Source organism: Zalophus californianus, chromosome 17, assembly GCF_009762305.2.
Source record: "Zalophus californianus isolate mZalCal1 chromosome 17, mZalCal1.pri.v2, whole genome shotgun sequence".
Lineage (NCBI taxonomy): Eukaryota > Metazoa > Chordata > Mammalia > Carnivora > Otariidae > Zalophus > Zalophus californianus.
The window spans coordinates 40,911,810-41,199,344 of record NC_045611.1 but is presented as its reverse complement, the minus strand read 5'-3'; the positions used below and the strand labels follow the sequence as shown (position 1 = coordinate 41,199,344).

General features: G+C 42.4%; 3 protein-coding genes across 14 annotated transcripts; 1 reads left to right on the top strand and 2 right to left on the bottom strand.

Moving 5' to 3' along the window:
* Positions 1-77,727: 77,727 nt before the first annotated feature.
* DPY19L3 (dpy-19 like C-mannosyltransferase 3) lies at positions 77,728-158,274 on the bottom strand. 10 transcript variants are annotated; one of them, XM_027617573.1, is made up of 21 exons: positions 157,801-158,274; positions 154,960-155,101; positions 152,007-152,140; positions 130,421-130,511; positions 126,760-126,881; positions 125,653-125,798; positions 122,988-123,111; positions 122,311-122,445; positions 106,538-106,669; positions 105,103-105,204; positions 103,140-103,213; positions 102,804-102,962; positions 99,728-99,850; positions 99,272-99,383; positions 98,362-98,418; positions 94,544-94,626; positions 85,948-86,080; positions 82,869-83,027; positions 81,353-81,510; positions 79,092-79,209; positions 77,728-78,955 (listed from the first exon to the last, which is right to left on the bottom strand). In XM_027617573.1, the coding sequence occupies exons 2-21, from the start codon at positions 155,060-155,062 to the stop codon at positions 78,839-78,841; spliced, it is 2,382 nt and encodes a 793-aa protein (XP_027473374.1). In that variant the 5' UTR covers positions 155,063-155,101; positions 157,801-158,274; the 3' UTR covers positions 77,728-78,838. The 10 variants fall into 10 exon arrangements, 8 of the variants coding, with proteins under 8 accessions (XP_027473374.1, XP_027473375.1, XP_027473373.1 ...); XM_027617574.1 differs by lacking the exon at positions 157,801-158,274 and adding an exon at positions 156,818-156,998 and having other exon boundaries at positions 105,103-105,201; XM_027617572.2 differs by lacking the exon at positions 157,801-158,274 and adding an exon at positions 156,818-156,996.
* LOC113935432 (translation initiation factor IF-2-like) lies at positions 156,294-160,389 on the top strand. The gene is made up of 3 exons (XM_027617399.2): positions 156,294-156,469; positions 156,599-157,361; positions 160,177-160,389. Exons 1-3 carry the CDS (start codon positions 156,294-156,296, stop codon positions 160,276-160,278), a joined length of 1,041 nt encoding a protein of 346 aa, XP_027473200.1. The 3' UTR covers positions 160,279-160,389.
* Positions 160,390-173,083: 12,694 nt separating this feature from the next.
* Positions 173,084-212,090, bottom strand: ZNF507 (zinc finger protein 507). 3 transcript variants are annotated; one of them, XM_027619300.2, is made up of 8 exons: positions 211,936-212,074; positions 210,395-210,488; positions 208,899-209,013; positions 202,566-204,700; positions 201,015-201,132; positions 197,293-197,407; positions 177,040-177,174; positions 173,084-176,926 (listed from the first exon to the last, which is right to left on the bottom strand). In XM_027619300.2, the coding sequence occupies exons 4-8, from the start codon at positions 204,696-204,698 to the stop codon at positions 176,560-176,562; spliced, it is 2,868 nt and encodes a 955-aa protein (XP_027475101.1). In that variant the 5' UTR covers positions 204,699-204,700; positions 208,899-209,013; positions 210,395-210,488; positions 211,936-212,074; the 3' UTR covers positions 173,084-176,559. The 3 variants fall into 3 exon arrangements, with proteins under 3 accessions (XP_027475101.1, XP_027475102.1, XP_027475100.2); XM_027619301.2 differs by lacking the exon at positions 208,899-209,013; XM_027619299.2 differs by lacking the exons at positions 208,899-209,013; positions 210,395-210,488 and having other exon boundaries at positions 211,936-212,090.
* Positions 212,091-287,535: the final 75,445 nt, after the last annotated feature.

The window sequence follows — 287,535 nt, the reverse complement described above, 5'->3', positions numbered from 1 at the left end:
GCCCCGAGGCAGTGCCAGTGTTGAAGCGACATTTCAAGAGAGCAAATATTCAAACTACTGTGCTCAGGAATCACACAATGTCCCTCCCACACATTCTGTTATGCCAAGTAAGTCAGAGGTAACTCAGGTTCAAGGGCTAAGTAAACAAACTCTACCTCTTTATGGGAGGAGGTATAAAATGTTGGGGCTTTGTTTTTAGTCTGGATAGCTATTTTTTCTAAGCATAGCAGTGTTTCCAAATTTTGACATATATTGCTCTTCCTGTCATCTGTTTATAGCTGGTGACTTTCGTTGATTTCCAGTTTGACCAGGAAAGTGACTTTCAGTTTACAAGTTACTAGTTTTTTTGGTGGTTTACCCAATCATTTTGCTTCTTTTTTTTTTTTTTTTTTTCCCAGAGTGGTAAGAGTATGTGCCCTGTTATTTTGGTAATTAATTTAGGTGTTTTTTTTTTTTTTTTTGTAGCTTAGTATATGATTATTTTCTATATATGTACCATGGACATTTGAAAAGATTGTGGGTTTTTGTTGTTGCTGAAAAGATGTGGAAATTGATAGATTTATCACTTTATATTTTTCAAAGATACTATATGCACTCTATCCTATATCTACAGGAATCTCGTGGCAGGCAGGCGTGGGAGGCATTATGTTGGGTAGGCAAGGAGCTGAAATAGATTAAGAAATGGTTTTAATCATAACCACAGTTGACCTTGGGTGGGGACGGCTGGGGAGCTCTGGAGTAGAGGGGAAGTGCGTGTGTTTCATGCTCTCAACAATGATCACAACCAGTGTAACAGGAGGGCTTCTTCCCAAAGAATGTCATTAACAGTACTGAAAACAATAGGATGTGCTTATTTGTTGTATAATTGACTTGGGGAGACAGAAGTAATATAGCAAAACATAAGGGACAACAGGGGAAGTGGCAAAAAATTATGAAGCAAGGAAAGTGACAGAGACCAGGGGAGCCGTGGGAAGGGAGTCAGGAGGGGGAGCCTCTGGGTTGGGGTGGGTGGCTCTGGGCTTACAGAGCTGGCTGGAAGCCTGGGCAGGCTTTCCTCTGGCCTGAGGAGGGCGGGAGTTGTTCCTCAAGTTCTTCAAGCACATTAGCAGTTAAGTCCAAGTCACTGCTAGGCTTCCCAGTGAACCAGAAGTTTCCCATTTTAGGTGGAGCCATTTTGCTTTGAGTTTTTAGTGGTTGCTGATACATCTTATGACCTTCGACGTACAGAACAACAAAAGCTGATTTTGAATAGACGTGTTGGGGGAGGCAAGAGTTTAGTTTTCACAGAAGAGGGACCCCATGGCTTGTCCTTGGTCCATGGAATCATGTGGTGATTTCTGTGGTGTCCTCAGACTCTTCATGAGTGAAGAACTTTTTGTTAAAACATTGGAGTGCTGCTTTAGTTGTGGTGAATTGTAATTCATTTTTTGTCTTGTGAAAATATTTGCTAGTCGATGGTTCAGTTTGACCCGGTTACTTGCCAGAGAGATGCAAATCTTAGGCCACTTAAGAATTCAAGAACTAATTCTCTGTGGGATGTCTTTCTATGGTCAAGGTAATGACCAGTTCAATAAAGGGCCAAGCATAATCATGATGTGGAATAAAATGCATTATGCAGGGTGGTCCAAACCCTGAGAAGGTCTTGAACTACTGTGCACATCTTGATTGCTAATTAGAAAAAGGTGTTTCAGTCCAGAAACCACTGAAATATGTGAACTGAGAGGCGTTGGTGATGGAAATTAGAATTAAAGGCATCAAGCTTTGCATTTCTGATTACATATTCAAACCACACAATTACAGTGTATAAAATCAATTTTTACTATAGTCATAAGTAGTAATTAGACATAGACTTTTAAAATTTAAATCATATTTATAATAGATGAGATTTCTCCACTTCTTTACCCCCAAGCAGAAAAAAGATCTGAATGGGAAACCACTGCTGCTTATTTTATAGGTAGTCCTTAAAATAGTTCAGTTGTAACCCATCCAGCTTGAGGGGGACACACTGGAGAAAAGGCGAAGAAGTTGTCTCCCTTCAAATATTATACCATTTGTGTTCATGGCTGCTAGTTTTTAGAGTTTCCCACGTTTTGTCGAGGAGTTGATGCCAAAGAAAGGGGAAAAGAAAATGAGGGTGGGGTAGAGAAGAGATCAAGAGGTAAAACAGCAAAGACAAGTTCCTCCCCAGAGTGAGTAAGTAAGAAAGGTCTGGAAGCAATGAAAACCCTAGCACCCAGATTGTGGTCTCTAAATACCATTCCCTTCCTAAAGGAAACAAGGCTGCTTGGAAAGTAGTGGATTCCAGGTCTGGAACAGAAAATGTACAAACAAAAGCTGGAACGTCTTGTTCCCAAATGCAAGGACATGATCCAAGATTGATGGGAACATGGTAAAAGGACACGGGAACTAGTTTGGAGATGTCCCTCCTGGGTGAATCCGTGCCCATTTGAGCATAAAGAATGGGTTATAACACATGGAATAAAAAGTAGTTTGAATCATAATAATACTGCTCCTTATGCCCTACCCCCATAAAAACGACAATGAATAAATACAGAAGAAATGGTAAAACTAGAAAATCACTTTCTTGCAACAAGTTTTGTTATAATTGATTCAGATGAAACTTATCGGTGGATGCTAAACCACCTGTTGTTGGACCAGGATAGTCACCTCAAAAGATTTACTAGTTAAAGGAAGAAAGATCATGACAATGGAGAAATCTGGCTGATGCCACCGTAACAGATGGTCAGACACCAATAATGGCACCAGCTGACACCATGGGTCTTCTGATGAAGGGCACAACATCATCTGTAAGTATCCTTGCCCAAAAATGTTTAACCTGAGTCTAGTCATAAGGAATTACCTGGAAAATCCAGACTTTGTACGAAACAACAGGCTTGGATTCTTTTAAAAATGTCAGTGTTGGCTGCCCAGCTGGCTCAATCAGAAGAACATGCGACTCTTGATCTTGGGACTGTGAGGTCGAGTTCCACAGTTGGTGGAGATAAGATTACTTAAATAAAAAAAACTTAAAAATGTCAGGGGGCACCTGGGTGGCTCAGGCAGTTAAGCATCTGACGCTTGATCTCAGCTCAGGTCTTGATCTCAGGAGCATGAGTTCAAGCCCTGTGTTGGGTTCCATGCTGGGCATAGAACCTACTTAAAATAACAAAACAACAAAACAAAACAAAAATGTCAGTGTCAAAAAAGATCAAGAGAGATGCAGGGAACTGTTCTGGATTCAAAGAGAGTAAAGAGATATAACAACTAAATGCAATGTGTGATCATTGACTGGGTCTTGGATTTAAAAAAAGCTCTAAAGGGCACAATTGGGACAGTCTGGGAAATTTAAACATGGGCTATTCATTAGTTAATAAATAATAAGGTTAAATTTCTTAATTGCAATAGCTTGTGTTTTTGTAGGGAATGTCTTTGTTCTTAGGATTGATAGTCTGAAGTACTTAGGAGTAGAGTGTCATGATGTCTGCCACTCATCTTAGATACTTTAGCTTCCCTGAAAATGTGTGGGTGCTTGTGTGTCCATGTGTATAAATACAGAGAGAGTGATAGGCATTAACAAGTGGTGAATCTAGGGGTGCCTGGGTAGCTCAGATGGTTGGCATCTGCCTTCAGCTCAGGTCATGATCCCGGGGTCCTGGGATCAAGCCCCGCATCGGGTTCCCTGCTCAGCGGGAAGCCTGCTTCTCCCTCTCCCTCTCCCACTCCCCCTGCTTGTGTTCCCTCTCTTGCTGTGTCTCTCTCTGTCAAATAAATAAAATCTTAAAAAAAAAAAAGTGGTGAATCTAGGTGAAGGATGTGTTATTATTTCAACTTTTCTGCAGGTTTGAAGATGGTTAAAATGAAAGGTTGATGGAGAAAAGCTGGCCAAATCAGGGTGACTCTATGAGAAGAGTTTTAAGTAAAAAGAATGAATTTAGGTGCAATTACATTTTTAAACTAATGTCAATATGATTGCAATTAATTCTTGTTTTTCTTAAGTCAACACTTAATTAATTTTTAGACACATTAAATTTTTTTAAATAATTTTTTATTGTTATGTTAATCACCATACATTACATCATTAGTTTTTGATGTAGTGTTCCATGATTCATTGTTTGTGCATAACACCCAGTGTTCCACGCAGAATGTAGACACATTAAATTTTTGAATAGAAAGTTGTTCACCTGATTTATAAAAAGCTATACAGAGAAATTTCCTTCCATCCTTACCCTCAACTGCTCTGTTTCTGCCTCAAATCCCCCTCTGCCATTGGTTTCTGATGTACCCTTTTAGAGGTCATGCATACATAAATACAAAACATATATTTTGTTTTTCTTCCTTTGCTATACAAGACAGCTCATTCTACATACAGTTCTGCATCTGGCCCTGCACCCGACAATATCTTCGATATCTTTCCACATAGAGCTTTGTCATCTGCATCTTTTATTATAGCTGCATAGTGTTCTACTGTATGAACATACTGTAACTTATTTAACTTTTGACAGACTTTAAATTGCTTCTTGTCTTTTGCTGTTGCAAACAATGCTATAGTGAACCCTTGAACAGACGCTCTTTCACACACATGTGCTGGTATGAGTATCTGTAGAATAAAACAACAAAGTGGGATTGCTGAGTCACAAAGGATCAAGGATATGCTCTTGTAGTTTTGGTGGCTATCGCTAATGGAGACATAGTGCTCCTTCACATACATTTCCACCCCGGGTCCTGGAAAGTGCCTTCCCCAGAGCCTCATCAACAGAATGTGCTATCAACCCTATGGAGTTTTGTTGGTTGGATAGAGGAAAAATTTATCATGGGGAAATGTCATTTGCCTTGCTGTGATGAATGAGGTTGAACTTCGTGTCATATGTTGAAGAACCATTTGCAGTACCTTTTCTGTGAGCTGTTTATTCACATCTTTTGCCTCTTTATTATTTGATTATATTTTATGGGAACAAGGAGTTTACTAGAGCAATTAGAGCTTACACAAATGTGGGAAGTTAAAGGCCTGGAACAGAGGTGTTGAAAGTCTCTAATGGTGACAGGCAGAAATGCTGGTGCAGCTGGGGGATCAGAGCCTGTGGGAAAGTGCCCGAAGCTGGGTGTGTGAAAGTGGAGGTCTGAGAGAGCCATGCCCTGTGGGCCCTGCAGCCGAGCACTCTGCAGTGGGCTGGGGCCACTGTTGGCTGATGGTGCCTGAAATCAGCAAGTGTCTCACCAACAACACCTTCCAAGAGTAATGGTGTCCACTTCATTTCCATCCTTTCAGATGTCACACAAGTACCTCTCTTGGCCATCTTTAACCTGGGGCCATGCAGGAGACTGGTTTCCCAGCCTTAGACCAGAATGGTGGTATCAAGTTGAGAATATCCAGCATGCTCCACCCCTCTGTCATCGTGGCATCCATACTCACTTCCTTTCCCTATACTTAAGTCTCAGAGAGGAGCAGAATCACACTTTGACCCAACAGGAGGCAACGATCCCTCATTTACCCATCTTTAGGGGGTGTTCATTCCTCTCCTACCTGAGTCACAACCCACCTTTGATGCGAGATACAGGGTTAACTACTATTGCAGTCAGTTCCAGCTGCTCGAATGGAATACCATAGATAGGGGTGCTTAAGCAACACACATTTATTTCCCACATTTCTGGAGGCTCTAAGTCCACGATCAAGGCACTGGCAGAGCAGATACCTGGTGAGGACCTTCTTCCTGATTTGCAGATGACTGTCTTCGTTCTGTGTCCTCAGGTGTGGAGAGAAAGGGGCAAGGAGCAGGAGAGGTGGAGGGAGGGGAGGGTAAGGGAGGGAGGCGGAGGGGAGAGGAGAGGGGAATTTTGGTGGGATTCACCCTGGAAAACTAAAGGTCTGGCTTTCTCTCAGGAGTCTATAGTTAATTTACAGTTCTTCCCAATCCAGATGCAATTTACCTACCGGTGTGTCATTCTAAGCATAAACAATGTTGCCTGGTAGCATAGTTAACAGGCCATCTTATCAGCCTTCCCAAGTGAATCAGTTATAATGAACCACCCCCAAACATAGTGGCTTAGAACAACAACCTTTTATTTGTTCATGATTCTGTGGATCAGCAATTCGGTCTGGTCTCACCTTAGGCTCAGTGATATGAAAACAAATCACATAGTCAGAAATCTATTCACAAAATTCAAACCAATTTCCCATTTGATATTGACTGTAGAGTTTCTTCTAGAGAGCTAAGTCCAGGATGTCCAAGATCAGGGTTATAGGAGAAGTAGATGAATCTGAGTTACATTTTGGAAATAAAGCCAATGATGGATTCAATGTGGCAATGTGGGATGTGAAGGATAAAGAGGGATTAAGGATGATTTCTGGGTTTGATCTTGAGAAATGGCTCAGACTGAGGTCACCAATAACTTTTTTCAAAGATTTGTTTATTTAGGGCGCCTGGGTGGCTCAGTTGGTTGAGTGACTGCCTTCGGCTCAGGTCATGATCCTGGAGTCCCGGGACCGAGTCCCACATCGGGCTCCCTGCTTGGCAGGGATTTTGCTTCTCCATCTGACCCTCCTCCCTCTTGTGCTCTTTCTCATTCTCTCTCTCTCAAATAAATAAATAAAATCTTAAAAAAAAAAGATTTGTTTATTTATGATTTTTTGATAGAGAGAGCAGGGGGAGGGGCAGAGGGAGAGGAGAGAATCTCAAGCAGACTCCCCGATGAGCACAGAGCCCCATGTGGGGCTCGATCCCACAACCCTGAGATCATGACCGGAAATCAAGAGTCTGATGCTCAAATGACTGAGCCACCCACATGCCCCCACCAATAACTCCGATTGCCAGATGCAATGGTACCTTTTCCACCTTACCTAATACCCGAAGTCTGTGACTTTGCTGACCACTCTCTCAACTTTCTGTTCTGCAACTGTAGGCCTTCCTCCTTCACTGTTTCTTCTCAGTCTCTTGGTGTACTCTTCTCCACCTGCCTAGGATGCCTAGGCTGAAACCCCCCCACCCTGACTCTGTTCTTAGCTGCCTTCTGTCCCTGCACGGTCTCGGATAATCTTATCTCTCCCCAGGGTTCCAACTATGAGGTACCACTTGTGATGCCTGATGGCTCCCAAACCTGTGTCTCTGGCCCTGTTTTGCTCCTAAGCTCCCAGCTGAAGATCCACTTGCCTATGGGACTTCTCCCAAATGAATCTTCTGCAGGTGTCTCGAATCCTTCAAGTCTAAAACCACACTCCTTATCTGCTTCGATTCTTGCACCAGTTCTGATGTATGTTTTTGTCCATAGCACCAAGCAATTCTTGGACACCAGCTGAGCGTCCTAAAATTCAACTCCATTCTGACACTATCTACCTGGACACAGCATCAGACCCCACAGGTTAAGGGCCCAATCCCACAAGATGGCCCCCTGTCCCTTTCAGACGCCAATCAAGAGTTCAGGTTTTCACCTGTGCTTCTGACCGGCTGTATATCGGAGGTCCCAAGTCCCCCTCCTTAGGTTTGATTAACTTGCTAGAGTGGCTCACAGAATGCAGAGAAGCATTTCACTTACTGGATTACCAGTTTATTATAAAAGGATATAACTCAGAAGTAGCCAGATGGAGATGATGCATAGAGCAGGTAGGAGGACAGGGTGTGGAGCTTCCCCATGCCCTCTCCAGGTGCGCCACTCTCCCCAAATCTCCAGGAGCTTCCCAGAAGCTTCCTGAACACCATCCTCTTAGGGTTTTAATGGTGGCTTCATTACGTAGGCAAGACTGATTAAATCATTGGCCATGGCCTTTTGATTGAACACCCAGCCCTAACCCCTTCGCTCATCAGAGGTCAGAGGGTGGGTCTGAAAGTTCCAACCCTCTAATCTCGGGGTTGGTTCCCTTGGCAACCAGTTTCCAGCCTTTCGCGCTTCCCCAAACCACCTCATTAGCATAACAAAAGACACATTTATTTCTCTCTGCACTTAGGAAATTCCAAGGGTTTTAGGAGCTCCCTGGCAGGAATGGGAAGACCAAATATATATTCCTCATTACAAATCACAATATTACACCTACCTTCTCCCAAACGTGATGGGGTTGGGGGGGTCGCTGTATCATAGGTTTCTTTCCCTCCTTCCTTTTTCCTGATCAGGCAGTAAGTTCTGAAGATTCTACCATTCAAATCTGGTCCTTCCAGCCTCTTAGCCCCTGTCCTCTGTGTTGGGACTGACATGACAGCCTCCTACAATGCTCTCTCCACTCCCTTCCTGCATTCCTAACTTCTTCGTGTTCCTCAAGTATCTTTAAAAAAATCTGTTGAGAGGGCGCCTGGGTGGCTCAGTTGGTTAAGCGACTGCCTTCGGCTCAGGTCATGATCCAGGAGTCCCGGGATCGAGTCCCGCATCGGGCTCCCTGCTCGGCAGGGAGTCTGCTTCTCCCTCTGACCCTTCCTCCTCTCATGTGCTCTCTGTCCATTCTCACTCTCTCCAATAAATAAATAAAATCTTTAAAAAAAAATCTGTTGAGAAAAATTTTGTGTTATAAGAGACTCTAAGAATGAATTTTTGCTGGTAGAACAATGAGCTTGAGAACAGAATGCTGTGTTCTCATAGATCTTTATTCTGAGCACAGAAGTGTGGGGTGCCAAGTTTCCTTAGCCTTGTGACTGGTACTCTGTAGAAGTTCACGTATTTTAAGAAGGATTTCGTCGGCCAAGTACATCACGAATCACGTGCAGAACTCTCACCGGAAAGGCATTGGTCTCTGTATCTATTAGGTTGTTTGAAGTACACCCTCTAATTGGTGAGGCTGACATGCCTTGCAGTTCCATAAACTGCAATCCTGTACCCTCACTTGACTTTCAAGGTTAACATTTAGAATTTTTTTAAAAGAATTTATTTATCTGAGAGAGAGTGAGCACGAGCTGGGGGGGGGGGGGAACAGAGGGAGAAGGAGAAGCAGACTCCCCACTGAGCAGGAAGCCCAACGCTGGGGCTCGATCCCAGTTCCCCAGGATCATGACCTGACCTGAAGGCAGACCCCCAACCAACTGAGCCACCCAGGCACAGCTTAGAAATTTTTTATGAGAAAGTGTTATCCTGAAATAGTTTTGACTAATCACAGATACCAAGAACCACTGGCATTTTGAATGACGGGGACAGGTGAGTGTCCTGAAAGGCCATCCGGGGAAGGGGGCCATGGACTTCCAGTGACTGCTGGCCTGTGGGGCTGTGCAGTGGCCTGGCAGGTGTGGGACTGGGGCAGGACGTTAAGGATGCCGGAGGGAGACCAATTCAGAGGACCAACCCTGGGCTTCAGGGTGAGAGTCCTCGTAGGGAAGGGAGCAGGGCCGGTAAGTTTGGGAAGGCTCAGGGAAGAGCAGGGGAGATGGAGATGCCATGAGCTGTTTTTCGCAGGGGGAATAACCTCAGTTTCTGGGAGTTCCTGAAGAGAAAATGTGAGGGACAGTGAGAGACAGACAGACAGACACAGATAGTTACTATCAAGTGTGGAAAAAGCAGCAAGATTCAACAGAATGTCCACTAGGCAGATCATTTAACTGAAGTGGTCCTATCTGTGGAGTCATTCTCAAGTGGGAGAAGAAAAAGGAAAAAGAAAAAAGCATATACTATATATTTATATTATATAGTATTACATAATATATCCACACATATCACATTGTATATGTACTATTATTGTATGGTATATACTTTACCACTTTATTTTTTTCTAAGATTTTACTTACTTATTTGAGAGAGAGAAAGCACAAGCCATGGGGAGGGGCAGAGGCAGAGGGAGAAGCAGACAGCTCCCCCCCGCACCCCCCCACAAGCAGGCAGCCCTATGGGGGGGTACTGATCCCTTGACCCCAGGATCATGACCCCAGCCAAAGGCAAACACCCAACTGACCTGAGCCCCCCAGGAGTCCCTATACTTTGCCACTTTAAAACGATTCACTATGTAATTTTTTTCTTTTTCTATTTCTATATTCCTAGAAAATCACTAACATTTACTGAAGGCTCTGTGGGCCAGGCACTGCGTGGTGTGATTCCCGGACCTTTATGCCTTTAATCCTACCACAGTCCCATTTTACAGAGGAGAAAGTGGAGTCCAGGGAGGTTGAACAGCGGGTGGTAGGAGAAGCTGGTATTGCGGCTCAGGGGGCTGAGCTGTGAGCAGCTCCTCTGCACAAAGAGCTGCGGCTGGTGTTGCCCTCGACCTGCTTATTGGGGAGGGGGAGGGTGACCATTGACAGCCCTGTTCATTTTCTGATGGTGATGAGTTTGAAAAAACAAACGATTCCTGGAGGTGGCTGATTGCTCTCCAGTTCTTGTGGCTGCTCGGTGGCATTTGGGGCTGTGAAGGTAAAGCCCATTGAGCAGTTGGTAACACAGGTAGCTTACAGATATTTTAAAATAAGGTGCTGAATCGTGTGTGAGACACCACATCCCCGCCCCCTGAGGAGCTTCTGATTAAAGTCACCGAGGAATCAGCTCTTGAGAGAACGCCGCCAGTAGCCAGATCTTTTTCTCTCCATCAGGGAGCCCGAATTAGGAAACCGGACTTGAAATCACCAGAGAAATTTATAAGATTTTAATGTCTAAGAATCCGAATTAGCATGTCTCTGTCCAAATGGCATGAAAAACTAATCTGAGCATAATCATCATAGTACCGGGGCAGGGACCGGCAGCCGGCTGCTTGCGGTCGAAGTTATGAACCAGGAGGGGGCGGGGGCGCCTAGCGACCCCATCAGTCAGACCCTACCCGGAGCAGCTTAGCCCAGCAGCTCGGTAGTGACCCCTGCCAGGTCTGAGAGTTCGGGGCCCTGAAGGCTGACATCCTCACAGCGGGCGGGGCCGCCCGGAGCGAGTGTGTGCTTGGAGTCCTGGAAGAAGACGCACCTTTAAAATCAGATTTGGGAGGCTCTCGGGGAGAAGGCGCATGCACACAGGAGGGGAGGGGCTTCGCGCTACCTACCTTCCCGCAGCAGACCTGCTTCCCCGCTCCTCCAAGGAGCCCACCTGTACCTTCCATTTGATTCTAAGCGGGCGGGGCCTTCTAATAGGGCGTCCATAAAGCTTCAGGATAAGTGAGTGCCTAATTGGGTGTCTAAATTCAGCTGAAGCAGTTTACATGGAATCCTGCCATGTCTGCGATGCCTTTTTTTCATTTATGTCTAAGAAGTCACACTTTTGACTTTTTATTTCGTTTCTTAAATTTCTTCGATATGACTGTGGCTGCCTGGTGCATATTTATGACCTTGGGTAGTTTGCTGTGGTCACACCGCAGGGTGCAAGCCAACAAATAAATGCAGTAGAAAAATAACATGGGAAATCCCAAAAGGTAAACAACTTGGTGGGGGGAGAGAAATGAGTTTAAAAAGAACTCCAGAAATTCCCTTAAGGAGAATTCTCTCAGAGGAGCGCCAGTATATTTGGAATATTGATGCTCATTCCTGCCAGAGAACCCTTGGCTTTTCGCTAGAAATTACATAGATTTTTATTAGGGCCTTTATCAATAGACCTCTCCTTTTACCTTTAGGGAAAAAGTTACTGCCTTTCTTCAGTATCTGTGCTTTGGTTCCCATGCCTCCTGGCAAACATTTATTAAGTGCCTGCTGTATGTACTGTTCCAGCTGACAACCTAGTTCGTGCTCCCAAATTTTGCCCCTCACCCTCTCCTACTTTCTTCTTCTTCCCCTCCCCACCCAGGGAGGCATCCTAGCTCTGCACAACAGCAAGCCAGCCAGACAAGTGAATCAGGCTGGACCCTGGGAGTGGGGCTGAGGTGGGGGGGACTTGGGCTATTTCAGGATGGTCCTTGGAGCCTTGGTCTCTCTGTTCCACATCGTCCAAGAGCCGGAGTACTGCCAGTGAAGCCCACACCTCATGTCTTCAGTTCAGAAATTTATGTTCAAATCCCTTGGGTGGGGGGTTTGCCCCAATTAGGGTTTATCTTAAAACCAAGCATTATATTTTTATTAAAAATATTAAAATGATATTAAAATGGGGACGCCTGGGTGGCTCAGTCGGTTAAGTGTCAGACTCTTGATTTCAGCTCAGGTCATGATCTCGGGGTCGTGAGATCGAGCCCCACTTCGGGCTCCAGCTCGGTGGGGAGTCTGCTTCTCTCCCTCTGCTCCTCCCCCAGCCATAAATAGATAAATAAGTACGTAAATAAATAAATCTTTTTTAAAAATGTTAAGATGTGTCTGATGCTTAGTGTATACATTCCTCTCTGTGTCTGTCTTTAACATGGGAAATTTCACACATACACCCAAGTTAAGAAAATAAGCCCACATTTCAAGAACTATCAGCTTATAGCGGTTTGTTTTCAACTGTACCCTCTTTTCACTGGGTGTTTTGGGGGTAATCCCAGACGTCATGTAATTTCATCTGTAAATATTTCAATATGTATTTCTAAAAAAGAAGGACTTGTCAGAAAATCCACAGAGCCATGATTCCATTAATCCCCTCCTGCAGTTCCTTAAGATCAAATATCTAATTAGCACATGCTCAGATGATTCAAGTGCTTTTTTAGTTCGTCCATCGTAATCGGTTTCCAGATAATGTCCATGCATTGGAGCTCACATTTGAGCTGTTCCCATTTCAACAGTGTCAAACACGGTTCCAAGTGTTTTAATGAGGATCACATTTAATCCTTAGTCCTGTGAAGTCTGTGGTATTATTATGCAGCCAGTATGGAGGAGGAGACCAGGCGTGTAGTTTGTCCAGGCAGGATCCGAACCGCAGAACCTGCATGCTGAGCTTGGCATCCTTTTACTCAAGGCCCCAGTTCCTATGAGGACCCCTCTCCTACAGCCCAGTTCTCACAGGTTCCAGAAAGACCACGCCCTCCCGTGCTCTCTTCTGCCCCTGGGAGTAACAGCTTCCTAGTGTTGCTACTCCCCAACACTCCCACTGCCCCTGGGTGCTCCCCATAACCCAGCCTACACCGCTGTAAAGAGTTCATTAAACAGCTTGCCTTAAATTCTTGGAGCAGCCAGCAGGGACCACAACGGATGCAGTCACGTCTGGGAAGTGCCAGGGGCGCACATTCAGCTTGCTTCTGGTAGGCTCTGCGTGCCTGTTACCCAGAAACAGATTGAAGACAGAAGACGGTAGTTGAGAAGCCATTGAAGATGAGGATGGAGAGAGCCTAGGTTGACGTCTTTTAACCTAGTATTGAATATCCCCACATTAAAAAGAAAAAAACCTTGTTCTAATGTTATAATTACCACACTATTCATTTTGCTATTTTATCTATTAACCACTTCATAGCTGTGTAGTGAAACAGTTGATCTAAACAACTTATCTTTTTCAAAAGGTGTCTTATAACTTTAAGTTCTTGTTGTACCATTTTGGAAGTGTTTGGAACACCAGTGAGGCTCTCTGTGGTACCCCAGGGGTCTGCCAGCTTCAGCCTCCCCATTGGGTTTTAAATTGTCATCACAGAGGAGAATGGTTATTCTCCAGAGTTTAGACAGCTGGTCCTTGTTGAGGACATTGTCTTTGAAAGAGTTACCATGACAACCTCCCTCCTCAAGGTAAGCATTTGAGTTTTATCTAAACAAAGGACTTGGCTTTGTATTAAATTTGTCCCCACAGCAGTGTTCATCACCCTGTGCATGGTTTACCAGGCACCTCCGCTCCTGGGGTATTTTTACCCTGAGATCTGGGGGCTCAGCTTGTGACTGGGTGGCCGCCTCCTTGCATGTTGGACTCAGACCAGAGGCCTGGTCTCTTCCAGGAAACAAGCTCCCTCGTCCCTACGTACAGCAAGCTCTCTGTCGGCTGGATAAGGCTCGTCAAATATACCACTTCCTCTTAGAATATAGGCTCTTAGATTTGGAAAGAAAATGTAATGTACTGGAACATACACTTGTTTTTTGTCTCTATCCAGTCTCCTTCTCTTCTCCCCCCTTCTCTGAGAACAGTACTTCGCTCCTTTTGGTGGACTGGTCCATTGGTTATTCAGCAAATATTCCCAGGACAGCTAGTTATCCACTGGGGGAGAAGTCACTTCTCTGCTTTCATGCTATTCACAAAATCTGGATGGATTAAAAATCTAAACATAGGGGCACCTGGGTGGCTCAGTTGGTTAAGGGTCCGAATCTTGATTTTGGCTCAGGTCGTGATCTCAGAGTCGTGAGATCAAGCTTTGAGACAGGCTCCGCACTCAGCACAGAGTCTGCTTAAGATTCTCTCCTTCTCCCCTCTGCTTCTCTCCCCTCCTGCCTACCCCCAGCGTGCATACACACACACACACACACACACACACACACACTCTCTCTCTCTCTCTCGCTCTCTCTAAAAAAAAATAAAAAATCTAAACATAAAAGAACTAAAGTAGTTGAAAAAGATAAAGAAGGATGTTTTCATAATCAGGGATAGAAAGAAAAGAAAGCTAAAAGCAATAGAAGGAAAGAAGGGGGTGCACCTGGGCACCTCAGTTGGTTGAGCATCAGAACTCTCGATTTTGGCTCAGGTCATGATCTCAGGGTCATGAGATTAGAATCCCGAGTCAGGCTCCATGCTGAGCAGGGAGTCTGCTTGTCTCTTTCTCCCTCTGCCCCTACTCCTTCTCTGTCTCTCTTAAATAAATCTTAAAAAAAAAAAAGAAGAGGGGAATCCCAAATTTTAAAACTTATGTACACAAGCAGGTCATAAAGTTAAAAAATAAATAGCAAAATTTAAAACAGACTTATGATATCTGGCAAAATGTTAATATCCATAATGTGTGAAGGGCTTCTGAACATAGATAAGATAGATAAGACAAATATAAGGTAAAAGATACTCATGTTTATTAATCAAATATGAATAAACTAGCAAAAATATGACCGTCACCTCTTGGGTCAGCTTAAATGTAAAAATCTAGAGAATTTACCGTCTTTGGGGATTGGTAAATGTGGCACTTTGTGTCCATTTAAAATGCCCATGACTGTCAACTCCTAAATTCCTTTCCTAATAATACAAGAATACTCTTCCAGATTGAAGATGTGTGCGAGAATGTGTGAGTGTGGAAGCATGTGTGGGTGTGTGAGAGAGAGTGTGAAAGTATGAATCTAGCATCGCTCGTAAATTTGCTCATGGTCTCTCTCCTCCACTGGAAGCAGGGACCCTGTTGGTTCCATTCACCCCTTTGTCCCCAGCACCAGGGATGGTTGGTGTCTGGCACATGGCAGGTGCTCAAATATGTGAATGAATGACTCTCAGGCAGATGCAGTTTTAAAAACTGGGGTTATGTTCTTAATCTGTGATATGCATTTGGGTCAGTGTATGAATGACACAGAAGGTATGATTCATGATGATGTCCATACCACTCCTACAGCTGTAGTAAATTACTGAAGCTGAAGTACATAAAGCAAAAGTGGAAGAAATTCAAGAATACGTTCTTTTTTTTAAGATTTTATTTATTTATTTGACAGAGAGAGACACAGTGAGAGAGGGAACACAAGCAGGGGGAGTGGGAGAGGGAGAAGCAGGCTTCCCGCGGAGCAGGGAGCCTGATGGGGGGCTCGATCCCGGGATTCCGGGATCATGACCTGAACGGAAGGCAGACGCTTAACCGACTGAGCCACCCAGGCACCCCAAGAATATGTTGTCTTAAGGAAAATCAGAGTGAGACCCTGGACCACACTGTTCTCAATCTTTGACAGGTCAAATAAGAAAGACAAAAGAATCAGAGCTTTGGAATCAGCGGACTTAAGATTCACAGAAATTTGCACCCTGTGCATCATCAGATTCTCGCCTCAGGACCCTATGAAACTCCCCCATTCCACATGGCGGGACCCGTGCAGAGCGGTGTTCTCACAATGATGTATTAAAACTAGCAATCCATTGCACAAAGTTTATTTTAAAGATGCAGGTCCTGGAAGTTAAACGAATAAGGCTTCTGTCAAGGGTTAACCTCTGCCAACAAGCAGTTCCAGGCTCCTTAAGAAGTTAAGAACATGAGAAGCACGGAGCCCCCAAACCTAGGAGAAGAGAAGGAAGTGTTTTCATGATTAGGCAAGAAAGGATGAAAATAAATGAACTAACGATTCAATCAAAAGCTGGAAAAACAATAAAAGAAAGCCAAGAAGAACACAAAAGGAACTACTGGACACAAAATGAGAGGGCAACAGATTAGAGAAAAGAACTGGAGTAGAATTTTCCATACAGGGAATGGTTCTCCGGGAAAGATAAAAAGGAGTCACATTTTGGCAATGCTAATCAAGAAGCAGAAAGAGAAAACGCTGATGATTGGGCATTAGGGAGAGGAGAGGCTAGAGTGGAACCGGAGAGGTCACAGGCTCGCTCCTGCAAGTGGATTTAAACCTCTGAGACTCTGCTCAGTCTGTGCTCTTCCTGGGAATCAAGAACATGGAAACTTGAGAGCTGTGGATGGCCATTTTCCATAAGGGTGTGGAGGGAGCCGTTCTGCCCAGAGGAGACTGCAGCAGTTGTGGGGACCCTGGGGGAGAGACAGAGACAGACCGACAGACAGGATGTGGCTCAGAGCGACCCCAGACAGTGGCTGCTTCTGGAGACAGAACAGTTTCTCCCATCCTTGGGCTCTCTGATACCCATTTTTCACCTTATGTTAGGATATCATTTACAAGAGATCAAATAACACAACAACAAAAAAGAATTGTGAAAGATTTTCTTTAACTCCTAATTAATGTGGGGACCAGGAAGATGCTAAAAGTGGTTCCAAGGGCATTTGAGGAACCAGGTATTTTAGGCAATTTTAATAAAGGAATGAGGGTAGGATTGCAGGTTTAGACAGTTAACCGGTTAATTTCCTCCTGGGTCATACCCAGACCACCTGGGATGATTTTTTCCACCCGCCAGTAATTATTTGCATATCTAACTGAGAAAAGTCTCTAAGCTCACATCTGCCCATGCGGAGCTGTAAAATGCCCAAAGTCAATAGAAAGGCAGTTAGAGGTGTGAGCAGCACGCTGCACTGAGCAAACCAGCAAACCCCTTTCATCTGTTTTCAACTTTGGGGTAGCTTTTGTGGTGCTGAAAAAGAAATCGCCCTTTAATCTTTTCTGAGAGGAGTTTGGGTGCTCGGAGCCTACAGATCTGACGGCCAGAGGGGGATCCAGCTGCCGGAGCAGCCAGGCACAGAAGACTTGGTGACCCGGCACCGGCCCTGAGCCACAGGCTGCCACGGGAGCTCTGTGAGAGAGCATTCAGACAGATAGCAGTGGTTGCTAGTTCGTTATAAATTAACCAATGAAACTAACAATCGACTCGTGTATTTTAGAGTCTGCTTTGTCATGACAACTGGGTCGGAAGTACGGTTGACCCTTGAACAACATGGGGGTTAGGGGCTCTGACCCTCATGGAGGTGAATATATATATATACACACACACACACACACATATATATGTATAACTTGTGACTCCCCCAAAATGGAACTGCTAATAGCCTACTGTTGGCCGGAAGCCTTACCAATAGACGCACACAGTCGATTAATACACAGTGTGTATGTTAGATGTATTATATTCTGACAATAAAGTCAGCTGCAGAAAAAAGAGAAAATACATTTACAGTATTGAAAAAAATCCAAGCCCAAGGGGACCCATGCTGCTCAAACCCGCCGTGTTCATTGTTCGAGGGACAACTGTGTACACGTGTGGATGTTCTCGAAGACCACTCTGCAAGACTTCAGTGCGAACACACACATGGAAATGAGTTCCGCACGTATGGCCGTATGTACGTTACCTTGTCCCAGAAATCTTCATAATCATAGATGTTATTGTAACTTACGGAGAGAACAGGGATACCGGCTGCGAACTAGTAGCAAAAATTGCTAGGGAAAACAAATGAGAAAAAGGTGCGTTTGTGTTTTCTGAGATTATCTCTGATAGTCACGTCCAGTGTGGTGGCATCGTGTACCACAGACTCTCTCTCCTGGGCATTCGGGGATGGTGTCAGTTATTAAAGGCTGCTTAAACAAACCAGCCCCAAACGCAGTGCTTAAAAACAACAGTGACTTATTCTTTCTCATAGTTCCAGGAGTTTGCTGGGTTCAGCTGGGGGATCCTTCTGTTGGTCTCACCTGGGGTTGCTCACATGACTATAGTTCTCTGGCAACTGGCCGGTCCCCGTCGGCCTCCTTAGGCCTCTGGGGCCTTGGTGTTGGCTGTCAGCCAGAGCTTCAGTGGATTCCGTGTCACCTGGGAGTCTAGGGAAGTCTTGCTCACCTGGTAAAAGGAGCATCCCAAGAGTCAGAAGAGGAAACTTCGAGGCATCTTCCCACCTAACCTGTATTGACTGCATTCCATTACCCAAATTTGCAAAGCTGGACTACATCTCAGGCTGGGAAAATAGGCCTCGCCACTTGATGGGAGGAGCCACCAAGTTATAGTCAAAAGAGGGCATGGCCTCAGAGAGGCAGGCTGATTCACTGGGGGGCCTTACCTGTCTCATCCACCCTAAAACCCCAAGGCAGTTGCTGTTTCTAAGGAACAAAATGGAACAGGCATTAGGCACTTATGCTACCTATTTAATTCACACAGGGCCACACATATGGGAGGTTTTTTTTTTTTATTTTTTATTGTTATGTTAATCACCATACATTACATCATTAGTTTTTGATGCAGTGTTCCATGATTCATTGTTTGTTCATAACACCCAGTGCTCCATGCAGAACGTGCCCTCCTCAATGCCCATCACCAGGCTAACCCATCCCCCTACCCCCCTCCCCTCTAGAACCCTCAGTTTGTTTTTCAGAGTCCATCATCTCTCATGGTTCGTCTCCCCCTCTGACATACTCCCCTTTTCTTCCTCTTCTGTTATCTTCTTCTTTTTCTTTTTTCTTAAAATATGTTGCATTATTTGTTTCAGAAGTACAGATCTGTGATTCAACAGTCTTGCACAATTCACAGCGCTCACCGTATATGGGAGGGTTTTAATAAACTTTGACTGTACTGCACCAGACTGAATGAATGTAGACCCCAAGTGAGTGTTTCTTCTTGTTTTGTAACCTTCAGAACCTTACCTTTCCCTGACTCAATGGGCCACAAGCCCTGGAAAAGGTATTTAAAGGAGTGGGTAAAACCCTTTGCAGAATTTTTCATTATACTTAATTTTAACAAATAGTATATATCCCAGCTAATGAATATTTCAGTCTTTCACATATGAACCAAAAATGTAATTATGGACTTGATTTTCCCAACGTTTGCTGCCTGCAGTAGTCAGTGATCACAAATCGCATTAAATGAAAGGTGAACTCCATTACAGTATCTGCAAAATGGAACTTAATAAGTTTTGTAATTATGGGGCAAATCTATGCAAATTGCAATTTTTATTAGGCAATTTTCCATCTTCATCTAGGCTCTAATAGTCTATTAGACTGGTGGCAGTTCGGTGCTTTTATTGAGGAAGTTCTTTAACTTCCTTTCTGTTTGGTTCCTTATAATGAAGAAATTGCATTTTGGGGTAAAATGGTCACAGGCCTGATTTACTTATCTTTTCAATCTTATTACAAAGAGGGAACTGAATTCTCTGTTAATTATTCAGCTAAAACTCTATAGAGCCAATTTCTGTCCATCTTATATACAGACTAAGAACTTAAGAGAATTTTATGCAAAAAAAAAATCTTACAATCAAGGACTTTTCCATTTATTGTTCCATGTTGGGATGTTGGCCAAAAGAAAAGGAGTCAATTTCAAAATCTTTACCAGATCAGTTTTTCATCCTAGAAGTGTTGTTTCACCCCTTTGGTGATTATGAAGCTATAGATCCTTTTCTAAACTGGGAATTCAAAGTTGACACCTAAAGTTAACCATCATGCTACCCTTTTCTGTACCATTTTATGGTTGTGCTGAGGTTTTTTGATACATCAGGCCCAGTAATTCTATGTTTAGCAAATCATCAGGTTCTACTGTCATTATGTTTAAAAAATTTTTTGTCGTATGTTTTTCCATCGTGATTTGATGAGAAGGAAATGGCCCTGTGTCACTGTTAGGAAAAAACCTCGTGGAAGGTTCTTCCAGGTGGCTTGGGTATTTCTATATGCAGGATGGGAGGTGGTTTTGCTCCATGTTCAGTTCAAGATTTACAGTGTGAACCTGGTCTAGAAACAGAGGACATGGCAGATGGTGCCCACAGTGGGTCACCCCCAATGCAGAACTCACCTGACCAGGCACAGGGACATGCATACTCTTGGTTTACCTTTCAGAATGTTTTGTGCCAGGGGCTGCTGTCTCCGTAGCGCTTTAGGCCTTGGGTATAACTATCTTGTCCAACAGACGACTTTGCATGCCATGCATCTCAGCCTTGCGGAAGGTGCCAACAACCTCTCCCTGGGTGGGGCGGGGGCTCCCAAGGAAGTGCTGATCCGGGCTTCCTTGGGATCGGGGATCCAAGAGAATTATTAAATTCCCCAGTATCCATATTGTTCCCTCTCACAAGCTACGACTCTTGACAGCTTTTATTTCTCCCTTCCTCTCCTGTTGAGATCATAGGGAACATTAATTTGTTAATTGAGACTTAACTACGTATTAGTATCTTTCTTCAGGAATGAGTTCACTAATTTTCAGATGGTCTAAAATTTCACCAGTGAATTCTACCAAACATTTAAAAAGACATAATACCAATTTTCAACATTCTTTTCCAGAATATAGAAGCAGTGGGAACACTTTGTAATTCATTCAGTGAAGCCAGCATTAACTTAATATCAAAACCAGTTGAGACATCACAATGCAGGAAAACTAAAGGCCAATAGCTCTCATGCTCAGAGACGCAAAAATCCATAACAAAATATTAGCAGATCGAGTTCAGTGATATATTAAAAAATATTATACACCACAACCAAGTGGGGATTATTCCAGGTATGCAAGGCTAGTTCCGCATTTGAAAGTAAGTCAATGTTATTTACCATATCAACAGTCTAAAGAAAAAAAAATCATGTGATCATATTCACTGGTGCAGAAAAAGCATTTGACAAAATCTAACACCCATTCATGATCAAAATTCTCAGCAAACTAAGAATAGAGGGAGAACTTCCACAACTTGATGAAAGACATCTACAAAAAAACCTACAGATATGATGATACTTGTGACACTGGAGAGACTGGACACTTTCCTCTAAAACTGGGAACAAGGCAAGAGTGTCTTGTTCATCACTCCTATTCAACAGCATATTAGAAGTCCTAGCTAGGGACGCCTGGGTGGCTCAGTCGGTGAAGCGTCTATCTTTGGCTCAGGTCATGATCCCGGGGTCCTGGGATTGCCCCACATCGGGCTCCCTGCTCAGCGGGGAGCCTGCTTCTCCCTCTCCCTCTGCTCCTCCCCCAGCTCATGCTCTCTCTCTCTCTCTCTGTGTCAAATAAATAAATAAAATCTTAAAAAGAATAAAAAAAAGAAGTCCTAGCTAGTGTGCAGTAAGACCAAAACAAAGTATACAGATTGGAAAGGAAGATAGAAGATCATCTTTATTCACAGATGATATGATTGTCTATGTAGACAATCCTACAGAATTTATAAGAAACAAAACAAAATAAAGCAACATAGACTCACCATACCATCCAGCAGTCATGCTCCTAGGTGTTTACCCAACTGACTTGAAAACTTATGTTCACACACAGGCTTGCATACTAAGATTTATAGCGGTTGTAATCATAATCACCTAAAACTGGAAGCAAGCCCAATGGAATACTTTCTTTTTTAAGTTTTTCTTATTTTGCTATTTTTAATGTGTAAGTCGGTGCTATGTGTTGCCCCCGGACGCGGGGCTTGAACTCACCACGACCCTGAGCTCAAGACCTGAGCTAAGACCGAGAGTTGAATGCTTACCCGACTGGGCCCAACCCAGGCGCCCCCAAATGGAATACCTTCTATTCACCAATGACAAGGAATGTAACATCAAGCCACACTAAACTACGACTGAATCTTAGACGCTTATCACTAAATGAAAGAAGCCAATCTGAAAAGGTACACGCTGTATGATCCCAAGTACATGACGTTCTGAAAAAGGCAAAACTATAAATGATAAGCAGCCCAGTGGTTGCTAGGCTTTGAGTGGGGTTTGACTAGGGAGATGGTTGAGAGTGTGAATGTATTCTTTGTGGCGCCCTCATGGTGAAGGTGGGTGCACGACACTCTGCATTTATCGAAAACCACCCAGTAACGGTTTCTGTGCCCTTTGAAAGTTGAAAAGCACAGGTTTACCATGACCCACATCCTCAGAGCGCCTTGCTCCTCTTTTGGGGCCCCAGGACAGAGGGAGAGGGAATCTGTCCCAGCAGTCGGCTGTCACATCCCTCTGATCTCTGCCACCAGCCTCCCCACCCCCCAGTTTGGGTCACAGGCACATCAAAGACCGGACCCCTTCCATTGCTCTGTGTCTAAGCCAACCTGCGCTTCTTAGAACTCTGGCACAGGGGGAAGCTGGTTGCCATGTAAGAAGTCCAATGACTCAGGGACAACCGTACTGTGAGAAAGCCCAAATTGGGCATGTGGAGGGGCCACTCGGAGAGAGAGGTGCCCCGCCAGCCGCTCGCTGTTGTAGCCATCCTGGCCCAGGGACCAGACATGTGAGTGAAGAAGCTCTGGCATGAAGCCAGCCCTGGACATCACTTCCTGCAGCAGCGTGAGACTGGAGAACCAGGCAGCGGAGCTCCATCAGCCCACGGACTGTAGGACGTAATCATAAATTGTTATTCTTTGCAGCGGATAGGATAACCGGGCCAGAGCTGCAAGACTTTACCTCGTTCTGGGGACTCCTGCTTCCCCCAAAGTTGCTTTGTTTCCCTCAAGGAGAGAAATGCCTGAAATACCAGAGAACAGTAGAAAAGATCTGCAGGCAGCCTTCCCAAGTCAAGGCAAATGGTCCCTCCAGCCCAATCCTCGCCCCACCCCCCCGACCTGTTCTCCAGCTGCTGAAGGGATGAGCAGATATGTCCTTGTCAGGGGTCAATAGCTAGTTCTTCACCTCTCTTTCTCAGGGAATAATTAAAACAGTGTTCAGGTTTAAAAAGATAAAAAATAAAACAGTGCTCAGGTTATCAGGAAAGAAAGGTGATGACGTCCTGCTGTACTCAGGCAGGTGCAGATAGAGCCACATGCTCAGTGAGGACCAGAAAGGAACAGAATGGGACTTAGGCAGAGATATTACAAAATCGGGGATGGGGAGTGAAGATTAATAATGCACCCTTGAAGGGCACCTGCGTGGCTCAGTTAAGTGCCTGTCTTTGGCTCAGGTCCTGATCCCAGGGTCCTGGGATCGAGCCCTACATTGGGCTCCCTGCTCAGTGGGAGGGAGTGCTTCTCCCTTTCCCTCTGCCCCTTACCACCACCCTTCATACTCTCTCTCTCTCAAATAAATAAATAAAAAATCTTAAAAAAAAAAAAAGAATGCACCCTTGAGCAGGAATTAGATCACACGATTGAAGAAACAATTAGATAAAACTTGCCCAAACCCCCAAAGAAATTCCGCAAGACACTCACGCCTATGATGCACGAGTTCAAACGAGAGGGAAAAATAGAAGAGCATCAAACAGAAAGAGAAGGAGAGTGGGTGTTGGAGAACAAGTGGAGGGGAAAAAGCTTTATAGAACGGAAACCTCGGAATGAATGGTGTGCCACGGGCACGGAGACTTGGGGAAAACCTGGCGAGAGCAAGGGGCTCAGGTGGAGGAAGCGAGAGGGGATGGCGGCTGTGAAGCTGGCTTGATGACGCAACACACCGCGGGTTTTCCTGAACGGAACAGGACCGATGTGACCAAACCAAACTTACTTAAAGATGAAATGGAAGGTCTTATACACTAAAAGGATTCTCTCCCTGTAATGAGACAAATCAGGATCAAGCCATCAGGCCCAGTACAAATTCTGTAAGCATCAGGGCAGGATAGGGTCAGCTCATCACGGGGAAAATCAGGTTGGCTTCAGCCGTTCCTCCCAAACTCGATGCCAAAAGATAATGGAACAGTTATTTGCAGAGGGTGGTGGGGGGAGAGCCTCCGAGCTAGGAACTCCCAAGTGCTTCTTAAATTACATGCTTGAGTTGATGGAATACATATTTAGAAGAAGGATCAAAATAAAGAAGTTATGAATATGAGGAATGAAGGTTGCAGTGAGCCTCGAATAGAAATAAACAAAATTATTAGGTTAAAATGACTGGCAATCGTGGCCATAAACCAGCATCTACTTATTAAAATGTTATTATTTTTACATTAGGCGGCTTATTCAAGAAATCTAAGAGATCACAGAATTCCTGGCTGGTGCCAGCAGAGGTAATGGAAGGGGAGAGAATAGGAAAGAATCTTGGCTTCTTAGCTTTTTCTATAAGGGGAATGTCTTCCTCTGTTAGGCTGCTATAGCAAAATACCACAGACCGGGTGGTTTATAAAAAACAGATATTTTTTTTGGTCACAGTTCTGGAGGCTGAAAATCCCAGGTGAGGGTGCCAGCACGGTTGGGTGAAGGCTCTGTTTTCCCTGTGTCTCCACATGGTGGAAGGGACTGGGGTGCTCTTGGGAGAGGGAGGTCTCTTTGATAAGAACCCTAATCCCACTCATTGGGGTTCCACCCTCATGACCTAATCACCTCCCAAAGTTCTCATCTATTAATATCTTGAGCTTCAGGGGCTAGGATTGCAACACATGAATCTGCGAGGACACGCACATTCATGCCCTAGCAGGAAATCAAGAGATAATAGTTGATTTTTAAGATTTTTAATTTTTTTATTTGACAGAGAGAGAGCATAAGCAGGGGGTAGTGGCAGACAGAGGGAGAGAGAGAAGCAGACTCCCTGCTTAGCAGGGAGCCGAATGTGAGGCTCGATCCCAGGACCCTGGGATCATGACTGGAGCCAAAGGCAGACGCTTAACTGTCTGAGCCACCCAGGCGCCCCCAAATTTATTTATTTATTTATTTATTTATTTATTTATTTATTTATTTATTATTTTTTAAAAGATTTTATTAATTTACTTGAGAGAGAGAGAATAAGAGAGAAAGCACAAGAGGGGGAGGGTCAGAGGGAGAAGCAGACTCCCTGCTGAACAGGGAGCCTGATGTGGGACTCGATCCTGGGACTCCAGGATCATGACCTGGGCCGACGGCAGTCACTTAACCAACTGAGCCACCCAGGCACCCAACCCAGGTGCCCCCATTTTTAAAGCCAATAAATATGCTTTGACTTTTTCATGCCAACCTCTGATTTTAGATGGTCACAAACTTTAAAGAAATCCTTTCTGTGTAGGCATAAATAATATAACAAAATCACTTCTCCATCTTCATATGCATTTCTGTACGTGGCCTGACTGGTTTTGAGAGGGGTCAGTTGTTCCCCTCTGCTGCTGTCTCATCCCTCCCTCCTGTGTTCCCTGTAGGTCTTCTTCACACATTCCAGTGCTATGTTATTTGGTGCATAAAAGTGCGTGGTGGTTATCTTCATTGTGGGCTATAACCTTTATTATTATAACTTGATCCTCTGACTCATTTAATGCTTTTTGCCTGTGAGTTATATATCTGATGATCATTTTGCCACACCCATGCTTTCTTTTATTTGCATTTGCCCTGTATATTTTTATGTGCCCTTTTCTTTCCAACTCTGTTTTTTTTGTTTGGAGTGTGTCTCATACAAACAGCATAGAGCTAGATTTAATTTTTCGACCCAATTTTGGATTTGTTTCACCTACCAGACTATTTCATTCCATTTTCATTTATCAGAAGAATCAACAAGACCAGAGGGACAAATTAATGGTATAGAGCAGACACAATTGGGTCCAGATACATGATAAAGGTAGATTTCCAGGGCTGTGCGGTTGAAAATCCACTGTGTATGTAAAAAAACGAACTAGAATTTAAATAAAAATTTGGAAGATGAAACAATTAAATAAACAAACAAACAAACAAACAAACAAATAAATAAATAAATTGGATCCTCACCTTTTTCCTTACCCCAAAATAAATTCCGGACAGATTTTTAAAAATTGTAAGAAGCGGTGACAAATGGCCAATAAATATAAAAGGATGTGTCTCATACAAGTTAAAGAAATTCAAATGAAAGCAAGGAGATCACTTATTTGTAACCAAGTGTCAAGAAATAAAAAAACTTGGGGGGCGGAGCAAGATGGCGGAGGAGTAGGAGACCTAGATTTCGTCTGGTCTCAGGAATTCAGCTGAATAGGGATCAAACCATTCTGAACACCTACGAACTCAACAGGAGACCGAAGAGGAGAGTAGCAACAACTCTCTGAACAGAGAAGCGACCACTTACTGGAAGGTAGGACGTGCGGAGAAGTGAATCCGAGGCGATATTCGGGAGGATAGATGGCGGGGGAGGGGCCTCCGTCGGCCGCTTCTGGCAAGTGCTAGAGCCGCGGAGCACAAAATCGGACCTTTTAGAAGTCGGCTCCGCTGAGGGACGTCGCTGCAGTGGCTAAGCAGGGGGTGGAATCCTCCCGGGACAGTGTGGTCTCAGGACCCTTGGGGTCACAGAAAGACCGGGGCAGCCTGAGTGCGCCAGAGCTCCCAGGTATCGGAGCGGGGAAGCCGGCTGCAGAGACGGAGCCGAGGCGCGGGCTCTCAGCTCGGGGTGGCCATAAACTGTGATCCGCGGCCCAGTCGGGCCACTGCTCCTCCAGCAGGGACCCAACAAGCGGCAGAGCCGGGGAGACTCCCCTCCCTCCCCCGGGAGGAGCGGCGCGGGAGTGCACCACAGGGATCTGCTGGGTTTGGAGACTCCACACGGGGTCGGGTGCCAGAGATAGAAACGCTCGGTCACAGGCCGGGTGAGCATGGAGTGCGGCCGGAGACCAGGGACAAGGGAGTGACTGCTTTTCTCTGGGGGCGCACTGAGGAGCGGGGCCCCGAGTTCTCAGCTCCTCCGGGTGGAGATTGGGAGGCCACCATTTTTGCCCTGGTCCTCCAAGGCTGTACGGAGAGCTTGCAGGGAACAAAAGCTCCTGAGATCAAACCCGAGCAGCTTGCTTAGCCGGGACCGACAAGGGCGGGGCAATTCAGCCTCCGGCAAAGACATTTGGAAACCACAGCAACAGGCCCCTCCCCCCAGAAGATCAGCACGAACAGCCAGCAAGCCAAGACCAAGTTTACCGATCAAGGAGAACGGGAGAACTCCAGCGCTAGGGGAATACTGCACATAGAATTCATGGCTTTTTTTTTTTACCATGATTCATTAGTTCATCAAAGTTAATTTTTGTTAACTGTTTTTTTTTTCTTTTTCCCTTTTTCAACCAACATCTTATCAATCTCTAAAAAAAAAAACTTTTTATTTTTCATTTTTAGAGTCATATTTTATCCCTTCATAGTAGTTACCCTTATTTTTGGCATATATATATATATATATAAGTTGTTCTCTCTTTAAAATTTTGAGATACGGTTTCTTCTAACAGATCAAAATATACCCTAAGTCACTAGTGAATGGCTCTGTTCTAGTCTCCTGCCTGATCACATTCTCTCCCTTTTTTCTTTTTTTTTTTAATCTTCTTTCTTTTTTCAAACAACTCCTTATCTTATCAAGTCCTTTTATAAAATCTTTTATAATTTTCATCTTTACAGTCATCTTCTATCCCTTCATTCTATCAACCCTTATTTTGTACATATATGTCTTTCTTCCTTTAAAATTTTAAGAGGCACTTTTTTCTAACAGACCAAAATACGCCCAAAATCTAGTGTGTGGCACTGATCTATGCACTAGCCTGATCATATTTGATCACATTCTGCTTTTTTTGTATTGTTCTGTTTTTGTTTTTATCTTTTTTTTTCTTTTTTTCTTTTTTCTCTCTTTCTTTTTTCTTTCTTTCCCTTTCTTTTCCCCTGGCTTCAGGTCTTTTCTGATTTGTATACAGTATATTTGCTGGGGACGTTGTAAACCTGTTAGCATTTTGTTCTCTCATTCATCTATTCTCCTCTGGACAAAATGATAAGATGGAAAAAATCACCTCAGCAAAAAGAACAAGAGGTAGTACCGTCAGCCAGGGACCTACTCAATACGGACATTAGTACGATGTCGGACCTAGAGTTCAGAATCATGACTTTAAAGATACTAGCTGGGCTTGAAAAAAGTGTGGAAGTTATTAGAGAAACCTTTCTGGAGAAATAAAAGAACTAAAATCTAACCAAGTCAAAATCAAAAAGGCTATTGATGAGGTGCAATCAAAAATGGGGGCACTAACTGCTAGGATAAATGAGGCAGAAGAGAGAATCAGTGATATAGAAGACCAAATGATGGAAAATAAAGAGGCTGAGAAAAAGAGGGAGAAACAACTACAGGATCACTAGGGCAGAATTCGAGAGATAAGTGATACGATAAGACGAAACAACATTAGAATAATTGGGATCCCAGAAGAAGAAGAAAGGGAGAGAGGGGCAGAAGGTATACTGGAGCAAATAATAGCAGAGAACTTCCCTAATATGAGGAAGGAAACAGGCATCAAAATCCAGGAGGCACAGAGAACCCCTCTCAAAATCAATAATAATAGGTCAACACCCCGACATCTAATAGTAAAACTTACGAGTCTCAGAGACAAAGAGAAAATCCTGAAAGCAGCTCGGGAGAAGAGATATGTAACCTACAATGGTAAAAATATTAGATTGGCAACAGACCTATCCACAGAGACCTCGCAGGCCAGAAAGGACTGGCAAGATATCTTCAGAGCACTAAACGAGAAAAATAGGCAGCCAAGAATACTATATCCAGCTAGGCTGTCATTGAAAATAGAAGGAGAGATAAAAAGCTTCCAGAACAAACAAAAACTAAAGGAATTTGCAAACATGAAACCAGCCCTCCAAGAAATATTGAAAGGGGTCCTCTAAGCAAAGAGAGAGCCTAAAAGCAGCAAAGATCAGAAAGGAACACAGACAACATACAGTAACAGTCACCTTACAGGCAATACAATGGCACTAAATTCATACCTTTCAATAGTTACCCTAAATGTAAATGGGCTCAATGCCCCAATCAAAAGACACAGGCTATCAGATTGGATTAAAAAACAAGACCCATCCATATGCTGTCTGCAAGAGACTCCTTTTAGACCCAAAGACACCCCCAGATTGAAAGTGAGGGGGTGGAAAACCATTTACCATGCTAATGGACACCAAAAGAAAGCTGGGGTGGCAATCCTTATATCAGACAAACTAGATTTTAAAACAAAGACTCTAATAAGAGATGAGGAAGGACACTATATCCTACTTAAAGGGTCTATCCAACAAGAAGATCTAACAATTGTAAATATCTATGCCCCGAACATGGGAGCAGCCAATTATATAAGGCAATTAATAACAAAAGCGAAGAAACACATTGACAACAATACAATAATAGTGGGGGACTTTAACACCCCCCTGACTGAAATGGACAGATCATCTAAGCAAAAGATCAACAAGGAAATAAAGACTTTAAATGAAACACTGGACCAAATGGACTTCACAGACATATTCAGAACATTCCATCCCAAAGCAACGGAATACACATTCTTCTCTAGTGCCCATGGAACATTCTCCAGAATTGATCACATCCTAGGTCACAAATCAGGTCTCAACCGGTACCAAAAGATTGGGATCATTCCCTGCATATTTTCAGACCACAATGCTTTGAAACTAGAACTCAATCACAAGAGGAAAGTCGGAAAGAACTCAAATACATGGAGGCTAAAGAGCATCCTCCTAAAGAATGAATGGTCAACCAGGAAATTAAAGAAGAATTTAAAAAATTCATGGAAACCAATGAAAATGAAAACACAACTGTCCAAAATCTTTGGGATACAGCAAAGGCAGTCCTGAGAGGAAAGTATATAGCAATACAAGCCTTTTTCAAGAAACAAGAAAGGTCTCACATACACAACCTAACCCTACACCTAAAGGAGCTGGAGGAAGAACAGCAAATAAAGCCTAAACCCAGCAGGAGAAGAGAAATCATAAAGATCAGAGCAGAAATCCATGAAATAGAAACCAAAAGAACAGTAGAACAGATCAACGAAAGTAGGAGCTGGTTCTTTGAAAGAATTAACAAGATTGATAAACCCCTGGCCAGACTTATCAAAAAGAAAAGAGAAAGGACCCAAATCAACAAAATCATGAATGAAAGAGGAGAGATCACAACCAACACCAAAGAAATACAAACAATTATAAGAACATATTATGAGCAACTCTATGCCAGCAAATTAGATAACCTGGAAGAAATGGGTGCATTCCTAGAGATGTATCAACTACCAAAACTGAACCAGGAAGAAATAGAAAACCTGAACAGACCTATAACCGCTAAGGAAATTGAAGCAATCATCAAAAATCTCCCAAGAAACAAAAGCCCAGGGCCAGATGGCTTCCCAGGGGAATTCTATCAGACATTTAAAGAAGAATTAATACCTATTCTCCTGAAACTGTTCCAAAAAATAGAAATGGAAGGAAAACTTCCAAATTCATTTTATGAGGCCACCATTACCTTGATCCCAAAACCAGACAAAGATCCCATCAAAAAGGAGAATTACAGACCAATATCCTTGATGAACATGGATGCAAAAATTCTCACCAAAATACTAGCCAATAGGATCCAACAGTACATTAAAAGGATTATTCACCACGACCAAGTGGGATTTATCCCTGGGCTGCAAGGCTGGTTCAACATCCGCAAATCAATCAACGTGATACAATACATTAACAAAAGAAAGAACAAGAATCATATGATCCTCTCAATAGATGCAGAAAAAGCATTTGACAAAGTACAGCATCCTTTCTTGATCAAAACTCTTCAGAGTATAGGGATAGAGGGTACATACCTCAATATCATAAAAGCCATCTACGAAAAACCTACAGCGAATATCATTCTCAATGGGGAAAAGCTGAGAGCTTTTCCCCTAAGGTCAGGAATGCGGCAGGGATGTCCACTCTTACCACTGCTATTCAACATAGTATTAGAAGTCCTAGCCACAGCAATCAGACAACAAAAAGAAATCAAAGGCATCCAAATCGGCAAGGAGGAAGTCAAACTCTCACTCTTTGCAGATGATATGATACTTTATGTGGAAAACCCAAAAGACTCCACCCCAAAACTGCTAGAACTCATACAGGAATTCAGTCAAGTAGCAGGCTATAAAATCAATGCACAGAAATCAGTGGCATTCCTATACACCAACAAGACAGAAGAGAGACAAATCAAGGAGTCGATCCCATTCACAATTGCACCCAAAACCATAAGATACCTAGGAATAGATTTAACCAAAGAGGCAAAGGATCTGTACTCAGAAAACTATAAAATACTCAGGAAAGAAATTGAAGAAGACACAAAGAAATGGAAAAACGTTCCATGCTCATGGATTGGGAGAACCAACATTGTGAAGATGTCAATGCTACCTAGAGCAATCTACACATTCAATGCAATCCCCATCAAAATACCATCCACTTTTTTCAAAGAAATGGAACAAATAATCCTAAAATTGGTATGGAGCCAGAAGAGACCCTGAATAGCCAGAGGAATATTGAAAAAGAAAAGCAAAGCTGGCGGCATCACAATTCCGGACTTCCGGCTCTATTACAAAGCTGTCATCATTAAGACAGTATGGTACTGGCACAAAAACAGACACATAGATCAATGGAACAGAATCGAGAGCCCAGAAATGGACCCTCAACTCTATGGTCAACTCATCTTTGACAAAGCAGGAAAGAATGTCCAATGGCAAAAAGACAGTCTCTTCAACAAATGGTGTTGGGAAAATTGGACAGCCACATGCAGAAGAATGAAACTGGACCATTTCCTTACACCACACACAAAAATAGACTCCAAATGGTTGAAAGACCTAAACGTGAGACAGGAGTCCATCCAAATCCTAAAGGAGAACACAGGCAGCAACCTCTTCGACCTTAGCCACAGCAACTTCTTCCTAGAAACATCACCAAAGGCACAGGAAGCCAGGGCAAAAATGAACTATTGGGATTTCATCAAGATAAAAAGCTTTTGCAAAGCAAAAGAAACAGTCCACAAAACCAAAAGACAACCGACAGAATGGGAGAAAATATTTGCAAATGACATATCAGATAAAGGGCTAGTATCCAAAATCTATAAAGAACTTATCAAACTCAACACCCAAAGAACAAATAATCCAATCAAGAAATGGGCAGAAGACATGAACAGACATTTTTCCAAAGAAGACATCCAAATGGCCAACAGACACATGAAAAAGTGCTCAACATCGCTCGGCATCAGGGAAATCCAAATCAACACCTCAATGAGATACCACCTCACACCCGTCAGAATGGCTAAAATTAACAAGTCAGGGAACGACAGATGTTGGCGGGGATGTGGAGAAAGGGGAACCCTCCTACACTGTTGGTGGGAATGCAAGCTGATGCAGCCACTCTGGAAAACAGTATGGACGTTCCTCAAACAGGTGAAATTAGAGCTACCATTCGATCCAGCAATTGCACTACTGGGTATTTACCCCAAAAATACAAATGTAGGGACCCGAAGGGGTACGTGCACCCCAATGTTTATAGCAGCAATGTCCACAATAGCCAAACTGTGGAAAGAGCCAAGATGTCCATCGACAGATGAATGGATAAAGAAGAAGTGGTATATATACACAATGGAATATTATGCAGCCATCAAAAGGAATGAGATCTTGCCATTTGCAATGACGTGGATGGAACTGGAGGGTATTATGCTGAGTGAAATAAGTCAGTCAGAGAAAGACATGTATCATATGACCTCACTGATATGAGGAATCCTTAATCTCAGGAAACAAACGGAGGGTTGCTGGAGTGGTGGGGGGTGGGAGGGATGGGGTGGCTGGGTGATAGACATTGGGGAGGGTATGTGCTCCAGTGAGCGCTGTGAATTGTGTAAGACTGTTGAATCACAGATCTGTACTTCTGAAACAAATAACGCAACATATTTTAAGAAAAAAGAAAAAGAAGAAGATAGCAGGAGAGGAAGAATGAAGGGGAGTAAGTCAGAGGGGGAGACGAACCAGGAGAGATGATGGACTCTGAAAAACAAACTGAGGTTTCTAGAGGGGAGGGGGGTAGGGGGATGGGTTAGCCTGGTGATGGGTATTAAAGAGGGCACATTCTGCATGGAGCACTGGGTGTTATGAATAAACAATGAATCATGGAACACTACACCAAAACAAATGATGTAATATATGGTGATTAACATAACAATAAAAAATTAAAAAAAAGAAATAAACTTATTATAGCAAGTGCTGACGAAGACACAAAGAATTGGGCCCCTTCGGTACTGCTATGGAGTTTGTGCATTGGCACCATGCTTAGGGTTATCATTATCAATACATTTTTAAAAGTACTGATATATTTAATTAATTATTTATTTTTAAATTAATTTTTAAAAGATTTTATTTATTTATTTATGAGAGAGAGAGAGGGAGGGAGAGAGCACAAGCAATGGGAGCAGGCGAGCGGCAGGCAGAGGGAGAGCAGACTGAGCAGGGAGCCCGATGCGGGGCTCCATCCCAGGACCCCAGGATCATGACCAGAGCTGAAGGCAGATGCTTAACCGACTGAGCCACCCAGGCACACCAGCATCAATAACTTTTTTAAAAGTAGAAAGCAATTCTACTTTTAGGATCATCCTCTTGACATATTCAATCAGGCTCAAAGAACAAGAATGTTTTCAAGCATTATCTGCATTGGCAAAAACATTAGAAAAACTGAAAGGCGTCAGTAGGAGACGGGTTAACTAGACTGTGGTAGAACTACCATTTTGACAGCGAGGGACAGAATTTCAGCTTGAAGAAATCTTAGAAGGAAAGGGTTCCCCCCACCCTGTGGGGATCCCTAGGAAGGGCTAGAACATGGGGTATGAATACTGCTAGGATTCCCTCACCCCACCTCCTCCTCTCTGCAGGCTGGCTCTGTCTCCTCCCCACTTGCTTCCCCTTGGAGGAGAACATGGGCTCAGCCAGCAACGAAGGGCTACGTGTGAGGCCATCTTCAAAAAATACTCCCTGGTTTGGATCCAGAAGCTCCATTGCCATTTCTACCGACACCAGTGTGTACGACGCGTTTGCAGGCGTTTTCCTCTACTGGTAACACAGTGATGCAGCCATGCTCCCTGCGTGGAGGCTTTCTGACAGCCAAGGGCAGGAATGTTCCATCTGTGTTCCAGCCTTCAGTGAGAGACCCCTCTGTGAGAGGCACGAGGGTCCGACCAACCCATCCTGGGTGAAAACAACAGCGGGAAGGAGTAGTAGAGAATGGTGATTCCAGTAACAAATCTGTTCCCTCCTTGGCTAAAATGTGCTTCTCATAATAAGCGTCTTCCCACTTTTAGGTTGCAAGTTTAACTTAGAGTTTTTACCGTAAACGAATCTCTAAAGATGAAGATGTCCTGCAAAGGCAGTGCAGTGTAATGGGTGGGAGCAAACTCTAGGGCCAGGCTGCTTGAGTCAGAACCCCCGGCTCCTTCACTTACTCGCTGGGGGACCCTGAACACACGAATGGGTTGAATTTTCTCATCTGAAAATAGGATCTACAACAGTACCTTTGTCATAGGGTTGTAGTGAGGATTAAATCAATTGCTATATATACAGTGCTTACAGGGATTCCTGGCAGATGAATGATGCCATGTGAATGTTAAATGCAGTAAATACAACAGAGAGGAGGGAATAGGGTCAGTGCCTGAGTGCCCTCCCTTTCCTTCCTCCCTGCTAGCAGGTGTGTTGGTTGTGGTTAGCGTGACTGTTCTATCTTTATATACTGGGAACGAAGCAATACCGTTGGAGGTCAGATAGAGAACCTGGTGTTTAGTTCCTAATTCTCTGGATGGAGACCGTGCCTCCTTTGACCCAATTTAGAAATTCCTGTGCGCCACGCATAGGTTCTGGGCTTTAAGCCTGATGATTGGATGGAGCTTTTGGATTCTTCCCCTTGGGGGCAGTCGTGCAGGTATATATATTGCTTGTTGGAGAGAACGGCGGTCTAAGTACTTAGTGACAAGAAAGACAGTGCGTATCTTTAGCAACGTTTGCCAGTATTTCCACTTCTCCCGCTTTCCAGGCACACTGCAGGGTGAGCTTTGGGGCCCCCTGGTGGCTGAGTGGAGCCAGGCGACTATTCTGGCCAATGAGTTGTGAGCCGAAGAAACGTGTATTGCTTCCGGGCCAGAGCATTTAATGATGGGTATAAGACCCCCAAAAGCCATCTCAACCTTCTGCCAAAGCGAACGGGCAGATCCGTACGGGCTCTGTTCCATCAACCGGTCTAGGAGGGAGGACAGCAGGATGGAAAGCGCTAGTCAACCTGCTGGTTATGCAGCAAGAAGGGGAACTAACCATTCATTGCTTTAAGTCCCTGAGATTGTAGGGTTGTTTGCTTCTTTAGAAGAATCAACTCTTTCCTGCAGACACAGGAATTGTGAAGGGAACATTGCACTTGTATAAAATTACCTTGCTCTCCATTTCCCTGTTTTGGAGCCAAAACCTTTGCCAGAGCAGAATTAGCATCGGGCTGAATGCACCGTGGATACCCAGAAGGTGGGTCATGATTGATTGGTGGACTTCATACTTTTTATGCTAGAGATTTCCTTCCATTGGACCCATAAGGTCTCTGCTTAGCTATTGTTAGAACATAAATTGGGATAGACGGCTTTGTGGTGACAGGAATATTAAAGTTGGTAATTTCGAGGCACTGCATTTTGAAGCCATTTGGACAGCTCCCATTCAGGTATTCCAACAGAAGAGCCACAAGAAGCCCTGGGGGGAGGGGGCGGAAAGCAGACGTGATTAAGTCTAAAATGCTGGCATCACCCTTAGGGGACCCCAGCTTTCTCAGTATTTCCTACATGATGAGTGTTGAAGGGAGGCAGATGCTCTTTAGCACATCAGTGTCCAATGATGGGTTTCTTAGAGTCTAGAGAAGGAGCCAAGTAAGGTCATGGTATAGTCAATTGTTGGGTGTGGAGCAGACCACACAAAGTCATCAATTTTTGTCATGACTCCTCTCAGTTGCTCTACACAATGTTTCTTTGCCTGCTATGTACCACCTTCTTAAAGGCTTCATGAAGTAAACTGAGGCTCTTATTTCATGTTGGTTTTTAATAACGACTATGGTCCCAAGAACAGTGAAAGTTGGGAGAAGAAGCCGGAGGGGCGGCATGATCAGATTCGCATCACATTTAGAAATGACTCCACAGTGTGGAGGATGGATGGCCAGGAGTAGGCGTGGATGGAAGGCTGCTGTATGACTAGGTGAGAGACGATAATAGCTTGGATTATTCAGGTGTGATGAAGAGAGAGAAGCGGACAGATACCAGAGATGCAGAGGAAGGAAAACGACTTCTGGTTTCGTTGGATGCTGGGAACAGAATAGTCATGAGGTTTCTGGCTTGACCAACAGGATGGAGGAAGGTGCCATTCACAGAGCCAGATGTGGGTTGCATGTGACCTGTGAATGTGACCCTATTTGGTCTTCGCAGATATAATCAAGTTAGGGTTTTGAGATGAGGTCCTCCTGGATTTTTCCAAGTCCTTCTAAAAGAAAGGCAGAGGGAGATTTGAGACATGTATGGAGAAGAGCAGAAAGGCATGTGACAATGGAAGGTATGCAGTGACAAGCCAGGGACACCTGGGGCCACGTGCAGCGGGAAGAGGCAAGGAAGTATTCTCCCCCGGATCTAGCCTCTAGAGGGAGGCTTGATTTCAGACTTCTGTTCTCTGAAGCTGTGAGGGAATAAATTCCCATTGTTTTAAGGCACCAAGTTTGTGGCCTTTTGTTACAGCAGCCCCAGGAAACTATACCCTAGGGAACACCGAAAAAGGAACAGGTTGATAGAAGAAATAATGAGCTTGGTGTTGGAAGTGTTGAACTTGAACTGCCTTTGAGGCATCATGGAAGAGAAGTCAAAGGGGCCAGTATGTGCACAAGTCTGGGCTGGAGAAGTCAGTTTGTGAGGCGTATGCATTTCAATGGTCCTGGAAGCTGGGCCATGGAAGATCACCAAGAGAGAGAAAACACAGAGAAGGGAAGTCCTAAGAGGCCCCCAAGGCCTGAAGGACTCCAACATTTAAAGGGATGAGTAGTAGAAAATATGCCTGCACAAGAGCTAGAGAAGGGGAGACCAGAGGAGGAAGAAGAACCAGGACTGCTCTGTCTTACAAAATAAGGGAAGAGGGTGTTTCAGAAAGGATGGAGTGGTCCAGCGTTTAAAAGGAAGAGAACACCAGGATTAAAATATTCACTAGGCCTCAGGAAGTCATTGGTGACACCAGCAAGAGCTCTGCTGCCCAAGTAATGCTGCCATCTTGGAGTGGGTGGACAGTGACAACAGGCAGCTCCTTTTGGGGGAGGGGATCGGAGGACATTTGGACCGTTAAATAAAGGAGTGAAATACAGGATAAGTGAGGGTTTACACTGGTTTGTGTTTTTGTTAGTTTGTTTCTGTGAGAAGAGGCATGTGTACACAGAAAGGCTTATGGAGAAGATCCAGTTGAATTGAGAGTCTGACTGTGTAAGAAAAGAGGGAGAATCAGTTACGCAAGCGTCCTGAGAAGAAGGATCAAAATGGGAACCAAACCTCAGGTGGAAGGAAGGGCAGTTCCTGCTGCAGGAGGAAAGGGCAGGAGGTTGGTGCAGTTGAGAATGTTCTCGTGCCGTGGCTTCTCTTTTCTCTGTGATTGGAAGTGCAGTTTTGGGAGGCAACCTCTGGGACGGGCCCCATGGAGTCTCCTGGTGTTCGTGTGCTTGTCTGGTCCCTCCCTTGAGTGTGGGCTGCACCTAGTGACTTGCCTCCACCAACTACAATATGGCAGACTAGTGGGTACCACTTCGGACGTTAGATGATTTAAGAGGCAGATGTCTTGGGCTCTGTCCCATGAATGTGCTCTTGAGGAAAGCCAGCGGCCGTGTTGTGAGCTGCCCTATGGAAAGGCTCACAAGGTGAGGAAGTGAGGGAGGCCTCTTACCAGCAGCCTGCAAGGAGCACAACACTGCCAACAACCACGGGATTGAGTGTGGAAGAGGACCCTACCCCAGAAGAGGTAGGTGACCATGGGCCCCAACCACTTGGCTGAAACCTAATTGAGACCTGGAGCCAGGGGCATCCAGCTAATCCAGGCCTGGATTCCTGAACAGAAACAAGGAGATAATAGATGCTTTTTATGTGTTAGTCACTCAGTTTTGGGGTAATTTGTGACACAGCCATAGATAAATAATACACAGTTTTATCTCCTGAGAGTGTAGGATGGGAGGAGGCTAGAAGTTTAAAGAGAGGAGATTTTGAGAGGCTGGCTCAGTCGGTAGAGTTTGTGACTCTTGATCTCAGAATTGTGAGTTTGAGCCCCACGTTGGGGGTAGAGTTTACTTAAAGTAAAATAAAATAAAATATTTAAAAAAGAGGGGAGATTTGAAATGGTCATTGTGCAAAGTGAGACAAAGTGTAGCACAATAGGATTTCTGGGCTGTAACGAGAGCCCCTATGAGCTTAGCAATCACAGCTTTAGGGTAGAACCAGCTGGTCATAAGGTAGATATAATGGGTTATTATTATGTTTTTTCTAATGGAAACTTTTCTTATGTGTTGGTGGGCCACAGGAAATATAGCCCCCCCCCCTTAATCTTTCCATGACATCTTCAGGGACATTTATTCATTCCGCACATTCGCTGAGGACCTATTATATGCCAGACTCTCTTTATACATCAGCAAGTATGATTGAGGGTCTAACTGGTGCCAGGCATTCCAGACACCATTCTAGCGTGGGGCATGGAAAATAAATAAGTAAACGGGATGGTAACACATACTAAAAACAAAAGCAAAGGAGAATAAGGGATGAAGTGAAGGGGTGCTCTGGCATATGGGGGGGCAGCGCAGCCTACAGAGGGATCTGGAAGAAGACAATAGAGCAGTGAGCAAGCTAGAGTCCTTGCCCTGTTGAAACTTACATTCTAGAAGAGGAAATAGAAAATAGAACCAGCAAAATGGGCTTGCAGGTGCTGACCCATGGCAGGAGGTCGGCATCCGGTGAGCAGGGCGGGCGTCTCTCAGAAGGCACTGTCTGAGCAGAGTTAAGTGCAGGGAGGGAAGGAGTCATGCAGGTGAGCGTGAAGGGTCTGGCATGTGGAAATGCTCTCAGATGAGACCGTGCTTGGGAATGTTCCAGAAGTGGTCAGTGTTCGGGGAAGTCAGGTTTGCTTTGTGCTAATGGCTTCAAAGTGCTTCAAAGTGGTCATGAAGTAGGAGAGGAGGGTGGGGTGGGGCGGGGAGTGTCTATTAATAGATGGTTCGGCACCATCGGCGGTCAACATTGTATGCCATAGTGTAAAAAGAATAATCACACAAGCCAAACTCCCTTTTAAGAAGTGTCAAATTTGTGTTAATCACAGCAGTAAATATTTATTAGTGCTTAGTCCATGCCTGGCACTGTTCTAGGAGTTTTAAATTATTAACTAATTTAATCCTTTCCAAAACCTTATGGGATGAGACTACTGATTTAATCTGTTTACAGTTCAGGAAACTGAGACACGGATGATGGGCCCAAGGTCACACTGCTGGCAAGAGATGGTGCTGGGCAGAAACCTTCACCACTGCACTGCCTTCCTCCAAATCTCTTGGAATAACATTAGAAAATATTAGCAAATAATGTGCATTATAACTTAAGTTTAATGGAGTGCATGATAGATGTGAAGGGAAAATTAATTTCAAATATCCTAATGTAACAAGTACCATTAGGTTCTTGGCAGTCAGAAAGCAGCTTAGGTTTTATAGATGACTCACTGCTTGTTTTGGGTTAGAATTCTTAAAATACCACATACACTGAGTTTGCATACTAACCTAAAATATGAGGTTATTAATAGGCTATGTATTTATGCTGAAACCTCAGCTGCTAATATGCTGAATCCTTGAAAATATTGCCAATCTGGAAAAACTCAAACAGAGCAAGGGTGGCGGTAATTCTTCATGTGTTATAGTTTCTGCTATTATCTATCAAGTTCAAATACTCTGCATCGTATTCTCTTTGTTAGTTTTGAGCTCAGTCTGTTCGGGACTGATTTTCATGTAATTAACCTTTAAAAGAAAGACTTTACTTTTTAGAGCAGTTTTAGGTTGAAGACAGCGAAACTGAACAGAAAGCACAGAGATTTCCCCAGAAGCCCCGCCCAACCCCGCCAAACCCCGCCCCGCTTCCTGCCCTGTCAACGTCCCCACGTGTGTTACAACCGGTGAGCCTGCGCTACACGTCATCATCACCCCAGGTCCATAGCTGGCGTCGGGGTTCTGCCTATTCACCCTTCTTCCCCGCCTACATTCTGGCAAACGCCGATCCTTTTACTGTTTCCACAGGTTCACCTTCCCCAGAATGTCATATAGGTGGCCTTTTCAGGCTGCCTTCTTTCCCTTAGTCAGAGCCATGACGGTTCCTCCATGTCTTCTGCAGGCTCGAAAGCTCAGTTCTTTTTAGCGCTGGATAATATTCCATTATCTGGGTGGACTGCACTTTATTTCTCTTGGTTGCTTCCCGGTTTTGGCAACGATGAATAAAACTGCTCCAGACATCCCTGGGCAGGTTTTTGCGTGGGCATAGGTGGTCAGCACATCTGGGTGACCCCGGAGGAGCATGTTCGCTGGGTCATGCGGACTGTGAGATAGACAGTGTGGCCCACTTCTGAGGGACACCCCTGCTTCAGGAGCAGGACGCTGGTCTTCCCACCCTGCCTTCCCTGGTGTGGAACCTCTGCCCCATCAGCAGGGCCTGGCCTAGTTTGTGTGCCATGCCAAGGCAGAGCCCCCACTCTCTTGGCCAGACTTGCCTGTGGCCTCCACCACAGGCAGCTGCGGCCGGAGGGTGAGATGTACCGGTGAGCTGCCCCCCGCCCGGAGGGACGCCGCAGCGGCGCCGGGGATCGGTGGGGGGAGCAGGAGGCAGGACTTCTTAGAGGCACCTGCCTGGAGTGGCTTCCGTCATGCCCAACCGGGAGGGGAGGAGCGGGAGACAGGCTGTGGCTCCAATGCCAAGTTTTGATAGATTTTCTCGAAGAAATGTTTCCTTGTTGTCTGTATGTCCTGAAGATAATTTCCTTAAGATAAAGATCAGGCTTCACATGGTTGGTTTTTAAAAATAATCCTCCCGGGGGCCTGGGTGGCTCAGTTGGTTAAGCGACTGCCTTCGGCTCAGGTCATGATCCTGGAGTCCCGGAATCGAGTCCCGCATCGGGCTCCCTGCTCAGCAGGGAGTCTGCTTCTCCCTCTGACCCTCTTCCCTCTCGTGCTCTCTATCTCTCATTCTCTCTCTCAAATAAATAAATAAAATCTTTAAAAAATAAAAATAAAAAAAAATAAAAATAATCCTCCCAGTGATGCCTGTTTCACCGAGGAGCAGGTCTGCAGAATTCCTCATGCTGCCACTGTGGGAGTGGAACTCTCTGGAGAGGCTTTTTTATTTTTTTATGTTATGTTAATCACCATACATTACATCATTAGTTTTTGATGTAGTGTTCCATGATCCATTGTTTGTGTAGAACACCCAGTGCTCCATGTAGAACGTGCCCTCCTTAATACCCATCACCAGGCTAACCCATCCCTCCACCTCCCTCCCCTCTAGAACCCTCAGTTGTTTTTCAGAGTCCATCGTCTCTCATGGTTCGTCTCCCCCTTTGATTTCCCCTTTCATTCTTCCCCTCCTGTTATCTTCTTCTTCTTCTTTTTTTTTAACATATAATGTATTATTTGTTTCAGAAGTACAGATCTGTGATTCAACAGTCTTGCACAATTCACAGCACTCACCATAGCATATGCCCTCCCCACTGCCTATCACCCAGCCACCCCATCCCTCCCACCCCCCACCACTCCAGCAACCCTCAGTTTGTTTCCTGAGATTAAGGATTCCTCATATCAGTGAGGTCATATGATACATGTCTTTCTCTGATTGACTTATTTCACTCAGCATAATACCCTCCAGTTCCATCCACGTCATTGCAAATGGCAAAATTTCATTCCTTTTGATGGCTGCATGATATTCCATTGTGTATATATACCACATCTTCTTTATCCATTCATCTGTCGATGGATATCTTGGGTCTTTCCACAGTTTGGCTATTGTGGACATTGCTGCTATAAACATCGGGGTGCACATACCCCTTCGGATCCCTACATTTGTATCTTTGGGGTAAATACCCAGTACTGCAATTGCTGGGTTGTAGGGTAGCTCTGTTTTCAACTTTTTGAGGAACCTTCATACTGTTTTCCAGAGGGGTTGCACCAGCTTGCATTCCCACCAACAGTGTAGGAGCGTTCCCCTTTCTCCACATCCCCGCCAACATCTGTCGTTTCCTGACTTGTTATTTTTAGCCATTCTGACTGGTGTGAGGTGATATCTCATTGAGGTTTTGATTTGGATTTCCCTGATGCCGAGCGATGTTGAGGACTTTTTCATGTGCCTGTTGGCCATTTGGATGTCTTCTTTGGAAAACTGTCTGTTCATGTCTTCTGCCCATTTCTTGATTGGATCATTTGTTCTTTGGGTGTTGAGTTTGATAAGTTCTTTATAGATTTTGGCTATTAGCCCTTTATCTGATATGTCATTTGCAAATATCTTCTCCCATTCTGTCGGTTGTCTTTTGGTTTTGTGGACTGTTTCTTTTGCTGTGCAAAAGCTTCTTATCTTGCTGAAGTCCCAATAGTTCATTTTGCCCTTGCTTCCCTTGCCTTTGGCGATGTTTCTAGGAAGAAGTTGCTGTGCCTGAGGTCGAAGAGGTTGCTACCTGTGTTCTTCTTTAGGCTTTTGATGGACTCCTGTCTCACGTTTAGGTCTTTCAACCATTTGGAGTCTATTTTTGTGTGTGGTGTAAGGAAATGGTCCAGTTTCATTCTTCTGCATGTGGCTGTCCAATTTTCCCAACACCATTTGTTGAAGAGCCTGTCTTTTTTCCATTGGACATTCTTTCCTGCTTTGTCAAAGATTAGTTGACCATAGAATTGAGGGTCCATTTCTGGGCTTTCTATTCTGTTCCATTGATCTATGTGTCTGTTTTTGTGCCAGTACCATACTGTCTTGATGATGACAGCTTTGTAATAGAGCTGGAAGTGCGGAATTGTGATGCCGCCAGCTTTGTTTTTCATTTTCAACATTCCTCTGGCTATTCGGGGTCTCTTCTGGTTCCATACAAATTTTAGGATTATTTGTTCAATTTCTTTGAAAAAAGTGGATGGTATTTTGATGGGGATTGCTTTGAAAGTGTAGATTGCTCTAGGTAGCATTGACATCTTCACAATATTTGTTCTTCCAATCCATGAGCATGGAACGTTTTTCCATTTCTTTGTGTCTTCCTCAATTTCTTTCATGAGTATTTTGTAGTTTTCTGAGTACAGATCCTTTGCCTCTTTGGTTAGATTTATTCCTAGGTATCTTATGGTTTTGGGTGCAGTTGTAAATGGGATCGACTCCTTTATTTCTTTTTCTTCTGTCTTGGTGGTGGTGTATAGGCATGCCACTGATTTCTGTGCATTGATTTTATATCCTGCCACTTTACTGAATTCCTGTATGAGTTCTAGCAGTTTTGGGGTGGAGTCTTTTGGGTTTTCCACATACAGTATCATATCATCTGCAAAGAGTGAGAGTTTGACTTCTTCTTTGCCGATTTGGATGCCTTTGATTTCTTTTTGTTGTCTGATTGCTGTGGCTAGGACTTCTAATACTATGTTGAATAGCAGTGGTGAGAGTGGACATCCCTGCCATTTTCCTGACCTTAGGGGGAAAGCTCTCAGTTTTGCCCCATTGAGAATGATATTCGCTGTGGGTTTTTCATAGATGGCTTTTATGATATTGAGGTATGTACCCTCTATCCCTATACTCTGAAGAGTTTTGATCAAGAAAGGGTGCTGTACTTTGTCAAATGCTTTTTCTGCATCTATTGAGAGGATCATATGGTTCTTGTTCTTTCTTTTATTAATGGATTGTATCACGTTGATTGATTTGTGGAGGTTGAACCAACCTTGCAGCCCAGGGATAAATCCCACTGGGTCGTGGTGAATAATCCTTCTAATGTACTGTTGGATCCTATTGGCTAGTATTTTGGTGAGAATTTTTGCATCCATGTTCACCAAGGATATTGGTCTGTAATTCTCCTTTTTGATGGGGTCTTTGGTTTTGGGATCAAGGGAATGGTGGCCTCATAAAATGAGTTTGGAAGTTTTCCTTCCATTCCTATTTTTTGGATCCGTTTCAGGAGAATCGGTATCAATTCTTCTTGAAATGTTTGGTAGAATTCCCCTGGGAAGCCGTCTGGCCCTGGGCATTTGTTTGTGGGGAGATTTCTGATGACGGCTTCAATTTCCTTAGTGGTTATAGGTCTGTTCAGGTTTTCTATTTCTTCCTGGTTCAGTTTTGGTAGTTGATACATCTCTAGGAATGCATCCATTTCTTCCAGGTTATCTAATTTGCTGGCATGTAGTTGCTCATAATATGTTCTTATAATTGTTTGTATTTCTTTGGTGTTGGTTGTGATCTCTCCTCTTTCATTCATGATTTTGTTGATTTGGGTCCTTTCTCTTTTCTTTTTGGTAAGTCTGGCCAGGGGTTTATCAATCTTGTTAATTCTTTCAAAGAACCAGCTCCTAGTTCCGTTGATCTGTTCTACTGTTCTTTTGGTTTCTAGTTCATTGATTTCTGCTCTGATCTTTATCATTTCTCTTCTCCTGCTGGGTTTAGGTTTTATTTGCTGTTCTTCCTCCAGCTCCTTTAGGTGTAGGGTTAGGTTGTGTATGTGAGACCTTTCTTGTTTCTTGAGGAAGGCTTGTATTGCTATATACTTTCCTCTCAGGACTGCCTTTGCTGTATCCCAAAGATTTTGAATAGTTGTGTTTTGATTTTCATTTGTTTCCATGAATTTTTTTAATTCTTCTTTAATTTCCTGGTTGGCCCATTCATTTTTTAGTAGGATGCTCTTTAGCCTCCATGTATTTGAGTTCTTTCCGACTTTCCTCTTGGGATTGAGTTCTAGTTTCAAAGCATTGTGGTCTGAAAATATGCAGGGAATGATCCCAATCTTTTGGTACCAGTTGAGACCGGATTTGTGACCTAGGATGTGATCTATTCTGGAGAATGTTCCATGGGCACTAGAGAAGAATGTGTATTCTGTTGCTTTGGGATGAAATGTTCTGAATATGTCTGTGAAGTCCATTTGGTCCAGTGTGTCGTTTAAAGTCTTTATTTCCTTGTTGATCTTTTGCTTAGATGATCTGTCCATTTCAGTGAGGGGGGTGTTAAAGTCCCCCACTATTATTGTATTGTTGTCGAAGTGTTTCTTTGCTTTTGTTATTAATTGGCTTATCTAAGTGGCTGCTCCCATGTTAGGGGCATAGATATTTACAATTGCTAGATCTTCTTGTTGGATAGACCCTTTAAGTAGGATACAGTATCCTATCCTATCCAATCTTTGGTTTAAAATCTAATTTGTCTGATATAAGGATTGGCACCCCAGCTTCCTTTGGTGTCCATTAGCATGGTAAATGGTTTTCCACCCCTTCACTTTCAATCTGGGGGTGTTTTGGGGTCTAAATGAGTCTCTTGCAGACAGCATATCGATGGGTCTTGTTTTTTTATCCAATCTGATAGCCTGTGTCTTTTGATTGGGGCATTTAATCCATTTACATTCAGGGTAACTATTGAAAGATATGAATTTAGTGCCAGTGTATTGCCTGTAAGGTGACTGTTACTGTATATTGTCTGTGTTCCTTTCTGGTCTATGTTGCTTTTAGGCTCTCTTTGCTTAGAGGACCCCTTCAATATTTCTTGTAGGTCTGGTTTTGTGTTTGCAAATTCCTTTAGTTGTTATTTGTCCTGGAAGCTTTTTATCTCTTCTATTTTCAATGACAGCCTAGCTGGATATAGTATTCTTGGCTGCATATTTTTGGAGAGGCTTTTAATAACAAATTCCATTCTATTAAGACACTAATTCTTGGGGTGCCTGGGTGGCTCAGTCGGTTAAGTGTCTGCCTTCAGCTCAGGTCATGATCCCAGGGTCCTGGGATTGAGGCCCTCATTGGGCTCCCTGCTCAGCGGGGAGTCTGCCTCTCCCTTTCCCCTGCCCCTCCCCCTGCTCATGCTCGCTCTCTCTCTCTGAAAAATAAGTAAGTCAAATCTTAAAAAAAGACACTAATTCTTTTTTTTAATTTTTTTATTGTTATGTTAATCACCATATATTACATCATTAGTTTTGATGTAGTGTTCCATGATTCATTGTTTGTTCATAACACCCAGTGCTCCATGCAGAATGTGCCCTCTTTAATACCCATCACCAGGCTAACCCATCCCCCTACCCTCCTCCCCTCTAGAACCCTCAGTTTGTTTTTCAGAGTCCATCATCTCTCATGGTTCGTCTCCCCCTCTGACTTACTTCCCTTCATTCTTCCTCTCCTGTTATCTTCTTTTTCTTTTTTCTTAAAATATGTTGCGTTATTTGTTTCAGAAGTACAGATCTGTGATTCAACAGTTTTGCACAATTCACAGCGCTCACCGTAGCACATACCCTCCCCAATGTCTATCACCCAGCCACCCCAACCCTCCCACCCCCAACCACTCCAGTAACACTCAGTTTGTTTCCTGAGATTAAGAACTCCTCATATCAGTGAGGTCATATGATACATCTTTCTCTGATTGACTTATTTCACTCAGCATAACACCCTCCAGTTCCATCCATGTCGTTGCAAATGGCAAGATCTCATTCCTTTTGATGGCTGCATAATATTCCATTGAAAAAGACACTAATTCTTAAAGTATGGTAAATAACTATCTTTGTATCTCTGTGTCTATCTAATCTATCAATTATCTATCTATAGAGAGGGAGAGAGATTGCTCTAAGGATTACAATATGCAACTTTGTACCTTCAAATAATTCCATATCACTTCAGGTGAAATATAAGAACCTTACAACAGGTGGAGACATGGGTGAATTAAGAGCAGTAAACAGAATATGTTTTGACAATGTAGGAAGACTATAACTAAACATAACAAGAAGGGGAAGAAAGGAAAAAGTCTAATATGATCACTGATTGTTCACCAGATGACAGGTGAGAATCAACACCTATATTTATTTTTTTTAATTTTTATTTTTTTAAAGATTTTTTTTTTATTCATTAATTTGTCAGAGAGAGGAGGCAGGCAGAGGGAGAAGCAGGCTTCCCGCTGAGCAGGGAGCCCGATGCGGAGCTCGATCCCAGGAACCTGGGATCATGACCTGAGCCAAAGGCAGACGCTTAACCGACTGAGCCACCCAGGTGCCCCAACACCTATCTGTAAAACTGAGGCACCAGATAGTAAAATTTCAATGAGTTTTTCTCATTTATGCCTAAAATAAAGAGCACCAAAGGCACACATACAAAGGCAACCCGTGGAACCAAAGACGAATTTTCCTAAATATAAAAAATAATTTTAGAGAGAGGTTGACACATCATATAACGAAACACAGTAAATATGATACACACAGTAATTATAACACAATATGAGAGACAAAATATATCAATCAGTAAATGTTAATGAGCTTAACTTGAGTGAACAGCTGTTAAAGAGAATGGGTAAAATCTCTTTGAGAAGGTATGGAATGACTTCTAGGCTATACCGTTAAGCAAAAAGAGCAAAGTGCAAAAGAATATATATTCATTTTGTGTAAGAAAAATGGAAAACAAGAAAACATACACACATCTGCTTATTTTTGCAAAAGAAGCAAAGAAAGGATAAACCAGAAATTAATAAAATGGATTACATACAAGGGGGGCGGGTGGAATGGAAGGGATAATGGAGGGACTGACTCTTTTCTGAGCACACCGTTTTGATTGTTTTGACTTTTGGGATCACATTAATGTTCTAAATACTAAATAATTAGAATAACAACCACAATGAAGTGGTGGGAGTAGAATTAATTCAAGTGGCATTTAAACATAATGCTTTTGAGTAGATACCCCCCCACACACAAAGAAATAATAAAAGAAATGGAAACAAATATAATAAAAGAAATGCAAACAAATATTGAACTCTTTTGAGTAGGTTTGATTTTCATAGTGATTTAGAAGTATAGCAATTCTGAAACTATTTTGTTGATTTTCTTTAAAAAAATTTTTTTAAAGTAATCTCTACATCTAATGTGGGGCTCGAACTCATGACCCTGAGATCAAGAGTTGTATGCCCTCCTGACTGAATCCCTATTTTATGGGATTTTGAATTGATAGTATTGGGAGCCAGAGTTCTCAGTGTGGAAATAGGGGGATATAAATATAGATTTTTTTTTAATTGAGAGAAGGTAAGGTAGAACCTTGTGGAGTTGGATTGGAATTGGTGGTATCAGCACAAACTTACATGTGTGCATATGTGTATGTGTTTATATTAATTATATTATTTATATTATATATGTTATATATTTTTATATATTATATATATTTTTAAATTTTTAAAAAAGATTTTATTTATTTATTTGACAGAGAGACACAGCGAGAGAGGGAACACAAGCAGGGGGAGTGGGAGAGGGAGAAGCAGACTTCCCGTGGAGCAGGGAGCCTGATGCAGGACTCGATCCCAGGACCCTGGGATCATGACCTGAGCCGAAGGCAGGTGCTTAACGACTGAGCGACCCAGGCGTCCCTATATATTATATTATATATATTATTATAATATATTATATTATTATATATCATATATATTAATTTTCTTGTGCTCGTGTGTGTGTGTGTGTGTGTGTGTGTGTGTGTGTGTGTGAATTTCCCCACATAGTCCAGCAAAAAATCCTAGAAGCCCATGACACTTAATAGCAATGAGCACACCTAGCATCCAGATTTTGGTGTCTAAATAGTATTTCCCACTAAAATGACCAGGGCTCCTTGGAGAAATGGTTGATTACAAGGCTGGGGTAAGGAATAACAAAATAGGCATGGGAGGTCTTGTTGTACCAGAAAGAGATTAAAGGCTAAGAGAAAAGACGGGGCACATAAAAAAAAAACAACAAAAAACAACCATAAGAGCCAGCTTGATGGACTCCCACTGTTCAAATCTGGAAGAACATGAACACCAAAATAAAAAGATCGGTGATGGGTGGTAGATCTAGTAGGAGAAGCAGGGATTGATGAAGAACAGGGTTTTTGATCTCAAAATATCTTTCCACACACCACTTACTACTGATCCTTTTGTAATTAATAACTATACAGTAAGTCATTGGGCAACACCTTAACTAAGTGATCAAAATCAATATCACTGAAAAGGGAAACATGGATCTCACATGCCTCCAAATGGTATAGATAACCCGAGAAGGACATAACATCACTGTGTAGTAGCACTGTATCTACCCCAATGTATCTATCCATGATTACATTGACATCTAAACAGACTAAACACTCCTATCCAAAGAAAAAAAAAAATGGTCAGGATGGAGATCCCTCCAACTCTATGTTTATAAGACACATCATAAATATAGGAATACAGAAAAGTTCCAACAAGAAGGGTAGAAATATATATACACCATACAGACTAACTGGTATGGCTCTGCTAATATCAGACAAAGTGAACCAAGGCAATAAGCACTACTTAGATATTAAGTGGGGGCATTTCACAATGTTAAAGGGATTCTTCTGCCATTAAGTTACAGCAATTCTAAATCTTAATGTATCCAATAGCATTGCTTCAAAACATATAGAGCAAATTAACAGGACGAAACCAAGAAATATACAAATCCATAATCACAATGGGAGATTCTAACACTTTTTGCAACAACTGACAACTAGTAATAAAGAAATAATTATATATATCGAAAATATGAACAACAAAATTAAATGTCGTTTAATTCATAAATATTGGAGCAGTGCTCCTGATAATGACATAGTAGATATCCTGTTGAAATGGACATATAGTCTGTCACTAGCAGGTCTTGTTGTTGTTGTTGTTTCTGTTGACTTGATGCCCAGACAGTTTTTCAGTGGAGTTTTCACAGTCATACATCCCTCTTGGAATGTGTAGTGGATCAGTTTCCTCAGTTGGCAGCAGGAAAGGAAAGTTAGCTTGCCAGACACTACGGTCCATGGTCCCATTTTGCTTCTCTCTCTGGGAGGAGTCAACTGACTATAGCTCGCTGAATATTATTTAATCTGATGAACCTGATCTCAACTGAAGACTCCGATGCAGCAGGCCTTTACGACACACTCACTCTGAGCGTCCATTGGGAACTTGAAGACAAAAAAGAAATAGCCCCACCCTCAGGAAGTTCACAGCACAGTGTGACGGGTAGAAACATATGTAATTAACTAGAACTCAGGGTGACAAGTGCCATGAGAACCATGTGGAAAAGGTGTAATGAGAATAAAGAACATTTAAAAAAGATGTCTGCCTCAAGAAAACCAGACTCATGAGAAGTCTTTGCCTTCACTGGAGTGTCTTTATCAGGGATCATTTGGTTATAAAGAATGGACGCTCACACTAGCTCAAGTCAAAGAAGTAATTTATTGAAAAGGTAACAGGGATGCTTCATGGAACCCAAGAACAGCGAGTGGAGGTAGTATGTTAATACTAATTGCGGTAGAGCAGTGAAGTGGGCAGAGAGGCACACTTCTTGGACACGCCATTGATTCAGCATCTCAGATTTACCATGGCCGCTCCATAACCCTTTATTCCTTTTCCTGTAAAAGGCCTGCTCCTCCTCACTGTGTTAGGTCAGGATAAACAAGATTGTGGTGCAATAGCAAACAGCCCTGAATCTCAGTGACTTAAAACAACAGAGATTAATTTTTCAACTGCATGTCAAATGCAAGTCAGCAGGAAGCACTGTTCCATGCTGCCCTTATTCCAGGACCCAGGCTGATGGAGTAGCAGCCACCATCCGGGAGAGAAAGAATCTTGAGGATTTGGGGCTGGGGTTAAATGCTCTGACCCAGAAGGGACACATCTCATTGGCCAGAACTAGTCATAAGGCCACACTCAACCAAAAGGAGGACAGGAAGAAGGGAGAACCAGAAATATTTGTTGAACACCAATAATGACTACCATACCAGTCTTCTCCATCTCAAGAAAAGGCACTACCATCACATACCCAGTTAAAAAAAAATCTAGGTGTTACCCTTGATCTCCCTTTCCCTTATTTCCAATGTATAATCCACCAGCAAGTTCTATCAACCCTACTTCTCTTCATTCTCCACCACTACCATTCTGCTCACCAGACCATAACCTTTCACTGGGAGGACTAAAATACCCTTAATGTAGGTCTTCCTGCCTCCAGTCTTACCCCCTGCACACCCGAGTCTAATTTCCACACAACGTCTCTGGTAGGCTGAATCTGTCCCCCATCCCCGGTCTCCACTTCCTAATCTCTAAAACTTGTGGATACTCATGCTACTTGGGAGAAGGGTCTTTGCAGATCTGATGAAGGTTACAAACCTTGAGATGGGGAGATCATCCTGTGTTTTCTGGTGGGTGCAATCTAATGCTGCACACCCTTCAAAGTGGAGAACGTTTCCCAGCTGTAGGCTCGAAGATGTGGCAGAGAGGAAGTAGAAAGTGGTGCAGCAGGGTGGGGAGCCAGAGCGCTGTTGTGGTTCTGAGAAGGAGGGGGCTGTGCACAAGGATCCCAGGGAGGTTTCTAGGAGCTAAGGGGGGGGGGTCCCTAGCTGATAGCCGGTAAAGACATGAGAAATTTGGTTCCACAAACACATAGAACTGAATTCTGCCCACAACCTGAATCATGCTGGAAGTGGACTCATCCCTAGAGCCCTCAGAGGGGGGCTCGCTTTCCTCGTCCTGAGACTCCGGGCAGAGAAACAGCTGAGCCATGCTGACTTCTGACTACAAGACAGAGAGACAGTATATCTGTAATGTGTTAAGCACAGGGGTTTTTAGTATTTGATATGGCAGCAATAGGAAACGAATACAGCATCCATAGACACGTTTTTTTTTTTTTATTGTTATGTTAATCACCATATATTACATCATTAGTTTTTGGTGCAGTGTTCCATGATTCATTGTTTGTTCATAACACCCAGTGCTCCATGCAGAACGTGCCCTCCTCAATACCCATCACCAGGCTAACCCATCCCCCTACCCCCTCCCCTCTAGAACCCTCAGTTTGTTTTTCAGAGTCCATCATCTCTCATGGTTCGTCTCCCCCTCTGACATACTCCCCTTTTCTTCCTCTCCTGTTATCTTCTTCTTTTTCTTTTTTCTTAAAATATGTTGCATTATTTGTTTCAGAAGTACAGATCTGTGATTCAACAGTCTTGCACAATTCACAGCGCTCACCGTAGCACATACCCTCCCCAATATCTATCACCCAGCCACCCCATCCCTCCCACCCCCAACCACTCCAGTAACACTCAGTTTCTTTCCTGAAATTAAGAATTCCTCATATCAGTGAGGTCATGTGATACATGTCTTTCTCTGATTGACTTATTTCACTCAGCATAACACCCTCCAGGTCCATCCACGTCGTTGCAAATGGCAAGATCTCATTCCTTTTGATGGCTGCATAATATTCCATTGTGTATATATACCACTTCTTCTTTATCCATTCATCTGTCGATGGGCATCTTGGCTCTTTCCACAGTTTGGCTATGGTGGACATTGCTGCTATAAACATTGGGGTACACGTACCCCTTCGGGTCCCTACATTTGTATCTTTGTGGTAAATACCCAGTAGTGCAATTGCTGGATCGAACGGTAGCTCTAATTTCAACTGTTTGAGGAACCTCCATACTGTTTTCCAGAGGGGTTGCACCAGCTTGCATTCCCACCAACAGTGTAGGAGGGTTCCCCTTTCTCCACATCCCCGCCAACATCTGTCGTTCCCTGACTTGTTAATTTTAGCCATTCTGACGGGTGTGAGGTGGTATCTCATTGAGGTTTTGATTTGGATTTCCCTGATGCCAAGCGATGTTGAGCACTTTTTCATGTGCCTGTTGGCCATTTGGATGTCTTCTTTGGAGAAATGTCTGTTCATATCTTCTGCCCATTTCTTGATTGGATTATTTGTTCTTTGGGTGTTGAGTTTGATAAGTTCTTTATAGATTTTGGATACTAGCCCTTTATCTGATATGTCATTTGCAAATATTTTCTCCCATTCTGTCGGTTGTCTTTTGGTTTTGTGGACTGTTTCTTTTGCTGTGCAGAAGCTTTTTATCTTGATGAAATCCCAATAGTTCATTTTTGCCCTGGCTTCCCGTGCCTTTGGCGATGTTTCTAGGAAGAAGTTGCTGCGGCTAAGGTCGAAAAGGTTGCTACCTGTGTTCTCCTTTAGGATTTGGATGGACTCCTGTCTCACGTTTAGGTCTTTCAACCATTTGGAGTCTATTTTTGTGTGTGGTGTAAGGAAATGGTCCAGTTTCATTCTTCTGCATGTGGCTGTCCAATTTTCCCAACACCATTTGTTGAAGAGACTGTCTTTTTGCCATTGGACATTCTTTCCTGCTTTGTCAAAAATAAGTTGACCATAGAGTTGAGGGTCCATTTCTGGGCTCTCGATTCTGTTCCATTGATCTATGTGTCTGTTTTTGTGCCAGTACCATACTGTCTTGATGATGACAGCTTTGTAATAGAGCTGGAAGTCCGGAATTGTGATGCCGCCAGCTTTGCTTTTCTTTTTCAACATTCCTCTGGCTATTCTGGGTCTCTTCTGGTTCCATACAAATTTTAGGATTATTTGTTCCATTTCTTTGAAAAAAGTGGATGGTATTTTGATGGGGATTGCATTGAATGTGTAGATTGCTCTAGGTAGCATTGACATCTTCACAATGTTGATTCTCCCAATCCATGAGCATGGAACGTTTTTCCATTTCTTTGTGTCTTCTTCAATTTCTTTCCTGAGTATTTTATAGTTTTCTGAGTACAGATCCTTTGCCTCTTTGGTTAGATTTATTCCTAGGTATCTAATGGTTTTGGGTGCAATTGTAAATGGGATAGACTCCTTGATTTGTCTCTCTTCTGTCTTGTTGTTGGTGTATAGGAATGCCACTGATTTCTGTGCATTGATTTTATATCCTGCCACTTTACTGAATTCCTGTATGAGTTCTAGCAGTTTTGGGGTGGAGTCTTTTGGGTTTTCCACATACAGTATCATATCATCTGCAAAGAGTGAGAGTTTGACTTCCTCTTTGCCGATTTGGATGCCTTTGATTTCTTTTTGTTGTCTGATTGCTGTGGCTAGGACTTCTAATACTATGTTGAATAGCAGTGGTGAGAGTGGACATCCCTGCCGCGTTCCTGACCTTAGGGGAAAAGCTCTCAGCCTTTCCCCATTGAGAATGATATTCGCTGTAGGTTTTTCATAGATGGCTTTTATGATATTGAGGTATGTACCCTCTATCCCTATACTCTGAAGAGTTTTGATCAAGAAAGGATGTTGTACTTTGTCAAATGCTTTTTCTGCATCTATTGAGAGGATCATATGATTCTTGTTCTTTCTTTTGTTAATGTAGTGTATCACGTTGATTGATTTGCGGATGTTGAACCAGCCTTGCAGCCCAGGAATAAATCCCACTTGGTCGTGGTGAATAATCCTTTTAATGTACTGTTGGATCCTATTGGCTAGTATTTTGGTGAGAATTTTTGCATCCATGTTCATCAAGGATATTGGTCTGTAATTCTCTTTTTTGATGGGGTCTTTGTCTGGTTTTGGGATCAAGGTAATGCTGGCCTCATAAAATGAGTTTGGAAGTTTCCCTTCCATTTCTATTTTTTGGAACAGTTTCAGGAGAATAGGTATTAATTCTTCTTGAAATGTCTGATAGAATTGCCCTGGGAAGCCATCTGGCCCTGGGCTTTTGTTTCTTGGGAGATTTTTGATGACTGTTTCAATTTCCTTAGTGGTTATAGGTCTGTTCAGGTTTTCTATTTCTTCCTGGTTCAATTTTGGTAGTTGATACATCTCTAGGAATGCACCCATTTCTTCCAGGTTATCTAATTTGCTGGCATAGAGTTGCTCATAATATGTTCTTATAATTGTTTGTATTTCTTTGGTGTTGCTTGTGATCTCTCCTCTTTCATTCATGATTTTGTTGATTTGGGTCATTTCTCTTTTCTTTTTGATCAGTCTGGCCAGGGGTTTATCAATCTTGTTAATTCTTTCAAAGAACCAGCTCCTAGTTTCGTTGATCTGTTCTACTGTTCTTTTGGTTTCTAGTTCATTGATTTCTGCTCTGATCTTTATGATTTCTCTTCTCCTGCTGGGTTTAGGCTTTCTTTGCTGTTCTTTCTCCAGCTCCTTTAGGTGTAGGGTTAGGTTGTGTATTTGAGACCTTTCTTGTTTCTTGAGAAAGGCTTGTATTGCTATATACTTTCCTCTCAGGACTGCCTTTGCTGTATCCCAAAGATTTTGAACAGTTGTGTTTTCATTTTCATTGGTTTCCATGAATTTTTTTAATTCTTCTTTAATTTCTTGGTTGACCCATTCATTCTTTAGTAGGATGCTCTTTAGCCTCCATGTATTTGAGTTCTTTCCGACTTTCCTTTTGTGGTTGAGTTCTAGTTTCAAAGCATTGTGGTCTGAAAATATGCAGGGAATGATCCCAATCTTTTGGTACCGATTGAGACCTGATTTGTGACCTAGGATGTGATCAATTCTGGAGAAAGTTCCATGGGCATTAGAGAAGAATGTGTATTCCGTTGCTTTGGGATGGAATGTTCTGAATATGTCTGTGAAGTCCATTTGGTCCAGTGTGTCATTTAAAGTCTTTATTTCCTTGTTGATCTTTTGCTTAGATGATCTGTCCATTTCAGTCAGGGGGGTGTTAAAGTCCCCCACTATTATTGTATTGTTGTCAATGTGTTTCTTTGCTTTTGTTATTAATTGCCTTATATAATTGGCCGCTCCCATGTTCGGGGCATAGATATTTACAATTGTTAGATCTTCTTGTTGGATAGACCCTTTAAGTAGGATATAGTGTCCTTCCTCATCTCTTATTACAGTCTTTGTTTTAAAATCTAGTTTGTCTGATATAAGGATTGCCACCCCAGCTTTCTTTTGGTGTCCATTAGCATGGTAAATGGTTTTCCACCCCCTCACTTTCAATCTGGGGGTGTCTTTGGGTGTAAAATGAGTCTCTTGCAGACAGCATATTGATGGGTCTTGTTTTTTAATCCAATCTGATAGCCTGTGTCTTTTGATTGGGGCATTTAGCCCATTTACATTCAGGGTAACTATTGAAAGGTATGAATTTAGTGCCATTGTATTACCTGTAAGGTGACTGTTAACTGTCTGTTGTCTGTGTTCGTTTCTGCTCTTTGCTGCTTTTAGGTTCTCTCTTTGCTTAGAGGACCCCTCTCAATATTTCTTGGAGGGCTGGTTTCGTGTTTGCAAATTCCTTTAGTTTTTGTTTGTTCTGGAAGCTTTTTATCTCTCCTTCTATTTTCAATGATAGCCTAGCTGGATATAGTATTCTTGGCTGCATATTTTTCTCGTTTAGTGCTCTGAAGATATCTTGCCAGTCCTTTCTGGCCTGCCAGGTCTCTGTGGATAGGTCTGTTGCCAATCTAATGTTTCTACCATTGTAGGTTACATATCTCTTCTCCCGAGCTGCTTTCAGGATTTTCTCTTTGTCTCTGAGACTCGTAAGTTTTACTATTAGATGTCGGGGTGTTGACCTATTTTTATTGATTTTGAGAGGGGTTCTCTGTGCCTCCTGGATTTTAATGCCTGTTTCCTTCCTCACATTAGGGAAGTTCTCTGCTATAATTTGCTCCAATATACCTTCTGCCCCTCTCTCTCTCTCTTCTTCTTCTGGGATCCCAATTATTCTAATGTTGTTTCGTCTTATCGTATCACTTATCTCTCGAATTCTGCCCTCGTGATCCTGTAGTTGTTTCTCTCTCTTTTTCTCAGCCTCTTTATTTTCCATCATTTGGTCTTCTATATCGCTGATTCTCTCTTCTGCCTCATTTATCCTAGCATTTAGTGCCCCCATTTTTGATTGCACCTCATCAATAGCCTTTTTGATTTCGATTTGGTTAGATTTTAGTTCTTTTATTTCTCCAGAAAGGGTTTCTCTAATAACTTCCACGCTTTTTTCAAGCCCAGCTAGTATCTTTAAAGTCATGATTCTGAACTCTAGGTCCGACATCGTACTAATGTCCGTATTGAGTAGGTCCCTGGCTGACGGTACTACCTCTTGTTCTTTTTGCTGAGGTGATTTCTTTCGTCTTGTCATTTTGTCCAGAGGAGAATAGATGAATGAGAGAACAAAAGGCTAACAGGTTTACAACGTCCCCAGCAAATATACTGTATACAAATCAGAAAAGACCTGAAACCAGGGGAAAAGAAAGGGAAAGAAAGAAAAAAGAAAGAGAAAAAGAAAAAAAAAAAGAAAAAAAAGATAAAAACAAAAACAAAACAATTCAAAAAAGGCAGAATATGATCAAATATGATCAGGCTAGTGCATAGATCAGTGCCACACACTAGATTTTGGGCGTATTTTGGTCTGTTAGAAAAAAGTGCCTCCTAAAATTTTAAAGGAAGAAAGACATATATGTACAAAATAAGGGTTGATACAATGAAGGGATGGAAGATGACTGTAAAGATGAAAATTATAAAAGATTTTATAAAAGGACTTGGTAAGATAAGTTGTTTGAAGAAAGAAAGAAGATTTAAGGAAAAAAAAAAAAAAAGGAAAAAGGGAGAGAATGTGATCAGGCAGGAGACTAGAACAAAGCCATACACTAGTGGTTTAGGGTATATTTTGATCTGTTAGAAGAAACTGTACCTCAAAATTTTAAAGAGAGAACAACTTATATATATATGCCAAAAACAAGGATAACTACTATGAAGGGATAAAATATGACTCTAAAAATGAAAAAAAAATAAAAAATGTTTTTTTTTTTAAAAAAGGGATTTATTAGATGTTGGTTGAAAAAGGGAAAAAGAAAAATAAAAAAAAGTCAACAAAAATTAACTTTGATGAAATAATGAATCATGGTAAAAAAAAAAAAAAAAAGAAGCCATGAATCTATGTGCAGTATTCCCCTAGCGCTGGAGTTCTCCTATTCTCCTTGATCGATCAACTTGGTCTTGGCTTGCTGGCTGTTTGTGTTGATCTTCTGGGGGAGGGGCCTGTTGCTGTGGTTTCCAAATGTCTTTGCCGGAGGCGGAATTGCCCCGCCCTTGTCGGTCCGGGCTAAGGAAGCTGCTCCAGTTTGCTCTCAGGAGCTTTTGTTCCCTGCAAGCTCTTGGTACAGCTTTGGAGGACCAGGGCAAAAATGGCGGCCTCCCAGTCTCCGCCAGGAGGAGCCGAGAACTCGGGGCCCCACTCCTCAGTGCGCCCCCAGAGAAAAGCAGTCACTCCCGTGTCCCCGGTCTCTGGCTGCACTCCGTGCTCACCTGGCCTGTGATCGAGCGTTGCTATCTCTGGCACCTGACCCCGCTCGGAGTCTCCAAACCCAGCAGATCCCTGCAGTGCGTTCCCGCACCGCTCCTCCCCGGGAAGGAAGGGGAGTCTCCCCGGATCTGCTGCTTGTTGGGTCCTTGCTGGTGGAGCCGTGTCCCGACTGGGCCACAGATCACAGTTTATGGCAACCCCGAGCTGAGAGCCCGCGACTCTGCTCTGTATCTGCAGCCGGCTTCCCCGCCCCGACACCTGGGAGCTCTGCCGCACTCAGGCTCCCCCGGTCTCTCTGTGACCCCAAGGGTCCTGAGACCACACTGTCCCGGGAGGATTCCACCCCCCGCTTAGCCACTGCAGCGACGTCCCTCCGCCGAGCCAACTTTTAAAAGGTCCGATTTTGTGCTCCGCGGCTCTAGCACTTGCCAGAAGCGGCCGGCGGAGGCCCCTCCCCCGCCGTCTATCCTCCCAAATATCGCCTCGGATTCACTTCTCCGCACGTCCTACCTTCCAGTAAGTGGTCGCTTCTCTGTTCAGAGAGTTGTTGCTACTCTCCTGTTCGATCTCCTGTTGAGTTCGTAGGTGTTCAGAATGGTTTGATCCCTATTCAGCTGAATTCCTGAGACCAGACAAAATCTAGGTCTCCTACTCCTCCGCCATCTTGCTCCCGGTGGCCAAAAGATACTTGTTTTTAAAAGGTGGATTAAATCCTTATCTTCCAAAAAACACCTATCTTATAAACAGCTTATAATCGTTACATCTTCTCTTGCCTGGTAGTCTGGGTAAGAGGGTGCCCACACTTGTTCCATAGACACGTTTTTGTAAACATAAATTAGAAAATATCACTACTCTGCTCAAAATCCTCCAGTGTTGTTGTTGTTGTTGTTGTCGTTTTAAATCACATTTGGAGTAAAATTCAACCTATTTACTGAGGCCCACGTGCTCTGGCCTGCTCGCTCTCGTCCCCGTGTTCTTATTTCTGACCCGTAATTACACCGAGCTCCTCCCACCCACCTGCAACCCCTCTTGCCTCCAGATTTGTCTTGTCAGTCAAATCAGCCTTATTGCCTTTCTGAGCAATTAAAACCAAGTAACCACCCAGTTACACTCTATCACAGCCCGTTATTTTAATTCTCTTCAAACATCTGGCATTTTCTTATGTGTTCATCTGTTGTCTGTATCCTGATAAAATATAAGTTCAATGAGACTATGGACCTTGTCTGTCTTATACACTGATATATCCCAGTGCCTATAGGGTCTCAAGAGATATCAAGTGAATGAATTCAATGAGTGGACATAAGATAAAGCCTGACCCAAAGGCCTAAAATATGGTGAAATGTGCTACCAGATCCTTTTATGATTTCAACCAATTTGAGTTAGGTATTCTGTAACTCCCAACATGAAAATTCCTAATGGGCACGTCCCTTGTTTTCTCTTACAGGAGTTTTTATAACTCTGTCTAAAGCATGTCATCATAATATTTTTATTCAATATAACGACAAATGTTAAAATCTGTATTTATATCCAGGGCCTGTCCTATCCTCCGGTCTCAGCCTACTACAGAGTAGGTGCTCAGTCAGTTCTCATGGAAGGAATCACTGAACCCAATAATGACACAGGGAAGGTTGTGTTCATGAAGTTCTTAGTTCACCAGGCTCTTACAGATACTCACATTCTTTTTTTTTTTTTAAGATTTATTTATTTATTTGAGAGAATCTTAAGCAGTCTCCCCACTGAGTGTGGAGCCCAACACAGGGCTCAATCTCATGACCCTGAGATCACGACCTGAACCAAAATCAAAGAGTCAGACGCTTAACCAACTGAGCCACCCAGGTGCCCCCAGATACTCAGATTCTGAAACATACTGCATTAAAGAAACAAAAATGCTGTCCACCAAGGCAGAGCAAAATAACTGGACAGTAGGTCCCCTAATAATGGTCTTGTATATTTGTACTACACCATTAATTATCAATAATCCAAAAGTACCTCCCTAGTCAGGGAGAATCTAGTGTGAGATCAGGTGTTGTAAAAAAAATAATTAATGGCAGTGACTCTAAATGAGCACAACTTATGTGAATAATCTTAATAGCAATGATAAGAGAGATAATCATTTACAGGTGTTATTTCCTGGGGAGGAAAATCCACCTTTTCTCACAGGAGAAAATGCTAATAGTTGTATTAAATGTATAAGCCCTAATTAGCACACTGCTGCACTAGGTACTGTGCTAGTCCCCAAATCATGTTCTTTCACTCTTCCCTCTCTTAAGCAGATCCGTACACAATCAGACACTTATACTTTCTTTATATGTTCATCTTGGCAATGCTTTGACATTTATCTTCACCAATGATAATGTCTTCCAAAAAACATGCAATCAGTAGCCTTTCTTAGTCTTTGTCCACTTTTTTTTCCCCTCTCTCCCATATACACACGCACGGAGATACAGACACACCTCTCCTTGTGATGTAAATATATACCTGAAAGATTACTAAGAAGCTGGTTTCCTTACAAACTGCTCTTGTTAATCTCCTTCTAAGCCCGTACAGGGTTTTATTTATTTATTTTTTAAGATCTTTTCTACAGCAAGAATAGTTCATATAAAATTATGAAGGGCTCTTTAGTATCTGTCTGACTCATATAACTTTGTTTTTCAGACTTTTCTCCTTGACATTCTAATTTTGATGATGATTGATGACAATGATGATAATATCGTATGGCTTCCACCTACTGTACTTACCATGTGCAAAGTACTGGGCCTACTGTTTTAAATGTTCTCTCATTTAATCCCCTCAATGGGGGCGCCTGGGTGGCTCAGTCCGTTAAGCATCTGCCTTCGCATCAGGTCATGATCCCAGGGTCCTGGGATGGAGCCCCACGTCGGGCTCCCTGCTCAGTGGGGAGCCTGCTTCTCCCTCTCTCTCTGCCTGCCGCTCTGCCTACTTGTGCTCTCTCTGTCAAATAAATAAAAAATCTTAAAAAAAAAAATCCCCTCAATGACCCCATAGATAATTATTGCACTTCCATTTACAAAACAAGAAACTGAAGCGAAGAGGCTAAGTAGCTTGCCCAAAGTCATATAGGTCCACTATATTTCCTTCCCTTGTGGGACTTGAGTTACATTTCCAGGATAAAGTGACATGTTCTAACAAACATCTCATGCTTTTTCCTTTTGCATCTCTTCCCCCCAGGTTTTAGTCTGGATATCTTCTTCTAACCTATTTTCCAGTTGATCAATTTTCTCTTCAGTTGTGTCTAATTCATGATTTAACCCATTACTGAGTACTTAATTTATTACTTTTCAGTTCTAGTATTTCCATGTTGTTCTTTCTTATAGTTTTCAGTTCACCTAGATTCTCCATCTTGTCATTTGTCTTAAATATAATAAGCATAGTTATTTTAAAGTCTATGCTTTAAACTCTAATATCTGATTAGACTGTGGCTGTTTCTATTTCCATTGTTTCAGTCTTGTTTTTTTGATTGAGTGCTATACATTATATATTTGGAAATGTAGAGATAATTTGAGGCTATGGATTAGGTTATCATCCTTCATAGCAGATTTACATTTGCTTTGCACAGGCAGGATAACAGCCTCTACTCCTAGGATAAGGTATAGCCTTTCTGGTGTCTCAGTTCAGTGGCTAGGGAGGTCCACCATAATCTCTCCATGCTGGTCGGACCACAACTCCAATGTCTCCTCAGCACCGCGTAACCTCTGAAGTCTCTGTTCACCTGTCTGCCATTTACCAGATGTCCTCTGGTAAGCCATACACATGTGCACGTTAGGAATTAGCCAAGGATGCAAAGGGAACTTCTCAGGTTTCTTTTCCTGCAACACCCTCCTCTCTGGTGCCCTGCCCCTCCAACTCCTACCAAATCCCAGCCACCTTAGCTATGAATTCCAATCCATTTCTTCCAGTAAGACTGCCATGGCTTGAGCTCCATTTCCCTGTGCCATGGTTTAGAAAACTCCAAGGAAGAAAGGCAGGGTGAGATTGGAACTCTCCTTGTGTGCTTCCCTTCTCTTAAATTTTGTAGTCCTGGGCTAAGTGCTACCAAATAGTTAGTTTTGGCCAGACCCTGCTTTTCTTTTTAACCTATCTGTGGTAGGCAGTATCCTAAGATGGCCCTGAACATTGCCACCCCTTGGTGAACATGCTCTGTATAATCCTTTCCCCTTGGGTATGAGTAGGCCCTGTGCATATGATGGATGTCAAATCCGTGATTATGTTACACTCTATGGCAAAGGCAAAGGGACTTTGTGGATTATGTAATTCAGGTCCCGAGTCAGTTGATTTTGAGTTAATAAAAATGGAGATTATCATGGAGGGGCCTGACTCACTCAAGTGAAAGGCCTTAAAAGAGGAACTGGACCTTCCTGGAAAGATACTCTCCTGCTGGCCTTGCAGAGTGAAGATGAGTGGCCTCCAGGAGCTAAGGCCTCCTGCGGCCACAAGTAATTTGATTCTGCTACCGATTTATCGTTTGCCACAGAACTGTATATGTTAGTTCATATATTTCTTTTGCCAGTTCTGATTCTGGGATTATGTCTTCTTTCACATCCTTAAATCATGTATTTTTGCCCTTTCTTAATCAGATATACCAGGTGTTGATTTCATTAGTCTTTTAAAAAGAACTAGCTTTAAATCACCGGCTCTTTTAGGGATTTGTCCTTTCTACTATTTCCCTAGCTGATGGATTCCAGTTCTTTTAAATTTTAATCTTCCCAGTTTCCTGATTTGTTGATTCTAATTTCTTTTTCATGATGAAAGATTCCAAACTAGCTCAAACCATAGCAACTCAATCTTGTTTTACGTATATGCCCGAACAAAATCATTTTGATGTAAATCCTGTCATTATAATTCCATGTGCAATTATTCGAATAGAGGCGTACCTCATTTTATTGAATTTTGCGGATACTGCCTTTTTTTTTTTAAACAAATGGAATTTTTGTGACAACCCTGCATTGAGCAATTCTTTTGGCATCATTTTTTCAACTTGTGTCTCTATGTCACATTTTGATAATTCTTGCAATATTTAAAAGTTTTCATTATTATATACATTTTTTTCTTTTATTTATTTATTTTTTAATTTTATTATGTTATGTTAGTCACCATACAATACATCATTAGTTTTTGATGTGGTGATCCATGATTCATTGTTTTCATATAACACCCAGTGCTCCCTGCAGGACGTGCCCTCCTTAATACCCATCACAGGGCTAACCAACCTCCCCTCCCCTCTCCCCTCTAAAACCCTGTTTGTTTCTCAGAGTCCATAGTCTCTCATGGTTCATCTCTCCCTCCAATCCCCCCCCCCCCACTCATTTTTCCCTTCCTTCTCCTAATGTCCTCCACACTATTCCTTATGTTCCACAAATAAGTGAAACCATATGATAATTGACTTTCTCTGCTTGACTTATTTCACTTAGCATAATCCCCTCCAGTCCCATCCATGTTGATGTAAAAGTTGGGTATTCATCCTTTCTGATGGCTGAGTGATATTCCATTGTATATATGGACCACATCTTCTTTATCCATTCATCTGCTGAAGGGCATCTCGGCTCTTTCCACAGTTTGGCTATTGTGGACATTGCTGCTATGGACATTGGGGTGCATGTGGCCCTTCTTTACACTACATCTGTGTCTTTGGGGTAAATACCTACTAGTGCAATTGCTGGGTCATAGGGTAGCTCTATTTTTAAATTTTTGAGGCACCTCCACACTGTTTTCCAAAGTGACTGTACCAACCTGCATTCCCACCAACAGTGTAAGAGGGTTCCCCTTTCTCCACAACCTCTCCAACATTTGTTGTTTCTTTCCCTGTCCATTTTTGCCATTCTAACTGGTGTAAGGTGGCATCTCAATGTGGTTTTGATTTGAATTTCCCTGATGGCTAATGAGGATGAACATTTTTTCATGTGTCTGTTAGCCATTTGTATGTCTTCTTCAGAGAAGTGTCTTTTCATATCTTCTGCCCACTTTTTGACTTGATTATTTGTTTTTTGGGTGTTGAGTTTGAGAAGTTCTTTATAGATCTTGGATACCAGCCCTTTATCTGTAGTGTCATTTGCAAATATCTTCTCCCATTCTGTGGGTTGCCTCCTTGTTTTGTTAACTGTTTCCTTTGCTGTGCAGAAGCTTTTTATCTTGATGAAATCCCCAAAATTCATTTTCGCTTTTGTTTCACTAGCTTTTGAAATGCATCTTGAAAGAAGTTGCTGTGGGTGATGTCAAAGAGGTTACTGCCTATGTTCTCCTCTAGGATTTTGATGGATTCCTGCCTCACATTGAGGTCTTTCATCCACTTTGAGTTTATCTTTGTGCATGGTGTTAAGAGAATGGTCGAGTTTCATTCTTCTGCACGTGGCTGTCCAATTTTCCCAGGACCATTTATTGAAGAGACTTTTTTCCATCGCATGTTTTTTCCTGCTTTGTCAAAGATTATTTGACCATAGAGTTGAGGGTCCATATCTGGGTTCTCTATTCTGTTCCATTGGTCTGTATGTTTGTTTTTGTGCCAGTACCATGCTGTCTTGGTGATCACAGCTTTGTAATATAGCTTGAAATTGGGCAACATGATGCCCCCAGCTTTGTTTTTCTTTTTCAACATTCCCTTGGCGATTCAGGGTCTTTTCTGATTCCATACAAATATTAGGATTGTTTGTTCCAGCACTTTGAAAAATGTCATTGGAATTTTGATCAGGATGGCGTTGAAGGTATAGATTGCTCTGGGTAGCATAGACGTTTTAACAATGTTTATTCTTCCAATCCATGAGCATGGAATATTTTTCCATCTTTTTGTGTCTTCTTCAATTTCTTTCATGAGTGTTCTGTAGTTCCTAGAGTATAGATCCTTTACCTCTTTGGTTAGGTTTATTCAGAGGTATCTTATGGTTTTTGGTGCTATTGTAAATGGAATCTTTTCTCTAAATTCTCTTTCTACAGTTGTGTTGTTAGTATATAAGAAAGCAACTGAGTTCTGTGCCTTGATTTTGTATCCTGCCACATTACTGAATTGCTGTATGAGTTCTAGTAATTTGGGGGTGGAATCTTTTGGGTTTTCCACATAAAGTATCATGCCGTCTGTGAAGAGAGAGTCTGACTTCTTCCTTGCCAATTTGAGTACCTTTTATTTCTTTTTGTTGTCTGATTGCTGTTGCTAGGACTTCTAGTTGAACTGCTATGTTGAACAATAGTGGTGAGAGTGGGCATCCTTGACGTATTCCTGATCTTAAGGGAAAGGCTCTCAGCTTTTCCCTGTTGAGGATGATATTCGCTGTGGGTTTTTCATAGATGGATTTTATGAACTTGAGGAATGTTCCCTCTATCCCTAGTCTCTGAAGAGTTTTAATCAGGAAAGGATGTTGTATGTTGTCAAATGCTTTTTCTACATCAATTGAGAGGACCATGTGGTTCTTCTCCCTCCTCTTATTAATGTGTTCTATCACACTGATTGATTTGCAAATGTTGAACCACCCTTGTATCCCGGGGATAAATCCCACTTGATCATGGTGGATGATCCTTTTAATGTATTGTTGGATCCTATTTGCTAGGATTTTGTTGAGGATTTTGGAATCCATATTCATCAGGGATATCGGTCTGAAATTCTCCTTTTTGATGGGGTCTTTGCCTGGTTTGGGGATTAAGGTCATGCTGGCCTCAGAGAATGAGTTTGGAAGTTTTCCTTCTGCTTCTATTTTTTGAAACAGCTTCAGTAGAATAGGTATTATTTCTTCTTTGAATGTTTGGTAGAATTCCCCAAGGAATCCATCAGGCCCTGGACTCTTGTTTTTTGGGAGGTTTTTGATCACTGCTTCGATCTCGTTACGGGTTATTGGCCTATTCAGGTTGTCAATTTCTTCCTGTTTCAGTCTTGGCAGCTTATAGGTTTCGAGGAAGGCCTCCATTTCATCCAGATTGCTCAGTTTATTGGCATATAGTTGTTGATAATAATTTCTAATAATTATTTCTAATTCCTTGGTGTTAGTCGTGATCTCTCCCCTTTCATTCATAATTTTATTACTTTGGGTCCTTTCTCTTTTCTTTTGGATAAGTCTGGCCAGTGGTTTATTGATCTTATTAATTCTTTCAAAGAACAAACTTCTAGTTTCGTTGATCTGATCTACTGCGTTTCTGGTTTCTAATTCATTGATCTCTGCTCTAATTTTAATTATTTCTCTTCTAATGCGTGGCTTAGACATCATTTGTTGCTTTTTCTCCAGTTCTTTAAGGTGTAGAGTTAGTTGGTGAATTCGGGATTTTTTTTTCTTTTTTTTTTTTTTTTGAGTGAGGCTTGGATGGCTATGTATTCCCCTCTTAGTACCACCTTTGCAGTATCCCATAGGTTTTGGACCGATGTGTTTTCATTCTCATTGATTTCCATGAATTGTTTAAGTTCTTCTTTGATTTCCTGGTTGACCCAAACATTCTTGAGCAGAGTGGGCTTTAGCTTTCAAGTGTTTGAATTTCTGTCAAATTTTTTCTTGTGATTGAGTTCCAGTTTTAAAGCATTGTGGTCTGAGAAGATGCAGGGAATAATCTCACTCTTTTGGTATCGGTTGAGACCTGATTTGTGACCCAGTATGTGGTCTATTCTGGAGAAAGTTCCATGTGCGCTCGAGAAGAATAAGTATTCTGTTGTTTTAGGGTGGAATGTTCTGTAATACCTATGAGGTCCATCTGGTCCAGTGTATCATTCAAAGCTCTTGTTTCCTTGTTGATTTTCTGCTTAGATGATCTGTCCGTTGCTGAGAGTGGAGTATTGAGGTCTCCTACAATTAACGTATTGTTATCAATATGACTATTTTGGTTAACAGTTGGCTTATGTAGATGGCTGCTCCCATGTTGGGGGCATAGATATTTACAATTGTTAGATCTTCTTGTTGGACAGACCCCTTAAGAATGATACAGTGTCCTTCTGTGTCTCTAATTACAGACTTCAGTTTAAAATCTAATTTGTCTGATAGAAGAATTGCTACCCCAGCTTTCTTTTGAGGTCTGCTGGCATGGAAGATTGATCTCCATCCCTTCACTTTCAGTCTGGATGTATCTTTAGGTTCAAAATGAGTCTCTTGTAGGCAGCATATGGATGGGTCCTGTCTTTTTATCCAATCTGCAACCCTGTGCCATTTTATGGGAGTATTTAGGCCATTCACGTTGAGAGTGATTATTGAAAGATATGAATTAATTGTCATCATGTTGCCTGTGAAGACGTTGTTTTTATAGATTGTCCCTGTAAATTTCTGTTGTATATCACTCTTGGGGTCTTTCTCCTTTTATAGAACCCCCCTTAATATTTCTTGCAGGGCCAGCTTAGTGGTCACATATTCTTTCAGTTTCTGCCGGTCGTGGAAGCTCTGCATCTCTCCATCCATTCTAAATGACAGCCTTGCTGGATAAAGTATTCTTGGCTGCATGTTCTTCTCGTTTGGTACCCTGAATATGTCTTGCCAGGCCTTTCTGGCTTGCCAGGTCTCTGTGGATAGGTCTGACGTTATTCTGATGTTCCTCCCTCTGTACGTAAGGAATCTCTTCCCCCTAACTGCCCTTAAGATGGTTTCCTTGGTTCTAAGTTTTGCAAGTTTTACTATTACACGCCGGGGTGTTGGCCTGTTTTCCTTGAGCTTGGGAGGGGTCCTCTCTGCCTCTAGGACGTGAATGTTTGTTTCATTCCCCAGATTAGGGAAGTTCTCAGCTACGATTTGCTCAAATACATCTTCTAGGCCCCTCTCTCTCTCCACTCCCTCCGGGATTCCAATTATTCTGACAATGGAATGCTTCATGGTGTCACTTATTTCTCTGATTCTATTTTCATGGATTCTGAGTTGTTTTTCCCTGGCCTCCTCTTTTCCCTTTTTATCTATTATATTGTCTTCCAGGTCGCTTATCCATTCTTCTGCCTCACTTACCCTAGCTGTTAGATTATCTAGATTAGATTGGATCTCACTGATAGCACTTTTAAGTTCTGCCAATTCAGCTTTCATTTCTGCCCTTAGAGACTCTATGTTGCCATTAATTGATTTCTCCATTCCAGCCATTGTCTTCACAATTGCTAGCCTGAATTCCATCTCCGACATCTTGGTTATATCTGCATCCATTTGTAAATCTGCAGCATAAGTCATGATCTCTGAGTCTTTTCTATTTTGGGAGTTCCTCCTCCTAGTCATTATGTTGATGGGCGTTTGAGGGAATGTATAGAGTCCAAATTATTGACCAGAACCCAAACAAGATGCACCTGTTTTCTTGGGACCTTAGGGTTGCTGGCCTCTTGTTTTCCCCGCCTGTCTTCTGGGGGAGGGGCCTGCTGCACTGTAACTCAGGCAACCTGTTTGGGCGGAGTTGCCCTGCCCCCCTGTGGCGGGGGATGGGCTCAGTGGGAATCAGTTTTTGAGGCTTTTGTTCTCTGGTGGCTTTCCCTGGCGGCTTTCCGCATCTCTTCCACGAGTCAGAGCAGAAGAGACCGTTTCCAACCATCTGCCTCAGAGCAGAGAGATCGCAGTCTGTTCAGTGAGCTCTCCAGGCCACACTCTGTTTCTGTCCGTGCTGCTATAAACTGCAGCTGCCTGGGTTGTGCGCCCCTCTGTAGCGCACCCAGTCCTGCCTCCAGGTTGGGGCACGTCTCTGTACTTTGTGCTTCTAAAACCGCCAGCCGCCCCCAGTTCGCATGCGCGACCCCGCCACTCTGGGTTTCCACCCCTGGGGCTGCCCTGAAGTCCTTTCCCTGCCACTACCGGTCTGCGAGTTTGTGCTCGGTCCCCAGTGCAGGAGGCTGTTGCTCACCAGCAGTTTAGGATCCCCACGGCCAGGCTCCCTCCCGCTGCTGTTTATCGTCCGATATCTGGCCACGGAATCAGGGCTCACCGCTTTGTACCTCGAAACCAACCGCCTGCGATATTCTGTTTGTAGAGATCAAGATCTTACAACTCAGGCTGATTTCGTGGGTGCTCAGAGTGGTCTGGTAGTTATCCAACTCAGTTCTGGGAACCAGTTGAAATGGGGTCCCCTACTCCTCCGCCATCTTTCCTCTCCTCCTCCTATATATATTTTTTAAAAGATTTTATTTATCTGAGAGAGTAAGCACGAGTGGGGGGAGGGGCAGAGGGAGAAGCAGACGCCCCCCTGAGCAAGGAGCCTGATGCGGGGCTCGATCCCAAGACCCTGGGATCATGACCTGAGCTGAAGGCAGACATTTAACTGACTGAGCCACCTAAGCACCCCTCATTATTATATTTCTTATATTTCTGTGATCAATGATTAAGACTTGCTGAAAGCTCAGATGTACATGGCTTGTTTTTAGACATAATGCTGTTGCACCACTTAATAGACTACAGTATGATGTAAACTTAACATTTATATGCATTAGGAAACCAACAAATTTATTTGACTTACTTTATTGCAATGTTCACTTTATTGTGGTGGTCTGGAACCCAACCTACGATATCTCCAAGTTATGGCTGTTTAAATTCTAAAGGATGAGTACTTTAAAAAAAATAACAAGTCTATATCACTCCTAAAAATATGTAAGAATTCTTCAATATCATCATTGTTCAAAGGGTTTTACTAGGGTTGGCGGACAGAACAGAGCCAAGTTCAAGATGCCTTCCTCCCAGAATACTCCCTGCCGTAAGCGTGTGGTTTTCAAACACTAAGAAATACATTTTATACTGAACCTCAGTTCAATAATGCCCAAATGTGTAACAAACAACTAATGCACAAAACAATACTTGCGTTCCCCATGTGGGCTGTCCCCTTATCTCCTTTTCTTTCTCTCAGTCTTCTGATGCTGGTTGCAACCCACTAAATTGACTTCACACTACACTATAGTTCTATTACCTGCACTTCAAAAAACAATACTATAAAGCAAACTTCTGAGTATTAAATTAGCTGAAAAGGTTTGAGATGAGTTTCAGATGCCACTTTTGAAAGAAGGGGCAGAGAAACAGCATTTCATCTACTATGTGTCTGGCGTCACATGCCAAACCATTACCTGTGCAGTTCATTCCTATCCTGAATCTCTCATTTATCTGTGCTGTCTGTAACTCTACCCGTGCTAGAGACCATTCTAGCTCAATAGCTTAAGAGCTTTCTAGGAGTCAGCACAAAATATCTGAGACTTCACAGCCAGTTTCTTCTATTTGCAGCTATACTGGTCTATTTCTACTTGGAATTTCAATATCTGCTTTGAACAATGTAACAAACACACTTAAAACTCTTACCAAAATGTGGACTACCACCCATCTTCCCGAATTACTAAAGATTGATAATTAATCAACAAATAGAAACAATTCCAGAGGACCTGGAGCAAGATGGGGGAGGAGTAGGAGACCTGGATTTCGTCTGGTCTCAGGAATTCAGCTGAATAGGGATCAAACCATTCTGAACACCTACGAACTCAACGGGAGACCGAAGAAAAGAATAGCAACAACTCTCTGAACAGAAAAGCGACCACTTTCTGGAACGTAGGACATGCGGAGAAGTGAATCTGAGGCGATATTCGGGAGGATAGACGGCGGGGGAGGGGGCCTCCGTCGGCCGCTTCTGGCAAGTGCTAGAGCTGCGGAGCACAAAATCGGAACTTTTAGAAGTCAGCTCCGCTGAGGGACGTCGCTGCAGTGGCTAAGTGGGGGGGTGGAACCCTCTCGGGACAGTGTGGTCTCAGGACCCTCGGGGTCACAGAAAGACCGGGGGGGTGCCTGAGTGCGGCAGAGCTCCCAGGTATCGGAGCGGGGAAGCCGGCTGCAGAGACGGAGCTGAGGCGCGGGCTCTCAGCTCGGGGTGGCCATAAACTGTGATCGGTGACAGGCCACTGCTCCTCCAGCAGGGACCCAACAAGCGGCAGAGCTGGGGAGACTCCCCTCCCTCCCCCGGGAGGAGCAGCGTGGGAGCGCACCGCAGGGATCTGCTGGGTTTGGAGACTCCACGCGGGGTCGGGTGCCAGAGATAGAAATGCTTGGTCACAGGCCGGGTGAGCACGGAGTGCAGCCGGAGACCGGGGAGGCGGGAGTGACTGCTTTTCTCTGGGGGCGCACTGAGGAGCAGGGCCTCAAGTTCTCGGCTCCTCCGGGGCGGAGATTGGGAGGCCACCATTTTCACCCTGGTCCTCCAAAGCTGTACGGAAAGGTTGCAGGGAACAAAAGCTCCCGAGAGCAAACCCGAGCACCTTGCTTAGCCCGGACCGACAAGGGCGGGGCAATTCTGCCTCCGGCAAAGACATTTGGGAACCATGGCAACACTCCCCTCCCCCAGAAGATCGGCAAGAGCAGCCAGCAAGCCAAGACAAAGTTTACCGATCAATGAGAACGGGAGAACTCCAGCGCTAGGGAAATACTGCACATAGAATTCATGGCTTTTTTACCATGATTCTTTAGTCTTTCAAAGTTAATTTTTTTCAACTTTTTTTTTGAAATTTTTTTTCCCTTTTTCAATCAACATCTTATCAATTCCTTTTTAAAAATTTTTTTTTTCATTTTTAGAGTCATATTCTATCCCTTCATAGTAGTTACCCTTATTTTTGGCATACATATATATGTTATTCTCTCTTTAAAATGTTGAGGTATAGTTTCTTCTAACAGATCAATATATACCCTAAATCTCTAGTGTATAGCTTTGTTCTAGTCTTCTGCCTGATCACATTCTCTCCTTTTCATTTTTTTTTAAATCCTTTCTTTTTTCAACCAACTTCTTATCAATTCCTTTTATAAAATTTTTATAGTTTTTAAATTTAGTCATATTCCATTCCTTCATCTAATAACCCTTATTTCTGTACATATATGTTTTTCTTTCTTTAAAATTTTGGGAGGCACTTTCTTCTAACAGAGCAAAACACACCCAAAATCTACTGGGTGGCACTGATCTATGCACTAGCCTGGTCATATTTGGTCATATTCTGTTTTTTTTTGTTTTGTTTTGTTTGTTTTTATCTTTTTCTTTTTTCTTTCTTTCCCTTTCTTTTCCCCCGGTTTCAGGGCTTTTCTGATTTGTTTAGAGTATATTTTCTGGGGACGTTGTTACCCTATTAGCATTTTGTTCTCTCATTCATCTATCCTCCTCTGGACACAATGACAAGATGGAAAAAATCATCTCAAGAAAAAGAACAAGAGGCAGTACCTACTGCCAGCGACCTAATCAATACCAACATTAGTAAGATGTCAGAACTAGAGTTCAGAATGACGATTTTAAAGATACTAGCTGGGCTTGAAAAAGCATGGAAGTTATTAGAGAAACCCTTTCAGGAGGAATAAAGTAACTGAAATCTAACCAAGTCGAAATGAAAAAGGCTATTAATGAGGTGAAATCAAATATGGAGGCTCTAACTGCTAGGATAAATGAGGCAGAAAAGAGAATCAGCGATATAGAAGACCAAATGATGGAAAATAAAGAGGCTGAGAAAAAGAGAGAGAAACAACTACTGGATCACGAGGGCAGAATTCAAGAGATAAGCGATACCATAAAACGAAACATTAGAATAACTGAGATCCCAGAAGAAGAAAGAGAGAGAGGGGCAGAAGGTATATTGGAGCAAATTACAGCAAAGAGCTTCCCTAATTTGGGGAAGGAAACAGGCATCAAAATCCAGGAGGCACAGAGAACCCCTTTCAAAAGCAATAAAAATAGGTCAACACCCCGACATCTAATAGTAAAACTTACGAGTCTCAGAGACAAAGAGAAAATCCTGAGAGCAGCTCAGGAGAAGAGATGTGTAACCTACAATGGTAGAAAGATTAGATTGGCAACAGACCTATCCACAGAGACCTGGCAGGCCAGAAAGGACTGGCATGATATATTCAGAGCACTAAATGAGAAAAATATGCAGCCAAGAATACTATATCCAGCTAGGCTGTCATTGAAAATAGAAGGAGAGATAAAAAAGCTTCCAGGACAAACAACAAGTAAAGGGATTTGCAAACACGAAACCAGCCCTACAAGAAATATTGAAGGGGTCCTCTAAGCAAAGAGAGCCTAAAAGCAACATAGACCAGAAAGGAACACAGACAATATACAGTAACAGTCACCTTAACAGGCAATACAATGGCACTAAATTCATATCTTAAAAATTACCCTGACTGTAAATGGGTTAAATGCCCCAATCAAAAGACAGAGGCTATCAGATTGGATAAAAAAACAAGACCCATCGATATGCTGTCTGCAAGAGACTCATTTTAGGCCCCAAAGACACCCCCAGATTGAAAGTGAAGGGGTGGAAAACCATTTACCATGCTGATGGACACCAAAAGAAAGCTGGGGTGGCAATCCTTATCTCAGACAAATTAGATTTTAAACCAAAGATTGGATAGGATAGGATACTGTATCCTACTTAAAGGGTCTATCCAACAAGAAGATCTAGCAATTGTAAATATCTATGCCCCTAACATGGGAGCAGCCACTTAGATAAGCCAATTAATAACAAAAGCAAAGAAACACTTCGACAACAATACAATAATAGTGAGGGACTTTAACACCCCACTCACTGAAATGGACAGATCATCTAAGCAAAAGATCAACAAGGAAATAAAGACTTTAAATGACACACTGGACCAAATGGACGTCACAGATATTCAGAAGATTCCATCCCAAAGCGACAGAATACACATTCTTCTCTAGTGCCCATGGAACATTCTCCAGAATAGGTCACAAATCCGGTCTCAACCAGTACCAAGAGATTGGGATCATTCCCTGCATATTTTCAGACCACAATGCTTTGAAACTAGAACTCAATCCCAAGAGGAAAGTCGGAAAGAACTCAAATACATGGAGGCTAAAGAGCATCCGACTAAAGAATGAATGGGTCAACCAGGAAATTAAAGAAGAATTAAAAAAATTCATGGAAACAAATGAAAATGAAAACACAACTATTCAAAATCTTTGGGATACAGCAAAGGCAGTCCTGAGAGGAAAGTATATAGCAATACAAGCCTTCCTCAAGAAACAAGAAAGGTCTCACATACACAACCTAACCCTACACCTAAAGGAGCTGGAGGAAGAACAGCAAATAAAGCCTAAACCCAGCAGGAGAAGAGAAATCATAAAGATCAGAGCAGAAATCCATGAAATAGAAACCAAAAGAACAGTAGAACAGATCAACGGAACTAGGAGCTTGTTCTTTGAAAGAATTAACAAGATTGATAAACCCCTGGCCAGACTTACCAAAAAGAAAAGAGAAAGGACCCAAATCAACAAAATCATGAATGAAAGAGGAGAGATCACAACCAACACCAAAGAAATACAAACAATTATAAGAACATATTATGAGCAACTACATGCCAGCAAATTAGATAACCTGGAAGAAATGGATGCATTCCTAGAGATGTATCAACTACCAAAACTGAACCAGGAAGAAATAGAAAACTTGAACAGACCTATAACCACTAAGGAAATTGAAGCCATCATCAGAAATCTCCCCACAAACAAATGCCCAGGGCCAGACGGCTTCCCAGGGGAATTCTACCAAACATTTCAAGAAGAATTGATACCTATTCTCCTGAAACGGATCCAAAAAATAGGAATGGAAGGAAAACTTCCAAACTCGTTTTATGAGGCCACCATTCCCTTGATCCCAAAACCAAAGACCCCATCAAAAAGGAGAATTACAGACCAATATCCTTGGTGAACATGGATGCAAAAATTCTCACCAAAATACTAGCCAATAGGATCCAACAGCACATTAGAAGGATTATTCACTACGACCAAGTGGGATTTATCCCTGGGCTGCAAGGTTGGTTCAACCTCCACAAATCAATCAACGTGATACAATCCATTAATAAAAGAAAGAACAAGAACCATATGATCCTCTCAATAGATGCAGAGAAAGCATTTGACAAAGTACAGCACCCTTTCTTGATCAAACCTCTTCAGAGTATAGGCATAGAGGGTACATACCTCAATATCATAAAAGCCATCTATGAAAAACCCACAGCAAATATCATTCTCAATGGGGCAAAACTGAGAGCTTTCCCCCTAAGGTCAGGAACATGGCAGGGATGTCCACTCTCACCACTGCTATTCAACATAGTATTAGAAGTCCTAGCCACAGCAATCAGACGACAAAAAGAAATCAAAGGCATCCAAATCGGCAAAGAAGAAGTCAAACTCTCACTCTTTGCAGATGATATGATACTGTATGTGGAAAACCCAAAAGACTCCACCCCAAAACTGCTAGAACTCATACAGGAATTCAGTAAAGTGGCAGGATATAAAATCAATGCACAGAAATCAGTGGCATGCCTATACACCACCACCAAGACAGAAGAAAAAGAAATTAAGGAGTCGATCCCATTTACAACTGCACCCAAAACCATAAGATACCTAGGAATAAATCTAAGCAAAGAGGCAAAGGATCTGTACTCAGAAAACTATAAAATACTCATGAAAGAAATTGAGGAAGACACGAAGAAATGGAAAAACGTTCCATGCTCATGGACTGGAAGAACAAATATTGTGAAGATGTCAATGCTACCTAGAGCAATCTACACTTTCAAAGCAATCCCCATCAAAATACCATCCACTTTTTTCAAAGAAATGGAACAAATAATCCTAAAATTTGTATGGAACCAGAAGAGACCCCGAATAGCCAGAGGAATGTTGAAAAAGAAAAACAAAGCTGGCGGCATCACAAATCCGGACTTCCAGCTCTATTACAAAGCTGTCATCATCAAGACAGTATGGTACTGGCACAAAAACAGACACATCGATCAATGGAACAGAATCGAGAGCCCAGAAATGGACTCTATGGTCAACTCTATGGTCAACTCATCTTCGACAAAGCAGGAAAGAATGTCCAATGGAAAAAAGACAGTCTCTTCGACAAATGGTGTTGGGAAAATTGGACAGCCACATGCAGAAGAATGAAACTGGACCATTTCCTTACACCACACACAAAAATAGACTCCAAATGGTTGAACGACCTAAATGTGAGACAGGAGTCCATCAAAATCCTAAAGGAGAACACAGGCAGCAACCTCTTCGACCTCAGCCGCAGCAACTTCTTCCTAGAAACATCGCCAAAGGCAAGGGAAGCAAGAGCAAAAATGAACTACTGGGACTTCAAGATAAAAAGCTTTTGCACAGCAAAAGAAACAGTCCACAAAACCAAAAGACAGCCGACTGAATGGGAGAAGGTATTTGCAAATGACATATCAGATAAAGGGCTAGTATCCAAAATCTATAAAGAACTTATCAAACTCAACACCCAAAGAACAAATGATCCAATCAAGAAATGGGCAGAAGACATGAACAGACATTTTTCCAAAGAAGACATCCAAATGGCCAACAGACACATGAAGTGCTCAACATCGCTCGGCATCAGGGAAATCTAAATCAAAACCTCAATGAGATACCACCTCACACCTGTCAGAATGGCTACAATTAACAAGTCAGGAAACGACAGATGTTGGCGGGGATGCGGAGAAAGGGGAACCCTCCTACACTGTTGGTGGGAATGCAAGCTGGTGCAGCCACTCTGGAATACAGAATGGAGGTTCCTCAAAAATTTGAAAATGAGCTACCATACGATCCAGCAATTGCACTACTGGGTATTTACACCAAAGATACAAATGTAGGGATCTGAAGGGGTACGTGCATCCCAATGTTTATAGCAGCAATGTCCACAATAGCCAAACTGTGGAAAGAGCCAAGATGTCCATCAACAGATGAATGGATAAAGGAGATGTGGTATATATACACAATGGAATATTATGCAGCCATCAAAAGGAATGAGATCTTGCCATTTGCAACGACGTGGATGGAACTGGAGGGTGTTACGCTGAGCAAAATAAGCCAAACAGAGAAAGACATGTATCATATGCCCTCACTGATATGAGAAATTCTTAATCTCAGGAATCAAACTGAGGGTTGCTGGAGTGGTGGGGGGTGGGAGGGATGGGGTGGCTGGGTGATAGACATTGGGGAGGGTATGTGCTATGGTGAGTGCTGTGAATTGTGCAAGACTGCTGAATCACAGATCTGTACCTCTGAAACAAATAATACAATATTTTGAAAAAAAAAGAAGAAAATAGCAGGAGGGGAAGAATGAAGGGGGGGAAATCGGAGGGGGAGACGAACCATGAGAGACGATGGACTCTGAAAAACAAACTGAGGGTTCTAGAGGGGAGGGAGGTGGGGGATGGGTTAGCCTGGTGATGGGTATTAAAGAGGGCACGTTCTGCGTGGAGCACTGGGTGTTACATGCAAACAATGAATCATGGAACACTACATCAAAAACTAATGACATAACGTATGGTGATTAACATAACAAAAAATTAAAAAAAAAAAAAAAAAGAATTCCAGAGGTGAAAACAAAGAGCATATACCTCTTTGAGGATAAATTCTTCTCTTCAGAAATAGAACTATCGCCCTGAGGTTCAAGTGAAACAAGTAAGCGGCTATCAAACCAAATTCCATGAAAAAATAAACTCCTACGACATTAGCAAGTCCAGCCAAGATCTTGGCACATCCATCTTTAAGGACTATCGACTCCATGTGGCACATACTTAATATACTTTAATAGCTGGTTCCTTGGTTTCTGACCTTCAAAGAAAGGAAAAACACTCATCTTGTGTACTTTAAGAGAGCTTTATTTAGTATATAATCTCCGTACAACTCAATACAACAAATTATAAAAGCTCTTTGTAAGATTTTACCCAGAGGATGTTAAATACAGAAAGTCAATTGCCAGTTGCCGTAAGAAAGCAAGCTACTCTCATCTTAAAAGTTTTTTTCCATCAACAGATAAGCACTCTGGGCCAAAAGGTTGTCATATATAAAGCATTTGGGAGCATATTAACCAAGATACATGATCTGAAAATGTTTTAATATCTTCCTATTAATTCCAAGATTTAAATGAAATTTTAAAAAAATGGAGAATTTCTATGTTAACTCAGGTAGGATATGGCCAAAGATGAGCTAAAATTGGTACATCTTAGACAAAGTTCACGTGGAATCAGAATAAACATTTTTAGTTAATTGTGAAGTAAAGATGCAGACCAGATGAAATATCTACATCTGTCCTTGCCCTACCCCACACATGCACGCACACACACATCCGCACACACACCCCTAGCTGATTTCACAAAGTTCAAGAAACTCATCTCTAAGTGGACAACAGATGGCTTAGATAACACCTAATTAGGCTCCTGGCTCTTAAATCTGAAATGAATCCCTATTTCTTAAGTCTGTAATAAAAGAGTGACTGGAACCTTTCAACTGTAGTAGAATCTCTATTAGCCACTGTGATCAGTATCAGTCATTTAATGAAGTAAGTAGATTTAAGTAGGGAATCATAACTTTAAAAGTATAACTGTCCATTCATTTGCTAATCTGCTGTGAAGCCAAGGTCTTTCCTTTGCAATAAGCGTTCAATGGTTCCAGTTCTATGCTTGCATAAATCATACCTGTAATATGGTTTGGGTACATTTTAATACCTCTGGTCACTCTAGATGTTTTTAAAGGTGGAATGAGTACTTAAATCTATAAAGCAATCGAAGCTCAGAAACTTTCTTGAATTTTATGTTTTCCCAATATTTTAGAATTTTCCCAACCATACCTAATTTCTTTAAAAGCAATTTTTATTAGCAACTCAACCTTTCTCAAACCTTACCAAAGCATTCCAGTTAATGTTCACAGAAATAGCTTTTCCCACCCCTATTTCCTAGTTTGTGTTGAACCGTGTCCTCACAACAAGGAGAACTGGCACAGAGCAGTTTGGCACGGGCACCGAGCACACAGCAGGGAGGGGACACGGGGAGCGGCCTGGTCAGCTTGCAGGACGGATGGAGACTGTCGGGGAATCTGGTGAGTCACGTAAGCAGAGGATCGGTAAGAGCACTTATTGTACTGAGAGGTTCTTCTGAACGCTAACTCTGAAGCAAAATCAAATGGCTATTCTACCCATAAAAACAACCCAGCCACAATTTGAGGCTATTACCAAATATTCACACGGCTGCTGTGATCTGTGTGGCAGGGAGCCAGGGCCCCGGGCGGCGTGCTCCGGCTTGGTAGAGGGCCAGGAGTCAGTCACTCTTCCTCTTTCCTCCTGTGGACTCCAACGAGAAGGTCGTAAAAGAGAAACTGATGAGCGCTAAGAATGTTCAACATGATTTGTTGACAGACTTGGTCATCAGAAAAGAAAAATGTCTACATGGTCACAGTGTCTTGGGAAGAGCATATGCATGGATTGTGTCTTGCAAGACTTTTTTTTTTTGGCACTTTATATTTTTCACTGAAGACTCAACACTCAATGTCTTGGCAACAATGGCACCTAAACTAGGAGAAAGAGATTCCTGTGTGCCATCAGGGCGGTGATGATCAGTGTACAAATTTAAGTACGTGTTTCTTACACTGAGACTCCACATACCCAAATGCTCAGATTAGTGCATACAGAGAAATAGTTAAAATAAAACTGAAATCTATCAGGAAGGTAATGGAGGACGTGAAAAGAAAACTACGTGGTCTAACATGTACCTTACATGTGCTTTGTTTCAATTAAGAGTAAGGCACTCGCTGAAGGATGTACTGACCCATGCTGTCAGCCACACCAGGCATGCATCATTACTGGCTTAATTAAAGTTTTAGTACTGATTAAAGTGTTTTATTATTGTATTATCCTAAACTGCAGTGGTCTCCAACCTTATTACAGGATACAGGAAAGAGATAATTCAGGAGTTGCAGCTGCATAATTTAGTAACCCAGCCAGTGTCAATTTTTTTTACTTAAATAAGTTTTGATAAAAAAGCCAAGTATCCTGGAGTCCAACATGACAGTGTAACATTTCTTTCTGAATACTGTTTAATATGTAGTAACTGAATGTGAAATAATTTGAACATGTGCTATATCTATCTTGATGCCTAGGGTAAGTTACTTCAGTACAACTGCAAGGAGAAACCTTTACATCATTTCCAACTGCCAAGAACAGGGGAGAAAGTTAATTTCATTACCCATTTTGATTTAATTAAATGTGTAATATGCTTTTATCAGCAACTTTTACATGTCCCCCTCATTAGAAATTAATTATAAAAGCAATTATCAAAAAATTTTTGAACAGGTATACATAATCCTCTTTGTTGTTTACAAATAAGCATGACTTAGAGGCACTTGGTTACCTTTTAGTAAGAAAAACAATAACACTACCCAGGCCCTCACAGTAAGATTGGAGACCACAAATCAAATTTGGTATGAAAATGCTCTCTGCCAAAAATACTGTATTAGTGAATTAGTTAAGACAGAACATTTTTAAAAATATTCAGACTTTGCAAGGTTCTAGGCTGTAAAAAATACAAAGGCTAAAAACAAAAAGTTTAGAAAATTTTGCAAACCCAGTAAATTTAAATGAGTAAGAAATGAAGAAAAATTTTCTTACTTGCAGGATAGGCTAAATAGTATCAGTAGGTTTTAAAATAACACTAAACAGTAACAACACCTGCTTGGCTACATCACATTTCTGCTCCTTTCACGACTTACAATAAGGAATTTGTCACACTTTTCTGTATCCGGCATTTAAACATGCACCCGCATGCGCGTACACACACACACACACACACACACACACACACACACACACACACACACACACACACGACACATATACTGAGGTGTGCTAAACTTTACATTTCAGACAGGGCACAACAAAAAGTTTTAGATATATACAAAGACCTAACATGATTTTTTTAAAAAATATTAAAAGCATGACAGTTGGAAAACATTATAAAATTTTTAGGTGAAACAGGATGATAAGGAGTTTTTTAAAAAAGCCATCCATTGATCTTCACTAGTGAAACAACACTAAAGAATTTAATTATACATGCCCTTAATTCGATTCCACCATAGCTGTCTGAAGTCAATTAGCGGTATTTCCATCCCGAACGGCCTCTGGATTTCCACCACATGCTGTGTGGCCGTTCGGGCCACCGTGGCCCAATTAGCATCCTCCCCAACGACGAAATTCTAGACCACGCCTAGAAAGCTGAGAAGTTTAGGCTAATGAACATTAATGAAACAAGATAAAAAAGACAGAAGCTTGTGTAAGATACTATCAAGGACAGTGACGCTTGTGTAAACATCTCTACAACTTACTCATATCACAGCTTTGTGGTACAGGCTACCTAAGGACATATGAAATGTTACTGCTGAGTTTCATTAGGATGGACTCTCACGTATCAAAAATAGAGGTTGAACAGAAAGCTTGGTTACTTGTTTCTCAATAGCTTGTAAACGTGGAATGTTTTGTTCTGGAACACTCTAGTGAAGTATGCTGTGTAGGGTGGCAGGTTTCTCTTTATCTCTTCACAGAAGCGAGGGTGGCCTGCAAGTTTCAAATCGGGATCATTCTCTCCTGGGCCATCCATCATCTAAAGCCAAAACAAAACCAAATACAATTTGGGGGAAATATCATATTTATAGGAGACAAGAGAAGTAGGAATAGGTGTTGGGTTTCTTTGAGAGTGGTATGTTAGGTGAACATAAATTGTATTATTTCAATGTCAGTGGCTACTTAAAAGATTATCTGGTCCACCTTCCCCTTGGAAGTATAAATCAAGGCTGAGGAGGGGAGCTGAGTGTAACACGATGATCACCTTTAATGGCAAAGCCAGAAGTAGAACTTGGATCTCCTTGTTCTTAGGAATGTACTACACTGTCGCTCTCACAAAAATGAAGTACAGAGAAGAATGACTATGACCAGAGGAAAGCCTCCAACTCATTAGATGGACTAGTTAGAAAAAATTACACACAAATCAAAATATAAATGCATGTCTTTGGTCTGTTATCCTCTGAATTCAAGAGAGTTGGGCAAAAATTTGAATCTCCTGTTCTCTTCCCCCCAGGTTTACTGAGGCATAACTGACAAATCAGACTGTGTATGGTTAAGGGATACAACCTGATGGTCTGATTCACATAGACATGGTGAAATGATCACCACAATCAAATTAATGAATACATTTGTGTTGGTCAAAGGACAAACCTACAGTTATAAGGTGAATGAGTCCTGAGGCTCTAATGTACAGCATGGTGACTACAGTTACAAATACAATACCCTATACTTGAAATTTGCCATGAGAGTAGATCTTAGGTGTTCCGAATCTCCAATTTTGTACAGTCAAGTTTTTTTTTTGAGATTTAGGCCAGGTTTATCATTTTTTCCCATTCATTTTTAAAAATATCTGTCAGCTTTTATACCAAATAATTACAGCACACACCACCTCTTAAAGGGTTAAAATCTTCTGCTTGCGCTGACCTGGCATAGCTCCAAGAACATTTTCCTCAGAAGGAGGAGGGAGAAATAGCTTGTTCTTCTGCTCTGGAGCAGAGGCTTGGCCACAGAAAGCCATCTCTGTGGCACTGTGCCCGTGGACAAAGGGGACACTGCTGTCACAGTCACACTCACGTGCCAGCCAAAACGATGCTTTGGAGTGTAGGTTTTAAAAGGTCACGGTTTTGTTTTTAAGAGCAAAGCCTTAAAAAAATAGATGTTATGCAGAGCCTCAGGATACAAATCAGCTAAAGACAGAGCTGCTCTATTTGATATGAAGCTCCCTCATCTGGCCCCTCACAAGTCCCCATGGCCGTCACTGAAGTGCCAGAGCCGGGGGTCCCACAGAATGTGGTGAAGCTGGGTACTCGATTCATGCCATCATTCTGTAACATACAGAGGTTCAGACCGGACCCCCCATCTCCAGGAGTCCCGCCCAGGACGAGGGGACAGGCTTACGTGCCCGTTGGCGATGTCCAGCAGGTCCCGCAGCCGGCAGCCCCGCTGGTGCCTCCGCTCGTAGCAGATGCTGTCTTCCAGGATGACGTAGTCCGTGCCAAAGGACCTCAGGAGGGCATGCACGTCCTCTGGGGACCTCTTTGCATAAATCTGATAAACCTGCACGATGAGAGGAAAGGGGAATAGGGAAAAATGCCACTCAACTGCCAGGAAGTTAGTGGAGGGGCTCTAATGCGGTAACGTCCCACAGGGGTTGTCTAAGACCCAGACACCTGTTTCCATGCGGGCCACTCCCTCATCTGCAGGCTTGCAGCACGCGGGGGACATGCCAAATGAATCCTGTCATGACTCAGCCTTGAGAAAAGGAAGGGTGAGTCATGCCACATACATATGGATTTAGACACCCAACAGATATGGATTTAGAACATATCACTGGGAGTTGTTCGTCGGTAGGTGCCAATTCTAAGGCCGCTTCCCAAAGGTAAGTAACACGGTGGAGTAAATAAGACTCACTCTCTACCTTTAAAAAGATCCTTGGACGAAGTCCGTTAAGCATGATGGTGCAGTTTGGGGCACCTATACTTGTCAGGAGCCCCAGCTTCTGACAACAGCAGCTGTGGAGAAGGAGCGCCATAGGTCCTTGGTGCCAGGCTGGTCTCCGCGTGAGCAGCAGGAGACCCTACACTTCTCTCTCACCCTTCCCAGAGCGAGAGCACCCTGTAGCCCCCAGCGGCGGTTCAGGGGGAGGCACGTCCTTCCTGCTCATCACCAGCGTCACATCCCTTCCGTGAAGACACAGATGGCGAGCACCCTGTGTTCTGCGACTTGGCATCAGGAAGAGGCTGTGTGTCTTATGTGTGTGTGCACATGTGTATGTGTGCGGGGGGTGGCGGAGAGGGCTGCTGACTCCTTTCCGGCACACCGATTTCTAATGATGTGGCTCTGACTGAAGAGATGGGGCACCGAGGACCAGCGTGCCCGCACAGATGGGCGCTACACTACGGGGGTGGTCTGCTTCTGCTGCTGACGCCGTGGGGCTATCCTGGCCAGAGCCCAGCAGCGGGCCTCATGCCGAAGGTGTTCCTACGACTGCAGAAGGGACCAGGACCTTCAGGATGTTAGTTCTGTGAGAGCACAAAGCTCAGTCCCCAGACACGGGCGGGGTCCTGGAGGTGGTGGTGTGTGGAGGAGCCCCTGTGCACCTGCCGTGGCTTCTCCGCCCCTCCCCCGAGTCCCAGCCACACAGGCCACCGCCCTGCCAAACTCTGAGTCTGGGGAGCCAGGCACCCTCCCTGCTTCCTCCAGCTAACCTGGGGCAATCTCGAACACTTGCGCCAATTGAAAAGTTCCCATTTTAGCAGGACTCTAGGTTCAGATAGTCTCATAAAATCCAATGGATTTAGTAAAAATCATGTGCTTTTAGGCTAGTTAAATCTCAGGCCAAAACAAGACTTTTCAGCAAATTTTCAGCTACTAAGATTAAGAAGTGACTGATATAAAACGTTAAAACGTTTGAAGCCACTGCTGGGGAAACAGGTGGCCTCCTGCACCGCTGACTGGAACGTAACTGGTATCCTCTGTACAGAGGGTGACTTAGAACGGTCCGTCTCAGACGAATGGATAAAGAAGATGTGGTTTATATACACAATGGAATATTATGCAGCCATCAAAAGGAATGAGATCTTGCCATTTGCAACGACGTGGATGGAACTGGAGGGTGTTATGCTGAGTGAAATAAGTCAATCAGAGAAAGACATGTATCACATGACCTCACTGATATGAGGAATTCTTAATCTCAGGAAACAAACTGAGTGTTACTGGAGTGGTTGGGGGTGGGAGGGATGGGGTGGTTGGGTGATAGATATTGGGGAGGGTATGTGCTACGGTGAGCGCTGTGAATTGTGCAAGACTGTTGAATCACAGATCTGTACTTCTGAAACAAATAATGCAACATATTTTGAGAAAAAAGAAAAAGAAGAAGATAACAGGAGAGGAAGAAAAGGGGAGTATGTCAGAGGGGGAGAGGAACCATGAGAGATGATGGACTCTGAAAAACAAACTGAGGGTTCTAGAGGGGAGGGGGGTAGGGGGATGGGTTAGCCTGGTGATGGGCATTGAGGAGGGCACGTTCTGCATGGAGCACTGGGTGTTATGAACAAACAATGAATCATGGAACACTGCACCAAAAACTAATGATGTAATATATGGTGATTAACATAACAATAAAAAAAATCAAGTAAAAAAAAAAAAAAAAAAAAAAGAACGGTCCGTCTCGCTCAGTTACAAACGCCCATACTCTCTGCCCTGGCGTGTCCACCTCTAAGAATCTGATGTGCAGAGTCATACGTACGCAAGTCTACCATTTGGAACATTGTTTATATAACTTCGAAAGACAGGGAAACAACCCCAATGGTTAAATAAAATATGCTACACTTGCATAACACAATTTCTGTAGATTTAAAAACAAGAAAGCTGTTAATATACGGATTTGGAATGAGCTGCAAAATATATTAAGTGCCAAAGAAACCAAGATGTAGTATGTGACTTGTCTCGTAAAAGAGGGGGAAAAGAATATGAATACAGGGCGTGTGTGTATGTATACACATTTGTGTATCATAAAATCCCTGTGGAAAGATATACAATAAACTGGTAACACTATTTGTCTCCAGTGAGGGGACCCAGTAGCTGTCAGAGGGCTGGGATGTAGGCTTTTCACCAAGTTCCCTTTGGTTTATTCTGAAGTTTGTGAACCATGTGGCCGTATTACCAATTAACACACACACACACACGCACACGCACACAACGGTCCATAAAATAAGTGACCAGTGTGCCCCTACTCCTTTTCCTTCCTTCTCCGATTCAAAAGCTGAGAGCTTTGTTCTCAAATGCTCTTTTCGGTACATCTCAAGCTGTTTTTCTTCTGTGATTCTTCCAACTGAGGGGAACGTATATGGATGCCTCTAGTGGATGTGGGGCAGGGCAGGGCAAAGTCTAGACTCAGGAGCCGCCCACCCCAGGGGCTCAGGCCCGACTTGCTCTGATCAGCTACAAGGCAAGGAAAGGCCAGCCGGGTCCTCACCGCTTTGGTCCGCTCCCTCAGGCTGTTGTCTTCGTAGTGCGGGTGGTTGGTCAAGGTCCTTCCTGTGCACAGCTTGACTCCTGCCAGTAACTGCATGCTCCCAGCAAACACGGCCTTCCTTGGAGTGTGAGAGCTGAAAGATTTCAAGAGTCTGAATTAACCTCACGGCTAAGATCTCCTCACAGACAACAATGAAGACAACATCACACTCCCAGAATCACCCAGCTGTGTCAGGAAGGGCTGAGACTTCGGGAAAAACGCAGGAGGTCCCTTGACATTTGCACTCAAATTGTTGTATGAAACTTCTCCTCTCCGTTTTTGACAATGGTTGGGAAACTTCTCATTCACTGTTTTGCTGGGTTTACTCTTATAACGAATGGTCTTAGGATGTGGGTATCTCCTGGCTCGAAGTCTTCCAGGCTAAATCCCATAATCCTCTCCTACTCTTGACAAAAGATTCTGACAAAAAAGAATTTAAGAAGACTGTCATCACATTTTGTATTAAAGTTAACTAAAGGGCTAGAGTAAAACAAATTATAGGGCACCTGGGTGGCTCAGTTGGTTAAGCAACTGCCTTCGGCTCAGGTCATGATCCAGGAGTCCCGGGATCGAGTCCCACATCGGGCTCCCTGCTCAGCGGGGAGTCTGCTTCTCCCTCTGACCCTCCCCCCTCTCATGCTCTCTAATAAATAAAATCTTTAAAAAAAAAAAACAGAAAAAAACAAATTATAAAGCCAGAAACTGCAGCTGATCATGAGTCAATTCCAACAATTTCCTTGTTTTTGTTTAAAACCAGAAAAAAAGATCACAGATATTATAAATTGCTTTCCAGAAAAAAAAATTTATAAAAATAAAAGAACACAGAAGATTCTGAAAAAGTAATTTATTACTCAGTATGGGGATGTACACCATTTCTGATGTGGGAACACAAGTATTTCCTGTGTTCCTTTCCTTAGTCCTGATTATGAAAGTCTAAGGAACGTGGGGGAACACGGGCACTCTCATAGTATTAAAACATGGCCTCGCTCCCCACGTGCCACCGAGCTGCAAGTCTCCGCCTCCCCGTGGGGTGTGAAGAACAAGGAAGGAGGATAAAGGAAAGACTCCCTGATTACAGTAAGAGCATTTTTCCTTTTCCCTCTGGAAAAGAAGAATTTTAGTAGTTGATTTTAATTCCATATTTTTGGGAACCTGGGAGTCCCTTGCAAACTGACAAGGTGTCAGTTTATTGTGAAGAACATAAGCGCCCTTCTACAGACTCTCCTCAGCGCGGCGCGTCCTCAACAGGCCCACTGGGAGCACCACCGGCCACACGTGCCCTTCCTGTGCTGAGAGGAGCCTCGGCCTGCCAGGGGGAGTTAGAAGATGGAGACAGTTTTGAGAAGGAGTCTAATTGAAATTATTAAAACTCAACATGCTCTGTAGAAAGAGCTAGAGCAGGCTGTCGTCCTCAGTGTTTTTGGAGGTCAGGGCAGAGACTTACTCTGGTGTTACGTTTCTAAGAGAGGCCGCCATCATATTCCCACACGGCATGAGGATGTTCCATGTACTTCAGTGTAAGGCTAAGATAACACTACAGTGTGAATGCCATCCAATGAAGGCCTCAGGATGCCTATGAGTAAGACATCCTACAGTTTAAGTTGCAACACTTACAAATAATTTACTTGAAGAACTCAGGCTTTTCTAACAATGCCACTCTCATTCACCTGGATTTCAAGGAGCTTTCTCAACAGGCACCTGGGGATGACACATAACCTGCATCCCCCCTTACTCACGCCAGAGCCCAAGGTGTGGATTCCAAGAGAAAACAGTTTTTAGTGAGCTTGGCTGTGCTCAGTAGGTTGTGAGCGTTCTAACAAGCAGACCCAGGAGCACAAGAACAGACAGATGTTTGCTCTGTCCCCTTGAACTGACAATTTACAGGGAATTCTTGATACCTAGCCCCATGTGGTCAGGGGGACACGAGGGTTTCAGTGACAACATGGGAAGGTGTAGTGCTCCTTAGAGGCAGATTTTACAAATACTTAGTTTAATTCAACTGCCCCTTATTAAACACTTAGTCTGGGCCCCAGGCCTGGGCCGTCCTCATCATAGTGTATTAGAATTGCCGAGGAGAGTAAGCACGGGCGTCAACGTTTTTCCAAGCCAGTCTTTCCTTTTGTATACTCCTAACTGGCTTAAACCATTCCACTGTGATAAATAATGCAATAATGCCGCATATCAAATAATGCCCCACAGTGCCTGTCTTTGGGGTCACTGACCTGAACAGATGCAGAATGCAGGAAGGAGCGAAGTCTGGTCTCCCTATCTGGCAGAGCGTGGGGCAGAGGTGAGACCTAACCGTGGCTGAGCTATCCTGGTTTCTGCCTAGAGGATGCCCAACTGGTCTCTCTACACAGCTGAGCTGATAACATCCATTCAAATCTTCAGACTGTCTCAGCATCACCAGTATACGTTTTGTCTCTTTGTATACAATGTATATTTGTATACAACGTATATTTGCAGTATACGTTTATCTTATAACTGTGGCAGACACAGATGACTGTTGTCTATTCATGGCTCATGACCAAGGTTTCATCTCCCTCCCTGGACTTGGACCATACCACCTGTATGAATTACACAGTTCACAAAGGTTTAAAATGTCCCAAGTCCTGAACCGCTTGCTGGGGAGTTAGAGAGTTATTTGTTGTTCAAACTACAGCACCGACAGCCTACAATGTGCTGGGCCGGCACAACACCGTACGGTGATAACCTGCCTTGAAGAAGCTTACTAGCTAATAAGCAAACAGAACCAGACTCAGCTCCCACTATAGGTAAGCACTTCCGAATAAACAAGTAGTTAGTCCAGCACGTATTTACTAGCTCTTTCTGTGGGCCTTTAGCTATCCTGGAAACAGAACACACAGGGTGCAGTCCCCGGGAGAGCAGTCATCCCGAGGCAGAGCAAGGTGATGGGTCCCATGACTGCTGAGAGGCGCTGAGAGGCGCTGAGGGAAAAATGAAATAAACTGCTCTCATTTGGGGCGTGTTTTAATGTTTGGCCTCACTAGTCAAGAGTCAGAAAGTTTAAAAGTAATGTAATCTGTTTCAACTGTTGGTGCAACAATCTTCTGGATTGTTCACAGAGTCTTTCACTAAGGTCCTTGGTTTTATTTTAAAGGAGCAAAATACAAGTATCCTAATGCCTATCAAATGAACTAGAAAGACTACTTTGAAAACTACTGACTTCCAAGCATAGTGGAGTTGATGTTTATTTGCTTTCTTCTACTGATTCGGTTTCCTACGCTAGCCCATAGTAAATCTGGGGCGTTTCACTGCTACTTTAAATATTTAAGTTTACCCATAAAGCAAATGCAAAGTAAAACAAACAAGCAAAGTGGAACAGAATGAAAAACAATCACACATTTTCTGAACTTTAAAAACCTGGATTCACTATGTTTTATATTTTCTGTGGTAAACTTAGCAGGCAGAAGGGAAAGGCATTCTTTGTCCTTAACTTAAAATATACAGTGTGGCAGGTGTAATGCTTGTTCCTCTTCCTTCCCAGATACTTCTGCTGACACAGACTGTGGTCTGTGTCTAAAATAGCTAATGTGCTTTTAACCACTGAATGACACTTCTCTATTATAGAAAAACAAAGCAATTTTTACCAATGTTTGAACAAATGATGTATAAAATGAAAGGATAATTCGTTTTTATAGCTCTCTGCCAAGCTCTATAGCAGGCTGCCCAACCTGCAAACAATTTTTTCTGTAAGAAATGTCACTAAATAATGACAAGGACTCACAGGTCAAACGGATTTACATTACATAATTTAAATGTCATTCCAGGAAGACCTGATGGCATTTTGAACAAATAATCTCATTTATTTTTGAAGCTCTAAGCTTCAACAAGTTAATTACTGTTGAACTAATGGGTAAACTGAGCATTATAATATAATGTGCGAACATTTGCTTTATCTACACTTCAAAAATTTATAGAATTATGCAAATACCACAAAATGATTCATTAAATATAAAAGAGGCTTATGGGCATTTAAGGTCTGAGCTTAACCTTCATCATATTTAAAATATCCAGTAATTCTTTCTGCTTTGATAAAATGCTAAGGAAGTTTTTGGGCCATTTTCTTCGTCCCACTGAGAAAATATTGCACATGCAGGTTTCATCACTGAAAACAGACTACTGCTAGTGAAAACTCTTCTAAAGCCCCATAGTTAAAATGTCACATCTCAAAATATTCAAATCTATAGGAGCGTTTTTTTTTTTTTTTTTTAAGATTTTATTTATTTGACGGAGAGAGACACAGCGAGAGAGGGAACACAAGTAGGGGGAGTGGGAGAGGGAGAAGCAGGCTTCCCGCTGAGCAGGAGCATGATGTGGGGCTCGATCCCAGGACCCTGGGATCATGACATGAGCTGAAGGCAGACGCTTAATGACGGAGCCACCCAGGCAGTCCCGTAGGAGTGTCTTAATTGCAAAACGTCAGAGAAGAATTTCAGGAACCGAGACTGAAACACTCAGAGGTCACAAAAGAATGAGGTACGGAGCCCGCTGTTGTGGCGTTTGGCCTCGTGGAAGTAAATGTGCTTCCTAGTCACAGAGAAAGCCCAACAAATACCACCCCGGGCTCACTGAAAGCGATACCAGAACAGAAAAAAAAAAAAAAGGAAAGAAACCCAACAACCTCAAAAAACCAAAAAGCCCAACATACCAGGTTTTTAACCTTTGTATTTGGGAAACATTATCAGCAAAAAGGAGTTAGTATGAACACGGCACTTAATCTGGCGGGAGCAAGGTGTGCAGCCCGTCAGTGTCACGTGGGAGGCAGGCGACCTAGTGAGCGAGCACACAGGTGGTGTTGTGGAAGAGGTGGGGTGAGCGGCCTCCCAGTTCTCCCAGGGAAGGTTCTGGGGCTGATTTCAACAAAATGTCCTTGCTGATTAATGAGGAATTGAATCTCAAAGTGTTCTTAATTTATACTTATATTTAAATCTCTACTCCAGGGGCACCTGGGCAGCTCAGTCAGTTAAGCATCTGCCTTCAGCTCAGGTCATGATCCTGGGATCGAGCCTCACATCGGGCTCCTTACTCAGCACGAGCCTGCTTCTCTCTCTGCCCCTCCCCCCACTCATGCTCTCTCTCTCAAATAAATAAAATCTTTAAAAAAATAAATCTCTAAGGAACTAAAGATAGGACATTTCTGTACTAAAAATTAGAACTTTAAAAATATTTCAGGGTGCCTGGGTGGCTCAGTTTGTTAAGCGACTGCCTTCGGCTCAGGTCATGATCCTGGAGTCCCGGGATCGAGCCCCGCATCGGGCTCCCTGCTCGGCAGGGAGTCTGCTTCTCCCTCTGACCCTCTTCCCTCTCGTGCTCTCTATCTCTCAATCTCTCTCTCTCAAATAAATAAATAAAATCTTTAAAAAAAATAAAAATAAAAATATTTCAATTGAAACCTGGTAAGCCTCTCAAAGTCTTAAAATAGAGTCAACGAGAATATGGAAACAAAAAAAAAAGAATGAACACAATGGCGCTGAGATGAGGCTCAACATTTGCCCTAGCAAAGAGGCAGTATTAAAATGGCTGGAGGGGCATCTGGGTGGCTCAGTTGGTTGAGTGTCTGACTCTTGATTTCAGATTAGGTCATGATCTCAGGGTCATGAGATCGAGCACTGCATCAGGCTCCATGCCCAGCATGTAGCCTGCTTAAGATTCTCTCTCTCTCCATCTTCCCCTCCTCCCACCTCTCTCAAAAAAAAAAAAGGACGGCCACCCCATTTACACGTTCAACATCATGTCCTATATATAGTTGGTGCTCAGTAAATAGCTATTCAATTGTATTCATAAGTATACAAGTTCAGACATAACTTCATGTATTAAGGCTTTCAATATTTTCACAGAAATCTAATCCCCCCCCCCCCCGGTATGGCCCCTCTCATATTAATCAGTGGTATCCTGATGGAATGCCCTTTATCTTCCCTGGAGGCTGTCTGGTTAGCCAATAGAAGGTCATACCCGAGCCCCTCCAAAAGAAAAGAAAAGGAAAGAACTAAGTCCTGCTGAGGTGATGGAATCCTTCAATTCACCCTCCAACCCCGAGAAGCCCAAGTGAATACCTGGCAAGACCTAATCCCCAAACAGAAGCTCAGGGGTCCCTGGAGCACAAGAGCAATGCCGAAGGCCGGCGCTAAGTACACGAAGCAGAGACTGGGACATGGCGGGTAAGCTTCCACTCAACGTTTCACACGGGAGGTGCCCTGTGACTGGAGGGTCACTCGAGGTTCCCCTAGAGTTTCTGCAGGTCACTGTTTCTCATCCTGGCGCATCCTCAAGGGCAGCCATCCTTAATGGAGGGTGCCTCCCCGCCCCCATCCGTGCTGCTGGCGGACAGCTGTGGCATTGCCAGAGTGGCTGGCTGACGACAGCAACAGGCCAGGCCGAGAGAGGGAAGCGTTCCTCACTGACAGGTCTGGGTCCCCAGCGGAGGCCTGGTGGGGGCCCCTCGGACAATTGCAAACAGACTTTCGGACACACGCCATGTATCCTTAGGCCACAGCCTGGTCTCTAGCCCAGCTCCGACCTACTCATGTCACGGGCACATGTGACTGATCAAAGTACTAAAATGAAAGCTGAAGGTCAGAGTTTACGTTTCCAAAACAGGAAATCAAGGCGAGTTAAAGGAATATTAAGTACATTCCCTTGTGTTTGGAATTGAAGGTGACAGACCAGAGCCAATTTAAATGTTGATTTAAACAAATACATTTTGTGTCTAAATAGACCCTATTTTGGCATATATTCACCACTTAAGCTTATTTCACAAACATGCCCAGCAGCTATTTTTGCAAAAACAATAATTTGGACTTGAAGAATTTTAAGAGGAAGACAAGCAGGATTCGATCACAATGGAACCAACATTTTGGAACAATACAAAGCTGTCCAGTTGCTGAGGATTTTTTAAAAAGTAAAAAGAATATGTCTCCATACAGGGAGAGGACCTTGTTAATGAGAGGAGAGAGTAAGGAACAAAGATCGCTTTCCCACATGAGAAAAGTAACAGACTAACAGACTGTCTCCTTTACACCTGGAATATAATCTCTCATCCACAATTTTTCAGAACCAGAAACTTTAATTTTCTGTGAGGACAAGCACGGAAATAGAAGCTCTACAGTGAGTACACCCAGGCCGACACTCTGCCAAACCCGGAATCTGCCAGGACGTGTGCTGACTGACGCTACAAGTCATTCCCGTACGACTGGGGAGTGGAGGGGGGATGTTTACAACAATGATCTGGGTAGATCCACCAGAACCGTGGGCTTTGGGATTCTACCAGAGGGTGGGTGCCCTGCACCATTCGAATCGGGAGTGCAATTTTAAAAACAGAAAACATCAGCCTCACCTTCAGATGTACGTGTCATAAATTTCCAGCTGACTATAGTTAATGCAAAAGTAATTAGCTTTTCTTTATATGAATAACCCTCTTTCCCCATACACAATAAATACTGAAAGAATTATTTACTCTATAATTGTCTGCCATGATTTAAAGTTAAATAAATAAATAAAGACAAAGCCCTGCTTCGTAATCTCAGCACTGGAAATAGATGAAAAATTATACTCCCTGCATCTAGTCAAAGCCAGTCCGACACTGGGACCAAAGCCACATATATATTTTACACATAAATCTCTATAAAACGCATGTATTGCACTCAAGAGACCTAAGCTATCAAACATTTACCATCTCTTAATACACAAGCGGTGCTAAACTATACTGGTTAGTCAACATCAGTCACGAGCAAGTGCCAATATAGCTACTAAAATTCTAAGTAAGGGATGGAGACGATTCAGCCGATGCCTTCGGAATACATCACACAAGATTTGCGACATGTATTTACATGTGAATAATTACACTGCTGCTTTTTGGTTATGAAGCAGAGAAATACAGTGGTACAGGGCACAGGAATACTGCTCTGGGTAGAAAAGTTTATGTGTGCTGGTGGGAGGCCGGTTTCACTAACACAGAGTTCCTCCTGATGCCGGATGCTGAGGCAAAGCAACAGAGCACAGGCAACAGTGAGAACCAGTATAATACTAAACACGATGTTCAAGAGAAAAGACTTTGTATTTTCAGTTTCCTTTAGGCCTAGGCTTGGGCAATACACTTCGTTAAAATGAAATGTGCACGGAGTTAGGAGGACTCTAACTGTGGTTTCCAGCATTATTTTTACATGATTAACAAGGAAAGAATACTTCCATGTGTCAGCAGCCACAGAAAATCTGAATGGTGTTAAAAGGAAAGCAACGATAAAGGTGAAATTGGCCAAGAGTAGAAAGCTTTCTTTCCACGGCTGTCGGTGGCCTGAAGTACATCCTCCAGCTCTGTTTTCCTCTCCTTGTGGGGTGTTTCCCTTCTTCGTGAGATTGTGGTTAGAATATTTCTTGAATGGAAAGAAATTATTTCCAAATACAGAGTTTCAAAGAAAAACTTGAAAATGAATGTTATCTTTACAATTAGATTCAGAAAAAAGAAAACACCAAATGAGGTCTATAGTGACTCTTAAAAGGCACTTTACATTTTAAAGGTTAAAAAAAATCCTCTTACTTAATCCAGTCCATCAGCTCCACTGTGTCTGGATCATAGAATTCTCTCAACTCGGAGAGTTCATCCATCATTCCTGGCCAGAACTGAAATTAAAAACAAAACAAAAACAAAAACAAAATCCACCCCCGCACCCACAGCTATCACTAAGATTCAAACGAAAGAGGAGAAACTGCATAGAACTTGCGAGCTAGATCAACAGGACAACAGCAGTATCAGAACAACCTCACCTCTGCAGTCCGCCCTCCTGGCATAAGCGAGCCAATGTCTGAGACCACTCCCCCAAATGACCTTGAGCCAAAGCTGATCAGGGCTAGAGGGGTTGTCAACTTTTTAAAAAAAGAGCTTTTATTTGAGTCTAGTAAAAATGCTGTCGTATGTGGTGTTAATATCTAGGCCAACGTTAATTTGGGTATCAGGAATGGCAACCACGAGGAAGCTCACAGGGTGCCAGAAACTCTGACTTCCATCGCGCCATCTACCCTTCGAGACAGAAAGTGCCCTCACAAGACAGCACTGTTGTAGAGCTACAAACATGCTCTGGAACACAGAATCTCCTTCATCCCTGCAGTTACCCAGGGAGAAAGTGGACACAGAAGGCGTCATCCCTACTGCTGTTTACTTTTTATTTTACTAGTCTGGAGACGCTTGCTCAGGGAGATGACTTGACCAGGTCAAAAGGGGCAGAGCTACCGCTTGAAACCGGACTCCAAATCCAGCCCCCTCTTCACTGTGATTACAGCATCTGCACTGGAAATCTGGACAAATGCCTCGATGTATTTTAATGTAACTGCAGGTACAATGGGAGAGCAGAGTATTTGAAAGTAGGACTCTCTTGGAAAATCTGGGGCATCTGAATATTCTGTTTATGCCACCAGTGCCTCCTACTCGACTTGAGTTAGTTAAGGTGATGCAGAGAGTGTAAACATCCCACTCCGAGTCCACGGCTTTTCTAACATAATTGCCTGTTTAGTTCAACAATTAATTACATGTTCGCTGCTGTATCAAATGATGATTGGCTATGAAGCCTTGATCATCTACATACACCCTAGGGTGAACAGCAGAATTCCTATGTTGGAAGAAGGCCACTGCCAGTGGGTCTGTGCTTCATTAATGCGGAAAATGGAGTAACTGTACTTCAGAACCCCTAACCGGAACCAGAGCGGTGCCCGACTGGCTGCTGGCTGTGCTTGCTTTAGCTCTGTCACTTTCGTATCCTGTCATCTCATCTTCGGCCGTTTTTGGCGCTCATTCTCCTCTCCTCCCCTGGGTGCGTGAACCGGGAAAACTGCTGGTGACAGAAAATCAGCACTTCTGGCTCCGAGTTTTAGAAGAGATGTAATCACAGGGACTCAGTGATACCTGTGTAACATTTCAATTAACCCTACTCACTTGGAGAGTCAATAGAATGCCAACTTTTTAATGGTATGTCCTCATTCTTTTGGTACAAAACATGTTGAAATCTATGAATTCAATGGATATTAGATATTTTTCTAGCTTAGAAGTTGCTGTTGTTAATTCTGAAAACGTTCAAATCTAGTAACACCATCTTGTGATAAACTTCTTAAACAACGTGAAAGTAAGTGTTGGATTAACTAACTGCTGTTTCTAAATGATGTGAGATTTCAGCAATGCCAGTAAGTTAATCAACATGAGAGTAGTAATTTTATTAAGCTCCTGATTTTAGAGCGAAGTACATGCTTTTCCCTTTTAAACAGGATTGTCTTAAAGACATACAGCAAAATTGCTACTATGAACAAGAAAATCTGAAATCCTCATTACAATTGCTCCATAAAACTCAAAATCAGGCTTCAAAATACAGGAGGTCATTTTACTTACAGGTAAATCTGTTCAATAGCTGGAAAACAGCCTCACTTTCAGGGTACTTCTTACTATACATAACATCTTAATTGTTTTTGTGATTTTACATTTTGAGAGGCTGGACTATCTAGACTGTTTTGTACCATGAAAGCTGGATGCATCGGGGTTTCTTGTACTGGGAAGGCCAATGCTGATGCCAGGCCAATCTTTGGAGGGAATCTTCCAAGTTCCTAACTCTCTTATTCAAAGAATGTCTACGGAGATTTCATAAAATGATGGCTTTTCTGGTGCTATAACTGTTTGTTTGTTTTTATAGTAATGTTTTTCAAGAGGGGTGGGTGGAGGGATTTTGCCCCACCCCCAAGGGGATGTTTCCCAATGTCTGGAAATTTTTGATGGTCAAGACTGGAGGGAGGTGCTGTTGGCAGCCAGGGGGTAGAAAGTAGGGATGTTGCAGCCCCCTACGACAAAGAATAAGCTAGCCCAGAATGTCAAGCCCTCTGCCGAGAAGCCCAGTTCTATGCATTAGCCCCACCTAGAGGGCCGAGGAAAACACCATTTCTGGACTCCACTCCCAGAGGTTCTGATTCAGTAGGTCTGGTCTGGAGTGGGACCCAAACATCTGTATTTCTAACAAGTTCCCAAGTGATGCTGATGCTGCTTCTCTGGGGACCACACTCTGGGAACCAGTGCTGTACAGCGCAGTTTATTTCTTCTATACTCTCCTCCCTCAATTTTACCAAGAACAAGAGATTTAAGTCCTCAAATAGCTGTAAAAAAAATCAATAAAATTCCAAATACATAGCTGAGACCTAAGTACTCAGCCTACGCACAGAGAGACTGTGGAAAAAAGACTGTGATAGTGTGCGTCCATCCTTAGTGAGAGACAAGAAGCACGATGAGCTCAATCTCTTCTGTGAGGAGGGTGTTTTATCGTTCAGAACCAATGTGGAGAGGTCAAGGTACCTCATTCATTTTTAAACATACACTCTGTTTATAATTTTCAGTTGTTGCTTTCCAGAGGTTTTAAAGAAGTTTCATTTATTTAAATTAGAGCAATAAAATTCCCAGAGGCGGGGGGAAGAAATAACCTATTTCTGTTTTCCAGTATCTGAGTTAGCACAGCGCTCTGCCTGCAACAGTAGATGCTTTGATAGATAGGAACATGATAGAGCATAATTTTCTGAAATATTTACAGTAGAATCATCCAATATAGTGATTAGCAAACATGATTTTTAGCCTAAAACCTTTGGCTTCAGATAAAATCTTACATGAAAGTATAAGCAAATAAAACCAAAAGCTGAGCTGCTCTAGCTGCTGATCCTCTCCGTGGGTGAGCCCCCCTCCTCTCTGTAGCCCCCCGCCCAAATGAGGGGCTACACACAGTAGAGTAGGAAATCTATTGTTCTAACATAAAGCCAAACTTGAAGGAAAAAAAATCTAAACTCAAAAAAAAATATGTCAGATTTTTAAAAAGAGGGTAAAAGCTCAACTGGATAGCATAGTCTGGGCTTCCCGCCCAGGTACCGATTCAAGCCTCTAAATCTCAAAGATGGGGCAAAAGGGTCACCAAATACATATACCCAGCCTCTTACAAAGATGATTTTAACCGTCTAATAAAATGTGTAGGTTAAAGTAAGATGCATTTTAGGATCTCTTACTCTCTATAAGGCAGGTAACAGGGGAAAATAATTTTCCTACTTTATTCACCTCAATATAGGTCTGAAAACATCTTTATTTTCAGAATTTGCATCAGCTGAATAGTAAGTCAGAACCAAAATTAATTAGAAAAATTAAACTGTAGTTGTTTTTACTCGTTAAATACTATTTGGGAAACAGATCAGTTTTCCTATCAACGCCAAGTGCCTTCATGAGAAGCAAAGGAGATGTTTGTAACCTCTGCAAACCATTCTATTTGCCAATAACATACAGAGTACATTGAGTCAAAGCAATTATTCTGCTAAATTAATGATGGCAAGAATGAGGAAAATCGGTCTTACCTTATAGCACAGATACAGCAGTATTAATATCGGTACTGAATATCGCATTATACATATCTATATAAGAAAGACATTATTTAGATCACAGGTATTTTTGCCTTACAGTTTTGCTTTGTAAACACATGACTTTTTTCTTCTTAAAACAACAGAAATGTACTTTAATGGAGCATGAGTCTCCAATTTGCCCAACAACTAAGTCAATGTAAGGGTCCCAATCACTCATGAGATACTCATAGCTTCTACCATATTGCCACGTTGTGAATTTATAAGGGAGAACAACTCAAAACTGCATTTATAGGCTATTAATCATAACTATACACTTACTAATATTTGTTCTAAGTATAATTTATAATAATAATAGTGATAACTCTGGATAATGGGGTTACTGGTGATTTTTAATTTTTCCTTGTATGCTTACAGTACTTCCAAATTCAGTATAATGAGCATATCTAGCTTATGGTCTGGGAAAAAAACAAAGGATTTAAAAAATAAAATTAAAATTAAGAATAAATTTATTTAAAAAATAACTCCTTATAAAATCATAATGTCGGGGCACCTGGGCGGCTCGGTTGGTTAAGCGTTGGATTCTTCATTTTGGCTCAGGTCATGATCTCAGGTTGTGAGCTCGAGCCCCGCATCAGGCTCCGTGCTGGGCATGGAGCCTGCTTAAGATCCTCTCTCTTCCTCTCCCTCTGCCCCTCCCCCATTCCCCTGCTTGCGCTCGCTCTCTCTCTAAAATAAAATTTAAAAAAATCATAATGTGTCAGTTATTCTATTTTCAGCTTCAAATTTTAGTCTCCGTTTCATCAGACTGATGAAGAGGCAACTACCGAAAACAACAGTAACTGGTATGAAAAAAATCCTCAAACTCGTAATAGTAAGAGTGAAATGGCAAAGGGACAGCACTGACCCTCTTTGGGTTATAAAGATGGATCGACTTCAGGAGTAACTCCCATATCTCAGGGCTGCATAAGCCAAATGACGCGAACACACACATGTGCGACGTCCAGAGGTACTTCATTCTGTAAGAACAGAGAGCTGTGCCAGCGGCGGACACACCCACAGTGTGACTCAGCTGTACTGTCTGTGGGAGGAAAATCTGAGCCATCCACCAAGGGTTAGCTATGCATTTCACTGCCTTTTGAGAAAATCATATAAGTAAAAATGGAGGAATGTTGGTAATTAGGAATAAACTGGTTACTAATAATATTTTGTACTGGAGAAGATAGTAAACAAGGGCATTTTTATGGGACCCATAATTATCAACGAAGAGGACTGTTAGTTTCCAAGTTGCACTGGTAAAATATGTCGGGTAAAGAGTGGTCGAATAAAAAAATTAATCAAGCAAACAGGTAAGACAAAATACCTCATTGTACTTAATGCCAAGAATCCAAACAGAATGGTATGTATTAGGTTGTAGGCAGTTTCTGGTTTCAGGATGATCGTGCACTTTCCCATCTGACCCGTGGATTGCTGCCTTGCAGAATCACTGAATAAAACAGCACACATACAAAACAGAAGCTAGATATATCATTTTAAGTTAGTTAAATCTTTTTTAAAGATACCAGAAACTTATGCCTTCATGTATTTAGTAATGTGTTACTGCTCTAAGATAAAATGAATCAGCATTAATCAATTCTGAATTCGTGAGGATAAAACTGTTATATAACATAATGCATTAATAACTAAAATTTAACAAATTTCATTTTAAGTAAAAATTTAGAATGCTTCTACCCTTTAAATTACAAGAAAATAGAAAAAAAATTCTTTTGGAATCACTTAAGTTGCAAGATTCTTTAAAGATATTTCATGAGTTACTAGCATTTTACAAGTTTTTACAAATAAGAAAAAATAAAAATGAATCCATAAACGTAGAATTCAGTTCCCTTATGAACAAATGATCACATTTTAACCAACCAATATCTCATTGAAGATGCCTGACATGATTTTTTTAAATCAAATATGGCTACATTCAAATAATTACACCCATAAAATGAACAATAATTCCTCATCATGTTAACACTGAATTCATGTTCTATTTTCTGTTAATGCCATTGCTTTTTTTCAGGTGGTTTCTTTGAATTAGGACCCACAGCTTTCACAATGCATTTCATCAACATCTCTTACATTATTTTCAATCAATACAAGTATCCTCCACTTGTAGGAGGAATAAACTGGTTACTAATTTATTATGACCAATAAACTGGTTACTAATTTATTGTGACCAATAAATGGAGGCCATTTATTGGTCGAAGGAAATGTATCATTTGTCCTGTAACTACTCCCACCTTCTAGATTTGGCTGATTGTCTCCTTGTGGTGGTATTGAATACATTTCTCTATTCCCATGCTCCTTATAAACTTGTAATTAGATCTAGAGGTTAATTATTAGAGTCAAGTTCATTTATTCTGGCAAGAACACTGCATGGGGCATAGATATGCTGTACTCTAAATTGCATCACACCGGGCAAGCGCATACTGTCCCTATCCCGTTGTCTGAACTTTAGAGACGCTGAGATGGGCGAGTGGGTTCGGATGTTGCACCATTTGTTGTCAAGGGGATAGGAAACAGCAGGAAGGGCTGCCAGGTTAAGATCAAAACAATACCTTTGCAAGGCCCCACTTACCCTTCATAAAATCCAATAGACCTGGGTATGTATGATGCTTCCATGCAACTAAAGAACTCCTCTTTCCTAGAAATCCTTTCACCACCCTAGATTCACATGAGAATCAAGCTGATATTGCGGGGTAATTTTCACCACTGGTAATAATCTTTACTTAGATCTTATATATTACAACCTGAACTCTGGCTTCTACGTTGCTTATACTAAAAGATTGCTGCAGACAAGGAGAACATATGTTCTCATCTCCCCTTGGTACCTGAGAGAATTCTGCAACACCTCTCCCCATCTCCCTGGCCAAGCTGGAAAGCTCTTAATCAATCCCGTGAATACAGAGCCCATGAGTTAATCCCTTCAGAGTCCTATCCTTTACACTAATGCAGATGTGTTGTGTAAACATAATAGTATCATCCTTCCCAGTACTAAACTGGTAGAAATACTTCAAATACTTAGCATTGATAAAATATCCTTCAAATTACTTAAAAGTTATTTAATATTAAGATACTATAATTCTTGTATTACTTTAATTAATGTAATGTTTTTCTTTAGTAAGGTTCTAATACCCCTACCTGGTAGATGAGGATGCTCTAAAATCTTTACCTACATTCATACATCAAGTCGGCTTGCAGAGATGGCTCATAGATTCACACTGAGCATGGCAGACATTTTCACAAAATACTGCAGGCCAACTGAACTTCCTGCTTTGCATGCAGTCTAGAGTCCTGTCGACACTTGGCGTGTCTGGAATAATATTAAATTACACTGTCTAGAATAATCTCCATCTATTTTCACAGGGCTAAACTTTATCTTGGGCTAGATATCGGGCTAAGAACACTTCTGAAAGATACTAAAATAGTTTATAGTCAATGAAATATTTTCATGGTTCAATGTGGCTTCACTCTTAATAATCATAAAACATCTCAACTGATCTGGACTCATTTTAATGCCCTTTCCCAGCACAGCTCTCCGGTGGCTGCGAATCACAGCTCACCAGCACCTTAACTGGCAGGAAAACTACAGAGAAAAGGGTTTCCTTCTGAGCTTCATTAAGTTTTCACAAATGACAGTAGCTTCAATTTCTTGCACTTAATTTTCTCTCAATTGAACATGGATAGTAAATGCAAAAACTCCATCAGCTTTGTAGGTAGGCATTCTACAAGCTTTAAAAAAGTCTTTATACTCCCTCACTCTTTCTTTTAGCAGATTAGTAGACACATTAAGTTTTTTAGACATAGTCAATTATTACTGAAGACTTTGGCGGATGCTAATAGTTATGGTCCGCTACAACTTTATAAGCCCCTTATAGCAAGATGCAACAAAACAAAAAATAGTTAACTCTTGATATTTTAGGAGCAATAAAAATGGCAGCTAGAAGAAAGGTAGAAAAACAACAGGAAACTAATAATGAGAACAAAATAGAGACTATGAGTAATAACACCAGCTAATGACGGCTAATAAAATCTACAAAATGTTCCAAGAAGTGAGGCAGCATTCTAAGTACTATTGTTTTAACTTATTTATTCCCCATAAAACCCTGCAGAGTAAGTCCTCTGAGTATCCCCATTCCATAATAAGGGCAATGCAGAGCTGGCTCAAAGAGGACCTTGTTCCCAGACCAGTCTTTACTGCCTTGCCTGCTTTTTGCTGTCTCTTAGCTGGTTGATCCTCAACTACTGAGTGTGGCATCCCTTCTAATCTGGTTATGATCCCCCTTTGAGCTACCCTGTCTGTATCTGACATTTTGAATTTCAACTGTGTAGTTTTTCTGCAACACAGAACAAGTTCATTAAAGCATAGGATAGGTTTCTGAAACATGCCATACCTGAGATTATGGAAGGCGACCGCTAAGGCTGCCATCACTGTGATGGACAGAACAAATATGTAAGCATAAAAAAGAAGAGTATCTGAAAGCCTTCCAAATGTATTAAAAGGTAAGAGGCCAAACGCTTCTTCACACAGATACAGATTTGCATCAAAATCTCTAGGGAACAATGAAAAGAAAGCCAAGTATTAAATTCAGTACAAGATAAGTAAACCACAAATTCTTCCTCAAAATGAGCCTGGAATTAATAGTTGAAGGCATAATGATAACTTAAGTTTTAAAGTCCCTGCTGATTTAATATAAAAAAGCAAACACAAATTTTAAATTCAGTCATACCTTGTTGCTCCAAACCCAAATTTTGCCTTCAGAAATTTAAATATGTGTTCGTCTGACTTCAGATTAAGAAGTTTCTATCAGGGAGGGAGAAAATGAAAGTTGTTATTAGTGCCTTGTGCGTGGTTTCCTGATAATTTCCCATTGAATACATATATTCAGTGTTCAGTTTCATAGGATTGTGTGCACATGGGTTTATAAAATTAGCAAATATTCTCAAGAGTTGTTAGAACTGAAGAATTCTAACACAGGGACTTTCAAGCTCCCTCTGTTCCTTTTTTTTGTTTTTAGCAGAATCATTTTTTCAAACCATCTTACATGTAAGTTCAACATGTAAAATAGATAAAAGATGAGCTTCTTTGGTCTCAGTGAGGGAAAGGGCTGAAGCCCAGTAGGAGTACACATTTTTTGATCAGAAAACCCATCATATGATGATCTGAAACCTCACACAGATACAGAGCCCACAGGGCCTGTCTGGCTTTGGGATTTCTGTCTGCAAACACAACTGATACAAGACTCAGCCACATAAAGACAATCGACACCCTTGTGGTGGCCCTCCGGGGGAACTGACAAATGCCAGTGCGCACCATTAATGATTATAATTCACATTTTATTTTTAATATATGACTTATAAAAATCCATCCAACACAAATGGGTGAAGAAATCCTGTCAGAAGGAAAATGAAGATAGAAAAGAAGATGAATCCGGGAAGTGAGGTCAGTACATAAAATATATTCGCTAGAGATGAGCCACAAATTTGGGCTTACATATTCGACTAGCAAATGCAGAGGGAGATAAAAGCACAGGTTCTAAGATGAAAACAAACCAGTTGCTCAAAAGAGGTCCTAACACTCCCAGAACTGAGACTCAAGAGAAATTTTCCCCATGGGTACAGTAAAAACAGCAGGAGTCTCAAAGAAGATTTTTTCTAACGCCTCTCATTGTACATAGTTGGCAAGACATCAGGTACAATTCAATAGATGTTATTCTTCAGGAAGTCAAGAATCAATGGTCCAGGCAGGCAGCTCTCCACTGACTTAATCCAGGCACAGATCACTGAACATCTAGAGTGGGGAAATGGATGAACTGCGTATCTTTCAGCCAATGCTTCAGAAATGCTGATTGCTCAGCTCAAATAAGCTTTTGATAAGTACTGAACTCTATGGGGTTTAAGAACATAGGGACGAGGACCCGGAGTGGAAGTGTTTAATGCAGCTGGATGAGAGTCTTTGATAGTCATACAGACGGGAAGAGGGACTACCATTCTCTTATGGAAGAGAAGGAGTCTGTCAGGTCCATGCAGATGTCTCCCGTCCTGAAACCAGCCTTCTAGGAGGGGCAAAATCATCTTAACAAATCACTGTGCTTCTGATAGTAAAGTCAGTTTACTTATCTCTTTTTTCAAAGTAATCTCCACATCCAACGTGGGGCTCCAACTGACAACCCTGAGACCAAAAGTCACATGCTCCACCAACTGAGCCAGCCAGGTGCCCTGCCAGTTTATTTAACTTAAGCCAATAAAAAGAATGTCTTTTTTTTTTTTTGTACCACAGTATAAGAAAACGCTCTCTAAAAAGTAGGATTTTTTAACTTTAGAGAAACACTTGTTTAATGCTTTTAAAGTTGAGCTTTTACAAAGTTTAATAAGTCAAAAAGTGAGTTCAAGTTAGAATATTTTAAAGAGTGAACAGGGGCACCTGGGTGGCTCAGTCCATGATCCAGGGTCCTGGGATCGAGCCCCATGTCAGGTTCTGTACTCAATGAGGAAACTGCTTCTCCCCCCTCCACTCATGCTCCCTCTATCAAGTAAATGGATAAAAAAATCTTTAACAAGAGTAAATGGAAATCAGTGACTAAAAAAATCAAGAAGACAACTGTTACTGAAACAAAGTTAAAGCTGAGCTTGTTACAAGTAAACCTGGTAATTCTGTAGTAATGTAAATTAAAGGTCATTTTATCAACCTACCTTAATAATGTTGTTGAGAAAAAGTGTCAAACATAAAACTGCAAATAAATGTAACAATAGTTTCCCAAGCCTATTAAGAAAGCTTCCAGTCTTCAGATTCTTCTAGAAATTAAGAGAGTTGAGTTTTAATTCTTAAGTTATTTCATAAACATTTAAGATGAGATTACTTAAGGATTTAAAACAGTAGATCATGCAACATAGAGAAAAATATGTGGAAAATATAACCTAGTTTTTATGAGGTTACAACGTCTTAATATTTGTAAATTTCTAATATAAGGGTAAATGAATTCCTTAACAACAAGCTTGATAAGATCAGAAAACTGTCCTAGTGTTGTTTTTTTTTCCTTCAGACCTTTGCAACCAGAGTATGGAGTCTGCCAGAAGGTACTCAAAATACACTGACTGAACAAATCCTGTGATCATTGATCCCTTAATTCATGTAGCACAGACATGGCCATAACCCAATTAAATAAAAGACCTATCAGTATAAAAAAAGGTAAACTGTGTTCTTTGATATGTAATAGTTTTCTTATAACCCTTAGATAACTTTACAGATTATCAAATATAATATCTAAAGAGTTCAATACGCATGTTTATTTATAAGTAAAGTTAGAAGGATGAATTAAAAGTCGGGACAGCTTGTCCATGACAGCTCTCACTCCAGAGAAAAAGGATTTATTCTTCCCAAAGCAGAAAGTAAAACAGCTTCTTGATATAAAAGTGTTCATGAGAAATGTTTCTCATATGCTCTTGAGAAAGAAAACAGGCTTTGTGACACTGTATGAAGAAGAACAATGGACTCTTAATTAAATCTCATGTAACTTTAAGAAATGTGAATTACTGAATTAAGCCAAAAGATCAGGCCAATGTTTTCAAACGTGACACTCTAGGAAATGTCCCCATAGTTCTAAATGTATGTCTTTGGATTCTCAAAATTCTGAGTTAATTTTAATTCACTTACAAATCAATACCATGGTATGGAACATTGGGGTAAAGAGCATTGCTACTGCATCAGTAATACGGTGTCCACCGACTTGAAAGGCACTGTGGCGAGCATATTTCCCCAAGCCACAGGTTCTTCTTACTCTTCATTCACACACAAAAAAAGTTAAAGATTTTTGCTCTTTTATTTCAGTTTTCTATCAATGGCATTCAAATAAGCATCTTTGGCTAATCCCTGAACTAAGATTCCAATTCTCTAAGAAAAGAAACATGTCAAAACAAAGGGATGGCACATCAGAAAGCTAGAAAACAGAAATGCTATACCATGCATGTAACTCCCCCACCCCACAAAACACCTAAATAATACCCTCAGTGCTCTTCAGTGGGCATTTGCTCAGGCATCTTCCTTTGTGTGCTGTATGAAAACAAGGCCCAACCAACCGCACAATTAAAAAAAAAAAAAGTTTTCTTTAAGGACACAAAAATGTCCTACCTGAAGCTTTCTTGCAATTAATACAGAAAGGTTAAAACTGATAAGCAATGATCCAAGAATCATAGAATTAAAAAACTGAAGGATGCAGACCAGGAGCAAACCTGTCATTTGGATGCCGTATAGCCACGTCGCCTGCAACAAGCAAAGATCAGATGGTGAAATGGGTTTTATCAAGAGACTACCGCATGCTGACATGTTGGCCACTGGCTGGATAACATTTCGAGTTACAAACAACACACCTAGCTTCAAGTAGTTCAGTCTAAAAAAAAGTCCCCCAAATGAAATCATTTACATCCTGTTTACCTTTTAAATATACAGCACTTTAAACTTTGTAATGTTAATTAAGGCGGAAACAAACAGAAAAACTGAAGTACAGGAAGCAAACAATGGCATAAATATATTCTGGAAACAGGCAAATGTGATCTGCAGCCTTCCATTTTCTTCTAAATTCTTTTACAGTTACTGTCTACAGTATTTTCTCATCTTCTGTTATTTCTGAATGTTCCGCACTTGAGGCCTGTGTCCTTTACTGCTTCATTTTCTGTGTGTGCTGAATTCCATTAGACAGACAGCTCCTCCCGGAGTGAGGCCTTCGACCCTCTGCCTCTTGGCTCTGAGGCAGGCGGCACAGTGCCGCGGTCGAGAACACAAGCCCTGAGGTGAACAGCACCTGCGCTACAGCCCCGATTCTGACATAAACCAGCTATGGGACCTTAATGGCCTGGACGCAGTTCATGTAGAAGAGGGATGATGACACCGTCTTCAGAGCTGCCATAATGGCCTGGCCTAAGGACCGGATGTGGTGATATTTTTAAAAGCCTAGCATATAATGAGCACTCACTAAAGACAGCTCTTGGTGTAGAAGGACTGTTGACAGGTTGATATTGAAAGATGCAAAACTCAACCAACTTGAACACAGAAAATATACCACAAAGAAAAAACGACAGTCTCTAATAAAGAGTTGATTCTTTTTTCTTTTTAAAGATTTATGTATTTACTTGAGAGTGAGAACGTGGGAGTGTGTGGGCGGGGGAAGGGACTGAGAGAATCCTCAAGCAGACTCCCTGCTGAGGGTGGAGCTAGAGGTGGGGCTCGATCCCAGGACCCCGAGATCATGACCTGAGCCAAAATCAAGAGTTGGACGCCTAAAACACTGAGCAACCCAGGCACCCCAAGACTTGATACTTGGTCTCCTAAGTTGGACAATTCCATATTCTTATTGGCATATGAAAAATTCTGCTTTTATTCAGCAGCAAATCAGATTTCCCTCCTAGTTTTGTTTTCTTCACCTCAAAGGAAACAAACCTATGTCAAGCATTTAAAGGCATGGCCTGCAATGGTTCAGTGCTTTTGGTTGGTGTTAACAGAAACTTGGATGTTAGGATTATACAGTATTTTATTGTAGGAGATTTAGAAAATCCAGGAAAACATAAAAAGAAACAATAATGGGATAGAAAGGTGGGCTCTAAAATCAAAATCCAACACCATTACCTACAGAAATAATATTGATTTCATAGTGGTGTATGATATTTCATATAGCATTTACTTATTTCACAATATATTGTATCATTTTCTCACATCAATGACTATTCTGTGAAAACTTAATTTTAAACGGCTATATAACATTCTACCATATGCCACAATTTGTCTGCCAGTGGATTGTTTCCAGCTTTTTATCATTATTAAAATTAATGTTATGAACATCCTTTTAAAAAAACCCTCAGATCATTGTATCTGGTTACACTCATTCAGCTTATCTGCCAGGGATATGTTCCAAGACCCTCAGTGGATGCCTGAAACCACGGAGAGTACTGAATCCTGTACACAGTATACATACCTATGATAAAGTTCCATTTATAAATGAGGCACAGTAAGGGGTTAACGATAACCACTAATAGAACAATTATAACCATATACTGTACAAAATTTATGTGAATTTGGTCTCTCTCAAAATATCTTCTACTGTACTCACCCTTCTGCGGAGGATGATGGGACATGGTTAGATAGCTAAGGAATAAAATGAAGGGCGGTGAGTGCTAGTGCCGTGGTGACACAGTGTTAGGCCGCTACTGACCGCACGTCAGAAGATGGATTATCAGCTGCTCACCGTGGCTGACTGCACGTAACTGAAACTTGGATAAGGTGTGTGGGGGGGTGAGGGTGGGGACTACTGTCGCTCCTTAACCTTGTTCATTGTTGTATGCCTCGCACCTAAAACAACACCCACTAGAACAGTGTTGCTAAATAAATACGGGAGGAACGAACGAATGAATGCATTTCCTTAGGATAGATTTCCTAAAAGTACAATTACTGGTTAGTGAAGAAATAGCTTTTCTTTCTTAATAGCTTTATTGAGATATAATTCATATAGCACAAAATTCACCTATTTAAAGTGTACAATTCATGAATTTTAGTATTAATAGAGTTGCGCAAATATCACCAGAATCTAATTTTAAGACATCCTCATCATTTCCGCAACACCCTGCCAATCATCAGGTGATGGGCATTTGGGTGGGTTCCACTTTCTGGCCATTATGAATCATGATGCTATAAACATCCATGTACAAATTTTTATGTGGATATGTCTTCGTGTTTCGTGGGTATGTACATGGCAGTGGAATGCTGGATCACATGGTAACTCTATGTTTAACACATGAGGAGATGCTAAATTGTTTTCCAAAATGGCTGCACCATCCTGTAATCCCACCAGCAATGTAGGAGAGTTCCAACTCTTCATATCCTTGCCAACATTTGTTATCTGTCTTTGTTGTTGTTTTTAGATTTTAGCCATCTGAGGGGGGGGGAAGGTAATGGTATCTTATTTTGGTTTTGATTTGTGTTTCCCTAATGAGTAATGAGGCTGAGCATATTTTCATGTGCTTGTTGGACATTTGCATATGTTCTCTGGAGACATGCCTACCCAATCTTCCGCCCATATTTTATTGTTGAAAGAGTTGTAAGAGTTCTTTATATATTCTGGAACTGCCTTATCAGATATAGGATTTGCAAATATCCTCTCCCATTTTGTGAGTTGTCTTTTCACTTTGATGGTATATTTTGAAGCACAAAAGTTTTAAATTTTGATGAAGTCCAATTCATCTATTTTTTCTTTAGTCACTTGTGCTTTTGGTGCTGGATCCTTACAAAAAGGCTTGGCCTACTCCAAGGTCATGAAAAATTATTCCTGTCTTCTAAATGTTTTATAGTTAAAAAAATTAATGTGTTTTAGCTCTTACAACTAGGTCTATGATCTATTTTGAGTTAATTATTATGTATGCTGAGAGAGAAGAGTCCAACTTCATTCTTTCACATGTAGATATCTAGTTATCCCAGCACCATTTGTTGGAAAGATTATTCTTTCCCCATAATTATCTTGGCATCCTTGTTGAAAATCAAATTGACTGTTTATTTCTGAAGATTTATTTCTGGTCTCTCAATTTTATTCCATTGATTTATGTCCATCCTTCTACTAGTATCACACTGTCTTGATTACTATAGCTTGGAAGTAAGTTCTGAAATTGGAAAGTGGGAGTCTTCCAAATTTATTCCTCTTTTTCATGATTGTTTCAGCTATTCTGGGTCCCTTGAGTTTCCACATGAATTTTAAGATCAGCTTGTCAATTTCTGCAAAAAATGCACCTGGGATTCCGAGAGTAATCGTGTTGAATCTGTAAAACAATTTAGGGAGTACTGCCATCTTAACAATAGTGAGTCTTCCAATCCATAAACATGGGATATCTTTCCAATTTATGTAGGTCTTTAAAACTTTCAGTGTTTTGTAGTTTCCAGAGTATAAGCATAAGCACTTCTTTTGTTCAATTTATACCTAAGTATTTTATTCTTTTTGATGCTTTTCCTTCTAGGAAGTATTTTTTGCTCCCTTTCCTACTGGGGTGTAAATATTTTTCTTACTGATTTGTAGGACCTTTTTAAGGATAACATGAATACTTTAAAAAAAATAAAACAATTTTTTGTCTGCCTTTTTTGAGTTATGGTGTTTTTTGGTGCTGCCAGTTCTTTTTATATCAAGTAGGCATAATTCTAGAAAAGATAACAGTTTAAGTTACAACAAGATTGCATAGTTTTTATAAATGTTATTATATCCTAGATTCATAAGAAACATTGTTGGTGAACAGCCAGAATGTAAAACTGAGCAGTACTGTGTATTAGAAAGTCCTAGATTACCAGTGGTAGATCTGATGTTTGACATTAGCTCAGCTTCTTGATTCTATAAGTTCCTATCTCTTGTGAAATTTGGGAAGTTTTCAAACATTCCTTCAAAAAGTACTTTTTCAAATACTTTTTTCAGCCTCATGCTCTCTCTCTCCTTTGGGGATTCTGATCACAAGAATATTAAGAGTTTTTGTTATAGTCCCACAGGTGCCCGAGGTGCTGTTCTTTTTTTTCCAGGCTATTTTCTCTTGTTTAAATTAGGTAATTTCTAACTTGTTCTAGCTTCAAGTTCACTGGTTCTTTCTTCTGACCACTCCATTCTCCTGCTGAGCCCATCTACTGAGTTTTTAATTGTTATTATTGGAGTTTTTCAGCTCTCAAGTTTCCATTTGCTCATTTTTCTATTTTACATTTGTTTCAAGTGTGTCTGTAATTGCTCAATGAAAAATTTTTATAACGGCTGCTTTAAATTCCTCATCAGATAATCCAACTTCTGTGTGTTGGTGTTGGCATCTGTTGATTGTCTCTTTTCACTCAAGAAGATTTTCCTGGTTCTTAGTATAAGAAGTAATCTTCAATTGCATTGTATTATGTTATGGGACTCTGGACCTTTTCAAAATTTCTGTGTTGGCAGGCCTCCTCTGACACAGTACCAGTGCTGTGGCAGTGGGGGAAGAAGGATGCTGCTTCTTTATTTCCAGATGGGGTTAGATGTCTGGGTTTTCCTCTGGACCTCCACTGACTTTTGGGAGACAGGGGAGAAGGGTGTCTCACTGCCGGGAGATGGTGAAAGTTTAGGCTCCCTACAAGGCTTCTGGCTGAGAAGGGAAAGGATGCCTCATTAAATTGCTCTTCTCGTGGCCTTCATTGACTCTGTATGTTGGGGGGGGGGGAGTGAAGGGAGAGAGGGAGGCTTATTACTTCTGAGCGGTGGTTAAAATCCCTGTTTCCCTGTTGATTTTTCCTGACACCATCCTGTCAGGAAGGGGGAAGGGCTAGCTCATGACCACTGGATGAGGGCTGAAGGTTCTCCCTATGGCCCTCACTGATGCTTCTGGGAGATGGCAGACTTCAGACACGGCCCTGGCAGAAAGTGAGTGGCTTGGTAGAGCTGGGTGAGGGTAGGAGTCTGGCTTGCCCACCAGCCCTCTGCCGATGGAGGTGGGAGTGAAACTGATTTTTTTCTGTGCTATTTGGCTGAAGTACTGCAGTTAATGTCCAAATGTTTTCTTTCTTGCTAGAGATATCTTGCCTCCCTTTTCCTGGTCCTTTTGGCTTTTCTTGGGGCTTCTGAGTCCATTGGTGTTTCCTGGTTGCTGACTTTTCCAGCACCTTCTCTGGAATATATGGGGCAAAAAGAAAATCTAAGGGCCTCACTGCTGTGTTCTTCCTCTCGGCGCCAGGGCTCTAAGCAGCCTGTTTTTGTTTCTTCCCCACTTGAAATCTTCTTCTGTGAGTTTTATACACACTGTCCAAGGCTTTTAGCTGTACTAAGCAGGAGGAACAGGGAGAAGTGCATTCACCCCATCTTGTCTGGAACCATATGGAGTACTCTAAAATTCCCTCTTACGTAGTGATCATTCATGCGTCTTACTATGTTCACAATGGGTTAATAAAACTTCATTAGCCTCCATATTCTTTAACGGAGCCAAAGTATATGCCTTATACCATCTACTATTCTGCTCTATATTTAAAAAGCCTAGACACATTTCTGAGTGAAACTGGAGCTTTTGATGGTAAGAGAGTTTCCATTACCCAGGAAAAGATGAAATGTACTGAAGAGGATACTGCTTCTTGTCAGCACATCAGATGCTGAATTTGCATTACCGTTTTTTATACCAACTATTCTGACTCTCCCATTTGACATGATTAGAGGTCAGTGATTCCAATTTATGAAGAAACAAAGGCTCCAAGAAGTTAAGTCACTTTAAAGAGCTAGTTATTTTCATACCCAATAGCAGCAGCTTGGGTTTACAGCTCAGGATTCTTTCATTATTATACTGTTCCTCCTCAAATTTTGATACTTCCAACTACTATCACTAACATTAACATAGTTTCAACTATGAAAGTTTAACAAAGTGTAGAACTGAATATGGCATAAATCACCTGTATTATTCTTTAGTTTTGGGGTATGTGTGCCAACAGTATCTTTTATTGTTTTTGATTTTAAAAGAAAACAAAAAAATAATACATGTTCATTACAGAAAAATTAAAAGATTTAAAGGACAAAAGGAATTTAAGGACATCAGTCACATCAATCACAGTCAGCTGACTGCTAGTACTTCAATGTATATCTTTTCAGAAACTTTTCTCACTTTCCCTATATGTTTTACTTTTTTCTATTTTTATTTATGTTTTTAAAGGTTTTATTTATTTATTTTAGAGACAGGGAGAGAGAGAGAGTGAAAGCAGGGGGAGAGACAGAGGGAGAAGGACAAGCAGGTTCCATGCTGAGGGCAGAGCCTAATGCTGGGCTTGATCCCATGACCCCGAGATTATGACCTGACCTGAACTCAAGAATTGGACACTTAACCGACAGAGCCACCCAGGTGCCCCATATGGGTTTTACTTTTAAAAAACAGAGAGGGAGGGGGCGGAACAAGATGGCAGAGGAGTAGGAAACCCGGATTTCATCTGGTCTCAGGAATTCAGCTGGAAAGGGATCAAACCATTCTGAACACCTACGAACTCAACAGGAGATCGAAGAGAAGAATAGCAACAACTCTCTGAACAGACAAGCGACCACTTTCTGGAAGGTAGGACGTGCAGAGAAGTGAATCTGAGGCGATATTCAGGAGGATAGACGGCGGGGGAGGGGGCCTCCGTCGGCCGCTTCTGGCAAGTGCTAGAGCCGCGGAGCACAAAATCGGAACTTTTAGAAGTCGGCTCCACTGAGGGATGTCACTCCAGTGTCTAAGCGGGGGGTGGAACCCTTGTGGGACAGTGTGGTCTCAGGACTCTCAGGGTCACAGAAAGATCGGGGGTGCCTGAGTGCGGCAGAGCTCCCAGGTATCAGAGTGGGGAAGCCGGCTGCAGAGACGGAGCCGAGGCGCGGGCTCTCAGCTCGGGGTTGCCATAAACTGTGATTGGCGGCCCAGTCGGGCCACTGCTCCTCCAGCAGGGACCCAACAAGCGGCAGAGCTGGGGAGAATCCCCTTCGTCCTCCAGGAGGAGCGGCGCGGGAGCGTACCGCAGGGATCTGCTGGGTTTGGAGACTCCACATGGGGTCGGGTGCCAGAGATACAAACGCTTGGTCATAGGCCGGGTGAGCACAGAGTGCGGCCAGGGACTGGGGAGATGGGAGTGACTGACTGCTTTTCTCTGGGGGTGCACTGAGGAGTGGGACCCCGAGTTCTTGGCTCCTACGGGCGGAGATTGGGAGGCCACCATTTTCACTTTCATCCTCCAAAGCTGTACCGAGAGCTTGCAGGGAACAAAAGCTCCCGAGAGCAAACCCGAGCAGATTGCTTACCCAGATCGGCAACACAGCGGGGCAATTCTGCCTCTGGCAAAGACATTTGGGAACCACGGCAACAGGCCCCTCCCCCAGAAGATGAGCACAAACAGCCAGCCAAGACCAAGTTTACCGATCAATGAGAATGGCAGAACTCCAGTGCTAGGGGAATACTGCACATAGAATTCATGGCTTTTTTACCATGATTCATTAGTCTTTCAAAGTTAATTTTTTTTTAACTTTTTTTTTTGAATTTTTCTTTTTCCCTTTTTCAACCAACATCTTATCAATCCCTTTTTTTAAAAACACATTTTTATTTTTCATTTTTAGAGTCATATTCTATCCCTTCATAGTAGTTACCCTTATTTTTAGCAGATATATATATATAAGTTGTTCTCTCTTTAAAATTTTGAGATACAGTGTCTTCTAACATATCAAAATATACCCTAAATCTCTAGTGTATGGCTTTGTTCTAGTCTCCTGCCTGATCACATTCTCTCCCGCCCCTTTTTTTTCTTTCTTTCCTTTTTTTTAATCCTTTCTTTTTTCAAACATCTTCTTATAGATTCCTTTTTAAAAATTTTTTACAATTTTCATCTTTACACTCATATTCCGTCACTTCATTGTGTCAACCCTTATTTTGTACATATATGTCTTTCTTTCTTTAAAATTTTAGGAGGCACTTTCTTCTAACAGACGAAAATACACCCAAAATCTAGTGTGGCACTGATCTATGCACCAGCCTGATGATATTTGATCATATTCTGTTTTTTTTTGTTTTCTTTTGTTCTGTTTCTGTTTGTTTTTATCTTTTTCTTTTTTTTTCTCTTTCTTTTCCCTTGGTTTCAGGTCTTTTCTGATTTGATTAGAATATATTTTCTGGGGACGTTGTTAACCTGTTAGCATTTTGTTCTCTCATTCATCTATTCTCCTCTGGACAAAATGACAAGATGAAAAAAATCACCTCAACAAAAAGAACAAGAGGTAGTACCATCTGTCAGGGACCTACTCAATACGGACATTAGTGCGATGTCGGACCTAGAGTTAAGAATCATGATTTTAAAGATACTAGGTGGGCTTGAAAAAAGCATGGAAGTTATTAGAGAAACCCTTTCTGGAGAAATAAAAGAACTAAAATCTAACCAAGTTGAAATCAAAACGGCTATTAATGACATGCAATCAAAAATGGAGGCACTAACTGCTAGGATAAATGAGGCAGAAGAGAGAATCAGCGATATAGAAGACCAAATGATAGAAAATAAAGAAGCTCAGAAAAAGAGAGAGAAACAACTACAGGATCACGAGGGCAGAATTCGAGAGATAAGTAATACGATAAGACAAAACAACATTAGAATAATTGGGATCCCAGAAGAAGAAGAAAGAGAGAGAGGGGAAGAAGGTATATTGGAGCAAATTATAGCAGAGAACTTCCCTAATGTGGAGAAGGAAACAGACATCAAAATCCAGGAGGCACAGAGAACCCCTCTCAAAAGCAATAAAAATAGATCAACACCCCGACATCTAGGAGTAAAACTTACAAGTCTCAGAGACAAAGAGAAAATCCTGAAAGCAGCTCGGGAGAAGAGATATGTAACCTATAATGGTAGAAAGATTAGATTGGCAACAGACCTATCCACAAAGACCTGGCAGGCCAGAAGGGACTGGCATGATATATTCAGAGCACTAACCGACAAAAATATGCAGCCAAGAATACTATATCCAGCTAGGTTGTCATTGAAAATAGAAGGAGAGATAAAAATCTTCTAGGACAAACAAAAACTAAAGGAATTTGCAAACACGAAACCAGCCCTCCAAGAAATATCGAAAGGGGTCCTCTAAGCAAAGAGAGTGTCTAAAAGCAGCATGGATCAGAAAGGAATACAGACAATATACAGTAACAGTCACTTTACAAGCAATACAATGACACTAAATTCATATCTTTCAATAGTTACCCTGAATGTAAATGGGCTAAATGCCCCAATAAAAGACAAACTATCAGAATGGATTAAAAAACAAGACCCATCGATATGCTGTCGGCAAGAGACTCATTTTAGACCCAAAGACACCCCCACATTGAAAGTGAAGGGGTGGAAAACCATTTACCATGCTAATGGACACCAAAAGAAAGCTGGGGTGGCAATACTTCTATCAAACAAATTAGACTTTAGATTTTAAAACAAAGACTGTAATAAGAGATGAGGAAGGACACTATATCCTACTTAAAGGGTCTATCCAACAAGAAGATCTAACAATTGTAAATATCTATGCCCCTAACATGGGAGCAGCCAATTATATAAGGCAATTAATAACAAAAGCAAAGGAACACATTGACAACGATACAATAATACTGGGGGACTTTAACACCCCCCTGACTGAAATGGACAGATCATCTAAGCAAAAGATCAACAAGGAAATAAAGACTTTAAACGACACACTGGACCAAATGGACTTCACAGACATATTCAGAACCTTCCATCCCAAAGCAACGGAATACACATTCTTCTCTAGTGCCCATGGAACATTCTCCAGAATAGATCATATCCTAGGTCACAAATAGGTCTCAACCGGTACCAAAAGACTGGGATTATTCCCTGAATATTTTCAGACCACAATGCTTTGAAACTAGAACTCAATCCCAAGAGGAAAGTCGGAAAGAACTCAAATACATGGAGGCTAAAGAGCATCCTACTAAAGAATGAATGGGTCAACCAGGAAATTAAAGAAGAATTAAAAAAATTCATGGGAACAAATGAAAATGGAAACACAACTGTTCAAAATCTTTGGGATGCAGCAAAGGCAGTCCTGAAAGGAAAGTATATAGCAATACAAGCCTTTATCAAGAAACAAGAAAGGTCTCACATACACAACCTAACCCTACACCTAAAGGAGCTGGAGAAAGAACAGCAAATAAAGCCTAAACCCAGCAGGAGAAGAGAAATCATAAAGATCAGAGCAGAAATCCATGAAATAGAAACCAAAAGAACAGTAGAACAGATCAACGAACCTAGGAGCTGGTTCTTTGAAAGAATTAACAAGATTGATAAGCCCCTGGCCAGACTTATCCAAAAGAAAAGAGAAATGACCCAAATCAACAAAATCATGAATGAAAGAGGAGAGATCACAACCAACACCAAAGAAATACAATTATAAGAACATATTATGAGCAACTATATGCCAGCAAATTATAGATAACCTGGAAGAAATGGATGCATTCCTAGAGATGTATCAACTACCAACATTGAACCAGGAAGAAACAGAAAACTTGAACAGAGCTATAACCACTAAGGAAATTGAAGCAGTCATCAAAAATCTCCCAACAAACAAAAGCCCAGGGCCAGATGGCTTCCCAGGGGAATTCTATCAGACATTTCAAGAAGAATTAATACCTATTCTCCTGAAACTGTTCCAAAAAATAGAAATGGAAGGGAAACTTCCAAACTCGTTTTATGAGGCCACCATTACCTTGATCCCCAAACCAGACAAAGACCCCATCAAAATGGAGAATTACAGACCAATATCCTTGGTGAACATGGATGCAAAAATTCTCACCAAAGTACTAGCCAACAGGATCCAACAGTACATTAAAAGGATTATTCACCACGACCAAGTGGGATTTATCCCTGGGCTGCAAGGTTCGTTCAACATCTGCAAATCAATCAACGTGATACAATATATTAACAAAAGAAAGAACAAGAATCATATGATCCTCTCAATAGATGCAGAAAAAGCATTTGACAAAGTACAGCATCCTTTCTTGATCAAAACTCTTCAGAGTATAGGGATAGAGGGTACCTACCTCAATATCATAAAAGCTATCTATGAAAAACCTACAGCGAATATCATTCTCAATGGGGAAAAGCTGAGAGCTTTCCCCCTAAGGTCAGGAATGCGGCAGGGATGTCCACTATCACCACTGCTATTCAACATAGTATTAGAAGTCCTAGCCACAGCAATCAGACAACAAAAAGAAATCAAAGGCATCCAAATCGGCAAGGAGGAAGTCAAACTCTCACTCTTCGCAGATGATATGATACTGTATGTGGAAAACCCAAAAGACTCCACCCCAAAACTGCTAGAACTCATACAGGAATTCAGTAAAGTGGCAGGATATAAAATCAATGCACAGAAATCAGTGGCATGCCTATACACCAACAACAAGACAGAAGAAAGAGAATTAAGGAGTCGATCCCATTTACAATTGCACCCAAAACCATAAGATACCTAGGAATAAATCTAAGCAAAGAGGCAAAGGATCTGTACTCAGAAAACTATAAAATACTCCTGAAAGAAATTGAGGAAGTCATAAAGAAATGGAAAAACGTTCCATGCTCATGGACTGGAAGAACAAACATTGTGAAGATGTCAATGCTATCTAGAGCAATCTACACTTTCAAAGCAATCCCCATCAAAATACCATCCACTTTTTTCAAAGAAATGGAACAAATAATCCTAAAATTTGTATGGAACCAGAAGAGACCCCGAATAGCCAGAGGAATGTTGAAAAAGAAAAGCAAAGCTGGCGGCATCACAATTCCACACTTCCAGCTCTATTACAAAGCTGTCATCAAGACAGTATGGTACTGGCACAAAAACAGACACATAGATCAATGGAACAGAATCGAGAGCCCAGAAATGGACCCTCAACTCTATGGTCAACTCATCTTTGACAAAGCAGGAAAGAATGTCCAATGGAAAAAAGACAGTCTCTTCAACAAATGGTGTTTGGAAAACTGGACAGCCACATGCAGAAGAATGAAACGACCATTTCCTTACACCACACACAAAAATAGACTCCAAATGGTTGAAAGACCTAAATGTGAGACAGAGGTCCATCAAAATCCTAAAGGAGAACACAGGCAGCAACCTCTTCGATCTCAGTCGCAGCAACTTCTTCCTAGAAACATCGCCAAAGGCAAGAGAAGGAAGGGCAAAAATGAACTATTGGGATTTCATCAAGATAAAAAGCTTTTGCACAGCAAAAGAAACAGTCAACAAACCGAAAAGACAACCGACTGAATGGGAGAAGATATTTGCAAATGACATATCAGATAAAGGGCTAGTATCCAAAGTCTATAAAGAACTTATCAAACTCAACACCCAAAGAACAAATAAATCCAATCAAGAAATGGGCAGAAGACATGAACAGACATTTTTCCAAAGAAGACATCCAAATGGCCAACAGACACATGAAAAAGTGCTCAACATCGCTCGGCATCAGGGAAATCCAAATCAAAACCTCAATGAAATATCACCTCACACCAGACAGAGGGCTCAAATTAACAAGTCAGGAAACAACAGATGTTGGCAGGGATGCGGAAAGGGGAACCCTCCTACACTGTTGGTGGGAATGCAAGCTGGTGCTGCCACTCTGAAAAACAGTATGGAGGTTCCTTAAAAAGTTGAAAATAGAGCTACCATATGATTAGCAATTGCACTCCTGGGTATTTACCCCAAAGATACAAATGTAGGGACCCGAAGGGGTATGTGCACCCCAATGTTTATAGCAGCAATGTCCACAATAGCCAAACTGTGGAAAGAGCCAAGATGTCCATCGACAGATGAATGGATAAAGAAGAGGTGGTATATATACACAATGGAATATTATGCAGCCATCAAAAGGAATGAGATCTTGCCATTTGCAATGACATGGATGGAACTGGAGGGTGTTATGCTGAGTGAAATAAGTCAATCAGGGAAAGACATGTATCCTATGACCTCACTGATATGAGGAATTCTTAATCTCAGGAAACAAACTGAGGGTTGCTGGAGTGGTGGGGGATGGGAGGGAAGGGGTAGCTGGGTGATAGACATTGGGGAGGGTATATGCTACGGTGAGTGCTGTGAATTGTGCAAGACTGCTGAATCACAGATCTGTACCTCTGAAAGAAATAATGCAATATATGTTAAGAAAAAAAAAAACGAAGATAGCAGGAGGGGAAGAATGAAGGGGGGGAAATTGAAGGGGGAGACGAACCATGAGAGATGATGGACTCTGAAAAACAAACTGAGTGTTCTAGAGGGGAGGGGGTGGAGGGACGGGTTAGCCTGGTGATGGGTATTTAAGAGGGCATGTTCTGCGTGCAGCACTGGGTATTATGCACAAGCAATGAATCATGGAACACTACATTAAGAACTAATGTTGTAATGTATGGTGATTAACATAACAATAAAAAATTAAAAAAAGAGAGAGAGGGAAAATAATGGTTATATAATACTGTTACACTGATATACCATATTTATTTAACAATACCGTATTGTTATTGACTTAGGTTTTTTCCAGCTAGCTTTTTCTTATTATAAGTACAACTAACATGAACATGCTTGATTATTTCCTTAGGCTAAATCTCTAGAGGTGAGAGTGTCAGTGAAAGGGAAAATGCATTTCTAGGCTTTTCTGTGAAATTACACTGTACAAAAATTTTATATAGTTTTCAAAATGGCCCAACGTATTTATTTTTTATGTGACAACGTACAGAGTTCTTTTGAAAGTACTTGCTTGAAAGGGGGGAACATGGGCTATTACTTACAAAGAGAGAAAGGGAGACCAACCGGCTCCAGAGAACAGGCCATGAAGAAATTCAAAGGCATCCAGGCATCCCTTCCCCGAAGCTTACGTCACCATGACCAAAGTCCAAAGAGGTTACAAAACAGGAAAAGCAAATACAAACAGACTCCGCTTCATTTGTACACGAGACATTCTGAGGCACCTGGAGCTCCATTACCATTATCAAATGTCATATATATGCCCTACACACACACACACACACACACACACACACACACACACACACACACACACACACACACACACACACACACACACACACACACACACACACACACACACACACACACACACACACACACACACACACACACACACACACACTTTCCTCTGCTCTGTCTACTTGCTTTCCTTCCTGTATTTTACCTTCATATCCTGACCCCACCCTCAGCACTCCATCTTCTCATCTGTGGCTCAACTTGAGCCTCCCACTTCTGTGAAACCTTTCTAGCCTACAACGAACCTTCTTAGATCTCTAGCGCTTCCTGGTACTACAAATTAACCTCTCCAGACATACGGACATCTCGTCCTAGCTGTCCACATCTTTACTTCCCACCATAGCACACACACGATGTCTCACACAGGTGGCGGGCTCTGTCGTGCCTGTCCACTGCCTGCCAGATGGACAACGCATACTTGCTGGTGGCCTTTAAGGTTTCCTAATTCAGATTCAGCCATTCTCTAAAGATTGCTGCATCTCTTTTGACACGGAATGAATGAATGTGACTCTTCTGTATTACATGATCTTGCTGCCTTAGGATGAGAATATTTTACGATACTGGGAAATACTTAAGTTACTTTAGAATAGTAACAATGAAGAGTTTTTACAACATCCACAATACATTAAAACACATTTCTGCATGTGAAAAACCCCTTGCCATGAAATGATAGCAGCACACATGGTTGTCACACACCATGAACAAACAACGGCTTCCTTAAAATGGCGCTGTCCCATAGGGGGCGCCTGGGTGGCTCAGTCGGTTAAGCAGCTGCCCTTGGCTCAGGTCATGATCCCGGGGTCCTGGGATCGGGCACCATGTCAGGCTCTCTGTTCAGTGGAGCCTGCTTGTCCCTCTCCCTTTGCCTGCCGCTCCCCCTGCTTGTGCGCCCATGCGTGTGCTCTCTCTGTCAGATAAATAAGTAAAATCTTAAAAAAAAAAAAAGGCCCTGTCCCATGTGTGGCCTTTGGTCAGGCAATGGGGAGTCCCACCTCATACTTGATCAATGTTACCATGAAAAGGGTGTTGTATGCCCATTGATCTCTTTGGGGGACAAAAGCACTACATAATAAGACATTTTAGCTATCTTATATTTTAAAATTTAAGTCATCTCTGTAAAGGACAACTGATCTAGACATTTGTGCTAAATCCATCTCTTACTGTAGGATAAACAGAATAAAAGTTTAGATGGTCAATCTAGGCTGCACAGATTACTGAACCACAATTGACCACAGCGTATTTACATTAGAACTCAGAAGCAGCTTCGACTTGATTGTTAAGCATGTGCACATTTTGAACTCGTTCTGTCATCTAAACTGCTAAACGGCGGCTACCTCAAGGGAGAGAAAAGAGCGAAGTTTACCTTCACCGCCGGCAACATGTCCAAGGAGTCCAGTGTGAACAGCACTAATGCTTGCATCAGCATCATAAATTGATTAAATTGCCATGTCAGACTAAAGAGAAAAGTTGATATGAAAATGGCAAGAAGTGTCAGCCTCTGTAAAAAGAAAACCTCTGTGTAATTTCCATGTCTCTAGTAATAAAGAGCCCTGCCAACAAGTTCCCTCAAGATCAGCCAATATCTCTATAAACCAAATAGAAAAACCATAAACTGTGGCTCTGAAAACGCTTGCATTTGTTATTTAAGCTCTAAATATCCTAAAGTGACACTGGGCATATAAATATTCACATAAGGTATGTGTACTCCACAGTATTATGGAGGCGATAATGCACCAAGTCACATTTCAAGGGCAATGGCTTAAGGATTCTGACAGTTTCGCAGAAATTGTGTGTGGGCTTGCTGCAACTATTTGAGGGCAGATGATGTAGGGTATATTTTAACATCAAAAATGAAAACATTCACTTTGCAAAGTAGGAAAGGGCTCAGAAAGGGAAAATTTAATTTAACTCAAGTTAAAAAACTGGTCATGGAGTGAGAACTATTCACACACGATGGGACACCATGCACATCATATTTTCTGAAGCTTCTTCAACAAAACTGGAGAATTAAAAAATATGTAAGGTATTACCAAAACTTACCTCAGAAAGAGGCTGCAAGTTTGGTCGCAGGAAATATGTTATTGCTGCTATCTGAATTGCAAAGAATGGCAGAGCCCAATTCTCCCTCAGCGGGATGGTAAACTCAACTCTTGTGGTATCTATTCTGCACAGAGAAAACACAAACGGCCACAGGAATAATTTTTACTATAATCACCTGAAAAGATTTCCTACAGAGAAAGATGTAGGACATTAAATACACTTAAGATTCTGGTTATCAGTTCTCAACAACAATGATTTGTCCTTGCCATTATCATTCCTGTACCACCAAGTTGCACTGGGAAAACTTAAGCGCTCCGTCGACAGGTATGCAGCTAGCTAAGGGGTAGGACTGGCCTCCAAGCCTGGGAGGGTGACTCCAAAACCCAGGACTACGCACTCATGCCTAACTGCCTCCAACTTTTATTTCCCTAAAAGTTCATCAGTGCACACTGGCAGCGTGTCGCATTCTCCATTTCTTTGGTGCTTAAATCTGAATCTTAAATTTGTCATTGGAATTATTTGTAAAAGCTTCTTGTCCCTCTGGAACGTGAACCATCAGATGGTAAGTATAGCTAAGTTTTCACCTTTGTACACCCAGTACCAAGAGGCATCCTCACACAGACTAGGCATTCAATAAATGTCTTCTCTTTCCTCTTGATAGAACAACAAATTTGACTTTCATTTACTCTTTTTTTTTTTTTTAAAGAATGTTTTTGTTTTTTTGGGGGGGGGCAAAGGGAGAGAGAGAATCTTAAGTAGGCTTCATTTACTCTTAGCAAGAATACTATGTTAAAATGTTAAGAGGTAGCATAATAGTGTTTTCATACTCTGTGTTTGAATTCTGATGGAGACTAAGCTGGGGCCGTGTGTGTATGTGTGTGTGTATGACTTTATCTATATATACATACACACACGTTTACTTTTTAAGTAATATGTATTTTTAAGTGTGTGTATGTGTATGTGTGTATATATACACATAATACATATACATATATATAAAACTTAACCTTTTAAGCTTTAATTTCCTCATCTCTCTGGGGCACCTGGGTGGCTCAAGTGGTTAAGCAACTGTCTTTGGCTCAGGTCATGATCTCAGGGTCCTGGGATAGAGCCCCTCAGTGGGCTCCCTGCTCAGCGGGAAGCCTGCTTCTCCCTCTCCCTCTGCCCCTCCATGCTGTTGATGTTCATTCTCTCTCAAATAAATAAAATCTTTTATTAAAAAAAATTCATCATCTCTAAAATGGTCATAATATCTATCCTATAGGATTGTTAAAAGAATATATATAAAGCATTTTTAAAGTGGTTAGCATAAAGTAGCACTCAATAAGGTTATAATAAGTAATTTGCTTAGGATTATAAAATAAAATCAATATTAGAACTTGGCGCTGAAGTTTTAAGACTCCTACTGAATCCTGGTGTTGCTACTGTAGGTCAAGCAATAATTCAATGTATCTTGACTATGTTTTTCAAAAAATGCTATTTCAGGGTGCTCGGGTGGCTCAGTTGGTTAAACGTCTGCCTTTGGCTCAGGTCATGATCCCGGGGTTCTGGGGTCAAGCCCCATGTTGGGCTCCTTGCTCAGTGGGGAGTCTGCTTCTCCTTCTCCCTCTGCCCTTTCCCCCTCTCATGCTCGCTCCCTCCCTCAAATAAATCAGTAAAATCTTTTAAAAAATGCTATTTCATCCTAAGTCAATCAGAGAAAGACATGTATCATATGACCTCACTGATATGAGGAATTCTTAATCTCAGGAACAAACTGAGGGTTGCTGGAGTGGTCGGGGGTGGGAGGGATGGGGTGGCTGGGTGACAGACACTGGGGAAGATATGTGCTACGGTGAGCGCTCTGAATTGTGTAAGACTGTTGAATCACAGATCTGTACTTCTGAAACAAATAACGCAACATATTTTAAGGAAAAAAAAAAGAAAAAGAAGAAGATAGCAGGAGAGGAAGAATGAAGGGGAGTAAGTCAGAGGGGGAGACGAACCAGGAGAGATGATGGACTCTGAAAAACAAACTGAGGTTCCTAGAGGGGAGGAGGGTAGGGGGATGGGTTAGCCTGGTGATGGGTATTAAAGAGGGCACATTCTGCATGGAGCACTGGGTGTTATGCACAAACAATGAATCATGGAACACTGCACCAAAACAAATGATGTAATATATGGTGATTAACATAACAATAAAAAAATTTAAAAAAATGCTCTTTCATCCTCTAGTATTTAGAATAATAAATATTAACTAAATAATGTAAGAACCTCCTTACATTTGTACAGTGCTTTATGCTTTGCTGATTATGAGCCACACACAACCCTATCAAGGTTGACGGTAAGGATACTATTAAACGTCTTTAAGAGAGGAGACATGTGGCCAGAGAAATACTGACCACACATCCAACTGGTAATAGCACTGGAATTATGATGATGATTCTATTGACGTGTCATTCAATGTTCTCTTCCTCAGCTGGAAATATATATATAAGTAGGACTTTCTACCTTGCTAATTATAAGACAAGTAAATACCACTAGGAAAACCAAAGAGAATATACTCCCATACAAACCAATGTGGCCGAACAACTTCCTCTGAACTGGAAATCAAAGGAAGTGAAGTGAAAATCTTTGTTTTCACTTCCAACTTACGAAGGGAGAAGGGATACTGATTGCAACTCACCTATTGGTGACGTACCAGAACGCTGCTAGAAGCCCCGAGAGCCATGTCCCACTAAGGAGCCAGCTGGTTATGTACAGGGCTGTGACATAGATCGCCTGCAGTCCAAACAAGGTATAAATATAAAAATAAACTGGCTCTAAGTATTTCTGGAAAAAGGAACAATAAAAAGTATTTGTTATGGAAGCCCTCATTACCTTTTCATTGTCACTTAAAAAATATGACAGTGAGGGGCACCTGGCTGGCTCATTCGCTAAGAGCATGTGACTCTTAATCCCAGGGTCGAGAGTTCAAGCCCCACCTTGGGTGTAGAACCTACTTACAAAAAAAAAAAAAAAAAAAAAAAAATTACAAAAAATATGACAGTGGAAATTTAATATTCAGCAACTGGGTGTTAATTACAAGCAATAAGCCTACATCAGTCCTTTCTGGGCAAAAGTGTGCTGGCAGCCTTTCTTCTTACTAGCAGAGTGGGAGAGGGAAGGAAGGCCTGGAGAACTCTGGCTTCATTCTTTAGAAAAGCCTGACATCTAACTGTGACCAGTATTGCCTCATTCACATGAAGTGGTCACTGTGATTTGCGAATTTCCAATTTTTTAATTTAAAGATAAGGGAGAAATGATTACATGTTTCTAAATGAAAATATATACCAGCCTCTAGGCTGCATGCATGTATTATTAGCCAGGATGCACCTATATGTAAAAAAATATCTTATAGGGGCGCCTGGGTGGCTCAGTCAGTTGAGCGTCTGCCTTCGGCTCAGGTCATGGTCCCAGAGTCCTGGGATTGAGCCCTCCATCAGGCTCCCTGCTCTGCAGGGAGTTTGCTTCTCCCTCTCCTTCTGCAGCTTCCCCTGCTTATGCTCTCTTCCTCTCTCTGTCAAATAAATAAATAAAATCTTAAAAAAAAATAAAAAGGAGGAAAAAAAATCTTATAAAAACATATATAAAAAGCAAAGTTCAAAACATATCTGGAGAAAATTAAGATTTTGTTGCTTTTCTACCAAGCCAATGGAAGATCAGAATAACATATGTGAAAGTTGCAACTTAAAATAGCAGATTTTGACTTTTGAGTGGTATTAACAATTCAATGTCACAGAACACAACATACCTGTATGGGCAGGACTCTATATAAAATACTAAGGAAAACTTCTTGGTAAATATTCATTCGTTGAAGAAGGTTAATTGTCCTCATAGACTCAGTTTTGTTATCATATATTAAGCCATGAAAACCTAAGGTTGATATTTGAAAGATCAGGAAAAAAGAATTATAATTATAAATTATTCATTCATTTAAAACTATTAATAGATTCTTTAGTGCATGCCAGAGAATGTGCTAGGCGTTGGGGATATGACAGTAAGCAAAAAACACAGTCCCACCCTCAACGAGCTTACTGTATATTAGATGGACATTCACATGTTTACACAAATACAGGTAAATTATAACTTGTGTGAGTATGATAAAAAAAAAAAAAACAACCATATGTTCTTTTACAGAAATTTAGGCCAAGAGGATTTTATGTCCCCACTCTGCCCTAGGGCCATGAGACTTATAGTACCTCCTATGGGGCTATAAGTAGCCTACGGGTTTGGCCACTGACTTGCTCTGACCAACGGCATGTGAAAGGATGTGACATCTTTTAATGAAAGACGATGCCTGTTTCCACCAGCATTGTGATTATTTCCCTTTGTCATGACAACAGCAGGTTCCAAATAGGGGCTGGATAATAAAAGTAAGAAATTAGCCTGCTGTTACAGAATTCCGTGGCTACACTGAGGTCATTTGCCGCTGTAACCAAGCTAACTAATTAACAGAAGGTTTGAAGAGATGGATCACAGAAGAAAACATGCATACAGTCCTTACACATGTGAAAAGATGCTCAACTTCGCTCCTACGGGAAGTGCAAATTAAAACTACACTGAGATACCATTTCTCACCTGTCAGCTTGGAAAAAAATTAAGAAGTCTGACAACGTCCTCTATTTTATAGTCCTTATGAAATTAACAGATTCAGGTAATGATCACCAATGGTGCTAACCCATTAGATGAAAGGCTAATTGAAACTTATTAATGGATCAGTCTCGACCCTAAAACAGACAGTGCACATCATGTGCCCAGTGTGGAACTGTACACCACCATATAGGAAGTACTCTTGTTAAAACAGAACCTAGACCTGAGCAAGTCTCTAGATCTAACTACCAATTAATAGGAGATGCAGGCAACAGAGAATCATGAAAATGACACCATGGGGCTCCAGCAATATCCAGAAAGTGAAAAACTCTATCAGACAAATGAGTCTGTGTTTTCAACAAAAAAATTGAAGAAAAGAAGATGGAAGGAAATCTACAGACTAAAAGAAACAGAGAGAGGGGTGCCTGGCTGGCTCAGCCGGTAGAGCAAGCAACTCTTGATCTTGGGAGTTGTGAGTTCGAGCCCCATGTGGGTGTAGAGAGTACTTAAAAATAAAATCTTAAAAAAAAAAAAGAGGAAATGATTGCAATGTGTGGACTTTATTTGGATCTCAAAAACCATATTAAAACTCTGGAAGACAATCAGAAAAATGACAAGACTGACTAGATATTTGATAGTAAGGAATCTCCTAATTGTGCTTTAAGTGTGATAATAGCAATGTGGTAATATTTAGAAAAGGGGTTACCATCCTTTAGAGAAATATACTGATATATTTACAAATGCAGAAATATGATGTCTTGGAGTTTCTCCAAAATCATCCAGTTTGAAAATGGGGTATAGAAAGGAGACAAGATTGGTTATGAGTTGGTAACTGTGTTAGCTGGTGATAGACATGTGAAAATCCACCAGAAGATTCTCTCTACCTTTTTATATGTTTGAAATTTTCTAGAAGGAAGATCTTAACAAATGACTTAGAGGAAGTGAAACAGAAGAACCACTGAGATAATAATGGTAATAATTCGAAAGAAAATACCCATTATTCATCTTTAAGAGCAGAGTTTCTCAACTCCGGTATTTTGACATATGAGGCCTGATAATTCTTTGTTGTTGAGACATTGTAGGATGTTTAGCAACATCCCTCACCTCTGCCCATTCCAGTAGCACAATCCTCCCCAATCCACCCCAGCTGTGACAACCAACAACATATCTGGATGTTCTAGATGTCCCCTAGGGACACAACTACCCCTTAATAAGAACCCCTGCTTTAGAGGATCCTAGGGAAGCAAATGACAATTTTGAGAACTCACTGACTCATTGTTCTCAGTAGTTATGTTCCATAAAGTTGCAGTAAACACTGAATTAGCAATACTGAGCCCTGCAGGAAATACAGGGTTATGTTCTTATGAGCCTCTGGTCGTGCATTTTCATCAACTGACCGACACATGACCTTGATTTACGTGTCTCTGTTTAAAGACACCTTCTTTAATATATATGAGCAATTCATTAATGCTGAACACATGGCCAACAGCACTCTACCTCATGCCTGAACAAAGCTTATCTAACACGCGTGTTTTCTCTGTATGCCTTCCCGGCCTGCGTGCACTTGGGAACTCCAGACAGCACTTTAGCACTGTGCTGGGGGCCATTTCAAACGGCAGAATCACCAACAAAAAGCAGAAAAATGCAAAAAGCACGGCCCTAGGTAGACCATGAAAAGGACATTGTAGAAGGAGAGCTGAAACGAGATGGCAGTCATCACCTCGTTCCACCTCAGCTGGGGACACGCAAGCCAGGTGACTAAGCGTTCTCGCTGCTCTGCACAAGCCCCTGAATGCCCGCCAAAGCACCACGAGTATGGATTCTGGGGTTACACACAGGTTTTAGTAAGTGAATTTGCAAATACGGAGTCCATGAATAAAGAGGATCGACTACATAGGGAAAGAAAATCAACACCTGCTCCTGCCTTTGTTGTATAAGCTGTACCTCAGGGTCATCAAACAGTTGATGAGAAAAAGGTTTCTTAAATAACCGAGTTCCAGCTAACAAATACAAGAGGAATGGAGAATGTCACTTTTGCAACTACAGATACAGGCAATACGCATCAACGGCTGCTAAAACCAGGAAGTGAAAGGCAGACAGGTAATAGCCTTAGTATGGGGGAACCTGGCTATCTACACAGAAACCAACTGATTGATGCTTAGAGTGCAAAAGGAAAGATTACGAACTCTTCATGTCTCCTACTGTGATAGAATTAGAAGTGCAAAATATCACCCACGAAGGATTCCTGCCAAAAACGCATCCGAATCCAAGCAAAGCCCAGCAAAGGTCTCTGCCGTGCGCGATCGTGTTGAGCACAGCAAGCACCCAGTAGTAGGAGATCCTTTCTGGGGCTTCAACTGGTGGAGTCAAAGTAAAGGTTATGGGCTCTAAACCACTCACAAACAGTGAAAATGTGGGAAAATGGCAATCGCAAAATAAAAGGCCGGATGCGGACCCTGGGACGAGGACTATCGTAATTTCTGTCTGACCAAAATGCCTCCTGTTTCTAGACAATACTCCTTTCACTTGCGAAGACGTTTTCCAAAACGATCATGAGAAAAAAACTGCAGCAGAACCAAGACATTGCAAACAGATGAGTTTTGGGAGGGAGCAGAGCTGAGGAGAGGAGAGTTACATTAGTTATTACAGAACCTCTTCCAAAGCAAAACACTGGTTACTTGAGCGGGGCAAAACTGCACAAGTTTAAAAAAAAAGTACACACGTTCTAGAAAGCATTTAAAATGCTTGAGTGCATAAGTGGGTTTGGCTGAAATATTGAAAAGGATGAAATAGATCCCCATAAAGCTATTAGTTGTAATTACCTTGCATGAGGGTTGGAGCCTGCAGCATTTGCTTGTAGTAGGAGTAATACAGCCCACATTCTGTTCTGAATGAGATTTCTCGCTCCACTTCCTGAAACAAAGTTAGGTCTACTGGGTTTACATGACCTAGTTTTTTGTTTTTGTTTTTTTGTTTGTTTGTTTGTTTTAATATCTATTGTCACTGCAGAAACAGGATCCAAAACTACAACTTAAAAGGAAAAAAAAAAAACCTCTCAAAATATAGTCTTAAGAAATCTTGGCAAACCAAAACAGTAGGAGGTCGGTAATTGTTGAAGCTGGGTGGGAATTACAGGGGTATATTATATGATTCTCTCTACCTTTGCGTATGTTTACAACTTTCCATAACAAACCATTTTACAAAATGGAGACATCTAGTTCCATTTACGTTGATGTTTCACAGTTAACGTTTTTCTTTTATTTCACACAGATTAAAACAAAAAAAAAATACCACCAATCTTATGTAATATGAGTGAGAATCAAAATAGGGACAGTATAAAAAAAACTCCCAAATGAAAAGAACTATAATTGCATTAAACATCTACCTAAAAGCTAACAGTATTATATAAAATTAATAACTTTCTATTTATTCTAAGAATAGAAGGTATTCTGAGTGAAACAGGGCAAACCTTTTTACATGTGAATTTTAGTTTGCCACGTGTCACCCTAGTGGAAAGATGCTCATGTAGGCAAATGGATACAAGAGTAAACTGCTTTTAAGTAAGTATTCAATTTTAGAAGAACTGAAAATTCAAAGTGACAACTATTAGTCAATTTGGTTTTAAGATGCTTTTATGAAATTTAAATTTTAAATCATTAACAAAATCTGGAGGCAGTTGGTGGTGAGGATGGGGAAGACATTCTGGAATAACCATATTAATATTCTTAAATACTGTATTTCATATATATACACATATATTTATATATCTCTCTCTCTATACAACAGTATAAATGAATGAAAGGATAATTTGTCATTACAGACTCCTTTACACCAGTGTTTAAGAAGTCAGGCCCTAGAAGTGTATTTCCATCTCTGTTTTTCCTACCATAGCAGATCCCTATTCTACAAACCCAACCTTACTGGGGGAAGATGCTAAACATGAAACATGGTACATTCTAGGGGATAAGCTGCTTTTAACACACCTTTGTTTTTTCTCCCCTACCTCCAACTATTTTTCAAACTGTAATAAACATTTCGTGAAAAGAACCACTCATGCCACTTATCTTCAGGCCTGAAATTATTTCACGTATCTCTTCTACCCTTTAAATATTTCTCCTATCCTTTAAAAAAAGTATTAAAATTGATTCACGAATAAAATACTCCAAGAAGTACTCAGTTATCTGAGTATAAATATCCAATTATTGATCTTGAGAAACAAACTTGTGTTTATCATTGTTTATCATTGTTCACTCTTTTTTAAAAAACCGGGAGGGAGGGGCAGAGTAGCAAACCTTATATAATGAGCTTCCTTCCATAGAAAACAGGTTTATCTCGGGGAAATCAAACATGGAAAAAAGGCCCAGTCAGGTTCTGAAATTTACTTTCATTAGCAGCACCTGCTTTATAAAAAGGACAATATATAACAATGGAGCTCTTTGAGCTTTTGCATTTGCTACTGATTTGTGTTGTATCTTTCACAGCAGTAAAGGCAATTCTTAGCAGTCACGTTAATCCATTCATCTTTAATTTTTGAGAAAAACTGCTCTATTGCTTTTCTTAACATAAAACTAGACTGGTATCACTTGTTTCCATAATGTTCACACTCCTACTTGGTCAAGTAGCCACAGAGGCTGTGAAATGATGTTAACTGAGTAAATGTTAGCTTTTGTTCATGCAAATAAGGGGAAAAAAACCCCATTAAGTCTAATTACATTCCTTTTCTTCTCTCCAGCTGCCTTAAAGTGTTCAAAGTACGGCTGTCTTCAATGGAATATTCTAATGTCAAACCTATATCCCCAAATCAAACTGGAGAGCGAGATCAATCATTCACATGAAGCGGGCTAAGGATAAAAGAAGACTGGCCTCACAAAGATGGGGAAAAAAAACAACAACAAAACACTGCTCAGGGTACAAAGGTAGAAAGCTTTAGTGTTCCACCTCTCTCTTTACTATACCCAGAATGTATAAAGAACAGAGGGGGTCCTAATTAGTAAAAAAGCATTCAAACATGATTAATTGGTAATCTTGGCACCAGCTGTATGCAACCAAATGCTAGACTTTTATTAGACAGACACTTGGAAGTTTTACATCTGCTTCATGCTAAGAGAACATCTGCTTTACTCATTCAAACACTTTTCCAGTTTTACAGCAATTTATACTTTGCCTGCTGGATTGTGCTCAGGAAAACGTACACCAATAGAAGCTACCCTCTGAAGAATGCAAAATGAACAAATACTTCATATTTTAATTTGCATCAGTTCCACAGGGAAAGCAATGTTGGGAGAATGAAAGCATCTTTTCTGAAGACAATGACAGAAAGAAACAAAAAGACGAAATAATTGTATTTTTAAGAATTGTACAGCTAACACCATTTAAGTAGTAGTTTATATAGTAATTTAACAGAAGTGCTAAAAAGGAAAAAGCATTAAAAAATGCTCATAATTAGAAATCTGCATCCCCTAGAAACACACAAAATATAACAACCCCTTTTAGACAAATGACGCCAAATCTGCCAAAGGAAACCTCTCATTAGTTTTTTAAAATCTCATGTAAGTAACTTTTGTTTACAGAAACTGCACCCAAAATAACGAGGCCGCCTGTAGTGGGGAAGCCATGGAAAGACTAACTTCATACATGTCATCTGTTTCAGAATTAGGTAACCAATCATCTCACGAAGAAACAGTAGCTCACGCTAAGACAGCTGTTCCTCAAGTTTTGCACTGGGAATCATGCCCTTAGCAAATATAGTTACGACACATACATGGTTTATGGTCTGGTTAGATTCCTGTCCATCTGTTGGAACGGAATGATTCTTGCCCTAGAGCCGATGAATGCCTTGATGTGTGACAGCTGCCAAGCAGTGTGTGGGGGCAGGGTAGACGGCTGTTGCGGAGACCGGCACCCGCTGGGCTCGCACAGAAGCCACCACCAGTCCTTGGTACCACCTGAAGTCGCCACTTCGTGGATTTGCCCTGTTTAGTCTAAAGAGTCCTTGCTTAGCAGGAGCATTCATTCAGGGGGACGAGATGCAAATTCTGTAATATCAAGCCAATATGACAATAACAGGGGAAAATACTAGCCTAAGAAAAGATTGTACAAAATTGAGTGACAGGAGTGCTTTTTTAGCCAAATGAGAATGATCTTATCACTCAACATTTATTTGCTTGGGAAACAAAGGTGTAAAACTTCAGTCCTTGATCCCAAGGGGTTTATGCTTCAATGAGAAAGAATAATGCATTTGTTAAAAAGGAAAAAGGACGATTCAAGGAAAGGTATCAATTAGAGGGAAGGAAGGGCCTTTTGCCTGAACTATTAACCCAGCCCCCACTGGATTCTGTGCTTCTCATTGGTCTCTCCTTTCCTCTATCTTCCTCATTCATTCATTCATTCACTCAACGAACAGCTACTGACCAACAAGTGACAAACATTCACCTGCTGGGAGATTCAGCAGGGAACAAAAGGGACACAAATCTCTGTCTTCCTAGAATTTATAATCTGGAAGAGAGGGATGGATTTACTTGTTTAGTAAACAAATACAATACAAGAAGTAAAGCAGAGAAGGGGGTGGCGACGGAGGGGTGGTGCTGTGGTCTTGCAGGTGGGTGGGGAAGGCTGCACCCATGAAGGGACAACTGAACAGAGATGAGGTGAGGCGGTGAGCCATGTGCAGAAGAGACAGCCCACATACACCTCGAAGAACAACGAGGAAGGCAGTGTGGTCTGAGTTGGAGGGAGCAAAGGAGGTCAGAGGCGGTAGTGCAGAGTGGTCTGAGAAATTCATGTGGGGTCAGACACCCAGTCCTGGCAGGTGACAAGGACTCTGAGCTAGGTGCGTGTGTGGGGAGCGGGGGAAGGGGGAGGTCAGGAGTGTGGTTTCAGACATGCTGAGCTGGACTGTGAAGAATTCTGAGCAGGAAGGGAGTGGCTGTAATAACCCAGGTGGGGATAAAGGTTGTGAGAGGTGATCATATTCTAGATATTGTCAAAGGAAACCTTATAGGACTTCCTGAGGCTATAAGGTGGGACTTGAGAGCCAGGACTGTGTGAGAGCAGAACCCTAAGCCACTGAAGGATGAAGCTGCAATTTACAGAGATGGAGATACCAAGAGAAACACCCGAGGGCAGGGACGGTCAGGTGGTTGTTGCATCTGTTAAGTGTGAAATGCCCATTGGACATCCAAACTCAGGTGGCCAAGTAGGTGGCTGTATATACAAGTCTGGAGTTCAGGGGAGGGGTCTGAGCAGGGGACAGACATTTGGGAGCCATCAGCAGAGAGATGGTATTTAAAGCTAGAGATAAGATTGTTCTTAGGAATGAGAGTGGACAGAAAAAAACAGAGCCAAGTCCTGGGTTCTCTGCCAACAAGAAGTCAGAAGGCTGAGAAGGAGCTAGTAAAGGAGCCAAAGGATCAGCTGGAGAGGTAGGAGTAGATCCAGGAGAACATGTGTCCCAGAGCCAAGGAAAACTGCTAAGAGCCCAAGGAAAACAAGGGCTGAGAAATGACCGCTAAATTGAGCAACTTGGAGGGCATCAGTGATTTTAACCAGAACTTTTTAACAGCAGTGCCATGGCTGAAGCCTGACTGGAGTGGGCTCGAGAGAGAGAGAGCGGGAAGAGAGGAACAGAGCCTACAGGGCCACAAACTTTTGGGAGGAGTCTGGGTGTGAAGGTGAGCAGAACAATGAGACAGTAGCTGAAAGAGAAAGTGGGGCTCAAACAGCCTCCCCCACCCCCAGGACGGGAGAAGGCAAGAGAAACTCAATGGCTGGAGTGAGATAATTCAGGAGAAGGCAGGGGAGGTGGTCTCACACATGCGGAGGGGTGGGGGCAAGTTGGTGTACATGGGCAACATACGGGCAGATGTGGGGTGAAAGCATGTGGAAGGCCTCTTCAGCTTGCTTCTCCTTTCTCAGTTGACAGGGTTGGGAATATGCTACCTCCAAATATGGCATGCTGGCATAACTGAATGTTTGAAGCTGAAGGAATTCAAGAAATGGTAGGTGCAGGAAGGACTCTCTGACCTCTCCCTTCTCCCCCTGAAGCAGGTCATGACTCTCTTGTGAAAGCTGTACTACCCATCCTCGGAGGAAAGAACATCCTTATCTCCAGAGATGCAGGGACAGGACAGGATCTAAACAAGCAGGCTTTGCTAAGTTCGCCCCGGTTTACTACCCCTAGCTCATACCTTATGGTCCTATTATATTTTTCCATGGTTTTCTACTCTTGGTCAAATCTAGTATAAAAACGCTCGAGTTTAACCATTTCTTCAGGTCTTCATTTCCTTATGAAGGTTCTAGAGTCACACAGAACTTGTATTAAATAAATTTCAATGCTTTTCTCTTGTTAGTCTGTCCTTTGTCAGCTCAGTGAACAGGACCCCAGCCAGACGACCTAGCGGGGCAGTGGGTTCCCCTCTACAGTGAAACGGGAGGCAATGCAACAGTTGACAGTCAAGACTGGGGAAGGTCTGGGGGGAGAAAGGAGGGAACACAAGGTGAATCGTCCCAGGAGAGCTGGAGCGGGGGGCGGTGTGTAAATGGACAAAGGAAGTGGAATAGGCCTGCCAGGGAGCACTTCTAAAAAAGGCACGTTTGAGGTTTTCCTTCCCTATTAATTTCAACTTGACAAATTTCAAAAATATTTTGGTATCTGTATATTTAATTTTGGATTTAGTCCCTACTACTTTCTGAGTTTTCCTACTGCTTGTAATAAATTCTCAGCTTATTCTCTTGTGGTTTCCAGGTATATAATGACACGATCTGCAAATAATGTTACCTCCTCCTTCCCAACTGTTAATTTTTACTTCTCATGTTATGTTGCTGGTACCTCCAAAGCAATGTTAAATAGTACTAACAGACAGCTTTGGCTTGGTATATGCTGCCCTTTTTTTTTTTTTTAAGATTTTTATTTATTTATTTGACAGAGAGAGCCACAGCGAGAGAGGGAACACAAGCAGGGGGAGTGGGAGAGGGAGAAGCATGGTTCCTGCTGAGCAGGGAGCCCGATGTGGGGCTCGATCCTAGGACCCTGGGATCATGACCTGAGCTGAAGGCAGACGCTTAACGACTGAGCCACCCAGGTACCCCTTGGGATATGCTTCTAATGCCATGATGTGCCGACTTAATTAAAATGAAAAATTTAGTTTCTCAGTTCCTGAACACATTTGGCTAATGGCTAGAGTATTAATACAGCACAAAGAACTTTTCATTATCACAGAAAGTTCTACTAGATAGCACTGTTCTAGTGCTTCCCTAATGGGTAAGGTCTCACAGCATTTGGTCTGAAATGTATGCATGCTATATTAAAAAAAAAAAAAGATACATCGATTTTTTTTTAAGTTTTACTGAAATAGAATTCGCACACTATACAATCCATCCATTTAAAGTATATAATTCAATGGCTTTTACTATATTCACAAAGTTATGCATGCATCACTAGCATGAATTTTAGACTATTTCATAACCCCTACAAAGAAACACCATACCCCTGAGCTGTCACCCTGCAAATCCCTCAGGCTTTCTAGCCCTGGGCAATCACTAATCTAATTTCTATCTCTTTAGATTGGCTATCCTGGACATTTCGTTTTAATGAAATGGTACAATATGTGCTTTGTGCCTGATTTCTTTCATTTAGCATGTTTTCAAGGCTCCTCTAATGTGGTAGCCTGTATCATGAATTCACTGCAAAATTGCCAAATAATATTCCACTATATGGATATGCCACATTTTACTTAATCCATTCATCCATTAGTGGACATTAGGGTTGTTTCCTCTTTTTGGCTATTATGAAAAATGCTGTTATGAATATTCATGTACAAGTTTCTGTGTGGGCGTGTTTTCATTTCTCTTGGGTATTTCCTTAGGAGTAGAATGCTAAAATGATACGATAACTGTTTCATTGTCTGAGGGCCTGCCAGAGCCTTTACCAAAGCGTCTGCCCCATTTTACACTCCCACCAGCACTGTAGAAGGGTTCCAGTTTCTCCACACCCTTGTCAACACTTGTTATTACATGTCTTTTTATTACAGGCCTGCTAGTGGACGTGAAGGTTTGATTAGAATTTCCCTGATGGGCTAATGATGTTGAGAATCTTTTCAAGTGCTTTTTGCCCATTTGTAGATCATCTCTGGAAAAATGTTTATTCAAGTCCTGTGTTCATTAAAAAAATTAAACTGTATTTTTATTATTGAGTTACTATGGTTCTTTGTAGATTACAGACTCAAATCCCTTACCAGGCATACGATTTGTAAGAAGTGGTGTTTTTTTGTTTTCTTGACTATATCCTCTGGAGCACAAAATTTTCTAATTTTGAAGAAGTCCAATGTAACTATTTTTCCTTTAATCACTTGTGCTTTTGGTGTTGTATCTAGGATGGCTTAGCCTAACCCAAAGCCATGATAATTTATTCATGTTGTCTTCTAGAAGTTTCATAGTTACTTTTAAGTCCCTGATCCACTTTGAGCTAATCCGTGTGTATGTATGAGGAAGGGGCTTAATTTCCTTGTTTGCTCACGAATATCCAATTGTCCCCAGATAATTTGTTGCAGACTATTCTTTCTTCATTTAATTGTCTTGGTATCTTTGTTGAAAATCAACTGACCATAAATGTAAGGGTTTATTTCTGGGCTCTCAATTCTATTTCATCTCTCCTTACACTGTCTTGATTACTGTATCCTTATGGTAAGTTTTGAAATCAGGGAGTGTGAGTCCTCCAACTTTGTTCTTCTTTTTCAAAACTGCTTTGGCTATTCTGGGTCCTTTCAGTTTCCATATAAATTTTAGGGTCAGCTTGTCAACTTCTGCAAAAACATCCACCTGGGATTTGGAGAGGGATCACGGTGAATCTGTACACCAACTTGTCATCTTAACAGTACTGTCTTCCAATTCATGAACATGATTTATGTTTTATACTTTTGCTCAATTTATTCCTCTAAGTACCTTATTCTTTTGTTGCTATTGTAAATGAAACTATTTTTTTTTAAAAAGATTTTATTTATTTGAGGTGAAACTATTTTCTTAATTTCATTTTTGGTTTGCTCATTGCTACTATATACAAATACAATTAGTTTTTGTATATCGATCTTGTATCCTGCAACCTTGATATATCCATTTGTTAGTTCTAATAGTTCTTTTTGGTGAATTCTATATAGAAGATCATGTTATCACCAACAGAGACAGTTTTACTTCCTTTCCAATTTGGAGACCTTCTGTTTCATTTTATTGTCCTTTGACTAGGACCTCTGGTATAATGTTGAATAGAAGTGGCTAGAACAGACATCTTTGTCTTGTTCCTAAACTGAGGGGGAAAGCTTTCAATTTGTCACCATTAAATATGATGTTTGCTGTGCGATTTTTGGCAGATGCCCTTTAGGAGGCTGAAGTTCTCTTCTATTTCTAGTCTGTTGAGTGTTTTTTATTGTGGAGAGTTGTTGAATTCTGCCGAATACTTTTTGTGTCTTTTGAGATAATCACATGGTTTTTGTCTTTTATTCCAGTGATTTAATGGGCTCATCTGGCCTATTCTTAATTTTAAGTTACATATGTCACATGGAAATGATAGATTCTTTTTCAAATAACCTTTTTTTTGCATCTTTTGAAGTACTGACGTAACAAACAAGTATATTACTAGATTTCCCAACAATTTCCTTTAGTTTCCTGGCATAAAAATGACTCTTTCATGGTGCATTACACTTCTGATATGCAACTAGATTGTCTTTTTTAGTATTAATTAGAAGTTTTGCTTCAAGATACATAAGTGGGATTAGTCTCTGAACTTTGTTTTTTTTTCTATTACCTAGATTATATACAGTTGATTCTCACTAGCCACAGATTTCTGGTTTGCAAATCTGCCTACTAGCTAAAATCTGTAACAACAAAATTGACAAAATTAATACTTGCTGTGCTTTTGCAGCCATGTGCAGAGCAGTGAAAATGGAAGTTGCCTGATGTGCATGGTTCCCAGCTGTGCTCTGCCCCTTGTTCCAGCTCTCATACAGAAACGATCTGAAGATGAATACAGTAAGGGGCAGTGGGTGCAACTCAGTGACTGAAGCCCCAGCTCTGAGCCCCCGTGGATGAGGTCTGAATCCAATTCTGGTACCTGTTATGGGGCAGCCTTAGGCAAGTCACCTGACCATCCTGAACCTCATTTTCTCTTTTGTAAAATAAAGAAAATAGAAACTATCAGGAAGTGTTTTTAGAATTTAAGACCTATGTGTGATACACACACACACACACACACACACACACACACTTCCACAGGAGCAATGGTTCAATATTCTCTAATTCAGTGTTCTCAGTGACTTTTAGAACATAACGTTGGGAATTAAGGAAAATTGACGGTAGTTATATTCTGATCCTCAATTCTGGTGTGTTATATCTGATTTATAAAAATAATTTGGAAGTTTTCTCTTTGGTGTTCTAGAAGGGCTGAAATAGTACTAGAATATTTTGTTTCTTTTAAGAGTTTGGTAAAATTCCTCCATAAAATCAACAGGGTCTGCTATTTAGGGGGGTGTAGGATGGGTAGCTCTTCACCACGTCTTCTCTATCACATCTGCAGAAATAATATTTTCTGGGGCCAGTTTTGGTAATTTATATTCCAGAAAATCATGTTTCATCCGTTCATTTAATTTGCACTGAGTCAAACAAAATAGACTTGTGTGGCTATTTCCTATTTCATGGTCTCTATAGTTATTTCTCTGCTACATTTCATGATCTCTGTAATTATTTCTCTGTTATTTCTTATTTTGGATATTTGTACTTCCTACCTCATCCTTATCCGTATTTTTTACTCCCCAAATAACCATTCATTCATTATTTTCCTACTTTCTAGTTGATCAATTTCTCCTTTTACCTTTATCCTTCCTTCCGTTGCTAGATTTTTACTTTCCAACTACTTAAGGGGATAATCCGTTTGTTTATTCATTCTTATTTCATTATATAATACTTAAAGCTATAAATTCTTCTGAATACTGCTCTAATTGTATTCCCTAGTCCTGAAATATGATTTCCACCCTTTTCTAGATTTCATTTATAATTTCTATAAGTTCAGTTTTAATTTCCTGTGACCAAAAAGTTAGGAAATATTTTTAGGAAGTGACCTTTTTCTTTTTAGTTATCTCCAGTTTTTATTTAAATGAATGAATAAATTAAAAGAGTCTGTGACCATTATCCCCAAAGTCAAGAACAAGCCAAGACTTGAGATACCACCCTTACACCAGTTAGAATGGCAAAAATTGACAAGGCAAGAAACAACAAATGGGAGGCGCCTGGGTGGCTCAGTGGTTAAGCGTTTGCCTTCGGCTCGGGTCATGATCCCAGGGTCCTAGGATCGAGCCCCGTGTCAGGCTCTCTGCTCGGCGGGAAGCCTGCTTCTCCCTCTCCCACTCCCCCTGCTTGTGTTCCCTCTCTCGCTGTCTCTCTCTGTCAAATAAATAAATAAAATCTTAAAAAAAAAAAAAAAAGAAACAACAAATGTTGGAGAGGTTGTGGAGAAAGGGGAACCCTCTTACACTGTTGGTGGGAATGCAAGTTGGTACAGCCACTTTGGAAAACAGTATAGAGGTGCCTCAAAAAATTAAAAATAGAGCTATTCTATGACCCAGCAATTGAACTACTGGGTATTTACCCCAAAGACACAGATGTAGTGAAAAGAAGGGCCACATGCACCCCAATGTTCATAGCAGCAATGTCCACAATAGCCAAACTGTGGAAAGAGCCGAGATGCCCTTCAACAGATGAATGGATAAAGAAGATGTGGTCCATATATACAATGGAATATTACTCAGCCATCAGAAAGGATTTTTACATCAACATGGATGGAACTGGAGGGGATTATGCTAAGTGAAATAAGTCAAGCAGAGAAAGTCAATTATCATATGGTTTCACTTATTTGTGGAACATAGGAATAGCGTGGAGGACATTAGAAGGAAGGGAAAAATGAAGGGGGGTAATTGGGGGGAGAGATCAACCATGAGAGACTATGGACTCTGAGAAACAAACTGAGGGTTCTAGAGGGGAGAGGGGCGGGGGGATGGGTTAGCCTGGTGATGGGTATTAAGGAGGGCACGTCCTGCATGGAGCACTGGGTGTTATATGCAAACAATGAATCATGGATCACCACATCAAAAACTAATGATGTACTGTATGGTGACTAACATAACATAATAAAATAAAATTAAAAAAAAAAGAACAAGCCAAGACTATGCACTATCACACTGTGATAAGGAAATATTGTCTAGTTTTGGATGTGAGATTTTCTCTATGGCTTAACATATCAATGTTTTAGTTAATGTTCTGTGGATATCTGAAAAGAATATACATTCTATCTTTAGATATTTATAGATTAGAACTCTTATTATTTTCCCTAGGTCTTCTATGTTCTTATTTTTGACCACTTGGCTTTTTTTTATGAACTGAGAAAGAATTAAAACCCAGTATTAATGTGTTTCTCTATTTCTTATGCTTCCTGTGGTTTTTGCTTTATAAATATTGGTAAGTTATCTGACACATGGATAGTCCTATCTGTGGTTGGCATCTTTATTACTGAAAAATTGCCCTTCTTCACTTCATTTATTTTATTTTTTTTTAAAGATTTTATTTATTTATTTGAGAGAGAGAGAGAATGAGAGATAGAAAGCACGAGAGGGAAGAGGGTCAGAGGGAGAGGCTGACTCCCCGCTGAGCGGGAAGCCCGATGTGGGACTCGATCCCGGGACTCCAGGATCATGACCTGAGCCGAAGGCAGTCGCTTAACCAACTGAGCCACCCAGGCACCCTCTTCACTTAACACTTTCTGTCGAGACTTTCTTTCCCCTCTTTGGGGAAATATTTCAGCAAGTCCTTATCCACCTTTGGACTAATCCTTCTAAGGAACTCTGTTCTGGGAGAATCTTATGCATATAGTACGTGATTTGGATTTTGCTTTATGACACAGAGTTTTTATCAGGTGACTAAAGCAGACAGATTTATTTATACAAAAGTATTTTGACACATCTGTGTTAATACATGTTTATCACATTTTTTGTTACTCTTTAGAATAAATCCTTTACTATATGGCCTGTGTCTGGGTGTGTGTGTGCGTCTGTGTGCATGTATGTCTTTTAATTTGAAAGGTTTATGTTTTTGTTCTAGGAGTTACCTTTGTAACTATAACTTTGAAGGATAACTTAATTCTCTATTTCTACAGATAGTATCTATTGAGTTCCTATAATAAGTAATGATAATCTCATGAAATTTATAGTTCTTCCCTGCTCCATTTTACTTGATAATATTTTTCTTGGAATTTTCTTTTACATACACTACACGTTTTTTTTTTTTAAAGACTTTATTTATTTATTTGACAGAGAGAGAGAGAGAGAGAGACAGGGAGAGAGGGAACACAAGCAGGGGGAGTGGGAGAGGGAGAAGCAGGCTTCCTGACTAGCAGGGAACCTGATGTGGGGCTCGATCCCAGGACCCTGGGATCACGACCTGAGCTGAAGGCAGACGCCTAACGACTGAGCCACCCAGGCACCCCACACTACACGTTTCTTGACTACGTATTTAAGTAGGCTCCACACCCAGCGTGGAGGCCAGCATGGGGCTTGAACTCACGACCCTGAGATCAAGAGTCAGACATTTAACCATCTGAGCCACCCAGATGCCCCTTGACTTTTCATTTTTAAATGAAACTTGACTTCTATCTATAAAAAATAAAGAAATGGATTCCTCCGTCTTCTACCATGTCTTTTCTTTCCTCTCCTTATTATTACATTGTTATTCTGTTACTATTTCATAGTATAACATTGCTAGGTGTTACGTTGTTTACATCATATATATTTGTTTTATAACTATTTAGTGCTAGTTCTACAGTTAAATATATTTGCACCTCAGGGGTAGTCTTTCTGCCATTGGTTTGCCTTTTCTCTCTCAGCTGGATAAAGTTTTCCCTCTACCAATTTCTTCAGGTGTTCTTAAAAAATATATTTCTCAGAATCAAAATAATTTGTCATGGTGCTTTATACGTGATAGAATGACCAGATTAAAATAGGAACACCTGGGTGGCTCAGTCAGTTAAGTGTCTGCCTTTGGCTCAGGTTGTGATCCCAGGATCCTGGGATCAGGCTCCCTGATCAGCGGGGAGCCTGCTTCTCCCTCTGCCTCTGCCTGCAGCTCCCCCTGCTTGTGCGTGCGCTCTCTCTGACAAATAAATAAAATCTTAAAAAAAAAAAAAAAAAATATATATATATATATATATATAAACCACATTCTCTTATTTGAGTCTTCTGCAGCATCATTCCAGGTCTTTAAGCGTTAAATATTAGCATGGAGAAGTTGGAAGCCAGACTGACTTCTCTTATAGGTAAGGCAATCTTTGGTTTGGATGTCCAGGGGTCCCTTACTATTGAAGCCCAGCAATTTCACAGAACTATACCCAGCTAATGATTTTTCTAGGCCAAGTCTTCCTTTCCTGGGGCCCATTGTGCCCTGTCGATTTGTAGAATCAAGTCATCTTTCATTTTTCAAAAATTTTCTTGAATCATGTCTTTAAACATGATTCTCCCTTGTTTCATTGTTTTGGTTCTCTTCTGTTGGGACAAATTATGCATGTTTGCTGTTGTCTTCCTCACCTGTCAGTTTCTCTCTACTGTTTTAACTGTATTAATTTCATTTTGTTTTGTTTTCTTTTATCAGTGCAACATTTCTTATTCTGTGCCTTCTGCAGATTCTAATCTTCTATGTGTTGCTTCCAACATCATCGTTCTTTCTGTTATGGTTTTATCTTTTAATTCTACTTCTTGCCTAAGTTCTGCCAGCTCATGTTTCATTTCCTTTTGTTATCTTCCTGTATGTCCTTGAAGATGGTCTATACCTTCTTACACCCCTGCTTTGAATTCATCTTCTATGGTGGCAAATGCTTATCATATTAGTTTTTTAATGTGACATGTCTGGTCACAATCTTCATGTCTCTGCTATAAATTGTTTCTGGTGACTACTCTTCATCTATCATCTGCTCCTGTTTTTCTCTTCCTTTTTTTCCTTGCAGTTTCATTGTACAGATCCTGTGCTAGTTCCTTTCCGGCTGTGAGCCATTTCTGAATGTGGCAAGTTCTTACCAAAATCAGCTACTTGCAGGAAGTTTATGTGGGGGAGAGGCCAGGGTCACCAGTCAGGCCAGCAAAAATTTTCCTTGTGATACAGCGTAGGTTACAAGAGTGAGCTCTTTAGTCTTTTCCTCATTTTAGTCAACCAAGACTGGCAGCCTCAGAGCTGTTCAACATGCAAGTTTTCTCCCTTTATCCTGGTCTTCTTAAATGCCACTTTTACAAAAATGGCTTATCTCTGTGATTACTCCCTTCAGCCTGCTAGCTTACCAGAGAGTCTCCAGGAAAGCTTCCGTCATTACTGCACACATCTGGCCCCATGGTTCTCCACAGGACACCTCAGTCTCACCCCTCAGGGTATGCCAGCAACCTCGGAGAAGTAGGCTTTGGTGACTTCCTCTAAAATCTGCAGCTCTGAGAGTCTCCCCCCCTTCCCACACTCCTCTGAGTTTCCCTGGGTTTGGCGGCCCTCTCTCTCACATTGTGGTTCCAGATCATAGACCTTTCTTAGTCTCATCAAGGATGGAAAATGACTATCTGTTTTTCATTTTCCTTGATTGCTTTGAGGTAATTCTAAAAAGATGAAGGAACCGACATCTCTACACTACCACTTTAAAACAAGAACTAATAAGCAATTTGAGGGGTTTAACTACACAATTAGGAACAATTTACCCCAAGTTGGGAAGCATAGAAATAGTGAAATAACTAAGAGTATAAAATTTTCAAAAATATTAAATTATATAAACATAATCATTTACATAATAATTGTGAAAGTTCATATAAATATGTAACTATATATGGGAAAAGCATATGATGTAACATCAGATAAATCTGATTATAAAAAGTATATTGGAGGGGTGTCTGGGTGGCTCAGTAGATTAAGCATCTGACTTATTTCGGATCAGGTCTTGATCTCAGGGAGGCATAAATATGTAAAATATATACACATACAGGATGAAGCATGGAAGAGAAAAATAAAAACTGGTTTTTGTTAAGGGTAATGAATACTGGGTAATGTTTTTTTATTTAAAGTTTTATTGTTACGGTATAGTTTGTAATAAGTGACACAACACGTGTTCAAAAAATAAGAAGAATTATGCTATATATATTTTTACTCTAGCATCGACTAAACACAAGTCACTAAAAATGCACTGACTAGCACCCTACTTGCCAGTACTAACTATATCCTATCCCTGAAGGCCAGCTCCAAAAGCTGTATCCCTCTGCTCTCGTTCCAGCCCAGATCTTGTATAGCAGCTGTTGTCCCCATCTCCCCTCTCTCCTGCTTATATCGCTTCCCTCACCTATAGAGGTTAACTTGACTCCAAATAGACCACTGTTATTCAGCACTGATGATGTGCTGGGCACCGTAAGGGTAGCACAGCAAGTAAGAGCATTGGCTTTGAACCCTTTTAGTGTGTTTTGTTTAGAGTAAAAGGCAGCAAAAAAGCACGTTGCATTTAAAGGACAATTTAGAATTAAAATGTTTCGGCTTTGGAGACAGCCAGATTAAGTAAAATGTTTAAATTGTACCTAAAGCAGTGCTAAGCACACAGCAGACATTCAATAAGGAGAACGGGGGGCACCTGGATGGCTCAGTCGGTTAAATGTCTGCCTTCAGCTCAGGTCATGGTCTTGGGGTCCTGGGATCGAGCCCCGAGTCTGGCTCCTTGCTCACTGGGGAGTCTGCTTCCCCCTCTGCTTCTGCCCCTCCCACCTGCTCATGTGCTCTCTCTCTCTCTCAAATAAATAAAAATCTTTTAAATATTTTATTTATTTATTTATTTGAGAGCGAGAATGAGATAGAGTACATGAGAAGGGGGAGGATCAGAGGGAGAAGCAGACTCCCTGCTCAGCAGGGAGCCTGATGCAGGACTCGATCCTGGGACTCCAGGATCATGACCTGAGCCGAAGGCAGTCGCTTAACCAACTGAGCCACCCAGGCATCCATAAATAAAAATCTTTTAAAAAAATGAGAAAGGGGAATTGTCTTGCACTGCTGGTGGTAATGCAAACTGGTGCAGCCACTCGGGAAAACAGTATGGAGGTTCCTCAAAAAGTTAAGAAGAGAGCTACCCTACTATCCAGCAATTTCACTACTAGGTATTTACCCAAAGGATACAAAAATACTAATTCTAAGAGATACATGCACCCTGATGTTTATAGCAGCACTATCTACAACAGCCAAATTATGGAAAGAACCCTATGTTCATCGACTGATGAATGGATAAAGAAGATGTGGTGTATATATACAATGGAATATTACTCAGCCATCAAAAAGAATGAAATCTTGGGGTCCCCGGGTGGCTCAGTCAGTTAAGCATCTGCCTTCTGCTCACGTCATGATCCTGGGGTCCTGGTGTCAAGCCCAGCGTTGGGCTCTTCTTCCTCTTTCTCTGCCCTTCCCCCCACCTTGTGCTCTGTCTCACTCTCAAATAAATAAAAATAAAATCTTTAAAACAATAATAAAATCATAAAAGAAAGAATGAAATCTTGACATTTGCAATGACATGGATGGAGCTAGAGTGTATAATGGTAAGCAAAATAAGTCAGAGAAAGACAAATACCCTATGATTTCAGTCATATGTGAAATTTAAGAAACAAAACCTGGAACTAATATTATAATGCATTTTAACTGGAATTTAAATAGAAACTAAAACTAAACTAAAAAATATGCTAAGAAAGGATAGTATATACACATTTTCTATGACCATTTAAACCAACATCTTCTTCAACCTTCAAGTTGCTCTCTGGTCCAAAGTTCCCACATGCAAACACTAACAGTGTTAAGATTAGCAACTAACATTTAAAGTTATCATTCTGAGTGCATAAACTCAATTTATGATTTGTCTATTTTAGAAGAAATGTTTTTACTCTGAATAATTACAACTAATTCAAAGTATTCAGAGAAGATCAAAGTATTTTCATAAAAAATAGCCTAGCAATTTTGGTAAGTTATAACCCGTAAGTACAAAAGGAAAACAGATTTACACTTCTCAAATATTCCCATAATCCTCCAACATGAAAATGGTATAAATTAAGGAGTAAATTTCTGAAGGCGTATAAACTCTGAAAATGAGCTTTCCCTTTGGCTGACTAATGTCTCTGATCACTAATGGCTATCATTTTCATTGGTTTATTCACAGAAAATGTATACACATTTTAAAATTAAGTAAAATGTACAATTTAGTTCCTCAGTTGCAATAGCCACATTTCAAGTGTTTAACAGCTACATTTGGCTAGTGGTTGCTGCACTGAACAGTGCAGAAATAGATCATTTCCTTCACTGCAGAAAGTTTCATTGGATAGCACTGGGTTTACATAATCTAAGAGGAAAAATAAACCAAGCGCCTATGCAGAGGTATTGTCAGGTTTGAGAAGTGGTTGAAACATCTGAGGATTCCTCTTGTGATACAGAGGGGAAAAAAAAAATTCTGTGCTACAAGCTATTGCTTGAATAAAGAGAAAAAAATGCTGTAAGACTGAGCTCAACTGTAGTTTCAGGGGACGGGGGTGTTGGTGGAAAGAAACCTGTTAGATTTGAGGATGTTCCTGTTTTATAGCTTCTCCCAGATGGTATCTGAGGCATAGACAGAAACTAGCCTAGGGTCTCTTTCTCACTCTGCACACTCAAACATTCTTGCCCACACGTCTACAAGCTGGTAATATGAAAATGTCCATTTCCAACACAGATGGATCTCCTGCCTCCAGATCCATGAATCCAGCTCCCTTTACTCTCCCTCTCTCTCCTTGGACTGCTTCAAAAGTGACTCATAACGTATCCAAACAAGGATGTATCATTTGCTGTCTTGCTGTCCCCTGGAGAGAATTTGGCTGGCCTCTGTCCCCAGTTCCTGGGAGAGAGCCAGTAAATCCTCGAATTTCTCAAGTGAGAACAGTGTCTTTGTTCACAGTGGGTTCCTCAGGACGACATTTGATAGTCTGTTCTAAGGAGATGACTCAGGATGAGGGCTGACCAAGCCAGAAAGACCAGCCGTGTGCTCAGAGGGTTGGGGCTTGGAGCCAGCTGATAGTGGCCCAACCCCTGGGGAGGAGAGGGGGATTGGAGAATGAATTCAACACTGGCCAATGATTCCATCAGTCATACCTACGTAATGAAACTCCAGTCAAAGCTCTGGACACCAGAGCTCAGGTGAGCTTCCTTGGTTGGCAATGTTCAACACATCGTCACACATCAAGGTGCCTAACTCCACAGGGAAAGGACAATGGAAAGCCTGAGTTTGGGGTCCTCTTTCAATGAGTCTCTGCCTTTGGCTGGTTCTGATTTATATCTGTCCTAATAAAACTGTAATCATAAGTGTAAGGCTCTCCTGAGTTCTGTGAGGCATTCCAGTGAATTACTGAACCTGAGGGGATAGTGGGTATCGCCAAGTTTATAGTCTACTTGTGGTCAGAAGTGAGGGTAGCCTGAGGACCCCCAAACTTGTAAGTGGTGTCAAAAGTGAGCGCAGTTTTGTGACACACTATGCCCTTAACCTGTCAAGTTCAGCTTAACTCTGGGTAGGTGGTGACAGAAGCTCTTGCACTCTAGATCTGTTCCTCCCACGGGGTTCATTATCACAGTGGATGGCATATCCACCCATCTGTTCAGCTGCTAATGGGAGAAAGCAGATCATCACTGATAATTCTTCCTTCTCAATCACCGTCCGCACAAATGATGAATCGCTACGTCCTTCCTAAGCTCTGACTGTCCACTTCTCTCCAGCAGGATCCGGTCTTTTCTTCTCTGGTTCTATTCTCCTCTTTGCTTATAAGATTCTGGCCCCATGTGCCTTCTCTCTGATACTCAACTAGACAGGTTTTGTCCTACACAAGGGCCTTTTCACTTGTTGTTCCCTCTGCTTAGGAGACTTTCACAGACTTAGCTTGCCTGGTTCCTTCCTAGGATGTAAGTACTGATGTAGGTCTTGTCTTCAAAATGGTCTGCTTTCCCTCCCAATTTCAAGTAGCCTCCCAATAACTAGGTTACCACCCTGTCTGGTTTCCACCATAATAGTTATTTTTTGTTAGTTCTGTTTTTTTCCCTCCTCAACAGAATTAAGTTCCATATCCGACTCAAAGGCTATATTCTCAGGGCTTGAATCTGTGTCTGGCACACATAAAACATGCATTTACTGACATTCAGATATTACTGAATCCACTGAATTGGATTGGATCTTGGTGGTTTCCTCTCACTTTAGCGTTACCCTCCTCAAATCCACTCTCCACACTGTAGCCGGAGCCATCTTTCTCAAACAAGATGATGACATTGCTGTTCCTTCATGACTCGGCCTCTGTTTACCATCCTGGTACATTCTCTCCCCATCTCCTCTCCAGCCAGGCCGAACTACTGCCAACACTTTGAACGCTCTCAACGCTCTTGCCTCTTGAAGTTCCTGTACATGTCCCTTCCCTAGGACATTCATCTTTCCTCCCCAGTTTGTCTGGTTAACACTTCTCATCCTTCAGGTCTCCTTAACAATTACTTCCTCTACAAAACCTTCCCTAATCTTCCAAAACTGGGTTGGGCTACCCCTGCTCTGTGCTCCCGCAATACTCTATCCTACCCCATCAATGTACTGACTTTGGACGGGCTGTCACTGTCCACCTACTTGCCTATACCCTCCAGAGAGTCAAGTCCCTGAAGGCTGGGGCCTGGTTTTAGTTGGCAGTGTTGCTACTGAGCACTGCACCTGCTGGCATCCTATAGTGCTCAACACGTATGTACAGAATTGATGTATTACACTGGAGAATCTGCCGGCAAATTCATTTGTCTTTGTTACTCTTTCCATGTTCCCCACGGTGTTTAGATCAATGCTACCACAGAAGAGGTGCTCAATAAATACTGGGTAAAAGTATAATGCCTCTCTAACCTGGCGACATTGAAGAGAAAAATCAAGGGTGCTTAGGCTTCTTAATGATGGGGTGTATTTATTTGAGGTTATTAGCAAGGCCACTTAAAAACTTTATAAAGAGCTAAAATTACAGTTTGAAAATAAGTTATATGATCTGTTTCAGCATCTTCTCCTTACTACAGAGTTACTAGCATTTAGTTTCAGCCATATGCCCACACAGGGATATTTCAGTCTTTATTCAAAATACTTGTGTGGATAAAAAAGTATTACATTGTTTAGTTCTAAGAAATCTGTTTATAAGCACTCCATTTTAAAGAGATAAAAGTGAGTAAAATTTTTCTTGACAAGAAAAACTACCCACTGTCCCTGAAGGATAAGAATTATTCTTTGTGCCATGATAATCTGTATGAAGATATATACACACTATACCTATAGAGTAACAGGACAAGTTTTTAAAATAAACATACAAGAAGTTACTCCTGTAAACTAAAGTTGTCATTCAAAGTAGTCTCTCCTTTGGAGACTCATTCCAATAATGGAACCAAAGCTCAAAATATTTTGGGAAAGCTCTCTGAGAACTGTTTCAGATTCTGCACAGACTTTTTAAAATACTCACAGAGATGATAAATATTTAACCTTTTCAAAGTGAATTTTACCTTTACCAGCAACTAGTCATTAGGAGCCATAGTAAATACGGTCAAAGATCATAACATTTTGGATCAAAAACAGAGTATATTTCAATGAAAAATACTGGTGATGTGTAAGTTTCCTTGCATAAGTGATATACTTGTTCTGAAAACCACGGCAAATTAAAAGACACCTAGAAATGTTTAAAAAGAGAAAACAGAGAACAAGGAAATTGGGGTTTAAGAAGTCACAGACCCTCCTGAGAACGTGATGAAAATTACGACTCCCTTCCTCAGAAAACCAGTGGCTCCCCGCCCTCTCAGCACTGCATCTATGACTAGAAAGGTATGAACACACTGAGGTCATCTATGGCTCTACGGTTTACAGCACTAGCTTCTGATTTCTCTTCTTTTTTACTGTACCCAACAGAAAAAAAATGTATACTGTGACCCGGTTTGTACATACATACATGTAATTAATAGTTACACAAATAACTCTCAACCCTAGTGTATGTGATAATACTCTCTCGCATCTTATTTTAACTAAGAAAAACGTTATTCTTGTTTTACTGTGCCAATTTCACAATGTACAGGTTGAAAAATACCGGTTTACAGTATCTGCAGTGTAACTGGAGCAAGTTAATGAGAATGAAAAAACTCACTGATTACAAAAATTCTGATGCAATTTTAAACTAACGAAGTCTTTTTACGCTACAGCCAAGCCTTTTAAAAGATGAGATTCTTTATGGCAAAACTGCATTATCTTGGTCATTCATCTATATGGTTAACTACTAGAGATACTGATGAGTAAATCATACAACGGTCATAGGAAACTCATACCTTAATATTAGAAAACCACAAATCGTTTTCATGTAAAGTGGCCAGGTAGACAGATGTTAGAAGTCCAATGCAAAGGGCAATGGTTCCACCAACTATAAATGACAGAAGCTTCCACAACCTTCTAGTGGTACAACCTTTTAGAAAAACAAAACACATAGCTAAGTCAGTCAAGAATGTAGAATTTACTAGTTCTACTTCAGCCTATCCTGTATGCTAAGTTCCAGCCGCCTGTCACTGCTGAAGCTTTCCTTATTCCCAGAAGACACTCAGGGGCTCCTTTCTGTGATTCTGAAGGCCTGTTTTCATACTTTATTACACTTTTTATGCGACTGTATCTAATTGTTCACTTGTCCATTTTGCCAGACAGCTTTTGGAGGACAAGCAAGTTATCTTATTCATTTTAATACGTAGGGTCTGTGTTTGGCATAGTTCAATAACCGTAGTTTACCTATGAAATTCGGAGGAGTAAATGGGTTGCATATCTAGGATATAAAAAATCTCTGAGATGGTCTACATATAATTTGTGGTTTATTCATTAAAAGCTACCAAAAAACTTGACAACTTAAAATCCAAAAACCCATCAGGGGAGAAAAATCCATCACAACTCAAGTTAAAGGACACATAAACTCGGAAAAAGTACTTATAGTACATATAAGAAAGTTTAACTATCCTTAATATGGGATGAACACTTTCAGGATTAAAAAAATAAATATTTCAGTTGGACATAGATTAAACATACGAGTAGGCAAAGTACAAAAGAAAAAAACGGCCAATACTAGACAAAAATATTCACATTCATCAGTATTAAAGAAATGCAAACTGGGGCACCTGAGTGGCTCAGTGGGTTGAGCCCCTGATCTTCCGCTCAGGTTTCAGGGTTTTGAGACTGAGCCCTACATTGGGCTCTGTGCTGGCCCTTGAGCCTGCTTGGGATTTGTCTCCCCCTCTTCCTTTGCCCCCCCCTCCTTCCCCGGCCCACATTCTCTCTCTCTCTTTCTCTCTCTCTTGTTCTCGCTCTCAAAAAAGAGAAATGCAAATTAAAGCAATGAGCTATAACTTTCTAGATGTTGGCCAATTTGACAGCTTAAAAATGCTAACACTGTTTTAATAAGAGTACAAAATATGAGTATTTTTCAAGCACTGCTGGTGGAAGAGTAACTTGGTAACTCTCTGGAATGCAACATGGCAATAAGTAGTAAAAAGCTACCAAAATGAGCATACTATTTGACCAATAATTCTAAATGCAGGCATATACCCCAAAGACATAAAAGTTTTAAATAAACATTTGGCCACAAATATATTTATCATAGTTCTGCTTATATAGAGAAAAGGTTAAAAACCATCTAAATATTCAACAAGGAGTTAAATAATGCTATAGCCACACAACGGACTACATTGATAACTTTTTTAAAATACATTGACTTATGTTTGTAACATAATAAAAGAAATGTAGCAAGTTACAAAACAGCTGGGATCTCAATTTTGTAAAACCACATAGGAATGCTTGCAATTATATATGGGCAGAGACATTTAGACAGCAAGATCAAGTTTCATGGGTGGAAGTCTAAGGATGGATTTGTTTGTGGGAGTATTTTCTTTTTCTTTTTTTTTTTTTTTGCTTTTCTTTAGTTTTCAGGGGTTTTTTTCTGATATGAATAAATAAATGCTGCTTCAGTAAAATGAAGAATCCTCAAAATTATGTTTTAATATAAAAAAGCAAACTTGGGGCACCTGGGTGGCTCCGTCGGTTAAGCATCTGCCTTCAGCTCAGGTCATGATCCCAGAGTTCTGGGATGGAGCCCCAAGTCAGGCTCCCTGCTCAGCAGGGGGCCTGTTTCTCCCTCTCCTCCCCGCTCATGTTCTATCTCTCCCTCAAATAAATTTTTTTAAAAAAATCTTTAAAAAATAAATAATAAACAAAAAAGCAAACTTGAAGTTACATTGTTTAAGTCTTTAGACAGTACTCTGTCTTGTCCAAAACTGCTAACAGCGGAGTTGGATGGTATGACTTCTCAATACAGATTAATTTTATTTTATAAAACTGTTCCCCCAAATACTTTACTTGTTCTGGCTGATAAGAATTAACACAGCTGCTGGGTGCCTGGGTGGATCAGTTGGTTAAGCAACTGCCTTCCGCTCAGGTCATGACCCTGGAGTCCTGGGAGTGAGTTCCACATGGGGCTCCCTGCTCAGCAGGGAGTCTGCTTCTCCCTCTGACCCTCCCCGCCTCATGCTCTCTCTCAAATAAATAAATAAAATCTTAAAAAAAGAATTAACATAGCTGCCATTAACGTAAATTCTGTCAGATATCCAAAATGGTTGATAGACATGGAATTTTTCATGCTTATTTTTAAAAACCTTGACCATGCTTAGGTAAGAAAGCAACTCTGAAGTCAGGAAGTTGGTAATTAATATTTGATGTACAGCTTAGGAAGAGTCTTCAGCATTATATTATAAACAACTCACCAAATTCTGACCATCCTCCCTCACCAAACCAAAGGAGAAAATTTCAGGAATTCATATAAAGAATAAAAAAAAAAGGTTTGATTCATTTTTCAATACCTTAATGAAATGAGAAAGTCTCCCAAGGTAAGGGTGTCTAGAGTGAACAGCATACACAAACCCAGAAAAATAAGAAACAGACTAAAATCTGAACTGTGGGGGAAAGCATTATTTTAGAGAGTCAAAGATTGGCAAAACCAGAACCTACTGAACAGACAGCTGAGAAACAAGGGGTTCTAATCAGAGCTGTTTCACCTTTTATGTGATCATAACTGAAACGCCAGTATTATCAAACTGCAATCAAATAATTTGTCGAACTAAAACATCAGGGTATCAGAACAAGTCTTCTCAACTGTTAGGTCTCACCAAATTCTTATCCTATTGGAGAGTGATATTTTAATATGCAGAAATAAAAGCAATCCCAAATGCTGCTTTAATTTAAATCACCTACCAGATGGCAATTTATTTTCCAACTTCACATTTGCTTCTTGTGCTGCATAATCCTCAGAAACTTCTGTGGTTTTTACTCCTTTTCTTTGCCTGATGGATATCATGGTGTCAAAGACTTACATGCATTGTTCTTCCAACCACTCCTACAAAACGACAGAAAAGTAAGCTGCCTGTCCATATGCCAGTACCCTCTCCCCAACACACCCTGTGCTCATCTGTGCTCAAGTGACTTGATGCCTTGTCCCTGACTTAGCATGCCCTCCCACTTTCCCATCTTAACCAGCCTTCAAAGTTACTGTCAAGACACAACACAAATATTTACTTAATACATCCCATCAAGAATTATGAATACAGGTGGGCGTCCCAGACAAGCCCCAGCCCTTCTTCCAAGAAGCCTTCCTGTCTGTGGTTGTGCCAAGGGCCACTGATCTTTCTCCTTCCTGAGCCATTGCAGTTACCTCGCAATTGGTCACATAATTATGCAGTTCTGGATTATGTTCTACAGTTTCGTACCACGGGAGGAGGCATTCAGTAGTAAATTTGTTGAGAGCCAGATTCTGAAGAAGTGAAATATTCTTTTGTCTCAGGTATCTGAATTTTAATACCGATGTTCTTTAAAAACAAGTCATACTGGAAGCTTTAGGAATACGCCTCAGTGGTGATGGCAGCGGGGGTGTGCCAATCAGGGCAGCCTGCTATCCCAGGGAGCAAAAGTGGGAGTAAAGGCAGGGTGCAGAAGCCTGGTTTGGAAGCAGCGAGTGGGAGGCGAGGGAGTGGTGGCAGTGAGTAAGCTGGCTACAGTCCTCCAGAACATCTTGCTTCACTCCTCTGAATAATGAACAGCGTTTTACTAATTACTATGAAACATGCCCAGGTGCCGGGCACCACTGTTGGGCAGTTTATCAATTCCTAAAGGTAAACAACTTGCTTTATAGAAAGAACCAACCAACCAAAATTATACAATTTATTCGTTCGTTCAGTCATTCATACAAAAAAAAAAAAAAACTGTGAGACGCAAAAACAGTTAAGTACAAACAATGAAACTGGAGAACCTGTAGCAGCGAGGGAGGAAAAAGGAGTGCAGGCAAAAAGTCGTACTGCTGTAGATGGGCTCATCCCCCAGTCACCTTATCCTAGAATCATGCCCTTTCTAAGGGCTCGGGAGGAGTTGTAAATATCCCACAGCGGATACACTCTAACAAGTTAGGACAGAAGGGCAACAAATATTTACGTGCCAACTCTGTGTCAGTCAACTGTGATAATCGCACGAACTACGAAACAAAAGTTTCCCCACCAAATGAAAGGGAATGCCATCTTAAACACTGGAAAAGGGAGATGAAAGCGACGCTTGTCCTCTACTCCGAGGCGCCAGCACGGCCCGAGCGTCCCGGGAGCTGCAGGGCACGTCACTCAGCATCCCACCGCACCCCAGCCCCACAGCTCCGGGTGTCCCCAGCGGACGCCGAGGGGCCGGCGGCGGCCGCCCAAGTTCGGGGACTTGCTGGGGTTGGGTAGAGTCGCGCGGCCGCCGAGGCCGGCACTGAGCAGGCCTGCGCGCCCGGAGCGAGAAGTGGCCGGCGAACGCGGCCCCGCCCTCCGCAAACTTCCTCACTCCGGACCTGCCGCCCCCCGCCCCGCAGTTCGCGCCGAGCACAAGTGTGCGCCGCGTCCCCCACGCGGGTGCCCCCAGACGCCCCGGGGCCCGGGCCGCGCCCCCCGACTGCGCGGCGGGGCGGCCCGCGGGCTCTCGGTGGTCGCGGCGCATTTGGCGGAACGCCGGACACCCCGCGGACCGCCGCCGAAGCCTCGCGCCCGCGTGTCCCCTCGCGCCGCCCGCGGCCCGACACGCAGCCACAGACCTGCGGCCTCAGCCGTCCTGGCGCGCGGCTCCGGGCTGGGAAGGAGGCCGGCCGGCCGGGGGGCGCCGAGGGCCTCGGGGGCGGGGCCGCAGGACAGCCCGCAACGCGCCGCGAGGACAGAGAGGACCAGGCAGCGGCCACCGGACAGCAGCGGAGCTTCGCGCGACACCCGAGAAATGGGCAACCGGGGGGCGTCCGCGGCCCCGAGAAAGGGGCGCGCCGGGGAGGCCGGGCCGCCGCGGCCGCACCCATAGGTCCCGGGAGCCGTCCGTCAGCGCGAGCCCCCGCCCCTTCCCGGGGCGCCCCGCCCCGTCTCGTGCGGCGCCGGCCGGAAGGAAGCAGCGCATTTCCGCTCGCCGCTCCGGCCCCGCCCCCCAGGTCGCGCGGCGGCCACCACGGAGCTCACCGCCCACCGACTGGCAGTGCTAGCGTTGAGCCTCCGAGGCTGCTCTTGGCCCCGCAGACTAACGCCGGCCCCAGGCCAGAGCGAGAGGTGGCGGCTCAGGGGGAGGAGGAGCCCGGCTCCGAGGAAGGGTCGCCTCAGGTCTGGCGGTGGCCCCACTGAGGCCCCCAGGGTTGAGAGTGGGGCGCGCCTGTGGGGCCGCGGAAATCTCTTGATTGCGCCCGTGGCCGCCTGTTCCCCCCCCGGTGCTGGTGGAGCGGGGGACTCTGTAAAGGCCGGGCGGACCGAGGCAGGCCGACCCCTCGGGCCTCTCCCCGCCTCCCGCGTCGCTCGGCCCGGCGCGCCCCCTCCCGGGTCTCGGCCGCCCCCCAGGCCCCGGTGCCCGCTGGCGTGTGCTGTGAAGGCGTTTGCTGACTGCCTGTGAGAGCACCCGGGGATCCTTCGCCTCTCCCAAGACTACCCCCTAGTGTTGGGGTGGGGGCGGCGCGCTCGTTCCTTAATCTCGCCTTCACGGATACGCTTGTCTTGCTCTCCAAACTAGAGTGTAAGCGTTTTTTGAGGGGAGGTACTGTGCTCTTACCTGGGTGTCTTTCTCGTTCTTCACCCTGCGAGGAACGGTAGATGAAGCCTTTTGTCAGCGGATGCTCAGGCCACGTGTTTAATTGATTTTTCTTAAGGGATGGTCTGGTCGTCTGGGTCTTCCACGTGTGAAAAGACTGTCCGTCTGTCTCATTCCAACGAAATTACTTCATCCGGGAGGCCTTTCCTGGTCACCCCTGTTGGGTGTTTTCTCTTCCTTCCTGTGTCTGTTGCCATTAATAACAAGCATACATTCTGTGCAAATGGATTGAGGTATCTGCTGGATGGCTTTAAGAAAAATAAGTAGCTGTCTTTTCAGATGGCATTTGTCATGTTTTAACTTGATTGTTGGTGTCTTTGGTGTTACGGATTGGAGAGCAGGGATTGTATTTGTAATCCGTCTCTTTCATGTTTAGATGCCTTACATAAAACGCATTGGGGTCCTTTATAAATACATACGTGAATTGATTCCTCCTTCAATAAAATTTTTCCCTTTTTGTATATACGGTTTTGTCTAAAACTGTGTCACTCTGGGGAAGATTGTGTCTGGTGCAATGTACATCCTCTGAGTAAAGGAAGTAGTACTCATTAGCAGCTGCTTGGTCTAATATGAAATGGCTTTACCAGCAAGATAAAGCTTTGAGATTTATAAAAAGTAGGCATCCAGCACTGGGTGTTATGCACAAGCAATGAATCATGGAACACTGCATCAAAAACTAATGATGTATGGTGATTAACATAACAATAAAAAAGAGGCATCCACTGCTGAGAGTTAAGTCTTCAGAGCGAATATGTCAATTAAGAAGGAGTCCTTCTTTGTGATAGAGTAACCATGAGGGTGATGGATAGCAAGTAGCAGGCCCTGCCCTCAGTGAGCCCTAGTCACGGACTGACTGCAGTGGTATACAGGGATACTTGTTTGCATTATGTTTTGAGATCCAAATGGATTTCGCTCTCTGTTGTGGCCAGCAGTCGTTAAACTGTGACCCTCTAGGATGGTGCAGTTCAAACTATGGTCTTGGGGACCTGTGGCATCACTGTCACCATCGCCAGGGAGGTTGTTAGAAATGCACATCATCAGATCCTGCCCCAGACCTACTGAATCCTAATATGTAGGGGCAGGCCCCAATAATCTGTTTCAAGACCTTCTCCATGTGAGTCTGTGCTCAGTGAAGTTTGAGAGCCTTGCTATTCCAAATGGCTGTGGGCTAGGAGCATCAGTATCACTTGGAACTTTCTTAGAAACATGATCTCAGGCCCTCCCCAAGACCTACTGAGCCAGACTCTGTGTTTTCCTATAATCCCCAGGTCATTTGCATGTACATCCCACTTTGAGAAGCACCACACCAGAAGTCATCAATGCTGCTCACATCCTTCCCAGAAAAGTATTCTGTCTTGGGACTGAGGGAGAAAGCTCTCTGTCTCTACTGTCTTTTTCTTAGCTGATGTACAATGTTTGTTCCGTTTTGAATTGCTTGGCTTAGTGTGACCACTCTTGATCACCACCACCAAATGATGAGAGTCTGTGACAGTAGACTCTCCTGGTGTTCCTCCTGTCTACCTCTCATTCCTTTTCAGTCTCTTGTAAACTCTTCCTTTTAAAAGCAACGATTCTCTGGCTCGTGGCTGCCAGTTTCCACCGATATCCTGATGGCTCATGAGTTTTTATGCCCAGGCTTAGCTCCTGACCTCCAGGTGCCATGTGGCCTCTGCCTATTCGACATTTTCCATGTGTGCAGGCATCCCCGCCTCAACTTGTTAAAAAAATAAACTTCCTAAACCCCAAACCTGTTTTTCATCCCCTGTGCCCAATCACCTAATTGTTCAAGTCAAAACCCTAGGAGCCAAACGTGGTTCCCCCCTGTCGTGTAATCCATGTATCTAAACCCTGAGTCCTGTTGGACTTGTCCCTACATATCTCAGAACTTGCCTGACTTTTCTCTTCTGTTGCCACCACCCTCATCCAAGTTACCATTCCTTGTCAGGATCATTTTAATGGCCTCCTAGCGGACGGCCTAACCTCCATCCTTACCCCCTTGTTCTGTCCACTCAGTCGACCCTCCATGTAATAACCAGGGTGACCCTACTGAAATAGAACTCTGCTGGTGGCTTTGCGGCTTTATATAAAAATCAAGCGCCTTGACACAGCTTGAAATGATTGCCATGAATTAGCTTCCATTTACCTCTCCAGCCTCATCTCTACTTCCTATTGGTAAATTTCTTCCAAGGTTTTGGCAGGTGTCCCCTTGCACTCTCTTTACCTGACTTCCCTGCTATTCAGCCTTTGAACTTCAGCTTCAGTGGTCCTTGCTGCTGGTGTTTACACCCGCATAGACTGCCCTCATACTGAATTGTAGTTGTTCTGTGTGATTGATAGGATACCGTGGAAATGACGTTGTGGGGCTTAAAAGACGTCCCAGTTTCAGCCTTAGCCTTTCTTGGATTGCTCACTTCGGGGCCCCCAGCCACCGTGTTGTGAGGACACTCAAACAGCCAGTGGAGAAGGCCACCTGGGCTGCACCCAGCCTCTGGCCAGCAACGAGCATCACCTTGGAGGAGGGTCTGCCAGCTCCAGGTCGGCCTTCAGATAACTGCAGCCTCAGGAGAGATCCTGAGCCAGAAATGCCCATCTGTGCCACTCCCGAATATCTGACACAGAAACAATAAGGATAATAAATGTTTATTGTGGTTTTGAGTTTGGGGGTAATTTTTGTTACACAATGGTAGGTAATCAATCCATTTATATTCCTCCATGTAGATGTATCATAGTTTTACTTAACTATTCCCCTCTGGTTGGACATAATAGGCTGTTACAAGCAATGCTGTAGAATTCTCTTATATTTATGTAATTCTTATGTATCCTTATATTTATGTAATTCTTTAGGACATATTTCAGGAAACAGAATTGCTGGAAGTCCTATTTGAAATGATGATGAACACTGGCAAACAACATCCCCAAAAGGTTAACGATTCTATTACTCTACACAATACACCGATGTGTATTACGTCCTTGCCAACAATGGATATTTTTTTTTTAAAGATTTTATTTATTTATTTGACAGAGAGAGACACAGCAAGAGAGGGAACACAAGCAGGGAGAGTGGGGGAGGGAGAAGCAGGCTTCTGCTGAGCAGGGAGCCCGATGCGGGACTCGATCCCAGGACCCTGGGACCATGACCTGAGCTGAAGGCAGACACTTAACCATCTGAGCCACCCAGGCGCCCCCCCAACAATGGATATTTTTAATCTTTGCCAATCTTACGTGACAAATGAGTGATCACTTGAAATGCTCTGTGTGAGGTGGAGACAGTTGTGTCAGGGGTTTATTGGCTGTTTGTGGTTCTTTTTCTAGGATTTGTCTTTTTGTGTTCTTTGACCAGTCATGGATTTGATATTGATAGGAAGGGACAGATTATGGAGATCAGCCTTTAGTTCTATGCCCTGCAGATATTTCCTCATTCTCAAATGCCTCGTCAGATATCTCGCTACGGAGCAATTTTCCATTTTTATGTTGTCGAATCTATCACCTTTCCTTTATAGCTTCTGGGTTTTTCTGTCATGCTTAGGAAAACTGTTCCCATTGTAAGATTGTGAAATTTTAAAAATACTTTGTTCAAGTTTTTAAAAATATGGCATCTTTTTAATATGGGGCGAAATGGGGATCTGACATAATTTCTTTCTAGCTGGTTGGTCGGCTGCTTCAACATTATTTTTCTATTGCTTTGAATTACCTGTATCACACCCTAATCCCTGTATGTATATGGGCTATTTGTTAACTCTACTATGTTTAAGTGACTTAAAAAAAGGGACTCTATACAACAGTTCTGTGCATTTGTAATTACTGTTTCTTTTAGAAAGCTTTGATACTTGTGAAAACAAGTGCCCCTTTATTATACTTCTTTTTTTTATTTTATTTATTTATTTATTTATTTATTTAAAGATTTTATTTATTTATTTGAGAGAGACTGAGAGATAGAGAGCACGAGAGGGAAGAGGGTCAGAGGGAGAAGCAGACTCCCTGCTGAGCAGGGAGCCCGACGTGGGGCTCGATCCCAGGACCCTGAGATCATGACCTGAGCCAAAGGCAGATGCTTAACTATCTGAGCTACCCAGGCGCCCCTATTATACTTCTTTTAAACACGTCTTGGCAAGTTTTGCATATTCACTTGCCCAGATGAACTTTATAGTCTTTTACCAGTTTTTTCTTTTTTTTCTTTTTGCTTGTTCATTTTTTTTCTTCCAAATTTTTATTTAAATTCTAGTTAACATATAGTGTAATATTGGTTTCAGGAGTAGAATTAAGTGACTCATCACTCATATACAACACCCAGTGCTAATCGTTAAGTATCCTCCTTAATACCCATCACCTATTTAGCCCATCCCCCCAGCCACCTCCCCTCCAGCAACCCTCAGTTGGTTCTCTGTAGTTAAGTCTGTTTTCTGGTTTGTCTCTCTCTCTCTCTTTTTCTATGTCCTATGTTCATCTGTTTTGTTTTTTAAATTCCACGTAGAGTGAAATCTATGGTACTTGTCTTTCTCTGACTTATTTCACTTAGCATAATACCATCTAGCTCCATCCACGTTGTTGCAAATGGCAAGATTTCATTCTTTTTGATGGCTGAGTAATACTCTATTGTGTGTGTGTGTGTGTGTGTGTGTATATATATATATATATATATATATATATATACACACACACACCACATCTCTATCCGTTCATCAGTCGATGGACATTTGGGCTCTTTCCATAGTTCGGCTACTGTTGGTAATGCTGCTAAAAACATCAGGGTGAATCTTTGAATCTGTATTTTTGTATTCTTTGGGTAAATAGTAGTTGCTGGATTATATGGTAGTTCTATTTTTAACTTCTTGAGGAACCTCCATACTGTTTTCCAGAGTGGCTACATTAGTTTGCATTCCCACCAACATGTAAGAGGGTTCCCCTTTCTTCCATATCCTTGCCAACACCTGTTGTTTCCTGTGTTGTTGATTTTAGCCATTCTGACAGCTGTGAGGTGATATCTCATCATGGTCTTGATTTGTATTTCCCTGATGATGAGTGATGTTGAGCATCTTTTCATGTGCCTTTTGGCCATCTGGATGTCTTCTCTGGGAAAATGTCTGTTCATGTCTTCTGCCATTTTTCTTAACTGGATTATTTGTTTTTCTTTCTTTTTTAAAAAAATGTTTAAAGATTTTATTTATTTCTCAGAGAGAGAGAGCGAGCAAGTGCAAGCAGGGGGAGCAAGAGACAGAGGGAGAAGCAGGCTCTCCGCCAAGGAGGGAGCCGGATGTGGGACTCAATCCTAGGACCCTGGGATCATGACCTGAGCCGAAGGCAGATGCTTAACCGACTGAGCCACCCAGGCATCCCTGGATTATTTGTTTTTTTGGGTGTTGGGTTTGGTAAGTTCTTCATAGATTTTAGAAGTACCCAAATCAGATACTGGAAGTACTCTTTATCAGATATGTCATTTGCAAATATTTCTCCCATTCTATAGGCCTCCTTTTAGTTTTGTTGATTGTTTTCTTTGCTTTGCAGAAGCTTTTTATCTTGATGAAGCTCCAATAGTTCATTTTTGCTTTTGTTCCCCTTGCCTCCGGTGATGTGTCTAATAAGAAGTTACTATGGCCAAGGTCAAAGAGGTTGCTGCCTGTGCTCTCCTCTAGGATTTTGGTGGTTTCCTGTGTCACATTTAGGTCTTTCATCCATTTTGAGTTTATTTTTGTGTGTGGTGTAAGAAAGTGGTCTAGTTTCATTCTGCATGTTGCTGTCCAGTTTTCCCAACACCATTTGTTGAAGAGACTTTTTTCCATTGGATATTCTTTCCCGCTTTGTCAAAGATTAGTTGACCATAGAGTTGTGGGTCCATTATTCTGTTCCATTGATCTATGTGTCTGTCTTTGTGCCAGTACCATACTGTCTTGATGACGACAGCTTTGTAATAGAGCTTGAAGTCCCGAGTCATGATGCCTCCAGCTTTACTTTTCTTATTCGGGATTGTTTGGGCTATTCTGGGTCTTTTGTGGTTCCATACAAATTTTAGGATTGTTTGTTCTAGCTCTGTCAAAAATGCTGTTGGTATTTTGGTAGGGATTGCATTAAATGTGTAGATTGCTTTGGGTAGTATAGACATTTTAACAATGTCTGTTCTTCCAATCCATGAGCATAGAATGTTTTTCCATTTCTTTGTGTCCTCTTCAATTTCTTTCATAAGTGTTCTGTAGTTTTTAGAGTTTTACCTCTTTGGTTAAGTTTATTCCTAGGTATCTTATTGTTTTTGGTGCAATTGTAAATGGGATCAATCCCTTGGTTTCTTTTTCTGCTGCTTCATTATTGGTTATTTACCAGTTTTCAAGAAAGAATCCATGGAGGTTTTTACTAGCATTGTATAAAATGCATAGAAACATTTGGGCGAAGTGAGGTCTTTCTAATAGTGTGTATTCTTTTATAGGAACATGTATTCAGTTGAAGACAGTTTGGCCAACCACCTATGTTTTTCTAACAGTGCTTTCATCCAATTCATATTTTTCCACAAGGGTTGACTTTTCAAGTGTCTTGATAAAAGAGCAGACTTTTTGCTCTCATACCTTTATCGGATAAAAATTGTATATACATACATATATTTAGCTAAAGTAAATACAAATAGAAATGCTAGTATGTTCTGTGTGCATTCCACTGGATTGTTTTATACATTCTTCTGTAAGACTCACACGAGAGACCACAGAGATAGGCTGTGCCTGCAGCGCTGCTCTGAGCCTGGCTTGGCGTGCTTCGTCTTTGGGAACCTGTGCTGAGTCCAAGGGAACGTTTCCTCAGTGCTTACAGATCATTACAGAGTTGCATAGGAATTGACCTGACACTGGAGTCCTTGCCTCCTTTAAGACATTTATCAATATAGGGGCACCTGGGTGACTAGGTTGGTTAAGCTTGATTTTACTCTTGATTTTGCCTCAGGTTATGGGACCCAGCCCCAGGACAGGCGCCATGCCATGCTGGGCGTGGAGCCTGCTTATGATTCTCTCTCTCCCTCTCCCTCTGCCTCTGCCTCCACCCCCACCCCTGCTTGTGCACACATAGGGCACTCTTTCTATTTCTAAAAAAAAAGAAGATATCTGTCAGTATATGGCTCCTTCCCTGTGCAATTCTTTAGAAAGGCATTATGAAATATTGTTAGTATTGATTTTTTTCTTCCTTTGATCAACTTTGTACTAACTAGATTTGTAGTGGTTTAAACCGTGAAATTCAGGGGTGCCTGGCTGGCTCAGTTGGTAGAGCATGTGACTCTTGATCTGGGGGTTGTAAGTTCAAGCTGCATGTTGGGTGTGGAGGCTCCTTAAAATAAAAAAATAAAATAAAATAGTGAAACTCATAGGCAGATCAGCATAGGTGTGCAATTATCCGACTCTTAAAGTTAACAGTACTTCAGCATTACTAGTTTTGTTTCATTTTCCTTCTTAATACCTGCTACTCATACCTCTCCTTGTCTCTTGTTCCCACCTACACCTTCTTTTTTCATTTCCATGGTTAGAATAACCATTGGACTTACATATTTTAAATGAGGACATGAGGGGCACCTGGGTGGCTCAGATGGTTAAGCGTCTGCCTTCGGCCCGGGTCATGATCCCAGGGTCCTGGGATCGAGCCCCACGTCGGGCTCCCTGCTCAGCGGGGAGCCTGCTTCTCCCTCTCCCTCTGTCTCTCTCCCTGCTCATGTTCTCTCTCTCTCTTTCTCTCTGTGTCTCTTTGTCTCAAATGAATAAATAAAATCTTTAAAAAAAATAAATGAGGACATGAATAGTCAAGTTATTCAATTAAAGCAGATGGTGATGCTTTATCATATGAGCTTTTTGCCAAATGTGATGATTCCTAGGTGTTGGCTGTTCTAGTCCACAAACCAGTGGCCTTGGCTGGTCTTCGCAGTTTGTCCCTTTGGACTGCTCTAATGTCATTCCCTGCAACAGGCCTAACACAACAGGTGTCTAAACTCCTAGAAGTACACATTTCCTACCAACGGATGCCAAAGCGTATTGTCTGGCTTGGGAGTTTTTTTCCGTAGGAAGAAGTAGGACTTTGAGCCAGAAATGTATATGTTTCTAACACTCTCAAACTAAGTTATTTTATTCTGCCTTAAATTATGTCTAATCTAGCACTGGGCTGGATTCGTCACTAACACTAAGTGTTCCTCTGCAACCCTCCTGAGTCCCCCATGAGCATTGGTAAGCCAGCCGGAAGGACTCCTTCTGTGTAAAAATTCACAGGCATGGCTGCAGTTCTCCAGGCCTGCCAGGCAGGGCTCACATGACCCCCAGCAGCTGGGTGGACTGTGTACTGGGTGAATTAAGTACTTTAGTGATCCCCACACGATCGGGGAGCAGATACAGCCCCCTTGGAGAGGTTTTTACTCAAAATCTTTTGATGACCTTTTGAATTTTCAGTCTGGATACCAGAAAACAGTTTGTAGTAGTATCTTACTTTCCCGACAATAATCATCAGCTAGGTCATTCATGTAAAGGCCGGCCTTCTCCATGGTAATATCCCCCTGATAGGGAGGAAACTGGTCTTGGGGGCTGAAAAAAATCTTACTCTTTTTATGTATCAAGCACAGATCTACAGTATATCTTAAGGTATTTAAATTTCAGGGACTGGGGGGCTGATTAGAGAAAAAATATCCTTAGAGGGGTGACAATAAAAAAAAAAAGGTTAAGACACTGATACGGGTTAAATTTTGGTGGCCGGAGCCCTGCCCACAACCTGGAGGTATGCTTTTCCCTTTACTGGATTTTCTCTATACACAGATGTGGGCTCGTGGGTGGGGGCGGCTAGAAATAATGGCTGAGGATTCAGTATTAATCAGGATACGGGTTGGATTGCTGAAGCCACACCTCAAAAAACAGTGGCTTCAACAAGACATTTATTTCTGCCATGGAAGCAGCCCAGCTCCACAGTGTCAGGGACCCCGGGTCTGTGTCGGGGCTCTGCTCTCCCCAGGATGTCACACTTGTTCCTGCAGTCAGCCCGGGCTCTTCACCATGGTCACAAAACAGACAGTAGGAAACGGAAGGGAAGGGGAGGGAGCTCAACCCAGTAGTTTCAGGTCACTTCTGCTCATACCCCATTAGCCTTCATTTGGTCACACGGCCTCACCTTAGCCGCAAGGGAGATGGGGAAGCCGGCTAGCCATGTGGGTCCATCTGGAAACCCTCCAGCCATGAGAGAGAGTGGGTGTTGGGGAACATGTGGGAGCGTGTGCCACAGCCCACGTGGGAAGTACTTTCTTCCCCGGGGCGAGGTTGAACGTGCGCTGTTGCACGCACACTGTTAGTCTCGTCTCTGACGCTCACAAACTCCGGGAGCACCAGCAGTAGAGAATCCTTCTCGAAAGCTAGAGCGTGGGAATGGCTCACCACCGTGAAGCAGAACCAGAGCAACTCATAGTTAACGTGTATTTTGAAGGGTCCCAACTCCATCCAAAAGATACCTGATTGTCGAATTGGCTACTAAATGAGGATTCCCTAAGCTGTCAGTCCCCTCCCCCCGGTGGCCCCTGCTTTGTGGAAACCCATAGATTTCTTTTTTTTTTTTTTAACCAGAAATTTAATCTTATTGGGATAGGTTTTATCAGGAGAGCTCACTTGGAGACATTAGGAACAGTCAGTTTGAATTACTTAAAAAATTACTTAAAAAATTAGTAGATGTTTGTTAAGTATTTGAGTAAATCAGCTGAAGGGTGCTACAAGTTACTGTAGAGGTAAGATTTGGTGTCTTCTTGGAATTTCAGACACAAACCCCTAGGGGTATCTAATACAAGGTAGGGGTGTAGCTAGAATTTCATTCTGCATTTCTACTGTAGACAAAATGAGTGTCATGTTTTAAGGTTTTAATTGGAAACCATGCCCTTTGTATCTCACTTCCATACATATCCTTTTGTTTTGTAAGGGGTAACTCATACCTGGAAGTAAATAAAAAATAAAAGCCTTAAGCTTTTATTCTGTTTATTCTTAAGAGCGAGTTAGACCAGCGGAGAACGGTTAAACACGAATGCCGTTTGGTTTCCTCTCTGCCCCTTCTGTCACTTTCCCACCAGATCACGACGCGCCCTTGGTGGAAGGAGCACTGCTAGGCCCTGGGCCCTGAGGACAGACCCCCAAGGGGAAGAGGCTGCGCCTCAGAACTAGGACTGCCCTCGTGTCCCAGTCTCGCAGCTGGAAGCGCCCCGGGAGATGGGGGGACACTGACTTAGGTGTGAGGGACTTGCACGGTCTGAGGCAGGACAGGTCTCCTCTCATCCCCCAGAACTGCCGTCCCCCCAGATGGTCCAGCGCGTGCACTCGCTCCCATACAGTTAGCGGCTGATTATGCGGAGCGCACACAACCCTAAATCCGATCCACTCTCCTTGGGCCGAAGTGTCGCCGACGCTGCCAGCTCACCGGCTCATTGAGGGAAAGGGTCGGTCTCGGGTCCTTAATGGCACTTGATAGGTGTGAGAAAAAGATTATATGAACTTAACGCGATGGCCACAGAGTGATGTTCTAACACTTTCTCTTGGACTGTTACCTTTTTATTTTTATAATAAAAATTATGATTTTTTATAATTCTGAGTATCCTGCCTCAAAACACAAGCCAGCAGGGTTCCTAGGTTCCTTTCCAAGGTTGTAACAAGAATCTTTGCTACTATGATTTCTAAGGGCAAGCTTCGTCTCCAGCCCCCCTCACAGTTCAATGCGCCAACCGAAGCAACCCCTGTCCAGCTCCTAGACAGCCAGGCCCTCTCTTCGTGCGGTTCCTAATCTTCACAACCGCCCTGTGAGGCTTCAGTAGTGCCCTCTGTTCTACTGATGAAGAAGCGGGGGCTCAAGAAAGCTAGAATGCCTTCCTCAAGGTCACATGGCTTCGAACCCAGACTTGTGTCCAGAACTGTGTCAGGACTTGACTGTTTTAGAGACAATCTCATTTGAGCCAGGTAACTCTGTGAAGTAGGTTTACGTTTCGGAAAGCCGAAGAAATAGCTGAACTTCTAAGAGATTAGAAAGGGTAAAGCCAGGCACCTGGGTGGCTCAGTCGTTAAGCGTCTGCCTTCGGCTCAGGTCATGATCCCGGGGTCCTGGGATCGAGCCCCGCATCGGGCTCCCTGCTCCGTGGGACGCCTGCTTCTCCCTCACCCACTCCCCCTGCTTGTGTTCCCTCTCTCGCTGTGTCTGTCTGTCAAATAAATAAAATCTTTTAAAAAAATTATTTAAACGTATAAAGCCAGGCCGTGTTCCAACCCGGTGGAGGCAGCAGCACCCGCTCCGTGCCCAGCTTTGGTGGGCTGTCGCCCGGACCTTCCTCCCCTGGTTTCAGATGGGAACGCGGGCACCGCTTTCCCATAAAGAAGAGTCACACTTTTTTTTCCCCCTGCTATTACGAAGTTTAGTTTTAAACATTGTCAGGCAGCTTGCTGGGGCGGCTTCATCAGCATCCACGCACCGGGCACAAGGAAGCTCCAGCTGGGCACAGGTTCTGAAGAGCCTTATTTCAGATTTTTTTTTGACCAATATGGTGATACTCTGCATGGACTCCAATGTCAGCATTCTGGAAAGACACCACCTCACCAACTGTGTTCTCCTGCTTCACACTGGAGAAGGGCTGAAACAATGACGGTAACCTTGAAACCACTGGTTTATTTATTTAATTATTCTGGCAGGGCTGTTTTTTTGTACAATGTGAGCTGTAGGAGATCAGAAATAAATACAGCTTAAGATTTGAACCACGTCCTGTTGTACTTTTTCTCAAGCCTGAAATAGAATTTTCTAACACCTTTTGTGGTTGGAAATACTGAATTTAAATAGGACTGCAGATATAAACAAAAAGAGCAAGATGTGGATTGATGTGCCTATTTCAGTAAAAACGCAGCCACATTATTTCTGAAATACAGATACAAAAATTGACAAAATGACAAGTGGAAAATATAAAAATCTGGAGCTGTGCACTGTAGTGATAATAGGCCTTTAAATAACGCTGTTAGGTACTAATAAAAGACCTGAAAAACGAATAACTTATGTTGTTGAGGGTCTCTTCAGGTCACAATTTTTAAGATTAATAATTAAAAACCCCATTTCATTATTATTGATACCAGTGGCAACGACATGGGTAAGTATTCATTTTTCTTTTTAACAAAAGATAAAGCTGAGAAATCAGAAAGATGAGATAACTAGGTAAGTCTGAGCTCATGGTCAAGGATTCATTTTCTTCTGATTTGTGTAAGTCAAATTCCCATCTACCTAACATGCAATGTCCTTTCCAAACAAAGGACCCAGGTACCTCAGTATTACTCTGGAAGTCCCTGATTTACATTCAGTTTTGCAAACTGTTATTCAATGGTGCCTCACTGTCTGGATTAGGTGACAATCGGTGTAAATGTTGTTGAGTTAGGAATCCAAAAGACAGCAACATTTGATAATTTAGCTAGGTAATGGTAAGAATTTATATTAGATGCCTAAAATTAAACTCTTTAATTTTAACAAAGGAAGATCTACTATCGTCTACTTTTGTAAGGCAAACAAGTGAAAGTGATTACCCATTAATGGAAAGAATACTCAGCAGACAAGAAAATCAATTATGTCATAAACTTTTTTTTAAAGATTTATTTATTTGAGAGAGCGAGAATGAGAGAGAGAGAGTACATGAGAGCGGGGAGGGTTAGAGGGAGAAGCAGGCTCCTCGCTGAGCAGGGAACCCGATGCGGGACTTGATCCAGAGACTCCAGGATCATGACCTGAGCCGAAGGCAGTCGCTTAACCGACTGAGCCACCCAGGCGCCCCAAGTATGTCATAATCTTACAAACACTTATGGTTCAAATAGGAAAATGCAGCACGACAAAATGAGGTCTAGTCCCCAACACAATATACAAACTGGGTCTTGCTGCACAGGTAGGCCCCTGGAAATGGCTCAAGCACCTTACTTAGTCATTTGGATTTTGAGCTATAAACCCAAACACACTACCTACGTAAGCCCATCATATGGCACCGATATGGCTGAAAATGTTTGTTTTACATCTTTGCCAGCTGATGTGGAAGACATCTAGGAAGGAAAGTACTGTGACTTTTTCTTCCCTCTGCCAGTTTGGTCAACGGATTACACCAAAGCCAATTACAACCTCTGTGAATGTGGCTTTAGACTCAGACAAGCTATTATCCACCAAGAGGTGCATCAAAAACTCTTTTCTGTGTATCCTGGATTATTCCCTCAGCGCTCCCCAGGGTGAGGGGCGTGGCTTCCACAGTGACCCGGTTACCAGGTTGCCAGGCACCGCGCTCCGTGGTGTGGGTAGAACAGCCACACCAGCTGAAGCGCCCAGGGTGCCCGAAGGGTGAAACAGGCAGGGGACCGGCAACACTGTTGGGCCGTCAGGAGGAAAACGAGACAGGACTTTATAGTGCAGCATTATTTTTTATTTAATTGTGCACTGTTATTTTAAAAACAAATTGTGCGTGCCTTTAAATAGCAGAGATGATGAAATAGGTTAAGTCATAAATTATGGATAAGGGCTGTGGAAGAACAGGAAGACTTTGTAAAAATTACAGAGGGAGAAATAATACGATTTAGCTACAAAACAGTGCTATAAAAAGCTTTTTCTATAAAATTTTTTTTTTCTTTCTGGTAGCTTTAAAGCACGGGTCATACCATTGTTCCAGCTCAGAGGTCAGCCAACTTTTTCTCTGGAACTATTTACTATCTGACAAAGAGTACCTAATTCGGGCTTCGTGGGCCATATGGTCTGTGTCTCAACTCCTCAGCGCTGCTGTTGTACCTTGAAAATAGCCATGTGCCACATGGAAACTAACGGGTATGGCTTTACTCCATTTACAAAAAACAAGTGGCAGGCCAGGGCTGCAGTTTGGTCTTCTAGACCAGCACTGTCCAACAGGAAAATTACATCAGCCACATGTGTAATTTACAATCTTCTGGTAGCTACACTATAAAAAATCAGGTAAAATTATTTTAACAGTCTGTTTTATTTAACCCCAAATATCAACATGTAACATAAAAACTATTAATAATATGCTTTACCTTTTCTTGTACTAAGTTTTCAAAACTGTTGTGTACTGTACGCTTACAGTGCACTAGTCAGATTTTCAGTGCACAGCCACCCGTGGCTCGTGGCTACCAAGTTGCAGCATTATGTTCTAGAACTTCCATGCTGGGATTTCTACAACCGGTCTGGTGTAGTGATGAAGTATTGGCATTTGCTTCTTAAAAGATAGGGGATGGAATTATGTTGCCTCGAGGGAGACAGGCCAAGGGATTACAGCTACTGGGAAGAGGTATGTGGCCTCAGACACTTTAAGCTGAGGTGGCCCAGGCTGCTGGGGCACAACTGGGTAATTAGAGCTATGATACAGTCAGATGATGTTAGCTTCACGTGTCAATGCAACAAATCTAATTAAAAAAATATCTGGGGCGCCTGGGTGGCTCAGTTGGTTGGGCGACTGCCTTCGGCTCGGGTCGTGGTCCTGGAGTCCCGGGATCGAGTCCCGCATCGGGCTTCCTGCTCGGCGGGGAGTCTGCTTCTCCCTCTGACCCTCTTCCCTCTCGTGCTTTCTATCTCTCATTCTCTCTCTCTCTCAAATAAATAAATAAAATCTTTAAAAAAAAAAAATATCTGATACAGACCACAAAATGATCAAGGTGTGCACACATCACTCTAATTTTGGGCCTTCAATAAAGAATGCTAATTGTCCTTAACACAACTGGTCTTCGGCACTGTCCCTGTATCAGAACTGAAAGTGTCTAAAAATGTGATTGGGAAGATAAAATGGATAACCGTGTAGCAAGGGGAAGAAAAGCTTCGAAAGTAGACTGAATTTTTAAAATGATTAAAATGATCTAAGTGCTCTTCCATTTTTGTATAACAGGGTTTAACGCTAGTTGGCGATAATTTAACAAGTTACCAAAGGGTAATCTTTTTTTTTTTTTAAGATTTTATTTATTTGACAGCGGGGAGGGTAGCACACAAGCAAGGGGAGCAGCAGAGGGAGAGGGAGAAGCAGGCTCCACTTAGCAGGGAGCCCGATGTGGGACTCGATCCCAGGACCAAGCTGAAGGCAGGCACTTAACCAGCTGCACCACCCAGGCGCCCCCCAAAGGGTAATCTTAGGCCATAATGGTCAGTTCAACCCTCGGGAAGTTCATCAGTATTTGAACCTAACTTTCCAAGTGATCAAATCAACACTTCTAAGATAAAACCGGATAGAACCTTCTGGTAATAAAACATAGAGGCAAGTGTTTTTAACAAAAAATTTATTACCAAAATACAATATTAAAGTCAATACATGACAAACTCCTGTAAAGCAAAATAAATTATTCTAACATTGTACAGTATTTCCAAAGGTAGTTAAAGAAGCACTATAGACCTTGCTTCACTGTTTGTTGAACAGATAAACTGTCCTACCATGAACACAATCCTAGAGTTTTAGGCTTTAAGGCATGCAGCTCGATGTGCAGGATAATTTTACAAAATGCAAATCATCCTATTTTAATAAGATACAGTGTCAGAATTAACTGTAGTCTTTACATGTCAGTGTTCCAGAATTTTTTAGACTTTGGCTATAGAAGCAATGCCATAGTGTTACACAATACTCATTTCTTAAAAAAATACATGTATTCATGTCCATGAATATCAAACTCAAATTTCTATTAAATATATTTTATAGAATATTACTTAGAGCACCTTGCTGTACAATAAAAAGATTAAATAAGTGTCTATGAAAACTAAAAATATAATAAGTCTCAATAGAGAAGCCTGCTTGTCTTTGTCAAGCCAAGTACATTGTGGGAAGATACAATGTAAACATGGGTGCCCACCATCTGCTTTGTGAGAAAAGACAAAGAAAATAAAGAAGCCACCAAGAGCTACCTCGAATAGGATGAGAGATCTAGAACAAAGGCTTCTGTTCTGTCAGTGTCTGTACACCCTGCAGGCCGGACACAGAACTAAAATCTACAGGCAGGGCACTGGGAGAACACTGGGGCCGCCCACCATCTTCTGGGGTTATTAGAGGAGGAGAGAAAACGTTGGCCCCCTGGAAAGTATTACTTATAATGATCAGAATGCATCGTCTTGCCCCCTCCCCACCTTTGCCTCGCATCCGGTACGTTTCTTTTAAAAACCATTTTTACTATCAAATCTTAGAACTGTGTAAAGTGTTCAGAGTGGGAAACAAATACTATGAGCTTTATTACGGCAAAAGATCTATTACAAGTAAAATGTTATTCCTATAAAGAGAATTCCTGCTATTAGTGTAATACCTATCTCTTCTACAATTAAAATTGCATACTTAGCCTTCACTATTACTTTTGGAAATGTTCAACTGTTCTTGGTAGAGACAGTGTTCACTTAAGGCTTGCCACAAAATGGTAACAGGAAGGTACGGAACACCCATGGTATATGGCTCCTCCTATTGCCCCGGGGAAAGCGTTTGAGGATATTCTAGGTTACAATCAGATGAATGTTTAAAGGTTTTGAACTTCTGGGTTTTTTCTCCATGAGTTAGGTAAATTTTAAATCCATGATTCCAAATGGGAAATTTATGTAACAATCAATGGAAGTGGTTTAGGGAACTGAACGTAATTTAAAAAATTCACTATTGATGTTTTTGGGATTTTTTGGGTTATTAATATTTTCCAAATGATTACATGAAATTAAAACCAAGGAAACTTTATAAAACAAAATCCTGCTACTAAGGTTGTTAATTTTTAGAATGAGTGATAAAAATGGAACCATTTAAAATATTTAAATGTGAAACGAAATATAATTGTGTTTTAATTCTGAAAACTGGAGAAACTATAAATCCATATGCAGTGAATTTGGGTGATATAATTTAGTATAAATTCATTTTATCTTTTTTAAAAACCACCTATCAGAGTGGTATTAACTCCCATAAATAAATTAAAGCTACCTAAATCAAACAGCCGCCAAGTTACGATCAATTGTTTGTTTAAATATCATCAACATGAGATTAAAAAAAAAAATTTAAACAATGTTTCAAGATGGCCTGGCCCCGCCCACTTAAGTAGTTCCTGATGCGACCTGAAAAATACTAATTCATTCAATCCATACCTAGACTTTGGGAAGGGAATTCTATCCTAAAATATGTCTACAAAGTATTCCACTCAAAAAACTGTTTTCAATGTCTTCTGAGTTTATCAGAGTCACAGCCTCAGCACTAGAAGATGTTAGAAATCAAGTTCAGAAAGAGCACCATGAATATGGTGCACTGCATGGTGCACCGGCCTTTTGACTGGTATGAAGAATTTACTTTGACAAAACAATGCAAAAATAAACGATCAGTTCAACAAAAGCCAAAACGAAAACAAAAACACCCCTGTTCTCTTTGAAACACATTATAATACAAACTGTGTAATTAATGAGAAGATTACATGGGTGCGATGGCGAGTTTTAGTGCGAAAGCACTGGTAGTTGGTCTTCCATATGTCCTATTGCACACTGACAAAATGGAATATCCTAGATAGGAGAAACCCTGTGGACTTGCCAAATGTTGTTTGTTATTAAAAGTTTTATAAACAACCTGAATTTTTACTATAGTTTAGCCACATTTGATTATACCTCTATGCTAACAACTAGATTAAACTCCCGGAAATAAAATCTCCACAGCAGTACTCATTCTAAGGGGCTTTTGAATTTCGCCCCTCTTCCCCCAAATGATTTTTATTTGAGTTCCAAGTACTTCCAAGATCTGATGATCAAATGCAAATTTTCATACTTTGTTGCTTGAATAGACCTTTGTGATACTACGCTTGGTCTATAGTTTAGGAGAGAGGACTATAAAGCATGTGTGGCAACGGAGCAAATTGCGGTGTTCTGTCAAACACTTTGAAAGGAGTCTTTGGGAATGTGCTGTGCTAAACGAGTCCCCATTTTCACGAACCTTCCGATTTGGTTTGAGGCAGGTGGGAATTCACCTATTTTCTCCTTCGCTCACAAGAAATTCACTGTAAATTTAAGACAATAATTTACTTCTTAAATGCCTATTTATACTCTGGGTTTGGATTCAGAGATCTCTCTCTTTTTTAATAAGTAATGATCTTAAAAAAAAGTACTGTATCTTAGATTGAGTAAATGATTAAATCCTATCGATTTGGGGAAAGATTTAGGTAGATCATTTCATAGCCCTCTGGTATCTTATCCTTGTTGACTCTGTTGGTGATAGTGAAAACCCCTCAGACAGCAGCCCCCCACCCCTCACAAGAGGCCCGTCCCTCTGGAGTTGGCATGTCCAAGCTCAGAATGAAGAAGAAAACTAAGCTCTGTTTAAGACTGTGACACTTTTACAACAAGAAGTTTTAGAATAGTTCCCAGAAAAGCTCTTTCTTAATTCTTTTGCTTGCATTTCTACACTATAATAAGCTTTGAATAATAAATACACTCAACACTAAGAAGAGGTAACAGGGTTAACACAGGGTTACATCTTTGCTTCCTCCTCAACCCACTTGCCCTCACTCAGAATATTTAAATATCTTTACCATGTATCCACCTGGAATTTTTTATTACACTGCAAATTTGCTTCCAAAGTCACATGCGTCTCTTCCTCAAAAAAAAAAACAACAAAAAAACCCACAAAAACCAAAAACCAAAACCCAAACACCACACCAACTATTTCTCCTGTGTCTAGTAAGTTACTTGATAGCACAAAGGTGAAACCGTGGTTTAAAGGATTTCTCTTCTACCGTGTTCCTCTTCAAGTAGTTATTCAATCTAATTTGTGTTTAAAGTGGTGTTGTGGTCCTTATTTAGGATGATGTTTACGATCTCACCCTCATGCTCTTTCATATGATCCAAGAGATTTTCTTTGCTGGTAGATTCGAAGCCACAAATACAACAACAGAAGAGTAAAACACAATACTCCATACCAGGAGGCGCCAGACTGGAGTTTTTTTCTAAATTATATGAGGTATTACTTGTAGGGCTCAGTTTCTCATTGTCGTTGGAACCTACAACTTCGCCAGGAACCTGGGAAATCAGCTCTGAGGATGATACCAAATTTCCCGAACTTCCAGTGACAGGATCGGCTCTTTCCTCACTGCTGTTTACGAGCATCTTTGCAGGGGATTTCCCCAGAACCCTTAAACACAAAACAAAACACACCAAATCCTCAGTTGGTTATAATGTAAGGTTAGCAGGTTTAACCCTCACTTTAGTTTACATACAAAAAGGGAAGGGGTAAGGATCAGGTACCTGCCACTCTGTGAAATGGCATCATTGATAGCCTTGTTTACTTGTTCGTAGTTGTAATTTTGGTCACTTGCATGCTTCCACATGTGAGACTTCAAAGAAGGAGGGTGGCTGCACACATACCCACAGAGAGAGCATCTGAAAGACACAGGTGACAGGTGACAGAGCGATCCCATAACCTCATCTGAAGAATTACAGTGATTCTGTAACAATTATGAAATTCCTTCTCCGGAAGCCTCATGAGACATCCTATTTCACCAAATCTAAGATGTTACTGATTGTAAGAGATGTACTGATTTCGGAGGCTAAAGTGTCCTAGAATGAATAAAATTAAGTATTTTCTGTTATAAAAAATTTATTAGCATCATGACAAACATCCCAGATTACCTGGGCTATTATAGTATTTGGAAAGATTTCTAATATAGTAATATACAAAATCTTTGCTCTAAATTATTTAACCACACACAGGAAGAAAAATACACAAAATCCATACTTTATACCACTCATTTTTTTAAGAAAGCAGAAAGGAGGGTGCCGGGTCGGCTCAGTTGGCTAAGCGTCTGCCTTCGGCTCAGGTCATGATCCCAGGGTCCTGGGACTGAGCCCTGCATTGGGCTCCCTGCTTAGTAGGGAGTCTGCTTCTCCCTCTCCTTTGACCCCTCCCCCCGCTTGTGCTCTCTTGCACTCTCTCAAATAAATAAAATCTTAAAAAAAAGAAAGCAAAAAGGAATCAAATAATTTTAACATGAACTGTTTATTTACAGATCCACAGAAAATGGTAGTAGTCCTGAGAGTAAATTAACAATTTAGATTTCATAAATAAAACTGTTAGTAATCTTCAAAAAGTTTCTATTTAAAATAACATTTGTGGGCGCCTGGGTGGCTCAGTTGGTTAAGCGACTGCCTTCGGCTCAGGTCATGATCCTGGAGTCCCGGGATCGAGTCCCACATCAGGGAGTCTGCTTCTCCCTCTGACCATCTTCCCTCTCATGCTCTCTCTCAAATAAATAAATAAAATCTTAAAAAAAACACATTTGTTTCACATAATTGGTTACACTTGGTAAAATCTGAACTGAATGAAGTATTTAAAAAAAAAGTCCAAAAAAAAAAAAAGAATAGACTTTTTGGGAATGGATTCTTTTAGCACTTTTAGGTTTATCTCCTTTCCCCTGCGTCCAGTTCTCCCTCTTAGTAATATCTTGCATCAGTGTGGAGTATCTGTTACAAATGGTGAACCAAAATGGATACATCATTATTAACAGCTGAATGTTCACCGTTGGTGTTCCACAGTTCTGTGTGTTCTGACAATACAAAATGTCATGTATCTATCATGACAAATCATAAAGGATAATTTCCCTGCCTGAAATACCCTCTGTGCTCTATGTATTCACCCCTCACACCCCCCCCATCCCTGACAATCACTGATTCTTTTACTGTCTCCACAGTTTTGCCTTTTGCAGAATGTCACACAGTTGTAATCACAAAGTATGTAGCCTTTTGGACTGGTTTCGTTCATTTAGCCATATGCATTTAAAGCTCCTTCACATCTTTTCATGGCCTGATAGCTCTTTTCTTTTATTTTTATTTTTATTTATTTTTGACAGAGAGATCAGAAGCAGAGGAAGCAGCAGGCAGAGGCAGAGGGAGCAGGCTCTCTGCTGAGCGGGGAGCCCGATGCGGGGCTCGATCCCAGGACCCTGAGATCATGACCTGAGCCGAAGGCAGACGCTTAACCGTCTGAGCCACCCAGGTGCCCCTGATAGCTCTTTTCTTATCACCAAATAATATTCCATTGCCTGGACATACCACAATTTGTTTACCCATTCACCTACTGAAGGTTATCTTGGCTGCTTCTACATTTTGGCTATCATGAATAAAGTTGCTGTAAACATATACGTGCAGTTTTTTGGATGGATATGAATTTTCATCTTTTGGGTAAATACCTAGGAATACAATTGCTGGAGTGTATGGTAAAATTATGTTTATTTATTTTTTTTTAAGATTTTATTTTTTAATTAATCTCTATAGCCAACGTGGGGCTCGAACTCCCAACCCTGAGACCAAGAGTTGCATGCTCTATCGAATGAGCCAGCCAGGTGCCCTGCAAATGTACTTTCTAAAAGAAAATTTTGTTAAATACTTAAGTAGAAGCCTAACAAATCAGGTAACTTATCTGAACTCTTCACAACAATAGGACACATGGTCACTGATAATGAAGCACAAAGAAAATAAAAATGCATAAATAAATATGACAATTAAACAGGCAAGGTCTAAACTCTCCCTCTAATCCATCTTCAACTTTATGATGGATGCAGCAGTATTAGCTTTTTATTACACATCCTGAGGCATCAGGTCCAAGGCCAGTGAAGGGCCTTTTACCTCAAGAAATACCAGGCCAGTTAAAGGCAATAAATGTGCAATTTTTGGAAGAACTTCCATAAATTCAAACATAAAAAAGATGTACAATTTTCATTAATAAGCAGAAAAATGCATCACGCCCATAAGTGTGACAGAGATGAATACTGATAATGCCATTTTTGTACAGATGTGAAGAAATGGAAATGTATAAATTGCATGTATGTAAGTAGAAGCACTCTGAAGAGTAATTCCTTTAAGACTGAAGAGGCACACATCTGTGACCTTGTATTCTAGTTCTAGGGTGCTACCCTAAAGATATTCTTATGCGTGTTTACAAGGGCACATGTACAAAAATCATCATGTAGCCATGATCAGTTAAGATTTTATTTATTTATTTGACAGAGAGAGACAGCGAGAGAGGGAACACAAGCAGGGGGAGTGGGAGAGGGAGAAGCAGGTTCCCCAAAGAGCAGGGAGCCCGATGGGGGGGCTCAATCCCAGGACCCTTGGGATCATGACCTGAGCTGAAGCCAGACGCTTAACGACTGAGCCACCCAGGTGCCCCTAGCCATGACCAGTTTAAAAAAAAAGGGAGGCAAACTCACAACCACTGTTTTCCCACAGGAATATGGAAATAAAATGGTTTATTTTCATATAAAGGAACATTATACTGTGCCTAAAATGAAAGAACTAGATGTATACTTATCACATGAACCAATGATCAGTGAAAAGAAAAAGTAACAAAAATATTTGTTTGGTATATCATTTAAATAAATTGTGAAAATACCAAAACCAGTGTATATTAATACACTCAAATATGTATACACACACACACACACACACACACACACACACACACACACACACACACACAGTAAAGTCTTGAAAAAATGCTAGGAAATGATACATATTAGGATCAGGACAATGGGAAGGAAGGGGAGAAGTTTTACATGTCCCTGTTTTATTTTTTCAAAATGTGGTTAAGATGTTTGAAAGGTTTTATTATTTAAGATATTTTAAAACTGTTATTCCATTCTCTTTAAGACTTTATAGATTGCATAGTAACTTTATTACTGCCCACACACAGAAAACTAACCTTCAATCATTTTATTTTGCCTATTTATATCTGAGATGCAGTACTTTTTTTTTTCCTAAGCAGGCTCTACACCCAGTGTGGAGCCCAACGAGGGGCTTGAACTCACAACCCGGGGATCAAAACCTGAGCTAAAATCAAGTCAGACACTTAACCGACTGAGCCACCCAGGCGCCCCATGAGATGCAGTACTTTTTTTGACACATCTCAATAAATCTATTTCACTAATATCTAGAAAAGGGCTGGCAGCTGGTGATCACTCCCATCTCCTTGCCATTAAGCTCAGTGTCCATATCTGACTATACTTGTTCATTACACTGTGGGGTGAGTGTGCTCTGGGTACCGTCCCTGGCTCAAGTGTTTCTGGACTGGTCCCTTGAAAGGAGACTGCCCTGCACCACTGTGGCCTCGCACCCAGGTCTACACTGAGCAAGTGGGAGTGAAAGAGCCAAGGCCAAGAGATGCCCACTCGTTCCCACCCAGTACTTTCACCAAGCACAATGCCTTTATGCATTGTGTCATACACTTCCATGGTAATTTATAATATACATCTTTATATTTATCTTAGAAAAGGGGAAAATATGGGTGCCTGGGTGGCTCAGATGGTTAAACATCTGCCTTTGGCTCAGGTCATGATCCCAGGGTTCTGGGATCGAGTCCTGCATCAGGCTCCCTGCTCCTTGGGAGCCTGCTTCTCCCTCTGCCTCTCTCTCTCCCTGTCTCTCATGAATAAATAAATAAAATCTTAAAAAAAAAAGGGGGAAAATATACACAAACTCTTGACTCTTCAGATTACTTGTCTCCTTATATATATTAAGAATCCTGCCCTGAAACCTCACCGGAAAATTCTGTACCCAGATGAACCACAGAATGCTGCACATCAAAGGGTCATCTGAATGGAAAGTCAGTCTCATGCAATGAGAATTTCATACTTTGAGAAAAATGGGTCAAAAAATAAATGTCAGAAGTTGCAAATTTCTCCCACGGAGCATCTCCAATGTGACTCAAACCTTTTAAAAGTAAGAGTGGTCAATTATTCAGTTAAATAATTGATTTTTTTTAAAAAGCAAACTAACTTTAGAATAGTTTTAGAATTTTACAAAAAAGTTGAGTTCTTCCTATTGTTAACATCTTTTATTGCTAAGGTGTATCTATCATAAATAAGGAGCCGAAGTTGATACATTAATATTAACTAAAGTTCATACTTTATTCAGATTTCCTTAGTTTTCTCCTTTTTCTATTCCAGGATCCTATCCAGAATACCATGTTACATTTAGTCATCATATATCCTTTGGATCTTCTAGACTTTAACAGTTTCTCAGACTGACTTTGTTTTTAATGACCTTGACAGACTTTTAAGAACACTGGTCAGGTATTTTGTAGAATGTCCCTCAATTTGGGTATGTCTGATGTCTTTCTCATGTTTAGACTAGGGTAATGGGCTGCTGGGGGGGAGAAAGACCAAGGGGTATAGTGCCATTCTCATCACATAATACTGTCACAACATGAACACTGTTGATGCTGACCTTGAGGTCAAGCTTTTCCACAGGAAAGTTACACTTTCTTATCCCCTTTCCACACTGCACACTTTGGAAGAAAGTCACAACGTGTAGCCCGTACTTCACTTAAGGAGTGGGAATTATAGTCCACTTCCTGACAGCAGAGTATCTATATAAATCATCAGGAATTTTGCACAGGAGCTTTCTCTATTCTCATCCATTTATTTATTTAGTCATTAATGTCAGTATGGACTGCTGGATATTTTATACTCCGGGATATAATTCAATACTGCACTATTTATTTCATTGCTGAAATCACTGAGGGCTCCTCCAAATGGCTCCCATATTCTGTTGACATACTGCCATTGTTTTGTTTGTTGAGCACTTCCCTTACTTTCTGGCACTACAAGATGTACCAGGCTTATCTACCCATATAAATCCATCATCTCTCTAAGCCATTTCTCTCGTTCTTTTTTTTTTTTTTAAGATTTTATTTATTTATTTGACAGAGAGAGACACAGCAAGAGAGGGAAAAGCAGGGGGAGTGTGAGAGGGAGAAGCAGGCTTCCTGACGAGCAGGGAGCCAGATGCGGGGCTCGATCCCACGACCCTGGGATCCTGACCTGAGCCGAAGGCAGACGCTTAATGACTGAGCCACCCAGGCGCCCCTCTCTTGTTCTTTTTATTTGTATTAGAAACCAAGATTTGGGTGCTGAATGAACTACTCTCTTTCCTTCTTTTTTTTAAAGACTTATTTATTTTAAAGAGAGAGTGAGAGAGCTTGTAGGATGGGGGTGGGGGGCTAAGGGGGAGGGAGAATCCAAGCCGACTGCCCGCTGAGCGTGGAGAGCCCAATGTGGGGCTCAATCTCACGACCCTGAGATCATGACCTGAGCCGAAATCAAGAGTCAGACGCTTAACTAACTGAGCCACTCAGGCGCCCCTGAACTGCTTTATTTCTATAAATAACTTATTTCCTGATTTCAAAAATTCACTGTAGGAAATTAGAAATAAACAAAAACATACAAAGAAAACAAAAATCACTTATAGCTTAACCACTAGAAGTAACCAGTATTATCATTTTGATGTGTGCTTACCAACCTTAAAATAACATATATTTATAAAATTGGGATCATGCAGGTTAACTATTCTGTTAGTTACTTTAGATACTTTACCTATAAAGATACTTTACCTATAAAAGAGTGAAGGTAAGAATTACATCTGACTTCTCAGAAACCAGGCAAACGAGAATGGAGTGAAATAATTCAAGTATTGAGGGAAAAAACAACCAACCTAGAATTCTGTAGCCAGCAAACCAGCAGGAGATAGTCTTACAAGAAATGTTAAAAGAAGTTCCTCAGAAAGAAGGAAAATGATATAGGCCAGAAACCTGGATGTACATATCGTAAGAAAGAGCATCAGAGAAAGCATAGGAGAAGATTTAAAAAACCCTCCATTTTTCTTATTCTTAATTGACCTAATAACAATTTGTTCAAAATAATAGCAACAATGTACCCGATTATATATGCTTATATATGTGTGTACACACACACACCCCCTTATGTATAAATGAAATTAATGACAGAAATGATACAAGGGATGGGAGAGAAGAATTAGGATTATTTTATTTAAGGTACTTGTACGACCCATGAAGTTGGTATAATGTTATCTACGTGGATCTGGATTAGTTATAAATGTAAATTCCAAAGTCTAGGGAAACCACTACTAAAAAGTAAAAAAAGAAGTGTAAATGATATGCTAAGAAAGGAAAGACTGAAATCATACCACATCTTCAATCAAAAACACAAATGGCAAAAAAAGAGCAAAAGAAAAAAAACAGGAACAAAGAACAAGGGCAACAAATAGAAAATAGTAACAAATATGACAGATACAAATTCAACGTTATCAACAATAATTTTGAACATCAGTGGTCTAACAACACCAATTAAAAGACAGAGGTTGTTGGGAGTGGATTAAAAACAAGAATCAACCACATGTTGTCCATAAGAAACCCATTTTAAATAATGAATACACATAATAAAAAAATTTTTTTAAAAATAAAAAATTAAAAAACAAAAAAAATAAAAAAATATGAATACACATAGAGGTGAAAAGTAGATGGAGATACATATACCACACTAATACTAATTGAAAGAAAGAATACTATATTCATTTTAGACAAGGCAGACTTCAGAATAAAGAAAAGTGACAAGGAAAAAGAGGGGCATTACATAATGATAAAGGGGTCAATTCTCCAAGACAGATGGTCTTTAGTACGATGTGCCAAACAACAAAGGATAAAACTATATGAGGCAAAAACTGACAGAATTGCAAGGGGGAACAGATGAATCCACTATTGTACTTGAAAACTTAAGCACCTCTCTATCATAAATAGATCCAGCAGACATAATTGAACTCAATACCACCATCAATCAGCTGGATACAACTGAAATCTATAGGTTACTTCACCCAACAATAGCAGAATACAGATTCTCAAACTCACATGGAATATTGACCAAGACAGACCACATTTTTGGCCATAACACACCTGAACAAATTTAACAGAAGAGAAATCATGCAATGTCTGCTCTCAAACCACAACAGAATTAAGGTAGAATAACAAAAATACTGGAAAATCTCAAAATATTTGGAGATTAAACAACACACTTATAAATAACACAAAGGAGAAATGTGAAGAAAAATTTTATAGTATTTTCAACTAATGAAAAAGCAACTTATCAAAATGTGTAGAATCCAGCAAAAGCAGTCCTTGGGGAATTGATAGCATTGAATGCATATATTAGAAAAAAAGAAAAGTCTAAAATCAATCATCTAAGTTTTCACCTTAGGAAACTAGAAAAAAAACCCGAGCAAATTAAATCCAAATAAATAGGAAAAAAACAATAAAATTAAAGCAGAAATCAGTGAAACTGAAATCAGGAAATCAACAGAGAATACAACAAAACCAAGAGCTGGTTCTTTGAAAAGATCAAAAAGCCAGTAAGTAACCAGGCTACTTAACAAGGTAAGAGAGGACACAAGTGATTAATATCAGATATGAAAGAGGGGATATCACCACAGATCTTATAGACATTAAAGGGTAATCAAGGGGGCGCCTGGGTGGCTCAGTTCGTTAAGCGACTGCCTTCGGCTCAGGTCATGATCCTGGAGTCCCAGGATCGAGTCCCACATCGGGATCCCTGCTCGGCAGGGAGTCTGCTTCTCCCTCTGACCCTATCCCCTCTGATGTGCTCTCTCTCTCTCATTCTTTCTCTCAAATAAATAAATAAAATCTTTAAAAAAAAATAAAAGGTAATCAAGGAATAATAAGAACTCTATGTTCATAAATTTGATAACCTAGGTGAAACAGACCTTTCCTTGAAAGACACAATCTGCCAAAACTCACACAAGAAAGAACAATTTGAAGAGGCTCTGAATCTATTAAAGAAATTAAATTAGTAATTTGTGGAGTGCCTGGTTGGCCCAGTTGGTAGAGCATGTGACTTAATCTCAGGGTCATGAGTTCAAGCCCCACATCGGGCATGGAGCCTACTTAAAAAAATAATATAAAAAGAAAAAAAAAGAAATTAAATCAATAATTAATAACCTTTCAAAAAAAGAAAGCACTGTGTCCAGATGGGTTCACTGGTGAATTCTATCAAATATTTAAGAAAGAAATTATACCAATTCTCTACAATTTCTTTCAGAAGATAAAAGGAGAAGGAATACTTCTAAACTCATTCTGTGAGGCTGGCATTACTCTAATACCCAAACCAGACAAAGACATTACAAGAAAAAAACAAAGAAAACTATAGTCTAATACCTCTCATGAATGCAGAGGCAAAAACCCTCAACAAAGTACTAGTAAATTGAATCCAATAATGTATAAAAGAAATTCTATACCACAACCATGTGAGATTTATCCCAGGTACACAAGCCTGGTTCAATATTCGAAAATCAATGTAATCTACTTCATTAACAGGTAAAGAAAAATTATAAGATCGTATTAACAGATGCTGAAAAAGCATTTTACAAAATCCAACACTCATTCATGATAAAAACCTTCAGCAAACTAGGAACCTCTTCAAATGGATAAAGAATATCTACAGTAAACATACAGCTAACATCATACTCAGTGAGAAACTAGAAACTTTCCTGCTAAGTTTAGGAACAAGAGATGGACGTCCCCTCTCACCACTCCTTTTCAACATTGTACTTGAAGTCCTAGCTAATGTAATATGGCAAGAAAAAGAAATAAAAGATAACAGACTGGGAAAGAAAAAAAAAACTGTCTTTGGAGATGACATTATGGTCTATATAGGGAGTCCAAAAGAATGGACCAAAAAACTCCTGGAACTAATAAGCAATTATAGCAAGACTGCAGGATACAAGGTTAATATACATAAAAGTCAATCACTTTTCTATATTCCTGTAATGAACAAGTGGTATCTGAAATTAAAAACACAATACATTTAGCACTCCCCAAAAGAAGTATTTAATTTGAACAAAATATGTGTAAAATCTCTATGAGGACAACTACAAAACTCTGATAAAGAAATCAAAGACCTAAATAGATGGAGAGCTATTCTATAGTCATGGATAGGAGGACTCAATATCATCAACATGTCAGTTCTTCCCAACTTGATCTATGTATTCAATGTGATCCCAATAAAAATCCCAGCAAGTTATTTTGTTGTTACTGCCTCTCAAGTTTATATGGCTAGGCAAAAGATCTAGAATAGCCAACAAATATTGAAGGAGAACAAAGCTGAAATGACACTATACAGCTGTGGAATCAGGGGCCACTAGGAGTTTGGAGTGTGTGTGTGTGTGTGTGTGTGTGTGTGTGTGTGTGTGTGTGTGTGTGCGCGCGCGTGTGTGTGCGTGTGTGCGCGCGCGCGCGCGTGTGTGTGTGTTGGGGGACAAACAGGTGGAATACAGGGGATTTTTAGGGCTGTGAAATTACTCTACATGATTGTATTACAATAATGGTGGATACATGTCATTATAAATTTGTTCAAAACACACAGAATGTACAGCACCAAGAGTAAACCCTAATGTAAACTATGGACTTTGGGTGATAATGATTTGTCATTGCAGGTTCATCAGTTGTAATGAAAAATATGACTCCTGTGGAGAATGTTGATAATGGAAGAGGCTATAAATGTGTGGGACTGGGAGTATATGGGAAGTCTTTGTACTTCTGCTCAATATTACAGTGAACCCAAACTGCTTTAAAAAATAAAGACTATTAAAAAAGGTTGACAGTCATATATTAAGAATTTTAGGCACTTAAGGCTTCTGATACAAAAAGTCACTGAGAGGGGCGCCTGGGTGGCTCAGTTGGTTAAGCGACTGCCTTCAGCTCAGGTCATGATCTCAGGGTCCTGGGATCGAGCCCCGCATCGGGCTCCCTGCTCAGTGGGAAGCTTGCTTCTCCCTCTGACCCTCCCCCTGCTTGTGTTCCCTCTCTCGCTGTCTCTCTCTGTCAATTAAATAAATAAATAAAATCTTTAAAAAAAATTAAAAAAAAAAGTCACTGAGAACACTGCCCATAAACTCTAATATTTGCACCAGTATATGTTCATTCTTTTAGAAGATACTTAGAGTAGAAATTAGGAAAAGAAATGAAATATCAATGTTCTTTTCAAAGGACTACCAGGTCCAATGTCTAAAGTCAATAGAAAATAGCCAGTTTCTTTATATTCAAATTAGTTGTGCCTTCAAGGTCCAGAAAGTTTTTAAAAAAGTTGTTCAAAGTTTTTAAAAAGTCAAAATCACACTGATACTGAAACTTGGCAAGGGCAACTGAAAAAAAAAACTACATACCAAATCTCAGTTACGGGTATCAATGCAGATTATCCTGAATAAAATGCTGGCAAAGAGATTCCCACAGTGCATTAAAAGAATAATATACCATGACGAAGGGAGGCTTATTTTAGGAATACAGAGAATTCAGTATTAGGAAATTTATTATTATCACTCACCATTCGAAAGGATCAAAGGAGAAGTTGTATTTTCACTGTTGTTGCTGAAACTTAATCTAAAGAAATTCAATATCCATTTAAACAAAATATTTTACTATGGAAATCTCCCCCCCCCCCCGAGTGTGCGTGCTTATGTGGGGGGGGGTTTGAAAGGGAGAGAGAGAATCCCAAGCAGGCTCCACACCCAGCACAGAGCCAGATGCAGAGCTCGCAACCCTGAAATCATGACTTAAGCCTAAAACGAGAGTTGGACACTTAACCGACTAGAGCCACCCAGGCGCCCCCTCAATATCTTTTAATATGAAGAAGTCCTTAAAATCTTCTCTAAGAGAGGAACAGAGAGACAGAAAGCAAGACCAGTGTATGGAATGACTAAGCCCTAATCTTAGGAGCATTGACCTTGGGTCTGTAGTAAGGTTATTCTGAAGGGACCTGCACAATGGTAAATACTCATAGAAAGATCTAAATATGAAAAAAGTGGGAAAATATTGGTTAATCGGTAAATATTATTAAAACAATTTCAACTGATTAGAGGAGAGGGATACTATAGGAGAACCTCAACTTCAAAATAATGTACAGGCCACTTACACCTATTTCTACCTGCTTTTATTAGAACAGGTTTCCTTTAGCTAAATCACTGTTCTCCCACTTTCCATTCCTTCTGCATTCTCCCTACACAACTCCACAGAGCAAACCAAATTCTCTTAGTCTATAAAAATGAGAGTGAACTATTATTATACTATCATCTTGTTTTATTCACTTTGCTTACTATACACTTATTTTCTGAAATTATGTTGTTTACTTATTGTCTATCTTCTTTCATGAAGTTATTGTTTTTTTGTTTTAAGATTTTATTCAACAGAGACAGACACAGCGAGAGAGGGAACACAAGCAGGGGGAGTGGGAGAGGGAGAAGCAGGCTTTCCGCCGAGCAGGGAGCCCAATGCCGGGCTCGATCTCAGGACCCTGGGATCATGACCTGAGCTGAAGGCAGAGACTGAGCCACCCAGGCGTCCCCATGAAGGTATTGTTAACCTAAAAAAAAATAAAGCTGCCAGTTATTTATCAGAAAAAAATGGGTTTATTCGGGAATAACAGAGAATTGCAATCCGGGGCAAAGGAGCTTTGGCAAAACCAAGTCTTCTGAACAAAGGATAGGGATGCCTTTTTACAGAGGAAAGCAGGAAGTTAGGAAGGCTGTTACAAACAAAAAATCCACTGGGGTAAACTGGGAACTGGAAACACAGTGGCTTCTCATTTGCTGAGCTGTGACCATCTCTCACTGCCTGTGCTGTTGGGGGCTGGGAGTGGTGGTGAGGAGGTAAGCCTTTCTTCCTCCTGCTGGGATAGTAAAGTAGTATCCATCTGCAAGGTCCTTCTCTTCCTGCTGGGGTCTGCAACTGACAATGAGTGGCAGGGCACGAGAGCTCCCCCTGATGAACCTGCAACTCCATTCTAGTGAAGCTTCCCTTTATTAATCTTCATAGTATAAATGCCACGAGTTGGAACATGAACAGGTGACCCTATACCAACCTGACCAAAATACATGTAGTATCTCAAAAAAGCATAAAAAATATGTTTTGAAACAGAGGGCTATCTATTTCTAACAGATCATTTCTAACCATGTTACCAGCAGACTATCAACGTTCCTATTTCCAGTTACCCCGTATATACTGAAGAAGAGAAAAAAAAAAAAGAATAAAACCCAAAACAAAACCCTACTGACACAAGAATAGCAGCAGCACATTTACATGACATCACTTATCACAATTTTGTTTTGCTTTTTTAGTGGACCAGCCTGATGCTCTGATGATAATCCCATTTGGTACTTCAATTATTCAAATCTATTAAGGCAAAGTATACATGTGACATGAGGAAACAAGTGAGCACCCTAACAGATCAATTGCTGGTGTAGCCTCTGAGTAAGGCTGGACCAAAGCTTTGGAATACCAGAATGAACCCTATTTCTCTGTCAACCATTAAAGTCACATCCATATCTGTATGAAAAATGAGATTTCTTCCCAGTGCAAGAAAGCTATTTTGGCAACCAAAAGAAAGCCAATGGAGAAACCCATGATTCTGTTATTTCTAACAAGAAATATATATTTGGTCTTTGTCCCCATTCCTGGCACAGAGCTCCAAAACCCTTGGAATTTCCTAAGTGAGGAGAGTGATGACCGTGTTTTTTTTTTAAAGTTGGACAATGTTTTGTGACTTATGATATTTCCTGTAACAATATTAGATGATCCTGACATTTTTATTATTATTTTTAAAGATTTTATTTACTTATTTGACAGAGAGAGATTGATCACAAGTAGGCAGACAGGCAGGCAGAGGGGAAAGGAGAAGCAGGCTCTCCGCCAAGCAGGGAGGGGCTTGATCCCAAGGCAGAGGCTTAACCGACTGAGCCCCCCAGGCAACCCACTGTGTCTTTTGTTATGTTAATGAGGCGACCTTCTGAACCTTTCCAGGTAACCTAAGGATGGGGGCTGGTTGCCAGAGGAACCAACCATGGGATTGGAAGGTTGGAGCTTTCAGTCTCTCCTTCCTGGGGAGGAGAAGGGCTGGAGATGGAACCAATCCTAACTGTATAATGAAGACTCTATAAAAACCCAAAAGGATGTTCTGAGAGCTTCTGGGTTGGTGACCATGTGAAAGTGCTGGGAGACTGGTACCCAGAGAGGGCATGAAAGTCCTGCCCCTCTGAGGCCTTGCCCTGTGAACCTCCTCATCTGGCTGCTCATCTGTATCCTATTTATAATATTCTTCAAAATAACTGGTAAATGTATGTAAACTGGTTTCCTGAGTTTTGTGAGCTGGTCTAGCAAACCTATGATTTATGGTCAGCTGGTTAGGAGCACAGGTGACAATGTGGAAGTGGGGACAGTCTTAACCCTTAAGCAGTGGGATCTGATGCTATCTCCAAGATTCAATTCGTAGGACCCCTCACCCAGTCAGTATCTGCTGAGAATTGAGATAACTGCTTGGTGTAGAAAAAAATAAACATCATCGGGGCGCCTGGGTGGCTCAGTCGGTTAAGGGGCTGCCTTCGGCTCAGGTCATGATCCCAGGGTCCTGGGATCGAGCCCCGCATCGGGCTCCTTCCTCAGCGGGGAGCCTGCTTCTCCCTCTCCCTCTGCCTGCCACTCCACCTACTTGTGCTCTCTCTCTCTCTCTCTCTCTGTTAAATAAATAAATAAAAAATCTTAAAAAAAAAAAAAAGAATAAAACACACATAAGAAAACCCAATGCAAGACTGAGTTTTTCTATAGGCTTTCTTCTATTGCTCGTGGGTCAGTTACTTTAGTCCCAGAACCCCAAGAAAATAAGAATGTGGTTCAAACACCCTATTTCCCTGGCCTGGGATTATACTTGGACCTTACTCCAGGTCTGATTCAATTAGGAACAACTGCCTTGAGGGATTAGGTAGAAGAAAGCAGAACCTGGATGTTCTACAAGATTTGAAGTGACATGAGTAGGATTTGAATATGCATAAAAAGATTTTGATAAAAAAATTCTGCAGTAGGGTCTTACCACATTTGTTTCCTATGTTTTCAAAGGAATAAATAACTAAGGTTCAGAGAAGTGGCCAAATTTTGTGAAGAACCCAAGAAGTCTTTATGCCACTGTGAAAAACAAACTCTTTTGGTCCATCCCTTTAAAACAAAACGTATTGTTTTCCTTCCAATTAAATTATCTGCTGTTTTCTTAAAAGAAATTCAAGTTTTTTAAAGACTTGAGTTTTTCCCCAAGCCAAGAAAACTGACTAAAATTCAACATGCCTTCAGATTGAGAGACTGAAGTCTGTAACTGGTGGAAGTGGTCTGTGACTTCTAAGCGTAGGTCATAAAAGGTAATAATACAGCGCTCGCCTACATGTAATCTAAGCGCTTGTTCACTCTGGGGCACTAGCGTGTGTAATCTAAGCGCTCGTTCACCCTGGGGCACTAGCACTTGTAATCTAAGTGCTCGTTCACCCTGGGGCACTAGCGCAGCGGGGATACCCTCGTGGAGAAATCGGACACGTGTTCCAGCTGAGAGCCCTGGCCGAGGCCCCAGCCAACAGCCAGCGTCAAGCACTGGACTGCTGAGGGAGCCTTCACATGGAGTCAACTCCAGCCTTTAGGTCTGCGCTGCTAAGGCCCCAGGCCTGATGGAACAGAGACAAGCCATTTCTACAGTGCTCCTCCTGAATCCCTGAGCTTAATAAAACCACTGCTGTTTTATACCACTAAATTGGGGGTGGTTTGGCATGCAGTGGTGGTAGGCCTCACAGTTTTCTGGCATACCCGAGACTTGAGAGACCCGGGGAAAGTTTAATCTACCCAGTTCCTCTTTGCACATCTATGAAATTGGTAATATTTCTAAGTACTGGGCTATTATAAGGATTAAAAGTGAGCTGACAAAAATCAAGTGCTTGGCACACTGCCTGGCCCATGAAAAATGTTCTAAAAAAATGTTAACCATTATTATCATTTCTAATATTTTTATATTTGTAGAAAGACCAGGTTTTATTCAATGACTGACCACATAGAGTGGCAACCTTGTCATTCCAAAATACCATTCCCGTTGCTTAGAACTTTCTTGGATTTTTTTTTGTTGGTATTTTTAGTTTTAGTGCCATATTAGAAAACTAGGCTCATTAATACAAAAATAAACAGTATTTTAGACCCAGCTGATGTACACCCCTGAAAATCAGAATCATTATTCTATGAGCACACATTTTCACAAAAACACTGACATCAATTTCAGAGTATAAAGACACAGAAGTCCTAACTACAAAGAAAAAGATTAATAAATTTGGCTACATTAAAGTTTGTCAAAAACATCACTGAGAGAGCAGAAAAACAAGCCATAGTTTAGAAGATATCAGCAAAACACATAACAAAGAACTTGTATTCAGAACACAGAACTGCTGTAAATCAGTAAGAAAAAGGCAGACAACCCAATAAAGAAATAGACAATAGCACACAAAGGAAAAGATACTCAACCTCATAAATCATCAGGGAAATGCAAATTAGAACCACAACAACATACCTCTACACACCTACCAGAATGATCAAAATTAAAGACTAACAATGTGAAGTGTTGGTGAGAATATGAACTGGTATAGCCACTGTACATTTTGGATAATTGCTGAGAGTATCTACCAAAATGGAACATATATGCATGCCCTATTACCCAGATATTCTGCTCCTAGGCATAAACCCAATGAAAACGGCCTTGTCTTATATACACCGAGAACCACGTGAAACAATGTTCAGGGGCACCTGGGTGGCTCAGCTGGTTAAGCGTCTGCCTTCGGCTCAGGTCATGATCCCAGGGTCCTGGGATAGAGCCCCTCATCGGGCTCTTTGCTCAATGGGGAGCCTGCTTCTTCCTCTCCCTCTGCCCCTTGTCGCTGCTCATGCTCTATCTCAAATAAATCAAGAAAATCTTATATATATATAAAGAATGTTCAATAGGCATTATTTGCAATAAGGGGAAAATATGGCAATAATCTAAATATCTATCACTAGTAGAATGAATGAATAAATTGCTAGTCTTACAATGGAATATCATATAGCAATGAAAAGGAATGCATTAGTACCACATTAAATTATATGCAGTGATGATGAGTTAAAAAAAGCCAGATATAAAAGAATGTGCACTGGGGCGCTGGGCTGGCTCAGGTGAAAGAATCCTTTTTTTTTAAGCTTTTATTTATTTTATTTATTTTCAGAGAGAGAGAGAGCGTACACAATATGGGGAGCAGCAGAGGGAGAGGGAGAAACAGGCTCCCCGCTGAGTTTAGGAAGCCCGATGTGGGACTCGATCCCAGGACCCTGGGATCATGACCTGAGCTGAGGGCAGACGCTTAACCCTCTGAGCCACCCAGGTGCCCTCAGTCGAAAGAATCTTGAGGTTGTGAGTTCTAGCCCCATGTTGGGTGTAGAGCTTACTTAAATAAACTTAAAAAAAAAAAAAGAATATATACTGTATGATTTCATTTCTATTAAGTTCAAAAAAGGGCAAAACTAATTTATGATGTTAAAAGTCAACTGAACACCTGGGTGGGTCTGTCAGTTAAAGCATCTGACTCTTGATTACCAGCTCAGGTCTTGATCTCAGGGTTGTGACCCAAGTGAAGATGGTTAGGGGGTAGAGGGTGAGGTAGCAGGGAAGGATGTTTTCTCCAGAGTTTCTGAGATGACCTTACAAGCGCAGGAGCAGCAGAAAACCAGCCCCTTTGATGCACCAGGAAATATGCTGGTGTTTTTAATACATATGACCTCATTCAATCCTCACAAAGCTTTATGAGGTAGGCAGTATTCTCCCCAGTTTCATATGGGAAATAAGGCTAAGCCCGGAATAACACCCACAAGGTCACCCAGCTAGGCATAGGTGTGTGGCCCAGGCCCGAGGCTCTAAACTAAAGCAAGAGTGCTGCCCAAGACCCTGGGTTGCCTCTAAGGCCACACAGCATGAGGACCTCAGCTGTGACAGCACTGCTACCTGGGTGTAGCATCTCTCTGGTAAAAGAAATAAGCTATGCCTGCCTATCCAAAAACCAGATTACTGTTTGTTTCTGAAATGAGAGGTCAACAGCATTTCTGGGGGGGAGGGGAGGTGATGTCACACAATGAAGCAGTGAGAGAGGAGGACAGAAATGGGGCCCAACGAGTACTAGAGGGCCACCACTGCCTGAGTGCTCAGTTTGTGCCGGTATGTCACACATGGTATGCAATCTAGTCCTCATGCCTGTCCTGTAGAGCAGGTGCCTTAATTATCCTCACTTTAGAAAAGATAGGACCAAGCACAGCAGGGTGAAACAGCTTCCCCAAGGTAATAAATGCCGTAAGTCAGAGAGCTCAGATGCGGTGCCAGGACTACCTGACCCTGGAACCAGGGCTCTTGACCAGTACTTGAAGCTGAACTGCCCAGATCACACAAATGGGTTCCGTGAAGGACTGGAATGGAAACATAAAAAGGAAAGGCAAGGGCAAAGAACAGTTATACATACTGCAGAAAATCTATGACGTAACAGGCACGTTAAAATACACATGCACCTGTTCTGCCCTTGTGCGAAGACTAGAAGTTGTGCAACAAGGCACTCTGACTCTGGAAGAAATTCATCATTGCTCCTGGTGAGCATGTTTCTTAACAAAAAGTAGGTAATCAGAGATGTGTAGGGCATGGATTCTGAGAAAAGAAGCCCAAACTCTGACCAGTGAATCAGGTGGCAAAACTGTATGAAGTATATATGCAATTAGCTACAAAGACTATGGTGATTACTTAGATTAAATTAGATCTCAAGAAGGTGATGCTAACTAGCTCAAGGCAAGCAGTATTGCCAAAGAAGAGAAAGTCCTAGAAGCATACCAGAATACAGTGTGTTAATTCACAATCTCATGTGGATTTAAAGTATTTAAAGAAGGTCAAAAAGAGTCACAAGATTTGACAGTTTGAAAATAAGACTTATGAGAAAATGCTGGGAGGGGGACATACGACATTTCTCCTAAGACATAAGCCCTCAGGCCAAACCCAGTGACAAAGTGTAGTGTGAGTAAACCTGGAAAGTAACACACGGAAGTCGCTCTGCTGTAAGAGGAAGAGGGTTCTCATTGTGCGTTGCCCACTGGTAGGAAAACCCTAGGACAACCACAACCAATCCTAGAAATCTGTGAATATTTTAAGAACATAAGAAAACATAAACTCTAGGACACCAAAAACTATCAAAATTCATCTTTAAGCTATAAGACTAATCCATTCAGGTTAGATGTGAAACTCTCCTTCACAAACCCAGAATCTTTCATAAACTTATCATAATTGTATACTTGAGAGTTCACCTATTTATTGTTTATCATAAACTTCATGAAAGAGGCATAATATCCTTTTTATCATGGTAAACTCTAAGAGCCTAACACAGCTCCTGGAACATAGTATTTGCTCAATAAATACTTCTCAATGACTCTGAATGAAGAGTCTAATTCTAGACCCCAAAAATGTTATTTTATTCTTGCCTGGATCACATGAATTTGGCCCGGTATGTCATTGCATTTAAAAATAAAGATACCCAAAATATAAAGGCAAAACTTTCTCCTCTTATCAGATGAACTAGTGTTCCCTGTTTCCATCATGTTCTTCTAAATACTTCCTAGTGTAAATCATAAATGATACATGCTAAGTACCACCTATCACTCCTCAGCTGTAATTTCTGGCATGGAGTTATTATTAATAATGGTTAATGGCCTTCACTGTATTCTGGGGAAAAAATCTTTCTTAGGGATCCTAGTTTTAAAAATGTCTGAAATAAAAACAAACACACCCAGGCAAGGCCAAACACCTTCCATAGAGCTATGAGACTTTGCAAATGAATATACTGCCTGAAGAGTGATTATAAATAAATAAGAGTGATTATAAATAAGTTTCCAAACTAAACAAATGTTATAAATTTAAAACCATACATATACAGACTACACTACAGCATCAAATAATAGCATTTTCAGGCATAGTCTGTCAGGTTTTCACTTAGCTACTAATACAAGGGAAAGTTTCCCACACTCACTTGTGTCATACCCATATAAAGACTGGGGAGGTAAGTTAAAAAGCGAAACAGGTTTTGATAAGCCATTAAAAAAGTTCATGTCCATGGCCTAGTGCAATTAGTCATGGTGACGGGCTCAGCTTTGAGCCGGAACCTGATATTCCGTCACGGCTGCAAGTGGAACAGATTGCTCTGTGACAGCTGGACAAACTTCTGCAAAAATGTTTGTACTTTTACTACATGAACATGCAGCTTATTCTCAAGAGCTGAAGTGTACTAAGAAATAATGATTTCTATCTTGATCACCTGAGAACGTCTTTATTTCCTGAAAATAAGTATTAGACTTGGCTTCTGTGAAAAATCAAGTAATGAAATTAAATTAAATGATAGCTTAATTTTCAAAAGGAGAGTCTTTCATGGGGAATTTTATTGCTTTTAAGTTTTTAAGCATCTTTTGTTGGAATATGGAGTAGTTAAACCACCAAATTACTGAATGTACTCTAAGCGCTGAAGATTACTCTAATTTATACCCACATGAAACCGAGAACATCAAACTGACAGATGTAGATATCTTCCTATATTTCAACTAGATGAAATATAGTTGTCCTAAGACTCAAGCTTAAAGTTCGTATTCCTGAACAAACTAAACAACACTCATGAAACCTGTAGCGAGTTTCTTTGCACCTAACTTGTGTTTAAACAAGTGCTATGAATCTTTCATTATTTCTATTTTTTTCTTTACTGTAAAATGTTCTAATACAAGCATTAAAACTCTAGGATCATCACACTTACCTGTATGGCTTGTCAGAGTTATGGATTCGTCTGTGGTTTCTGACACCAACGTATGTTGTACTTGTATAATCGCACACATCACATCTATACTGTTTCTGGACTGAAGACTTAGTCCCTAGACAAGGGATTGGAGAGCTTTAGCGACATACACTGATTAGATACAAATGATATTAATTTCCACTGTAAATGAATATTTTTAACACATAGTATTAACATTTCAATCAAGGCTTTCTCATTTAATGAAGTTAACAAGTTTGAACATGGCTTTCCGGGTTCTCCTGCAACTGGACTATCAGCAGCTATAAACTGAACATCATCTGACCCGTAAACATAGATACATTGGGTTAGTTTCTGCATAACCTTGTACAAAATGCTAAAATATAATAAACTTGAAGCCAGCTGCCCTGCTGACTGTGTAGCAGCTGAATTAACCAGGGATCCACTGTTAATCTGAAAGGTGTTGATCTACAGACACTGGATACACTGTCTTAAGGAAACACTGATTTGCCAACAAGCTGGGATTTAATACTCTAACACAATATCACACAGTATGGCCTACAAAGACTACATAACAAACTCCAGATGAAAAGACTAAAGCTTTTTTATCCTGTGGGTTTCCTTTGTTTATAACTGAAAGTCAGCTGTCGGTGCAACAATGGAAGGAAAAACCACTGCAAATTATTCAGTGCTAAATAAGGTTGTATAATCACAACTAGCAAACTGGCAGGTGACAAGGACAAGTATGAGCACGAATGTGAATACGCGACTCTCTGAAATCCAGAATACGTGGATCCACTGGAAAAGAGGCCATGTTACCACCCTCACTCTGCGGCAACAGGGCTGGGTAATTTTAATCAGGGTAAGCCTGATTAAATACAAGCTGGATGCCTTGATCATGTAAAACTGTTCCTGAACACTCTCTTTACTCTTCTGTAAGCACAAAGTCCGCAGGCCATTCACAGCCTGACGGCTTTATATTCAGAAACAAAGCAAGCATGGCAAGCTGGAGAGTAAGGGAGAGCAGGAAGGAAGCTTAGGTAGAACACTAGCACACAGTGCAGAATCGTAAAATTGGTGGCACAGAAGAAACCCAGGCTGAAATTTTAACAAAGAAAATCCTTAAGTTAAATTTAAGCTTTCTAAAATTGAAATTTTCTTTTGCCTGTAACTACTTTTGCCAGGCAGAAAAAAATGTCCTAATTTCCTGGTGGAAGTCTACAACATTAATATATACGCTAATCACAATTATAATGTAAGTATTACTCTTAATTGGTAGGTTAAAAACTTGGACTTGATTATAAGGGCATTGTTCCAAATTCAGTTTTTTAAAAAACTCTGAAAGTGTGAAATACTGGATAATGGTTTTGTGTGAGAAATATTACAGATCAATGACAACTAATAAAAATGACAGATGGAAAAACTTAATATAGCACAGAATGAGAGCCCGTGCTACTTCAAGCAACCGTTTCCAACGGAAAGAATATTAGATTTAAAGTTCAAAACTCTGGGCTTTGTCCTTGCTCTTCCACCTAGTACCAGGGTGATCATGGGCAAAGCAATTTATCTTGTGAGGACTCAGTTTTCTGATCTACAAAGTGGAAATTCTAGAACCTTTCAGCATGGTTTACTTAGCGAGAACTCTCTATTCTTCCTTCACCGCAGTCTGCATGTTACCTGCATGTTTGTGTCAGATCTCTGACCTGTCCCTAGCTGTAGACTCCCCTGAGGGCAGAGATCTGTGTGTTTTGTTTATGCTGAATTTCCAGGGCTTCACGAATTGTATGTTTGCAATAAAGAACGATTTAATTAAATTTCATGAAGGAGCACCATATGAAAGTGCTTTGCCCATGGCTCTAATAGAGCACCCGTGCCATCGCCTGACATCCCTGTCAGTACAATTCTGTCTTCCTCCCCAGCTGCGGTCCTTACAGGCACCGATGCCTTCACTGGACTCCTGGCAGCTAGCTCAGGATGGGCACTCCATGCCTTTTGGCAGAACGAATGTCTGAAACACCATTACACTGGGTCTCAGAGTCAAAAACAGGTCCCAAGTTATCTGTGCCATCAGAGGCTGGAGACCACTGAGGCACACATCCCCCAACTTGTTCATTAACTTTATTAAATGGCTAAAGAAGTTTTAGTAAAACATGAATTTCTTTGACCTCATTTGTGAACTAAACACTTGTTTCTTGGCCCGACGACCAGATTTCCAAAGATCTAATAGTGAATAAAGTATCAGCGTAAGTATGCAGGAGGTTATCAGTCATCTGAAGTGTTACACTACTATGACAGAGAAAAGCAAAAGGAGCAAAGTGAGGGAAAAACATACATGGCAAAAGCAATTTAAAATCCATACATTTAACCCCAAGAAACAGAGCAGAATGTACAAAGAAAGGGTGCTGTAAAATGGAACATGATGGACAGATGCTGTCGCCGTAAAGCTCAAACCGGTTACTTTAATTTTGAGCTGACATTTTAATCTTTTTTATTAAAATTGTGAGTTCTAATTTGTTAACCCATTTGGACAGTTTTATTAATTACTGCTTTTGAAGATGGTGCTAGAAAAGACATATTCCACCACTAGCATTAACCGCAGGTGGTGCCACTGAGTAGTATTTACTTTATTCCTTCATTAGGGATTTATGGCCCAATGACATCAAATGTTTTAATGTCTCCTTTAAAAGGGGATATGGAAACATAATGAATTAAAATAAAAGGAGGCATTTAGGGCTATTTTGTTAAAAGGAAACAAAACTGTTTTAGCTCAGCCATCTATTGCAGAAACAGATGCTATGTCATAAACTCCTTTTGTTTTGGATAGTTTTACAGGGATGACATCTGTTTGACAAGGGAATTTTGGTGCTACAGTGGTGTCAAAACCAGTTCTTTCAGAAACATTCTTGAATCAGTTATGCTTTCTGGGGTATAATTTAATGAAACATTATGGTAAAACATTTTACTCTGCAGTTGTTTCTAACTTTATTTCTTAGGAAATCTAAAAAGGAAAGTCACCCCAATATGTTTTATTTCCCACAAACACTATGTACCGCACTTGAGACACTTAAAGTATATCAATTTAAGAGAGCTGATGCAAGGAAGCACAGTTTATTACGCTTTATCCCTAATTCTCCGGATGTGGCATCCGCCTTTTCATGGAACTCTAATTAAATCTTTTGATTCTAATATTCCTATTAGCAGAAACTTGGGCGACTGGTACCTAACTAGTACATAAAAAGATCTTGTTTTTTTGTGTTTTTTTAAAATAATGCAGATGAAATCTGGTAGTCATACTTGGATAAGAATAAGATCACAGCAGGAAGCCTCACTTGAAGTTTGAGGTGGGGGCCTGTCATCTGCAAAAGCTGCTCTGTTCTCAGTGGGTCAACTGGTACTAAGAGAGGGGAGGGCTTGCTTTCCATGCTGTGGCTTCCCCGGCTTGCTCGTATGTCACCCAAGGGTTTATGCTGGACTTGGCTCTTACAGGATAGCATAAAATTTCAACCTACAGTCTACCCACTGTTGAAGCTGAGTATTTACTAATACAGTATAGCATTCAGTACCTCAGGATATCCTCAGGAACAGAGGTAAGATTCACTCCACAGTGTGAAAAGAGAGAATATATGCAGCTTTAGTCCTGAAATTAACCCACATGCCAACTAAGGGCTTTTTAAGAAAACTTCATATGCTGGTCATGCAGCCTGTACAAAACAAATGCACGATACCTTCTTGAACACATTTTCCATCAGCTGTATCACCGGCAATTCTCGATTCATTAGAAGCTGCTACTGACACGGTATCTGGAAGACTATGCTGCTCTCTCTCATGGTTCCTCAGTTGACTCTAAAAAATTGAGAAATATTCACATGTAACCTTCAATAAATATACTTACACTGTTACTAAGAGACTGTAGAAGCAGTTAATTGCTTTCACGGCCTAGTACCTAGAACACATTACCAATATTTTAAAATCAATTGTGCTAAAAGATTACCTGACTTATTTGACAGTTTATGAGAAGAAATACACCAGGGAAATCACAATCTCATCAAAAAGGTAGTCCTTTTCGCATTCTCTGAGAGGAATCCCTTGCTATCCCCTGCTTAGGAATGGCATGTGCATACTTACTTACATACCGGCCTGCCAGCGGAGGGAAGAGCAGGAAACTCAGAATAACCCAATACTTTCAAAAAATAAATCCAAACAGTAACTGCTGGACTCCTGCTAATTTTTGCCTTTCAGTATCAACTAAATGTGTAAGAGAGACCTAACTGGAACCGTTCCTCCACGGTATCTTCTTTCTCCACTCCCACCAATCAAGAATGCAGGAGCCAAAGAAACTTCTGGAACTGTTTGGTTTTGCTGTCTGTTTGGACGCACTGCTCGTCTAGTAGCCTGAGGCCACTTTAGAATTTCATGAGGGCAATCCAGGGAGGCAGTGAATCTCAGACTCCAAGGCTTTTTTATTCTTGATTACCTTTTTACTACCAGCTAGCCCCCAACTCTGGGAAATCTGAGAGAAAAAGTCTACATCCTAGTTACCCTCTTAGGACACTCCTCCCCCCCTCCCCCAAACAGTCAACTGGCACACTGGAGTAGAAAAGTTCAAAACTAATGATTCAACGAATCCAGTTTCCTTTACCAAAACAGTATCTCATGCTGGTTCTTGGTTTTAAGGTAGCATGTAAGATGAAAATCAGTCAAAATAATCCTTGAAAGTCCCTTAAACTGCCCATGAACCAACACGGGTCTCTATTTTCACTTTGCTGTCTTTCATTAAGTCCAACACGGGTTATTTTTCCTCCTGCAATGACACAGATTGCTATTGGCTGGTTGTGTCGCTGAAGTGAATGACCTGTATTTTGGGGCTGTGGAAGATGAAAAAAAGCTATTTTTTTGCACTGATGATGTAGGATTACATTTGTGTAAATCAAATGTGTGTACGTCCCTCCACTGTACACTCCCTTGTAATTACCTTGCAATTTAAAATCAACACTTTTTAAAAAAGATATCCATGCTAAAACTAAAGCAGTAAACACAAAACTGTTGAGGAGGCGGTAGGCAGGGAAAACAATCCTACACCAGAAATTCTGATGACTCAGATTTCAGTCCCAATTTTAATACTGATTCAGTTGGGATCCCCTGGGCAAATTATCCAACTTTTCTGGGTCTCAGTTTCCTCATCTATAAAATGAGGTGGTTGGGCTCGCTCTACCGGGTTCCCTCCTGGCTCTAAAGATTCTCAGGTCCTCTGAGTGAGTTCATGAGCCGATGTTTACCTTATAATGAAAAGACTCTTCACACCGCTTGCACTGGTATATTCTTGTTTTACAGTGGTTGATCATGTGGTTCTCCAAATCTTTGCTGTTGTCAGCTATGTGCTCACAGATGGGACACTGATATGGCTGCCTCTGCCGATGGACTCTCAAGTGCTGCTTGATGTAGCCCTTGTTTCCACTGGCATAATGACAAAGGCGGCAACGGTAGGGCCGATCGGCATTGGGGATGTATTCCACCACACTGCTTCCTGACAAGCTCGTGTCACTGTTGGGTTGGCACTGGGCATTGTCCTGCAACTCTTTCAAAATGTCATCATCCGAAGCATTTTGGTCTGTCCTTTCCCTCAGCTTTTCAATGACAGTCAGTAAGGACATGCTGATGCCTGTCTTAACTTGCCCCTCTGACAAGTCCTGCCTACCCTCTGGGAGTGCTACCAACGTAGAGTTGCTTTGGTTAAAAGTAGTTAATCCATCTGCAGAGTTTTTAAGTGGTGACATCATTTTAGAATATGCTGCCAATGTACTATCTACTTGCCTTTGTCCGGTGTCTGGACCTAAAAGGTTTATGTTCCCGTAGTGCCCGAGGTTGGCCCTTGTCAGTTCTGCAGCTCTTATGGGCATCGTCACGAGGGCCTCTGCGGCTAATGAGTGTAGTCTGAGAGACTCAGAATTTGTTCTTCTTCGGCCTGGTGGGGCATTCTCATCAGCGGCCAGTCCTTTGTTCATTAACTCACTGTCTTTCTTCTCCGGGCTGCTCCAGCCTATGATCAGCCCCCCGATATCCACAGTACATTTATCAGCATGATAAACTTCATCTCTTCCCTCACACCCCATCTGGGATTCTGTTGGGCTCAGGTTTTTTCCCTCTTCGATTTCAGCATTCATGAGGAAATGTTTCTGTGAGAGAGTTTCTTCAGCACTTGGCAGACGCTCCACGATCACATTAACGTGACCTTTTTTATTCGGGCTGCTACTAATGATCTTCTGTGCAGATGAAAGCAGACTATCAGCAATCAGATTCTCCTCCACATCAGAAATCACCTCTAGCATTTCTTCCTCATTAGGGTCAAGAGTAACTGACGGACCTAGATGAACTCCGCCTTCTGCACTCTGTTCTAAAGGAGATGAAGAGGATAATGTTTCTGAGCTGCAAATCTGCACTTGTACCGAAGGCCCATTGTGGATACTCAGTTCATTGTCTCCAATAGCAATGACTACTGCATCTAGCCCACCAGGTTCAGCAGCCACTGAGGAGTCCAGCAAGCCTAGGGGCTCGTTTTCGTTTTCAAAGATTGGGTAGGAGCAGTCAACCTCCCCGGCATGCTTCCAAGCGTGTGTTTTCAACATTCTCTGCTGGCCACAGGTGTAACTGCAGAACAAGCACCGGTACATGCCGTACTGCTCATACGCGTACCATTTCCGCCTACCCATCTCCGTCACGGGCGCATTCTGGGCAGCAGGAGTTTGCGGGTGGTCAGCACTCACGGCCGTATCAGAAGTGGTTTCATTATTTCTTTCTGTGGGTCTCTGAGACAAAGAGTTGGAGGGGCTTACACAATGTTGGGCTTTGGATTGAGTGCGACTGTTGGCATCGCTTTCGTGGTCATTTACCACATGAGCTTCAAGTTCCTCTTGGCTTTTAGATGTAATATGGCACTCTGAGCACATTAATATCACTTCATTCTGCTGACCATGCTGCTTGATATGATCTTTCAACACAGAGAACGATGATGACAGAAACTTGCAGAGGCTACACTGGTAAGACATAGCCTTCCCATCATTCTGGGCAAGAGAGCCAGGGGTAAAATGTATCTGTGACATCTCTGCCCTTCTAATCTCGGCAGCAGGTGACTGGGTTACTTTAGCTGGAATCTCACAAAGTTCCTGGGCTTCAAAAGAGTGCGCTGCAGCACTTGAACGTGAGCGTTTTTTCCCAATTAAAAGACATTTTTGGGACTTTTCATGTTCTACTATCTTGCTTAACTTCTGAATTACATGGATCAATGGATCTGTTTTAACTTTTCTTTGCTCATCAATTTCCAATGATGAACTGATGACCGTTTCAGCAGTCAATATAGCTTCCTGTTCTCCGATATCTGGCACCAACATGGCAACACTGCTGCTTTCTTCCATATCTAGAAAGGATAATACACAACAGAAAGAAATAACCAGGTTATAGGTATCCCAGGTATGTAATTACAGGAAATTGAAGCTAATCTTAAGAGTTTAAGCCAATCTCTGTATTCTCTAACCTGGGAGCTCCATTATCCGTACACCTGGCTATCCCCAACAGAGACTTAAATTGTTCACTTCTCTTTGGAGTGCCATCCCCTATATCAAGACTGATGATGATCTTTCCATCCACTTCTTTCTTTGGAAATGACTTTAACAATTTGCATCTCCTTTTTCTTCACTTTCTTTCCCCTAGACATCTAACTGGGCCCAATCAATATGCCCTCTCTTTTGCCCAATGCCAAAAAACAGGACTCCTATTCTTTGACTGAAGGAACACAGGCATTCCCAGGGGCATGTGGAACCACCTCAAGTTACTACAAAATACCACTCTGTAAAGCCAATACATGGTTGACACAACTCTTGGGAGACAACTTCTTATACCAAATATAATTATAGTTTTATTATTAAAATAATAAATTTTTTTTCTCCCCAAATCTTTGGAATTATGAAAACATAGTCGTGAACCTCTTGTAAAGGGCAGAGTGAATTTTGAGAAGTACTATGCAAACGAAACTACATAAAAGCAATGATCTAGTTCCTTCTTTTACTTCCTTCGCTATTTCTTCCTGAAGATAAACCACAAACTATGCTGTGGTTTTTTCCTAGAGGCCATATTAGTGGTCAACTACTATTCATACACATGTATTTTTTTTTCCCCCCCTGAAAGGGAAAGGGGCATCAGAAAAGGAAAACAACTGATATCCTAGTTGTGTTTCAGGTCTAAATATTCAAAGTCCTTAAAAGGGGTTCTCTGTAAGTTCTAGCAATGCATTACAGCCAAGGAAGTTACAAAACAAAAAATACTCACAATATCTTTCCGCCTAAATCTTGAATCCTCTATTTCCTGGCAGTACTTTCATTTCAAACATTTCCTTTGGCTCAAAATGAGATTAATTTGTTGACTTGGATCACATTTTTCAGTTTAGGCTTTTTTCCAGCAACAAGTTTTGTTTTTCCACATTTTAGGTGCATTCTGGAGTCTTACTCACAACATTCAATAAATGCCAGCAAAATTTTTAGTGGCACCAGCTATAGACCAAAGACCATACTATTCTTAAACTTCAGTTGCAGGCTCTGAATTCTTATTTTAGGAGGTGAATAATGGCTTCTCTCCTCCCAGGTGGCTGAATCAACATGGAAGGGCCCTTCAGCCCCTGCCAAGATCAAACCTAACTCCTGCTAGACCCTACCAGCACTCTGACCAGCTGCAGTGCCAGTCCTCCCATATCTACTCTTGGCAACAGTGATGGCTTTTCCTCTCTGATTTTCTGCTCTTTCTGGCACACAAACTTTCTATATCTAGGTCCACATCAGGCAAAAATGCAAACATTTTATTCTCGGTTTCTTTAGTACTACTTCTTCCCTCCTTCCCCCATATTCTGTCCAGTGTGATCAGCTTTCTTTTCTTTTCCATGTCCAACTGCACTCATGGCAAGGAATGCATTCTATAGCCATTACAACAGTGATTGTTACCCCAGCGCCCACAGACCACTGGCCCTTTAGCCACTCTCTCCCTTAAACAACCTGAGGGCATTACCTCTCAAAAGACTATGGAGTTCCTTTCCATCTTTGTCAAGTAGGAAGAGCAGTATTTTTAAACCTCTACACTCAATTTTAAGTCACTAAAGAAGGGACCAGTACGGGAACAATTTGTTTCTTTAGGAAAATCCTTTGTGACTTCCTAAGTCACTTTACTGCCTGAGAGTTTCACATTTTTAGGCCAAAGGGCACTGTGGCTCTTTCTGTGACTACTGATTTCCCTTTAAGGTCACTCACTTAAGGCTTTATTTCTTTCAGAACAATTGTCAAATGCAAATTGGTTAAGTAATTGTTAATAACAGGAATCCTTGGATATTTAATTTCTTGCACAAGATCTGGTGGTCTCAGATCTAAGGTCTCCTTCTCCATGAAATGTGACATCCATGTAGGCTGATTGATAGTCTGCAGGTTAACAAGTGAATATTTGCTCAACAGACTGCATACCCACAGGGTTACGAAGTTGATTCATGTTATCCCTCTTCTACTTAATGATAGAATAGGAAAGAGAGCCGTGCAAATTGCTCCCTGTGGATATTTCAGTGTGTAACCTTAAAAAGAAAGTGAAATGAAGAGGAGGAGTTCATCTTATTTGAAGAAAAAGACTAATACAAAAGAAACTGACAAAACATTCAGATTTTAAAAAGCTGTGTTTGCTCAGGCATTAAGAGCTAATGGAAATTTGCAGCAGATGCTCCAATTTTCCCTGAACATTTATGTAAGTACCTCATTTTAGAGGCTGTATACATTTGGGGATAAGTACAGAAATGGCAGCTATAAAACAGATATGACAACATAAAATACATTAAGAAACACCTGAAAAACCAGTGAGTCCACATGGTAGAATCAATATACAAGTTAAGTCTCATTAAAAGTCTCTGTTAGAAAGGTTAGATAAACAGCTCATAATGGAGTATACACAGGGAGGGAGTTAAGCTGACCTTAAGGCCAACCTTTTAAATTTTCACAAAAATTTCACTTAGGCCACCCATGTGTACATATATATGGGTTTCCATGTCAACTGAAGTAAAATTTGGGGAAAAAAAAAGAGAGATGAAAATAAGGAGTACAAATACAATCCCAGTGACTCAGTAACGATAACAACATGGATTATGAACATCTGCATACTATCCATGGCCTTCAAGAGATCAATGTAAATGCAACTTTAAAAACTGACTATGGTCAAGGAGGTGGGGGAGGGAAGGGGGGATAAAGCAGGAATGGCAAATTTTGTAATTGAAGTTGAGTGATGAGTACCTAGGAATTCCTTATACTATTCCTTCTACTGTGTACATGTTTAAAACTTTTCATAATAACAAGTTATACTAAAAATTGCTACGCACAAGGCTTTAAGCAAAATACAGTATGGAAAAAAAAATCACAGTACTCATGGTTTAAAACTGAGTTGACTGGATAGGACAAACATACTTAGAAGTTAAAAAGAATTAACAGCTTTTAAATAATGAAACAGTACACACGGTAAAATAGTCAGAAGGCCAACAGTCAACGACCAAATCCTAATAAGAACTGAAGAGCTAATTTTGGTCTAGGAAGGTAAGAAAAGACTTTTTGAAGAGGTAAGAGGTACACTGTATTCCAAAAGATGACTATGCCAGATGTCAACCGTCTGCCCCTCTGAGATCACTGTCTCCTTTTCTCCACTCTGCTCTCTGCCCCAGGAGGTATTACATCATTAGACTCCCGTGCCCTCTTCTGGTTGCCAATGGGGAGCCATGACAGGTGATCAGAGGGAGGTAGCGGAGTGAGATCAGGATATTCATGTCCTTGATCCCCTCCCTCCAGGTCACCCGGGATTGGCCACGTTCCTCAATGGAAGGCCATTCTCTCTAGGCAGGGGGCTCTACAAGACTCTCCTGGTTGTGGTACCTCTTCCTTCTCCTGATGTTGCTAGCTTCAAGTAACTGCATTGTCCCTGTGGTTTGCCGATACAGGTCCTACATCTTTATTAAGAGTAACTTTGTAAATACATCCTCCTTGAATTATCCTAATTAGAGTGCTTCAGTTGCTCTTTTGGAATTCTGTTAACACAAGGGTAAGACCGACAAGGAAAACAGCCATAACATTATTGTATTTTCATAAATGAGAATAAACCTGCTATCTAGTGGTTAGAGAAAAGATCAATATGGCTGAACGGGAAACGTTTACAGAAAGAGGAAAGACTAGAGGCATCACCAAAGTAGGGAGCTTCTTGTTTGGAATCTTTAGACATAACAACATTGGACAAAATATATCAAATTGTTACAAATAAATAAATGTAAGTTGCATCCCCAACCAGAAAAGTTCAACAATCCTTCCCACCCAGGCTCAAATCTAGACAACAGCAGAGGTTTCCCTGGCTATCTGAAAGTAGAACCTTCCTATGAAATCTTTTAGAAGCTGAAATGATGTAAAGTGAAGACGGAATTACCATTAATTTATATGGAAGACGTTTTGCGTGTTCCCCAAACCAAAAAATAACCCCTCTTAGGCTTTTCTGATACCTCAGGACACATCTTGCTAATGAATGCACAAAATAAATCAAGATAAAGCACAGATGCTCACAGACACAGTTCGAAGCTGTGGCGCTTTGATGCTGAGTGCAGTTCCTGGGCAGGGAAGGAGCGTGGCGGGGCCACTCTTGCCGCTTGGGGTATGTGCTGCCTCTATTAATGGCTCACTGCAAAACAAAGATTGAAAACTACTTTCGCTTTTTGTCTTTTTTTGTATAAGTGAAATCTTCCGGTTTCTTTCAGTACTTTCTTTCAATTAGAGAAAGTAGGTACTATTGTAGGTCTTTCATAAAAGCAAAGTGGCAGAAAGCAAACTGAAAAGTGGGGGAGACCTGTACTCCACAGGCAAAAGCTTATAATGAATGTCCTTCCCAAGAAAAGCACCAAATTATTTCAGTTGTCTTTCTTTTCTTATAATTTACTACTGGGTTTCTTTGTACACCGAATTAGTTCCTTTCAGTTCTAGAGTAGGGTTAGCATAAGTAAAATCGAGCTGAACAATTCCTGTGGGCCTGAGGGGGACTGGAGAAAGGCTGTCATTTTCTGTGTGTGCAAAGGCAGTTTGCTATTTATAAAGAAACTTTTCTTTCAAATGAAGAGCTTGTTCTTTTCCAACTAGACGAAGATGCTGTGAAGAATGGCCAATTTCCCATTCTTCTAGATTATCCCAATTCTAAAATACAAAACATTTTGCTCCAGCCAAATGGCAGAAGTTTCTCATCTGGAATACCCTCAGTTAGTTGTGTGACCTTAGGCAAGTCACTGTTTCTGGGGGTTTTATTCAGGTTCCTCAGATGTAAAACAAGAGACTGGTACCGGATGAGCTTTCATGTCCCTGAATTGTAAACTGTCTATAAAAAATTACCTTGAGATTGCTTACACATTATTTAGAGATTTATATTACTGTCAGCTATAATTTATTTGAATCAAAATCTCCTTAGCTTAATTTGATTAATTGCCACTAAGAAAAAACAGTATAAATATCACAAGTACATGAATTTCATAATCTAAAATTTCTTAGCTGGCATCTAGCCTGAGAGAATATTCTAATTTGGCAGCCATGGTGAAGACATAAGGTCTAACTAACATTAACCAATATTAAGATTTAACATTTACTGGGCACCTATAATGTGCCAAGCACAGTGCTGGAGACTACAAAAATAAGTAAGAAGAAATCCTTGCCCTTGAAGTGCTCACCATCCAGGGGGGCAGTGCCTATATAGACTTAGTGTATTATTCATGTTATTTCTGGTAATAGTAGCTTCTTTTTTGCAGGTAAGGAATCTGAGGCTCACAGATGTAAAGCAATAACTGGCTTAAGAACTGGAATCCAGGCCTATCTGATTCTTAATACACCAATTTCCCTCTTACATCTCAGCGAGAACAACTATGTATAAAGAAATCAATACTGAAAAGAATAGCCCCTTACAGCTAGGTTGTATCAAACATGTTAGCGTGTTTGATCTTCATAACGCTTTGGAACAGGCCAGGTGGGTGTTACACAATTTTACAAATAAGGAAACACTCAGTGTGGTTTAAGCGACTTACCCAAGGTTACATGGCTGTTAAGTGGCAGAGCCAATGTCTTTCAAATCAATTCCTGAAATTAACACAGTCCCTTGGATCAATCTTCAGAATTCAGCTGTGGCCAAGAATGAAAGTATATAGTATCAAACATTTCTCTTTTTTGGTGAAACAAAGTAATGATTTCTTTTGGCAGTAAAAAATTTCCCAATATTCTATGTCAAAAAGAAATTCAGAGGAATGTTCATGCAACCCAATCATGTGATGCAAATTTACATAATTTCTCTAACAAGTAGACTATGATTTTGCACAAGTTAGAAAAAAAATGCTCTGGAAACTTCTCCCAATAATTGTGTATTTTGTTTTAGCTCAGAATTTAACTAATTGACTCAAAATACTATTGGTTTTACTGATACCACTTTCTAATGAATAAGGAACAATAAATTGTATATTACTATTTTAATCTTAACCAAAAATACAATCTAAAGGATGATTCTGCAAACTTCAAACAGTTCTGCAAGCACAGTGGGCATGAAAAGAGAAGACACAAATTGACCTATCTTCTAATGTAGTTTCCTGCCCTGGTCTTACATTTCTTTGCTACGGTTTCTTATACTAGCTAGGCTGAATCTCAAAAATCAAATAATGCCTATTCGTTTCTCCTAGAACGCAGCTACCTTATCGATTATGTTTAAGTAAATAGTTCGTTGCCAGGGCAGAAAGCACGTCTTTGGTCCTCCCCTGAAGTTAATTTTAAACGAGTTAGTGAGGTAAAGAAATGAAAGGCCAGGCTTTCTCTTTTAATCAATAACGCAACCCATACGCTCAGTCAAAGCAGAGTACTGAAGAAAGTACAAGCTCAAGGAGGTGATAAATCCAGTAACTGCCTGATAAAAGAGATGCAGACTGATAGTAAATTACAACCCACCGCAGTAACTAAAAAGATCGCCTACGGGTTGGGATGATGGCCTCCGCCTAATTAATCATCCAGGCCTTCCACCCAAACCATTCACTCCGGATGCCCGCAGGTCTTAAAAGGTGGGAGCTTTTCCCACTGATCTCAGTGATCTCTGGGGACACCAGTTCACCGAAAAGGTACGCAATAGGGGCAGAAGGCTAGGCTTTCCTGTACTGGCTTTTTCTACACCAAGAATTGGCTAAAGGGCTGGGGAGATGGGGCGTGAAAAAAGTAATCAGGAGATGCGGTGAGGACACCGTCGTGAGCTTTATCCCGACTGGCCTAAGCAGTTTCACATCCGCAGAGGGGAAGGAAGCAACCAACGCCTCGCAGGCCCACCTGCAGACCAGGCCGGTGACAGTATGCGGAGAGCGGCAGGTCCCCCCCCCCACCCCCCGCGGCAGGGCAAGCCCGGGGTCTCCGCAGGCTTTGCTGTGGGCGGCGCAGAGCGCTGGAAGAGGACGCGGAACTTGGGGCATGTGGCGAGCACCGGGAGGTGTCGGCCCGCTGAAGAGGAAGCGGGCGCCGGTAGAGGCCTGAGGGGAGGACGCACATGGCCGGCGGCGGCGCTGCCTGCGGGCGGAGGGGCGGCCCCGGGGCGCGGTACCTGCGGTCGGGCGGCGGCTGCTGCTTCCGCGAGCCTCCTTTGGCCAGCCAGGAGCCCGGCCGTGCCCTCGCCCTCGTCCTCGCCCACCTCTCTCCCGGCTCTTTTCCCTCTTTTCCCCCGCTTTTCCCCTCCTCATCCGGAGCTCCAAAATGGCGGCGCTGGGGACGGATCACGTGAGCCGCGGGCAGGTCAGGTGACCCGAGTGGCGGGCGGCGGGGCGGGGCGATGCTCAGGCCCCGCCCACGGGCGTCCCGGGGCGCTCAGGCTGGGCGGGCGCGAGGAAGGTACCCTGGCGGGTCGGGGTAGCCCCGGTCCTGGGTGGGTTCGGGTCTGGGTCGTCGGCCTCCCAAGGCGTGTACGTTGTCCTCTCAGTGGTCGCGTAGGCCTAGAAGTCGGTGTGTCTCCCCACGTCGCCCCTGTCTGCTGTGGGCTAGCTTCACTCCATCTCCTCCCTCATTGGCTTTTCACCATGAGCACTGGCACTCTTTTCAGCCCTATGCTTATGAATTTGTACCTGCGCTTATTGGACTATGTTTGTGGTATTCTTGGCTAAAATGGAGAGGTCCCAGCTAGGTTTGTGGCTGGACTTGAGGTGTGACTGGTGAGGGGCCGGGCTAGCCCTGGGTCATCTATTTGCTTGAAAGACAGATTTTCAGGGAAAGAACTCATCGTAGGGGTTATGGCCTGACTTGGGAGCTCCACACAGTAACTCAACCTCAGTCCTTCTGAGGGCACCATGGTGTTTGTCATTTGGCTCTGTTTTTATTCATGACGTATACACCAGTGTTATAAGCAGCCTTGTTTTGTTCCCCTGCGAACAGAGTAAAATACAAAGGGAGTGAAGCATTTCATCCAACTTCACAGAGAATGCTGGACGGTTTTGGTACATTAGGAACTACACAGCAGGGTGTTTGGGTCTGGACTCAGTAAGTGGGCCAGGAGAAGTAGGAAGGGAGCAAACCTAAGATTCCCTGCACAGTAATGGATTGGACTTGTTCATTGAGATAGCCCTTGGGGACTTCCAGATATATTTAGGAGTCTTTGCCGCAGGCTGGGCTCTCAATTATCAAGTGGGAGAAATATCTAGCAAAACTTAGGAACCTTTCAGACAGGTCAGTAATTCTCCGGACTGTATCTCAGGATACAAATTCACCTGAATTGGGGGTTTGGGAAACCAGGAAAGTTAGAGTTCTGCTAATCTACAGACTCCTTTGCCAGTTGGACCAAATAGCTAAGAAGAAGGAAAAATAAAGTGTTGAACAGTTTTTTTCAAGAAAAGAGATTGAGCAGGAGATGACCCTGGAAGAGGGGAAGGAAAAAAAAATAAGGAAAACCAGAAATACATGAAAAGGAGAAAGCGAGAACAAACAATGTGCAAATTTCTTTCCTTTTTTTTGTGCTATACAAATAATCCTAGTTTATAGCTATCTCAAGAGAAGATTTAGTAATAACTGTAATGTACGTGAGTACATTACATGTATCTGAAAGTGGATAGAAGTCAGAGAATTATTTGATCAGGAAAGAGGGCAAAAACAAAGTGGAGAAATTGTGATCTAGGGAAAATAAGGGACTTCTCAACAAGAGAAAGAAGATAAGTTTATCTGTCTGAAGATTCTGTGGAATTCTGAAGAATTCTGTGGAATGCACCATTATTTTCCAATGTCCCTCTTGCAGGACAACATTAGATAAAACTTCCTGGCCCTCCTCCTGGCTCAGAGGTCTGGCCTGTGACTGGTCCTGGCTCATGAATTGTGTGGGGTGGAGGTGTCATCTCCATCCTGGAGCTCTTGATCGCCAGTGATGTTGCTTCCAGAGTACTGTTTTCCTGCTGACTTGATGACTGACAATGTTCAAAATGGTGGCCATCCTGTCAGCCTCCATCTTAGAGTAGCAACGATGAGCCGAGCCCCCGCTGTCCCACCATGGATACGAAGGGTGAGGAAGTCACTGACCTTTGGAGCTGTTTGTTACTGCAGCATGGCATGGCCCCTGCTGACTGACATTCCTCTTCCCTACACTGATGTAACAGGAAGAGGTAGAATCAATAGAAAGAAACCAGTCAGATAGTGATGTTAATGAATTAGAACCTTCATTCCTGAAGACAGAGAAGGTAGAAGACCCAGAACCAATAGGAAGACGTTAGCAAGTTCAAAAAGCTGGTGGAGCAAACCCTCAGTATTTTTCTTTCCTGTATGAGAGTTCTCCAGAGAATTACAGTAAATATTTTTAAGTCAGAGGAATGCAGAGACACTCAGATGTGGTGAATGTCTTTGAACCACTGAACTTGTGGTCATCCCACCGAACTCTTCTGAGCACCTTCCACTTGCCACAGAATGTTATTTATCATGATTTAATTAACTGATCATAGTAAGATTTAGTGTTACAGATAGGAAATTTGCTTACTCAGTTCTCTTGCACCTACTCACTGGAATCTGTTTCTGTCTCCAGATGAGAGATGGCTGGATCCCTATCTCCACGTATCTCATTATTCCACTTTGTGATCATTAATTACTGGATGAGGTTAAAAGTTTTGCTTCTACAAGTATCATGGGTCTGTATCTTCTAAAATGACCAGGGAGTCTGATAATACGTGGTGTGTGCTTGACGACTTCAACAAGAACACTGTTTAAATTTTGGGAACGCTAAGGGCAGTGCAGTGAGTAAGTCGCCAAGGTGATGACTGGTTGTAAACTGAAGGAGACACTGAACCAGTTGAAACTTGAGAAGACCAACTTGTTCCCAGCCACGATACTTATAAAGGACACCTTGTCTTTGGTGTAATAAGATTAGATTAGATTTCTTTTGACAGGATTAATCATGTAAGTCTTTGGCACAGCACGGAAAATTGGAGGAGACATGTTAGCCTGCATTTCTTTTAGTTGTAATTTTTATCTCGACCTTTAAAAAAATATCCTTTGAATATACTGCCTCAAAAAGGGAAAGATGGTGGAGGGGTGGCAGGAGGTGTTGGGGGGGGGACTAAAAGGAGAGAAAAAAAGAAGAGTAGTGGTGTGAACTGAGAAGATAAACACAAACGTTTCCCCTGACTTTCTATTTAGCTCCAGTGGGACTGTGAGCAGGTGGGCTCCATCTTTCTGATGTTTTTTCATCCTGCCTGTAAAACAAGAAGTTCAATTTATCTTTTTTTTTGAGCTTCAGATGTCTGGTATATGGAAGTACAGAGTTTAATTATAGGAGTCCTCCAGATTCAAAATGGGACTTTATCATTAAGAATAACGGCAAGGCTTGATTTTATTAATGAATGAAAGGATTGCTTGATGTAAGTCAGAAGGAATGTAAGATTAAAAGACATGATATATTATTATACATACAGCTGTCAGTAATAAATTAACATTAGCTCTAGGTTCCTTACACTTTGCATCCTGAATATACACCTAGAAATACTTCATAATTACAGTCCAGATCTCGGGAATCATCATAAATTATCTATCTGTCATTCATTCTCTGCTAAAAGCCACAGACCTACATTATTTCTGCAGCACATTGACATCTAAAATCTCTGGTGCTACGAGGCACACATATTAATATATTTCTTACCGAGGACCTGAATAAAGCCAGAAGGATACCCAATGGCCAGTGATGGCTAGGACGGATTGGAGGGGGCACCTGTTGTGAGAGTTAGGGGCTACTCCAGCTAACATTGCTCATACTTACTTTCAGCTCAGCTGTTTGGGGTCTGAGCCACCGACTGGTTTAGAAGAGGCCCGTGAGGAGCTCAGACCGTCCTAGCAACTAAGGCAGCCCCGCGGTCCAGGTGGTGATGGAATTCTGTGTAGACTTCCCTCAGCCCCTGGGACTGGCTTATATGCAGGACCTGGGAATAAGGACAGGAATCCATGGTGGGGACATCTAGTGGCTTACCTGGAAGGTGCAGTCAAGCCACAGAGCACTCCCGTGGGAAGTGGGACATTAGCCTTGTCCAGCTCACCCAGGTCTGACCTCTGGGCCCCGAATCAGCCTACGAATTTGGTTTCTGGCAGAGATTCCCTGAATTCATGTTGATTTATGGTTGGGATCCAGGAAAGGCAACAGCAGGCTGGGAGTGGAGGTGAAGAGGGGCTGCTTTTGAGGACGTCGGGAGGCTCCTTCCAGTCTGGTCTGCATATGCACAGGCTGGTGCGGCGGCACAGCGTGGCTCAGTGGAGCTGCCGCGGAGCAGGGAGCTCGCCTCCGCCAGACTGTCTCTCTGCTTCAACGCAGACTGGTTATTGGAACGCTCAAGCAATTTTCAGTCGTCTTTGTCAATAAAGTCAGTCTCTTTTCCACAAGGGGAATGAAAATGAGATTCTGAGGCCTCCGGAGGGCTGTCTCCTTTGGTCACTTTATCTGCCCGGGAGCCTCAGCTGAGGTGGGTGGCAGCTATTTGCAATGTCCAAGACCCCGATGACAGGTAATACCACCTGCTTCTGAGCAGGACAACGTGATTATAATAGGATACTGTTAAATTCTTCTCAGAGAAGCGGTTTCCTTAACGCAGTGACCTTTATTGATGAGCGGGGCAGAGGAAGAAAATGAAAAGAAGGAGAAGAAGATGAAGAAGGACACTAAGAGGAAAAGTAACTGCTAATCAAACCAAGAGGGCCGGGCTAAGGGGTAATCCTGTGACCGAAAAGTGTGTCCTTTGTTATTTTGACAGATCCTTTTGAGGTGATAGACTAGGAGAGGCCACTGGCATGATCATTAGCTGGCTGAGAGCTCCTCTTCTTGCTTCCTGAAGACGTCAGTAAATGGACACCCACAGATAGCAAGTCGTCCCCCTTTGAGGGTCTTCCAGCTTCAAGCTCCTCACATACCATGGAAAACCAAGCATAAAAAACATTGCTTAGTTTTTGACCTTCCGGGAGGCTTCTTTCATTGACAAAGAAACAGGAGCGAGAAAGGAAAGGGAAAATGTGCGTGGCTCCCAGAGATCATCCACGCTGTGGTTTTTATGCCCTTTCTGGCCATGAAGCTCCAGCAAGTCGTAAGGTTGGGAAGGCCCAGTTGCAATCTGTTGTGAGTTGGAAGTGGCACCTCCAGAGTCAGGCACGAGTGGAGTGAGCTTCCTGAGCAGGTAGCAAGACTCTCACGTCATCCGCCTCTCTTGCATCCGGGCCACACGGAAGGAGATCCCCATGACCAGCTGATGGGAGGAAAAAAGCTGGCTGATCTAAGTTTCTGAATGGATCTGCTTAGTGTGTGGAAGGAAATGGACCAACGCGAATGGAGGTGTGAAGTGGGAGTGGATGCAGGGCATCTGTCTGGGTCATGGAGACAGCTCTGCCTGGTATGGGGGGCTTGCAGTGGGGAGCAGGGAGAGCTTTGGCTAGAAAGGCACACTGGGGCTGGGGCTGGCCCAGGCACAGGCAGGCATCGAGCATCTGTCGAGGGCCTTCCTGGGCCAGGGCCCTGTGTTAGGGACTCCGTTTGTCTTAATTCACACATCTTTGTGGACTGAGCTCTGTGGTCATTAATTACATATGTAATCCCTGCTTTACCATCTGTCCACCCTGGTGGAGAATGAGTTCCAAGAGCCCGGGGAGCTTGTTAGTCTTGTTCATTGATATTCCCTGCCCCCCCCCCCCCCCAGCTTAGAATAGGGCTTGGAATATAGGTACACTCAATACCCATTCCTTGACTGAATGAAAAAAAGTGACTTCATTCAGCAGACACACTCCTAGGTGTGGACTTTATTTGAGGAGCTACTCGAGAGCCATCTTTTGGGAAGATCCCACATGAGATTGAGAACCAAAGGCTTGGGAAAGAGAAGAAAGACAGCATCCAGTTAGGGACCCGAGAGCTGGCCTCAGAGAAGCCCTAAGAATCCAGGCTGTACCCTGGGTTTCACCCTGAACTTCAAAACCTATTATGTGTTCACTAGCTGTGTGAGCTAGGGCAAGTTACTTAACCTCTCTGTGCCTCTGTTACTTCATCTGTAAAATGGGGATAGTGACACCTATTTCACAGGGCTGTGGAAAAGTTTAAAGGACAGAATGCATAGGAAACCTGATACACCTGACCCCTAGTAAATGATTAGTAAACAATAAGTATTATTGTTGCAAAGGTTCAGATTGGCATGATACTAAATGGGAAGGGAGAGACGGAGACAAGGGACACTGAATGAAGAACATGTCACATTCAAGGCAAATTGGAAACAGGGTGTGAAGTGGAGGGCCAGTGAGCATCTCTGTTCACTCAGTGCACCCTCAGTGGGAAGCACAGACAGCTCTTGGCTCCAGCACCAATAACAGAGTCAAGCACAGAAGTCGGGGGACACACGGAAAAGAAGAGGCCAGAATCATCCAGCTACTCTAAAATCAGCTCATCAGTTGTAGAAGTTGATGTGAGCCCAGTTAGTCATGTCACATATGACTACGTGGGTTTTAAGCCTATTTTTCCTAAACGCGGATTTTCTTGGCAACGGAATGCGTGCTAACACCCTAAGATTTAGTTACATTTTGGTTAAGAAGTCCAGAAGACTTTGGACTTGGCTTTGAAAAATTGAAAGTGAATTGAATTTGCATTATTTAAGTGGCTTATTCAGATTAACACTGCTATCTCTTCAGATTTAAAATTTCAAAGACTCAAAGATTTGATATTTCAGCAGCAACAATGACATCTAGGGGTTGGTTTCTACAGGTTTAATCTTAGATATATAGCCTCTGCATTTTGAAGAATGAGGGTGCTAACATGTTGATTCAATCCAAAATGATGTTGATTCAATCCAAAATGTCTGGACTGTGTGAACTTGGCTGATGGCTAGGGCAACATTGATGGATCAGAGAAAAGAAAAATCTGGAAGTGGTTTCTGCTGTCATCTAAGAAACCTACTTTTCTTCTAAATTGCAAAACCTCTCATTTTGCTTAATATACTCATTTATATATTCATTCCCCTCCCTGACCTTTTAACCAGAAATACGCCATGTTCCACTTTTCCCTGTGGAAGACAGAATTGCCTTCCCTGCATGGGGAGGGGCTGGGGCCCCAGGTTTTAGCTCCTTCCAGCTTTTTCTGTTCCCATTCTTTGATGAGCCATTGGAAGGAGTCTTTGACAGTTCACCTCATCTCTACCCTATGTTTTTACCAGATTCTTTTAATATATTTTTTAAAGATTTATTTATTTATTTTAGAGAGAGAGAGTGCGTGCATAAGTGGGAGGGGCAGAGGGAGAGGTAGAGAGAATCTCAATCAGACTCTGGGCTGAGCATGGAGCTGATGCAGGGCTCAATCTCATGACTCTGGCATCATGACCTGAGCTAAAATCAAGATTTGGATGCTTAACCGACTGTGCCACCCAGGTGCCCCATTTACCAGATTCTTTTGAGTGAGGGCTGGATCATTCTCTCGATGTTATAGCTTTAATTGTCAGGTTTTTGCAGCTTTTGGTCTGTTGTCAGTTAGTCAGTCAACTAACAGTATTGATTGAGCACCTTCTAGGTACACTCTTGTCCGTGTGCGTGTGTGTGTGTGTGTGTGTGTGTGTGTGTGTGTGTGTGTGTAGTTTGCATGTGTCCCACTGGGGTTCAGTTGGGAATGAGAGGGACCTACAAGGCAATATACATAGGTTAAGCCTATGAAAAACAATTTATTTAAGGGACACCAAACATACATGTTGATAGGAAATAAATTATACATGAAAACATCTATGAACATACTGGAAAAATTCACAAATATTCAGATGATATTTAAAGTTCTTTTCAGCATGAAATTTCTGTGATTTTTGTGCAGATTAAAATTAGTACCCTGTTATACTGATGCATGGTAATGTTGGTGTCAGCACAAGAATTATAGGTTTTTTTTTTATGTTCTAGTGAAAGTAATGCCAGATAGAACCCATCTCCATGGTTGAGTATGAGTTGACCCTCAATGTTACCAAGCTGTGAGGGTTGTTTCTGGTTTGCAGAACTGTACAGGGTGGCCTGAGGGTAGTGAGACCTAACTGTCCCCCTCTGGGGATACAACGCCCCACCCACCATTTAACTTTCTGATGATGTGAAGATGGGCCAGAAAACCCTCTTTGTTTCAACCCTTGCTGTTGATCTTTTCTTTTCTCCCTTAGTGTCTCCACCCTGTTTCCTGCCTTAAGTGAGCAGAGCAAACAGAAGTGATGCCTTCCCTGGGCTGTCAGTGTCACTTTCTGACAGTCCTTGGATCTTTTCCTTTCCAGCGGTGCCCTAGATCTCCAACGGCTTCTAACAAAGATCCAGACCTTTATCCAGCCTTGGGGGTCTGACCCGATGTTCCGGGCCACTGCCCCAGCCTCAGTCCCTCACAGCCCCCCATTCTCAGGGGTGTTTTTTGGTTTCCCAGCTGCACCAAGCCTGGTGTCCTCCTACCTCTTCCCTGTCCTCTCCTGGTCTTGGCAAAGAGCTAGTGTCTCAGGCAAGCCTTCCCTGACCTCTGTGACCAGGTGAAATGCATTTGCCCTCTCTTTGTTGCCTTGTGCCTTTTGACTGCAGCTCTTACCATAGATATAGTTGATCTGCATGGATATTGCGTTCACGTCAACCCCCTTCCATAAATGGCAAATTCTGTGAGGTCATCTGACATGTCAGTGTGGTGCCTGGTGCTCGTAGATGCCAATGAAGAAACAATGAATGAATGAATGAATAAGTGAATGAATGATGAGTGTAGTGCAGCCTGTCTTAGGTGACTGAGATTCTTGTGGTTCTTTGGGTTCCTCAGCCCACTTTGATTTAAATGAACACTTCACATTACGTTACCAAGGCTCAGTGTTGAGTATAGAAGGTTCCAGTTCTTTCAGTAGTCTCATTAATCAAAGGTCCTCCTGCACATTAACGCTGAAATGATGTAGAAGAAGAGGGCCCCTGGTATGGCCAGTTTTGCATCGATGGGGAAATTCATTTGGGTTAGCTGAGCATTCTTGTAATCCAAACCCAGGCAGAGCCCCAGAGTGGGCTTGCCTTCTCAGCTCTAGGGAAGAACTGCATTCCACTCCCTCATGGAAAGAATTTTCTGAATCATTTGCCTTGGTATCCTCAGGTTAGGTATAGTCTTGATGTTTAATCTATAAGGGAAAGATTATCAAGTGACATCTTGATTTGGAGCAGAGGTTTGTAATTTGTAATCTAGTTTGAATGAAAAATAGGAATCAACTCAAGGAGACATAGTATTAGAGCCCAGAGACTTCCCTTGGGGTATCTTTCTAATTTTTTTTTTTTGTATTTATCCTAGATTTTAAAGTCAAGAGAAATGGCATAACAGGGAGCTCAGAGTCTGGGTTGGACTGCCTACATCTCCTCCCTGACTCCTCCCTTACTTAGTTGTGTGACCTTGGGCACATCACTTTACTTCTCTGTGCCCAATTCCTTACCTTTGAACAGTGCCCCTGCAGAAAGCACTATTTCCATGTTGGCTATGATTATTCCTTGAGAAGTGGTAGGAGATGTGCTTTTGCCTATTCCGATGCATGGATTAGATTTGTGGTTTGCAAGCTCTCTCATTCACTTGTGTAAGTTCTAAAGCATCTAAGGTGTACGCGGTACTGAGTAAGATGCTAAGGGGAGCATCCCTGCTTTCAGGGACATTACCTAGTTGAAGAGAGGAGGACCCTCTCAGCACAACCTCTAAGCAGAATATACTGACTCCATTTATTCATTCAACGAAAACTTCTTGGGCAAATCCACTGTGTGCCAGGGGCTGTCCTAGGCACTAGGAACATGGCGGTGGGAAGGGCAGACCAAATCTCTACTCTTGTGGACCTTGGAATTGAGTGAGGGAGATGGAAGCAGACAGGTAATCAGGTAGACCAGTAAGTAGCATGGCCGTAGCACGAGGAAGGAGAGAGAGCAGTGGGAGGGTAGAAGGCACGGGGAGTGGGAGTCAGTCACTGTTTTTGAGAAATGGGGTGTTCATGAGGGGCTGCCCGGAGGAAGACCAGAAGGATGAAATCCAGGAATTGGGGGACTGCAAAGTGGAAGAGCCCAGGCTGAGCTGCACCCAGCTCAGGAAGGCCGAGAGGCAACCCAGCGAGTCTTGAAGGAAATTACAGGCATGTCTGCTCCTGCAGTCCACCCTCACTTTTGTGAAGGGTGTTGTGGGGGCTGCAAGAGGTGCCTACAGCTCAGGCCCTGGCGCCCACCACTTGCCAGTTTCTGCAGCTGGTGCTATATCAAGCTAAACCCCTTCTCCTCTCCCTTTTGGTATTGGGAGGCTGAAGCAGGTGATGCCAGTTGAGAGCCCAAGAGCAAATGGGATTTTAAAGTTGTTAGGGTGTTTTGGCATACAGTTCCCCAAGATGAACAAAGTGTCTTGTCTGGTAATTGCAATTAATGGCTCTGCTATTCAAGCATATCCGTCAATAAATCTCCTCTAATAACCGAATGGGCACAGTCGTTGCCATAGTTATGTCTCTAAATTGAGCCCAGGGTAGTTGGCCACGACACTGACCTTCCTGGGGTCAGGCCTACTTCCTGACTGTATGACTCCATATCCCAGGAATTAAAGTTACCCTCCAAATGATTGGCTTTGAGCCAGCTGAAAGACATGCTCAGCCCCTCGCCTTAACTGCCTGGAGATTTCCTGTAAGTCTCTTAAATGCTGAATAAAAGTCTTCAAAACCCCACAACGTCAACAGTTGCAGTAATTAGTCTTGTCCAATCCACTTTTGTACAAGGCTGGGATGTAGTCAGCAGGGGGCCCACACGTCAGATCTGTGATCCGCAGTGTTATTTATGACAGGCCTCACCCTGGATTTCCTGGCTGATGGGGTCAGTGCCTCACCAAGGAGTCCTTGACTTCAGTTCCTCCCTTCTAGAGAATTCTGTCCCTCAACCCCAAGTTCTGTCTTCAGGAGCCTTTCCCTTCTCCCAGGGACCCTAATTCTGCAGTCACCACGCTGGCTTACTTGGTTAAGGGCTCAGCTTCCTGAGACCAGATCTGCTCCCTTTCCTCCTCAACTTATGACAGGTCTCGTGTCCTCAGGAGATCTTGGATTTCTAGAATGCCATCTTGAAACCAAGTTGGGAACACCTAATGAGGTGGGGGTATTTTTAAATGTATCTATTTATATATTTGAGTTGATTGCAGGTAATTACACAGAAGATGGAAGAAGGGATCTGGAAACAAAAATACTCAGTAAAATGGCCTCGCTTAATTCCTATCTGTGTAGAACCCCCGGAAGGGGAGGGAGGGAGGGAGGGAAGACAATGGAAGCTTCTTTCCTGACTCTGGCAGGACCCAGGCTTGACTTAAGCTTTCCAAACTCTTGTTTCCATTTCTTTCCATTTTCACTTCCTTCCCTGCCTTCACCGTTTATCTCAGAATGAATGCTGGAGGCTTTTGAAGCCGAAGGACCTCAAGCATGTGAAGGACAGTGAGGTGGGGCCACTGTGGGGCTCACAGAGTAGATGTGAGCTCAGGTCCTGCACCACCTTCCTTCCTGGAGGGTCCCTCTCATGCGGTGCAGCAGGGTTAAGCGTGTTCCTCTTTTCTCCATGTGTTTCTGTGAGGACAGGGGAGGGGGATTTCCATACGGCATCCCTTTTTATATAACCCCTGTTTATCGTTTCACCTCTAACTTTTCCATAACCTCTGAATAAAAAAAAAAAAAACAAAAAACTGACGGTGTCTTTTCAAAATGGGTAAATTTTGTAAAATTCACTGGGTCAGTGCAGGAACACTCCCGATGTTTTGAACTGTAGCATTTCAAATTATCACCAAAAGAAAGCTAACCAGCCAACATGTGGGTCTGGATGGGAAACGGGCATGCTTTTAAAATGCTGCCGCTCCGTGGCTTAGTGTTTTGATGGATGTTTGATGAAATTTGAATGATTAAACAATGTCAAATAGAATTCTGGCTTCCCTATTAATGATGTGTCATTGAAAGGAGTTTTAAAAATAGTAAGAGGTTTGTTGTCATAAAAGAAGGAAAAGGGAAAGGCAAATTAAATCCAATAAAGGCATGAAGCTCAACAGCTGGAGACACCCACTTCCTTTCTTTGCCTCCCTCTTTCTAAGCTAGGCCCTCCACACTACCTCTACTGAGCTTCAATGCAGCCAGCCAGTTGGTACTGGGAGACCCCAGTCCATATCCGAGATCAAGCAGGTGGACTCCCCACCCCATTGCCTTCTCCCAGACTATGGAATATCTCCAGGTTTCCAGACTCCATCCCAAATGTGTTTCTTCTGCATCCTGGCCAGTGCTGTTTAGTGGGCAGATAGAGAGTTCATCGTTTTGGTACCTGGGCATAGGGAAGGAGCTGAATGCCCACAATTCTCTGCTGAACTTTGAGTTTCAGTAGAGGGCAGATGGCCGCCGGGGCTGTTCACCGCAATGCTGCTTCTTCACGCTGTGTACCTCGAGTGCACACAGCGTGGACCTGGCAAGCCCAGCCACGTGCTGGCACCGGGAACAGGAGGGCTGGCTCTTATCCTCCTCAAGTTGGGGACTATGGGGGCAGAGGATCCCTAGAAAGAGACAGACAGAACCCAAGGAATCACAGAGAAATTGAAATGAGAATTATCTAAAGGGTCAGAGGAGACTGAAAGGTACAGGAGACCAGAGAAGAAATGCAGGTTTGGGCTGGATCAAAGCAGGGAAACTAGCAAGCCCCTGGCCCCAGCGCATTTCCTGGCCCCTTCCCTTAACTGCCCTTCCCTCCGGGCTCCCTTCTTCCCTCCCTCCTACCCTGGGGGCCTCCTTTGTCTTTTTCTCCCTGGTTTTGATTTTCCCTTTGAAAGGCAATCTAAAGCAGCTTTTAAAACATTTTATTTTTATTTACACGTTTCAAGTAGTTAATACATATATACAGTATAAAATTCAAGACAAAATGGGTATACAGTGAAAATCGTCTCCCCTGCTCCTGTTACTAGCCCCCCAACTCTTCCACGAGGGAACCATTGTTAATGGTTTATTGTATTTTTTACAAAGAGATTCTAGGCAAATACACACAAAGCATACGATACACACTATTTTGCACATTGCTTTTTTTCCCCTCTACTCAACCATATGATGTTGGAAATCATGCCATATTGGTATGTATAGAGCTGCCTTGTTGATCTTAAAGACTGCACAATGTTCTATTTTATGGATTTACTATAATTTACTTTACAAGTCTTCTGTTGATGGACATTTAGTTTGTTTCCTATCTTTTGCTGTAATAAATTTCCTTGTATGGACATCTTTGTGTCCATGTATGTATATATCTGAAAAATAAATTTTTAGAAAGGGGATTGCTGGTCAGAGGGTACATGCAGTTTAAGATTTGAAAAATATCACCACATTTCCCTCTCTTCTAATTTACATACCACCTTGCCAAACCAGTGTGATCAAAAGTTGATCTTTGACAATCTGTTAGGCAAAACATGTATCTCTCTGAGTGAGTCGGCTCATTGGCATTTCCTTCTCTGTAAACTGTTTGTTCATGCTAAGGGTAGTTTTGATAAATCCATTTGGAAGAGACTCAGGTTCATAGAGGTCACCAGCTGGGAAAGATTTAAGAAGGAGAGGAAAAGAGCCAAGTGAGCTTTATGGAAGAAAAATAAACTCAAGGACTATTTCTTTTTCTAAAGGAACCACTGTGTCTGGATTATGCCCTGTCAATATGCCAGTTTTGCACAGATGCCTCTACAGTTTGATGAATTGACATTTCTTCCCCTGGACTGTGATAGAGGAGCCTTTCCTCTTGCAGACCTGGTACTCACAATGGCATCCTCCCGTTCCTGGAGCTGTTTCCATTGCAAATGGCATATAAAACCCATTGTTTCATTGCAAATAAAAGTTTAGATTTACTGTGACATGACCACAATGTGATATTTTCATCCGTAAAGCCCTCAGTTACTTGCTTTAGTGCATTGGACTGAAGTGAGCCACCTCATTTTCAGTGAGTGACCTTGAGGTGGCAGCAACATTACATTCAATTCTGCGATGCACCAAGTCCATTACAAAGTGAAAGTAAAAATTGCAATAAATCAGAATAATACTGATTGTTATAATTTTATTATTGGAGCATTAAGTCAATAAAACTTATCTAAAATGTCATTTGCATTGTATACAATTTTTACTAGTTATCCAGTATGTCTTAAAAGCATGTTTAAAACAACAAAATGAAGAAATCGGTGATAAATTGTGCACAAGCTGGGATTTGTCTCCTGCTCTGGTAAAACTAAATTCTCTTTTGATTCCTTGAATTGTCAAGTATTCTTTTTTAGACTTGAACTATACTGTAATGCCTTAAGTCTGCCCAACTGTATTTAGGTCCCTATTGTCTGATTACTTATTTTCCTGCAGGTGTCTGGCTCTTTTTCATTTATGATTTTATATAGGAAGGTCATCTAATATATGGTATCCTTTCGGGAAAGGAGAATGTGGTTGTTTTTTTAAATAATGAGGAATAATGAAACTTGTTTATGAAGGAAGTCAGAAAAATTTATTGAAGAATCACTATAAGAGAAACATGCAAATTAAAAAAAGCTGCTAAATAGCACATTCATTACCAGGGAGCTTCCAAATAATGAAATAGTTGTGTAAAAGGCAGGATATTGGGTGATATACTATTGCTTGTATCAGGTACAATACATGATTACTATGCATTTTAGTCTTGTCGATTGCTATTAGATTATCATAGTATTACTGTGTAATTACTTAAGATGCAAGACACTAAGAATGTTTGGGCCTGTGTTTTTGCAACTTTTTTTTTTTTCATTTTTATGCCGTGGATTATATAACTGACATATAAGTTATACGAAGTTGGAGAAGTAGATTCTGAATGTGTCCCTAGTTGATAACATTAATGATGTTCTAGTTATAGCTTTGGTCTTGGTCTTTGATTAAACTTTTTTTTTAAAGATTTAGTTGTTTATTTTTTAGAGTGAGAATGCAAGGGCACGCATGCAAGAGGTGGGGCAGAAGGGCAGAGGGAGAGGGGGAATCCCAAGCAGACTCTCCGATGAGCGCGGAGCCCAATGCAGGGCTGGATCTCCTTCAACCTGAGATCATGACCTGAGCCAAAACAGAGTCTGGCACTCAACCGACTGAGCCACCCAGGTGCCCCTTGATTAAACCTTTTTTAAAAAAGGCCAAGTTGAGGCATTCTGCTGTAGTGGGCAGGCACTGGGCTGGAAGTCAAGAGGCTCGGATCCCCCCTTTCAGCTCTGCCACAATTAGAGGCTTGGCCTCTCTGAACCTCAATTACTTCTTCTCTATGGTGAGCAGGCATTGGAATAAGTGCATATATGTAACCATTCACTCGCTCAACAGACCAGTGGTGGATTGGGAACTGTATTGGGGGCTGGAGATCCTGAGATGAACGAGACACAACCCAGGCTGGTGGAGAAGGAAAGTGTATGAACAAAGCCTCACAGCAGGCATCATGCAGGGTGTGGTGGTGGGGGGGTCTCAGTGGGTGATCATGGCTCATATAACAGAACTGAGCACTTCCTCTATACCGCGTGCTTGGTGAGTGCTTTCCATGTGTTATTTCTTATAACCCTCCCCCTTGCCCATGTTACAGAGGAATTATGACCATCCCCATCTTACAGATAAAAAAACTGAGGTGCAGAGGCTTGACCCTTACCACGGACACATAGTTAATAGATGATGAGCTGGGAGTTCTCTACAGGCACTCCTCATCTGCATGCCATACCACACACACGTGTTCCTTTCCTCCCCCTTTATTCTCACTCAGAAAATACCCTTTGTCTAAAGAGTAAGATGGACTGCTGCGTCATTTCTTACACAACACTCCTAGAGAAGGGGCAAACATCCTAGACAGAGGGAAACTGAAGCACCGCAAACAGTAAAAAGAAGTGACTTTGACCTTATTTGGGGACTGGGTCATCTGTTAGGTCCATTCTAGTATGACCCTCTGATTACTGGCTAACTCAGAGTAGAAAAGAATCTTAAAGACATCTCCGCTTGGAATTACTCATGCTGCTAAGAAGCGGAGCCAAGTAAAGGTTGGAAGCAGGGCTCTCAATTCAGACTGGCTGGGTCAAATCCTGGGGTAAGTCACTTAGTGTCTCAGAACCAGTTCATCATCCCTACAATGGGGATACCAATCATGGCTTCCTTGTAGACTTGTCTGAAGATTAAAGTAGACAATCCCAGTGATGGCTTGAGCCCAGAGTCTGCCGTGTTAGAAGTATTCAATAAGTGTTTTCCATAACTGTTGTTATTACAGATGGTCTTTTCCTCTTGGGCAATTGGCATAAATGGATATGTCATAGGAAATCTGAAACAAAATTAAATTAGAAGCTCAAATTTTATCCAAATGCAACTGATACAAAGATCAAAGTAATGTATAGTTAAATATAAATAATTGAAAAATGCCTTTTGGTAAGAGCAACCAGCATTGTGAATCTCAAATAAGTTGATTATTAGATACTTATTCATCTTTCACAAGAAGTATTGATTTAATTTTGGTGACAGCATCAATTTGAGGGGGCTGACTGAGTATGTTGGACAATATTTGTGTGAAGTGGTCTAACAAGACGAGTTCTTTGAATTACATGGACAGTTGTATGTATTTATAAATTTCAGAATTGACCTGCCCCCTGGATACTCTTGGAGCTGGGAGTCTGGCTGTAACCCAGTCCTCTGTATTGGACTCTAGGGCAGCTCTTGTCTGTCAATTTTCACAATGCCACATATTGCCTTGATAAAGCTTATTTTATATGTTATGGAATCATCTCACAAACACATCACCAAACAAAAGATAAGTCCCAAATGGCTTGCTAATACTGGGTTCTTTGAGAGAGACATTGGGGAAATATCCTCTTTTGGAAAGTGACTCTATTTGCCTGAAATGTTAGACCACAGATATTAGATCACAAAACACGTAAAAACAATTCATGGCTCTTCGGGGAACAGCTTTTCAGTGTGCACATGTTGGTGTAAAACCAATGAGCTCTGCAACTTCTGGGCTTGGCCTAAGGGGCCACGGTGCTTGGGAGGATTGTTTCGCTGTGCTGGGATCAGAAATTTCACTGTGATCAATTGCCAATGCGAGTTGAATCAGGTGCTCAGGGAGGCTGGGTGTGCACTTCTTGAGCTTCCTGACAATATTTTCCGGCTCATGGTCATCTTTCTGTTTTTGGTAATTTAAGGCGACCATGCAGCTTGTCAGAAAATCAATGGCTGGTTTGGCTTCTGGTACTTTGGAGGTGCCCCCCCCCCACGCTCTTGTACACGTATGCACATAACACAAACACATATGTATATGTGTGCACACACATTCTTTCCTGTCTTCTTCTCCAAGCTAAGAAGGCCTTTAATTTTCACTGTAAGTCAAAAACACTAGTTATAATTGCCACCCAACCCTTTTATGATTGTCGCTGAAGTTTTGTACATTGATGGAGTATAGCTTTTATCATTTCCCTCTGAGGAGCCCGGTGGTTCTGATTAGCTCTGTGCAGTTCTCACCGAAACTCAGAGCACCAAGATTCATCTTCCACAGAGACTGTGATCACCAGTTTCCTTGCCTTGACTTTGTGGCAAGGAGGTTTGAAGGTGAGCTATTTTACCCAGCAAGTGTCCCATTGCAAAAGGAGGAGTGACACACATGACTGAACACTTGTTGGTATCAAAGCTAATGTGCAGTTTTCGGGAAAAAGGTAGGAGGAATGTGGGGAGGAAAGCCACAGACTTTTCAAGGTAAGTGGTAGGCTTTAATGGATCTTCAGTGAGCAAGCTCAGGATCACTTTGGCTTGGTTTTAAGATTTGGACAAACAAGGGAGAGTCCATGGACAGACTACTTCTTCTGGAGATGACGCTTTCTCTATCTCCTGCAGAAGAAAATTCCTACTTTCTTAGTGCTTTTATACAGGATGACTTTTCATCTATAATCAGGATTACTGAAGTCAAATGCCTTTGTTCCTGAATTCTGACTCCTTACTCTTTGCTCCACCCCCTCTGGCTCAGTCTGCCCCAAGCCAAACTCCCAAGTGTCCTGCTTACTCCTGGGCTCTAAATTATTTTGAGCCTGAAAGGGAAGAGATGAAGAGGTCTAGTTCTCCCAACAAGAACAGAGGGCAGAGAAAGGTTGAAAAATGGATTGAGCTCTTGCCTGGAATGATCCAGAAAAGATTTTAAAAAGGCCCATTATCTGGGTCATTTTAGTTTGATGAGTTCAAGATTTCAAGATGGTAACCTGATTGAACTCATTTTCTTTATCATCATCATCACCATCACCATCACCTTCACCTTCTTCTTTTTATTTTAAGCAAAAATTGTTTCAAGTGCTATGAGGGTTTCTGGCTGTCCACCCAGAACCATAACTCACCAGGTTAACAGACTGCAGTGCTTAATGCAAAACAAATCACCAACCTGGCACTGAGCAATGTGAAATCCAACTAGCTAGAAACTGTGTCTCATTAGAGGCCATCCACGCGCAAGCAAATGCACTTGGAAATAGTCATGTGATTCCTTCACGGGAACCACAGAAGTGATATTTGCTGCTGGGCAGCCAATCGATTCCCTTAAATCTGTTTGCAGTTTCTCTTCTTTGATAGTCTGCCTCTTCTAAGATCTCATCCCTCCCCTGCACCCTCAGTTTCCTTTTACCCACTCGCCTCCACCAAACACACTAACATCCTCCACAAAGACATTCCATTAAGTTAGCTTCCAGACCCACTAGGATAAGTGTAAGTCTGGATCTCTCCCTCCCCCAAGTTGACTTAAGGCCTCTCCTGCACTTTGCAGATTAGAAACAAACACATTTCTGGCAGAGAAAGGACCTGCCTTTGGTTGAGTCTCCACAGAGTGGATGTTTACATTTATGCCAAGATTTGTTCCTAACCCCTAATCAACATTTGTTTTTCTGAAGAAGTAAGGGAAAAATCATCATATGCAAACAAAAGCTAAAACATTTCTCATGTTGTAGAGTTGAGTGTTACTAGCACTTCTATTTCTTATGAGTTAGCTTCTAACCTCCTAAAACAACAAAAACAAACGAACAAACCCCTTGTCTCCCTCCCAAGGATATGGGAAAGGGTTTATCATTAATCCTGACAGACTGATAACTCATTTCTATCGAAGAGTTGTTCCAGCCAAAAAAAAACTCCAGGAGTCACCCTGAGTTTCTTTCTTCATATCCCACTTCAACCATTAGCAGGACTTGTTGGCTCCATCTAAAAAAAAAAACAAAACCCAAGTCCAGCTGCTTACCTCCACATCCATTATCTCAGGTAAGCATCATCATTTACCCAACACCCACCCAACAACCTCCTCCCTGGTCTCCCTGCTGCCACACCTGCCCCCTGCAAACAAGGCAGACAGTGGCCAGAGCCATCTTTAAAAAGCATAAAGTCAGGTCATGTCACTACTGTGCTTGAAAACCCTCAGGGTTTCCTGATGCCCTTAGAATAAAATCCAAACTTTTTGCCAACCCTCCTGCCTCTTACTAATCTCATCTGGTACCCTTCTCCCCTGTGCTTTAGCTGCATAGACATTCTTTCTGTGCTGGAAGTCACAGATGGGCCTTTGCATGGGCTGTTACAGATGCTTGGAAAGCTCTTCCCTTGATCTTTGCGTGGCTGACTTTATCCCAGCCTGCATGTATCCATTTAAATGTCACCTCCTTAAGAGAGCCCTTTCCTGACCATCCAGGCCCTACCAATGTCTTTCAGTTCTGTTTTGTTTCCTTCATAGCGTTTAAAGTTTCCTGACTCATCATGTCTGTGATATGTTTACAACTTAATTGCTGGTCTCCCCTTACCAGAAAGTACCAGAGGAGCAGGGACCTTGTTGGCCTATTCCTGCTGTGTAGGGATTCAGCACCTAGGACAGCACCCAGGCCTTTGTACCGCCAGCAAATGCCTGAGTCACCCCAAATCCCCCAGGCCAACACATTAAGCAGTTGAATCCTCTCTGTGGTTTTTTTTTTTTTTTTTCCCCACTATGGTCCCTGGACTTATTTCCTGCTCTCTTGAAAGTTTTTAGGTGAGCTAGTTCTTCCAGTTTTACTTTTTATTCTTTGTAAAAAAATAGCCATCTTGTTGCTCTGTCATGGAAGTCATTCCATGCAAATCCTTCAGCAACTGTTACCCAATGGTCAGAGGCAGAGTGGTGTCCAATGTTAATTTCCTAGTGTTTGTATGCTGAGCTAATTTGTTCTAGGATGATAATGAATCAGAGGCAAAATGCTGAAAAGGGATCTCAGTCACCTGGACAGCCCTTGCAAAGTCAAGAGAGGCCTCCTTTGTTGGAAAACCAGCTTGTCTACCCTTCTGGGGAACTGGTGTTACTTAGAAGCTGCACAGCCCAGTTACTGCAAAGAAACACGGTTAAAAGGGCAAAATTGGTGGGAAAGTGGGTCCTGGAAGAGTGTCCATAGAGAAGGGCTGCTCAGCACTCCCCAGTGGACAGCCATGGTAGAGGCAAAAAACGTTGGTAATTTAGCAGGATAATTTTTCATAACAGAAGTTGCTTTCTTTACTATGTAAGACCAGTGAGTATGCATGCATGACTGGTTCTCTACATTGCCATTGAAGGACACCTAGTGCTCTGGCTGGAGAAATTTCTGTTGGCTCTGGGAGGTCAGAAACCATCATCTTTCTGGAAGGAAAAAAAAACGATCTATCCAAAACAGTCTACTTCCTCAGACTCCGAAGTTCTGAGATTTTATGAACTGCTTACTAGGAAGAAGAGGCAGATGATTCTGCTGGGTAAAATCAAATTGGGGGATGGTTGCAGGGAATTCAGGGATGGAGAAAACTAAAATAATGAAAATCAATAGTGCATCTGCAGTGATCTTACAGTTCAATCTAAGCAGTTCTTTGCACATGTAATTTGTGAGAAAATTCATTATGTTGTTGTGGCAGCAAACACATTCCATACAGATGCAGAATGCTCTGCTAATAACCACCAATATTCCATGTTGTGTTGTGAAAAGTGTTGAACTAAAATCAGAGTCATAGAATGTTAGGCTTGAAAGGCTATGAGCCCATTTTAGGGTTTAGTAAATAAAGCCCAGAATGAGGAGTTTATCCAGGGTCTCAAAAATCGTTGGCTGCAGAGCTGGGCCTGCACTCAAGCCTCAGTCTCCTACTTTGTGCTCTTTCTCCCGTCCAGATGCCAGTTCTGCCTTCATCCCTGGCTCCTGTATCTAGGCATGCTGTATGCATTGCCTTTATACTCCAACAAAAGTCTTTAGCCACAAAGGCACTCATGAGCACTGATGGCAGAGAGGGTCATTGCACAAAGACCCTATAGCATCCTCAATAGGAATTTCTGCTTACTAATGACCACTACTGGTAATTCCCAGCAGTGCCCAGCCACCTGGTTCTTCATTGTGTCAGGATGCAAAAATCTCTCTCCTCTCTATGCCAAACAGCTCTTTCCTCATTCTTTTTTTTTTTTTTTTTAAGATTTTATTTCTTTGAGAGAGAGAGAGAGAGAAGCATGAACCAGGGAGAAGGAAAGAGGGAGTGGGAGAAGCAGACTCCCTGCTGAGCAGGGAACCCCACGAGGGGCTCTATCCCAGGACCCTGAGATCATGACCTGAGCAGAAGGTAGTCGCTTAATGTCAGTCCCTCTTTCCTCAGTCCTACCCTCAAACTCACTAACCCAAATCCACTGACACAAAGCATCCACACTTAAAGGATACTCTTTAGAAGGCAGTTTGCTTGCCATCTTTATTACTTGAGCATGGTCCTGGAGTTTCACCCCCAAACCACAGGCAGCTTATCGAAGTACTTCCTCTAAATAGATACAGTTTTTCTCCAGGAGGAAGTCTGAAGTGAAAACTTTCCCCCTTGTCCTATATTCCCATCAGATCATGTAGATTACTAAACTGGCTTCCAGAGGCCTCTTTCAATCTCTCTTTTCTCCTCCTCTCCTTACTGGCAACCTCCCCATTGTGTGTTCAATCCGACCTCCTAGACCAGAACTGTTGGTAATGATAGTCAATATTTCCAGTGCCTGTGTGAGTGCCCCACCTGTGCCCTCTCATCTCATCCCTACTGAGACGTGGGGCTCCTCCCCATGACCGTAGTAGGTGCCCAGGGGTCCTCTTTGGTTTTATAGTAGTCCTAGAAGATACTGCAGGGAGTTGTTCTTTAGGGGGAGCTGGCTGGTGACTTGCATCACCCACCCTCTTGGTGACTGGGCATATGTGTGGGGTCAGCTGCTGAAGGCCCACCATGTGAAGATTGAAGGGTGGAGAACTGCTGGTGAGCCTCCTTAGTGTCCCTCACATTTCGGTCACCATTAATTCCTCTCTCTTCTAGCTGGGGCTGTGGGACAGGGTAGCACAGGGTTTTCTTCCTTTTCCCCTCAACCCAGGTCTCTGCTCACTGCTCCATACCGCTTTATCACCTGATCCCGCTTCTGATGTCCCTGACTCTTTTCCATGGCCAATCCCATGGTCCTATGATCCTTGAGAGAAACACCCTGGTCTGACCTCTGCTTCCTGGAGGATCCTGGGGAAGGTTACCCTGAAACAGAAGAAAGACCACAGGTAGTTCGTTTTCCTACTCAATGGGTGACCATCAATTTCCTCCTCTCCTTCCATGTGTTACACTCCTATTGGATACTAAGTGTGTTATGTACACCGTCTTTAATCCTCACAACAAACTCAAGGAAACAGATGGTATCGTTCCCAATTTAAAGATTAAGAAATCAAAGGTCCGAGAGGTTCTGAAACCTGCTTGAGGTCACCCAACCCCTGGTGGTGGACGCAGAGGTTGAACCCAAGCCTGTGTGTTGGTTGCCAAAGTTGCATTCTTTCTGCAGCACCTTGCATGGGTCCCAGTAAAAGTCCCAGGAAAGATAGATCTTTCTCTCCTTTTGAAAACAGACAGACACAGGCAATTTGAAACTGAGTTGTCCCAGAGCTGCTGTCTGTTAAGAGGTCATACCATGGCACTTGTTGGAAGATGGATTCTGGGTGAAAATGTGGGTCCCCTTGGGGGAGCAGTGTCTGCTCTGGGGTTCACATCTCAAGGTGCTGCCCCTCTGGACACCAGGTCTGTCCTTTCTGATACACGATCTATTATTCAGACCCTGGGCACATGTCCCTTCACAGGCAAGCCAGGCCCGAGGGAGGCACAGATATCCCCACATGGTTGCATAGTGCCCAAAGCCTTGGTGGACCTTGACTAGACCTCGGATCCCTTGAGGGGGTCAGTGGGCATCAGTCTTCAGCCAGGCGCCGTGTTTGCCACTCCTGGGGAAGCGTGTTGTGCAATTTACAGGTGTTGAGTTGACCAGGAAGATCAACACGTGACCGACGCATGTGTTGCTGTGGAATCACATCGATGCTGTGTGCGGCTGAATATGTGTTAAGAACGTTGAGAAGGGGGAGAATTTGAAGCAACAGCTATTGATCTTTCTGAGTGTTTGCCTCGCTGTCGAGGGAGAAGGAAGAGAAGAGGCCACTGCGGTGCCGCCAGCCAGCTCTGCTGTCCCGGGTTCACACTCCCCGACAGCCTGCGAAGGCAGCGCTTACGGTCGGGATCACGCGTCTCTGAGCTCGGGCTCAGACTGCTAGGAATCAGAGCCCTCAACGAGCCCCTGGAGTCCTCCTGGCAGTCTCTGAGGCGTGGGCTGCTGCCAGATCACGGCTCCCAGACGGATGTGTGAGTGAGTGCTCTAACTCAACCCAAAAGAGCTTTTTAAAAAAATCAAAGGCAAATCTTTAGAAAGTAAGGGGAAGATGCGTCTGTGAGTCATTGTGTTCAGCTCTTGGAAGTTACCGTGTACTGAGTGCACCTTCCCGAGGTCCTAGGCCTGTTCGGGCCAAGCTGCTGCTGATGACAGACAAGCGGCAGGTTCTAGATGTGTCTGCCCTGGGTGCCTGATTGTCGAAGGCACAGAGAGGGCCCTCGGGATGCCATGACCTTTTTCTGCCCGAATATACCACAATTCCAATCAGACTAATATCCAGAAAGGCCTCGTCTAATATGTATAGCTAAAAATAAATAGCACAAAAATCTCAGCATCTTGTGATCTGTGAGTGAGACTGAGGCAGGTAATTTATGACCGTTAAGGGAATAGATGAACCCAACATGGGGCTCCATGAGCCTCTTGGATGGGGTTTCTTGGAAATCTCTACTATCCTTGGGAAGTTTATCAAACACAGGAGCCACATAACATTTCTCCTCACTGTGGTTATTTGGTTACCAGGTTTTCACTTTTTTACATTTTACCCAACATAATATTTTTCTTACAGAGCTATGCCATGCCGAGATTCTGACAGAATCCCACAGGGAGAGGCACAATTAAGAATCTTATACAATAACATATTCTTTTGTCCTTATGATCAGCATATGTATGGACATCCACAGTGGGGAAAATAGTGCTGATGTAGGTTCTCTGCGTTTAGCTTTTTATTTTTGTGGACCATATTTGGGGATTTTAGTTATCCTATCATAAGCCAGGGTATTATATACCTCAGCATTATGGTCACATTAAGGCATTGACTTCTAGGATAATGACTATTGCTTCTGTAGCAATCTGCTCTTAAGGACACCTGGGAATATTTCATACTTAACAGGTTTTTGACCTCTGAGGGTATATCTATGTAATTCTAAACCATATTGTCATTTCAGTATAAAACTTAAAAAAAGAAAAAACAATTAACCAGTTGCCTAGTGTTGTATGGATAAAACGATCTAGATAATCAACCTAATCTTTGATTTGGCTTGATTGATTAATTAATTAAACACTTACTGAGCCAGGCCCCCACTAGCTGCTGCCATGCTGTGTCTGATATTCAGGGGCCTGGAAGGTAATTGGCAAATGTTGATCCTGCCTGGGAGGGCGCCTGGGGAGGGGAGAGGATGCACTGGACACCCTAGTCTGCCGTGTAAAGGAAGGCCTTTTCCTTACCAACACCTGCACTACAACACGTACCCCTGGGAAGCCAGAAGTTTCAGTATTTGGTCATGGCAGTGGGTCTCTGTGTGGAGGGCACGTTGAGTATGAATGTGTGCACACAAATACACAGCCATGAGGGTTAGGAGGGGCCAGAGGGGTGCCTGTGTGGCTCAGTCGGTTGTCTCCAACTCTTGATTTCAGCTCATGTCATGATCTCAGGGTGTCAGGCTCCATGCTCAGCACGGAGTCTGCTTCTCTCTCTCCCCTCCCTAAAATAAATAAATCTTAAAAAAAAAGAGGGAGCAGAAATTCCACTCTAGCGGTTGCTGGGAGTTAATTAATTATACTCCATGCAGTATAGTACAGTTACATCTATGAAATTATAAGATACACACACCCTTTGATGCAGCCATTCAGCTTCTAGGAATTTATCCTAAAGCTATACTCACACGTGTGCCAATGATGAATACTCAGGGCTATTCATTATTAATGTGTTTATCAAATATTTAAAGAGCTGCTGGTGCATTCCAGGCACTGTTCTAGGTACTGGAGAAGCAGTAGTGAATAAAACAGACTGGTTCTTATCCTTCACGAGCTTATATTCGAGAGGGGAGGCAGGCAATAAACAAATACAGACAACGAATACGTATGTACCAAGTTCAGGTGGGGTGGTCATGCATCTTGGTTGCCTGGGACAGTTACATTTATGTCCTAGTTATAACTGTTAATAGCGCCCCCTTCTGCTCTCAGAACTGTCCCGGTCTGCATGATAAATTATCTGGTCATCCTGACGTGGTGCTGATAGGTGCTACGAGAAAAAAAGTAGAAACAGGACAAGAGTGATGGAAGTGGGTGCTGTTGTATGTATTATTCATTGCAGATAGTTTGTAGTAGCAAAAAACTGGAAACAACCTGAATGTCCATCAGTTGGAGACTGGTTAATAAACTACGCTATGTTCTTGCAATAGAATACTATGTAGCTGTCAAAAGGAACGAGACAGAATTATGTTTACTGCGATGGAACAATCTCCAAGATATACTGTTAAGTGAAAACAGCAAGATGGAGGACAGATGTGTAGTTTAAACCACCGCATATAAAGAGGGTGTATGGATGTGGATGTGTTTGGCCATGCACAGAAAAGCTCTGGAAGGACATAAAATTCTGGTAATAGTGATTGCATTTGGAGGGGAAAATTGGGACACAGGATGTTAGGGATGGAGAGAGACTTGCTTTTCACTGTATGCTTGCTTGTATTCTTTGACTTTTAAAAAGCGGTGTGCACGTATTACCTATTTACAAAATAAGAATAGGGAAGAGAAAGAAAATATCTCAGGTTCAGCTGGATATAAAATGCAGGAGCCTTCTACGGCTGCAGTTCTCACTCATGCCACTTGAGAATCCCTTGCAGAACTTTAAAAAATGCGGGTGTCTTGGCCCCACCCCCAGAGATTCTGATATGGTTGGTTATAGATGGGTGCGGGCATTGGCATTTAAAAATGAAACTTGTCCCATTGATTCTAATATGCAGCTCGGGCTGGGGACCAACAGTTCCCAAACTTTAATGTGTGCATGAATCACTTGGGAATCTTGATGAACTACAGAGTCTGAGCCAGTAGATCTGGGGTGGGTGTTTCTAACAAGGTTCTGCATTTTTAACAGGTCCGAGGTGAGGCTGATATGGCTGGTCCATGGACCACACTGTAGTAGCACAAGGCTAAAATATCTCTGGTTCAGAACACATAGTCCCCGCACCTCTGCGTACACATTTTTGGAGATGAGCTGCTCACTTCTTTTTGAATGTTGCTGTTTCATGCAAGAGTGGGTGCGGATAATTAGCTTTCCTAAGTTGGAGGATCTGAATGCTACTGAAGTGGTACAGGATCCGGGGCTTGAATCTTGTGTTTCTATTATCCCTCTAGGTCTCCTGTTCTGAGAGTACAGGGCGAGGTGTAGTATGATGATTCATCCATCCATCCATCCATCCATCCATCCATCTGTCCATCCATTCATTCATCCACTCATTCATTCATTTCAAGAGCTAGGTTGAGCAACACTATTGCATGGCTGATCTTGGGGAAGCCCCTCCGCTGTGGGCAGCTCAGAGAAGGGCATTGATGGGATGAGTGGGTGGTCTTGGGAGGCACCCATGGAAGGCATTGGAGAGGAAGGGAATGTGGCTAGGAGGTAGTAGGATTTCTATCTGTTGGCAGATGTGGGGTTCCATGCCTGGTGTAGGGCAGTGGCTTAGTGCTCCTGAAGATCCCCGACACAGGGAGTCACCTTCCTGAGAGCAAAGGTGGCCTTGGCCAAGCACTAACAAAACTAGGGCTCCCACCACACAGGTAGAAATTTGAGGAAGTGTCCAATGGCAGGTGGTAGCTCCTGCACCTGCCTCCGTAGGAATCTCTCATGAGTGTCCAGGGCCCCCTAGAGCCTGAGAGTTCATTGTTACCGTTGCGCGAAAACCTTAAGAAGGTGGGGATCGGTACTTTTCTTTGTCAGTTCCGCAGCCTTCGACCTGTAGCTGCTCCGAGCGGCTGCCCAGTCACAGGGCTTTCCCCTTTCTCTGTGGGCAGGTGAAGCATCTGCATTTGGACCTTTTGGACTCTTCAAAGAGGAGCGGAAGCAAAATATCTGGGGGTGGTTTGTTGCTTCAAGGCAGCAAGGAGGAAAAAAACACCTCTTTCTCTGCAGAGAGGCTGCCTCCACAAAGTTTAGCTGGACCATGGGGTTTGAAGGAGCAGCTGCTTTTGCTGCTATCAGAGGATGCCTGCTGTGGGGGGCGGGGTGAGGGATTGGGTCACTGAAAGAGGAAATGAAATCTACAAAGTGTAGAAGTCCCAGGGCATTTTCAGCATGTGTGTTTAAGGGGGGCTCCCCGGCATCACTCCTCAGCATGCCCTGCCTTGCCGTGTAATGCTTCTACCCCCATCCCAGTCACCACCTGCCCCTCACTGCATAACCTTCCCTGTTGGGAGGGGCCCTCTTCCAGAATGCCTCCTACCGACCTCCTCTACTCCCCACCAGAGGAGGAGCAAGCAGAGTCCAACTCTTCTACCCTGCGCCTTCAGGGCTGCTCATGAACTTGACCCTGCTGTTTGTCCCCTCAAGGCCTGAGCTCCCAGCCCAAGCTCCAGGCAGCCTGTCTCCTTCGTCAGGGCTCTTGCATCCCTCATCCCCCAACACCCTGGGGCTGGAACCTGTGTGTAACATCACTCCTGGGTTTAATTGGCAATGTGGGCAAGAGGCAAAAGCAAATTCGAGGACCATCCGGCAGCTCCCGGCCCAGGGAAAGATCTGGATGGGACGAGCTCTCTGTTTTATGATTAACAGAAGAAAACTAAACTGGAGAAGTGATGTTCTGGGCCAGCCCTAGGGAGATTCAGTGTGCCTCTCCCTCACCTCACCCCATGTGGCCCTATTTGCCTGTGACCCAGAGGGAGGCCGAACCCAGGGCAGAGGCGTGCAGGCCAGGGTGGGGCCAAGGCTCAGGGTGCAGGACCTGTGGTGCCAAAACCCAGAGTCAGAAGCAAATTTGGACCTAGAAACTCAGAGGTAAGGTCCAAACAGAAGCAGCTTTGCATCAGCAGTAAGGGCAGTCCTTGAGGCCCATGATTGGATGAACATGACTTTCCTTTCTTAGCCTTCGTTTTAGGCATGTCCAGGACGCAGTGGATTTATTTATTTATTTATTTTTAAATATTTTTTAAATTTTATTTATTTTTGAGAGAGAGAGAATGACAGAGAGAGAGAGAATGAGAGGGGTGAGGGTCAGAGGGAGAAGCAGACTCCCCACTAAGTAGGGAGCCCGATGTGGGACTCGATCCCGGGACTCCAGGATCATGACCTGAGCCGAAGGCAGTCGCTTAACCAACTGAGCCACCCAGGCGCCCCAGGACCCAGTGGATTTAGAATCCTCCATTTTACTTTCCCTGTCCCCACCCCCACCCTGCCTCAGACTGTGGGTACCATGGACTTCTCTGTACGTTTTTTTTTGTAGTTTTCATGTCTGTCTTCCATGGAGGCTGTAAGCCCTTCAAGAGTGGAGACCAAGTCTTATTCCTGGTACATCTGGCATGCAACCCAGCAGAAGCTCAATTACTAGTTTTTTGAAGGATTCTGAATTTATAATATTTTACATCAACTCCAAGGCCCCTGATTTCCTTTGCTTGATTTTGGGGGTTGATGTGTCTGACCCTGGCTTTGCTTATCCCCACCTAAACAGTTTAGTAGAAAGGGCCTGACACTTAGCACATAGCCCAGGATGAAGCATATAGTAGCCCCTCAATAAATGCCCATGCATTCAACCTGCGGGAAAACATCGTCTGTGTTTTACGTGTAACAGGTCAGTATCACCTTCGCCAGGGTTGCTGGCGGCTGTTAAGGAAATTGCTTTCCTACCCAGCCGGAGCCTAAATCAGCTAGTCCTCCCTGACCCTCAGGACCGAATCGACTAAGTTACCTTGTATGGGCCCAACTCCTGAAAGATTCAATTTTCCTCATTTCCCTCCAGGTACAGAGCTGAGTCAGTGACTGATTAGCTCTGGAATAGTCATGTGCTGGCTGTATTTATAGCACTAATTAATTAATACAGGTAAAGAGCGAGGAAGATAAAGTGCTACCCGGGTGCAGTGTCTTAAAATGACTGTTAGCTCACAGGCTGGGGAACCTTCCCATGGGAGCGTATGGCCGAAAAAGTGCCATCACAGGTGGAGACTTTTAAAAAGCATCAACTAGATTACGGAAGACATAAATTAACCGGGGGAAGGATGCTGTCAGTGACAGACTGCCGTCAGGATCCTTTCCCATTTGGTTTCCATTTAAATCGTCACATATGGCGAGGGGTTGTTTAAGGGTTTCAAGAATATATGAGCACGCTCCTGCAGGAATAGGGATGCCTCGGTTTCTGTGAACTCAGTGGGTGGTATGGTCTCCCAGACTCGCCTGCTTCTCCTGAACAACAGACAAGGGAGCCGTGAACTCTGCAAGCCTGAGGGAGCCCCAAGAGGGCGGCTTGCTTCCTTTAGCGGCATTCATCGGAGTACCTGAAGCCCTTCACAAAATGTCGTGTTGGCACAGGGGCCCCGGGTGGCCAAGGTCTGGCCTGAGGAGCATGCAATTTGGGGAGGACTTGAAGCTGCCCTCTGGGTTCTTCCCATAGTGAGAGGGGCCACGGAAAAAGATTTGTGGCTGTTGGGGTTCTCAACATCCGGGGGCTCCATGAAGGCAGGGATGGGTCAGCTTTGTTGTTTTCTCTCCGCACCTAGCTCGGGGCCACATAAAGTGGGATGGAGGCCTGGGGATGTGTTGAGCAATGGGAGACCGGATTCGGCGTAGTTTCAGAAGTTCTGCTGAGTTCTGAATCTGTTCTGTTCTGGCCTCGCCTCGCCTCGTCTCTGCCTCACTGGAAATGCCCGTCAATCCTGACCAAAATGCTTCCCTTCTGAAATTCCCCAGTCACCCCAGGGGGCTTCTTGGGAGGAAGCCACTGGCTCTGAGCTTTTAGGGAAAGAGCCTGCCTCACCCAGATTTGGGCCTGGAACTATTTCAGCAGGACTATCACCAGCCCACATATAACTTAGAAGAAGTGGGGCACTTTTGTGCAGTGAACAACCAGCACAACTGTACAGAGTGGCCCGTGTCTCAGGTGGGACTGGGAAGACCATGGGGCTTCCTCATTGCAGCTTTTGCTGTGCGGAGATGAAGAGGTGGCACCACATCTTGAGGGGGCCTGTGGAAGGGCCACCTCAAGCCTCCTAGATGTTCCTTCAAGAATAAGTCAACTCTGTTAGTGAGTGTCCAGTTGGTCAAATGCTCCTGGGGATTTCAAAACAGGGAATTTAGCACAGGGACTTGGTCCCAAAGGTGTTGGAAGGGTGGGAGCAGAGAAAAGGGTGAGGTAAAACTTATGCAATGATTAACCACCGCCGGAAGTTACTTCCACCTCTGGGACTTGAGGAACAATGGGGGAAAACGGTGTCAGTCAGCACCCCGGGTTTGGTGCCCCTGCTGGGGCTGGGAACAAGGAGCAGGAAGCCAGGCCTGCACCTTCCGGCCTCTCTTGCTGCTGCCGCTGTAACTGGCTCGGATGCTGTCCCCCACCTGCTGGCCGTCTTCCACACCTGCTGGTCCTTGTGCTGGAGGAGACGCAGAAGCTGGGAAAATGGCTTTCCCTTCCTCCTGCCTCCCGCATTTCTCCCAGTGCTTCCGGACAGCGGAACCTCGCCTGAGCCAGCCAGCCAGCCAGCACAGGAGTGTGGAAGTGGCAGCTTGCAGGCACCCACCCCCCACCCCCGACCCGGTGCCGGGGAGGGGTGCTAGAAGGGTGACTTTTGTTGAGAGGCAGCCCCTATGAGGCTGCACATTCACCTGGGCCTGACTCAATTCCCTTTGTGGCTTAGAATGGGAAGAAGAGAACATTCAGTGAGTATTTACTGTGTACCTACTCAGTGTCAGGCTCTCTGCTAGGCCCTGCAGCTGCCAGGACGAGCGAAACAGACGTCTTGCTCAGGTGGTCCTGATAGGTCAGGGAGAAAGGGCAGATACGGTGAGTGTGCTCCCATGGCCTGGGACCGAGCCAAGTGTTGACATGGGTGAGTCCACTGCACGCTCACGAGAGCTCGACACATTTCCCAGTGAGGTAACAGAGGTTCAGGTAACTTATGCTGAGACAGATCGCATCCACTTTGAGGCTCTCTGCCGTCCTTGGAGAATTCATGTCAAGTCCTGGCCGTGTGAGTGTGGGGTGGGGGTCTTGCCTGCCCCACCCCCAGGTGAGGAGCCTTTGTCTTGTCCAATGGGGCACAAGAAGGGTGGCACCCTTCACGGCCCATCCCCAGCACCCCACCAGGACACTCCTGTCCGGACCTCATGGGAGCGACGTAGCCATTATTCCTGACATTTCTGTGCTGGAGCTGCTTCTCTTTCTGGTGGGCGCCGGAGGAGGGCCCTAACTTATCCATCTTTGTATCCCTCGAATCTGGCATAGCATCTTGCACAGTGCTCAGAAAGACATTATTCATGTAAATCACCTGTATAAAAAGACAAGGCCATGCAACCCATATTTGGCAGTCTTCAAAAGTACATTCAGCCAAAAAAAAAATGGAAAACGGGGACTTGAACAGATACTTGTACACCTGTGTTCATAGCAGCAGTGTTCACGATAGTCAAAAGGTGGAAGCAACCCAAGTGTCCATCAGTGGATGCACAGATAAACAAAACGTGGTCTATACTTACGATGGAATATTATTCAGCCTTAAGAAGGAAGGAAATTCTGACAGATGCTACAACACGGATAAACCTTGAGGACATTATGTTTATGCTAAGTGAAATGAGCCAGTCACAAAAAGACAAGTGCTGTGTGATTCCACTTACATAAGATACCTAGAGGAGTGAAATTCATAGAGAAGAAACTAGAATTGTGGTTTCCAAGGACTGGGGGTGTGGGGAGGGAGGAGGGAATGGAGAGTTCTGATTTACTGGGGCTAGAGTTTCAGTTTGAGAAGATGAAAAGGTTCTGATGATGGATGTGGCCGCACAACGGGGCGAAAGCACCTGATGCCACTGAACCGAAATGGTGAAAATGGTGCATTTTATGTGGTGTATATTTTAGCACAGTAAAAACAAGTAAACTCAGGATTCTTCATTGTGGCATCTTGGTTTGCGATGACCCCTGACTCTCCCAACCTGAGGATCCTATTTCGGGAAGGGTCCTTGAGAGGGTGAATCTATCCCTGCCTCCATGAAGATGATTAATTCCAAGGCTTATTTCTGGTTGTTCAAATAATGAAATTATAGCTCCTTGGGCCTTAATCTGAAGCCCCAGAGAGGCACACTGGTCCTGCTGAGATAGAGTCCCTGGAGACAAAGTGAGTGTTTGCTTGGAGCGATGGGGTGTGAGTGCTTCCTCTGTTTGTCTTGGTAGCGTGCCCGGGGACCATGCCCATCTGTACCCATCAGCAGTTGAAATCCATCTTGCAAATATCAGCACATTAGGAATTTACTGGAAGGCCCCAGACAGCTCCAGAACTAGGCTGGAAAAGGGGCAGAAGCGAGGGGGCCCAAGAAACCTGGGTGGTGGGGTGGCGTCTGTGAGTCCAGGCACCAGAGCTGGGGTGAAGGCCTTCCTTCCTGTGTTACTTCCCTCAGGACCCAGGGCCTGAATTAAGCAGCGTGGTTGGCCAACAGGCCAACAGGCTGCCTCTTGGCTTGGAGCACTGGGACCTGAGAAGAACAGGAACCAGATACTGAGCAGCCACGATGGCCATGCCACGGTGCCCTCAAACAAGGGCCCCATCCCCGCTGAGACCTCATAGGCGCACAGAGCCAACCGGATACCCCATCACGGCCCTGCCCCCTGCTCTGAGCTCCAGACAGGCCTGGGGAGCAGAAGCAGTGCCCTCCTGCTAGTCCTGGATGGGCCTGTCACACTTCCTAGGTCCCTAGTCCTCTGGCTGTGGGAGGGCGTGGGCAGGCACTGTTGTCTCTGCTTGCAGAGCTATGCCGCCATCTTGCAGCGGTTGCCTCCTGGTCTGTCTTGGGGAGAACGCTTACTGTTGCATTTCACCGAAACCCCATAAATCTCCAGGAGTAACAAAACAGCAGTGTTTGGGGGGCCTTTGCAAATCTTTACAGGACCCCGTGGGAGGGAAAACCAGCCGCAAACCAGTGCATGACCTCGTTTGCCCTAGAAAAATATGAATCTTGGCTAACTTTTCCCTTCTTCCCAAACATGCAGTAAAATGTTTACTTCCACATAGACTTTTAAATGCACCACTGATGCGCTTGCTCCCCAAGTATATCAGCAGATTTAAAAGGTTCATAAAAATTCCCTTCATATGGCTACAGTAAACTTTTGTGCAATTGTTCTTCTGTGAGATTAGTGGTTCACAGACCATCTTTTTAAGTTTGATCACTGATTTGTCTGAGAGCTAATTATCAGCAGACTGGGGAATGATGAAATTTATTTATCACTAGAGCTGGTGAATCAACATAGCCCATGAAGCCTCCAGGGCCTTGTATCTCAAGGACCTTATTCCTTTGTGGAGCATGAAGTGCTATTCTCTCTCCCTCTCCTTGCACTCTTGTCTCTAGCATGGTGCTCCTTGGCAAGCAGCTGTGGGTGCCTCAGTTCAGGGCCAGCATGGCACTCCTGGGGCCCCTGGAGTGGGGCTTGTTAATCTAGGATGTCATCTACACACACAAGCGCTCCCTAGAAGAATGTGCTTTACAAGATGCTTATCCCCCAACCCTGACCGGTGGGGACTTAAGCAGGTAGACAGTGAATTGAGGCCTGTCTTCGAGGAACTGAGGGTCTGAACACGTCAGCCACATACACCATGACCCATGGGCGTGACGTTTGGGCAGAGGCTGTGATTCAACCCCACCAAACATCTGACTATGCTAGGTATTTCACATAAATGGGAATCACACATGTGGACTTGGGGGATCATATGATAATTTTATTTTTAATTTTTTGAGGAACCTCCATATTGTTTTCTATAATGGTTGCACCATGATACATTCTCACCAACAGCACACAAAAGAGTTCCTTTTCTCCATATGCTTGCCAGAACTTGTTTTCTGTATTTTATCTTATTTTACTTTATTTTTTTTACAGTAGCTGTCCTAACGGGTATGAGGTGGTATCTCACTGTGGTTTTGACTTGCATTTCCCTAATGGTCAGTGTTGTCGAGCATCTTTTCATGTGCTTCCTGGCCATTTGTACATCTTCCTTGTATATCTTCTTTGGAAAAATGCCTATTCAAATCCTTTGCCCCTTTTAAAATTGGATTTTGTTGTTGTTGTTGTTGCTGAGTTGCAGGAGATTTCTTTTTTTTAAATTTTTATTTAAATTCTAGTTAGTTAACATACTGTGCGATATTAGTTCAGGAGTAGAATTTAGAGATTCATCACCTACATACAACACCAGTGCTCATCACAAGTGCCCTCCTTCATCCCCAACATCTATTTAGCCCATCCCCTACTCAACTCCCTCCATCAACCCTCTGTTTGTTCTCTATCATTAAGAGTCTCTTATGGTTGCAGGAGTTTTCTATGTATTCTATATATTAACCCCTTATCAGATGTATGATTTGCAAATATTTTCTCCCATTCCATTGGTTGCTTTTTCATTTTGTTGATTGTGTCCTTTGATTAATTGAAGTTTTAAATTCTGATGGTGTCCAATATGTCTATTTTTTCCCAATATCCAATAAATCATTGCCAAATCTAATGTCACAAAGCTTTGTTTTCTTCTAAGCTTTTTTTTTAAAAATAGTTTTAGGTCTTATGTTTAATTATTTGATCCATTTGAGTTAATTTTTGTATATGGTGTGAGGTAAGTGTCTAGCTTCATTCTTCTGCATGTGGGCATCCAGTTTCTCCTATAGCATCTGCTGAAAAGACTGTCCTTTCCCTGTTGAGTGGTCTCGACATCCTTGTTGAAAATCATCTGACTCTCTCGTTTCTGAGAGTCTAGTTCAGATCAGGTTATTTCTGGGCTCTCTATTCCATTGGTGTGTATGTCCATCCGTCTGTAGGGTACTGTCATTATGTCTTTATCACACTCTTGTTTACTATAGATTTTGTAGTAAGTCTTGAAATCAGGAGGTATGAGACATCCAAGTTTGTTCTTTTTAAAGGTGGTTTTGGCCTAAATTTCACTTTCCCAAATAGGCCTATACCCCAGGGCCTGAGCTAGGGGGAGGTGCTGGTGCTGCCCAGGGCACAAAGCGTACGGAGGGATTCAGTCCGGTGCTGGCCCTGTGCTTGTATGACCCTGAGAGGGTGCATCTCCTCACATGCTGCACCCTGTAAGGTGAGGTGAGGTGACACTTTCCTCACCCTAGTCCCTGCCCTCCTCGGCTGTCACCCTTTTTAGTTCTGCAGCCCACTCTCTCCCACCCAACAAGCCCTCTCCTTCCTCTCTATGTTTTCCAAAGCACTCAGCATCAGTTAGCCTACTATCACATGCAATTATTTATTATGTTACTGTTGTTTTCTGGCTCCCTTCCCTGGAAAATCAGCATCCCTATGGCAGAGACCTTTCCTGGTTTGGTTCTCTATGTCTGCTGTGCCTAGGGCAGGGCTTGGCACATGGGAGGCACCAATAAATATTTACTGAATGAATGAAAGAATAGATAATACTGCCTTCCCTAGGCCCTAGTAGCCTTGCCAGCAGGCTGGACAGACAGTCCATCCTCAGGAGCTTTCTCCTGCCATTGACACAACTCCTGCCTCTGCCATCAGGCTGGGGAGGGACTGGGGGAAGTGGAGAGAGGTAAGCTAGCATCGGCAGCTGGCTTTACGACTCCATGCTGCTTAAGCATTATGATTCTCTGATGGATAGTCTGGTCCCGTCTGCCTCGTAGGATGATGCTGAGGAAGGTCCCTCCCCTGCCCTGCCCAGTCCAGAGTGCGGAGCAGCTTCCCACAAGCCAGTCTTGGCCTCTCCTTGCTCAGACCACCCAGGAAGCTCCTGGGCCCAGAGCCAAGATATTGCCCTCAATTTAAGACTGCTTGACCCCAATTTCATCATTCACCTTTCCTCCAAAGTTGTCTTTGATTTTATTTTATGTTGGCATGTTGAAGATCCTGCTCATGTTGACCAAGATGAAAGCAACCTTGTGTGTATATGTATATAATTTCCCCCGACACTGTATTAAAAATGTGCCCACTGCTGTGTACGTTAACGGAAGTGCCTGAGTTTTGGCTTCTTTAACTAATTTTCTACCCCCAGGCAATGTCTTCCTTTTGAAGTGCATGAAGACAATTTTATATAATGTTTATAATTAATTTAACAATCATTTAGATAGCACTCATTCTGTTCCAGGCACTGTCCTGAGCCCTTCCCATGGAGTAACTCATTTAATCCTCACACTACCCCAGATGTATGTCCCATTATTATCTCTAGTTTTCAGATGAGGAGAAGGAGGCATAGAGAGGTAACTTGCCCCAGGTCACCCAGCTAGTAAGCGGAAACCAGTTCTAGAAACGAAACTACGTTTCTGAGAGTCTAGTTCAGATCATTTGCTTTCATTCCCAATCATCTTAAGTGGATTGGCATTGTGACATTAACTGGTTTCTGTTCTGTTTCGATCATTTTCTGATGCCTCTGGGAGGACCTACCTGGGCCCATGGGAGTGAGAGGGTTCCAGAGGGTCCTGGTAGTCCTGTGAGTCATCAGTCTGGGAGCCAGGGGCCCCTTGAGGAAAGTATGGCAGTGGAATCAAGAGATCTGGTGGTATCCGGTGTCAAAATGTCCCTTTTCCTTTTTAAAAGTTCACACAGAGGGCAAGGTGGACTGGAAAAGAGGGAACTCCAAGCCCTCCCTCACTTCCTGAAGCCCTAAAAACCTGAATTTAATAAACTTTTACTAAAAGGAGGGAATATAAGATGTTCTTAGGTAAGAAGAGAGAAGCTTATGGCGGTGGTCCGTGGGAAGGGCACCAGGGACCAGGGAAGAACATGTCTGCAATCCCTGGGCATCCCTAGGCCTACGTGAGAGAAGGCGAGGATCCGAAATGGCATTCCCCGGTAGGGGCCCATCATCACAGATAACCACGCAGCTTCTAAAGCTCGAGGGGCCAGGGCAATGTGTGGGCATCCAGCACAGTGGGAGCCTGCAGGGGTGGGGAGGATAGCAAAGCCGGGAAAGGCAGGGATGCGTGCCTTCAGAAGCCACAGTGACAGTCAGCAGGTGCTTCGAGGAAGCACAGACAGTTTACTCCGGGTAACTTCAGAAATTGCTGGGCAGACTTAGTAAGGTTCTGGAGTCCTACAATGGTACATGTGTTTACATTTAAAAAAATCGGGTAACATTTGCATACAGTGAAATGCACATACAGTGAAATGCACATCTTAAGAGGATATACGTTTTGACTACAATATACACCTAGAACCAACACCACAACCAAGATATGGAAAATTTCCATCATCTCAGAAAGTTCCCTGTGCTCCATTCCAGTGAATGCCTACCACCCATAGCCAACTCCTGCTCTGATTTCTATCACTATATATAGTTCGATCTGCCTTCAACTTTAATAAGATTATATAGTGTATATTCTTCCCTGTCTGGCACCTTTCATTCAACATGTTTTTGAGATGCATCCATGTTATTGCATGAATCAGCTGAGTTGTATTCCATTGTATGAATACATAACAGTTTGTTGATCCCTTCTTCTGTTGGTAGACATTTGGGATTGTACTTAGTTCTTGCCTATTATGAATAAAGCTCTTAAAACATTTGTGGACAATTTCTTTGCGGGCATCCATTTTCATTTCTCTTGGGTAAACCTCTAAAGGTAGAATTGCTGGGTCGTATAATACATGTCTGTTGAAATTCCTAAGAAACTGCTACTTTCCAGAAGTGCTTGTGCCTTTTTAGCTCTCACTAGCAATGAGTTCCAGTTATTTTGCAACCTCATCCACATGTGGTGGTGTCAGTCTTTTTAATTTTAGCCATTCTAGGTGTTGTAAAGTGGTGTTTCTTTCTTTCTTTCTTTTTTTTTTTTCAAAGTGGTGTTTCATTGAGATTTTAATTTGTAGTTCCTAGAGGATTAATGATGTTGAGCGCCTCTCCTGTGCTCGTTGGCCATTCGTATATCTTTTGTGAAAAGTTTGTTCAAGTCTCTTGTTCATTATAAAAATGGAATTGCTTAACTTTTCCTTATTGATCTGTGTAAGTTCTTTATGGATTTTGAACACAAGGACTTTGCCAGATACATGAATTGTGAATATTTTCTCCCCATGTGTGGCTTGCTTTTTTGTCTTCTTAACAGTGACTTTTGATGAGTGGAAAATGTGAATCTTGATGATTTATCAATCAGTTTTCTTTTTTAAAGTGAGTGCTTTTTGTATCTTCTCTAAGAGACTTTTACCTACCAGGGGTCATTAAGGTATTTTCTTGTGTTTTTTTTTTTTTAGATTTACTTATTTATTTTATAGAGAGAGAGGCATAAGGAGAGGGAGAGGAAAAGAATCTCAAGCAGACTACCTTGATGTGGGGTTTGATCCCACGACCCTGAGATCATGACCTGAGCTGAAATCAAGAGTCGGATGCTTAACCAACAGAGCCACCCAGATGCCTCTTTCCTGTGTTTTTGTCTAGAAGATTCATAGTAATGACTTCTCTAGTTAGTCTATGATCTATATTAATATTTTGTGTATAGCCTGAGGTAGGAATTGAGGTGCATTCCCCCCACCCCTATATTTATTCAGTTCTTCCAGTGCCATTTGCTGAAAAGGCTTTTATTTCCCCCATGGAAAGTTACCTTGGTACCTTGTTGAAAGTCAGGATGTATGGGTCTATTTCTGGATTCTCCATTGTTTCACCGATGTGTTTACTGTTCTAATCCTAATACTGTATTGTCTTGATGACTCTAATTTAGTAATTAATTAGGTAACATATTTCTACCAAATTATACTTTTTCATTCTGTTTTTGTCTTTTTATAAGTTCTTTTCATTCCCATAAAAATTTTAGAACTCATTTATCAGTTCCCACAAAATTGATGAAGATTGCTTTGAATCTATAGATCATTATTGACTCTTTTATATCGAGGCTTCTAATATCAGAAGACTAATTAGGATATCAATAAGTGTTGTGTCTTCCAAACCATGAGCACAATACACCTTTCCATTTACTTAGGTCTTCTTTCATTTCTCTTATTGATATTTTGAGAGGATGGTCTTGCATGTCCTTTGTTAATGTATTTCTAAGTATTTCATGTTTTTGATGCTATTGTAAATGGCATTGTTTTAAAATTCTTTTTTTTTTTTTTTGCTGCTGCCATTGTATAGAGTACCATTCACTTTTGCATACTGACTTATCTTGCAACTGTGCTAAATTTACTTATGGTTAGCAATTTCTCTGTAGATAACTTAGGATTTTCTGGATAAATCATTACACTCTCTGTAAATGAATATAATTTTATTTCTTCTTTTTCAACCCTTATCTTTTTTCCCCCCTATTGCATTGGCTAAGATCTCAGGACAATGTAGAATAGATATGATGAGAGGACTTTTTTTTGCCTTATTTCCAATCTCAGAGGGAAAGCATTTAATATTTTATCAGTAAGTATGATGTTGGCTGTAGATTCATCATAGAATCCTTTTATCAGATTGATGCAATTTTTTTTCTTCTTAGTTTGAATTTCTTCTGAGTCATAATAAATTTTTTTGTATATAGTCAGATGATTTTTTATTCCCTTTTTCTGTTAATATAGTTCATTACATTAACTTATGCTTGTTAAACCAATTTGCATTCTGTGATAAACTTTACTTGGTCATGATGTAGTATTTTTTATATATTATTAGATTTTACTTGCTAATATTTTGTAAGCCATTTTTGTGCCTATGAGAACAAGGAATGTTTATTGGTAATTTTCCTTCCTTGAAATTTCTTTGTTAGGTTTGGAATCAGTGTCCTCTTGGCTTTATAAAACTGGTTGAGGAATACTTTCTCACCCTCTGTTTTCTTTTTTTTTTTTAAGATTTTATTTATTTGACAGAAAGAGAGAGAGAGAGAGAGAGAGAGTGCATGAGCACAAGCAGAGGGAGCAGCAGAGGATGAGAGAGAAGGAGGCTCTCTGCTGAGCAGGGAGCCCTTCACGGGGCTCAATCCCAGGACTCTGGGATCATGACCTGAGCTGAAGATGGATGCTTAACCGACTGAGCCACCCAGGTGCCCCTCACCATCTGTTTTCTGTGAGAGTTTGTGTAATACTGGTATAGTTCTTTGCTTAAATATTTGATAGAATCCACCAGTAGAACCATTTAGGCCTCAAGTTTGTTTTTGATTATAAATTCAACTCCTTTAATGGAATTAATGCTTTTCAGATTTTCTATTTCTTCTAATAACAGTTTTGATAAATTGAGATCTTGAAGGGATTTGTCCATTTTATATAAGCTGTCAAATTTACTGGCAATAAAGTTGTTCATAGTATTGTCTTTTTAACCTTTTATTGTCTGTAGAATCTGTAGTGATGTTCCTTTTTTCATTCCTGATATGAATAAATTATGTTTACTTTTTTCTTTCTTAGTCTTTCTGCATCAACTTTGTTAATATTTTAAAATTCAAATTTGGTTTTGTTTATTTTCTCAATTATTTGTCTGTTTTTTATTTCATTAATTTCTCCTCTTTATTACTGTCTTCCTTATACTTATATTAGGTTAAATTTGATTGACTTTTTCCGGCTTGCTAAGATGGAAAATTTGGTAATTGATTTTAGATCTCTCTTCTTTTCTAACATGCCCATTAAAAGCTATACATTTCCTCTAATTACTGCTCTAGTTGCAGTCCCTAAATTTTGATATGTTGTGTTTTTATTATCACCCAGTTTAAAATATTTTGCAATTTCCTTTGTAATTTCATCTTTGACCTATGGATTATTTAGATGTGTGATGTGAATTTCCAAATATTTGCAGTTTTTCCATTGTGGTCAGAAAACACACTGTTTAAACTCTCAATGTTTTGAAATTTATTGACACTTGAATTTGGCCCAAAATAAGATTTATCTTGGTGAACATTCCAGGTGCACTTGGAAACAATGTGCCTTTTGCCCTTGTTGGGCATAGTGTTCTAAAAATGTCAACTAGGTTAAATTCACTGAAAAATGTTCATGAAATATTCTATGTATTTATCGATTTTCTTGTCTAGTTGTTTCATCAATTAACAAGAGATGGGTGTTAGAATCCTCAACAATTGTTGATTTATCTACTCTCCTTTTAGTTTAGTTAAGTTTCGCTTCATGTATTTTGAAGCTATGCACACATATTTTGGATTGTTATGTCTTCCTGATAAATTGTCTCTTTATCATTATGAAATGTCCTTCTTTATCTATGGTTATCTTTGTTGTAAAGTCTATTTGACTGGTACTAATATAATCAAACTAGATTTCCTGTTTACTTATTGTCTTTTTTCCACTCTTTTACATTTAACCTAGCTACATTTAAAATGTTTAGAGGGCATTGAATGGAGCACTGGGTGTTATACGCAAACAATGAAGCATGGAACGCTACATCAAAAACTAATGATGTAATGTATGGTGATTAACATAATAAAATAAAAATAAAATAAAAAAATAAAAAAGAGCTCAGGATGAAAAAGCAAATAAAATGTTTCTTGTAATAGCATATAGTTGAATCTCATCTGACTATTGGTCCTTTTTGATTGGAGAGTTTAGTCCATTATATTTAATAATTGGTGGTCGGCAAGCCTACCATGTGTAGTTTATTTTCCTTTTTTTTTTAAAGATATTTATTTATTTATTTATTTGAGAGAGAGAGAGAATGAGAGATAGAAAGCATGAGAGGGAAGAGGGTCAGAGGGAGAAGCAGACTCCCTGCTGAGCAGGAAGCCCGATGCGGGACTCGATCCCGGGACTCCAGGATCATGACCTGAGCCGAAGGCAGTTGCTCAACCAACTGAGCCACCCAGGCACCCGTGTAGTTTATTTTCTAGTTGTTCCATCTGATTTTGTTTTTTCTTCCTTTCCTGAAGACTTTTGCATTATTGTGCTTTTAGCATTCCACTTTAATACCTTTTTAAAAATTTTATTTTATTTAAATTCAATTAATTAACATGTAGTCTATTATTAGTTTCAGAGGTAGAGTTCAGTGATTTATCAGTTGTATATAACACCCAGGGTTCATTACATCATGTGCCCCCCCAATGCCCGTCACCCAGTTACCCAATCCCCCATGCCCCTCTCTTCCAGCATAGGAAACCCTATGAAAGGGTTTGTCTCCCTCTCTGATTTCATCTTGTTTTATTTTTCCCTGCCTCCTCCTATGTGCCTCTGTTTTGTTTCTTAAATTTCACATGAGTGAAATCATATGATAATTGTCTTTCTCTGATTAACTTATTTTGCTTAGCATAATGCCCTCTAGTTCCATCCACACTGTTGCAAATGGGAAGATTTCATTCTTTTTGATGGCTGAGTAATATTCCATTGTATATATATATATATATATATATATATATATATATATATATATATATATATATACACCATATCTTCTTTATCCAGTCATCTATTGATGGACATCTGGGCTCTCCCATAGTTTGGCTATTGTGGACATTGCTGCTATAAACATTGGGGTGCAGGTGCCCCTTTGGATCACTACATTTGTATTTTTGGGGTAAATACCTAGTAGTGCAAGTGCTGGGTCATAGGGTAGCTCTATTTTTAATTTCAAGGAAACTCCATACTCTTTTCCAGAGTGGCTGTACCAGCTTGCATTCCCACCAACAGTGTAAGATGGTTCCCCTTTCTCCATGTCCTCACTAACATTTGTTGTTTCCTGACTTGTTAATTTTAGCCATTCTGACTGGTGTGAGGTGGTATCTCACCGTGGTTTTGATTTGTATTTCCCTGATGCTGAGTGATGTAAAACATTTTTTCATGTGTCTGTTGTCCATTTGTATGTCTTCTTTTTTTTAAAATTTTTTATTGTTATGTTAATCACCATACATCACATCATTAGTTCTTGATGTAGTATTCCATGATTCATTGTTTGTGCATAACACCCAGTGCTCCACGCAGAATGTGCCCTCCTTAATACCCATCACCAGGCTAACCCATCCCCCCACCCCCTCCCCTCTAGAAACCTCAGTTTGTTTTTCAGAGTCCATCATCTCTCATGGTTCGTCTCCCCCTCCGACTTACTCCCCTTCATTCTTCCCCTCCTGCTATCTTCTTCTTCTTCTTTTTTCTTAACATATCTTGCATTATTTGTTTCAGAAGTACAGATCTGTGATTCAACAGTCTTGCACAATTCACAGCACTCACCGTAGCACATACCCTCCCCAATGACTATCACCCAGCCACCCCATCCCTCCCACCCCCCACCACTCAGCAACCCTCAGTTTGTTTCCTGAGATTAAGAATTCCTCATATCAGTGAGGTCATATGATATGATACATGTCTTTCTCTGATTGACTTATTTCACTCAGCATAACACTCTCCAGTTCCATCCATGTCATTGCAAATGGCAAGATCTCATTCCTTTTGATGGCTGCATGATAGTCCATCGTGTATATATACCACCTCTTCTTTATCCATTCATCTGTCGATGGACATCTTCGCTCTTTCCACAGTTTGGCTATTGTGGACATTGCTGATATAAACATTGGGGTGCATGTACCCCTTCGGATCCCTACATTTGTATCTTTGTGGTAAATACCCAGTAGTGCAATTGCTGGATCGTATGGTAGCTCTATTTTCAACTGTTTGAGGAACCTCCATAGTGTTTTGCAGAGTGGTTGCACCAGCTTGCATTCCCACCAACAGTGTAGGAGGGTTCCCCTTTCTCCGCATCCCCGCCAACATCTGTCGTTTCCTGACTTGTTAATTTTAGCCATTCTGACTGGTGTGAGGCGGTATCTCATTGAGGTTTTGATTTGGATTTCCCTGATGCCGAGCAATGTTGAGCACTTTTTCATGTGTCTGTTGGCCATTTGGATGTCTTCTTTGGAAAAATGTCTGTTCATGTCTTCTGCCCATTTCTTGATTGGATTATTTGTTTTTGGGTGTTGAGTTTGATAAGTTCTTTATAGATTTTGGATACTAGCCCTTTATCTGATATGTCATTTGCAAATATCTTCTCCCATTCTGTCTGTTGTCTTTTGGTTTTGTGGACTGTTTCTTTTGCTGTGCAAAAGCTTTTTATCTTGATGAAATCCCAATAGTTCATTTTTGCCCTTGCTTCCCTTGCCTTTGGCGATGTTTCTAGGAAGAAGTTGCTGCGGCTGAGGTTGAAGAGGTTGCTACCTGTGTTCTCCTTTAGAATTTTGATGGACTCCTGTCTCACGTTTAGGTTTTTCAACCATTTGGAGTCTATTTTTGTGTGTGGTGTAAGGAAATGGTCCAGTTTCATTCTTCTGCATGTGGCTGTCCAATTTTCCCAACGCCATTTGTTGAAGAGCCTGTCTTTTTGCCATTGGACATTCTTTCCTGCTTTGTCAAAGATGAGTTGACCATAGAGTTGAGGGTCCATTTCTGGGCTCTCGATTCTGTTCCATTGATCTCTGTGTCTGTTTTTGTGCCAGTACCATACTGTCTTGATGATGACAGCCTTGTAATAGAGCTGGAAGTCTGGAATTGTGATGCCGCCAGCTTTGCTTTGCTTTTTCAATATTCCTCTGGCTATTCGGGGTCTCTTCTGGTTCCATACCAATTTTAGGATTATTTGTTCCATTTCTTTGAAAAAAGTGGAAGGTATTTTGATGGGGATTGTATTGAATGTGTAGATCGCTCTGGGTAGCATTGACATCTTCACAATGTTTGTTCTTCCAATCCATGAGCATGGAACGTTTTTCCATTTCTTTGTGTCTTCCTCAATTTCTTTCCTGAGTATTTTATAGTTTTCTGAATACAGATCCTTTGCCTCTTTGGTTAGATTTATTCCTAGGTATCTTATGGTTTTGGGTGCAATTGTAAATGGGATCGACTCCTTAATTTCTCTCTCTTCTGTCTTGTTGTTAGTGTATAGGAATGCCACTGATTTCTGTGCATTGATTTTATATCCTGCCACTTTACTGAATTCCTGTATGAGTTCTAGCAGTTTTGGGGTGGAGTCTTTTGGGTTTTCCACATACAGTATCATATCTTCTGCAAAGAGTGAGAGTTTGACTTCATCTTTGCCGATTTGGATGCGTTTGATTTCTTTTTGTTGTCTGATTGCTGTGGCTAGGACTTCTAATACTATGTTGAATAGCAGTTGGTGAGAGTGGACATCCCTGCCGCGTTCCTGACCTTAGGGGAAAAGCTCTCAGCCTTTCCCCATTGAGAATGATATTCGCTGTAGGTTTTTCATAGATGGCTTTTATGATATTGAGGTATGTACCCTCTATCCCTATACTCTGAAGAGTTTTGATCAAGAAAGGATGCTGTACTTTGTCAAATGCTTTTTCTGCATCTATTGAGAGGATCATATGATTCTTGTTCTTTCTTTTGTTAATGTATTGTATCACGTTGATTGATTTGCGGATGTTGAACCAGCCTTGCAGCCCAGGGATAAATCCCACTGGGTCATGGTGAATAATCCTTTTAATGTACTGTTGGACCCTATTGGCTAGTATTTTGGTGAGAATTTTTGCACCCATGTTCATCAAGGATATTGGTCTATAGTTCTCCTCCTTGATGGGGTCTTTGTCTGGTTTTGGGATCAAGGGAATGGTGGACTCATAAAATGAGTTTGGAAGTTTTCCTTCCATTTCTATTTTTTGGAACAGTTTCAGGAGAATAGGTATTAATTCTTCTTGAAATGTCTGATAGAATTCCCCTGGGAGGCCATCTGGCCCTGGGCTTTTGTTTCTTGGGCGATTTTTGATGACTGCTTCAATTTCCTTAGTGATTATAGGTCTGTTCAGGTTTTCTACTTCTTCCTGGTTCAATTTTGGTAGTTGATCCATCTCTAGGAACGCACCCATTTCTTCCAGGTTATCTAATTTGCTGGCATAGAGTTGCTCATAATATGTTCTTATAATTGTTTGTATTTCTTTGGTGTGGGTTGTGATCTCTCCTCTTTCATTCATGATTTTGTTGATTTGGGTCATTTCTCTTTTCTTTTTGATAAGTCTGGCCAGGGGCTTATCAATCTTGTTAATTCTTTCAAAGAACCAGCTCCTAGTTTCGTTGATCTGTTCACTGTTCTTTTGGTTTCTATTTCATTGATTTCTGCTCTGATCTTTATTATTTCTCTTCTCCTGCTGGGTTTAGGCTTTATTTGCTGTTCTTTCTCCAGCTCTTTTAGGTGTAGGGTTAGGTTGTGTATTTGAGACCTTTCTTGTTTCTTGAGAAAGGCTTGTATTGCTATATACTTTCCTCTCAGGACTGCCTTTGCTGTATCCCAAAGATTTTGAACAGTTGTGTTTTCATTTTCATTGCTTTCCATGAATTTTTTTAATTCTTCTTTAATTTCCTGGTTGACCCATTCATTCCTTAGTAGGATGCTCTTTAGCCTCCATGTATTTGAGTTCTTTCCAACTTTCCTCTTTGATTGAGTTCTAGTTTCAAAGCATTGTGGTCTGAAAATATGCGGAGAATAATCCCAATCTTTTGGTACTGGTTGAGACCTGATTTGTGACCTAGGATGTGATCAATTCTGGAGAATGTTCCATGGGCACTAGAGAAGAATGTGTATTCTGTTGCTTTGGGATGGAATGTTCTGAATATGTCTGTGAAGTCCGTTTGGTCCAGTGTGTCATTTAAAGTCTTTATTTCCTTGTTGATCTTTTGCTTAGTTGATCTGTCCATTTCAGTCAGTGGGGTGTTAAATTCCCCCACTATTATTGTATTGCGGTCAATGTATTTCTTCGCTTTTGTTATTAATTGCCTTATATAATTGGCTGCTCCCATGTTCGGGGCATAGATATTTACAATTGTTAGATCTTCTTGTTGGATAGACCCTTTAAGTAGGATATACTGTCCTTCTTCATCTCTTATTACAGTCTTTGGTTTAAAATCCAATTTGTCTGATATAAGTATTGCCACCCCAGCTTTCTTTTGGTGTCTTTTAGCATGGTAAATTGTTTTCCACCCCCTCACTTTCAATCTGGGGGTGTGTTTGGGTCTAAAAGGAGTCTCTTGCAGACAGCATATTGATGGGTCTTGTTTTTTAATCCAATCTGATAGCCTGTGTCTTTTGATTGGGGCATTGAGCCCATTTACATTCAGGGTAACTATTGAAAGGTATGAATTTAGTGCCATTGTATTGCCTGTAAGGTGACTGTTACTGTATATTGTCTCTGTTCCTTTCTGATCTGTGCTGCTTTTAGTCTCTCTCTTTGCTTAGAGGACCCCTTTCAATATTTCTTGGAGGGCTGGTTTCGTGTTTGCAAATTCCTTTAGTTTTTGTTTGTCCTGGAAGCTTTTTATCTCTCCTTCAATTTTCAATGAGAGACTAGCTGGATATAGTATTCTTGGCTGCATATTTTTCTCGTTTAGTGCTCTGAAGATATCATGCCAGTCCTTTCTGGCCTGCCAGGTCTCTGTGGATAGGTCTGTTGCCAATCTAATATTTCTACCATTGTAGGTTACATATCTCTTCTCCCTAGCTGCTTTCAGGATTTTCTCTTTGTCTCTGAGACTCGTAAGTTTTACTATTAGATGTTGGAGTGTTGACCTATTTTTATTGATTTTGAGAGGGGTTCTCTGTGCCTCCTGGATTTTGATGCCTGTTTCCTTCCTCACATTAGGGAAGTTCTCTGGTATTATTTTCTCCAATATACCTTCTGCCCCCTCTCTCTTTTTTCTTCTTCTGGGATCCCAATTATTCTAATGTTGTTTCATCTTATCATATCGCTTATCTCTCAATTTCTGCCCTCGTGATCCTGTAGTTGTTTCTCTCTCTTTTTCTCAGCCTCTTTATTTTCCATCATTTGGTCTTCTATGTTGCTGATTCTCTCTTCTGCCTCATTTATCCTAGCAGTTAGTGCCCCCATTTTTTATTGCACCTCATTAATAGCCTTTTTGATTTCAACTTGGTTAGATTTTAGTTCTTTTATTTCTCCAGAAAGGGTTTCTCTAATATCTTCCACGCTTTTTTCAAGCCCAGCTAGTATCTTTAAAGTCATGATTCTGAACTCTAGGTCCAACATCGTACTAATGTCCGTATTGAGTAGGTCCCTGGCTGATGGTACTACCTCTTGTTCTTTTTGCTGAGGTGATTTTTTTCATCTTGTCATTTTGTCCAGAGGAGAATAGATGAATGAGAGAACAAAATGCTAACAGGTTAACAACGTCCCCAGCAAATATACTCTATACAAATCAGAAAAGACCTGAAACCAGGGGAAAAGAAAGGGAAAGAAAGAGAAAAGAAAGAGAAAAGAAAGAAAAAAAACAAAAAGAAAAAGATAAAAACAAACATAGAACAATACAAAAAAAACCGAATATGATCAAATATGATCAGGCTAGTGCATAGATCAGTGCCACACACTAGATTTTGGGTGTATTTTGGTCTGTTAGAAAAAAGTGCCTCCTAAAATTTTAAAGGAAGAAAGACTTATATATGTACAAAATATGGGTTGATACAATGAAGGGATGGAAGAAGACTGTAAAGATGAAAATTATAAAAGATTTTATAAAAGGAATTGATACATAAGAAGTTGTTTGAAAAAAGAAAGAAGATTTAAAAAAAAAGGGAGAGAATGTGATCAGGCAGGGGACTAGATCAAAGCCATACACTAGTGATTTAGGGTATATTTTGATCTGTTAGAAGAAACTGTATCTCAAAATTTTAAAGAGAGAACAACATATATATATATATATGCCAAAAATAAGGGTAACTACTATGAAGGGATAAAATATGACTCTAAAAATGAAAAATAAAAAATGTTTTTTTAAAAAAAGGGATTGATAAGATGTTGGTTGAAAAAAGGAAAAAGAAAAATTAAAAAAAAAGTCAAAAAAATTAACTTTGAAAAACTAATGAATCATGGTAAAAAAAGCCATGAATTCTATGTGCAGTATTCCCCGAGCGCTGGAGTTCTCCCGTTCTCCTTGATCGGTAAACTTGGTCTTGGCTTGCTGGCTGTTTGTGCTGATCTTCTGGGGGAGGGGCCTGTTGCCGTGGTTCCCAAATGTCTTTGCCGGAGGCGGAATTGCCCCACCCTTGTGGGTCCGGGCTAAGCAATCTGCTCGGGTTTGCTCTCAGGAGCTTTTGTTTCCTGCAAGCTCTCGATACAGCTTTGGAGGAACAGAGTGAAAATGGTGGCCTCCCAATGTCCACCTGGAGGAGCTGAGAACTCGGGGTCCCGCTCCTCAGTGCGCCCCCAGAGAAAAGCAGTCACTCCTGTCTCCCTGGTCTCCGGCCGCAGTGCGTGCTCACCCGGCCTGTGACCGAGCGTTTCTATCTCTGGCGTCTCCAAACGTGTGGAGTCTCCAAACCCTGCAGATCCCTGCGGTGAGCTCCCGCACTTTTCCTCTCCGGGGAGGAAGGGGAGTCTCCCCTCATATGCCGCTTGTTGGGTGCCTGCTGGAGAGCAGGATCACGGTTTTTGGCAACCCCGAGCTGAGAGCCCGTGCCTCGGCTCCGGCCCGCAGCCGGCTTCCCCGCTCTGATACCTGGGAGCTCTGCTGCACTCAGGGACCCCTGGTCTTTCTGTGACCCTGAGAGGCCTGAGACCACACTGTCCTGTGAGGGTTCCACCCCCCCACCCCCTCCGCTTAGCCACTGGAGCGACATCCCTCAGCGGAGCCGACTTCTAAAAGTTCCGATTTTGTGCTCCGCGGCTCTATCACTTGCCAGAAGCGGCCTTCGGAGGCCCCCTCCCCCGCCGTGTATCCTCCCGAATATCACCTCGGATTCACTTCTCTGCACGTCCTACCTTCCAGTAAGTGGTCGCTTCTCTGTTCAGAGAGTTGTTGCTACTCTCTTCTTCGGTCTCCGGTTGAGTTCGTAGGTGTTCAGAATCTGGACTATTGTTCTTAATCTGAAGGCATGGCCTTGTGAGATCTCAACTGGAGAGTCTGAGCTTTCAATGAAGTTTCTCTACTTTAGCTTGGCTGAAACTTCGAGATCTTTCAGCAGTTCACAACCCTTGGTATCACGATTCCATTCTCAGGTCCATAGCAGGAGGCACCTACAAGGCTTCATGGAATCTTACCCTGTGATGCACATCCCAGTCCTTGGCGAGGGTACCACGGTGAACCCCTAACTAGATGCACAGGGCCTCTCTTTGTGAAGTTCTCTCTCTTTTGTTATTTTGCTCCATAAAATTCAGCCACTTCAACAGCCTAGAACTCCGATATCTGCCGCTTTAGCTTAGTACAACTATTGGATTTGGATAGAAATAATGGGGTCCACTCCATTATGCCTTCTCTCAAAATTACAGTACTGCACTGTATTGTTCAATGTCTGAAAACAGTTGTCTTATAGAATCATCCGGTTTATAGTTGTTTTTGGCAGGAGGGCAAAAAATAGCAGTTATTTTGTCATGGCTGGAAGCAGAAGCTCTCCAATTTTTTAAAAAGAGAGTATGTTATTTAAAATATAAATGCTGCTGGTTTTTGTCTATGTCAGTGCTTTAAATTTTAGCAGGGCCTGTTTAATGTATGGATGGATTAGTTGTGATTTGACTCTTTCTCTGATATTTGAAAGGCCTTTAATAAAGAACCAACTATTTATTTATAATTGGAGATACAGATTAACTTTTATAGCAAGCTACTAAAGAATGAACCCTGGGCTGGTTGTTAGGACAGCTGGGCCTTAGCCCTGGGTCTGCCACTCACCTTTTCTGCTTTTCTGGCCTCAGCTTCACTATATGTAAAGTGAATTTAATGCGTTGTATGCCCTCAGGTCCCTTCTAGCTCTGACACTCTGGGATTGTTATACCGAATTTTGACATTTCACTCTTTGCTGACAGCAAGCTTTCCTTAGATGGGTGGATGGTGAAGATCCTGGGTAGGTTGGGCCCCTGAATGGTTGAAATAGGCAGAAAACAAAAAAGGGGCATCTTGAGGCACAAAAAACCAAATTTTATCAATTGGCAATTTTGCATAAACCAGGCTTCATTACCAAAGATGAGAGTATCAGTGAAAAGGATTCATGGAACAGGTGTGTACCATATTTTCTAGACCTGCACTAATGAGGGTAGTCATTTCTTGAGCACCTGTTGTGCTCCAGGTACAGAGATTCTCTCTTTCTCTCAATCTTGCTGTCACTCTCACTCTTTTTTGATACATTAATGCCCTTTTCCCCCTTACAACAACTATCAGAGAAGTCTTACTATTCTTATTTCACAGATGAAAAAACTGAGGATCAAGGAGATTTAGTGAATCAAAGGTCATGTAGTAAGTGCTGTGGACAGGATTTTGACTCAGGCTTTTCTCAGTGCTGTTCGCTGTATTCCTAATATACTGGGAGATTTCTATCTTAACTCCAGGCAATTGTTATAGTGGCTAAAAGGATCCACGGTTTCTTCCTAATCCCTAACATAGGTATATAGTTTAACAGTTTGCAAAGCACTTTTGTCTATAAAATCCAATTTGATTCTTCCAAGAACATTATAATTATGGTCCTTTCACAGATCAGGAATCTGAGGCTATGTGAAATTCTCCAAAGAAATACTCGCAGCTTAGTAAGTGGTGAAGTCAGGATTTCAACTGAGCTCCGGCTGCCTCGCAAGCTCTACACGTGGTTGCCTTTAGTTGGGTCATGTTTAGGAACAGAGCTGAACTGCTCAAGGTGATAACAGCTAGTGGTTGAAGGTGTTAAGGGCAGTACTACTGCTGCTGGGAGCATAAATTGGTACATCCCCTTTGGAAGACTGTTTGCCTTTATCTACTAAAGATGAACACATAACGCAACAGGGTCTCATGTCTGCATGTGTATAAGAATGTTCACAATGGTAACCAAAGATGACGATCACCAATAGATTGGTTACATCCTGTCTTAGTTCGTTCAGGCTGCTATAACAAATTACCCTAGACTGGGTGGCTTATAAACAACAGAAATTTATTTCTCACAGCTCTGGAGGCTAGAAGTCTGAGATCAGGGTGCCAGCATGGGCCTGCTGGTGGGCCCTCTTTGGGGTTGTAGACTGCCAACTTCTCTTGTGTCCTTACGTGGTGAAAGAGGATGAGAGAGTGCTCTACGATCCTTACATAAGGTCACTAATCTCATTCATGAGGGCTTCACCCTCACGACCTAATTATCTCCCAGAGGTCCCAACTCCTAATACCGTCTCACTGCGGTTTATGATTTCAACATGTGAATTTTGAGGGTATGTAAACTTCAGTCCATTGCATACAGATTGCTGGATATTCATGTAATGGATTATTAAAGCAGCAATGAACACAAATGAACTACTACTATGTGTAACAACTGGGTGAATCTCTTGAAAGAAAGAGTCCCTACACAAAAGAATATATACTGTATGACTCCATTTTTGTGAAGTTCAAAAAATAGGCAAACTTCATCTATTAGAAAATCAGACAGTAGTTGACTTTCGGTGGAAAAGTTAGGGTAATGATTGGTATAGGGGGTCCAAAAAGGGCTTCTGAGGCCTTGGCAACCTTAATAGTAGTTACTTAGGTGTGTTTACTTTGGGATAATGAATTGAGATGTACACTTATGACTTGTGCATTCGTTCATCGGTGTACATCGTGTTTCAACAAATAAAGTTTAATGAGCACAAAAAAGAAGATATTGAAGTTGAAACTATGTGGTTTCTTTAAAAAAAGTCTTGGTGTAGCTGTCTTTCTGGGTTTATCTATTTTCTAGAAAGCAATTACTTAATCTGACTTGTAATCTTAATTAAAAATTTGGAAAATATATAAAGCACAAGTGACTTGGTTCTACAGTTCACCTTAGGTGAACTGTATTAGCATTCTGGATCCCCTGCCTCTTTGGTATATGTATTTACTGTAATGCAGCCAAAGAACTTGCTCTAGTTCTTGATGAGGGACTTTTTAATCATCTGCTCTAATCTTTATAACTCTAGAGTGGCAGCTATTAAAATTTTGAACACTAGTGATTGAAAAGTTCACCTCCAGGTATCATTTTTGTGAACCCATCAGATTCGGTAGATGGCAGGAGCCCTATGCAATCTGAATGCTGACCACTACAGGGCATTCAAGTTAGACTACAGTCACACAAGTTAGTGACTGTATTTCCTACTCAAACTGTGAATAAACTCTGGGCATGCTACAGATTGGAGATTTTGGGTCCAACCAAAAAATGGGGTCTTGTGATGCTCTGAAGAGGGCATTTGTTGAATTTTTACTCCTAACATCCATTCCTCCTGATTTTACTGGGTGGGGCTCACACGGCACTTCCCTGAGCCTGCATGCTTTGGCAAAGCTTTGGCTCAGGGAGACACATGAGACCCAGTTTCGGCCAATCAATGTGCTCCGCCCCTCTGGCTGCACTGATTGGTACAGGCACGTGCACCTGACCCAAGTCAAATGCAGCGCGGGCCAATCAGTTTCAGTTCTGAGCTTTGGTTTGGACTCATCTTCCTCTGGCCTAAGTGTTTTATAGACATGAACCTCAGGCTGCTAGAGTACCCCACCCACAGAGCTGTGGAAGACAGCAAAGAAGCATCTGATTCATCATCTCTGATTCATTTCTGCCCTAAACCAGCTCACCTTTTGGAACCTTCATTTATGTAAGCCAAATACTCTCTTTCTCTTTCACCTCCAGCCTTTTTGGCTTGGATTATCTGTCACTGGCAACCCAAAGTGACCTAATCGCTATACTCACCTATTCTCTGCCTCACCTGTATCTCTGGATCTTTTTTTCACATGAATGATGGAGGTAGTTCTGTTCCGTTCCTTTCTTCCTCCCTCCCTCCCTCCTTCCCTCCGTCCTTTCCTTCCTTTTCTGATGGAGGTAATTCCAACGACTACCCTCTCACGGCGGTTGAGAAAAATCCTAAGCACAAGCGCTTGGAAAATTTCTTTGGCTTGACAACAACGATGGCAATGATAACAATACTGGAAAAATCCCAGTTTTTTTCCAAACTTCTCAGCAGTTGCGTGGCAAGTTCACACCATCCTCTGTGGGCAAGATGTGGCAAATATTGCAGCTCGGCGGTAAGAGTGAGAAACCCATGTCTTGAGCAGTTGGGTGGCTCTTCTTAGCTGCTCTCGCTCTACTGAAACCTCCCAAACTTTGGTCTGTGTGTGTGTGTGTGTCTGTGTGTGCGTGCGTGCGTGCATGCATGTACACATGCGTGGGCGCGCGCACGCGCGCGCGTGTGCATGCACGTGCACGTGTGCATGTGTGGGTGTGCGCGTGCGTGAGTGTGTGCATGCATGTGCACGTGCGCATGTGTGGGCGTGTGTGCGCGCGCGCATGCATGCATGTGCACATGTGTGGGTGCGCGTGTGTGTAAGTGCGCGCACGTGTGTGCATGCATGTGCATGTGCACATGTGTGGGCGCGCGCGCGTCTCTGTGTGTGTGTGTGTGTGTGTGTGTGTGTAGGAGGCTTTGGACTCTCTTCCTCTTTTGTTATGAGGGAGAACAGAGAGCAGATTGGAACAGGTTGTAACACTTCCGCACGCCAGTGTCCCGGTGCTTATTTCATAGTGCCGTCTGCCAATTGGCGTCTGGATCCCATGCCTCTTCGATTTATGTATTTACTGTAATGCAGCCAAATTTCAGAGAGAGGAGAGGATATTCTAATTTAATAGTGAGAGCAAGGTGTAGTTTCTTATGAAGGGAGGGAAAGGCAGTGGCCTTCTTATGCGATGTCAGAAAATAAGACTCTGTTCAAGGCTTTTCCCTATCCATTTAAAAATTTAAGACATAGGATGTCGTTTCACCAAATGGTTATCTTAGTGTTTTATGAGATCTGATCATTTTATTTGTGCATATGTGATTTTAAATTAGGTACACATTATATTAGGAAATAAAGATAAGCAGAATAAAAAAAAACCCCAATCTTACAAACAACCAAGCAAACAAATTCCCTAAATCATATTGTATCGCCAACCACTATTTTCCTTTTTAAGTTGGTTAAAAATATTACCTAAAGGCCAAGAGTTTGCATGTCAGAGTTTGGGGCCATTGCAAAATGTGGGCCGAGGTGGTGAGCACCTGTGATGGAAAAGCTGGGAGCCCTGGGATGTGTCTGCAGAAGGACCTGGAAGGTGAAGAATAAAGATGTCTATAGTGTAAACCACTCCCTGAATTCCCCCGGCACTGGGCAACACACTGGTGTGCACTGACTTGCACCAGGAACTGTCCCCCCAACTCACTTCCACCCCGCCCCATATCATCCCCATTGCCTTTGTAGGAATGTTTTCCACCTTGGACACCACCCTCCCAGGCTTCCCTCCACATACAGTAAATGTATTCGTTCAGGCTAACTGATGATGCTTAGCCAAATGTCAGTATGTGGTGGGCGCGCAGGCATCAGGGACCACAAGCAGGGCCTGGGTCAGTGGGGACATTGCCCCACCTCCTCCAGCGCCTTTACACTGCGTAGGGGGCTCAGTCACTGTGTGCTGCAGCCCCAGAATTCCATTTGTCTGGTTTTGAAATTTGAAGTTCTGTGTGTCTCCATCCTGCCCCATCTCCATGACTCCTACTTCCACTGGTACCTGCTCCCTTTGTGTACTGGAGTTCTTGAACCCTCCTGGGCACTTCTGGGCAGGCTGGTCGTGTCCTGGGTGTGCTGTGACTTTGAAAGTGTGGGCAGAGAATCCAGACCCTGTTTCTAGCCCTGACTGATGTGGAGAGTGTCTCAAACTCACACCGTGCCTCAGTTTCCCCTTCTTTCAAAATGGGTACAATAATACTTATCTTTTTACTTCTTGCAGACATTATGAAGTTAAAATGAAATCATAGGTGTGAAAGTAATCAGGAAAAGGGCTCTATGCAAATCCATCACTGTGATTAGCATTATTGTTATTACTTTTATTCAGGCTCAGAATGATCACATACTTCTGTGAAAGACATGGTCTGGGAACAGAAAAAGAAATAAAAGCTGCATCTACCTGCAACCTTGGAGTAGAAAAATCCCCTTATTCTGTTTCCTCTTTCAGAATAGGACTTGATGTGATCGGGTCATTGCATGTAAAATGCTTTAAGAATGTGATCTGCACTTCATCATTTTAAAATTCAAACATTCCTGAGCCTTTTTTCCCCTCACCCTGTTCATATTTATCTTCTCGGTCTTGCCTTCATTGGGCACCACATTTGTATTGATAAATTGTAGGTGGAGGGAGATGTATTGATGGGATTGAGACAGTTCCAAATGTAGAGAGCTGGGGCTTTGCATATCATTACACCTAGCTAGCTTTTTGCCTCCTGAAAGCTGTCGATTTGTGCATTATTGCTATTCAGGCTGATAAATGACAGTAATTGTTCTTAAGTTGAAGAGCTGGTTTAATATGCTGTCTGGCCTGGGAATTTCCTGAGCACCAGGGTTAAACTAGTGCTCCACTAGAGCTAGCAAAATGGCCCTTTTTTCATCTCAGACTATAGAGTTAATTGAATTACTCGCTATTCATGCAGTTTGTAGCCTTGATTCTAAAGATACCATGAACAGTAGGGGGAGGGAGAGGCTTTCTAGGGGGCTTAGGGTAACCGTGGGCCCTGCGTCAAGGACACGACCTCCCTTCCCCGAGTGGAGGGCAGTTGGCGTTCGACAGCGCAATTTACTTTCCTGTCCATTTGCTTGTTGCTGGTTCTTTTGGGGTAGTCCCTCCAGAGCTATCCAGATCATACAGCCCCGGAGGGCAGCAGGATTCCCAATGCCGTGAAAATGATTTCTCTGAGGCTATATCTGCATATTTCTAAAAAAAAAACTTAGCTATCAGAGCACTTGAATTGCTTGCATTTTATTTTGTTTACTTTCTTTAACTTCTGGGTTGGGAACTTGGGCTATGTTCTAGGTGAAGTCGAAAGTTGCCAGGTATCTGTGGGGCAGCCCGGACATGTGTCAGGTGACTCTCAGTCAACTTTTCGATCCAAAGGGCTCCCTCAAGCCATTCTGAACCAGAGAGCCCTTCCTTTGACCAAAGGTGGGGAAGGACTTAACTGCAGGAAACTAGGGAGGAGGATCTGCCCATCACGGAATGTCTCTTCTGAACTTGGTGAGTGGGCAGAGGTTTCCAGAAACGTATCCCCTGACCAGTTGAACCAACAACCGTATCTTCATGGTGTCCCTTGGCAAGAATGAACACGAAAGCAAATGCAAAGCAAATGAGAGACCCAGCCCAGCTTCCTTTACCCCTAGTGTTGAGATGACTCTTTAAAACACCAATGGGGTTCAAAATTCTAGATTTGTTTCCATTTGGGGACCAATGTCCAGTTTCCCCACTTGCATAACTGTGTCTTGTCAGGGGAAAACCAGGTCATTTCTCTCACACATTTTTATGCTTTTGTAACAGTCTTGGGCTTCATGAGTAGGTAACCCCCTCTCTCTTTCTCTCTCATTCTTTCTCTCTGGATGGAAGAGAAAGTTTGATACCAAACGGTGTTCAGTGTCCTAACTGGAAACAGTTACCCTGTTCAGACGCAACTTAAAAGAAGTTTGGAATGCTCTTTTCATGTGCTCTTTCTCTGATCTCAGCAATCAAGTGTGCCCACTAAAGCAATACTGAGGGATGGAACCCCATGCCGGAACAGCTGGAGTAGGAGAGCCTCCCATTTAAGGGCATTAATCATTTCTCACCACAGAAGCCATAAAAATCCATCTTTTGCTCCCCGACAAGGTGTGAGATAATGAAAAAAGATTGCTTAAAATGTAAATCATTTGGATCTGTTGGTAACACTGTTTAGAATTAAATTCATGTGTAATAGAACTTCCGATCAGAAATGAACGGTTTCCCAGACAAAGCCATCACACGTTCCATAATCTCATATGGATGCTTCCAACGTTAATGGAGCTGGTGCAGCCCCCTTGATAATGCTCTAGGCAGGAAAGGATCATTTTTCCCAGGTCTGTAACTAGCAAACACGACTACAAATCATTCACTCCAGTTCTTCCTGTCCAGCATCCCAAAGAGTGCATCACACACCTTTACGGGGCTTGAGAGAGGTGCCAGGTGTGCTATTTCCCTTGCCCTTGACTCTTCTGTACATGGGAGAGACAACTCTCTGGGGTCTAAGGGTGACTTGCTGAGTTGCCCAGGGCCTGATGAAGGTCAGGGTCCCTCCTTACTCTCTAGTCCTCCTGCTGCCCCCTTCTGTACTGTCCCATGCCTGGGGAGGGCCGGCTCGGAGCTCAAAGGGGGTAGCAGGCGCTAGTCTAATGCAGGGCTTCCTTGGGGCTCATCTGTGAAACCCAGTGAGCTCTGGAGCTTGGGACGTGTACTGCCCGTGGCATGTAAATACTCGTGGGTACTGCAGGGGCATGGCAATAAAAGAAGTTGAATCAAATATCAGTCTTCCTTCAATCCACTTTCAAGCCTTCTGATTATACCTAAGAGAGAGGGCTATTTGGTGCAAATATATCTTTAACACTTGCCTCTCTTACATCCGGTAACCTCCCTTTACTAAAAACAGGAGAGCTGGCCTTGGACTCAGGACCTTCTTTAGGGGACAGTATCTAGCTAGAACTAAAAAAAAATGCCACTTTTAAAAAATGATGTTTATTTTGTAGTTACATTTTATCTGTGACAAATGCTACCGATTTCCCTTTATGGTAGTGATACAGATTCCCTCTGAATACATTTTTTTTTAAATAAAAGAGTCAATTTAAGGATAATATTAAGTAAACAAGAGTACAAGTGGTTCTAGTTTGTGGGGAAAACCCTGAAGGTGCTGTGACTAGGGCTGCAGTCCGGGTGACCTCCCCATCACTGGGGGACCCTAGAAACAAGAAGGCAGGACTCCATCCTAGTCTAGAAATCAGAGTAACTCAGCACAGATTCCAAAGTACTTTAAAAATACCACTGGCTTCTTTTCTGTTTGAAAAGGATAGATGTTCTTTGCAGAAAATTTGGAATAGATAGAGAACGCACACAAATATAGAGGACATAAAAAAAGGCAAAAGAAGGAAAGGAACAATGCCCTAAGATCCCATTCACCAGAGAGGTAGCCCTTGCTAATGCCTTGGTTTATTTTCCTTTAGTCTCTTAATATGCAAGCCTACATACATTTTTCCCCCTCCTTTAAACAGAGCTCTGGTTACAATGCACATACAGTCTTGCAATCTGTTTCTCTTTTTTCCGCTTAAGATATTGTGAATGTTTTCCCGTATCACAATTTTCTGTGGTGCTTGGAGTTTCATCACTGAGTTCAGATTAATCTGATACTATTAATTGAAGCTCTTTTAGACACTGGGGAGACACCGGCCAAACAAAGACCCCAGCCTGCAGGAATTGACATGCTAGGTACATGTGGACAGAACGCAATTGCTCAAACAATCCCTTGTGGTTGGAGACACAGAAGCTCCCATTTTTTTTTTGTTGTTGTAAGGAAATAATGCTGCAATCAACATTCTGGATCCTGACATCCTTTTTGTACATTTCTGTTTCCTTTGGTGAAATCCCTAGAAGTAGCCTCTCTGGACATAAAAATATGGGCCTTTCAAAGTGTTGACACGTCCACTTTTCTTTTCATGTGATTATCTGACATCTGCATATCCTTGTTGGTCAAGTGTCTTTTAATGTTTCCTGCCCATTTTATAATTGGACTGTTTGTGTTCTGTTAACTGTTGAGTTTGAGGGTCCCTTATATATTCTAGATACTAGTTCTTTGTTGGATGTGTGGTTTGCAACTATTTTCTCCAGTTGTGGACTATGTCTTTTTATCCCCCTTCACGTGGCTTTTGCAGGGCCCCAAATTTAATTTTGATGAGGTCCAGTTTGTCAGTTTCTTGTACTTTTCTCTTAGGCCTCACTATATGCATGACTTAATAATAAGAATAAGAATATGTATTTCCCGAGGACCCACTAAGCCCCAAGTACTTGTTTAGGGTGGGAGATACCATGCTGAGAAAAAGGTATGGTTCTTGCCCATATAGAGTTAGGTAGTAAAAACATAATTTTTGATATATAGTAATACATAGAATTTAATATATAGTATATTATTTATAGTATTAGTACAGTATGGTATTATATACAATATATTTTTATGGTACATATTATTTAATATATAGTCATTATATTAACTGTATTGGTGAAAAATGCCTTCAAGGGAAAGAGGAGGTGTTCTAAAGGGTGAAGTAGATGGCAAAGACCGCTTCCCTGAAGAAGCACTGTGTGTGTGGAATGAAGAGAATGAGGAGCTATTGGCCAGTTGGAGAAAGAGGAGCCGGACCCAGGGCCCAGTCTTGGAGTATCAGGAGCTTGACGTGTTTGAGTGCGGGAAGGCCAGGGGAGGAGGGCCTGGCAGACATGGCCATTGGGAGGCAGAACAAACAGGTGTGCCCCATAGGCCTTGGGGGGATTTGGGACTTTATCTTGAGACCAATGGGAGCCAGTGAAAAGTTGCTTGGGTTGAAGGTCCTTGTGAGCCATTTACTGAACTTCGGGAAGAGCGATGTCATAGTCTTTGTTTTGCAGAAATCTCAAGTCTGCATTCATGTGAATAAACAGACCCTGAGATTAGTTGTTGACTTATTTACAGATCCTGAAGTCTAGAATCCTCTGCAGTTAAAAAAAAAATCACTTTAGAAACTTCCATTTTATGTCTAGGATATGCAAATTGGCCTGTAAATTATGAGGGAGATACAGTTGCCCAAAGGAAAATGACAACACTCTGCCACCCTCCGATAAGTTAGATGACATCAAGAATTGCCAGAGGCCTGAGGTTTGCTGGGCATACGAACTGGGGATTGGACCGCTTCTGTTCGTTAGGCATGAAGTGGGGGTGGGGGCCTGGCTGTGGCTGACTGATTGGCTTGGATGAGGCTTGGAAGCGTACGTGGTTCCTGGGTCTCTGTGGGGTCACCTCGTATTTGCTTCTGGATGTAGGGACCATTTCTTAACACCTTGGACTCAGCAAAATTCTGGAAATGCTCACTCCCTGGGAAATGGATCACCTTTACCCATCTTGGGTGGCTGCGCGAGTAGGAGTCTTAGGGCTGTGTTGAGACAAAAGGACAAGATTAAAGAATATAAGGGGCTCTCAAGGGTCACCCCACTGCCTCCTGATCTCAGGGTTGTAAGTTCGAGGCCCAGGTTGGGTGTAGAGATTACTTAAAAATAAAATCTTAAAAAAACACAACAATAATAAAGAGCTCTCAAGGCATACTGTGTGCCCAGAATTCTCATTTGTAATGCTTGTGGGACACACGTGCCCTGTGGACTACTCCTTAGGGGCACTGGCCCTTAACCCAGGCCTGTGGCCTGACCTGTGAGTTGAGGAAGGCATCTCCTTGGCATAGAGTGTGTTTTGGACCCTGACAGTGTCCCCGAAGGTGCGTACTGGAAAGTGGGAGATAATGTTTCAGGGGTGGGAAGTCCCCAGGGCTGTGCGAGGCCGCCACAGCATCCTCACCAGCCTCTGCAGCCCCCGCCCCCTCCCTGAGGAGAAGATGACTGTTGGAACGTGCGTGAGCTCCTCGGAGGCCGTCCACCCCCCGAGCTGGCTCTCTGTGGGGGTGGGAGGGAGTGGGCCAGTTGTAACACCAGCTGTCAGCATACAAACTGCTTAATTCCAAAGCCACGCCACAGGCAGAATTGAAAACACCACACTTGAGTTAAAGTAAGCTCAAGAAACAAAGAGAGGAATTTTCGACACAGGGCAGAGTGACAGTGGGTAAGAGGGACACTGGAGCCCTAGAAGGGGGTCTGACTTGGCGACATTCAGGAAGCCTCTCAGACAAACAGGTAACCCTTCGCCATTCGCCCACCACCATCTTAGAATGAGCAGTGTCCATGGGCTCTTTGGGTCATCTTTCTCCTTGCTGGTCTGACATGTTAAATGGGGCAAATTGTGGACCCAAGGATGCTGCAGATCCACCTTTATTTCAACTGTGTAGAAGATCTGAGAGGCTGGAAAAGGGAAGCATGCTAATACCCTCCCTGCCTGCCTTCCTCTAGGAGGGACATGTTTCTCTTACCTCTGTGTCTCGAGGACTCAGCCCCTGCCAGTGGTTAGGATTTTCAGCACGCAGCTCCAAGCAGAGTGGACTGGGAAGCATTTAGATATGCCACTTTACTATTATATATATTTTAAAAGTAGACACAGCTTCAAATGAAATGCAAAACAGCAGCTCTGGGTAGTGGCAGCCCCTTTCCCTGTCATGGTATTTGGGACATGTCTGAAATACCTAATGGGAAGGGAGACTTGAGTCACCAGTGGAGTTGGAGAGCTCCTTTTATTCGCTGGGTGGGAGTGTGGGCCACGGCCTATGGGACCATACCTTCTTGTCCATAATAAATTTCCCCCACCCTGTGCTCCTTTTGACACCTGACATTATTCCTTGGGCAGGTCTCTGTCACTTTACCATCCACGTTCGTTCCATGGGCATTTATAGGTGCCTATTCTGGACCTACCTAGCCTTGGTTCCCAGGTAGACCAGAAGTAAGACACAGTTCTCAATTATTTATTTCCCTGACTCTCCTTCCCCTTCCCCTAGGTGGGCTGTGAGCATCTTGAGGGCACAGGTAATGTCTTATTTATCTATGTACCCCCTGGGCAAAATAGAGCACCTGGCACCAAGTGGGTACCTGGTGGACCCTGAGTTGGAAATGGCATTAGGAATGCTGACCTTACTTCTTTCCCTCTTTGCTCTGCTATCGTCTTGGACTCAACATCCACTCCTTCAGCCAGCCCGTTCTGAGCACATTGCCAGATGCTGGGGCTAGGTAATGTGGTGAAATCAGCTGTGTTTTGGGGTATCCTCACCACAGGTGGGATGTCTGGCTGTCTGTGGCCACTCAGCAGGTGTGGTCTGCTAAACCCCCCAGATATGGAAGGAGAAGTGGTGGGCTGGAGGCTTAGGATCCCTGCCCCTCCCAAAAGGAGGCAGTAGCCTTCTGGATTTCCAAACTCTTGGGGGATCCAGTGTATATCCAGGTTTACTAGTCAGGAAAACCTCTAATGGGTGAGCCAAATGCTTAGATCTTTAACAGAAGAGTATAGTTTAGGTAGGGGATTCATAGGTGGGCACAGTCATTGCTCCCAAGGAGAGGTGAGTTATAATACCAGGGTTGAAGCAAACTTCCAACATGTCTCCTGCTCTAGTCCCTCAGCCCGAGATGGGTCCTCACGGTGTGTCTACCAGGGACCAAGGCAGACCTCTAAACCCACCCTTGATCTCCCCTTTTTCTTGATGCTACCCCTGGGAAGGATGGAAGGTTGTAGGAGTAAGACACATGGATGTGGGGCTGGGGGAGGGGAGCACATCATATTCTAGAGTTTATGGGACTTTCAACCCGTCCTCAGGGAAGATTCTGGAAGTGCCCCAAGGCAACCCTCCAGCTTTGGCACCCCAAGACAGGGTGCTCCTGGCCCAGACAGGCTCCCCGAGGTTCCTGTCTCCAGCCCTCTCGGCCACATGGGTATGAGGCTTAGGCTCTGAGCTTCCTTCCTCCCTCCCCAGGGAGCTGCTTCCAGGAATTCTCACCTTCTCCAAACCACTAAGGGAAGCCCCTCCTTGCCTCATTTGACTCGGTTACATTGCTTCTTCTTTGAAACTCAAAACAGAGAAGTACACTGAGGAGGAGAACTTATTTTTTCTCTCTTCACTCTGGAAGCCAGCCTTGATCTGAATGTTCCTATAGCAACATTAATTCTCCCAAGTTGCACCTGCTGTATGATAAGTTATATATATAGAAGACCCACTGGGGTCCAAATACCCCATATGTGCAAGTGAATGAGTTAATGCTGCCGTGAGAATTAGCAGTGTTCCGCTTCCTGATTTTTTTTTTTGCTTTCAAGCTACAACCCGTGTTTGCTGGGCGCTCTGGATGTAGGGTTTGGGGAGCAGTAGGTGTGGGTGCATTTCTGGCAGGGACCCGCCTTCACGGCAGAGGGAAGGGCGTCTGCAGAATGTTTGAGTCTCGAGATGGAAATAGACTTGGGGATGCCAGTGTCCTTCCTAGTTACCACCGAATGATTCCTCGAGCTCAGCTCTAGCTGCTGCCTTGGCCTCCACAGTTCTCTGACGGTGAAGCTCCACAGCAGAGGCTTTGTGAAGAGTGTGGGAAAGAACCCAGGACGATGCGCTGGCAGATGGGGGCCAGCCGGGGCCAGCGTCTGATGCTGCCTGAGTCCTGGGGGCGGGGGGAGATGTAGGCAATCCTGGGCCAGTGTTTGTGCTTGTTGGTGCAAAATGTAGATTGTTTGGCTCTGGGAAGGTTTGGGCCCTTTGTGGGTCTCTGGGTTGTTGTGTATATTGGATAGGATATATGCAGTGTCAGTGTGAGTTTTTTAATGGCCATGGGACACCTGGGGGGCTCAGTCAGTTGAGCGTCTGCCTCTTGATTTCAGCTCAGGTCATGATCTCAGGGTCATGAGATCGAGCCCCGCGTGGGGCTCCATGCTAGGTGTGGGGTCTGCTTGAGATTCTCTTTCTCCCTCTCCCTCTGCACCCACCCCTAAGGAAAAAAAAAAAAAGAAAGTAATGGCCTTGATGGTAAGAGAGATGGTTTACATTTTGCACCATGCCCCAGGCCAGGCATGGCGTTCAGCACTTCCTGTGCAGGGTGTCATTCGTCCCTTCCAGCAAGTTCTATGGTTATCTCCATTGTACAGGTTTCGATCCAGAAAGCCAGCAGTGCCGGAGCAGGAGTAAGACCTCTCAAGCCCGTGCTGCTGATAACACACTACTCACCGCACAGCACTCTAACAGGGGCCTGTGGGTGGCCTGAGGACCCAGGGACTCCTAGGCCTGCCCTTGCCCCTTTAAGCCTTGCCTTGCTCCCTAACCTGGAGCCCGCAGTCTGTCTTTCACACAGAGGCTAACCCTCTGCAGGTAAGATTCCAAGGGTAGGATGAGATGTTCTGAGGTGAGTGGTGAGATGCTGGGCACCCTGGGGTCTCCCCAGCACACTGTGTAGCTGGCGGCCCCTCTGCTCCGGAGCCCGGTGGACATGGCTACCTGTGTCCGTTCTGTCAGCTGTCCCTCATTGCCCCTACCCCTGTGGCTCTCAGGAGGCCTACACATGAGGCCTTGGCCATGGCTGGGGGCTTCAGGCCTCGGTGGCATCTCAGGCTAGAACTTAGAATGCCATCAACTGCCAGATAGCTTCACCCTGCTGGCAGCTTTCTGGTGGGGACTTGGGGGTTTATAAAGAGTTACTTTGAAACCAGAGGGTGAAGAGTCCAACTCATTTCGGGCTGTTCCTGTTTCCTGCATTTGATGAAAGGCCTTTTCCTACTCTGCCCACAGCCGCCGGATACCCTGAAGGGGTATAAAACTCAATAGACACAGAGATAAAAACCCTTGTAAAAGTTTTTGGTTCTGAACCTTCTTTAATGGCTCTGTTTGGGAGTGTTCCTAGAAGGCTGTTTTGGGAAATGAAACGGTCCATTTGTCCCCTTGTAAAGCCGAGCTGAGCCCTGGGATGCCCTGTCATCCTGACTGTGCCTCTGGTCCTGTGGCCCAGCAGAGGGCCGGGCACAGCAGCTGGGCACCTGCCATGGGCACGGGTGCCCCTTGGATCGATGTGCAGTGGTGAAGAACATGCCAGGCTGCTCTGGGGCTCCGGAGACTGGGCTGGGCACTCTGCAGGAATTAGCACCCACCCAGGGGCCAGCTCCCAGCATTGCTCTGCGTGCCCCACCTCCCACCCTGGAGGCACAACTCCTGGAGATGGATGCCCATGCCGAGAAGTGCCCAACCTGGTGTAGACGCACAGAGTTGTTCACCAGGTCTGTCCTGCTGACTCTGGCACCAAGGGGCAGAGCCAGGTGGAAAGACGTGGCTCAGTTCAGGGGTCTCATGGCATGGTGAGCAAGTGCAGTGGGTGGGATGGTGGCTCGGATGTGGGCTGAAGCTCTTCTACCCATTGTTTCTTCCCCCTTCCTCCCAATGACCAACCAACTGGGCGGGATTCACTTCATGGAAGGGATGGTGCAGCAGAATGCAGGAAATTGCAAGTTGGTTCCTACTTTTGGGGTTCAGAGGTATAGTGGTTCGCTCAGGTTGCTGTAACAAAATACCGCAGACTTGGGGGGTTAGCCATCAGAAATCTTTTTCACCAGTCCTTGAGGCTGGAAGTCCGGGATGAAGGTGTTGGCAGGGTTGGCTTCTTCGGAGGCCTCTCTCTTTGGTCTGTAGGTGGCTGTCCTCATATGGTCTTCCCTCTACGCCTGTCTGTGTCCTAATCTCTTCTTATAAGGACAGCCGTCACATTGGATTAGGGCCCACCGTAAATAACTCATTATAACTTAATTACCTCTTTAAAGACCCTATCTCCAAATATGGTCACACTGGGAGGTGCCGGGGGCTAGAACTTCAACATATGAATTTGCGGGGCACAGAATTCAGCCCAGTACTCCTTAAGTTTGACTAGGGTAGCTTATTAAGAAAACAATACAACAACATTGCAGACCCTCAATAGTGACAAGGAAAAAGTAAATTATTTTTGCTGCAATATTTATTATAAAATAACAAGATTTAGTGACATTTACTGAGTTCTCCCCATGTGCCAGGCACCGTGTGAAGCGCTTTCCCTGCATGCTCTTCTTTGATTATTATGACCACGCAATGGATAAAGTTCGTAATATTCTTGACTACAGATCTTACAGAAGTAGGTTAAACTCCGTATGCTTAGAGCTTTTAGACAACTATAAAACCAGGCCTCATATACAAATTAAATATAAACAAAACGATAAAACCAATGCAATTCAAAATAACAACATTCACTTAATGGAAAGGATGACGTTGTTTTGCTGACACTAAGTCACAAATTACAACGTAAATCTGGAACTGGCAAATATAACCCAGGTTCTCTCCAGATTGGCAAGATTACATGTCTTGGGGGTGGGGTGGGGTGGGGGCAGGGCTGGCTCAACTTTTCTACCATGTTTGAACCATCACTGGTGACAGGACAGGGATTCCTTCTTTTCTGGACCCCTTCCCTTACCTCCCTCATTCCTTGTTGAAGAACCAATAAAGAGGAGATACGTGATTCGCCTAACAACACATGAAAGTTAGGCTCTAAGACCTGCCAAGATAAGAAGAAAGGTTCATTGAGACAGTCTGAAGAATCTGAGCTATCTAAAATCTCAAAGTAATACAGCATCTGGAAGATCTGACCCTGCCCCTCCAGCGTGGGACATGGATCCAGAAGGAGGGCGTAGGATGGAAAGAAATCATGAGAGCTATAGCAGACAAGAGAAACCAGAGAGTGAAGATAGCAGGTGTCCAGCTGGTGGACTCCATGGGGACTGAGAGGTGACTCAGTGGAGAACAGCAGGGACATGTTATATGCTATCCCCTGCATTCTCCTGATGGGTCCCAGGTCTGTCACAGCACATGCCCCCTTTCCCCACACCGAGGTTGGAATCACTCAGGGCTCACACTCCCACGAGCAGAATTCTGCTATTTTATTTGGCCTTCCCTCAGCCCCAGTGCACACTCAGCCTCCACCCCTTTAGTCTTTGATGATGACAGAAGTGTGCTTTGATATCCACGGGATGGAAAACATGAGACCTGGCATGGAAATCACACGGTGGTTGGTCACCTACATGATCTGGGATATGTTCATACTCATTGTGTCTTTTGGATGGATTTCCACCAATGTAAAAATACTCAAAAAAATTAAAAAATTACTAAAAGCAGTTGTGGACCCCCTGAGAATATATCCACGGGCCTCAGTTTGAGAGTCTTAGAGTCTGTCCAAAGGAGGACAGAAGTGCTCCCTGAAGGAGCACAAGCCCTAAGGCAGAGGAGGTGGATTTTAATTCTGTGGTGCTATTCACTGGCTTGGGGGACTTTAAAACAGACTTCATTCCTCTCGGTCTCAGTCTTCTGAAAAATGGTGGTATTCACAAGATGGTGGTGGGAGCCAAATGTGACCATAAGGACACCAGTTGTGTGACTTTGTCAGCCAGGGTGGGCTGGCCACCTGGACGGTGTTGGTGCATGGTGCTGGTGGAGGGGACTGCAGGTGCCCAGGGTCTGGGGCTGATCTTCCTGGTCCCGGGGTCTGGGTGTGTGGGCAGCTGGAGGGTGTTGGAGGCCCAGCCCTGTTGGGGCACCCTCTTTGGTAAAAAAGGAGGGGTGGCACCCCAACTATGATGTTTGACTCAAAGGGCAAAGGCATTGAGTGATGGCTCCTGCAGAGGGCGAGGCTGTTCCTGAGGCAGGGCTTGGGGGTGGGGCATGGAAATCCTGCATTGTACTCAGAGACCCACGCCCCACCCCCCACCCCACGGCCCAGCTTTTCACGACCCAGCCCCAGAAAGTAGGGCCCTTTCCCTGCTAGGACACCTGGGACAGAGTTACCCAACCAAGGAAGGGCTGAAGAAGGCTCTGGGAGTAGGTAGGCATGTGTCCCTGGAGGTTACCTTTGGACTCTCCATGAGCAGAGGTAAGCAGTTTTGGTCCCCTCCAGCACTGGGACACAGCTAGAGCTGTGAGTCCACAATGCTGCATGGGCTGGAAGGGGTCTTTGGTGGGAAGTCAGGTGTCTGGAGAGGGGAGAAGGCAGGCGAGATGAGGCTACAGAGGTGGGTGAAAGCCAGAGCCAGCTAGGTAGGGTGGGGGTCTTGCCCTCACAATAGGAGGTGGCTCACCTGGTATTCCACTCCTTTCGATGTGGACAGAATAGGTGTAGGTCCTGGATTGAGAGCCTGCAAGGCCTCCTCTGGCCAGCACAGCTTCCTTCTCCATCTTTCTAGAGCTCTGGTGGGCTCTACCTACGGCTCCAACAAGGACCTGCATGGGCGGGGCAGGGTGGGGGGAGTCCAGCCCATTGCCATCCTCTTGGTTGTCACCCAGCCTCCCAGGCTTTGTTGGACCCAGCTCTGAACGTGTCCATGTGCCACATGCATGAGTTTGTCATATGTAAATATGCACAGGGTGGGGTGGGGGTAGGAAGGTCTGGAGGAAAGGGCTGGACACCTATGCTTGGGTCATGTATGATGGGAGGTGTTTGGGGACCAGCCTGCAGCAGGCACCATGTGGTTAGTCCCTATAATCCCAGAGGAGCTTGGACACGCCCTCCCCTTCCTGCGGGAAGTCTCTGCTCCTCCCGTGGCTGGGGCTATTATCTTATGGAGCCAGGTTGCTGGCTGGCTCTATGTCCGTTGAATCAGAGCTGTGGAATGGGGTCTCCCAGCCACCCTGCTTCCCTCTCAATATGGGGTGATCTGCGACCCAGTTCAGAACAGTTTCCAGCCTTGGAGCTGCTGGGGTCTGAGGTTGACTTGGTGACTCCGGGTCAGTACCAGAAATTTACCGTTATTCCTGCTTGGTAATTAACACCCTTGCTGGCTGCTCCAGCAGCAGATGGGAGAGATTTAAGGGAATATTTTAATCTGAAATCTAGCAGCACGGAGACGAGAGTGGCATGGGAGACGGGCTGCAACCGGCATATTTATCGTCCGAGGCTGACCATCCACCCGAGTGAGTGCTGTTCGTCACTTCAGACGGACAGCTCATCATTCTCCGTGTTTATGATTTCAATGCCTGTCCTTCAGTGGGGTTGCGGTGAATTAGCTCGGTGCCATTTTCTAAAATATCAAGCATTTTTATACATTAGGTATAGTGAATGGCAAATACTTGATGTAAAGTCTGCAGTTTTACTCCATAACCAGATTGTAAAATATGAACTGAATTAATCATAACTGCGAAGACTAATGGTACGTTTTCTCTTATTTTATCTTTAGTGCCTTTCAGATCATGTTTTAAAACCTTCTACGTCTGGCGTTGGGAACGCAGCCGCGGCTTGGTGGTGGATAGCAAGAGGCAAAGGTCAGACCGGAGGCTGCACAAATATTGTGTGCTGGATTTATTGTTTTAATTAAGAGCGTGGCAGTTCATCATAAACTGTTTATGGCGTTTCTGCACAGTGCAGCATTTTGAAATCAGCTGTTTTAATGAAAACATAATGTCATATCTGTCAAAGTTCTAAATATTTTGAAAGTGAAATATGGAAACAAGAACTTTAATTCTGGGTTTACTGAGATTAGCTCATTGAATTGCTTTTAAATCCCTTAAGAGGGTCACATCATGGGTACCATACGGTTTCATGGAGGTGACTGGGAAGAAAAAAAATTCTAGGAGGTTCTCGAGCTGGTTATTTAATAGTGAAAATACAAGTTGAAGGTTAATGTATCGAAAAACAAAACCATTATAGTTGGCGTTGGGGTTTGAGATTAAAGATGCAATCATGGGTGTGCAGGGGCCTTGATGCCCAGTTGTTTGGGGAGACCTAATTTTGTCGAGAGGGAGCCGAGAGCCTCTCAGGGCGGGAGAGAAATGGAGGCGCCCCTGTCCTTTTCCAGTGGTAAGGCTGCCACATTGCCGTGTTTGCAACTAATTATTTATAATGACCTCAAAGATGATGAGGTTTCATGGACTTTTCAGGCTGAGCAGTTTGCAATCCTAATAATTCCCTCTCATGGTCGCTGGGCATCTGTGTAGACATGTCAGCCATTCCTGGTTACATTTGTTAGGGAGTCGGATAAAATATTTGTCTAATCTGGAAATTGTATTTTTAGCTGTACCCTCATTGGAAACAGAAATTAAGCTTGTCATTAGATGCCGGGCCACAGGAGTTGACTGAACAGGGTAATGTATGTTATATTCTGTGCTATACTTGGTCAAGTTTCATATATATCGTATTCCACATTATTTTATTAACTTTAATATCTGCACTTCCTATTACCAGACATGCCCCTCATTCAAAGCACAGAGGCACAGTTCTCTAATCAGAAGTGACAGGCTATATACTTTCTCTCAGCCATTACTCGGTAGCCTAGAGCAAAGAACTCTGTTTCCTTGAAAATGTTTTGAATTGGGTTATTTTTATTGAAGTATTAAAGTAATTCTTCAGATTTTAGGCTATTATTTAAGTACTTTTGGGAGAATACAATAACCTCTGGATTCTATAGGCTTTGTTACTTTAACAATCCGAGCTGCTAAATGCATCTTTTTAATGCTGGTTATATAAGTGTCTCAGAACTCATCTGACCAGCGGAAGCTAAGAGCATTCAGGTAATTATAGAAAATTAGTAGGCTAAATTAGTTTAGGAAAGCACAAAAGTATAACATTTAAGCTGCTTGCAAAACATGGGCCCTGCCTGCCAGATTTGCAGTGACAAATTAGCATTTCTAATTATTTTATCTTTGTCTTTTTTTTTTTTTTGTAATTTGGTTGAAATAGCTGATAGACTGGTTAAGCAAGCTGAACTGGGCACTGGCTGGTGAGAACGGACCCATGATTTTAATAAAAATTCTGATCTGTGTTGTTGGAGGAGGCAGCAACAGCAACGGCAGGAAAACCCATGGTTGGACGGGACCACCCTGTTGGGGTGCTTCTGGGGTCGGAGGGCAAGCCACAAGGGCACCTTTCTGGAAGTGACTCCCTTTTACCAACAGGGAAGTATAAAGAGGAGACGATTCGCAGGTATGCCCTGAACTAGTGTGCCCGTGACACTTACACGGGGACACAGTCTTATCACGCTTTGGATGCCCAGGGGTGAATGTGTCACCAGAGGTTTGAGTAGGAGAACTGGATTTCACTGAGCACTCCATACTCACCAAGCCGCAGTCTTTGGCATGTTGTCCGGGGAACCCTCCCTATACTGTCCTCCTCCCCTGCCAGGAGGGGCCAAAGAAAGGGCGCCATTGGCTCAAGACCAAGTTAGCAAATGGCGGAGTTCAGGTTGGAACCCAAGGTCAAAGTCAAGATTCTTCCACTCTGCCATGCCACACCATCTCCACTGAACCAGTGAGAGAGGTTCTACCTCATTTTTTTTCTTTTGTCGAGTCTCAGGGTAGTTTTGTTTGCAATCGGTCGTTTCGAATGTGACCTCGAGATGATAAGTTGTCAAGAAGCTTTTAGGAAGGATAGTTTGTAATACATGGATAACCAAAAAACAAACAAAACCCCCCCAAAACCCAGTGAGAAAATCAGCATTAGACCAGCAGAAAAATAGCTGGATCCCGTGTCCTTCTCACATATCCATTAGAATTAACTTTCCAGTGTGGGAAAACTAACAAGATGAACCGGGTACTAAGTGCAAATCTGATAACCTGATAGGGAATCCGAGCTGCAAGGTATCCTGTTGGAATTCATCTAAAAAACAAAATTCTGGCCAATAGTCGAGGCATTCTGCTTTGGGATCAAGTACATGGAACCCGGAATTTCTGAAACTTAGTAAGAACCTGTATACAGGAGATAGCGGGAGGAGATGTTAAAGCAAATGGGAATACGGAGGGCATTAAAAGCAATGTGGTTTCCAAAGCAACCAGCTAAACATCAGATAGAACCATTTCGTGACTACTCTGGATGCCATGGTTCTAGTCATTGAAACAGGGCATGTCCCAACCTGCTAAAACGCTGGCCAAATGGCTACGGATGTTATTTCTACTAACCTGTATGTGTGCACTCACCGTGCACAGTTTAAAATTCATGAAGTGTTAGGGGCACTGGGTGGCTCAGTCAGTTAAGCATCTGACTTCAGTTCAGGTCATGATCTCGGGGTCCTGCGATCGAGCTCCGTGGCAGACTCCGTGCTCAGCGGGGAGTCTGGTTGTCCCTCTGCCCCTCCCTATGCTCATACTCTCTCTCTCAAATAAATAAATAAAATCTTAAAAAAAGTAAAATTCATGAAGTCATAGATCTTTACAGTAGGCTGTTAGACGGGTATTGTTACCCCCATACTACAGATGAGGAAATGACTTTGCCTTACTCTCTTAGCCCAAGGAATCCAGTTAAGCAAAGCATAGTTTAGTTGGAGACAAAGGGAGGAAACAGTTTTTTAGAAAAAGTGCTTGGAATGTCCTTCATTATATGTTCTGCTTAGGAAATGTCTTCCTTCTACGATGACCGATTCTCTGTGAGATCATTTGTTAAGCAGTGGTAGAGATAGACATGTCCCCCAAGCATTCCTGTTTGTTCTCCCAAATTTCCCAGCCTCCTTGCAAACGCAGAGGGTGTGTCTTCTGCTTGGCCAAAGGGCTGCTTCCCGGTGAAAGCGCAGAAGAGCCTGTGTGTGGCTCGTCATGGCTCTCTCTGGCTGCCTCTGCTCATAGAGGCCTATGCTGAGATGTAGGAGCATAGGCAAGATTGATACAGCCTGGCCCACTGAGTCACATGGGATGTAGCACAGCTGTCCTATGAGCCACCCAGATTTTCAGGGGGTTTTGTGAGAGTGGGGAAAGTGACATTGCTGTGTTAAGCCACTGAGATTCTGGGGTTGTTTGTTACGGCAGCACAAACCCATCCTATCCTGACTTTTACACATCCCTCTAGACACTTGCTTTGGCAATTTCTCCCCTCTTTCCGGACGTGGAGGCTCCTCCTCCTCCTTCTACCTGGTTGACTTCCCATCCTCTTGGGTTTAGCTCAGTGATGACTGACTCCACGAAGCCATTTGTGATCTTCACATTAGGGACGTGGTATAAAAATGAATTGTATTGTGTGTGTAGATGTCACCATTGTCTCCTCCTTGCTGAAATTGACTGTAACAAGTGGTTGGAGTTTTCACTGGAGGGTAGTTTATATTTATTTGAGCTGCCACCAACTCTTATTTAGTTTGCATAAACTACCCGGGACAGAAGAGGAATCTCCCCGGACCCTGTTTATCTTGCGAGAGTGGAGCTTGCTCTAGAGAGCGGGTCACTCCTCACATGGGCTTCCCTCCATCCCTTTTAGCTATGAATAATCCGTCATCAGGAGAGGGGATTAAAAAGTAGATTTATTGTTATTTCTAAAAGTCAGAACTAGAGGATGAGTAAACACAACAACAGATGTATAAGAATGTAAGTAGAAACACTATTTTACAATAACATGTACTGGAACACATTTATGTACTGGAAACTATGAAAAATAACTCTCTTTAAATGATTTAACATTTGCTCTTCCTTATATACAGTCGAATTTCCAGTGGGAGAACAAAGATATGCATGGCCTTTCTGGGCCTTCCTTCGTGAAAACCCTTCCTTAAAACTTTCTGGAATGCTCCATGAGAGCCAGTGTTGGTGTTAGCAGGACACAGGGGCTGCCTTCAGTGCACACGTGTGTGCGTGTCCTGTCTTCCTGACTCCCCTCACACATATGGGATCATTACCGGGGTTCAGGGGAGCCCATGGACAGTCAAGCAAGAAAGTCATTTGGAATCAGGCTCTGGAGAAAAAAGGAGAGTGTGCCTTTGCATGAGGAGACCTGCACTCTGTGTCTGTGATTGCTCTCCTAGGGGAGTCTGTGTTCAGGGTGGTTCTGGGTAAGTTGTTTCTTCTGGTGATGGGGATGTGAAGCATTAGTTGAAAAAAAAAAGGCTGATTTCACAGCTTTGGCCCTTTTTTTCCCTGGAGGCCTCATCAGGTGGGCCATGTGATTGGCTGGACTGATAATATAGAACAGGATTCTAATAAAAGGTGCTGATCTAGGGGTGCCTGTGTAGCTCTTCGGTCAAGCAGCTGACTCTTGATTTCGGCTCAGGTCATGATCTCAGGGTTGTGAGATCGAGCCCTGCGTCGGGCTCTGTGTTGGGTGTTGAGCCTGCTTAAGATTCTCTCTCTCCCTCTCCATCTACCCCTCCCGTCACCTCCTTCTCTTAAAAAAAAGGTGCCGATCTAAACATCTAGACATACTTCATAGTCCTTGAAAGTGAGTGATATTTGTAGTGTCTTAAAAGTGGATTGGTTGGAAGGATATTGCCTTGGGGTTTTTGAGGACCCTAAAGACCAGGGGGACCTGAAACTGGCAGAGTGACCACTGGAGTGATATGGGCCAAAGCTGGTGATGGCTACACAGTATCACGATAGCACCGAAATGAAGAGCTGGCTGACCAGTCCACTTTGATCCACATACTGGGCATGAGCATCTTTTTCTAGAAGGGACCGCTTCCTAATGGCATCAGCTGCTTGTTTTGACATCTGGGTGGACTGTGTAGTCTTCTTTAATTTGGTCAAACCCAATGACTGGAGAACATAAGGGACCAGAGCAGTTTGGAATAAAAGATGAAGTTGAGGACTCCGATCTCAGAGTCCTTTGATACAAACGGTCTCTCCTTTACATTCTCTTCTGGGCACGGCTTGGATGCTGGAGGTCTGGTTTTTGCGACCCTTTCCCTCATCCTGTGTAACTAGCCAAACCTTCTTTCCTTAAGAAAGCGACCCGGATGGAATGTGATCACAAAAGTCCCCTCAGAAAAACAAGGACAGCATTTGCAATATTTGGGAGTGAGAAGTAAAATGTGTGGCTCCTAATCTTTGTTTTTACGTATGCCAAATCACAAACGCATGTGTGTGCGTGTGTGCGTGTGTATGCACACATGTAATAC

What these genes read in the sequence shown, in the direction of transcription:
- ZNF507 (XM_027619299.2), bottom strand. Translation starts at nt 212,071, where the DNA reads ATGAGGAGGGGAAAAGCGGGGGAAAAGAGGGAAAAGAGCCGGGAGAGA. An exon ending in TGGAAAATGTGTTCAAGAAG is followed by an intron (nt 197,408 to 201,014) that starts GTATCGTGCATT and finishes TCCCTTGTCTAG; the next exon opens with GGACTAAGTCTTCAGTCCAG. An exon ending in GCCATTTCACAGAGTGGCAG is followed by an intron (nt 176,927 to 177,039) that starts GTACCTGATCCT and finishes TTTGTGTTTAAG; the next exon opens with GGTTCTGGGGAAATCCCCTG.
- DPY19L3 (XM_027617573.1), bottom strand. Translation starts at nt 155,062, where the DNA reads ATGATATCCATCAGGCAAAGAAAAGGAGTAAAAACCACAGAAGTTTCT. An exon ending in TGTGGTTTTCTAATATTAAG is followed by an intron (nt 130,512 to 152,006) that starts GTATGAGTTTCC and finishes ACTTTGTTTCAG; the next exon opens with GAAGTGGAGCGAGAAATCTC. An exon ending in AGCAGCCGTGTGAATATTTG is followed by an intron (nt 78,956 to 79,091) that starts GTAATAGCCTCA and finishes GTGACTCACCAG; the next exon opens with ATTCCCCGACAGTCTCCATC.
- LOC113935432 (XM_027617399.2), top strand. Translation starts at nt 156,294, where the DNA reads ATGAAAGCGACGCTTGTCCTCTACTCCGAGGCGCCAGCACGGCCCGAG. An exon ending in CGGGGACTTGCTGGGGTTGG is followed by an intron (nt 156,470 to 156,598) that starts GTAGAGTCGCGC and finishes CCCGCCCCGCAG; the next exon opens with TTCGCGCCGAGCACAAGTGT. An exon ending in CCGAGGAAGGGTCGCCTCAG is followed by an intron (nt 157,362 to 160,176) that starts GTCTGGCGGTGG and finishes TGTGATTGATAG; the next exon opens with GATACCGTGGAAATGACGTT.